Consider the following 280963-nt stretch of genomic DNA (forward strand, 5'->3'; position numbering starts at 1 on the left):
GATTGATCATCCTTAACGTTTGCTGAGCGTCGATTCACTGTTCAGCGCTGCACTGAGCCTTTCCATGCAAGTCTCACAGTACACCGATGGAAAGGTGGTCTTATTCTCCCCATTTTGCAGGTGAGCAAACTACAGACTTTTTGAACAGGGGAACGACACGAGGAAATTCGTTTAAACTGTGTGTGTACTCAGTAACAGTTCAAAGACATCAGGTGACCAAAAAGTGCACACATAGGACAGGTGCAGAACCCCAGCGTGGGTATTACTTGGTATTATTCACGGTAGCCTCTTTGGGCGGCGGGCATAAGCACATCACCCCAAAAAGCCAGAGCTCGCCCCCACAGCCTGCCTAGTGTCTCCCTCTCCGTCCTCATTTCCGCAGGACCCAGGCTGGAGAAGGGGAGGTGCAGGACCCGACAGATGGCCGTCAGTCCCACCAAATAAACTGTCAGTGAGCTTGCTAAACAACGAAACTTCTAGACGCGGACTCCACTGCCTACCCCCCTTCTGGCCAGATTGCTGGCCGTGAAACTTTTCTAGGCGGAAACTACTCGAGATGCTACTGAAAGTAGGCTTCAGGAAGCAGCCTTTTCTCTCAGGCCATTTCAAAGCCCACATCATTGTGGCCCTGTACTGCCCGTGGGCCTCCGCAACTGGGCCTCTCCCATTCTTAAAGTGAGGCACTGCCTTCCTTTGCCCTCGCTCCAACAAACAAGCAAAATCAAATCCCGACTTTAAAAACCCCAGGCGGTCCTGGGGTAGGGGGTGGGAAGAGGCCGCCACCCCTCCCCCACACCGCGGCGCCTCAAGCGCCCGGGAACTACCAATCCCGGCGTGCCCCGGGGCGGCGCGGGCGCAGGGGCGCGTGCGCGGAGGGCAGCCGTTGGCTGGAGCGGCGGCTGCGCGGGTCGCGATGCTGTGAGGTCTGCGGCCGCTGGCAAATCGGGCCCAGGATGTAGAGTTGGCGGTGGCTGACGGCGCGTCTGACGCGCAGTTGGGTGGGGTAGAGAGTAGGGGGCGGTAGTCGGGGGTGGTGGGAGAAGGAGGAGGCGGCGGCGGCGGCGGCGAATCACTTATAAATGGCGCCGAAGCAGGACCCGAAGCCTAAATTCCAGGAGGGTGAGTCTAAGCTCCTGGGGAAAAGGCATCTATCGGCGCAGGAGAGGGAGGCGGGCTCGGGGTGGTTGAGGTTTGGGGGCCGGGGGTGGCAAGGGCTGCGCCCAGAGGAGGCGGCGGACAGGGCTTTGTGCGGGGAAAGCGCATTGCGGCGGGTTATTTCGGTGCGTCATGAGGAGAAAATACCTTGTGAAGCGAAAGCGTTAGGCAGGCGTTAGAGTGGCAGAGGGAGCCATTGCCGCGTGGCAAAGCCTTAGTGCAGTGTTTGTTCTGAGGAAGAGGGCGCGGAGAAAGTAGCCTATTGTAGGGAGGCGACTGGAGCGCCATGGCGGCCGTCAGGGGAAGTGATGTGGCGTGGGGGAGGGGAGTCAGCGGCGGCGGTTTCGGGCGCCGGCGGGGAGCACCCCGGCCGCGTGGGCGGCCAACGCCTGGCGCTCTCGGGGGGCCTCGAGTCCGGAGGTGGTCGCGCTCGGTGGAGCCGCCGGGCTGCGGCTGGGGGGGTGGGCTTCGCGTCTCGGGGCGGGAGAACTGCGTTGTAAAATGGCTGCTGCAAGATGGCCGCGCCATCATGGCCGCCGGCGCCTGGGTCCCCGGCTCTCGGCCGCCGACGCCGCTTTAGGGCAGATACAGCGCCCCCTTCTTCGCCCGCTCCCGCGCGGGAACCGGTTCCCCGATGCTTACCCCAGGGAGGTGGGTGGGAACTGGAGAGAAAAAGCGCGAGCGTCTGGGTCGGCTTTGTGTTGCCGGCAGGCGTCTCTTTGCTTACCGAAAAGCCGAGTGCCAAGATCCTATGGGGATGTGACTGCGCTCTTGCTGTGCGGTTGCTTGTAAAGCAATAAATAAAAGCTACCTGAACGCGGTATTATGTTTCCACCTAGAAGTCCCATTGCCTTGCTGTTATCTTTTAAGTACAGCAGTTGTTTGACCAATTGCAGCAATACTTGGTTAACTGATTTGAAAGTTGAGTTTTTATTGTCTTTGATCGACATGTCTCGGCCGACGGTAGAATCTGATTTCAACCGTCGAAGAAGACAGCTCTTTAATTTCCACAATTAACGTATCCAATCATTTATATTAAAGTGGAGGTTTAGGAGTAAACTAAAATGGAAGTAAAATTCTGTGAGGCAAGCAAGAACACTTTAAAATTCCCTTTCATTATTATGGATGTGTTGGTTACCGTAGATGTCGAGACGTCTGCAAAAAATTGTTGTAGCGATTTTCAAACTTTAATGTGCATTAGTCGTTTACACAAAACCCAAGTATATTGTAACTCTGTGGAATATTTAAGATGTTTCTAAGCGTGTGTCTGCTGTGACTGACTCTTAATACCTGCTTTCTCTCACGCTGAGAAGCTGTGTGACTACCTTCTATGGATTGCCTTTTTTTTTTTTTAACCAGATATTTTGGAGCAGGGATTCTTAATCTAGGGTCAGTGTTTATAATTCAGAAGATCCGTGAACTTGAACGGGAAAAAGTGTTGGTTTCTATTGTCTAACTAAAATTTAGTATTTTTCAGTTGTGAATGTTAGAACCCCTCCCCCACAAAACAAGCAAAGCAAACAAAGAAACAAAAAACCGCAGTAGTATTAACTGGATGTTTTCATGTCCCAGCATTACAGTGGTGGGAGATACATTGAGACGAAATGTATGCTCGTCATTATTTCAGAGTTGTGGTAGTAATTGGATCAGTGGCTAAATGCTTATATCCATTAAGAAGCTCATATAAAACCATAGAACGTGATATTTTAAATGTTTTGGTAACTATTTCAATACAGTCGGTTTCTTTTGTAATACTGTTTTACGTGTTTGTAGAAAAATTCTGGGAATAGGCCCAAAGGCTTAACCAGACTGTGAAGGATCCATGGCACAAAAAATTAATCCCCACTGTAGGATATGAAAGGAAGATCACCCAGGTGTGCGACAGTTAAGGTTGGCTCACTGGAGGAAGTGCTTTAGTTCTAAACTAGAGGGATGGTAAGAGTGATAACAGCGAAGGAGAATCCATGTGCTGCTATAGTGGTGAATTAGAGAAGAGTATGAACTAGTGTATCTGTAAGGTTTTGAAAGCTACCCAAGAGTCTCTGCACTTACCATTACCACCACTTTCCAGACATGTTTTCTACTCCTGTGTCAAAGTTGTAACCATCTTTAAGAAATTATAATTATTTATAAGACATTTTCAGAGAATATCTTGTAAGGAAAAACGAATATTCTGTTGGAACTCACAGAATTATAACACTGCAGAAGAATTGAGCTTCTGTAATGGTGGAAATACGAATGATCAGAAACAGTTTTTTTTCTAAATGGTTCTTTTAAACTTGGAAGTTTTTATTTAATAATGGTGCAACATGTTATAAGCAGTTTTTAAGCACAGTGACTGTTTTGCACTCGACTTGGTCTTCCACTTGAAATGTTAAAGCATAAGGTAAAGAAAGCTATTGGGCAACTAGCCCATTGTCTGGGGGAGGACTTTTAGCTTGTTAGGAGACTGACTGATGCTGGAATTTGAGTAATGTTCCCAGTAAGCAAACGAGTGGGAGGATGGGGAATTGGAATCGCGTCACCCTTGGAATTTTAGAGCATTGGGCAAAATTACCTTTGTAGTTTGATACTAGAAAGGATTAAGAGTGAAGAAAGATTTAAAGAAAATACCTGAGACTGTGGTTTGCTCCTTACCCAATTAACAGTCCCCAGTTAACACTTCCATGAAAAAAATAGGCATTTGTTATCCTGGGTCATGCTCTTCAACTTACTGTATATTTTTTCAACAGGATATTAGGGCCAGGTAGCTAGAATGGAGGTCAAAGGGTCTTAGCCTCAGTGCAATTGTCTTTGGAGGCAGCCACCAAAAGGAGGGAGAGGGGAGTGAGGCCATTTTCAGGGTGCCTTTAGAGAGTACCTGGAGTGTTAAATTTGGGTACACAGGTCTGATCTTTGGCGCTGCTCTTTAGGCCCTATACCTTATCTATATCCCCATGGTCTCATTCTTATCCACCGTATTCAGCAGTGGCTCCAGCCTAGCTTTCTCTTGCCCTCCAGACACATGTACTCAACTGCTTAGCAGATGGCTCCAGTTTGGATGTCCTGTAGGCACTGTAACTTACTCCAAAATTGATCAGAAACCTCTCCCCCCATTTCCTTTTCTCATTAATGCTCCCACCATGCTGGAAGTCAGTTTAAAGTGTTTCTACTTTGGCTTAGCTGTCCTCCTCACTGCTTTTGATTCATACCTATTTTCTGTTCTTATCCCTGACAGTTGGGAGAAGTCTTTGGTCTCCTTGTTTCTAGTCTCCACTTTTTCTGCATAGGCCTAGTAGCCTCAGGCAGTGGTTCCTCAGAGTGGGCCACTGCACAAGAATTTGTCATGTTTCTTCTATGCTTTGGTACCAGTTGCTTTCCTCAGCATGGGCCCTTCCCTGTGACCTACCCAAGTAGCTCATCAGTCACTCTTCTTACTGCTTATGAAGATAGTTAAAATAGGAAATCCAGTAAATTGTGCAAAACTGTTTGGTTACATGTCAGTGTCACCTATACTGCCCTGTAGTCTTTCCAGAAACGAGCTAGTAGGCTATTTTAATTTAATTTTAGAGCTGAAAGAGCTGACTCTGTTGGCATTTTTGTTACCTCTGGGCCTGTTGAAATCAAGTGGACCGAAAATAATGTGAGAAGTCTATTTCTTCTACAATCAAATGATATTTTAAGGTACTGCCAGGAATTGCCTGCCTGATTTGTCTGATGAGCAGGGGTGTCTTCCAGATCTTATTCCAGTCCCTAACATTCTATTTAGTCTTGCAAGTCTTAATGGTAGATGCAACACAGAGTGTAAGTTCCAAAGGTTAGAATTGTCTGGGTTTTTTTCTTTTCTTTTCTTTTTTTTTTTTTTTTACTTTTTCCCATTGAAGCAGCCCAACACCCAGAACATCATTGAACACACTGAAGGCATGAACATAGTGGGACCTCTTTTTTTAAAAAAACAGCTGTATCTGATGCACATAGAAATTTTTATGCACAGATTGTTTTTCTTAGTTTAATCAGTTTAAGACGGTTGGAAGCAGAGAAGGAATAGGTAGAGCATAAGGTCCTAAACTTAAGATGTCTTTAAATACCACATGTATCAGTACATTGAAAAATAAACCAATTCTGCCAGTAGATAGCTACAGTAGATTTAATTTGTTTAGCAGGTGATAGATGATTTGATGATTTTAATAGATTGATATCCTGATTACTTTTTGTTGTTTACATCAGTTGCTAAGGTGTTTTTGTTGTATTGAAGTTTGATCTGAAGCGTTGATGGATGCATTGCCTTACCCACTTGCCTACTCTTTTGAGGAGTACCATGGTACAGGTGTGACGGCTCTCCATCACAACCAGATGTGCATATTCTTACATATGAAGATAAATCACAACTAACCCAGTACTTTTTTTTTTTGTCTTTTTTACTTTTACAGGTGAGAGAGTGCTGTGCTTCCATGGGCCTCTTCTTTATGAAGCAAAGGTATTAAACTTGTTTTCTCTTGAAAAGTTGGCTGAAATTACTGGTTGGATAATATCAGTTTTCAGTGGTTGGTAGCTTTAGTGAGAGCTACCTTTTTCATAGATTCATAGTTCCTCATCTTCTCCTTATGGATGTCTTACTGTTTTCTTAGTGGGTCTTATAAAGCATTGCTGTCTTGCCATTCATCTTACTGAGCTGCTAAAGGTCCAGTAGTTGGAAAGAGCATTTGAGGGGAAAGATAGAATATTGACTATTTATGGGAGCAAAATAGCATTTTGTAGTTAATGACTTGTGAGAAAATACTGCCAAAGTTAACTTTATTTGCAAATATAATGTGCTGAGTAAGCACTGAGTAGTTACATTAAAGGTAAAAACTAACATTTAAGATGAGTACATTTAACTTACTTGTTGGATTGTTTGGCAAAGTCTGAATTGTGGAGGGGTTCCGGGGGGGTTCCGTTTCCCTTTTCTCTGTATCAGTGTTGTGCTCAGGTAATAAAAACTGATTTTCCATTTAGCCAAAGGTAAGTGGGATGATGCATTACGAAGTCAAAGGTGTTCTTAGTATTTTGTTTCTGGTAACTTTTGTAGCACAAATATTTAAGGTGTGTCAACTTCTTTTACAGTGGTAGTTTTTAAAAAATGAACAGTATGCTGAACAGTATAATATTTAAAGGCAATTTCAATGTATGTTCTAGGTGAATATGTCTCAGAAAATAAGACTAAAGTGTCAGTGTGACTAACCATTTTCACTACTTTTTACTTATTTTGAATACATAGTGGATGTATGTTTTTAAAGTTCTTAAATGGCTGAAACTGGATTCATGGAGATGGTCAAGAACTTTTTGTGTGTGCACGTACATCTTAATGGTATAATACCGCTGCAGCTTATAATATATTCTGAGTCCAAGTTTTTTTTTGTTGTATCAACTTCTGACAAACTACTGGACTGGCAGATTTTTCTGCTCTGGCAGCAGAAACACTCCAGTGAACAATTTTAAATGGTGATTGAAATAGCTTAAACTATTGTGGTTCTCTTGATTTGCATCTGATAAAAACTTAAATCCAGACAGCCCTCACTTTTTCATAGTTAATGACTTCTAATGATTGGATCCAATTTGTTTGGCTGCTTTTAAGAAGAACACAAGATGTTTTTCATCTGTCACTTTGCTAGTTGCTGATAATCTGCAGCAGAACAGCTATTGCCTTGTGTAAACTAATGAAATTTTTTAATGATTCAAATTATTCAAAATTATTTTTAATTCTTTAAAAGAATTTAATAATTCTTCAGCTGAATTTATTTTTGAAATAAATGTAGCTTTTGGCTAGTTGGACTTTGAGAAAGCACAAATACTGTTTTCATTAGCTGTTCTTGGATAGCTTATCTAGCCCAGTGATTTAAGGTTTTAGGGGGACCTTTTGTGCTTATGGTTCTTCAGATTTGTTGGACTGACTCCAACAAATTTTAAGACTGTTCGGCAGTTTTATAACTCTGAATACCTAAGTAGTCTGAAAGTTTAAATAATGTTCTTTTAAAGAGTTGCATCTTATTATGTTCATTTTGGCCACCAGAGAGTTTAAGTGTAGAGTTTGTCTTTGAAAGATTGGTCACTTGAAAATTATCCAGGTAGTCTTTTTTATTTCCTTCAGTATTTCTAAGTGAACTTTTTCTTTTTTATTTCAGTGTGTAAAGGTTGCCATAAAGGATAAACAAGTGAAATACTTTATACATTACAGTGGTTGGAATAAAAAGTGAGTATTAGATCTTTAAAAGCAATGTTTTATTTATAATTAACAAGGTAGCTTTGTGTCGTAGACTGATAACAAGCATATGCTTCTTAATTTTTGCAGTTTTAATGTAAATACATGTTGAGGCAAAGGTGAACCATTTGTAGTGTGATGAAAATAGAATAGAAATTAGGGTATACAGCCTTTTTTTTTTTTTTTTTTTTTTTTTTGGCTGCACTGCGCAGCATGTGGGATCTTAGCTTAGTTCCCTGACCAGGGATCAAACCCATGCCGCCTGCACTGGAAGCTTGGAGTCTTAACTACTGGACCGCCAGGGAAGTCCCCTACAGCCATTTTATTTTACATTCTTGGAGTATTTCTTGTGTTCCGGTATAATGTCTAATAATAATTAGCCCAACTATTTTCTGGTTTTGGTACATTTTAAGACAGCTTGAGTTTTTTGCCTTAACACAAACTTAGTGATTACATATGGTATTTCAAGTAGTTATACTCAAAGCTAGTTGGCTTTTTCTACCTAGAAGCGGGGGGAGGAGGAAAAAGATTGCCTGATTTGGAAGTATTAACCAGCTCATGTTTTGAACTTTAGAAGCATAATTAAATGCTAACAAAGTGAATTTGTGTGGTTCACTTTTTGGCATATGACCTAACAGAGGTACAGAAATTTAGTTACAGAACCTAATTTTGCACCCCAAAGAGTTAAAACTTTTTTTTCTTTTTTAGAAGTGATATTGATGTTGCTGGGAGTGGACAGTGGTTATAGATTGAACACATTCTAGAATGTTTAGCCATTGGAGCTCTTTGTCAGTGATGGGTCCTTCTTCTTGGGGCCCATAAATATCACATTTGATAATTTAATTCATTTTTGGTGCTTGTAATTGAGTAGCGTATAATTTTTACTATGAGAGGATTTTAATTTTACTAATGGTGTTTTGTGCTTCAAAAATAGTACTGCCAGAAAGTGTAGTGCTTGAGGAGTTGTTTTCTAGCAGATTTTAAAGCTTTGTGTCACCTTAGCCATACTCTGGTAGCCATACTCTGGTAGCTCTCCAAGTGAGCACTGCCATCTGATTTGATGAATACTCTTGCTTTGGAAGGAGCTTTTCTCCTTGACATTTACTGACTCTGTGACTTTGGTCGTCTTTCATACAGTCCCATAGCCAGGTGACCAACCCAGTTAGTTTTATTTATTAGTTAGAAAATTTTATCACAAAATGGTTTTAGCTAAGAAGAAATACCAGACCCTTACATTTTCTTCCATTAGTATAATTGTAGAAAGGTAGAGATGTAAAAGGTGTAAAAGTGCATTCAACAAATGATTTTTTCCAGTTAATGATAATTAAAATATTTATAATAATAATATGTTGGTAATACAGTAACTCAGAGTGACCCTGTGGGCTTTTAATCCTTTGGTCTTTTTCTTTTTTTTTTTTTTAATTTATTTTATTTATTTATCTTTGGCTGTGCTGGGTCTTTGTTGCTGTGCACGGGCCTTCCCTAGTTGTGGTGAGCGGGGGCCACTCTTCATTGTGGTGCACGGGCCTCCCACTGCAGTGGCCCCTCCTGCCGCAGAGCACGCGCTCCAGGCGTGCAGGCTTCAGTAGTTGCGGCGCACGGATCCAATTGCTCAGCGGCATTCGGGACCTTCCCGGACCAGGGCTCGAACCCGTGTTCCCTGCATTGGCAGGCGGATTGTTAACCACTGCGCCACCAGGGAAGTCCCTCCTTTGGTCTTAATAGAAGTAAATGTATATGATTTTAAATGGGATTTCAGGATTAATGCTAAATTGAGGGTAATATCCAGGAAAGTTTATCTTCTGGATCCCAGTGTAGTTTATGGCTTTTTCTTCCCTGTTAAAAAAATGAAGTGTTTAAAACTGTATTGCAGTCTTTTACTAGACTTAATATGTTATATGTCAATATTCTGTTAACGTCAGGTAAAGTTGAGAGTATATCAAGATATAAAGAGAATCTCAGTTCTCTATAGGAAATAGAATATCTTATTTATGCATATCATGTATGGGAAGTCTATCCAGGAAATGAAAGAAAAGCAAATAGCAAATTCATGGAATAGATCTGACCCCATCCCCGTGTACACTGTAACTGTTTTAGGATTTCATCTTAATAGAGTGAAGACAGCTTTTGTGCTTAATTCTCATGTATAATATTTTCTGTAAAATTACATGTAGGTATGTACAGTGTGAAGACTGGGTTTTAAGTGGCATTTGTAGCTTACAAAAAATTGTGGAAATACATAAAATGCTTGCATTTTCTGATAGTGTTGCTTGAAAATAAACCTTTGTTTCCTTTGTTACGTTATCTAGTAACAAATAAATGATAGGATACACAGTTTTTTTGGTTTTTTGTTTGTCTCATTTTATATATTACTCCTTGTAAAAAGAATTAAGGAAAAAATAGCACTAAATATTGGAGATCTTTATATCTTTGTAGACATTGAGGAATATTAACAAGGATGTGTTTTTTGTAGTTGTTTCGGTGTATAGATGAATATAAGGAATTTTGAAATTTTTGATCTTTAATAAGTATTTAGAGAAGCCTTTAAATCCATACAGAAAGGAGGAGTTGCTCAAATACCCAGCAAGTATGTTATGTTTTTATTTAGTGCTGTGTAAGTAGTGCCATGGATCATTGTAACTTTGGGAATTAATGACAAGCTACCTTTAGAAAATTCTGAGATTCTTTTATGCTTGAGCTATGTGTAAAAATTTCTGGATATTTGGCCTTCAGTTACTACCCTAGTAGTGGTGTTCTTCAGAGCAAAAGATGTTGTCATTTCATTTTCATGTGGTTCAGCAAGGGTTTTCAGCTCCTGACATGTGAAGGAAACTCAAGAATTGGCTTTTAGATCAAGGTCCTTATTTAGATGCATTTTATATCGGGGGAAGGAATTTGCAAGGTTCTAAAATAGAACTTTGTGGTAAATAAAAATTTGCTAGCTCCCTTTAATTTAGAGAGAATTGCAACAGGTATAAGAATCAGATCCTCATTTTGAGTACAGTTCATAGGATACTGTACTTTCAGAAAAGCATACCACAAAAGCTCAATCTCCAAACTGGAATTTTCTTAAACTTCAGTAAATGTATACTTTTCAAAAGCACAATAGATAGTAAGATATTTCTAAATTCTCAAAAACCTTATTGGAATTTGTTGACACAGACATTTAAATATTATATTTGTAAATAAATCTTAAAGCTTAAGCTAAATTCTACACCTAGTTACTGAGATTCCTTTGTACTATGCTGTCTGTATCAGAAGTGCTGTGAGGCCCAGGCGCTCTGAAAAAACTTTGAAGACACGTGAGGATATTGTAGCACTTTTTCCTGTTCCTGAAGGAGCTCCCTCAGTACACCACCCCCTCCTGACCTCTAGGTAAATGCATGTTTTAAAGTTTTCTCTAGGAGATCATGTTGAGGATTGCTTTTTATTTTTTATTCTTCTTTTGGCTGTCTTACATAAGAGGTCAAAGGTGGGAAATTATTAAATAAAAGACTTTGAGGATACATCTTTTTGTGTCACTAAAGGAGCTCCATCAGCAGGAGGAAAAAATTTGCACAAAAAGTTCAGCATTCCCTAAGAAATACCTTATCTTTGTTTTCCCCTTTGGAAAAAAAGCCACATCAGAAATCCTGTTCTGAACAACAAGGTCCTACTATGGCACAGGGAACTATATTCAGTGTCCTCTGATAAACTATAATGGAAAAGAATAAGAAAGGAATGTAAATATACGTATTACTGGATCACTTTGCTGTATAGTAGAAGTGAACACAACATTGTAAATCAACTATACATCAATAAAATAAAATTTAAAAAAAAGATCTTGTTTTGAAGGAGCTTTTCTAAGTGCCAGAAGGCCTTAGCAACTAGATATTTTGAGAGAGTGGTTGGTTCTATCTTTTGATGTTTAGAACACCAAGAATGGTTTTGCCTCGAAAGTTGGTGTATTCGTTTGTGAGTGAGTGATAACCATTGTAACACTTCAATTTACAGTCTTAGCTGAGCTGATCTAGATGGTATTCCGTATTGTAGACCTCCTAATATGTTTCTGACAGACCTTGAGTGTTTATTTTTTATGTCAAACTCTCAAGTGTTTTATATGTATTATTTAATTCTCATAACAATCCTACGAGATAGGTACTATTATCCTCATTTTACGGGTGAAACTAAGGCACAGAGAGTTCTGTAGTTCTGTATCCCAGGCAACCAGCCAGTTAGTTTTAGTTCTTTAAGAAGTCAGCTTATTATGGATTCCTGTGCCTCATGGTTTTTTTGGAATTAAAGTTCTTTTAGGTACCTTTATTCTGTAAGGATAGTTGCTTAGGGGCTCTTATGTTAAATGCCATGCTTTTATGCCATTTAAAAAAACAATTTGAATAATCTCTTTTTGGACTCGCAGTTTAGATTTGGAATGTTGCTTCTGAGAATATGTTTATTGCCTTTAAAAAACTTTTATTTATTTATTCTTTGGCTGCACTGGATCTTAGTTGTGGCACATGGGATCTTTCATTGTGGCATGCGGGCTTCTCTAGTTGTGGTGCGTGGGCTCTGTAGTTGCAGCATGCGGGCTCTCTAGTTGTGGCGCACGTCTCAGTGGTTCTGGTGTGCAGACTTAGTTGCTGCGTGGCATGTGGGATCTTAGTTCCCTGACCAGGGATAGAACCTGCATCCCCTCCATTGGAAGGTGGTTTCTTAACTACTGGACCACGAGGGAAGTCCCTTTACTGCCTTTTTACAGAACAGATTTTCACTTTAGTTGAGAATGAACTTGTAATGCCAGTTCGTCAAATTAGTTCAGAGAAGTCTAAAGTCTTGCCTCTTGTATTTCTTAAAAAACATAGTGGGAGGACAGTCTGAGTAATAATGAAATAGTTTTGAATGATATTTTAACTTTTCTCTTTTTCAGTTGGGATGAATGGGTTCCAGAAAGCAGAGTACTCAAATACGTGGACACCAATTTGCAGAAACAACGAGAACTTCAAAAAGCCAATCAGTAAGTTTGTTTTGCAACATGAATATGAGGAGAAATGCCTGTAAGTTAATTTTTGGAAATGAAATCCACAATGGAAGTCATGTTGGCTGCCTGCCTTTAAAATGATCCTTGGGACCTGTCAGCTGCTGTGTTATGACTTTGACTTCAAGTGATCAGAAAAGCTTCTCCTGGGGAAAGGAAGTAGCATACATATCATTTCTGGAGTCTGTCCTTAGAGGTAGGTAGAAAATAGAGCAGGATGTTGTTGGAAATTTCTGAAGTTGCATACTCATTGTTACGGTCTTATCTCCTGGGCTGTTTGGAAGGTACACTTGGTGGGGGAGGAATAAGAAAGGAAGTGGGGGTTCCCCATTGTTATTCACCTCTGAAAGCACATTGAGAAAAGGAACCCTGAAAGACTGTGTGGTCTATAGAGTAATTGTTTTAATTTCAAAACTGAAATATTAAGAAAATGGAAATGATAAAATGGGATCAGATTAAAAAAAAATTGGGATTGGTGAATTTTAAAACAAATGGAATTTTCAGTTATATGAGAATCTATTGTCACTTTTTACATTTATTTTAATTTTCGTAAGTATAGAAGAGCCGAATCTTAGGCCTTTTTACTGTTCTTCCTTTCTTGAATTGATTTTTGTAAATACATTATCTCTCTGTTGAACTCGTTAAATAAAAACTTTGTACCACAATATGTATAGGCTCGGGACTTCAATTTGAATATAAATTTCAGAATGGAATCAGGTGATCAATTTATTTTTCCACATAAATATTCATTTTAAGATGATTTTATTGAAATTATTTTTGAAGGGAGCAGTATGCAGAGGGGAAGATGAGAGGGGCTGCCCCTGGAAAGAAGACTTCTGGTCTGCAACAGAAAAATGTTGAAGTGTAAGAAGCTCTATCTTTGTTTTAATTTTACATACTGTTTGTGAAACTCAAACTTGACACACATTGTCTTCTGTTAGGATTTATTGAAAATGAAAACTGGAACATTGTTGTGATTGGAAAAATGCCAATGAGAACCCCCTTGGTGTTGGGTTGCTGAAAATACCTGTTAATTACATACTGATTCCTTAATTACATACTGAGTCCTTAGCAGTTTTTCTCCCCCCACCTTTCCTTTATTTAGTAAAGGAATATTTCCTTTATGTAGTAAAATATACATAACGTGAAAATTTACCACTTAACTCTTTTAAGTGTACAATTGGGTGGCATTAAGTACATTCACAACCCTCCTTCTTTTAAAATTTATTTATTTATTTATTTAGTTACTTACGTATTTACTTACTGCACCAGGCGGCATGTAGGATCTTAGTACCCTAACCAGGGATGAAACCCGCGCCCCCTGCAGTGGAAGTGTGAAGTTTTAACAGCTGGACCACCAGGGAAGTCCCTTACAATGCTTCTTTTAAGTTATATTAAATATGTATATATATAATGTGTTTTCTTTTACAAGTATAGTGTTGAATTATCAGGACACAAATTTTGAGATTGGAGGATAGATTGGCTTTTTCAGTAGTGCTAAATATGTGTATTAGTTTTAATTCCCCTTTTGAAACCCATGGTAACTGTGTGAGATGCTAAGGTTTCAAATCATCCCCCCTCCTCTCAACCCCCAAGAAAAAGAAAACCATTCCTTGTTAACGCTTAAGATTTAGAACATCTTGGTAATAAGCCTATGTGTGCAAGTCATATGCATACACACATTGGTGTGATAAGTTTATGTACCTGAAAGCCAGTGTGGGAATGGCAGCTTAATAAAAGAAAATAAAGAATCATAACTTTTATTAAAAGATCATTTTTTCTTGCCACTTGAATATTTTAAGAACAGATAGGTTTAATGAGTGGTCCGTCATGTGCTTCTTTTCAAAGGATCAAAAGTAACGTGCTCTAAAATATGATTTAAGAGAAGTATGTTTTCCTTGAGATTATATTCTGTTGCTTTTAGACCTAACTAGTCTGACTTTACTACCTAAAAATTAGGTGATAGTAATGAAGGTAATGATGCATTTTGAAATATTTGGGGTTTTAACCTTTTTGGGTGAGTCTTTTTCTCAAGGAGTCTTCCTTTTAATGGGAACGTTGACACTTTGATAAGATTGTAATCTGAGTACTTAGGAAGGCATCATGTAATTTTAAGTATTGTTTTGCCCTGGTAGAATAGAAGATCTATTTTAAAATAAAAATACTGAGTAATTAAACCTGGAGATTTATTTTTTTTAATTCTTTCATTTTGATTTGAGATTTTGATACAATTTTTAATATTTAATGTTTAGTTTTATACCTTACACCATCTTTAGTGTTTGGTAATTGTTCTGTAGCTTTCTCTGAATATACATAAACATGTATGCATCTGGTTGGAAAATATGAGAACCAGATTTTCCTTTACTTTGTTGACATCTAGGTCCTTAAGGTTGGGCGCTTATTCTTTATAAACTAATAGTGAATATACGTGAATTTTGTTAGTGCTTTGGCTTCCAAGCATACTTTGGTTGTTCATTATTTAGTGGAATGACTTTTCTCAAGAATGACTTTGGGCTTGTTATTCTTTCAGGTACATTGAGTCTAACAGTTCATAATTTGATTATAACATTTAGCCCTGAGGCTTAGAAATAGGAAGTCAGACAACACCAGCAGTTTATTTATTGTATGAAATCCGTTGGCGTACTTTGAGAAAGTAGCTTGCATGTTTAATTAATACAAGCAAGAAGGTTGAAGCAAGGGTTTTTACACCACTGGTATTCATTGAAGTATAGTTTATAGATCTTTAGAGTTGAGCTCAGTTGTCAGTATTTTTTCTTTAATTCTTTGGTATAGACTGGGTAAGAAAGGAGTGTAAGGGCTCTTGGCTTCTCTTGGTCCGCACATGTTCTTGACATGTAAAAGTTCATGGTTTAATCTGACTCAGAAATACTGTCCAACAAATATTAGTGTTACAGAAGTTAACCTTAGAGAAGGAGGGAAAAACCTGTAATATCAGATGGCCAGATTTTTGTGTTTATAACCAAGATAAGTTAATTTTGAGTCATCAAATGAACCCCAAGCTCTAAATTAAATAACATTAATTAACATTCGTAAGTATTAAAGCTGTAGGTCGTTAACATTCGTAAGTATTAAAGCTGTAGAAAAGTAAAAATATTCAGGTGTTCTTTTATGGTCCCTCCAGGCAGAATCTATAATCGTGGGTTTGTAAACTGTTTTCCTTGTATTACAGAAATAATTATGTATAAAATCAAAGTTAGTAATTTACTCTTTGTTAGTGTGTATATAAATAAACATGAGTTAAGTTGCTGTTAGAGATGATAACCAAGACATTAGCTTTGTTCTACGAATGGGAGAACATTCGTAGAACAAATGTGGTAGTGGAAGGAATATAGTTGAGACGAAATAAAGTGAAAGAATTTGGACCAGTGAGAGTGGAGTAATGGATTGGTCTGAAACATACAAATCTAAAATCAAATTATGCTGTACTAAAGTAATTGGGAGAAAATATTTTAACCTTTGGAGCTTTTTTTTGTTTGTGGAACTAATAATATTATCACGAAGTATATTTTTATCACTTAACATGCTATAAACTTACAAACGAATAACATAACCCTGGAAGGAAGTTTCCTGATGGGGTTTTGGTTTGGTTTTCTAGTATGTGGAGGGAGATATAGATTTAGCCAACTATCAGTAAAAGTCCTTGTGTCTGAGTAGTGAATGAGAATATGCAGGAAATAAGATCGCTGCCTGATCTTAGCAAACAAGGCAGTAGTATTTCTCTATGAACTTAACCTGGTAAAAGGAATTTAAACAGAGGCAATTTTACTAGCAATAATTATTTATCTTTCCTCTTTTTCTTCCCTCCTTTCAGGAAAACAAAAAAGAACAAACAGAAAAGTAAGAATATTAACTTTGTTTAAATTATTTTGCCTTTTATAACATTTGCATTTTGAATTCACTGTTAAATTTTTAAAGTTAAGTTTTAGAGTAAGCTTATGTTGATGGTCTCAAATATGAGTCACAGCAATGTTACAGAGTTAGGTACATAGTAGTAGAGAACTCATACTCTTTCTACCATGGAGAAGCCTGTAAGCGTTTATTATTTTCATGTTACTTAATGACTCATCCTGAGACAATAACATTTTAAAAATAAATGTAAGATGGTAATATTATTAAATGTCGCTTTGTACTAGATGTTTGGTAGAGCTGTTTATAAAAGTTATATTTTTGGTAGGAATATGATTCTTTTTTTTTTTTTTTTTTTTTTTTTTGGAATATGATTCTTTAATGTAGATTTAAGTAAAATCAATGTAATGGAAAAGTCAAAAGAGGGTATGTCATGAAACTAGTTTCCTTAACAGAGTTTCTCATTTATTAAGCTAAAAATACCCCTTCCTGACCCCCAAATTTTTATAGCACCTGGAAATGGAGATGGTGGCAGTACCAGTGAGACACCTCAGCCTCCTCGCAAGAAAAGGGCCCGCGTAGATCCTACTGTTGAAAATGTGAGTTTTTCCTTAAGTTTATGAATATATAGCATGTTAGAATTTTTAATCTTGTCATTTTACAACACAGTAAAAGTCATAGAACTTTGAGTGTCTCAAAAGCATTGCTAACATGGTTAACTACTGAAGTGAAAATACTTCCCTTTTTTGGATGAAGGATATATTTGTATACATCTTTATTTCACTTGTAGCACTAGATATGTTCCTGCTAGATTTTACCCCCAATTCATCATCAGGTGTTCATTGTGAAGCTCTGTGGTCACGTACACCACTAAATATTTCTTTGGTATTAGACTGAATAGACTTAGCTAGGTCACATTAAATGGTTTAGTGTGTCCCAAGATGATTTAGTAAAGCCACAAAAAGTGCCAGGAAAGCCTGTCAGTTCTGCATGTGTGTGTGGGTACAATAGTGTAGGATTCTTACATAAGTGAATACAGTGTCTCGTTTCTAATTTAGTATGTTTATAATTTCCAAAGTTATGATTTTGAAAATAGGGGTTTTAAAACTTTAACCAATGTCGTTTACATTTCTGAAGCTGAGGTTAAAACAGTGGTATGTTCTAAAAATTAGGTATTTTTAGAAAGTTATTGAAGACAGATTAGAAGATAGTACATTTAATATTCTGTATTAAAGATGTAACTTTAAGATAGTCATGTTTGGGCTAGTCTTTGGAGGTATGACTATTCAAAATCAGTACATTTGAAAATACTAAGTTAAAATGCATCAAGTTGGAGTGGTCATTTATAGAGGAAAAGGAAATTTGCTAAAGAATATTTGTTTTCACATGAAAAGACATTGAATGGACTATCAAGATAAGATTCTTTCCTCCCAGGAGTTAGCTGTATGATCTTTCCACTTATCAGTTTTGAAATGACAATTCCAGCAGTCCATTTGAGTAAATGATTATACCCAGAGGCTCTAAAGGTTCAGAAAAGCCTTTAGAAAACACTTGGAGCTGTTACGCAGCAAGAAAGGACAGATGTTTAATACTCTTCCTTTTTTTCTGTTTAGGAGGAAACATTCATGAACAGAGTTGAAGTTAAAGTAAAGATTCCTGAAGAACTAAAACCATGGCTTGTTGATGACTGGGACTTAATTACCCGGCAAAAACAGGTAACTTGAAAGCTACACAGATTGTAATCTATGTGATATGTTCTTGCTAGTGTAAAAAATTTTTTTCTAAAGGAAAAGCTTATAGACTTGAATATTGAAAGTATGATGAGTATTTTTTAATTCAGGGACAGAATAATTTGATCATCAGAAAGGACTTGGGATTAAAACGAAGTACATATATCAAAGTCCATGAGTTTATAATGATTTTTTTTTTTAAAGGTCAAGATAACTCATTGTTGGCAGTTGCTAGGGCAGGAACACATTATTTTGAAAATCCATAAAAGCAAGCATGTTGTTTCCTGTCTTAACTATCATTGAAAATGGGATATTGTCTCATATGTTGCTGCTAATGGAATGTAATAGGAAGCACACAATACTGGCTGCATGGTATTTGTGACCTCTAAAAAGAACCTGAATCTGACAAGATCCTAGGTCTAATTACTTGTGTACAGGAGATAGGGACATTATGAGGTATGTATGTAACATCACAAGGGTAGTCATCAAAGTCCAGAATGAGGCACTCTACAGGACAAAAGAACCAATTTCTAAAATAGCACAAGCAGGGGTAGGGGAGAAGTAGGGACTGTGTGAGGATTACGAAACTTCATAGACATCAGTCATATACTGTACAGTAATGTGGACTTCGTTTGATTCTTGATTTGCCTCTGGAGCTAAACTGCTAAGTTTAGCTGAGTTTTACCACTTACTGAGTTGGGGCAAGTTACCCGGCCTTTTTGTGTTTTAGTGTTTACATTTAGTGGAATAATGGGTCCCAACCTCATAGTATTGATGTGAGGATGAAGAGAATATTCAGGTAAGTGCTTGACAGGATCTGGCACATAATACTATATAATACATGATGACTTGATAATATCACAGAGGTAAATTTATGTGCAAGTGTATTCCATATATAGTAATAGTGTAATGTGTCCAACAGATTGAGTCTTCAGAGCTGTGCTGTCCAGTATGGGAACCACTAGCCACTTTTGGCTATTGAAATTAAATAAAACTAAATTTTTAGTTAATCATATTAGCCATGCTTTAAGTGCTGAACAGTGCCCTTTTCTATTTTGTAATACTATTAGGTCATCTCTTATTGCGTTAAAGCTTTTCCAGTATACTTTTCCTTTGAAAAAGAAGATATTAGTATTCAAGTGTATTTTTGTTTTCATAGCTCTTTTATCTTCCTGCCAAGAAGAATGTGGATTCCATTCTAGAGGATTATGCAAATTACAAGAAATCTCGAGGAAACACAGATAATAAGTAAGAATATACATATCTTTGAAGTATACCCAAAGACATTTCAAACATTATTTCTAAATAAATTATCTGAAACGTGTACTTTAAAACAATACCATCAGGGGCTTCCCTGGTGGCGCAGTGGTTAAGAATACGCCTGCCAATGCAGGGGACACGGGTTTGATCCCTGGTCTGCGAAGATCCCACGTGCCACGGAGCAACTAGGCCCGTGCACCACAAGTACTGAAGCCTGCGTGCCTAGAGCCCTGTGCTCCGCAACGAGAAGCCACAGCAATGAGAAGCCCACGCACCACAACGGAGGGTAGGCCTCGCTCGCCTCAACTAGAGAAAGCCCGCGCGCAGCAACGAAGACACGACGCAGCCAAGAATAAAAAATAGAATAAATAAATTTAAAAAAAAAACATCAGAAACTAGTAAAATAGAATTTCATTGCTTTAGGGAGTTTGGCTGGCAGATGTTTTCTTTTTTTGTTTTCTTTTTTTGAATCTTATTTTTTATACAGCAGGTTCTTATTAGTTATCTATTTTATACATAGTGGTGTATACATGTCAGTTCCAATCTCCCAATTCATCCCACCCCAGCCACTTCCCCCGCCTTGGTATCTATAGGTTTGTTCTCTACATCTGTGTCTCTGTTTCTGCCCTGCAAACCGGTTCATCTGTACCATTTTTCTAGGTTCCACATATATGTGTTAATATATTTGTATTTGACTTAACTTCACTCTGTATGACAGTCTCTAGATCCATCCATGTCTCTACAAGTGACCCAATTTCGTTCCTTTTTATGGCCGAGTAATATTCCATTGTATATATGTACCACATCCTCTTTATCCATTCGTCTGTTGATGGGCATTTAGGTTGCTTCCATGACTTGACTATTGTAAATAGTGCTGCAATGAACATTAGGGTGCATGTGTCTTTTTGAATTATGGTTTTCTCTGGGTATATGCCCAGTAGTGGGATTGCTGGATCATATGGTAGTTCTATTTTTAGTTTTTTAAGGAACCTCCATGCTGTTCTCCATAGTGGCTCTATCAATTTACATTCCCACCAATAGTGAAGAGGGTTCCCTTTTCTCCACACCCTCTCCAGCATTTGTTGTTTGTAGATTTTCTGATGATGCCCATTCTAACTGGTGTGAGGTGATAACCTTACTGTAGTTTGGTAAATGTTTTCTTAAAGGGCCAGATAAGTAAATGTTGCAGGTAAAATCGAAGCTATATCTAAGTACCTGTATAACCATTTAAAATACAACTATTTGAAGATGTGAAAACCATCCCTAGCCTGAGGGCTATAGTTTGCTCACCACTGGTCTATTTTTGGAATTGATTTCTTGCCTTCTTATTAAATCTGTTTTAAAAATCTGTTCAGTAGAGGCTCAGGGTCATTAGTTTAACCTTTTAATTCGTTACCCTTAAGTTGGTTGACTTAATCCATCTCTCAATTCCTTTCAGTGACCTGCTTTGAAGGTAAATATTTTTATTCATTTATCAGGGAGTATGCTGTTAATGAAGTTGTGGCAGGGATCAAGGAATACTTCAATGTAATGTTGGGCACTCAGCTGCTCTACAAATTTGAGAGACCACAGTATGCTGAGATCCTCGCAGATCACCCTGATGCGCCCATGTCCCAGGTGTATGGAGCGCCACATCTACTGAGATTATTTGGTAATACTGCCATTTAGAAAACAATTTTACTTTTTTTCCTTTGAGCCTTTAATATTTTTGTCTTTCCTAATTTATATCAAGTGGTAACATAAAATAACATTTCAAAAATAATGATGTAATTCCAATTTGAACTTTTATTTAATACAGTAAAATCCAAAGTCGGTTTCTAAAATCATACTTTAAAGGAATCAGTGATTGTTGCGTTTGCTCATGTAATTAAAATACATGCTTATAGTGCTACCTTGGATATAACTTTGACTAAATTCTTTTGTTTAAATAGTACGTATTGGAGCAATGTTGGCCTATACACCTCTGGATGAGAAGAGCCTTGCTTTATTACTGAATTATCTTCATGATTTTCTAAAGTAAGTCTAAAAATCAATGCTTGAAATAAAAACGTGAATTAGTCTACTGTACTGAAAATTACTCTGATAGATTGACATTATATAGATACTATTACAAAACTAAACAACAATGTGTGGTATTGGTACAAGAGTAGATACATTGTTAATGGAACAATGTAAGTGCAAATGTAAGCTCTTAAAGATGAAGGGAATGTATGTTACACATACATGTTAAAGGGCTGGTATCTTTAACACAAAGAAGAGTTCTTAATATGAAAAAGATGACCAAACCAGTGAAAAATAGACATTGGAAATTCACAGAAGTCTCAGTAAAAAGGCCATTAAAATGTGTTTAACATAATTAAAATATCTCTTGTCGATTGGCTTATAATTTTGGAGAAATGGAGGAAAGGGCAATCCTGCTTTTTACAGCTTTTTGGAGGGCATTTTGGCAATGCATATAAAAATTTCAAATGTGCTTTTTACCCTTTGACCAGACAGTTAGGGTTCTGGGAACTTATCCTATAGAAATACTTGAATGCACAAAGATTTCCAAGCATGTTTATTGCATTTGAAAAAGAAAATGGTGAAGAATTTTAAACGGTTATTAATAGATGAGGTAGGTCTAAATATATGAATCAAGAAAGATGTCCATGTTGTGTCAGTTTAAAAAAAGTAAATTGCAGTAGAATATGGTATGATTCCTCTGATTTGTAGAGAAACACTTTCAATCTTTGGAATAGATTTGGAAAAATAAGGATCATACTTAACAGTGAGTTGTTTCTTGGGCATAGTTTTGGGCGAGAAGGAGTTTTCCGTTGCTACTTTATATAGTTCTGTGTTTGAATTTTCTTAAAATGACACCGTGTATTTTATAATAATTTTAAAACCAACGTGAACCTGGGAATCTAAACAGCTTTATAGTCTTTGCTTTACCAATGATGAATTAATATCCTTTCTCTACCCCCACTTCTTTATGAAATGAAAGTGCTCTACTACTGGACATTTCAGGTCCCTTTGATTTTTATGGTGTTAATTCCAAGTTTAAACTTGAGAAATACTGGTCAGTTTCTGAATTTATATTTAATATGATTTCAGAGAGCTAAAGAAAACACCTAGATGTTATTCTTTTAGACTAACGACACCTGTTTCTTAAAGGTAGTCCAGGTGCTCAGGTTGGTATTCTGGTGACTCCTGTTCTTTGCTTATTTGAAATAAGGGGAGTAACTCTGGACTTCCATCCTTATTTGTGTTGTTGTCTGGTATATAACCCTATTTACCTGAGTTATAATTACATAGTTTTACTGTGAGGTTGTGATTATTTTAGTATATTTTAAAGTGCTTTGTGTGGCTTCTGTATATAATTAAGAAGAGATTAGTATCAAAATATGATTCTTTTTCATGCTTGTAATGAATATTTCATTTTTAGATACCTGGCAAAGAACTCTGCAACTTTGTTTAGTGCCAGCGATTATGAAGTGGCTCCTCCTGAGTACCATCGGAAAGCTGTGTGAGGCGCTTATACTCACTCTTGTTTGGATCTCTGTAAACACATTTTTGTTTCTTAGTCCTTCTCTTGTACAAATGATGTACTTTGGAAATGTTAGTGTATAACAGAAGTGATGTTTGTTTTCTGTTTGATTTTAAACAGAAAATAAAAGGGGTTACAGCTCCTTTTTTTTTTTCTTTTTTTTTTTTTTTCATTTCATAGTTGCTACCAGTGTATTCAATGATGGACAACAGAGAGACGTACTGTAGAGTGTTTTATTGCTTAGTTGACAAAGCTGCTTTTGAATGCTGGTGGTTCTATTCCTTTGACACTACGCACTTTTATAATATGTGTTAATGCTATATGACAAAATGCTCTGATTCCTAGTGCCAAAGGTTCAATTCAGTGTGTATAACTGAACACACTCATCCATTTGTGCTCCCCCCTTTTTTTTATGGTGCTTACAGTAAAGAGCCCATCCTTTGCAAGTCATCCATGTTGTTCCTTAGGCATTTTATCTTTGCTCAGATTGTCAAAGAATGGTGGCTTGTTTCATGGTTTTTGTATTTGTGTCTAATGCACGTTTTAACATGATAGACGCAATGCATTGTGTAGCTACAGTTTTCTGGAAAAGTCAATCTTTTAGAAATTGTTTTTCAGATCTTCAATAAATTTTTTCTTTAAATTTCAAGGAGCAGTGTGCTTGTGTGGATGCATCACAAAACATTTGTATGTTGTGTATTCCTTCTTGTATTTAGACAGTGATTTTTCAGGTGAGTGATTTTCTTGTTTGGCCTTTTATGGAATGAGAAGCTTGGCTTCATTATCTACCTTTAATCCACAGCAGCTTTGGTAGTTTGCCCTCTTGAGTTCTGGCTAAAAAGTTAGAGGTTCACGTGACTATTTCTCTGCTTTTCATAGACTATTATTATTAATTTTGAGCATTGAGGGAGTTTTTTACCTGTGTGACAGCTAGCTTTCTGCTAATTGTTTACTTTGAGGTGTTTACCAATATTATTCACAATGCCTATAATTTGAGCTCCTTCCCCCAGTTTAAATGTAGGCCTCCTTGAGAGGTTTTGACCTGTGTTATCCCTCACCTTTGTACTGTGGAAGTTCTTGAAGTTAAAAGGCATCTCATCTCTGCTTCTAGGAGTACCCCCTGTGATTTCTTCTTTGTTCTCCCATACAGTCCATATATTCTTGTGAATGGTTATAAACATGAAATCGACTGGCCCAAAGCTGGGCTCAGATTTGGCTCTGTCCTCCCCTGGCCGTGACTGTCACTTCACTGTCTGAGCCTCGGTCTCTTCATCTGAGATAGGAAGGTTTGGTGATAGGTTGACACAACGTCTCAGACAATTGTTATGTGCTTTTTTTTACAGATGAGTTGACATTGTGATCAGACAGAATAGCTCTCTGTTTACACTAGTTGTCGAGAGGAGAGACAGAAATCAGTCAGCTCTGGAATCTTCTTTCCTCCCCTTTTGTGGTTTGGCAAGAAGCTGGCTCAGCAGGTGTGACTTAGCTCAAAGAAAGAATAGGCTGAGACCGGAGGTTGAATTCCAGAGGTTCCCCCACTTGCTAACAAGGCCACCTTGTTGACCTGGAAGCACTGCTGTCACACAGATGCCTCGAGGTTCCTAGCCCCACCCCAAATACGTAGAGCATTATGGGGGCAGGTCCTGTGTCTGGCCCCGATGTGGCCACCCTCAGTGCCATTCCTGGTGGGTCAGGACAGCTTACAGGGTTGGCACCTCTGCTAGTTCTAGGTTTTCTCCCAGTAACTCGAGTGGGTTAGTGATGTGTGTGGGAGTCCAGAACCCATCTGTATGATGTGAGCTTTCTAACTGTTGCTTGCTCTCTAACCTCATATTTTCTTTTAGCCATTTGAGACTGCATTGTCCAGGGCAATGGTGAGATTCTCGGCCCTGCCCCCCAGAGATGTGGGTCAGCAGGCTCAACATGGGGTTCATAACTGCCAATTTTATTTATTTTAAAATTTTCTCAACTTTTTATTTCAAATTCAATCCCACAGAAAAGTTGCAAGAATAGTAGGATGAATACTTAGTTGTATACTCTTCACCTATAAGATTTACCTTTTGGGGCTTCTCTGGTGGTGCAGTGGTTGAGAGTCCGCCTGCTGATGCAGGGGACATGGGTTCATGCCCTGGTCCGGGAGGATCCCACATGCCACGGAGCAGCTGGGCCCGTGAGCCATGGCCGCTGGGCCTGCGCGTCCGGAGCCTGTGCTCCGCAACGGGAGAGGCCACAACAGTGAGAGGCCTGCGTACCGCAAAAAAAAAAAAAAAAAAAAAAAAAAAGATTTACCTTTTGTTAATATTTTTGCCATATTTGTGTACACATGTTCTCTCTCTCTCCACACACTTTCATTTCTCTGAATCATTTGAAAGTAAGAATGTAATTGCATTTTTAACAATCTCAGTGCAAGATCCTATTTGAGAAAAACTAGACTAGAGATTCACTGTATAGTAATTTATTGGGGGCAGGGGAAGAGAAGGAGAGGGGTTAACAATATTTTCTGTCTGGAAATTAGGGCACTGTCACCTTTGAGAAAGATAAACCAGGTCAGGATCAAACTGATTTAGGAGCCAAATATTAAGCTAACTGATTGAACTCAAGAAAGGGTTTTCAATGGCTTGTTTGCAGTTAAGAATATTGAGAGCTTCCCTCCCTCCCTTATTCCTCTGTGGCAAACCCTAAGAATAAGTGAGAGGGGACAGATATATACACAGATAATTATGTAAATTTCTTAAACAGAGCTTTAAAAAAAAAAACAAAACTCCTTGAATATGACTTTAAGGAGAAGCTTCCTTCTCCGGTTTGCTGTCTTTATCCATAGGATAGTAATAGGTGTTGCCAACTGGTTGACCCTCTTAAGGAGTTTGGGGAAGGAAAGTTGTTCCTCCCTCACCCCTCACTCACTTCCACATGACACAAGGTAGCTTCTTTCACATTTGTCTTGATTTGCTTAAAATGGCAAGAAGGTCGTTATTCCAGCTGGCTTTGGCCCTCTCTCAGACCCACCTGTAGAGTTCAGGTGGGTCTGAAGTTCACCATGTTCCCTGCTCCTGACCCCTGCTCCTCTGCATTTGTAGTGCAGGCTGGAATGTCCAGACTAGGGGTGCGGTGGGGCAGGCCAGTGGAGGTGGGGTGGCAAGAAGCGCCCTCCCTTGGCTGTGAGATCCAGCAATAAAGCAGAGGGATGTGATTAACAGCCCCAGATTAACAGCCCCAGAACTCTCATTACAAAAGATGTATGTGCTTTGTTGAAAGAAAGTCAAATAACCCAGAAGGCTGTTGGTGGGTCTTCCTCACATACATTCCAAGTTAAGTACTGTTAGCCTTGTGGTGCAGGTCCTTCCACACCTTTCCCTATGGACAGATGGACACGTCTTGAGTTCCACTGGGGCCAGGACAGAGGAAACAGAAACTCAGCCCCGTGGGGACCCAGAGGAAGGAGGACAGCACCTTCAACCGTCCTGCTGTCTTGATAAGCCAATTGTCAGATTGCCGTGCAGTGGGGTAGCCAGGCTGGGCTGGTCCCAGCAGCCTTTGGGGAGAATCACATTGGGGAAAGCTGCAAAAACGAAACCGAAGTAAAATAGTCTCTATAAGTATTGCTTCTTTATATTGTAACATTTAGATACTGAGAATAATTAGAAAAGCAGGAATTGAAAATGAGGAAGAAATGAGAGATGAAGTGGGTGGTTTCAGAAGAACAGATGGATGTGTTTTGTGATGCAGCCTTGGGAGAGACTGGAGGGCAGCTGAGCCTGCGAGGATGTCTCCTGCCCTTGGGAGGGACTGGGGGATGGGATTCATGGGTGTTGTGCCTGGGAGTGATCAAGGTTAGACAGACCTCTTGAGGGTTTGGTGCTCCTTTATCTGATGTTCTCTGGCATGAAGTTATCCATGGGCAGAGCTGTGGCTCTGATCTGAGTTCATCATCCTGTGAGTCTAGCAGTGGTACCAGCATTGACGCCCTTACCCCACCCTACCCGCCTTGGTGAGCATGCACAGGAAAGACAACATACTCTCCACGATGTTCATGGCATAGGTGATAGCTCTGTGTTTTTATTCAAGGATGACATCATCCTACCTTTCCTGGTCCCAGAGCTGGAGACACAAAGATGCCCCCATGGGCGGGTTGGTCTGGGACCCTGGAGGTTCCTGGTATGACCTGTGTCACCAAGTTGGGGCACACTCCTTCACTTTACTTTTCCAGGTGATGCTCAAAGCTTTATGTCCATAAGCAACAATTCTTATACCTCCCTCTAGATCACCCTTCCCCTGGATGTCAAAGAAATCCAGGGGTCAGTCCTTCCCAAGCTGGACTGGGACACCAGAAAATTAGATGTGCACACTAATTGACCGTGGTGACCACAGGTGTCGCTGGTGTAAGTGAAGGTTTCCTCATGGTCCATGGGCCTGCCCACTCTCTGGGGACACATGCACAGGGTTGTGAGAGCCCACTCTGGTGCCCTAGAACAACTTCTCTTGGCTGTCACATGTTCAGCCTTCCTTCCTCAGAGCAGGACATCTGCCAGGGTCCCTAAGTCCTCAGTGGCTTCCCTCAGCTGTTGCATGAACCTGTTGATTCTGAATTTGGGTCAGCCTCCAGGGCATCTGCCCTTCTCCAGGAGGAGTCACCTTAAGGGCCTTTCCTGCCAGGTGCCTGCTTCAGGGCCACCCCAGACTACCCCGATGGCTGCCCCAACTTCATCCTCTGGGTTCCTGTGCAAACGTCCGCCCTGAACTGTGGAATCCAGGGAGAGGCAATCTGCTGAACCACACACAGCAAACCAGGCGGCTTGTTTATGTTTATCATCTTTCCCCAGAACAACTTGCTGCTTCTAGATTCACATAACCATGGAAGCCTAGTCAAAGGATTTTTCCCATAATAAACATCCATTCTCTGTTTCTAGCTTAAGACTCAAATTCTCTATCACTCTGCATTAGAATACTTAGTTTAAAATGTTTAAAAATATATATACCAAGAACTATAAAAAGAAAGTAAATATTACCCTTCAGATACCCCCTTGTATCAGCCAGGGTGCAAGAGAAAGGACACCTCAGTGGGGTAGTTTGAGGAGAGTTTAAGAAAGGGCTTATCTGCCAAGGAGGAGGGAAACCCCAGGCAGACATGGATAGTGCCCAGCTACCACCCATGGGCCCGCAGGGGCAAGGCCAGGTCTCCTAAGCGCATATTCAAATTACTTTCAAAGGTTTTAAGAATCCCAAGGATTCTAAATCCTCTTTGAAGAGGCGGCAGAGTGGAGGGGCTGAGAGCACAGACTTGCGTGCGAATGCTGACCTGGCCACTTACTGATTTTGTGATGTGCGGCACGTTGCTTAACCCGTCTTGTGCCTCAGTGTCCTCACCTGCATGTGGGGGTTATAGTAGTGTCTACTTCATAGGGGTGCTGTGAGGAGTGAATGCTGTACATGACCCAGGTGCATTGCCTGGCAAATGGAGCTTGTGAAATAAAACCAATAAAAAAATGTCACTGTATATGCAACAAGCTGATGTAACGTGCTGACTCCCAAGATGGGTGGGCCTTTTACCTTGCTCTTTGTTGCAGGCAGCAGACCAGTATTGTCCTTGGACTCTCAAGCCCCACAGGACTGTAGGGAAAGAATTCCTTTCTTACCACCTCTGCTCCCTTGGTGCCAGGCGCAGGTGCCTTGGACTTGGCAGGCCGGGGCGCCCTTGCTGGGCATCCCCTTAGGGGACTTGGCCTGCAGCCCTGACTCATTGGTAACGAGCCAGCAGAATCCCTCCCTCTCTGCCCTCCAGGGTGGCTGTTTCCTAGTCAGTCCCTGCAGACACAGCCTTCAGCTAAACTCATGTGCTTACTTGTTCTGTTGCCAGTTCATTTGCCTTTCTGAATGCTGTTTGAATGCTAAAAACAATTATTAAAAGTTTAAACTTCATTCTGAGTCAGAAAACTTCACTGAAGTAACTGCTGGTGGGAATCAGGTATACTTTCCATTCTGCTTAATTTTTAATACCAGCTTGGCATTTTTTTTTAATTTTTAGATGAAAAAATTAATTGAAGTATAGTTGATTTACAACATTTTGTTAGTTTCAGGTGTATAGCAAAGTGATTTGGCTATGCATATATATATATATATATACATACATGTCTTTATTCTTTTTTTCTGATTCTTTTCCATTATAGCTTATTACAAGCTATTGAATATAGTTCCCTGTGCTGTCTTCAGAGAAGGCAGAAAGAAAACTCAGTTGGAAGCCTGTGAGTTTGTGAATGCAGCTCCTAGACCTGACTTGCCCCCCTGCCATGTGCCTTCCCTGCCTTCTGGGGCAGGACGGGGCAGATGTTGGGGGCTTTTTTTTTTTTTTTTAAGGCGTGCCGAGCAGCATGCGGGAACTTCCCTGATCAGGAACTTCCCTGATCAAACCCGTGCCACCTGCATTGGGAGTGCGTAGTCTTAACCACTGGACCGCCGGGGAAGTCCCACATGTTGTGGGCTTAATACACAATTGGGTCTGGACAAATGAGTAGAAGATAACCCTCTTTTCCTGAGCACTTTCTAAAGGCCAGATGTGGCACTGGCTCATACAAATGCCATGTAAGTTATGTCACTGTCACGAGCAGACACGTTCTTGGGAGGAGATGCCTAGTTCACCTACAGTAATATTGATGGTGGCAAGGATAGGCCCTGATCTTCCACAATTAATGTGCCTTGATATTTTTAGGTCTTGAGTACAGACTTGTTTGTCTAAACATAGCCTACTGCATTCATCAGGATTGTTTTAGTTGCAACTCAAACTGGCTCAAATTAAAAAGGGAATTCATTGGCTCATGTAACTAAAAACTTTGTGGAAAAGCTTCAGGCATTAAGGTGCTTTGTGGTGCTTCAAAGCTTTAGGCATTGGTCCAGATGCTCAAGCAGTGTTCTCTGGAATAGCTCATCTCTTGACCCTACTTTCCTCCATTTTAGCTTCATTTCATTTTTGGCATTTCCACATTTCAGCAGAGTGGCCAAACAGAAGGCTACTGGTTATGTCTTACTAACTTAGCCACCCAGGGAAAAAGAGTCCCTTTTTTTTTTCTTTTCTCTTTTTTTTTTAGCTTAAAACACCATACATTTATTATTGACAGTTTTGGAGGTCAGAAGTCACTCTCACTGAAACTATTGATAAAATCACTTGTCAGCAGGCTGCATTCATTCTGGAGCCCCAGGGGAGAATCTATGTCCACACCCTTTTTTAAAAAAATTGAAGTATAATTGACCTATGTTCTAACACCATGTTCCCAGTGTACAACATATTGATTCGATATTTCTATACATTACAAAATGATCACCAGAAGAGTCTTTTGATGCTTTCCACAAAATCCCTTGTTCATTGCCTCTGAGTGGCCCATCTTGAGCTATGTGCTGTTCCCTGGACCACTCACTGTGGCTGGGAGGATGAGGTGGTGTCACTGACAAGGCCTAGGTCACATGGTCCTGGGGGTGGGGGTGAGGGTATAGAGTCCCTCTAGTAAAACCTTAGGGATTAACGGGGGCAAGGCATGGCTTCCCAAAGAAAAACCCAATGCTTTACCCAAATAAAACATGATGGAGAGTTAGAGCTTACTAAACTGAAATTTTCTCTTTGGAATTTCTACAAATGTTTCTGTTTGATTTAAGCAAAACACACAGGAGCCTGTCACTCTCTGGGTTTCCCAGACTCACTGGTGTGGCATTTGCCTCCTCTTACCTCCCAGCCCCAACTTCCTGTCATACAGAGGCCCCTATACAGAGCTGTCCTGCAGTGCTCTTTGCCATTCCTGAGCTTTTGAACATGCTTTTGCCCTACGTGGATTGCCTTCCTTGTTCCTCATTAAGCCCATTCATCCCGTGAAACTTGGCTCAAAAGTCTCATCTGTGAAGCCCCTGGTTTCCTGGGGGCAGAGCCAGTGCCTAACTGTATGGGTAGCATCCCATACCAATCCCTCACAACACACACACCTAGACTTTTAAAAAGGACATAATTTACATACCATAAAACTTACCCTTTAAAAGTATACAACTGAATGAATTTCAGTATATTCACCAGGTTGTGCAAATATCACCACAATCTAATTCCAGAACATTTTTAAGACCCCCCAAAAGAAAGCCGAGACCCATAAGCAGTCACTCTCCATCCTCCCCTTCCTCAGCCAGTGGCAGTCACCAATCTACCTTCTGTTTCTGTTGATTTGCCAGTCTGGGACATTTTGTGTAGATGGAATTACACAATACGTGATCTTTCATGTACAGCTTCTTTCACTTGCACAATGTAATAGTGTTTCCGAAGTTTATACACGTCGTATCTCACCTTTTTATTGATATGTCTGAACAATATTCCACTGTATGAGTATACCACATTATCTTTTTGTCAGATGATGAACATGTGGTTATTTCCACACTTGGGTAATTATGCATAATGCTGCTATAAACATTAATGTACACGTTTCTGTGTGGACATATATTTTCAATTCTCTTGGGAGTGGAATTGCTGGGACATGATGGTAATACTGTTTTTAACTTTTGAGGAACCGCCAAACTATTCCAAAGTGACTGCAACATTTTACATTCTTGTCACTAGTGTATGAGGGCTCCAGTTTCTCCACATCCTCCAACACTTAATATTGTCCATCTCTTTGATTATAGCCATCCTAGTGGCTGTGAAGTGGTATCTCAGTGTGGTTTTGATTTGCATTTCCCTATTGAGTAATGACGTTGAATGTCTTTTCATGTACTTACTGGTGATTTGTACATCTTCTTTGGAGAAATGTCTATTCAAATCTTTTAACCATTTTAAAAATGGGTTATTTGTGTTCTTATTGTTGAGACGTAGTTTTTTAGTCTTAATACTCAATCCCTACCAGATACTTGATTTGCAAGTATTCTCTCCTATTCTGTGGGCTGTCTTTTCATTTTCTTCATGGTGTCCTTTGAAGCACAAAAGTCTTTAATAAAGTCCAGTTTATCTGTTTTTCCTTCTGTTGCCTGTGCTTTTAGTATCATATTTAAGAAACCATTGCCAGATCCAAGATCATGGAGATTTGCCCCTTGTAAGAGTTTTATAGTTTAGCTCCTACATTTAGGTCTATGAACCATTTTCAGTTCATTTTTATATGTGGTGTTAGGTAAGGGTCCAGCTTCATTCTTTTGCCTGAGGATATCCAGTTGTTCCCGTACCATTTGTTAAAAAGATTATTCTTTTCCCATTGAACTGTCTTGGCACCCTTGTTGAAAACTAACCACAAATGTATAGGTCTCTTTCTGGACTCTCAATTCTGTCCCATTGATCTGTGCCTATCCTTATGTCAGTACGACAATGTCTTTATTTTATTGTAGCTTTGTAGTAAGTTTCAAAATTGGGATAAGTGAGACCTCCAAATTTGCTTCTCCTTTTTGAGATTGTTTTGGCTATTCTGGGTCTCTAGCATTTCCATGGGAATTTTAGCTTGTCAATTTCTGCAAAGAAGCCAGGTGGGATTTTAATAGGGATTGTGTTGAATCTGTAGATCAGTTTTGGGAGTATTGCCATCTGAACAATATTAAGTCTTTAAATCCACGAACATAGGATGTTTTTCAATTTATTTAGATCATTTTTAATTTCTTTCAATAATGTTTTATAGTTTTCATTGTACAAGTCTTACACATCTTTTGTTAAATCCTTTCCTAAGTTTTTTATTCTTGTTGATTCTGTTGTAAATTGGATTGTTCATTGCTAGTGTATAGAAATGCAGTTGGCTTTGTGTGTTCATCTTATATCCTTCAACATTGCTGAAGTTGTTTATTAACTTCAGTAGTTTCTGTGTTGTGTATGTGAATTCCATAGGATTTTTTTTCTTCTTTTTTTAAACAACATAATTTCTCAAAATAATTGATTTAAGCATATGCAGTGGTGAGTTCAACCCTTGACTCCTGGCTCAGTACTGGTGAAAGTAATCAGCTTAACCATCTCAGAAGGACTGTGCCAAGTCAGTGAGCTGCTTGTGGATCCTCATCTGAAAACAGTCCCATATCTTAGAAACTTCACCACAAGGAGTTTTTCTTGTAGTGATGCTTAGAGTCTTGGTAGGCATCTGAACTGGTCCTTTCACTTTGAGATTCTTTGCCTTTGCACCACTGATGAAGACAGCACACACCTTCTCCAAAGATTTTACACTGTGGCTGGTCAGGGTAATGCTAATTCGGTGAATTGCCACCTCTGGTTCCGTGGGTGTCTTTCCGGTATCTTTAAAAGCCGTGGCTGCGTCACGGCTTCCTGAAAGACTGTTCCTCAGGGAGATGGAACAGCACAGCTGTGAATCAGGAGCAGAAGTGGGCAGTCCAGGGCTCCACTGGGGCTGCGGCTGTGTCTGCATCTTCCTCCAAGAGCAGGATTTTCTAGATACAAGATCATGTCATCTGCAAACAGAGATGGTTTTACTTCTTCCTTTCCATTCTGGATGCTTTGATTTCTTTTTTTGCCTAAATGCCCCAGGTAGGACTTCTGATACAACCGTGCATAGGAGTGATGCTGTGGGTTTTTCATAGCTGCCCTTTATCAGGTTGAAGTTGTTCCCTTCTATTCCTAGTTTGTTGACTGTTTTGTCATGAAGGGGTAGTGGTGTTTCTTTTTCCAAATGCTTTTTCTGTGTCTATTGAGATACAGTTTTTGTTCTTTATTAATATACCATATTCTATTAATATGGTATATTACATTGATTTTCTTATGTGGAACCAAATTTTTATTCCTGGGATAAACCCACGGTGTGTAGTCTTCGTTATATGTTGCTGGATTTGGTTTGCCTGCAGCATTGTATTGAGGATTTCTGCATCTATATTGATAAGGAACATTGATCTGTGGTTTTCCTGTGATACATTTCTTTTTCATCTTTGGACCTTATATTTTGTTGTTGTTGTTTTATTTTTTACTTTGTTGTTTTTTCCCCCAGCATGGGAGCTCCTTAGGGCCAAAGATGAGTACCGTAAACCTCAGATCTCTAGACCTCAGCACAGGGCCTATGTGGAGGGGTCAAGAGATGGTGACTGAGACAAATGAGGCAGCTTCTGCCCTGTACCAGACTGTCTTCTGGATCCTTGGAGTTCAAGTGCATTTGGAATGTTTTCATCCCAGTTGGATAGAACCTTGCCTGGATAGAACCTTAAATCCAAACAGCACCAAGGCATGGGTCATTTTTCCTGTTTCACAACAGTCATGCCCACGGGGATGCCAGGAGCATCTTTGTATTCTCCCAGGAGCCTGGTGTAAGAGGGGAGTTGCAAACAGCTGACACTCAGTAGTTGTTTGGTAACTGAAGGAGAGGGTGGGAATTGGCCTTTGCAAGCTCCCTTTGTAGGAGATCCATGATCACCTTGTGGGTTTGAGGGCTGCAGACATCCTGGGAGCTTGTGGAGAGAAAGCCTGCATCCAGGTCCAAGCCCATAATCTGTAATGAGCTAGGGAACCCCCCAGATGAGGTTAATTTTGAAAATGGTAATTTGAATTTCTCTGAAACCTCATCCAGAATCTTTCTCTAAAATGAATGACTTAATAAAAATATGATTATTAATAACACGGTTATATTGGTTCATTAATTTCAACAAATATTACGTACTATTGCAAGATAGTAATAATAGAGAAAACTGGGTGTGGGATATATGGAAACTCTTTGTATTATCTTCACAATAATTCTGTAAATCTAAAACTTAAAAAATTTTTAAACTTTACTTAAATGATATAATGCTGAGTGAAGATTCAGGTTAAGCTGTTTTTCCAAATACTGTCCAATTTCCTAGCTCCTTTTATTGAATAGTAGAAATTGATTTGTGTCTGCTACTTATGTATAGAATTCTCATAATCTGGGTGTTAGTCTACTCTTAACTGATACACTCTTTTAAGTGTTGACATTTTATACATTTTGATATGTGAAAAAATCCATTTTCATTACTCAGTTATAAAATCCATCTTGGGCTTTTTCTCCCCCAGGTAAATAGAAAGTATCAAAAAATTATATTGGGATTTTAGATGGAAATGTACCAAACCTGTATTTTTATTTTGGGCTAGAATCAATTTATTTATGTTAATCGTTCAAATTCAAGAATATGGTATGCTTCTCAATTTATTCAAGTCTTCCTTTACAGTGTTTAGTAATTTAATCATTTTGTTCATGTAGGACGTGTGTGTGTGTGTGGTTATTCCTGGCTACTAGTTTTGTTGCTACAGTGTAAAATACTTTTCTTCTGAGTTTTGTTGAAGGATTTTGATTGTTTTGTGTCTGGTAAGCAGCCACTCTCTGAACTCTTTTCATTAGTTCTGAGTTTTGACGTATATCCTCTTGAATGTTTTCAGCCACATTAGTATACCGTCCGCACATATTAATGTGGTTTATTCCTCACCACAGCAGCCAGACCTTCCAGATTAATGTTAAGCAACTGTACTGATCTTGGGCCTATTTGTTCCCTGTCTGCCTTTAATGGAACTCCTTTTATACCACTGCCCCCGGGTTTGGGGATCTTTATTGTATTGAGGAATTATGCTTTTATTTCATTTAGTGTTTTTTAAAAATCTAGAGTAGATTAACTAGAATAAAATAGATTGAATTTCAGCCGATTACTGTTTATTAAGGTGATTGGCTTTTGTCTTGACTTACTGTTGTGGTGTCTTATGTTACTAGACTTTTGTAACAGATTAAACCACACTTGCATTGTCTAAATAGGGCTTGTCATGAAAATAACAAGTCTCAAGCTGTTAGCTCTCCAGGAGGCCCAAATGACATGAAAGATTTTCTTATTAGGTACATCTGTGAACTGTAGGACCAACAGCACCAACTCGTGCCACAGACCCTACTCCCTGGAGCCCAGAGGCATCGGGAAGCAGCAGAGACTCCACGGCCACCCTCTGGATGGAGACCCCATTTTCTCAAGAGAAGGAATGGTGGAGGTGGCGGGAGCATCAGGGGAGGAAGAGATGGGGGCAGTCCCGGGCGGAGGGGCAGGGCAGTAGGAGCAGGAAGCTGGGACGGGGGAGGCCCCGTGGAGAAGTACAGGCTTCCTGGCCGGTGTCGTGGGTTTGAATCCTGGCTCTGCCAGGGCCTGGCACACTAGCTCCTCTTTCCCCATGTGGGGACGAAGAGTCAAGATCTCAAATGAAACCTGTTCTTCCTCCCGGGTCCCGCCTCTGGGAGACAGTGGCACCAGCACCCACGCCGTCCTCCCAGCCAGAGAGCCGGCCACCCCTTGGTGCCTCCCTCTTAGGAGGCCAGGGCCCGGAGGCAGGCCCAGGCCCCAGCACACAGCCTGACTCGGGGAGGTGCTCACTGAAGGTTTATTCAATAAAGACCACAGAAAAGACTGTCAGTGGAGCTTCCTCCAAATGGGAAAAGCAGCCCTTCTGGGAAGAAAACATTCTTGGTCCATGTGGCGCTGAGTCAGTTAAAAATCATGCTTAAGGCACATGGCTGGTGGTGACCTCTGTGTCAGAAGACGTGCGTGGGCTTGTTGCTCCATGGAATTCTTCCTCGTCGTTTTCTTTGGGTTTCCAGGCTCAGGGCCCTGGTGGGGGGTCTCCCACCGCTCACTTCCTCCAGGGCAGGGTTTTAGGCCCCAGGCTGCCCGGTCCTCCCTCCATCCACCAACCAGTCGCTGCTGCTGCTGCAGCCCCGGCTCACACCAGGGGGATGGGGTAGGAGGCGCAGGCTGCCAGGCCGCACATGTTCTTCCCGCGCTCCAAGAGGAAGTACCTGCACAGAGGGAGGGGCTGAGGCGTGGCTGGCAGCTTCCTCTCCACAGGCCCTTCTGGAACCAAGGTCTGACTCCAGGGATTAGGCCCTCTGAACTTGCTCACAAAACAGCAGTACTGGGTTTATCTGACCACCAGGAAATCTCTGACCTGTGAGTAACTTCTCCTTCCCTCCACCTGGCTGCCCCCTGAACTCTCTTCCTTATTCTGTCCATATCTAACTTGTCCCAGAGTTTGCTGAGGGCCCCGTTCTTAGCTCTGCCTAGGCCCTCATGTAGTTATTTAATCACCACTGGGACCCCTCGGGTAACAGATGAAAACCCCCTTTTCAGGTGAGGACACGGAGTCTTAGAGAAGGGACAGGGACAAAGTCCCATCAAGGTATGTACCCAGGCCACCTGATTCCAGCCCCATTCTAGAAGGAGGGGCTGTCAGCCATCAGGTAAACTTGGTGCTTGGATTTCTCACCCACAGGCCCTCCCAGGTGCTGGCTTAGTCCCAGCAGCGTCCTGTGTTGTGAACTGTTTCCTAGTGGTGGTCATAGAACCTCCTGAGCCAAATGGACTCCTGTTCCGGACACAGAGTCATCAAAGTCTGGGGTCCAGGATGGGAGAGGGGCTGCTGGAGGCTTCTTGGGGGTGTGAGGGTTACATCCTCACGCTCCCCTCTTCCTGGCCTGGGCTAAAGGCTCTGTTTAGCAGCCCCTTCTTGGAAGCCACATTTGAGGTGGAGGAGACCCCCTGCACACTCCGAGGGCCCCCAGACCCGAGCAGTCACGCCCCGTCCCAGCACACGGGACCTGGAAGCTGCTTACCCCTTCATTCCCCACTGGGGACCCCAAGAGTTCTTCACGATCCAATAGGGTATCCCATTTTCTTCTCCATACCCAACAGCCAGGACTGCGTGGTTTACTTTATCTGGAGTTTTATGACAGGAAGTACTGGAAAGTGAAAATGAAAGAGGCTTGAAATATGGAAAATATGTGGGACTTCTGTGGCGGTCCAGGGGTTAGGACTCTGCTTCCACTGCAGGGGATGTGGGTTGGATCCCTGGTAGGGGAACTAAGATCCGGCCTGCCGTGCAGCACAGCCAAAGGAAAAAAAAAAAAAGGTGAGTCGATCACATCCAAGAAGTGAATTAGAGCAAGGTTTCCCAAAGCGGGGACTGGGAGGCAGTTAAGGTGGTGAATTAACTCTCGTTTAGTCACAGGGAAAGAGAAGTATTCTCTTCAGCCCCTTGGGTTCTTCTCACCCAAAGGAGCGAGATTTAGCGTGGTGCTGGCCCAGCTCTGACACCTGACGCTTTCCGATGCCTCTTTCATAACAAGGAGAGAGCAGCCCTCCTGCTGCACCTTCTGAGGGCAACAGTGTCCGGCTGGAGTTTCACATGGCATTGCTTTGTTGCCACTGTATGTAATTTTAAGATTACCTTGTATTTGGGACAATTACACAGGTTTCTCATTTTAGCTAGTGAACTGGTTCTCATGAGGAAATTCTGAAAATTTCAAGAGGACAAACTGCAGTGGTCGTGTGATCACTGAGCCGACGTGTAACTGAGTTGTTGGTACGTGCCAGGCCCAGGGACGAGGTGCGAGACACCAGCAGCGTGCAAAACTCTGCTCCTGGATTTAGGACGCCTCCTTCGACAGGGAGGATGGCAGAGAGGCTACTTCCATACAGTGGACCGAGGGCTGTGACGGCTGGGGGGCTGACAGGAGCCCGAGGAAGGGGATCCAACCAGGTGGGAACGGGGTGGGGCAGGGGCAAGGCTTCCCTGGGGAGGCAGGGGACTCGCATAAAACTATGAGCTCTTCAGTGGGGCAGGGGCACGGGGTGGAACAGGGAGGACGCGGGTGGCTTTGACGGGAGATGAGCTTGGAGAAAGAAGGACCAGATCACGAGGGTTTCCCTGGCCGAGCTAAGACACGAGATGGGGAGATGCTGGAGGATGGAGAAGTTGGAGTGGTGAGAAGGGTGTTCCCGAAGGCTGACTCTGGCTCCGAGTGGAGGACGGACCAGTGGTGAGGGCACAAGGACAGAGCAGGAAGGAGGCAACGGTGGGCACAGACACGGGGAGGGAGCGGAGGGCACGCTTCTGAGCAGTGTTAATGGGGCAGCGTCTGGTGAGGGACGGAAACATGCAGGATCTCAGGTTTCCACGGGCCATCCAGCTTGATGCTGCGGCGAGGCCCTTAGATCTGTGGGTCTAACACCCGGCAGAGACCAGGCTGGCGGATGGAGACTTGGAATTTCTCAGCAAACAGCTGGCCGTGGAGTTCAAGGAGTGTGTGAGAAGAGGGCAGAGCGCTGAGGAGAAAGCCCTGGAGGACACCTGCACTTCGGAATGGCCAGATGACAGGGGGCCATGAAGGAGATGCTACCGGAAGTGGCCGAACTCATATTGCAAAACAGGCAAGAGGCCTGGGTGAGACGACACCAGTGTTAGAGAACTCGGGCTTCCTGAAAAACCCTGCGGTGGAGGCTTCAGCATGGGATTCTGGTGTCTGAGAGCAGCCATTTCCTATTTCACATCTTCAAATTTCTGAACACAGGTTTTCATCACGAGAGGCAGCTCTTCTGCTGAGGAAGGGTGAGCTCTGGGCTCAGATGAGGGCCGGGACCCCAGCCCTGACCAGCCATGTGACCGCCTCTCCTCCTCCCACTTGGGGACCGTGGATCCTGACCTTCAGGGCTGCAGGCTGATGCACTGGCGGAAGGTGCGAAATGCCCACCCAGCCCCTCCCCGGCTCACCTGGAGTAGACACCCTTTTTGTACATCAGAAAGTCATCAATCACCTCGAAGGCAAAGCTCACAGGGTTGTACAGGGCCACCGCCTCCACCATCGCCTCCTCATCGTTCTGTGGACAGAGGGGCCGACAGGTGGACACACGTGGCCTCTGCCACCTCCCCACCCCACTTGTGAAATATGGCCCTTTGCCCCAAAGTAGGGGACAGAGGCTCAAAGCGATGATTCTGAGGAGGGAAGAGAAGTCTGTTTTAGGCCAAAAAGCTGCCGCCAAGGGGGAGCTGCCCTTCCTTACAGCAGAGCCAAGCCCTGGGTATTGGGGGCTGGTATGGGGGCCCCTGCCCTCTTGTGCCTGAATGGCCGGGATCCTTGGGGTTTTTTATTTGGCTTGTGGGCCCCTCCTCCCAAATCCTGGCTCCCCTGTGACCTCCCTCGGCTTTGCTGGGCTGGACCGTGCGCTCCTCTCTCTCCCCCTCCCTGCTCTGCTCCGAGGGAATCCTGCACCCTTCCGGGTCAGGCCCAGGGTACAGCATGGACTCATTCACTCGCTCACTCACAGCCACATGCCAAGGCCCTCCCATGGACCAGGGGGTGCAGAGATGGGTGTGACTCCCCCACTCCCACCCGCAGGAACCCCTGCACCCACAACGCCAGTCTAAGGAGCTTTTTTTGGTAGAACTCAGGGGTTAGAAGTCCATGAGCAGATAAGGCCCAGACGGTGGTAGAAATGTGTGTGTGTGCCCGAGGAGGATGCATCCCCATCCAGTGGGGAAGGTGGCATGAGGAAGTCAGAGGCTTCCTGGAGGCTGCGGCTTTGGAACAGAGCTGCAGAGACTGGGCGAGAGCAGCAGTTGCAATCACCGGGGGAGCTTTACAAAATCCCAGTGCCCAGGCTGCGCCCCAGACGATTACATCAGCATCTCCAGGGTGGGTCCCATGCAGCAGGATTTCTTAAAGCATCCCTGCTGGGACCCACTGGGTTAGCGTGAGCTAAGGAGGCCATTCCCCTGGCTGGAGACTTAGGGAGTTGAAATGAGGGTGAGCTGAGGCCAGGGCTCTGCTGAGGGAGGGTCAGGCTGGAGGGGCTGGGGCACCAGCCCTTCCTCCGTCCTGCCTCCCTGGAGGGGCAGGCAGTGACACGGCTGCAAAGAGCAAACGGCTGCCTGATAAGCAAGCCGCTCCCTTCCCTGTGCTCAGAAAAGGCCTCGTGAGCACAGACAGGTCAGGGCAGATGAGACCAGGAAGGCACGGAGGCCTGCTCGCCTAGAGGGGGAGCATGTCATGGAGTTGCCATTCCTGTGGCCATCCCTCGGCCCTGCCAAGGAGGGCCAGACGCCAGTGCTGGCCTGCTCTTAGGGCCCTGCAGGTGCCATGGGCAAGGCTCTCCTGGGCACCAGGCAAAAGGGATACCTTTGAGCTCCCGGTTCACTGCCTAATGGGATACGAATGGGCCAGAGTCGGTCAGCCCTTGGTGAGTGTATCTAAGAGAAACTGGCTCTTGTTTTTTTTTTTTTGGTGGTACGCGCCCTCTCACTGTTGTGGCCTCTCCCGTTGCGGAGCACAGGCTCCGGACGCGCAGGCTCAGTGGCCATGGCCCACGGGCCCAGCCGCTCCACGGCATGTGGGATCTTCCCGGACCGGTGCACGAACTCGCGTCCCCTGCATCGGCAGGCGGACTCTCAACCACTGCGCCACCAGGGAAGCCCACTGGCTCTTGTTTGAAGATAAATCTACCATAGTCAGAAATATCCCAAATACAGGGTGTAGATTTTGGAATGACATGGTTTCCGTTCAAATCCAGCTTCCACTTCTAGCTTTGTGGCCTTGGGCATGTTACTTAACCACTCTGAACCTTTCTTCACCTATAAAATGAAGGTGATAATGACATTTATCTCCTAGGGCTGTCTTGGTAATACATGCTAAGTGGTTGGTATAGCTCCTGTCAGCACTCCATAAATTTCATTACTGTTGCTGACTGCATGGCACCTGCTTTAATTAAATGGTAGCTACTGTCATTACACAGTCATCATGTTTGTGATTTACGCACACATTTGTGGGCACACACCCTCAGCCTACTGCTCTCATCAGCACACGTCACACCTACACACACCCGTGGAAATATTCTTTCACTCTTTATGCATGTTCGCCCGTGCTTGCAAACATGCAAACAGTGGAGTCACGAGGGCTGTTCACACTTATTCCAGCTCCCTCTCGGACAGAGTACGGTTTGTACTGTACTGAAGTTATGGACTTCCCCGTCTACTTGAGGTTAGGTGTGGCTGTGTAACTTGTTTTGGCTTTAAGAGCCAATGCATAATTTACCACTCTTTCCGTCTGCCTGGGTCCTGGAGTGAAGCCAAGAACACAGAGAACAGCCCTGCTTAAACCAAGGGACACGTCACACGAATGAGACATAAAATCTGATTGTTTTAAGCCATCCAGAGTCTGGAGCTGTTCCTGCAGCATAACCTGGTTTATCCTGACTGACACACATTCATACTCCGTGCATTCACATTCCATCTCTCACACACATACCCGACATCACACACATCCTCACATCCTCTTTGGTAGGATGGGGATTAAGTTTTGCATTTTACAGACAAGAAAACTGAAACACAAGATGGAAGAGTTGTACAGACCCAGGTCAGAACCAGAGCACCCGAATGCTAGTCTCTTGCTCTTTCCCTCCTGTCTTCCATCCTGCCCCCGTCATGGTGATTGAGATTCAAGGATAATCAAAACTCTTGAATCAAAGTGATGTGCTGCTCAGAAAGGCTGCCCTGCAGTGCCCATTGGCCATCTGACGGCAGTGGAGACTGGCCTCCTGATAGAACACATTCCCTATCCGAGAGAAGGATCGGTACTCACCATTGTGATGTTGGCTACATCCTTGACAAAAGCAATGGCCTTACTGGGCTGGAACTTGCACTCACCATCCTGTTCAGGGTGGCAAAGGTCATGGGATACAGGTTAGGGATGCTCGGCCCCGGGCTGAGACTTCAGGCCTCCCCTATGCAATTTGATAACATTTATAAAGCGAAAGCTACGGGTCCCAGGGCCTGGGTGATGAGGTCACTTGTGAGGGAACTAGAGGCCTCCTTGCCCTCAAGGACCTCACAGTCTAGTGGGAGGAAAGGGTCCTGTGCTGGCTTTGGCAGAGGTGGGCTCGCATGGCACCTGCTGGGAGCACAAGGAAGGGGCCAGTCTCAGCCCAAGGAACTTCACCTGCAAGAGGCAGGCGCAGAGGACACACGGAGGGAAGATCAAACCCTTCTGAGGCGGGAGAGACGGTCAGGATGACAAGAAGGCAGGACCTGACGTTTAGGAACCAGCAAGTTGGGGGTGGGTGGGAGCATAAGGCTTATGAAGGGGAGAGTGAAGTAAAAGCCAAGACTGGGAAGACAGATCTGTGCGACGTGGGGGGAGGGCAGGCCTCGAAAGGCAGGCCGAAGAGTCTGGAGTTTCTCTTGCAGGCCCTGAGGAGCCTTTGAAGAGTTCTGAACAAGGCAGGGTGTGGTCAGAGCTGAGTCTCAGAGGCCACTCTGGAGGCCCCTGGGTGGGTGGGTGGGGGGCCAAGGAGAGGGCACCCACAGTGATCTAGGGTGAAGGGAAGCCAAGGTCCGAGTGCAGGCAGGGACACAGAATGGACCAAAGGAGCAGATGCGAGAAGGTCTAAGATGGTCAGAAGGCTGACTGAGGTGAGGTCTGGGTCAGGGAGCCGCCCCAAGAACGGACCACTGGCCGCCAAGACATTTTAGGGAAGGGTGGTCCTCCCATCGCCGAGAGGGGAGATACAGGAGGAATCCCGGGTTTGTGGGACAGTCGAGGTGCCCAGCCGTGCAAAGGCGGGGTTGAGGTGATGGCAGGGGAGGCCCTGGACAAAGTGGGTGTGGGCCCAGGAGTGCTGTCCGCACGAACGGGGAGGGAAGAAGCCAACAGACGGCGTCCCGGTGCACTCACGGCAGGGCGGGGCAGCCTGACGGTGCTGCCACACACAGGGCGGTAAGAGGCCCCCCCGGCTGGCTGACAGCTGGCCTTGGGCAAGTAGAGGAGGGGAAAAAGTGAGCTGCAAGAGACAATTCTGAGAATACGGGTGGAAGTGGGGAGTCCTCCAGAGGGGTGCAGGGGAAGAGATGTGTTCTGAGGCTGGGACAAGAACGGAGATGGGGAGCATTGCAGATCAAGAAGACGGAGCCCAGGCTGCCCAGAGTTACCTGGCCCTTGTAGGGGTAGGTGTCTTCACCCATGATGCCCTTGTTGTACCGGATGTACTCGAAGGCCTGGCTGGGGAGACCCCTGCAAGAAGCATACACAGCTGTGCCTACCTGAGACTGGCCCCGATGGAGGCGGGGCCTGCAGGGGCTGGAGCTTGGAGACGTTTGCCCTGGCAGGGCTGGGAGGCCGTGGTTGGGGCATGTCCCAGGGGCAGAGAAGTCTCCGAGGGGCTAGCAATGCCACCCTGTTTGCCCGGCCTCAGGATACAGCTCAACAGACTCAGAAGAGGCTATCAAGGAGGGTCCAAGGTCCAGCCACACGTGCTTCCGTGGGACAGAGACCTCTGGAAGCCAGGCCCCTCGCTCTGTCAGGAAAAGGACCCGACAGGATCTGCCCAGCTGACTGTCGTTGCCACCACCGTGCCCACTGGGCCCCGCCTGGGCAGGTGCTCTGCAAACGTGACTTTCCAACCCCTCAGAACCCCGGGAGGTAGCTGCTGTTACTTCTTGAAGCTCAGACAGGCTGAACAACTTGCCCAGGGCCCCAGAGCTACAGCCAGGATCTGCTTCCAAAGGTGGATCTTCCACCTCGTGTTGCCTCCTGGAGTAAAGAAGACTCAACAGCTATCCAGCCACGACTCCCCATCAATCGCCTGTCCCTTCTGGGTTTTGTCCAGAGCATCTGTCACCACCCCACCTGCGGCACAGCTAGACCATCAGCTGCTGTATCCCTCGTGCCTACATACAGGGCAGGTGCTGTCGTACTTGCTGCATGAACGAAAAAATGAAGTAAACCAAAGCAAACATCCCTCGGAAAAATGGTGGGGCCCCAGGATGCCCTTTCAGACCTGTGACGGGTGGTGTTTATAAGTTGCAAAGAGGAAAGAGACCAAAAAGCCATGAGGCTAACCATGATATGATGGTGGACCAGCAACTAGGCCGTGGCTTCACCCCCGACTCCCAGACGCAGCCCGAGCGTGGAGGCCCTCGTGCTGGCTCTGTCAGAGCAGGTGGAGCACCGGGCCTTCCCAGGACTCGCCCGAGAGAGGGATGGGCCGCAGGTAGGCGAGCGGAGGCGAGGCTGGGAGCGTGCCCTAGGGGAGCACGAGGGCCTGGCTTTACACACGTATGTTCTGGGAAAGCCGCTCATCCCGAGGAAAGGTCTCAGAGCACGTGAGGAGGAGATGAGGGCTGGAGACACAGAGAAACGTGGGTAAATCCCTAAGAACCCGTGGGTCGGGGGAATTCCCTGGCGGTCCAGTGGTTAAGACTCAGTGCTTTCACTGGACTCGGGTTTGATCCCTGGTCGGGGCACTAAGATCCTGCAAGCCATGTGGTATGGCCAAAAAAATAAATAATAAAAAAAAAAAGGGCCAGGAAAGCAGGCCCAGCAGAGACGCAGCCTTTATGCCTGAACCCTGCACCACATCTACAGGAAAGCTCCTCGACGCGGCCTGCCAAGCTGGGGTGGCTAGAGCTTTAGAGAACCTGTGGAAAGGCCAACCAGACACCTGTGTGTGGATCTTGGTTTTGGAGGATGATGTGCTTCTCATTCTATTAATTCTTTCGGCCACTCGCCAGAGGCCTTGGTGGCCAGCGAGGCCAAGTGTGCTATGGGGTGAAATCCGGGTGACACCAGGGAACGAGGGTGGATCTTGGAACCAGCCAGGCCTGGGCTTGCATTACAGCTCTGCCCGTTCCAGCTGAGGGACCTTGGGCGTGTTAGGTGACCTTCCCCCTCCACAAGCGGGGCCGATTTTGCTCCCACCGAGGGCAGAGGCTGTGGCAGTGCCCGGCCCGTACGAGGCCCGACAGAAGTGACCCCGGGAAATGAGCAGGGGCTTTGCCCCCCCACCCCCCACCCCCACCCCCCACCCCATCCCCCCCACCCCGGTCAGGGCCGTACCCTTGGCAGCCGTGATTGTTGAAGTTCTGGGCGCAGTCCACCAGCTGCTGCTCGGCCTGGAGGGAGGAACGCACGCCCGGTGAGCTGGGCGCCTCCAGCGCCCTGCCTCCCGAGTGGACCCACGCCTGCGGCCCCGCCCGCCCGGGGCCCAAGGGCACCAGATGCTAAGCTCCCGGAGAGCAAGGGCTGTCTCCCCAGCAGCCGGCCCCTGTCGGGGAGAAGCTCAGCGACGGCCTGGCAGCCAAGCGGGCAGGTGAGAGGACACGGGGGGCCCTGGAGGTGTGCACGTACATGTGGCTCCTGGGGTCCCGTGGTGGCAGATGGGAGGGGGAGGGGACAGGCCTTCCCTCAAGCCGGTTCCTGGCGGCCCTCACCAGCCTTGCCGGCCCCTCTTCCCCACACAGGAGGCAGCGGCTGGGCAGTCACCCCTCACTCCAGGGGCTCAGGGGTCCCTGCTCGCTCTTCCCTGCCTGAAGGTGACCAGCTTGAGAGGGGCCACAGCTCCTACAGGGCTGCCTCCCAGGCAGGCTCTGCTCTCGGAAGGCCCCAGGTGGCCACACCGAGGAACACCCCGACCCACCCAGGGATGAGCCCTTGGGCCATCTCCTCAACAAGCCTCATTCCTTCTGAAGTGTCAGCTGAGGTCTGCACGCTGCATGTCCGTGAGGCTGGGACACCTGAAGTCCAACTGAAATGGCACTGTCAGCAAAAGCCACAAAGAAGCCTGACGGCCCAGGTCTGGTCCTCCGAATCAGGCCTTGGAGCGAAGCTGTGACCCCTCTCCCGCATCCCTCCCCCAGCACCATGGCTGATTGCTCACCAAACAGGGCAGCCTCCCAGTTGCTATGGCGACAGCAGACTCCAGGGCCCCGGTGGTGGAGAAGGTCCAGCAACTGCCACAGCTGCCCTAGAGGCCAAGGGGAGGGGGAGGGAGGTCAGGGGCCAGGACCCCGCGGGCTCCCGTGACTTCAGCTGACAAAGCCCTGGCCCACACTGTCCATGCTGACCCTCACGAGGCCCGCGAGGCCGGCATCCTTCTCCCTGTGTTGCAGACGAGGAGGCCGAGGCTCGCACAGGGGAAGCAGCAGCCGCCACCGCTGATGAGTGCCCGTGCACTCCCAGTCCTGGCCCCCCGCTACCAACCCCCACCGGCCTACACGCTAGAGCCCTCCCTCCCGACCCCACTCTGTGCTCTTCTGTTCCTCGGAATCTTTTTTTGGCATGCGGGATCTTAGTTCCTCGACCAGGGATGGAACCCACACCCCGGCAGTGGAAGCGCAGGGTCTTAACCACTCGACCGCCAGGGAAGTCCCTCTACTTCTGAATCTTATGCTGATTCCTCTTCTTCCCACTGTCTTCCAACAGAAGGCCTCGCCAGAGTCCTGTTTCTAGAAGCTTCTCTATCACCTTTCCACCTCCAATCTCACCCACAGTCCCAACTGTTAAACTGACAACTCCCCAAACGCTCAGCCCTCACCTCCACCCAGGCCCAGACACCCTGTCTCCCAGATGATCCCACCCGTATACGCCCCAAACCCCTCAGACTCTGTGTGTCCTGACCCACCCGTCCATCTCCCCGTCCTCTGCCACGGTCACTGCCGCTGCCCAGCCACCTTCCTCCCGGCGCCTCCCGAGGGCTCAGAGTCGGGCGCTGGAACCTGCCAGCCTGGTTCAAATCATAGCTCTGCCCCACACCCACCGTGCGACCTGGGCGAGCTGCTGCCCACTCTGACCCTCGGTCTCATCATTTGTAACATGGGAACAGCCGTGCTTGCCTCACAGGGCTGTTTGTCAGAGGGGTAGATGAGATCCTGCCCGTCGTGCAGTTACCCCACGGGCTCCGTAATATTAGCTGTTGTTTGTGTTTTTCTCTCAGCCGCATCTTGGTCTCTGTTCTGCCCCTTGCTGGTTCAGTCTTCCATATTTTACTTCTGAAACTTCTCCTAAGATTCCCGTCCTCGCTGTCCTTGTTGAGTCCTCACTGCTGTCTCCCTGGAAAGATCCTTCACCCTACCCCGGGCTCCAGTTCTTCCTCTCAAAGCCTTCCCTCGGCAGGGAGGGAGGGCCTGGTCAGAGCGTCTCTGGCTGGTCAGAGGCTGGGCTTGGCCGCCACTGCAGGAGGCAGGGCAGGGCCGAGTGGCCAGCACTGGCCTTGAGCAGAGACCTGGATGGAAGGGCCCTCTGTCATCTGCTTGCCTTGTACCTTCAGCGCTTCCTCCTCTGTAAAGTGAGAAACCCTCAAGGCTGCTGAGCTAATGTCAGATCCGGTCGCCGTATCTGTAACCGCATGGTGTCTACAGTGAGAGACCACACACACCCATGAGGGTAATCGCCTTGTTCTGGCCCCTCCACCCCGGGGCTCCGTCCTGCCCGAGGGTCAGTTAACACAAGGACCCGGAACATTCTTGGCAGACTTCCCCTTCTCACCTGCCCACAGGGTGAGCAGGTTTCGGGCTTCCACATTTAACGCTTGTTGCTTTGAACGGTCGTGGAATTCTCAGATGGTCTAAAAGCTGCCTTTGGGGCTTGGGGCAGAGGGCTGACTTCATTCTACCCCTCCGACTGCTGGGAGGGGAGACTTGTCTCGGCTTCCGGATGCTGGTTTAAACGTCTAGATCACTAGGCAGGTTCTGGGAACCCAGTGAGCCTGGGAGGATTTGGAGCTATGCCATGTGGCTTTAAGGAAAGGGAGAAAATGTTTCTCATGGAGAGTTTCAGTGGAAAGCAAAGTGCTTCCAGGAGGGAAACCTTCACCTGTATTTCCTGGGATCGAGAGGTCGGCATCTTCCTGAAGAAGGCCACTGCACTGTTTCTTCCAGGGGACAGCAAGGGGTGGGTCCAGTCTCTCCAGGACAGAGCAATGTGCTGGGACCCTCCAGCCAGCGGCTGGGTCCTCACCTCTGTGAGTGCGGGGAAGACGCCGCCACTCCCCTTGCCAGGCATGCTGTGCCCTGCGGGGGTGCTCCTGAGAACAGGTCTGAAACGCTGGGTTCCATTCTGTTCACTAACCACCTGCAGCTCCCTTGTGGGAAAGCAGCCAGCCAGGGAGGGGCTGGGCCCTGGTGCCTCGTGCAGCGTATGGAGGATGGGGAAGAAAAGATGTGTGGGCAATAGGAACGGGGTCCCGGTGTGCAGTTACTGAAGGGCACAGAGAACGTGATGTTTTGGGTGACTGTAGAAGAGACCTAGGGCCAACGGGGAACTTTACACAGCGGGGTGGAACAAGGGGGATGCGTAAACTTCAGCCCAGTGAAGAAATACACTTTTATCCCCCAGAGCCATCCATAAAAACAATGACCTCCCAGCCTTTCAGAGGAAGGCAGCTAGAGAGATGATGAGAAAAAAAATAGAGTTGGGGATATACTCTCTGTGTTTTGGGATTCTTTTGAGTTTTTCTTCCTGGCATACTGCCTGAGAATGTGGCCATTTGGTGTGTGTGGGGGGAAAGGTGGGATTGTCATGCATACCTGATTTTTCACTGGTGAGACAAAATTTCCTTTTTTCCGCCAGTCCATGGAGGGTGGGTAGGGACCAGTACCCCGAAGGTAGTTACCTTTGGTGGCTGAGCAATTCTGAAACAACGAATTACATTTTTTTCAGGGGGAAGAAGAGAAGCCGTTTTGATAGAAAAGTATGTAATTAAAGTGGAATCACCAAGAGAGAATAAGAAAGACTGTAGCTGTCAGAACCATCCCACCTCCACCCATTGGTTCCAAATGCTAAATGACAGGTACTTCTGGGAGCCCAGATTGGGGGTAGTTAGGACGGGGTAGGCGGATTTAGCAAATACAAATACAGTTCACTCAGTTAAATTTGAATTTCAGATAAATGATGAATAAGTCTGTAGTGTCTGTCCTGTGCAATATTTAGGATATACTTATGCTAAAATATTATTTGTTGTTTATCTGAAATTCAGTTTTAAGGGGCAACTGTATTTTCTCCAGCAACTCTAAGTTTGGGGTCTGCATGAGGCCATGAGCATGGACTGACGAACTGCTGGGAGCTGACACGTCTGGATCCCCCAAGAACCTGGGGGCCCCCCAGCTGCAGCTGGGGAGGGGCCGAACCGCTCTGGAAGCAGAGCGGGCTATGAGCTGATTCCAAAGGTTTGAGCGAAAAGACTCAGACTTGGTCACAATGAATAACACCCACCTGAGGTTCTGACCAAAGATACTTGCGTTTTAATTCAGCAAAGCTCATGTCTGAAAACTGGTTCAGTCCCACTGAAAAAGAGAAGGAAAAACCATAAACGAACAAAAAAACACAACAACAAAGAGGAGCTCAGTAAGTCGCTAATAAAGAGAAAAAATAATGAAACCCCACGTTCACATGTGTCCGATTTATAGCCCCCTGCAACTTGGCTCCTTTAAATTTTTAAATGTCATGTACAGTTGACCCTTTCAAAAAAAATTTTTTTTTAATTTATTTTTTAGTGAAGTATAGTTGATTTTACAGTTGACCCTTGAACCGCATGGTTTGAACTGGGCAGATGCACTTACACACAGATTTTTTTCAGTAGTAAATACTGCAGTGCAACATGATCCCAGGTTGGTTGGATCCTTGGATGCAGAACCGTGGAGACAGAGGAACTGGGTATACAGAGAAACCGTGTATATGGAGGGCAGACTGTAAATTATACTCAGATTCTCAGCGGTGCAGAGGGTCAGTGCCTCTAACCCCGCATTGTTCAACTGTAATTCAATATATCAAGGTCAACTTCACTTGCTTCAGAATTCCCTGGGGAGCTTGCCTTCTCTTTCTTTTTCTTTCCTTTTTTTTTGTAATATTTGTTTATTTATTTTGGCTGCGCCAGGTTTTAGCTGTGGCATACGGGATCATTGCTGCGGCATGTGGGATCTTTTAGTTGCAGCATGAGGACTCTTAGCTGTGGCATGCATGCGGGATCTAGTTCCCTGACTAGGGATTGAACCCGGGTCCCCTGCATTGGGAGCGCAGAGTCTTACCCACTGGACCACCAGGGAAGTCCCATGGGGGAGTTTTTCCACAGTACAAATGTCTGGGCTGCACCCTGGAGATGCAGATGTAATGGGTCTGGGGTGGGGCCTGGGCACCCATATTTTTAGATACCCCATCAGTGAGTCTGGTGAACGGCAGGGTACAGAACCAGCACACCTGCGCCAACTGCCTGCCCACCTGCCACCTCCTTCAGTCTTCCTAACCCGCGAGGGGAGCGTTATCCTCTCTACTTTACAGTCAAGTAAAACTTCAGAGCGGGGTCACACGTCAATACTGGGCAGAAGTGAGATTCAAGCTCTGGTTTCCTTCCACCTCATGCTTTTGCCCACAACACCAACGTGGCTGACACTGCCGTCATTTCTGAGCCCTCAGTATACACGCAGTGTGTGTGTGTTTCTAGTGAAACTGACCCGGAGGGAAGGCACATGTCCTAAGAGGCTGCTCGAGTCCAGGGCACATCTCTAAAGAGGCTGCCCCGACAGCAATCCAGGGGCTTAGCATCTGGGCTGGACCCACAGATGGCAGGAACAGGGCAGGGCTTCTGTACACCTCCCGTAAACTTCACAACCATCCAGGGGTACCAGCATCGTCCTAAAGCTACAACCCCTTGAATCTCAGAAAATAATGGCGGAGCCAGAATCTGAGGTCAGCCAAGCCCAGCTTCAGAGCCTGGCTTGCTGCTCCGTCCACCCCAAGCCCCTAGTGGGCCCTTTAATCAGTGGCGCCGCTCATTGATTTCCTTCCCCGTCTGAGATGCTCCCTCCTGCCATGGGCGAGAAGCCCGCAGGAAAGGTGCCCCACGGTACTTTTGAATGTGTGGTTCCCGGCGTTGTGGGCATTGATCTTCCTCCAGTTGCTGACAAACGCCTGCAGCCTGTGGTGGTACTCCTCCGAGCTGTATTTCTTTTGGTGCTGAAACAAAACACATGAGCAATAAGTCACAGAAACAGGATGCAGCTCACCAGAGGGAGACAGTTTTGTTTTCTAAGAGGAGGATGGCAGGTTTTCTTTCTGCCACGATTCTCAGGCCAAATCTGTAACACAGGCAGGACACTGCCCTGGGTCTCTGTGGTGAAAGTCAGGAAGTTACAAAGCAACCCCCCCCGCCCCCGCCCCGCTGCCTCTGGGGACCTGTGGCCAGAATGAAGCCCATGCAGCTGCCAGAGAGTCAGCCAAGAGACCAAGAGGCCCTGGTGAAGGACCTGCCAAGTGCAGGTCACCTCTGGATGCCGCAACTGGTACTAGGTCAAGTTAATGGCAGACATCACCATGTTTCAAAAATACGCACACTAGCGTTTTCCAACTGATTTTGCAGCAAACACACAATGTGACGTGAATACAAAATACAGAAATGAATCTCAAGGCTTGAAAGGCTGCTAGCCAACTTCATCACTGGGGACCACTGTTTGGAAGGAATTCACTTAACTGAATCGTTCCCAGCGTTTGACCGATTCCCGGTTGGGAAAGACCCAGGGAGATGGGGTTGGAAAATCCCTCTTCATTATCTCAAATCCAGCACAGTTTCGTTTGATAACAGGAAACTTAGTGAAGTGAAGAACTTCAGAAAGAAGTTGGACACTGACCTGCAACATCCATGACTTAAAGTGAAACTTCTCTGCAAAAAGAAAAAAGAAAAAAAAAAAATTAGGCCTGGGTGTCTCGCAGTAACGTCTATAGCCAAGTAGGGCACATCAGAACTGATTTGCATTTTAGGGAACTGGGCTAAATTTAAGCACCCAAAATGGTGTTATCTAACGCCGAACGTGAAGAGGAAGTCAAACTCTTACCGCTTTTGTACTCCAAATTAATTTTGAAAAACTACATGCCATTAACCTATGGTATTAAAAGTCAGGATAGTGGTGGTCCTTAGTGGGGGTACAGAGGGGGCTTCTGGGGTGCTGGTGATGTTCTATGTCTTCATCTGGGTGCTGGTTTCACGAGTATATTTAGATTATGAAAATTCATTAAAATGCATATTTAATGATTTGTGCCTTTTTCTGCGCTATACTTCAGGAAGAAGTTAATTTCAAAACCTATATATCCCAAGTGTGGGCAAAATTTTGTTAAAGGGACAGATGGTAAATATCTTAGACTTTGCTGTCTCTACAGTCTGTTATAACTACTCAACTCTGCCCTTGTGTGTGAAAATGAAGGGGTGTGACTGTTTCAATAAAACTTTATTTACAAAAAACGGGCTGGCCAGTCATTTGTAGACCCCTGCTATATCCACCCTTGTACATTTTTAAGCTATCTAAAAACTGCATTTCAAATGTTCATAGCTGCAAAGGATGTATTCCAGCTTATTGTAAAGAATGACATATAAAAATAAGAATGTTACATCATTCTTTTAAAGCTAGCCAAAAAGATCCATGATACCATCATGATTTGATATCCACCATCAGTAACATGAACAAGCCCTTCTATAAGAGCTGGATATTTCAGATAGTTTCTTTTTCTCCTTGAACTCCCATCTCCACCCACATCTCACAGAATTTTACCCTAAGGGAGTATCTGTTTATACTTGGTCGCTCTAGCATCCTTTTATGCAACAACAAGAACAGAAAGTATAAATTTAAATTACTGTTACTCCCTGTGACCCATATGCCTCTGACTATTATAAAAATTTATTCTGGATTAAGTCATCATCATCACCATCATTATTAACACTGATTAAAACATGTCAAATATACCTTATGAAAAGTATTTGTTAAACATAAAAAGTAAACTTGTATCGGAAAGGCATCTCTTAATGAGGTAAATTAAACTTTACTAACAACCCCCCTCCCCATGGATTTATATATTCATGGGTGACTATTACCGAGTTTCTTGAATGGGTTAGCATTAATTCTGGTCTTTGCCTCAGCCCTTTAAAAGGCTTGAGAAATTCTGCTCAAATAAACAGGATTGTTCATTGCTTATTGCTTCTGGGAACAGAAGGCAATTTTTAGAGCAATGTCACTCAATTCCTTGCACTCCTTCCTACGCCCCAAATCACATGGTGCTCTATTACGCAACATTATTTCTAGGACCCCAGCAGCTGATACTTTGGTGAGGTCCTCTCTTCTCTTGGAAGTAAAGGGTTTGGAAATAGATTCCCTGTCTGTGCCGGTATCACTTGGAACTTTTTTGTGTTTCCCCACTGATCCACACCCCACAGTTTGAAGATCACTGTTGTATGGAATTTAGGATCTCCCCTTGTGGGTCACAGATCTGTTCCGGAAAGCAAGTGATAGCCATTTTCCCAGGGGAAGAAATGCACATTTCCCCAATATATGCCCTGCGTGGGGTTTCAGAGGATTGCAAATCCTAGTTAAGGCCCTGCTACAGCGGATGGCTTCAGAGGAAGACAGATTTAAGGCAGATGGAGTTTAGGACAACTGACCAGTGTGTGCCTCCAGAGGTTTCAAAAGCAACAAGCAGGTGTGAAAACCCAGTATTTGTTCTCATTCGCTGGAGGTCAGCAGAAGAAAAAGCCAGAGATGACCTTGGGCGAGAAAGATCTCTGGTGACCCTTCACCCCAACCTCAGATAGATCCATTTCAATCCATTGTGACTTTTGGAAGAAAGCACACATCCTTTATGTACTGCCCTGTCTCAGGGGACCACGTGGGAGTGTCTAGAACAGGGATTAGCCTGTTTTTGTATGGCCCACGAGCTAACAGTGTTCACACTTTTGAATGGTTTTTTAAAAATGACATTTTGTAGCACCTTAAAATCATTTGAATTCAAATTTCAGTGTCTATAAGTAAAAGTTTCCGGGAATACAACCTGCTTATTCATTTGCACACTGCCTAGGGCTGCTTTCAACACAGGTAGCTGCTACAGAGCCTGTGTGGTTCACAAAGCCTGAAATATTTACTATCTGGCCCTTTACATAAGGAAAAGTTTGCCAAGCCCTGCTTTGGTGTTAAGACGGCTTCCAGCACCAGCCCTCCTCCTCCACGCAGGACACAGCCAGGGTAAAGCAAAGCCCTGGCTTGGGGGCAGCTGGGTTTTCCTTAGGTTGGGACTGAGCTGGAGCTGGGCGTCCTCCCAGGTCTGCAAGACTGGGGGACTTCCTTGGACAAATGGGTCGGGAGGAATAAGGCAAGATTCTGGTCGAAAAGATTCAGCCCCAGTGATCTCTGTCCCATCCCCAGGCTGCTCTTTGGCTACAATTCTTTGTCCTCAGGGTGAGGGGGCTGGTGGTCTGCTGAGGTCAGAGCCTGTGGGCAGTGGGCAGAGGCTGAGGGTGGGGAGTGGCAGGGCAGGAGGGAGGCTGCAGGGGCGAGCCTTCAGCCGGGGGAGGTGGCTGGACCCCCAGCAATAGAAGGGGTGTAAGAACAGCATGAAGCTGGGCCACTCACAGCCCACCTGGCCATAAGGGGGAGCCCTGGGGCTGGGCCTTACCACCCTGAGCCCTTGGAACAAACACCCTCAGTCTTCAGGGGCTAAAACTGCTATTGCTCTAAGTGCAAGTCACTCCTCCAAACAGCTCGTCCAGCCCATTGTACAGACAGGCTCTCAAGGCACCTCTGGGGATCCCCTATGTGCAAGTCCCTGGAAGCTACTAGGAAAGGCTGGAAAGTCCCTGCTTGCCTCCGGCACGGGCAGATCAACGTCCTCTAAGTCTCCAGATGGGGGGTGGAGGGCAGAAGAGGCCGCAGACTACTGTGGCGTACTAGTCTCTGCAGCGCCCCGAGCAAAGGGGACCCTGGGCACCTAGCCACCCGCTCCTCTGCTCACGCGAGACGCCCGCCCTCCAAACCTCTCCCTCTCCCTCCTCCCGCCCCCCTCCCCGTCACACAGGTCACCCTGGCTGGATCCCTGTTACCGACCCGCAGAGCCCTTGAGCCTCGGGCCTGGGAAATGCGCTGCCCGGCTGCTCCCGAGCCCAGAGTCCCCACCCGCCCAAGGTCCCCAGATTCTCCGACCTGCCGGGCCCCTTTCCGGGGGCGCTCATCCCCGTACCTAGGGAGCTCACTGCCAGGTCGGCGGCGCCGCAGGAGGTGGGACCCAGGAGCCAGGCTCCGCCGCAGAGCAGCGGCAGGATGGCCCACATCGTGGCGGTGGCTGCGACTCGGCCGGCGCACTGGCTCCGGAGGCCGCGGGGCAGGCAGCCAAAAGCCGCCTCGGCGGGGCGGGAGGGCGCGAGGGGCGGGGCCGGGCGGGAGTCGGGGGGCGGGGGGAGGAGGTGGGAGGCGGGGGGAGGAGGTGGGAGGCGGGGGGAGGAGGCGGGAGGCGGGGGGAGGAGGCGGGACCCTGTAGGACTGCCCGGAGCGCCAGGCTCGTGGGAGTGGAGCACCTTCGACCTCCCGTCCTGGCCACATCACTCCCCTTTCTCCTTCTCTGCAATGAAGGGCAGAGGAGAGTTGGACCGCTCCGTGCGGCGGGGTCCTAGATCTTCTGGTCTGTCAGGACTGGCAGGCACTATGGGCGAGGGTGGTGCCTGTCCCCACCCCAGAGCCCCCATCTCCCATCCTCATTAATCACATTCCCCTGGTTGTCCCTTGAGCCTTGGGATGAACTTAAACTAGAGGAAGTAGATAGCAGTTTTTATGAGCTTGTTCCACCCCTAGCCCCGCCCGCCCCCCCAGAAAGTCTAAAGTCTTTCTGCTGAGAAAGTCCTATTAGCAGCTGTAGAGCCATTTTTTCTTTTTTGCAAATCTGAAAAAGGAAGAATATGATTTATAAGAGTCTGGGTGTGAGATAAATAAAACAATGAACATCTTCAATGAAGGAAACATGCACAGGGGTTGCTTCAAGGGAGAGGAGAGGATGATCAGACCTGCCTGCAGCACCCAGTGGGACCAGGTTCTTCACTTAGGTCATCACCCTGCCAAGTGGCAGGTTGTGGACCTGCCATTTTACAAATGGGGAAACTGAGGCTCCGAGAGTTGATGGTAACGTTCCCAGTAAGCGTGCAGAGGGAGTCTGAACCCAGGTTTGACCTACTGCACTTGCTCACCCTGCTCCTTTGCAGCCCGAGGCATTTCGGTGTGGTCAGAGCCTGTTAGGGCTGGCCTGTCAGATCTGAGCTGTCTTATGTCTCCCTCCCTCAGACAGGAGGAAACCTAGTTCTCACCCAGACTCTGCCTGTGAGGCTCCTGGGGAAGCAGATTCCTGGAGTTCTGTCTTGGGATTTGACTAGCAGGTCTGGGTATGGCTCTGGAATCGGCACTTACAGGGCTTCAGGGTGACCGCTCAGGGTGGGCCCTGAATCTGCATGAAGGTTAGCAGTGCCAGCAGACACTGTCTTTTCAGATAAAGCAGATCTTTGTCAGTTTATAAATCAGCCCCTGTCTGGATGCCCCTTGGGTGTGCTTTGAGGCAAATGTCTGAGAAAAGACCCTGCATGGTTGCTATTTGGAAAGTTAAGCCCCTGGCTTTGGGATAAAGGTGTCCAGCTTCTGGGATGGCCTATCCTTCAGGTGTGCAGGAACCACCTCATCTTTCTCCCCATCTGAGCCACCTGGAGAGTGGCAGGACCGAAGGCCCTAGTATTAGACCTCAGACCCCAAACTCGTTCCCTGTGCTGGGTCTCCAGTGACCCTCCTTTGTGGTTCATTCCAGAAGGCCTGAGATATGAAAGGCACTGGCCTGGTCAGTTATAGACTAATGTTTGTTTCTAGTCCTACTACAGATTCACCATGTGACCTAAGCCAGTGGTTCGCCCCCACAGGACCTCAGTTTCCTCATCTGTAAAATGGGAGTAGGTGCCCTGCCTCCCAGAGTGGTTAAATATAGTTTTACAGTTTAGTTATAGGTAAAACACTGGACCCAAGCACGGCACCATAATAGTGACTCACCCCAAATACGGGCTCAGTCTTGGGCTCTCTCTCCATCGTTTGCTCCCTGCAGCCACTTTCTTGGTGAGTTCATCTACTCCTATGGCTCCAGCCGGGCGTCACCTCTGTGAGGGTTTCTTTGCGGTCTTGGTCCTCTGTATTCCCACAGAGGGGAGGTTGAGGACTGGTGCTGGACACAGAGTGCCGAGCCAGGAATGGTGGGCAGAATTCTAGTTTCCATCGCTCAGTTATTTGATCGAACACAATCTACAGGCTGCTGGGCAGGGACTTTGCAGGTGGAATTAGGCTTCAAATCAGCTGATTTGGGGGGATTATCCTGTATTAGCTGAGAGGTCCTGATGTAATCACAGTGGCCATTCAGAGCAGAAGAGGAAAGCGGGAGGCTCAGAGAGATGAGGCAGAGGGAGGTCAGAGCTCTTTGAACCATGAGAAGGACTCTACCCACCATGGCTGGCTTTGACGGGGGCCCTGAGCCAAGGACTGTGAGTGGCCTCTGGAAGCTGAGAATGACCCCAGCCCACGGCCAGTAAGGAAACGGAGACCTCAACCCCACAACCACATGGAGCTGAATTCCGCCAACGACCTCAATCAGCTTGGAAGCAGATTCGTCCTGCGGCATCCGCCGGAAAGGAAGGCAGCCTTGCTGACCCCTTGCTTTCAGCTGTGTGAGACCTGGAGCAGAGGAACCAGCCAAATCCACGTGGACTTTTTTTTTTTTTCTGGGCACACCACGTGGCAAACAGGATCTTAGCTCCCCGACCAGGGGACGAACCTGTGCCCCCTGCAGTGGAAGCATGGGGGTCTTAACTGCTGGACTGCTGGGGAAGTCCCTCCACGTGGACTTCCGACCTCTCTACCTGTGAGGTAATAAATTTGCATCGTTTTAAGCCTCTTAAGTTTGTAGTAATCTGGTCCGCAGCAATGGGAAACCAGTACATCAGGTGAAATGCTCGAGCTGACTGGTGTCTCTGGTGATAGAGGGCTGGGCCTGGTCTCGGGCTCCTGTGCCCCATTTTTGCACTTCTGGAGTCTGGGGAGGGCAAGAGGGGAGAGCAGGTCTTATCCTCCACACCCAGGAGTCATTATCTCCTCTAGGGATGTGTTAGACTCAGTGCCGAGCGCTTTACATGAATGAACTTTCTTAATTCTATTGATGTTTTCCCCCATGACATAGATGAGGTGACTGAGACACTTAAGTAACTCATCTGTGGTCCCACAACTAATCAGTAAGAGAGCTGGGGTTTGAACCCCTGGCTAACTGAGTCCAGAGTTCTCCACAGGAGTGGGCAGCTGCTCCACGGAAGCAGGTGAATGAAACTGAGCCTGGAGGCCTGCCTGCCTTCCTGATTGTCCAGGCCTAGAGTTCCCTGACGCATCAGCAGAGCTCAGGCATCCAACCAACCCCAACCGCAGCTCCTGAAATCCTCAGTCAGCGCCTCCTTCTTACTGTTCTAGGAATTATTGCCCACCCCACCTCCACTGATGCTTTTTCTTTAGGCCAAATCTGCTGGTCATTCCCCTCTTCCCCTCAGAACATTATCCCCTCCCCAGCTATTACCTACGGCTTTAACTGGTTTCCCAGATCACTTGTCAGAGTCAGCATCCCAGCAGGAAAACTGGGCCCCTCACCAGACTTATTATATTTCTGCCCTCTACCTCTAGCATCTTGTAATAATAATAATAATTGCCATAATAATGTAATATTTACAATAACTACCATTTACAGGGATTTTGTTCTTTAATGCTCATAACAGCCCCGTGAAGGTTCTTTGAGAATGCACACAGCCACGTTCTTGATAAAGAAATTAGATTTGGAGAAGTTAAGTAGGTCTGCTGGTAGGTGATGGAGCTCTTTTCACACCCACATGCTGATTTTACATAGTAGGTAAGCAGAGGTCTGGTTAAGTGGTTTGGGTGGATGACGGTCTGTAAGATGCATAAGTGGATGAATGGATGGAAGTAGGGATGGATGGATATATGGGAAAATGGCTTTATGGTTGAAAGACTAAATGGATGCTTGGTTGGAAAGAAGGAAGGATGGATGGATGGATGGATGAATGGGATGGATGGGTGGGGGCTTCCCTGGTGGCGCAGTGGTTGAGAGTCCGCCTGCCGGTGCAGGGGACGCGGGTTCGCGCCCCGGTCCGGGAGGATCCCACATGCCGCGGAGCGGCTGGGCCCGTGAGCCGTGGCTGCTGGGCCTGCGTGTCCGGAGCCTGTGCTCCGCAACAGGAGAGGCCACAACAGTGAGAGGCCCACGTACTGCAAAAAAATAAATAAATAAAAATAATCATAATAATTAAAAAAAAATAAATGGAGGCAGGGTCAGAAGAAGCCTCACTGACGGATGGATGGGTGGATGGATGGATTGGATGGATAGATGGGGATGGGTGGAAGGATGAATCATTGGATATAAAGATGAGTGACCAGAGCGTTTGTAGAGTGGGAAAGGTAACGAATGCATGAGGTGTATAAGTCTGCATCAAAGAGCAACTTCGGTTGGATCGTAATATGAAGTTGGACCTCTTGCTAGCTCCATTGTTGATAAGGAGACATCCTGTTTAGTTATCTTGATTATTTCCCTTGCCCTGAGTCAGAGAAGTCAGCCTGACAATGTCCTCCAACTGCATGAGAAGGCGTTGTTTGTCCCCTAAGAAGTCAGGGAACATGGGAACCACCACTGGTTTTGTTTTAAGCCCTGAAGATGCTGTATTCACATCCAAGAAAGTGTGAAGGCTTGCAGAAAAGTCCAGAAGCTGTGTTTCATTATGGCCAGGATTGGGGTGAAGCCAGTAAGGTTATGTTGAGCAAGTATAGGGTTTTATCCTGTCATTGTTTTGATTCTTCATGTGTGATATTTTGTTCATCATAGGGATTTGCATTAATTTTTGTTATTTTAAAATACTGCATTAAAATATTATGCAATAAAAATATCATGACTGAGTTTTTTGGCCCTCCCTTAAATGTTACACCTGAGAGGGTATGTTTCATTTCTTTCACCCTCGTCCTGGCCCTATGACGGAGCACCAGTTTCTGGACTTTTCTGTAAGCCCCTGTACTCCTGTGCAGGGGAAACTTATCCCTGTTCGGTTTGCTTCACTCTTGCATCTGCAGGCGGCAGGAACTCAGGGGCTGGAGCCCAGAGCATGTCTGCCTCCAGGGCCTCCTTCAGTCACTTGTTGTTCACACATTCTCCCCATCTACACTCCTTTGTTTTCACTTAAGACCTTCTATGATATATCCCTACTCTGTTTGCAGCATCCACTGCCACTGCACTCCTCACCAGTCCACAGGTGAGCTCCCTGTTCTGGGCACAGCCCTACCTCCACCCCCCTCCTCCTGCCTTGTCCTCTTGCCTCCACAGAAACTTCCTCTTCCTGATCTCCTGAATTAATCATCTGCATCACACACTGTTATGCTTCATCCTCTACTATTTTGGAGAGTGTCCTGCAGAGCTCGTTGATTTTCAGCAAGTTTGCACCCTTTTGGCCGTTAGTCTGAGTGGTCAGTACTCATGCCATACTGGTGGTTAAATATTTTGAAAATCAGGTTTCCTGTATCTTGCCCTCCTCTGTGAAATGGAGGTAAAAATACCCAGGAGCTCGAGCTCAGACACAGAGCCTGACACGGTGCAAGTTGGACAGAAACGGTAGCAGTAGCAGTCGCTGTTGTTATTTATTGAGTCAGACGATAAAACGCTGGTGGCTTTAAAGGTGATATGTGAGGGGCTGCGGATCCTGGCTGAGAGAGGTTTGCAGGTGCTGTACTCCCCTCCTGATGAGGTTTCCGGGTGCTGTGAGAGGGCTGGAGAGAAGCAAGAATGGGTGTACGGGTTTGTGGGTGGACACGAGGCTTGGCGGGAACCAAAGAGAAAGCACAGTAGTTGGGGCCGTGGGGAGGCTCCAGACCTGGAAGGCGAGCAGCCGGTTTGCCAGGACCCTGTCCTGTGTGAGCAGGACATACCTGACTTCCCTTGCCGGCAATAAGAAATGGGCCTTGACTGTCTCTGGGCCACGAGTCACTTGATCTGAGTGTGGGTAGTAATTGCACACTGAACATACATTATGGCGTATGCTGTGATCAGTGCTGATAAGGGGCTGTCTGAATGAAAATAGAGTCAGGTTGGGCCAGAGGGAGTCTGCCTGATTTCACCATCAAGCCCTGCTGTGGTACCTCTGGGTGACTCCCCAGCCAGCCACTCAGGGGCCCCGGCAGGCCCCTCCCACCTGCCACCTGCCTGGTCCCCTCTCTCCCTGGATGCCTCACCAGACTTGCTCAGCCATCACTCGGACTGTCTCTCATCTGAGACACTCAGGCCCCCCACTCTTTGCTCAGCTAGAAACCTTGGGTTTCTAGCCCTTCAAGGCCCAGTTTGGGACAGTGCCTCTAAGAAGCTCTCTCTGAACAACCCCCTGCCCCCGTTTCTTTTTTTACTGTTTTTTTTTTTTTTAATTTCAAATGAAGTGAAATCAATATAGTATACAACTAACCATTTTAAAACATATAATTCAGAGTTATCCCATTAACTGATATAATTTCTGATCACATCTGGAGCACTTTTTAATGAGCAGACGGTTACATTCAGTTCTTTCTGTCTTTTTTTTTTCTTTTGAGGTGAAATTCACATAACATGAATTAACTATTTTATTTATTTTTATTTTTTAATTTTTGGCCACACCACGTGGAATGCAGGATCTTAGTTCCCCAACCAGGGATGGAACCCGTGGCCCCTGCAGTGGAAGCGTGGAGTCTTAACCACTGGACCACCAGGGAAGTCCCATGAATTAACCATTTTAAAGTGTAGAATTCAGAGACATTTAATGCCTACAGAACACTGTGCAACATTGTGCAGTACCTCTCTCTAGTTTCAAAACTTTTTTTTTTTTTTTTTTTGCGGTACGCGGGCCTCTCACTGTTGTGGCCTCTCCCGTTGCGGAGCACAGGCTCTGGACGCGCAGGCTCAGCGGCCATGGCTCACGGGCCCAGCCGCTCCGCGGCATGTGGGATCTTCCTGGACCGGGGCACGAACCCGTGTCCCCTGCATCGGCAGGCGGACTCTCAACCACTGCGCCACCAGGGAAGCCCCACGCCAGATCTTTAGTTGCTGGTACGTGGGATCTTTTAGTTGTGGCATGTGGGATCTAGTTCCCTGACCAGGGATAGAACCCAGGCCCCCTGCATTGGGAGCACAGAGTCTTAACCACCAGGGAAGTCCCAAGGCAGGGACCTTGACTGCATTGTTCATGGCTAAGTCCACAGTGCCTAAGATGACCTGAAACAGTCAGGGCTCTACAGATAGCTCATGGTTAGCAAGTGCTTGTCCCGTGCTCATCACCTCAGGGTAGCAGCTTGTAGCAGCACACTGAATCCTCCCAGCAACCTTAACTGCTTTTCTGTGTCTGAAGAAAACAAGCAGTCATGGAGCCTGTTGGCTGCAGCTCCCAGGGAAAAGGGTCTTGCCTCCCAGCGGGCCTCATGCCTGTCACTGAGGGTCGTGTTCTGGGCCCACCCTTCATGGGTGGTTGTGAGGAGGGGTCTGGGGAGGACCAGTGCCTTCCCTGGGGCCACACCCATACTAGCTCTTCCCCAAACAAGTGTATTCTTTCATGCTTCTGGGATTTCGCTGGTCCCCCTGCCCGGCATGTCCTCCCCGCCACCTTCTTCTGGAAAATCATCCCTACTTATCCCACACCATCCTTACACCTCTGTAGAGCTTTTTCCAGTCCCCCACCACTGTCCTTTCCTCCGTGGTGTCCCCAAGGCACTTCCTGCACCATCCTGTGACAGCGTGGCTCAAACGGTCTGTCTCTCTAGTAGCTTAAAGGTGGCTGCACATTCTTTGTGGCTCTTCCCATCAAGAGGAGGTGCTTGATTCTCTTCCCCTTGTGACCAGGCTGGCCTTGGTGACGTGCTTGACCAATAGAACACTGTGGGTGTGGTGTTCTGGGAATTCTGAGCCTAGGTCAGAAGAAGCCTTGCAGCTTCTGCCTGAGTCTCTAGGAAGGCTGCTCTTCGGACCCAGCTGCCATACTGTGAGAAGCCCAAGCCACGTGGAGAGGCCACGTGTGGACGCTCCGGTTGACAGCCCAGCTCAGCCCCCAGCTATGGGAGAGCACCATCTTGGACACCCCATCCAGTCGAGCCTTCAGATGACTCCAGCCTCAGCTGCTCTGTGACCGGCACCTCACAAGGGACTCCAAGCAAGAACCACCAGCTGGACCCAGTCAACTCACAGAACCGTGAAAGATTGTTTTCAGCCATCACATTAAGTTTTGGAGGTATTTGTTCCTGCTGCAATAGAGAACATCAACAGTCTCCCTCATCAGACTCTGAGTACCCCCCAAAAGCAGGGATTCTGCCCTTATCGCTCCAGATCTCTGGTCTGAGCCCAGGGCCTGATAAGGACCAAGTGCTCAGCAAATATCCCTTGCGTGAATCAATGAAACCCGTCAAAATTCCGCTGTTCACCCTGAGATAGAATAGATTTATTAGCAAGAGGTAATCAGGAAACATATATTTTTACAAAAATGGAAATTTCTTTTTTTTTTCCAAACAAGCTGTAAGTTGAAATATTGTAGGACTTGAAAGAGAATTCTCATACCACTAGGTATTGCTTACAGCAAAAGTTGTCTGTTTGTCAGAGTGGAGCATGCCTGCCACTTCAGAGTTAACCTGTGTTTTCTATACTGTACAATGTAAAAAATAGATGGTAATATTCACAGAATAAGCACTACGGTACTATATTCCTGCTAGAAGGCATTTAGACAGGACTACAGTATATGCAATAAAAACACTTGGTTATTGATTTCCTAATTCTACAGTGTGGTACTATTTTTTTCACAAGGCATACAGACTTGGAGCAACTCAACGTAAGCTTGTAGTGACCGTTAGGCAGCTCATAGAGGAAAAGTGACATTCTTGTGTGTTCCCGACTCGCAGTGAATGCTGGGCAGCCGTCGGCAGAAGTCGACATGACTTTGTGTTGTGATTCTGTTTTCCTCAGGAAGTTCCAGGGCCTTGTCCAGGGTTATCGAGACTGCTAGTCACGCTACCTGGGTTTATTCTCAGAGCCAGGAGCGACGTAGTGCCTGAACGAGGTGGTGGCCTCAGTGTCGCAGGGCGTGGTTCTCAGCGGACAGGACTCCTTTCCCTCCAGGTCACTGGGAGACACGGAGTTTTGAGACCTGCGATTTTGGCTGAAAAAGCTGCTTTGGAAATTGGCATCACCGTCAGCGGGAAGATTCGTCGATGACTGGACTTCAGGGTACGGTTCCCCCTCCCGCCTCCCCCCTACCCCCCACCCTGTTATAACAGCTACATGGAACATGCCGGAGGATGCTGTGTGGCCAGCTCAACCCAGGGGCCTGGGCTGGGGACGGACAGAAGCAGGACTGGTGCCAAAGATTCGTGTATGCACGGATTCTGTTTTCCCTTTGGGGGAGAGTGAGGGGCTGGGAAGAACAGACTAAGAGTACAATTGTTTCAGAGAAACAGGCACTGCAGGAAACGAGGGATGGGGTGCGTGGACCAAGTCCTAACCGGTGCAGAGATTCATATTTTGGTTCTACAGGAATCTAAGAACAAGAACGGATTTGTATTCTTGGAGAAGCACATACTAAAGAAGAAAACCCAGAGAAACCAAACGACTATGTACAATATCATATAGCATGTGTCCATGGCGGTGGGCTGGGTACAGCTTCAGGTGGGGAGTTTTGGTTCTATTCGGAGAGAACACTTGTAGAGACTTTCTTCGTCCATTACAAAAGATTGGTCCAGTAAATATTGGGTTACCTGAGAAAAGGAAAAGAGAAAAAGGAATGGCAGGGCGATGGGACCTCCATAATACTACGTGGACGTCGGGTGTCTCCCGGGAATCAGGCACTAGGGTGGAGGCGGGGAGGGGTGCCAGGCTTGCACATGAGGCAAAGGTGCATTAAGCAGTGCTGTTTCTTAGTATTATTTTTTGCCTTTTTTGTCTTCACAGTAATATAAAATCACATATAGTCAAAATTACTCTTGACCACCGTTTCTTTGGTTGAACATTAGGTGAAATATTTGGGGCTCATATTAAAAAAACATCTCTATCTACATATCTAAAACGTTAATTGTAGCATCTAGGTAGTGGATGTACGGGTGTTCACAATTCTTTCAATGTTTCTGTATGTTGGAAAAACGTAGTTAAACACCAGGTTTTGTAACACCGAGAGAGATTCACCCAAGAGAAGACAGTGGAAACTGAGGCCGTCTAAGGAGGCTTTCGTCTCATGGGGCTCACTCCAGGGCAAAATCTCAGAGTGGAAAATCAGGAAGAGTCACCTCGTGGACTCAATCACTCTCCTTCCTCCTCCCTCCCCACGTCACACTGCTCTCAAGTGTTTTGCTGGATTCCTGTGTGTTCAGTGTACGATGAGAGATCAGAGCCCAGATCTCATAAGCAAACCCCACCCGCCCTTCGAAAAGCATCTTCCCAGGCTCATTGACTTGTCAGTTGTTTGGAGCCGGAGGTTCATGTTTTTCCACAGAAACTCAGAGCAGAAAGAAGAAAACACATTATATTTCTTAGCACGTAATTGGGAATCATCTGAGCTGCTTGAGAAAAATCAAGTCTTTGTTGCGAGCGTCTTTGCTAATGGACCCTCTGCTACTGTGAGGGACGGAACCGGCTTCCTGCGACGCTGATCACCAGTCACAGATGAAATGATTATTGTGTCTGATGAGTGGCTCTCACCCAGCACCTCGAGGAAGACAATCTCAGCTACCACGGTCTAGATTAACTCATAGCCACTGATAAAGATGTGGTGATTTTATAGCCATGTGAAATAGACCAGACTTTTATAAATAGCTAGCAGCTTCCTGTGAACAGTCCTTTCTAGAGCACAAAATCTCAACCCTCCCAAACACTCTGGGAATCAGCAGACTGGTTAGTTAGTTTCCTCCGTCATGAGCATTTGTTTCCCTAAAAATTTTGCTTTAGCAGGAGACTGGCAGCAAACACCACCACTGCAAAGCTGTTAAGGAAAAGAGTCTAAAGGGCAGTAACATGTATTTGTATTGCCTATGGAGCTCGAGGGCTAGTTTAAGAAGGGGCCAAGGCCTAATACAGGGCCTGGCACACAGTACATGCTCAGTAAATACTTGAGCGAATGAGCGAACAAGGAAAAAGTGGCACAATTGGTTCACCCACTGATTTTTCTTCTCTTTGTGGCTGTCAGCTATAAGACAGATAGTGAGTTCACGGAACATGGCAGGAAACAGGGCAAGTCTATCACAAAGGAAGGTAGAAGGGAAAAATACTAAGAGCTTGATTTTCTGGTATGTTCAGGAGTGTGTCTGGAGCTGGATATCTTTTGTGAACTTCAAACTAGGAGGTTAAGAAGCTGGATGGAAAGCAAGTACATCTCTGGGCAGCGTAAAAAAGTCATAGGATTCGGAGCCAGAGTCTGGATTAGCAAGTCCCAGTTATTTTAACTGTAAAATGGGGCTAACAGCACAGGGTTTGAGTAGTGAAATGAGACTAACATGCCAACCTCTCTCCATACAGCCCCACCACCTTTTAAAAAATGCGTATTAATCCAGTCCTGTAAGCTCCTTTCAGGGCTTCCCACTCTCCTTAGGACACGGCTCCAGATCCTTCTAGAAGCCCACAGTCCCACCTGGTTCAGGCTTGTCTGAGGCTACTCATAGCTGCCGTCTGCGGTCTCTGTGCTTCTCAGATGGGCCCTGTCCCCCAACCCCAGTACAGGCCCTGGATTCACACTCTCACAGCACCCTCTGATTCCCGAATGTACAAGGTGTTTTCTCCCCCACCTTGCCTATAGCAGCAAAAGACTGAAACAACCTAAATGTCCATCAGTATAGAGGATCGAATAAATACCTGAATTTCTCTGCAGCCGTAAGGAAGAAGGAGAATGCCTCTGCCTCAACGGGAAATATCTCCAAGATATGTTATTAAGGGAAGAAGGAATGATGCTGGAGCAATGTATAGTATGCTACAGTAGACATTATAGTAAAAAAAAAGTTGGGGTGTGTTTGCATACACACACAAAAAATGGATGATACGGTTGGCTTTGGGAGGGGAACTTGGAGGCTGGGGGACTTTTTGCTGTGTGCCCTTTCTAGCTGTGAGTTTTGAAACTGGTGAGCAGTTCGAAAAGATATGATAAACACTGCCTCTCCTGCCTCAGGGGAGGTCAGACATGATTATAAACCATCCCATGGCAGGTAAAAATCAGACAGGAGCTGAAAGATTAGCACAAGCGCAGTCCAAAGGCGGAGGAACTCAGGGCGGGTCAGGGGACAGGGGACAAGAAGGGTTTCCGAAAAGAGAGGGCCCAGGGAACTCCGGGGCAGAAAGTGGTTGGGTGTGGAGCGGAAAAGGCAGGGAGGAAGGCAGTGCAGCCAGAGCCCTTGTGAAAAAGCGGAAGTGACCGAAAAAGCTGCCGGCTTACCTTTGCCTGGTGCTCTATCTTGTACGCAGTTTGTTGAAACTGGCGAATCTCTCGGATGATATGGGATATCTGCGGGAAGGAAGGAGGGGTTTGGAAGACAGTTTTCTCTTAGTACCCCCTCCCCCAAACCCCCTCCCCCCAACCCATGCAACACAACAGAAGGGACATCCACAGACATGTCTGCAGTCAGCCTCTTAATTCACCTCCTGGGAGACCCCACTGAGGCAGCGAGAGTTTCTTTAAACCAGCCACCTGCCTCAAAGGCTGACACTTGGTAAGAATCTATACGTCTACAGGTTATAAGTTATGACATAGAGTATTTGTCCTTCTCTGACTTATTTCACTAAGTATAATACCCTCTAGGTCCATCCACATTGTTGCAAATGGCAGAATTTCATGCAATTGATTTATTTATTGAACTATAGTTGATGTACAATATTCTATGTTACCAGGTGCACAATATAGTGATTCACAATTTTTGAAGGTTATACTCCACTTATAGCTGTTATAAAATATTGGCTATATGCCCCGTGTTGTACAACATAACCTTGTAGCTTATTTTATACATAATATTGGGTTGGCAAAAAAGTTCGTTAGGTTTCAAGTAAAGACACATTTTTCATTTTTACCAAGAACTTTACTGAACAACGTATTCAGTAACCGAACGAACTTTTTGGCCAAAGCAATAGTTTGTACCTCTTAGAATTTCCTTCTTTTTTATGGCTGAATAACATTCCTCTTTCTCCGTGTGTGTGTGTGTGTGTGTGTGTGTGTGTGTGTGTGTATACACCACATCTTCTTTATCCAGTCACATAATCTATAAAAATACTGCATTACTATGTCATATACCTGAAACTATCACAATATTGTAAAGGAACTATACTTCAATAAAAAAGATGCATATTCTGAAAGGTAAAAAGTGTATTTAGTAGGGTCACATGATAGATGATGAAGAAAGAATTGTTTTAAAGACTCAGAGATAATACGGTAAAAGAAAATTACCCATCATTTTCTCTGAGTAATGAAAATAAATGAGTGATTTTTGTTGCTGAAAAAAAAAAAGAATCTATAGGTTAATTATACTATGTGATTAAGAGAAAAACATATCATTTGATCAGTGGTGCTGGCTTATCCAACATCCTAAAACAGCCCCCCTCAATTCCAGCAACAGCTAAAGGCCTCTGCCACTTTCTACGTGCCCACCACGTGCAAGACCACACCAAGGGGCTCCCCCATCCTGTTCCCAGGTCAGTGCTGCCAACTTGCCTTTGACAGAGAAACCTTACCTATTGAACAAAATCTCGGGAGGAACCCCATGACACAGAACCGATACAAATAGAGGCTCTCTAGTTGGAGTGAGAAGACGAGAAGGTTGGCTGGAAAGCAGGCTCCCTGCTGGAAGGATCCTCATCTCCCCTCTCAGGGTCTAGACTCCTCTGGGGAAACTGGAAACCTACTTGCTTAGAGGTGCTGCAGAAATGACTTTGCTGCGGCCACATAACGCAAGTGCTTATCTGAACAGTAATGGATGGGGTGCGAATAAAGGGGCAGGCTTTGGAGTCTGACAGACTTGGGCCCCAGACCCGGCTCTGCCTTTTCCTTAGGGGTGACCTTGGGCTGGTCATTGATGACTCCAAGCCTCAGCCTGCTCACCTGTAAGGTGGAGAATAATAAGAGCACCCACCCCTCAGACTGTGGGCATTAAAGGAGGAGAGGCAGGTAGAGCTGGCTCCGGGCCTGCCAGATGCTAGCTGCTCGTTTGAGGAAGTGACTGTTCTTACTGGAGAAGCTGGGTTCAGGCTCCCCAGTGCGTGTGCCGTGTCCAGTCGGCCAGGACTGTCGGGCACAGCTCGGGTGAGCCCGGGGCTTGGGTCTGGGTTTTGATGTTCCCCCCACCCCTGCCCCGCTCTCCTGTGGGGAACGCACCATTCTCATCTTGGAGAAGTTGACCAGGCCGTCCTCCGTGTAGTTGGGCGTCCCCTCTTCGATGAAGGCCAGGTCAGTGAGGTACATCCCCAGGTAAGGGACACAGGGTGGGTCACAACTTTGAAGCAAATGGCGTTAACAGAAGTTTTTCACTTAAAAACTCGAGCCTCTACCAAGAACAGAACACCCCGCATGCATCTCTCGCTTTGCTGGAGGGAAAGGGATTTCTATTCGCCGAGAGTCATAGCAGCTCTTGGGGCTCGGACTGCCAGCTGGGTGTGAGGGTCAGTCCTCCGGGGTGGTGGGGGTGACATGGTGCCTGCTGGGGCCTGGGGCATCTCAATCAATCACCCCTCCCACCCCAAGCCAGAAGGCCCTCCTCTACCTCTCCGCTCTCCCTCCCAGATGGAGCCCTGGGGCTTGGCCGCCAGCCCCCTCCCAGCTCGCCTTTCCTTTCTGTCTCTCCCCTGAAACTCTCCATCCCGATCCCGCCCTAGAATCACATCCTGGGGGGCTTCACAGCACCGTGCCCTTTCCTGCCAGTCACCACCAGCCACCCCACCGAGCCCCTTGTCTCTTTCTTTCCCCAAGACTTCTCTCCCTTTACTTCTTCCCCACTGGGATCTCTGCCCACCCAAGCACTGGGCTGCCAGCTCAGGGAACCCTTGCCCTCTGAGATCACCATCCTGGATTCGGCTTCTGGGCGGGGGCGCTGGGTGAGACGGCTCCCAGGACCGGTGGCTCCTGGGGGATGGCTTTCGTGGGGATGGTACTCTGCAGTATGGGCCGGACCTCTCTGATCTGTGGCTCTGAAGCAGGGGCTCCTGTTACTGTTCCTGCACAACTTGTTCTGGTGCCTCTGGGTGGGGTGCTAGGTTAAGGGGGTGACTCTGTGATGGGTCCAGTGGTCACTCTCCTCTGGCAGAGCTCCAGATAGTTCACCCAGGGGACTCCTCAAACAGTGTTCCGGAGCCTTCTCTCAGCTCAGCACACAGGTACAGGGACCCGCCTTTCTAGCCCATCTCACCTTTGTCTCCTTGTGACAGTCCTGCCACTCCAGAGGAAGGGGAGGCAGGGAGGATGGTAGAGCAAGAACAGAAACCTGGCCTCTGTCCCTTGCCTGCTTGCTGTGTGACCCTAGGCCAGTTCTTTCCCTCTCTGGTCCTCAGGTTCCCCTCGTACCAGAGAACTAATGTTAGCTAAGACAAGTTTAAGTGATTTGAGAGTTGATTTTAGGTGATGCCCAGACACTGTTTAAATAAATTGATTCATATGATAAGAAACATTAGATTTTCACCCCCCCCCCCCCGCCCCACTGCTCAAGGAGAGAGCTCATTTGGTGACAGCATAGCTTTGACTCTTTCTAACACGTGCCGTTTTCCTCTATTTTTCTTTTTGAACAAATAGTAACAGGTCTCACTCAGGAAACACCAGGATCTGGCCAGAATTTAATAATATTATTTTGATTTCACTGTATTTATTTTTTATGGTAACCTGTGTATTTATGGCAAATACGCTGGTTTCCCATTTGCTGTATAGAGTTTTCCTTCTCATTTAAATGTATTTCTGGGAAATAGTGAGTTAATTTAAAGGAGACCATTAAGTAAATGCAAATATAGCTGACACACGGATACGGCAAAGTCTTGAAGGAAGTGGATGCTTGGAGTTTGGGAAACAGTGAGCAGGAGAAATGTTTTTTGAACTGTCGGTCTTCACCCTTTCATGGGTGTTAAAACCAATTTGGTGAGTGTTGACCAGATTTTTTTTAAATTAAAAAAAGAGAGAATAGATGATATCTGGGTTCATTGCATGGACTAAAACTGCTTTGTGAAATTTTTGTTGCTGTTATGCATATATACATTTGTATATAGGGTCACACTGTCAAATGCAATTTTTTTTTTTTTTTTTTTTACTGTGAGTTGTGAAAAAGAAAAAAAAGCAAGAATCATACTGGTCACTGGCAGACCTCTCTGGGTCCTTCTGGCCATTATAGTCCATGACTTCTACATGCCTGGCTTTTCACTTCCTTTCCGTCAAACTCCAAGTCTGGAGCACAGGCTGGTGGATCTGATGGAGAAAGAGTTCAAAGGTCTGAGCAGCCGCTCTGGAGCTGGACGGCTGAGGCACTGTGCTGACCGGCAGGTTCTGGGGGGCGCCGCACTCCCCCTGCCCTTAATGGGAACCAGGTAGCCCGCAGAGCTCAAAGGACCTCTTATCTCAGATAGAGGCAGAAGGGGAAGCTGGGTGCTGCTCGCTGCCTGTGAATGACTGAAGAACGCAGGGTGTTTCCGAATGCCTCACAGGGGCTCTGACCACCCAGACCAGTGAAAAAAGTCTGGGAGTCCTCTGGTGTCCCAGGGAGGTGGATCTCCCTGAGGTGTTTACTGGGGTTTCTGATCCAGTAGTGGAAAGGTGATGGACGGGCAATTTAGTCACGGCAAGTGGCACTGCCAGCCCCAGCACCAAACTCTGTTCCTGTTTACTACCTTCACAGTGAGGGGTCCAGGGAACACCACTCTTAATTCAACCACGTACACACACACACGCACACACACGCACACCCAACCAACCCAAATCCAGAGCCACGTAGGTAAATACATGGGGCTGCTGGAGTGGCCAGTGTAGGGGGCGGTGGGGACAGGTGTGGGGCACACGGGGCTGGTGGAGGGCCCCCAAAGGGCCCCACTGCATGGAGACAGACCGTGCTGAGCATCTGAGTGAGCAGGGGAGCACGGTAGGGGCTTCGTGTAGACAAAACACCCAACCTATGGCTAGCTCTGAACTTTCCATGTGGGCATCTGGCCCCTGTCAGGAGGGATCCAGCCTTGCCCTGGATCAGGGCGGGGCCAACAAGGCTGAAATTGTGTGTGGGGGGGCGCTTCCTCTTTCGGCAGAGCCCCGCCATGCCTGTGTCTGACGTTTCAGGGAGAGAAAGAAAAGTGCCCCGTCCCCCATCCTAAAAGCTGCTCCTGGCGTTCGGGCAGGCCTAGACGGGGTGACACCTGACAGCTGGATCTCGTCTGTGGTTGTTTGGGGCCCCCGCACTTGATGTTTCTACCAAGAAATTCCTGCTGATGTCAAGGGGGATGAAAGAAATTAACTGGTACCGGCGACAAAGCGAGATGCAGCTGCCCGAGGGGCGCTCCACCTGACCCCAGGAAACGGGCGGTGACGGCACGGGTCAGCCCTCTCCTTCACCCCGTCGCAGCCGTGGGATGGGCTGCTCTCTCTTATAGGTCTCGGTGCTGGCATGGGGTGTAGGGAAATCAGGTACTCAGGTTATGGAAAAAAAAATTTTTTTTTTCTTTTTTTTTTTTGGCAATGTGTGGGCAGTGTGGGTGGGACTCGGGGTCCAGTCTTGCTTTCTGCCTCCTGGATACTCCCTGCTCTGTTGTCTCATTAGCAAGAGACTGGGCTTTGCTCTGGGGCCACAGACAGAAAATAAAGATGGAGCCCCTGAGACTCTGGAACTCCAGGACTCTGGATCCATCATATCCACGTAGATAGACGGATGCTCCCCCCGTTTGGAGGTGGCTGCGTGGTGACCTGCTGGTCCGCTGGCAGACTCGCCCCTCCAGAGCTGTTCCCACCCTCCACTGACGGGAACAGACGGGAAGGGCTTTCATGGCAGCAGCTAGCAGTGAGAGCCCGGCCCCTGCGTTCCTTCCGTGGGCATCCTATTCAAGCTAAAGACAAAAGTGCAGATGAGCCCGTCAGAGACGGACGGGCAAAACTGGGACTGGCCCCCAAAGAGCTGGTGACCGCATTTTACTGCCGAACGTAGTTAGCCCTCAGCCACATGTTGTTGGCTGGAGCTGTGGGAAGGTTCTGGTCCCTGGGTGGCTGAGAGGAGGGGACAGTCTCATGGGTTGGACCAGGGTGTGGTTTGGGGAATGAGAAGGGTAGATAACGTTCATCTGGGGGCGCCCGGGCAGGGGACTGAAGCACCGTAGGTGGGCTAGGGGATATTTAAGAGAGTGGCTGGGGATGGGAGGCAGGATTTGGCGGTAAAGGGAAAAGGTCACGTGCTAGCCCGGCTGCTGGCACAAGGCTGAATGATATAATGACAGAAGAAAAAGGATGCCCAAGACCTCAGAATGGGTCTGAGGACTTACGCGGTGGGGTCCGTCACGGGCTCCTTGTCTGGGGGGGTCACCAGCTGTGCCCACCACCTCACTGCACTCCCTCCGGCCCGTCCCCTGCCTGGTGAGACGACCCCCAGACCCTGACACAACACCGCTCTAAGTATAAACCTCAGTGCCTCCGAAGAAAGAGTGCAGACACGTTTGCCCCAATCTGTCCTTCCCCTGCCTGGCTTGGCCTATATCTCCATAAGGCAGGAACCCGGTTTGCATAAAGGTCTTAGCGCCCAGATGCCCGAAGACCACCTCCGTCCCGTGTGGCAGGGAGCAGAGGCGTCTGGGAGAGGCACTTACATAGGCCCACGGGTAACCTGAAAGAGGGAAGACAGTCAGCATGGGGACTCAGACAGAATGGGGGACCACGGACGCGGTGGAGGCAGCGGCGGCGGTGGACGAGGAAGCCATGTGAAGGAGGCTGATGGAGCAGAGCACCCTGCGGGCGGACGGACAGGTTGGTGAATGCACGGGGGGGGCAGCTCCCCGCAAGCACAGTCCACGGGGGCTCCGCAGAGCCCAGGCGGAGGAGAGACGGCCGGACAGCACAGATGGGTGGAACATCTGTCTGAGGACACAAATAAAGTGGAGATGGTCAAGGCAATGGCACACGGAGCCGGCACAAGGGACAGACCAGGTACGGCAGGAAGAAAACGAGAAAGGCAGACGGGGGCTGGCAGGGCGGGTGTGTGGTGTGTCAGAGCCACCGGCGAGGCTGGACGTGCTGGGTGGTCGCGGACTTCAGTGGCCTTGTACTGGCAGTGAGCACGTGATCCCTCGCGGAAGGGAGGAAAGGCATTCCCGGGCTCTATAAGGAGCCAGGACCCTAGAGGTCTCCCAGGGTCTCTCCAAAGTCCAGCAAGTAGCCAGCCAGGCAGGGAGAGAGAGGGTGAGGGCCAGCCCAACAGGGCACACGTTCAAGTGCCCGAGGGGAACACAGTGGCAGAGACTAGTGGAGAAACCCCAAGTGCGTGTCTAACCAGAGTGAGCAAACCCACATTTCACGTGCGTACGTGGCCACAGCATGTACCAACGGGTCGAGTCACCGCTGCCCTGGGAGAGCTGGCCTGGACCCTCATGGGAGGTAACCTCGGGCAAACCATGGAGCACTGGCCTGGGAGGCCAGCCTGGGCCGAGGCCCGGCTCTGTCACCATGGCCCCAAATCCTTGGGCCAGCCACTAGTTCCTGTGTCCTTGTCTGGAGAAACATCATGGGAGAATCTGTCTCACAACAGTGGTTCTCAACGGGGGCGATTTTGCCTCCCTGAGGATAGCTGGCCATGTCTGGAGACCTTCTCGGTTGTCATAACGGCGGGGGCGGGGTGGACACTGGCATTTCATGGGTAGAGGCCAGGGATGCTGAGAAACATCTTTCTATGCACAGGACAGTCCCCACGACAAAAACTGTCCTGGTCTAGGGACCTCCCTGGTGGTCCAGTGGTTAAGACTCTGCACTTCCACTGCAGCGGGCGCAGGCTTGAACCCTAGCTGGGGAACTAAGATCCCACATTCCGCGTGGTGTGGCAAAAAAAAAAACAACAAAATCCTGGTCTAAAGGACAAGAAGGTCGAGGTTGAGAAGGCCCACCTCCCAGGCAGCGTTAATGGGGCTGCACACACCATGGCCAGGCAGGGCACAAACTTTGCAAACTATAAGGTGTAAATTACTGGTAAAACCATATTTCTTCGATTCCAAGATGCCATTGTGTGTAAAATGCACTCTTGTCTTGATGGCTAATTATCCAGTACAAAAAGGAAACACAATCATACGAAACAAATACACTGACTGTGAGATGCATCCTGATGTCAGAAATGGTAAAATGTAAAATAAAACGTGCATTTTGGAATCAAGGAATCCGGCACCGCTATTATCATCATCACAGCTACTGCACGTCTCAAGGCTATTGCTGTGCCTCTCCCGGGAAATGCCCTGACACCTTGGAATTTCTCTGGTAGAAGATGGAGGACAAAGCTGACCTGCCCTGGGGGTCTGGGATGTGTAGGGGTCGGTCTTGTGGGTAGACAGATGGACAGACAGACAGACCTCCTGCTCCAGCCAGGGGTGGCACGTGAATGCCTCTGCAGTGTGGTTCTCCAATTTAAAAAATAACGGTGACAAAATGACACACACTTACTTTTTCAGAGCTTCTCTCAGATTCTTAAATCTGCCCTCTGACGACACAAGCTTTTGGAGCTTATCAATCAAAGTTTTTGTCTAGAAGGAATCAGAAGTATTTACAGCACACAGCAAGGCCCGCGACTCTGGCCCACACTCCGGGGCTTTGCTTTGCCTCCTCGAGATAGGGCACGGGGATCTGGGGACTTCCTGGGTCTGGGGACTTGACCCTGGACTCCTGAGGAGGCAGACACGGATCTTTGTTTTGCTTGCTCGTGCTCATACATCTTTCAGAAACATGGGAGTAGGGTCAGGAGGGTCCCAGTGTCAGGGTCCTGAGAGCTGGGTGGTTGGGAAGGACTTGGCGGGGGTAACTCCAGGGACCTGGACCCGATACAGGGCATGGCCGATGCGTCATCATCACGATCTTTCTAATGACTGTACCCAAAAGATGTGACCATCTTCTCATACCTTCACTTTGCTATATCAGGAGCACCACCCAGATTTAAGAAGCAAGAAAAAAAGATGGCAGGTGAACTGATCATCAAAGGAGAAAAGACTTTGATGGAGAAGAGGAAACCCTGCAGCAAAGGGTCCCATCTGCCAAATGACCTGCCAGGCCCTGCCGACGTGTCAGGCCGGAGCAACTTGGGTGGCTGGAGTTTGTCTTAAGGGACCAGCTGTGTGCCACAGAGCATGTCCTGGGTGGAGCCTGGCTCTGTGCTTCTCCTGCATGACCTGGGGAAACCCCTTCACCTCTGAGGTCCTCAGCGCCCTCATTCATAAAACGGGGAGATGACTAGTGACCACCTTTCCAGCTCTAATCCTCAGAATCCAGAATGTGGTTGAGAAACCGGGCCGGAGACGAGCCGTGCATCTTATTACCAGAGGGGCTAGTCAGCCTGGAGGGGACACTGGCCACAGAGGCCAAGTACACCCCTGATCGTCGGGTCTAATTTTTATCTGAGAAAACTGCCTGCGGAAGACGACAAGCTAAATCTTCCTTCTGATGGAAGAAGAGGTTGGTGTGCACTCTTCAAGGAGAAAGGATGGCAAAGCACACCCATCTGCTCGGTCCCTCCTATCAATCCGAAGTCTTGCCGCCTGGTTTGGACCGACCCCGCTCAAAGCAAACATTTATTCTGGATCTGGTGAAAGAGCCACAGGCCAGGATGGAACGAGCCCCACCAAGCCAAGGGCAGGTGATTCTGCTTTCACCTGCGATGACCCTTCTCAGACGCCCAGGCCAACCTCCACCCCAGGCTCTCAACGGCCCTCCTGCACTTAATCTCTTTCCAGAGCTGTGCTCTTGCCTCCTCTTCTTTCCCCTCCACCTGCAGAGACATGAGATGCTGCAGCTTGAGGCCAGATGTGGGGTCTGAGTGTCCAGAGCCCTCAGTGGACTCTGTCGCCCACCCTCAGCACGCCCGTGGGCAAGGTAGCGCTCCACTCACTTTGCTAGGTTTTGACCTTCGTATCTGGAAAACGGGAGGGTAGGTCCAGGTGTTCCTTAAGGGCAATACTCGTTCAGACAGTCCAGAATTGTGGGTGACATAAAAGCTACACAGCCACGTAGCATCACCACGCTTAGAGACCATGAAAAGGTACAAAGGATATTCTGGTGGGTGGGGTTTTTGCATACACTTGGGGCCAATTCGTGGCTCTGAGGTGGGCACACTTTGATTTCTTCCGCACCTGCGTGCTTACTTGAGGTGTGTGTCTGCTCCTCTTCCGGTTATTGCTCTCTGTCCAGGAAGGAGATGTGTATCCTGGGAGGCCACTGGATTTTCCCAGCTGCTGCTTAGAAAGTGTGTTCTGACTTGAAGCAGCTCAAGCACCTTCTGGCCATGCCAGGAGCTTCCATCCTTTGAGGCTCACTGGGCTAGCAGGCCCCCTGGGGCCTTGGGCATCTCTGCTGGAGTATGGACACCAGGGAGCCGAAATATGGGAGCACTTGGAACACGTCTCTGAAACCAGAGACCAAGCAAGGAGCCTGCCTTGGAAATAGTGTCAGGACGAAAGATGATTATATATGGCCTCTTAAATACCATCCTTTCCTGTTCACCAAACAAGACTTCTGGATGGCCAAGGCTGCTCCTTCCAAAGAAGCCAAAAAGTATAGTTAGTCAAAGAGAGGCTTATGTCTCTACTGAAATCCAACCATTCCAGGGAGAGGAAGCACATATAACTGCATTAGTCATCTGCATCATCCTATAGAGATGCATCATCTGATCCTTTCCCGAGGGAAAGTTTTATTTTCAAAGAGGATGGGAAGAGAGGTTGGAAGAAGAAAGGGGAGGCACCGGACATCCCAAACTAATTCTGACTCTTGCCGAGGCTAGACTGGACTTGGACACAGGCTTTTCTGCTTTGGGCTGGCACATGGAAGGGAATGATAAAAAAAAAACTAGCTGCAGAAATGTGGCCATCTTGGCCTATGGGATACCTGCAGAGGGACAGTGAACTGTTCCTGGTTGGTGTTGACCAGGCCACGGCCACGGCTATCCAGAAGCTCTTGGAGCCGGGCACTATGCACACGGACAACTATAGCGCAAACTGAAGGGCTGGGGGAAGCCAGTGTGGTCCAGTCTGCCATAGAGGGTGCAGGCCTAGATGTGTTTTCAGAGGCATCTTTGATTTTTTGGACCAGGCTGGCTGGCCCTAGGTCTTGAATGACATCCCGGAAGGCAGGACAGATCACACACCTTGACCTCTAACTGCTCTCCATTTGCACTCTCCTCAGAGAATGGAAGACTTCAGGATGGTCAAGGCAGTTCCCTGCCAACTCTATGACAAGGATGACGCTGGGGAATGAAGCCAAGAAATTCCCACACCCCCAGAAATGGGGTAGGAAAATGGAGCCTGGTCTGTGGGCTTCTAGAAAAGATGACATCATTCTGATGGAATAGGGCAGGAGAAGAAAGATGCTGACCTGAAATGGGTCCCTCAGACTCTGCCCATAGCCACGTCTGAACCTCGACAGGCCGACCAGCCTAGATGACTTAGAGGTTCTGTTGCAGCCTTGCTCAACCCGACTTCAGGAGTTTATGACACTGTGTGCCACGTGTGGCCAGATGTGCCTGCTCACCTGAGCTCCCGCACTTCCAGCCTCTGTTCTTTCTAGAAGCCCGCTCACAAGAGAGACATCTTCTGGTTTTCGTCCTGACCCTGGCATCTCTGTGTGCTAAGCAAGAGGCCCAGCCTCATTGGATGGAAGGGGTACTTTGCAGTCCTGCTGGAATCTGGAGCTGCAGTGATTGGCTGGCAGAGGAAGGGCAGCAGAGATGTCCCAGGGCTGTCCTGAGATTGGCTGCTTATCTAAGTAGGAGGGACTTATGGACCTGCTGCCTGCCTGGGGAGTAGAATCATGCCCTGCCATTGGCACGAGGAGAGTAGTGAGGGGCAGGGGAGAAACAGAATTATGAGGGGGGTAAGTCCAGAACGGTCCAGATGGGACAGGCCCCTTGGAGACCCTGGGCCCCACACAGCCCACCTGGCTGTAGGACCAGAGACACTATAACCAAGTTACTGGTGCCTTTGGAGGTTTACCCTGTCCCTTGGTGGTCACTGTCCAGCTTTCTGCCAACATGCAGGCTGGGGCAGGGACATCCAGTGTACCCAGAAAGGAGGTGGCCTAAGTGTCCCGTTGTGCTCTCCTTTCAGGAGATCTGCCTCCTCGTGACCCCAGGGCAAGGAGCTTTATTCCTGAGGAAGATTCCACCTTATGGTTTTTCAGAATCAGGTTCTGAGTGAATAAAGATCAAGCCCATATTTAAGGTCACACACTATCTATGGGTAACAGGGACAAGTTAACCCTCTGGGGGCCAGAAGGGCTGGTGAAATCAACATCCGAGGAAAGGACTTGCAGGATCATCTGGCCACCATCTCGGTAACCTGCAGATCTGGACTGAGATCCCCAAGAAGTCACCACTCTTTTGTCCCAACTCAAGGAAAAGAGCGTTGGGGCCAATAATCACTGTCCTATATCCCACTTTGGCATATTGATTATTCAAGTGGGAATTAAAGTCCCACAAGGTCCTAGTGCCACATCCGTTGGCCTGACATCTGGTCCCAGGTGAAATAGGAGAAGAGGTTCTCTGTTTTACCTGGGAGTACTGGCCCTCACCCTGTCCTTCATCCACCTATGGATGGTGGCCCTCTGGTCTCTCCGCCCCAGCCCCAGCCCAGATCATCAGGACAAGCTGGCTTCCTGCCCGCACCTGCTTAGAGACTTTGAGCCATGTCTTTTTCAGCCGGAAGATTGCGCTCCGGTTCATGGATGAGGTGATCTCCAGAACAGCATTGTAGTTGTGTAAGCATCGGCATATGTCAGCCACGGCCACCCACTTCTCAATGGCGCTCACCCTCGCATTGATGTCCTCATTGCGGATGATTTCTGAAGCAATCAAGTTACTGATCTTTAAGCCCATGCAATAAGATAAGAAAAAAGTAAAAGGAGTAAGTATTGTAAAGATGATAAATCACCATTATTTGCAGATTAAATGATTGTCTGTTTGAAAATTCCTGGAAGAATGAATTGGAAAACTGCCAGAACAACCAACGGAGCTCATTAGGGTAGCTGGTTAAAGACTCAATAGACAAAAATAATTTTTTTTTATATATTAGCAATACCAATTAGAAAATACAATGAAAAAAGATACCATCTTCAAAATACCAGTGGGAATCTGGAAATTACCTGGGACCTGTAATGAGAACTATGTAGGATGCTACATGAAAAATAAATAAAAATACCTTTTATTACCAAAGGTAATAAAAGAATTGATTAATGAAGGAAAAGATTAGATTCCAAAATGGAAAGGTAAATATGTCTTTTTTCAAAACTAATGTACAAGTTTAATGCAATCCAATAAAACACGCAATGGGAGTTATCTTGAAAACTTGACAAAGTAATTCTGAAGTTTATCCAGAAGAACAGAGAGTTAAGAAGAGCCAAGCTCTGAGGGAAACTCCCACCATACAACTAAAGCTTGGATAGGACACACACTTTGGGGCATCCCTGGTCTCACATATCCAAGGACTACTCTACCCCTGCACAGCAAACAATCACATACACACAAACAAACTAAATGTGGACTGGACCTGGAGCAGCCAGGGGGTAGGAAGCTGGGGCCAAAACATCAGGGAGCTACAACCACAAGGAACTGGGGCAGCAGGAAATACTGGACCTCCCTGTACCTTTCTTTGCAATTTCCTATGAATCAATAATTATTTAAAAATAAAAAGTACAAAAAACATGACTTGTTATTAAAAAAAATAAAGGTGATTAAAGGACAGTTACCAATGAATATAAACTGTAGGGCTTTACCACCCAGAAATATTCTTCTTTAGAAAAATTTCTAAGGGATGCATATAAAGAAGAATGAATTATAAAACTATTTAAGAAGGGAAAACTACTGAAGAGAATCCGGGAGGAATGGTAGTACAAAATAGCACACATATTATAAACCTTAATTAAATTGAAGTAGTATTTTTTTTTCCATAAAGAAAACACTGAATTCAAAACAGTTTTACATATGTTATATAACTTTTTTAAAGGAATAGAGTAGTCAAATCTTCCAGAGAAGAGAGAAAAAAGGAATACCTGTCAACTTATTCTATGAAGCCAGTACAATCTTGATACCAAATCCAGATACAGAAAATACAAGAAGGAAAAATTACACATCCATTTGTTTAATATAACATGAATATTTTAGATTTGTCCATGGAACACAAGGAGGGTTGAATATTAGAGAAAACTCTGTAACTGTCATTCATCACATCAACAGATTTAAAGGAGAAAAATCATACGACCATCTCAATAGATGCAGAAAAATTTTTGATAAAATGCAGTATTCATTTATAGTAAAAACCACTATGAGCAAACAAGGAATAAGAAAAAGAATTTCTTTAACTTGATAAAGAAACAAACATTATCCTAAGCAGGGAAATATTAGAAGCATTCTCTTTAAAACCAAGAACAAGATTCACTATCACCATTTCTGTTGAACACTGTCATAAAGGGCCAGGTCTGGAGGCACCCAGGATGCAAGTGCATGCACTCAAGGGTGAACAGTCCCTTAAATTTTGCCCCCTGAGCACCTCGTTCAACTTACCCTAGTTCTAGCACTGATACTGGAGATCCTACCGGTACCAATCAATAAGATAAAGAATTAAAGACAACAGGACTGGGAAACAGCAAAAACAAAAGCAAACCAAACCCTGTGTCAGGGAGAGATTAAGAAACTGTGAAGAAGCTGTGAATATCACTTTCAAAGAGGTACACATGCTGTGTACCTGAAAACAAAGGAAGGTGGATTTTAACAGAGATGGCCAAATAGCAGGTAGCGATGAGGGTAGCCCTCTGGAGGTGGGTTGTGGGGGTTCAAAGCAGGTTCTCCTGCTGATGACTGGGGGTGAACTTTAACTTCCTTGAGCTTCGGTTTCTTCATCCACAACAGAGAATTAGACAAAAATGAGAATAACAGGATGAAATGAGATGATGCTTACGAAACCCTTGGCGTAGTGCTTGGCACATGGTCAGCATTCAATAAATGCTCACTTCATAGTCTCACCTTTTACTTACGTGATTCCTGGGCACACACTGGGGGAGGGGGTGGGGGGGAGAGGGAGGGACTTTTTATTTTTGGCCGCGCGGTGCGGCATGTGGGATCTTAGCCCCCCGACCGGGGATGGAACCCACGCCCCCTGCATTGGAAGTGTGGAGTCCTAACCACTGGACCACCAGGGAAGTCCCCGGAGAGGGACTTTTTTTGCTGCCTGGTGCTGTGGTTGGACTTTTGGGTCAGGCGTCCTCCGACTCAGGCCTTGTGTGTGTTTCCTGGGGCCTCGCCCACATCCATCGCTTCCTCTCTCCTGCTATACATCCTGCTCTCCATTCTACGGCTGTGTTCCCTGTCGGGCTCCTCCCCTGAGCTGCAATACCTGGGTCCTCCTTGTTTCCTCCAGGCTGCCGAGGACCTTCCCAGGATGAAGGTCCACCCCCGGCTGTGCGTGACATGATGCGGCCTTGACCAGGCGGTCAGGACAAGTGGACTCATATGCCTCCACTTCCGGCCGTCAAAAGCTTTTGTGTTGATGGTTAAATTCATCAACAGAGGAATGAAGATGCTGAGTGCAAATGCCCTCAAGGCTATCACAAGGCTGGGGGTAGACGGGTCCCTGCGGCTGCAGGGGTTGGAGCTTGGGCAAATGCGGGGAAGTTGCCGGGAGAGATTTCTTCCTTCTGGCTGGGGCTGTAGCGCAGAGGAAGGCCACGAGCTACCAGACACTGGTCAGGAGACCTCAGGTGTCTGCCCTGCAGAGGCTCGGTTTCTTTGTATCTAAACTGTGATAACAGCCCCCATCTTTTAGGATGGGCGTGAGCTTTAAATGAAATTATCATGCCCATGAATCACAGAGCTGGAGAGGACCCAGGTGGTCTGGTTCTAGCCAGGTGTACAGCCCGTTCAGAGGGTCTCACCGAAGAGAAACCTGCAGAGAAAGGCACTGCACCCGCTCCCCTACCCCCATACTCACATCATTGAAATGCTTAGTGGTTTTCATGATATAAGGGGTCCTTTCATTCTTTTCCAGTTTCATCCATCCTTGTCCGAAGAACTCCCTGTAGGAAGAAAGGGAGAAACCCAGGGTGGATGAGGTTAGGTTTGCCTTGCTGATTTCTTTGCTTTGAGTTCTCTGCTTTTTGAAGTTGTCATTTCTGGGGAGTAACTTTCTGCAGAGCCCTCGAGAGGAAGGGACCCTGGGGTCAGGTCTAGCTCTGCCTCGTACCAGCTGTGTGGCTTTGGGTAAGCCCTTGATATCTCAGGGCCTCAGTGTCCTCATCTGTGAAACGGGAATAGTGACAATACTTTTCTTACAGGGTTATTGTGAGGCTGAAATGAGATATGGTGCGATGGGCACATCAGATCTTGTTTTGGATCTTGTTTCTGAATGGGAGAGCTCCCGTTTTAAAGTCACCTTGCAGAAGCTGGTCTGTAGAACAGGGAGGACAGAAGCCCACAAAAAAGGGCCAGATGGAAGTACAAAGGAGCTTGCAAGCCAAGCCAGCAGCGTGCTCTGGTAATGGTGACCTCATGGGACCATAGACCATCCAGGCCTCCAGGAGAAGCTCCTTATTTGATAGTGACTGTGAGAGTGACCTGGACAGTTCCATGGGCAGGAGGGAGCAATAACTACTGTCAGAAATAACTGCTGTCTCTACATGCAGGAGATGCGGCAGGTTTCTAAACTGTCGACACTCTCTGTCTAGGTGAGGTAGTGCCCCAGTCGGTGGGGGCCTCTGTGTGTGCCAGGTGGGGCTACCTTTCTGGAAAGCAGAGATCAAAAGTCCTACAATGATTCATAACCTCAGAAGCGGTGACTCCAATTTCAGGAAACTATTCTAGGACAATTGTCAGAAATTCAGAGACATATTTAGTTACAAGGAGGTTTACCCCAGCTTTAAACATAAAAGTGAAAACTGGGAACAAGCCCACGGCTTAGTGCACGGCTGGGGAATACTGTGCACTTATTAAAAACAGTGTCTTTACAGATACCATTTTGGTGTACCGTTAGGCGAATAAAGGGTGGTACAAAATTATGTAGGTGGTATAGTTACAACGAACAGCTGGGGGTGATTGACTACAGGCCAGAGCAGGTAACAACCGGGCCTTGGGGCTGCTTCAAAGTCCAGAGAGTCCCCCCAGAGTCTGCTCCTGCACCTGCATACACACCGACACACACTCATGCGTGTGTGCACATTTGCTCACATGTACATGTGTGCACATACGTGAACACACACTCCTTTTCTAGACCTTCAGGAAAGGAGCACCGAATTAGAGACGCTTCTGGAAAAGTGTGTGTGTGTGTGCGCGTGCGCGCGGGCACGTGCGTGTAGCTGGTAGGTAAGGACGGAACTTGGGGACAGGAAAGGGGATGGGATCCTCTCTCATCCCTGCCGGCACATGCATTTTTGTTGCAAGCTGTGGAGGATCAATCCATGCAGCTCTGGAAATCTACTGCGCATGCTTCAGGGATGGGGATTCAGCCAAAGACGGTGCCCGAGGAGGAAGGGTGGGGTGTCTGAACCTGCACCCACTCACTCATAAGGGATCTTCTTGAAGACCAGGTGGTCCAACAGGGTCAGCTGCTCCGCGATCTCCAGGGCTGAGTGGTTTTCAAAGGGCTCGGCCTTCACGCCTTCAGCCTGAGAGGAGCAAGGTCCCAGTTAGGTCCATGAGGGACACCTTCTGGCTTTTTGGCCACTTCTTGGAGGGCATCTCCACCTCGATTCTGGTGAGTGGGTGGGCGGGGCGTGACTGGGGAGGCCCCCCGCCGGCAGACCTGCCGAGGGGAGATGAGGACGGGATGGAGGGGGCTGGGAGTCACTGTCTGTGGTGCCCCGTGTGTGTGTGTGTATACGTGCACGCGCAGGCCTGTGCTGTGCTTCAGGGTCACTCGTTTGGTCATCACTTGCCCCCAGAGCATGGACGAGACGACAGAGGCACCCAGAGACTAATAACTAGCCCACGGCAATCAGCCAGAAACAGGCCGACTGAGACCCGAACCCAGGCCGTCCGACTCCAGGCTGTGATCCGTCTCTCCCTTCGGGTCTTGTCTGGGTCCACAACTGGCTCCATAAAATTTCTTTTTTTTTTTTTTTCTTCTGGCTGTGCTGCATGGTGTGCAGCTTGTAGGATTTGTGGGATCTTAGTTCCCCAAGTGGGATTGAACCCGGGCCCTCGGCAGTGAGAGCGTGTAGCCCTAACCACTGGACCGCCAGGGAATTCCCCATAAAATTTCCTTTTAACCTTCATTAGCAGAGAAGAACTCACCGGTGTGAGTGCCTCCTGGGACAGTGCCCCCGTCCTGCGCCCAGAAGACAACTGTCTGCCTTAGCCCTGGGTACCAGGCCCCCGCCCCCAGGGCCACCATGGACACCACCTTTAAAGGTGACCACTACCTGAGCCCCCCAATCAGGGGAAATCCTCAGCAAGCACTGGCGAGGGGGCCGGTGTCCCCACGGCAGCGATTAGACAAGAGGAGGCCCAGGGCACAAAGGCCTCTGGAAAGTCTGCTGGATCTGGGAGAGGCTGGAGGGAGCTAGAGAAAATAGGGGGAGGGGACAACTGTGCAGTCTTGGGAAGAGAGTCAGGACCAAGCACGCCCCTGTTCTCCCCCTTGGGGCCAACAGGGCTGCGAGGGAGGAGAGGGGCCAGCTACCCTGCCCAGAGCGCCCGGCCAGCCGGCGGAGCCCCTGGAAGCTGCACTGATCACAAGGAAAGTGGGGCGACCCCGAATCAAGGGAACAAGCCCCCCCTCCTGGACGGAGTCTCTCCCTCCCACTTCTCGGCAAACAGTCATCCAGGACTGCCCTGCCAGGTCCCCGCGAGACACCAGAGACAGAAAGACCAGAAAACACGTCCCTGGCTTCAGGAGCTCCAGTCACAGGACCAGAGCAAGGACAGAGTGTGGGAAAGCCGAGGAAAGGGCTCCTACTCCAGCCTCTGCGTGGTATGTGTGTGTGGTGTGTGTGTGTGTGGTGGTGTGTGGTGTGTGTGTGTGGTGGTGTGCGTGTATGTGTGTGTGTGGTGTGTGTGTGGTGTGTGTATGCGTGTGTGGTGTGTGTGTGTGTGGTGTGTGTGTGGTGTGTGTGTGGTGGTGTGTGTGCGTGTGCGTGGTGTGTGTGTGTGTGTGGTGTGTGTGTGTGTGTGCATGTGTGTGTGTGTGTGTGGTGTGTGTGTGGTGTGTGTGTGTAGTGTGTGTGGTGTGTGTGGTGTGTGTGGTGTGTGTGTGCATGTGTGTGCGCGTGTGTGGTGTGTGTGTGTGGTGTGTGGTGTGTGTGTGCGTGTAGTGTAGTGTGTGTGGTGTGTGTGTGCGTGTAGTGTAGTGTGTGTGGTGTGTGTGGTGTGTGTGTGTAGTGTGTGTGGTGTGTGTGTGGTATGTGTGTGTGGTATGTGTGTGTGGTGTGTGTGCATGTGTGGTGTGTGTGTGTGGTGTGTGTGTGTGGCATGTGTGTGTGTGGCGTGTGTGTGGTGTGTGTGTGTGGTGTGTGTGTGTGGCATGTGTGGGTGTGGTGTGGGTGTGGTGTGGGTGCGTGGTGTGTGTGTGTGTGGTGTGTGTGCATGTGTGTGTGTGTGGTGAGGGTCCATGCATCCTCCGACGCAGTCACCCTGGGCCAGGAATGCTCTGTGCAGAAGCCCAGATGCAGGAGCCCGGGTGTGAGGGACACGATGCCAACAGGGGAGGACAAGTTCTCAGGAAGGTAGCGGGGACGTGGGGACGAGAGCAGCAGGTGCCTCCTGGGACACCGTGTTGGGGGTCAGGAGGCTCATGGGGAGGAGCCCCCAGCCTCTGAAGCAGGGGCGGCAGGCGGGGAGCTCAGCCCGCTCCTGAAGGCCCAGGATGGCTGAACTGTCAGGACCAAGGGCCAGGCTGGGCCTGGGGAGTGGCCTGCGAGCCAGGGTGGGGTGGCCCAGTGGCCGGGGGCACTGAGCGCTGTGGAGAGGCACAGAGGAGGAGTGCTGGGCAAGGAGGAGGGGCGGCTCCCCCTGCTTCCTCCTGGCGTGGCCAGGTGAGGGCTGAGCCTGGCAGCAGAGGCTTGGAAGGCCGTCACAGCAGGAAGCCCTTCTGCTCTCTGGTGAGGCCGTGGGGCCTCCTCCACACTGGACGTGCCCCTTGCAGGCCTCTGGCCTCTGGGAACCAGGTCAGGGCCGGGGGCTGTTCAGCGGGCAGTGCTTTGTTCTGGAAGAGCCTCAGCTCTTCGTGAAGGAACAAGAGGCCCTCAGGCTCTTGAGGGGTAAACATTCCAGTCGGGCCCCTACTGGGAAACAAGAGCAGGGTGTAGCTGCTCCCCTGAGCTTCCCTGCGGGGGGCACATGTGGCTTCCTGGGGTGCCAGTCCTGCAGTGCTGCTCTCAGGGGCCAGGGGCAGGCAGGGTGCCAGTGTTCCATGGATGGCCTCACCCGACCCCGAGCAGGGAGAACGAGCTCCAGGAGTCAGGAGAGGGGACAAGAGGGGAGCAGCGGGTTCAGAACCCAGAGGCCCAAGTCCTCACGCTGGCTACTTGGGACAGAATGGACGTCACTCGTCCAGCTTGAAGAGCGAGCCAGCGGGGGCCGAGGGGCCCGCACGGGCTCCACCTCCGGGGAGGTCGGAGTTGGCTTTGAGCTTCCTTGGCGGCAGTGGTGGATGGCAGGGGCCTGGGGCTCTGGGGTGGCTCGTGGTGGCACGTCATCAACCTGGAAATAAAAGTGGGCCCAGCCAGGCCCTGGAAGCCCACAGACCATCGTCCCCTTCCACCGCATGGAACGCTACCGTGAACTCTGCCCGGGGTCCCCTCATTTCTAGGCAGGTGGCCAACTGCATCCTGTCCCCTCCAGGTGAGGCAGTGTGGCGTGTGCAGTGAGTTCTGAGTGCGGACACCAGCTCCGTCACTTAGCATAACCTGGGCTGGGTCGTTCCCCCTACCGCTGCCTCAGCTGCCTCCTCCGGAAGGTGGGGATAATGATATAAACTTGCAGCACTATTGATAAGCGTGTTTAAAGCACTAGCACAGCTCCAGCGCAGAGGGGCAGCTCATGCACTGAAGGCTTGGCTTCCTACCCTCCTCCTTCCAGGGACAATGCGACCAGAGAGAGTTGAGGGGTCAGGGGAGGGATGGGAGACAGAGGATGAAGAAAATGGAGGTGGTGGTGTTATGGGTTGAATTCCCCACCACCCAAAAAAAGATATGCTGAAGTCCTAAACCCTGGTACCTGTGACTGTGACCTTATTCGGAAATAAGGTCTTTATAGATGTGCTCAGGTAAGATGAGGTCATTAAGAGTGGGCCTAATCCAGTATGACTGGTGTCTTTATAAGACGGGGAAGTTTGGACACAGGGACAGACGTACACAGAGGGAAGAGGATGCAGGGACACCCAGGGAGAAGATGGTCATGTGATGATGGAGACAGAGATGGGAGATTCACTGCCACAAGACAAGCAACGCCCAGGGCTACCAGACGCCGGAAGAGGCCCAGAAGGGTCCTCCCCTAGAACCTTTGGATGGAGCACGGCCCCAGCGACACCCTAACTTCAGACTTTGGGCCTCCAGCACTATGAGAGAATAAAATTCTGTTATTTTAAGTCACCAGTCTGGGGTATTTGTTAGGGCAGCTCTAGGAAACCAATACAGGGGGTGACTGAACTCCATCAAGGGGTCGTTGGGTGGGGATCCCAGGAGCCAGCAGGCCAGGGAAGGACAGACTTGGCCAGCGAGCAAGGGGGCAGGCCTGGCTCACCGTCTGTGTGAGGTCCTCCAGCGTGATCTGGCTGTCCCCCGGGTCATCCTGGGTCAGAGTCCTATGGGACGAGAAAGCACAATGAGCCCCATGTGCTCAGCCCCCCCAGCCTTTGGGGCAGCACCACCCCCACCCTATCGCGCAAGGCCCCACGGTCTCGGCCCCCCCATCTCTCTGTCTGTGCTCTGCCATTTTGTGCGCCAGGAGCCCCCTTTCCCCTTTCTTGTCACTGACTTCTTTTTTTTTTTTTGCGGTACGGGGGCCTCTCACTGTTGTGGCCTCTCACTGTTGTGGCCTCTCCCGTTGCGGAGCACAGGCTCCGGATGCGCAGGCTCAGCGGCCATCGCTCACAGGCCCAGCCGCTCCGCGGCATGCAGTATCCTCCCGGACGGGGGCACAAACCCGCGTCCCCCGCATCGGCAGGCGGACTCCCAACCACTGCGCCACCAGGGAAGCCCGTCACTGACTTCTTGATGGGCTGTCTTCAGGATTCAGCTCCCTGGCTGGGCAAGGTCCCCACCTAGGGCTCCCTCAGCCCCGGGGCTTCCTGTGATCTCAGCCTCAGGCTCCCCATGTTGAAACGGCTGTGTATGTGCCTGTCCCCCCCCCCTCGCCACCACCACCTCTAGACCCGCCAGGAGCCCCTGAGGGCAGAGTGATGTCCGATTTGTCCCTGTAGCTCTGGTACCTGGCACGGGGCTGGGCATGTGGTCCGTGCTCCTGCGTGCCTGTGGGATGATGGGGGGAAGGAGGGGAAGGAGCTTCAGGACTGGAGGATCAGAGAGGCCAGGAGGGGCTGGGAAGCCGTCCAAACGGGAGAGACGGAGGATGGTGGGAGACAGCAGTGTGGGGGCCAAAGGCCCGGAGGTGGGACGCCACTGACGGGCTGCTGAGTACAGTCGAGCGGGTCCCAAGCAGTGGTGGGGAATGAGGGTGGACCCTCGGAGTCAGGCCAAAGTGCTGCGCCCTCGTTCCGACAGCAATCGTGAATCCCAGGGATGGGCCTGAGAGCCAAGCTGGGGCTGGGGGGACGCTCAGGAGGCTGCGGGGCCTGGTTGAGTCACTGGCGCTCTCCCTCCGAGGAAGCAGTGGCTCAGAGGAATCTCACCTGCAGACCCGCAGCTGGGGCTCGGTGGGTCCACCGTCCACACCAGGGCTGCCCAACAGCACAGCCGGCTCGTTCCCCTGCACCCCGGCAGCATCGCACACAAGCTCCCTGACCGAGGGGGACTTTGGCCGATAGGCTCAGGGTCCTGGCACAGCCCTGCAAGCCTCCCGGGAACCAGGAAGAGGTGCCTGGGGGACCTGGTGGCTGACTCTGTGCATGTGTGTGTGCGCGTATGCATACGTGTGTGTGCGTGTGTGTCTAGGGGGCAGGTACTGAAGGCAGGGAGGTGTGGAAGAGATTCTAGGACGCTGAGCCTGCAGGAACGACGGGGCCTGCAGCACGGGCCTTGGGAAAGCAAAGCGGATGGTCTGGCTGGAGGAAGACTGCAGACTGGGTTGTCGGCAGGAAAGTGGCTGCAAGTCTGGGTCAGAGACCGTGACGGCAGGACACAGAGGGGCAGCCAGAGCCAGGCAAGAGGTGAGGAGGTGAGGCCTGACCGCGAGCCCGTGCACCTGGGCAGGGCCAGAGGGCAGCCTGAGTCAGCAGGATGGGAGCGGAGGGTGGACTGGGGCCTGCGCCCGACACCCCTGAAAGACCTGCAGAGGCATCCGTATGATCTCACCACAGCCTCCCCACAGCCCTGGAAGTGGGTGTTGTTCGCCCATTTTATTTTATTTTTCTGCGGTACGCGGGCCTCTCACTGTTGGGGCCTCTCCCGTTGTGGAGCACAGGCTCCGGACGCGCAGGCTCAGTGGCCATGGCTCACGGGCCCAGCCACTCCACGGCATGTGGGATCTTCCCGGACCGGGGCACGAACCCGTGTCCCCTGCATCGGCAGGCGGACTCTCAACTACTGTGCCACCAGGGAAGCCCTGTTCGCCCATTTTACAGAGGAGAAAAACGAGGTTCAGAGAAGGGGCTTGCCCAAGGTCACACAGCGAGTCACTGTCTGAGCCAGCAGGGCTTGGACGTGGGGCCACCTGACCTCCGACCTCCGTCAGGAGAGGCAGTCTGGGGCAGGAGGAAAAAGGACAGGTTTGGGGACAATTTAACTCAATTCAACAGACATTCCCTGAGCACCTAGAAACAGGGGCTTGCCGGTGCTGTTCAACAGAACCCTCCTCAACGATGGGAATGTTCTTTATGCTGCCCAGTACGGAGGTTCCAGCCACCTGTGGCTCGTGTGACCAAGGAGCTGAATTTTATTAATTTATTTTTTTTTAATGATATTCTTTTTTTTTTTTTTTTTTTTGGTCTGGGTGGCATGATGTGGGATCTTCCCTGACAAGGGTTGGAACCCAAGTCCCCTGCAGTGAAAGTTTGGAGTCCTAACCACTGGACCGCCAGAAAGTCCCAGAACTGAATGTTAAATTTTATTTAATTTTAATTAATTGAGATTTCACACCTATATGTCGCTAGTGGCTACCACGCAGGACGGCAATGGGCTAGACAGGTGTTCGCAGTGGGTGTGGATGGAGAAGCAGACACCCTTCTTGCCTCAAGGGGCTCAAGGCCTGACGGGGCAGGCAGAGGGGAGAACTGCACATCGATAGCCCACTCGAGAGCCTGGCTGCCCAGAGATCCTCCCAGCACACCTGCCTGAGGCAGTCCTTCGGCCTGGGACCGTCCCTCCTCGCCTCCCTGCCTCTGGCCAGCCGTCCGGAGGCCGAGCGCTGGGCCCCATCCCAGCAGGCCGACCTCAGCCCTTACCTGATGATGTTGGCTGCAGCCTTCCGCTCCTGGGTCAGGAGCTCCGGGTCGTGCATGACCTCCTCCAGGAAGCTGATCACCTTGCATTTGAGCTCGTCGTTGGTCTCAAAGTCCTGGGGGGAAGAAGGGAGGGCGGCTGTGGCTACTGTTCCAGCTGCCCTGGGGTGGTCCCGGCCCGGCCACAGGAGGAGGCTGAGGGTTCGGCTCCTGCCCACGGCAGGCTGCCGCCTCACCCCCCTCTTCCCTAGCTGCCTGGCCGGGCGTCAGTGGAACCTCCAGACCCAGAGGTAGAAGGCACTGGGCAAGATCAAGGACCATCCCCTGATCTTGACCGCTACACCCCTGGGCCAGGCTCTGGGAGGTATCCCTGCTGTAGACAGAGGTGGAGAGCAGAGGCCCCTCGTCCCCTGGAATGTCCTAGGTCCCCCTGTAGGGGATCTGAGCAGGCCCTCCCGAGAACATCAGGGTGGCTGGCTCCGGGGGTCAGTGGCCTCGGGTTCCCAGCAGCCCGCCCCGGGGTTAGTCCCACCCACCTGAGAGTGCTTGGAGACCCAGTGGCGGAGCACATTCAGGACGCGATTGGTGGCCGCTCTGCGGATCACAAACTCCTTGTCTCCGTTCCTCTGGTCGGGGGGAAAGCCTGGCGGCACATGTGGCAGAGGCAAGAGTGGGGACGCGAGGATAAGAAACAGCACTGGCCTCTAGTCCAGACTCAGACCCCAGATCTGGGGAAGTCGGGCTGCCCCGCATGGCTGCTGGTGGGTGGGCTATGGGCAGGGGATATGAAAATATGTGACAACCATCCCAGGTTCTGACCGGTGAGACTGGATGTCACGACTTCTCTGTGGACACAGTCCGTACACACCCGCCTCTCCCGGACCTTGGCACCTTTCAGGGGCTGCTGGAGGCGTCTGGCAGCCTCCCCAGACAAGGCCACACTGGATCAGAGCCCTCCGGGACCCCTTCTCTGCAGGACCAATGTCGTGGCAGTGGGAGGTGGTGGGGACGTCCGAGCTTCCCGTGGGCAGTGGGCTTGACTCCGAGCAGAGGTTTGGAGTAGCAGAGGGGGTGGGTGGGGAGGAAGGGGCCTCCAGACAGGAGGCTCGGCACACAACAAGCCTGGGGCAGCAGTCGCTCCACATTCGAAGGGGGACAAGCCCCTGGGGCCACGGCTGTCGTCACCAGCCGTGAGCGATCCCCGTACCTGCGCTAGCCAGGGACATCCTCCGGTACTTCTCCTTGTTTGGGGCGCCCTCGTTGGCGCCTGCAGTTGCTATGGCAAAGGCGGAGGCTGCGGACAGGGCGCTGCGGTTACTGTCCAGCTCACGACAGGAGGTCATGACAACTCCATTGTTATAAGAGAAGAGTGGGAACTCTGTGGAGAGCACGGAACCACTCGTCAGTTCTTCCTGGTCCAGCCCTCGGCTCAGGAAACCAGGGGTCCTGAGGCTAGAAGGGGCCTAAGACGGGCTGGCTGTGCTCACTGCACCCACGGCTTGTCAGGCGGTGGCAGCGGGGTCTGTTCCCCTGCTGGGGTCCCCGGGAAGGGACACGCTCATGCCATGCCATGTCACCCCAGGGCTGCCTCAGAGTAGGGAAAGCCCCTGCCCCCCTCTGTTTCTCCTGCTGAGTTGAGAAGGTCCCACCAACCGTCCACCCCTTCCATCCCTCTGCAGCTCCAAACCCTTTACCTCTTAGGCCCAGCTGGGCACAGCCCTGCTTGAGGACAGCATTGTGAGTTTTCTTCCCTTTCAGTCTATTTGGAATGAACACATAACCTGTCCAGTGTCTGACATGGATAACTCAAACTGACGGTCTCCCTGGCACGGTGGGGTGGAAAGAGCACCGCACTCTGAGTCTTCGCCCCCTGTACTAGCTGTGTGGCCTTGGGTAAATTACCTAACCTCTCTGAGTCAAAATAATCTCTGGATAATAGGGATATTAACACCTGCTTCAAAAGATGGATGTAAAGATGAAAGGAGTTAACACAGATGAAAGTACTTAGTATTGTGTGAAAAGCTGTATCTTATGGAAAAACCCAAATGAATCTTTTGGCCGACCCAATATATATGCCATGGAATATCAATGCAATTAATAATAATCATTATTTTTTTAGCAGTAATAGTAGCAGAATCTCACTCCAGAAACCTTAAGCTTCAGCTTGTAAGTCTCTGGAGAGCAATCCATCCTTAGGAGAAAGTAACAGCACTTATGCAGTGAGGCGCAAATGACTGACTTTAAAACTCAAAGCTGATTTCTGGAATTCGGCTGTCTGTGAGATCTGCTTCCGTGTACCTGAGGGGCTGTGGTAGGCCTGCAGTGTGTCTGGGCAGTTTCTCTCTGCAGGTGGGTGACCCTGTGACTTACTGGGTCTCCTCAGAGGGCCTGGGGGGTTGGGGGAGTTCGGGGTTCAGGCTGCACCTTGTATGTGGGACCAGGGGCTTCCATAAGCTTATGCCTCACCTTTGGGTACCTCAGAGCCCCCCTGTATGTGGGGAAGTGCTTAACGGGAACCAGAGACCCAGCGGCTCCCCGAGAACCCTCCAGGGTCATGAGTCTGAGACTTGGGTGGGCATCACCACAACCTCTCGGAGACTTTCCCCTTAGATGAAAAAACAGGAATGTCCCGGCCCCGCTGCAAGGTGTCGGATGTTATTAAAGAGTCTGGCCCAGAGCCTGACATGTAGCAGCAGCTCAGGAAACACCTTCTGAACCTGGATCTTTCCATGAATGAGGCCAAATGCTGGGCCTTCCTGCCCATCTGCGTTGGGTGGGTTAGGTAGTCTTGTCTGAGGTCAGGGGAGTGATTCTGCTGAGTTGAAAAGTAGGGTTTACCAGCCAGTGTTGCAGTCCCCCGGGGTCGTGAAGTGCAGCTGGGTTCCTGCACTTAGGAGTCACTCATAAAACAGCAGGCGTGACCCCCACTGGCCTTTCCTCAGCCTGACCCGCCACCTTCTCCCCGCCTGGATGGTACATGTCCTCTGGAATTGACCTGTGGTTTCGGGTCGGTGGATTGTACCTGAGGAATTTTTGCTTTTGACCGATTTTGGTGTTGTTGGCGATTTGGTTGGTGATGTCTCAGTGTCACCTTCGTCACTCTGGTTTTGATCGTTATCTGACTCTTCCCTCATGGAGACTTCTGAGCCTGGGAGAAAAGAAGGAAACAATTTGATGTTTCTCAAATCGTCCATGACTTTTAAATGCGGGTCTAGAATTTAATGAAGCAAACGGAGTAGGTTTGGCGTATACCTGTTGAGGACAGTTTAACATCTTCATTTGCCACGGGGCCCCATCAGACCTTTTACTTGCTGATGGACCTGTCAATCTCCAAGGTGGCTTTTGCTCTGCCAGGGCTCCTCAAACCTTAATGGGCACACCTGGGGATCTTGTTAGAATACAGATTCTGGTTCAGAGGTCTGGGGTGGGGCCCGGGCGGGGTGATGCCCGCGAGGCTGGTCCACGGACCACACTTTGAGTAGCAAGGTACTACCCCACTCCCCGCTTTTTTGGTGTGCGTGTGAAGCATCTTAGTTAGGGTGACCGTCTAGGATATAAAATCCTGCTTTATACCTCTTGTCCCATGCACCCGGTCACTATCAAAAGTGTCCTGGTTTGGACAGTCCCCCTGAATCTTGGGCGACTCCTGGTTTATACACTTCGGGGAAAGCAGATGAATTATATCAAAAGTCCAGCTCTGGCGTGGTGAGATCTTGGTCGAAAACTCTTCACCTCTCTGGTCCTCAGTTTCCCCAACTAGAAAGTAAGTGGAGTTACACCTGACCTTTGTGAGAAGCCAAAGAAAGCTATAGGTCTCCTCTTTAGAAAAGAATGTCCATATGTGTGCACACACACACACACACACACACACACATGCACTCTGGTGCACAGTTAGACAGGTTCAGGGTCACCTGGATCACTGGTCAAGAAGCCCGGTACGAGGGGCTTCCCTGGTGGCACAGTGGTTAAAAATCCACCTGCCAATTCAAGGGACATGGGTTTGATCCCTGGTCCGGGAAGATCCTACATGCTGTGGAGCAACTAAGCCTGTGCACCACAACTACTGAGTCTGCGCTCTAGAGCCCGCAAGCCACAACTACTAAGCCTGTGCCCTAGAGCCCACGAGCCACAACTACTGAGCCCGCGTGCCACAACTACTGAAGCCCGCACGCCTAGAGCCTGTGCTCCGCAACAAGAGAAGCCATGACAATGAGAAGCCCGTGCACCGCAAGGAAGAGTAGCCCCTGCTCGCCGCAACTGGAGAAAGCCCAAGTGCAGCAACGAAGACTCAGTACAGCCAAAAAATCAATCAATAAAATAAATAAATTTTTTTTAAAAAAAGAAAAAAGTGTGAGATGAGATGAGATGACTTCTCAGGACCGTCTCGCATCACATCTTGTCACGCATCAGGCCTGGACTCACTGCAGGCTGTGGCAGATGGAGTTCTGGCCCCTTGACGTTGCCCTGCCAGGGGCTCCGTCCTCCGCTCCTGCGGGACGGCATCTGGGGCTCTCTGGTCGGCTGTTACACTGGTTACTGACTTTCGGCTGCGCCTGTCCCCTATTTACTGTATGCGCCACAGTAAATGTCACTTGGTACCGGAAGCTCCTGGGGGCTTGACCCCTCCCCGGCTTTGCCGTCTGCTGGTCGTCCTGCTGACTTCCCTCTTCTCAACTCAGAGGACAGAACTTCCGACCATCTTAAAATGTTTTTCAAAGGCCTCCTCCTCGAAGGCTGGGGCTTCCATCCAGCCCAGGGGTGTGTGTTCGTGTGTGTACACGCCTGTGTGTATGTACGTATGCACATGTGTGCTAACCAAGACAAGGCTGGTGTCACCCAGGATGTGGGCTGACCCAGCCTAAGACACAGTCAGACAATCCTCCCAACAAATGCCATTCTAGAATGGTTGGGCTTCTGAGAGCAGGGAGGGCCGAGCCTGCCCGGCACCACCTCCGGCCACTGCCCCACACCCGGTGTTCCAGGTGTGCTGAGTTTCACGGTGTTGCCTGAACACACAACGCTTTTCCTTGCTTCTCAGTCTTGCCCACTCCATTCCCTTTGTCTAGAATGTTCTCCCTTCCTCCTGGTGACAAATCTAGATCTAATAGGTCCTCCAGGAAGCCTTCTCAGGCTCTCCCGACGGCGTCCCCACTCCGTGCTCGGGGTCCCTCAAGCGCCCCTCTAACACCACATGCATCAGGCGCCCATGTTTCCGTGTCTGGTCCCGTTCCTCAGTCACACTGTGAACCCCGGCCTGCAGGAGCCCCATCTGATGCCCTCTTCTCTCCTAGGCCCTGACTGGGGCCTGGCCCAGGACACGTCCGCTGCAGAGACGGACAGATACAAGGATGCAAGAGGAAGCTGTCATCAGGGCAGCGGGAGGGACACTCATCCCACTTCCTGGGCATCTCTGCCTGTCCCTCCCCCACCCAGGCTCTGCACTGCCACCACCATCTGGCCAGGACCCCCCAGCCTCCCGGTGGGGCTGGGCCGGCTCAGTGGGCCCGTGAGCAAGGGGCGGCTTGGCCCTCGCATCCACTCACTCTGTTTGCTGGGAGCTGAGGATTCCTCGGGCTTCTCAGCGCTCATATCGCCCTCATCTGGAATCTTGCTGGCGAAGCTGCTGGACACGTACAGCTTGCTGGTGTCCAGCGTGGCCTTGCTGAAGGGCGACATGGCCGAGTACATGCTGGTGTAGCCGTTGGAGTTGCAGCTGAGGGCGGCCAGGTCCAGGGCCTTGCCACCCGTGATGATGGGGATGTTTAGGGAGAGCTTCCGCCGGCGGCTCGGGGATGACGTCTTGGTGATGGACAGGGGTGGGGGTGAGGAGAACTTGCGGGTGGCGCGTGGCGACTTGGGGGGGTCGCCGTACAGGAGCTTGTTGTTCTGGCCACTGGCGAACAAGAGCTCCAATGACCTGGGGGGAGGGCCAGGGAAGGGATGAAAACAAACGGTCAGTGTAGGCCTGGCTGCCGGCCCAGGCCTGGGGGTCCCCCGTCTCCTGGGGGGCTCAGCGGGGCAGCAACGGCTCCCTCATCCTCATGCTCCCTGACCGCCGGGCTGGTCCTCTGAGTGGGCAGGTTTGAGAGGAGGCCACGCCAAAGGGGCCGGGTAGTTCAATGGTCTGTGGCCAGGTGTCTATAGGCCCAAGTGTCCTGTTCCGGGAGGGGGGCAGGGACTGTGGTGGCACGTAGGCCTGCCTGATGCTCCCTCTTTGTATCCCTCTGGCCAGCAGCAGCAGCTGACCCGTGACGCTGCGGGTCTTCCTGACCTGCAGGCTTCTGAGAAACCTCTCTCTGTCCCCCGCACGGGCTCGGTGTCACCAGCACCTCTGACGTCCTTCTCACCCAGGTCCAGAGAGTTTATGGATGAAGCTGAGACTCAGAGATGGGAAATGACTCATTTGATGCCTCCTGACGCTAAACCCAGTGTCCTTTCCAGCCCACCTGGGCGCTTGGTCAGCCTCAGGTGTAAACTTGGGGGGCGGGAGGCTCCCAGCAGCCCTGACCACGCTCCTACCGCCTGCAGGCAGGGCCCACAGCTCAGGGCCGGGTTGGGAACAGGTGATATATACATGATAACACAAACAGCAGCTCGTGTGCATGGAATGCATTCAGCATGGGACAGACCCCATCTCTTAATCCTCACGGTTGCCCCAGGGGGAAGGTGCTGGTGTTCCCATTTCACAGACAGGAAACAGGCTCAGAGAGGTGAAGGGGTTTGGTCAAGGCGGTACGGCTGAACCTGCCTCTTCCCACTACAGGCTCTGCCTGCTGGGTGGAATCCCAGGGGGTTCCCAGGTTCCGGCGGGGGGGGGGGGGGCGGGGGTGGGGCGGGTGACCTGCTGGATCCCTCAGGAATGACCTCGATTGCTTTTCAGGCGTGACTCCATCCCGGATGGGGCAGTTCTTCCTGCTCTCTCAGAGCCCTGGGAAGACGGCTGCTGAGGTTTAGCAGGTGAACTGCAGCACTGGGGGGGAGGGGGACACGGAGGGGCTGGGGGAGGGGACGGAGGTGTACTCTGGGCAGCTGGCCTGCGCGGGCAGCAGAAGCGTGGGGCAGGGCTGGGCGGGGGGATGGTTGCCCGGCCCCCAGGCGGCCCTGGGAGTTGGTGTTGTAGAGACGAGGCCCCAGCCCCAGTCTCACCCGCGGGGGTGGGTGGGTGGGGGGTGGGGGAGGACTTAGCGGCATCCAGGCAGAAAAGGAAAGCACCAGTTGGCCTTCCTCCTTTCCTGGCAGGCGCCTCCTGGAGCGGTGAGGTTGATCAGGGTCCCTGAACTTGACCAACTGCTGGGTAGCCTCAGACAGGTCCTTCATTCCTCTGTGCCTCACTTTCCCCTCTGCTGGGTGAGAATTGAAAGCTACCTTCCTCACCCATCTCAAACTGGGCTGCGGGTAGGGTCTTGCTGGGTTTGACCTGCCCCCGTGGTGCCTCGCTGGTACTACCCTTGGCTGGGTAATCATCTGGTGAGATGGGGGTAAAGGTCTTTGTTCACTAAGCTGGGTCCCCAGCAGTTGGACTGGTAAATGTTGACGTTCTGAGGCTGGCTCTTTGGGCTGGCCCCGGGTCTCGGCCAGTCTAGCGCCTGACCCTGCCGTGTGGGATGTGCCTGCCCTTAGAATTCTAACCTGGCAGGGACCCTGGGTTCACAGTGACCCCACCTGGCCCCTCAAAGCTTGGCCGGGCTGGGGGTGGGCAGCTGAAGGCTGGTTAAAGCTGGGATGTGAGGAGGACAGGTGGGAAAGGAATGCAAGGGGGGCACCTCCGCCCTGCCTGTCACCCAGACTCAGACAGGGGTGGCCGTGTGGGCTCAACGAGACCAGGGCCCTGGGTTCAAGTCCCCACTTTGCCACAGACTTCCAGGAGCCCTGGGGCAAGCCTCTTGACCTTTCTGGTCCCAGTTGGCCCCCCACAGGGCTGAGCTGTGACAACACAGATGGAAAAGATGGTCTTGAAGCCAAGGCTCAGGTGGCCAGCCCTCCACAGGTGGAAAACCACCCCAAGTGTGCAAAAAGTGACTCTTCTTCAGAGCAGGACGTGGTTGCAGCAGAGAGGGGATAAGATTCTCTGTCTCTTTCTCTCCCTCCCTTCTTCCCTTGACTCCGCCCCTCCTCTTTTTTTCCTTTCTTAAATGGGGAAGGTGGGGAAACCCTGTCCTGTGGAGGAGACGACCCCCCCCCAAACTCTACCCCACCCCAGGAGCCCGGGGTGGGAGATGGAGAAAGCTGGGTTCGAGAAACAGCGTCAGGCAGGTCAGCCCTCCCCGACCTCTTTGCAAAGGGCGGGCTTGGTTCCCAGGGCGTGGGGGGCCTCATCTCCCCAGCTCAGGTTCCAGCCCGCTGCCGAGCTTGGTCTCCCTCCTGGGCCCAGAAGCTGTGCGGGTCGGCCCGGGAGGAGGAGGCCTGCCCACCTGGCGGGGATGGCACTGATGGGTTTCCTGTAGATGGTGATGAGCTTATCCAGGACCACGACGGCGGTGGTGAAGACGCGATAGGAGTGCAGGAAGGTGTTGAGGAAGTCGATGCTCAGGAAGCGCAGGTCTGTCAGCCTCTCCAACAGCCGCTCCACGCTGGCATAGCGGATCTGCAGCACTTTGCAGGAGTTCATGGTTTTGCTGAAGCGAATGTCCACGTCATCACAATATAAGGAGGCGTCGGACCTGAGGAGGGAGGAGGGACCGAGAAGGCACTTGGGTCTGAAGGTGTCTGAGTCCGTGGCTGTCTCCCCGACCGGGCTGCGAGCTCCCCGAGGGCTGGACCACGGCACACCCATCACTGTCTCCCCAGCGCACCAACAGCCAAGGATGGAGGGACGGATGAAGGACGGGGTGGCTTGTGACGGGAACAAGGAAAGCTCTGGAAGACTGACGTTGAGGAAAAATGGGCTGCAACTTCTTTTTCCCAGTAATACCTGAAGACCTGACATTATAAAACTCTTAGAAATGCTGGATGAAATATAACAAACTTAAAAATAATGTGCTGCCACGTTCACAAGCTATGAAGAAAGTCCGTTCACACAGAAGCATGGACACACATACTCAGAGCAGCGTTATTCATAATTGCCCCGAAGTGGAAACAACCCAAATGTCTATGAACTGATGAAAGGATAAACAGAATGTGATCTACCCATACAATGGAATACTATTCAGCCATAAAAAGGGATGAAATACTGATATATGCTACAACATGGATGACTCCTGAGAACATGCTAGGTGAAAGAACCTAGTCACAAAAGTCCACACATTGTAGGATTTCATTTATATGAAATATCCGGAAGAGCCAAATCTATAGACACAGAAAGTAGAGTGGTGGGTGCCAGGGGGTAGAAATAGGGGGGAACTGGAAGTGACTGCTAATACGCATGGGGTTTCTTTTTGGGGTGATGGAAATATTCTGGAATTAGACAGTGGTGATGGTTGCACAACACAGTGAATAGAGTAAAATCCACTGAATTGTACACTTTCAAATGGTGACTTTTATGTTATATGAATTATATCTCAATAGAAAAAAAACAACTAGGGGCAAAAAATATACGGGAAATTTCCAGGGGCCAAAAATGAAGAGAAATTTGGAAACCGGTTGATGCTTTCGCTGCCTTTAGGGCATCTGTTGCTCTTGGAAACCAAGTGCCTTGGTTTCAACAGAGAAGTAGACCAGGCCTGGGCCTGCGGGTGGAGGGAGTTGGAGTGAGACCCCCATGGAAAGCTGGGACCCTTGAAGGGTTATAGGCTCAGTGAAAGGGGGCCTAGAAAAATCTACCCACCAGGAAAGGAAGATTGCAAGTTTTCTGTTTTAGCCCAGGCTGTGAGGGGGGAAGCATGGGGAGAGTGTCAAGCTCCCTTGAGAGTGTATTATTTGCCCTTCCAGTGGTTTTGGAAGACAAATACCTACTATCTTTGTGGTCTGGGAAGCCCAAAGAGTATTAGTGTAGTCACAGGATGTAATGCTCCTGGGGCAACTGGTGGAAAAAATGCAAGACCTTTCTGGAAGGGCATCTGTCAACCAGGCTCTACAAGACATTCAAAGATAAAACCCCCCACTGAAAATGAGCTCACAATCCAAAATTAAAAACTACATGAGCAATATCAGCAGATATGACAAATAGCTTAATTCAATTCGCAAAGGTCTAATATTTTTCTAAGTCTCAAAGTCTTACACATTTTTGTTACTAGTTGCTCCTGCTGCCAGCAATCTGCTGACATCTCTCGTCCCTTAGTTATGAAGAGCTACACCTCCGGCCCCTGTGCCAAGGCAGGGCGGAATCCTTAGCAGTTTATTCAACCTTCTCAGTCTTTGTAGAGGGAGGTCATATCCTCCTTGACCTCACCTAGGCTGCTTCTTAAAGTATTAGGGTCAATTAACATAGCCTGCGTTACATCAGCTGGACTAAAAGGGAAACCCTCAGGGCTGAGCAGTCATCCTGGATTAGATCTATCAAAGTCCTTCATCTCTGGCCAAAGTGATTTTTGCATCGGGTGAGGGTATAACCCAAGCCAGAGCAATCCAAGTCCTTTTCTGGGACCTTCCAAATTGGATCTGGTGGCAGCAAGTCCCATTCCTCTCAGGCTGCCAACACGTGAGGACAGGCGTCTGGTGGTCAACCAGACCATCGTGGGCTGAGGACCTGAGGGCTGAGCTGGGTCTGAACATCCACAGGTCTCTCTTCTTTCAGTTTGAAAAGAGACAATCCTGAAGAAACAGGAATGATTCCTTCTAAGGTAGCTTTGCTGCAAGACACAGAACATTTTAGAAAACACCTGTTTTATTTTTCACCAAGATTCAGGAGAATATATATTGCATTGACCGAACCGCAAGAAGCAACCAGGAAGAGGAAATCATCTGAGATCGGAAAGATTTCTTGGAAACGAAAGACCAGAGTGTTGAATCAGAGGACATGAATGCAAGTAACAGCAGATGAGAGACTCAGAAAATCAAATGAGTGACACAAGAAGCCAACTTGAGAAATTTTCCCAGAATGCAGAGAAGGTGGAGAGGTTCAAGTGAGGAGAGAGAATGTAAGCGGCATGGAATAGACAGACAGGGATCCAGCCAGCTGACTACAAACCTCTAAAGGAAGAAGAAAAGTTGCAGAGAAGCAAAACTGAAAGACAGTGGGCAGGAGAAAGTACTTGCAGATGGGAGGGACGCAGTGGCACCATCCCTGGACAGCTGCCCTCGGCCCTTGGGTGAAAGGACTCCCTTAACTCAAGCCAGTTCCCCACCACGGGACTGCACCTTCTAGAAGGACAGTGCAACTCCTCACACACCATGGATCCCGAAGCGTCCAGCCTAGACCTGACATCCTCAGTGGTGATTATTGGACCCCTCTGGCAAGGGTTTGCTTCTAGCACCTTCTTTTTGGGCTCCTTCTGCCACTGGAGGGGGGTAGAGAAAGTGAGAAAAGCCCTCCCTTTCCTTTTTTTTCCAAGGGTTAATGGAATTTTTTAAAAGATTTATTTTTATTTTATTTATTTATTTATTGTTTTTGTTGCTTTTTTCAGTACCATGCAGCATGCGGGATCTTAGTTTTCCGACCGGGGATCGAACCCGAGCCCCCTTGCATCGGGAGTGGGGAGTCTTAACCACTGGACCACCAGGGAAGTCCCACGCCCTCCCTTTTCTATCAACCTCCCTTGCCCCCTTCTTCTCTGTCGCAAGCCTCACAATCATTGCTGGTGATGGTGCCTCTGGCAACTCCAATGTTACGTAAACCTATTCTGGACTTTAGTTGCCCTATCTGTAAAATGGGACGGCACAATAAAGCAGTGATAAAAACAGCTTTTATCCTGGATACCAGTTCTGCCAGACTGGGAGTAACTGCCTGGGGCTGTGTTGACCATTACAGGCTCAGCCTTAAAGACTGCCGTGACCCATTAGTAATGTCTGCCACGGATTCCGGATTCTGATCCAAATGGCTGGCTCGTGTGTTAGATATTTACCAGCCCTGCTAGAAGGGGTTTTCGGTCCCTCACAACACAAGCATCTCTTGACTGTAAATTCAGGCCTGCCTCTCTCTTTGCTCTCCCAATACTTTTTTTTTTTTTTGAGATTTTTTTTTTTTTTGACGTGGACCATTTTTAAAGTCTTTATTAAAATTTGTTACAATATTGCTTCTGTTTTACGCTTTGGTTTTTTGGCTGCGAGGCATGTGGGATCTTAGCTCCCTGACCAGGGATCGAACCCATATCCGCTGCACTGGAAGGCGAAGTCTTAACCACTGGACCTCCAGGGAAGCCCCCCAATACTTCTTGATGAAACTCCAAGTGGCATTCCTGTCTCCCAGGCATCGAGAGGCCTGGGCTTGATTGGAAAGGGCTTCCCTCTTCTTCCTTCTGCAGGGGGAGTGCCCCGCCTTCGGTCTACCTGTCCTTGAGGTCACATGTTGGGGCAGAGCCTCAGGACCCAGGGCAGATGGAATGAGACTTCTTGGATCTTTGGGCTGCTGGTGGTTGATGACCTTCATTCTCTGGGACCTTCCTCTCAAACGCTGCCACTAGCATCTACCCACCAGAGGGCCAGGATGCAGTGTGTCGGGAGGGTAGCAGGAATACTCAGGGTGCATGGGACTAAATGTTTCTTTGTATTGCAAACCAAAAATCAGGACGCTCTTAATTCAGTCTGACAACAGGGTGGGGTATCTGAAATGGGAACCATGCCAGAAACTCAGAGGCTTACGGGGAACACATCTAGGGAATGTCCCCCCAGCCACGGACCCTCCAGCTATACCACTGATGCCTTTTTCCAGGCAGGCTCTCTGTTGCTACTCTATCCCTGGCCACCAGGGGGCGCCCGTCACCGCCTTGGGTGCAACGCTAACACCTACAGAAGAAAACCCAACTCCTCACCTGTCACGTTACTATTATCTGACTCCTGCCCACCTCTTCAGCCCGCTGTATTGTTTAAGAAAATACCGTTGTGCTATAAAAAATAAGAGAAACAAAAAAGGAGGACAGACGAAGGAGCAAACAGCTTGTGAGCCATGGCAGGCATATATATACACTAAGTAAAGCATTCATGTGCCCGATGTAAATAGGAGGGGTGGAAGGACCAAGCGTGCACCAAATATTCAAGCTACACTTGATATTCATGAGGCATAGTGTACACTCAATATTCATGTCTTAAGTCAGCCACCCACTGGCGACATCCATTCTGACCCTCTACCCTCCGTCCCAGAACTATAGATAAACCTGTAGGTCTTCTTCAGTCTAACTGGTGAGCTGCCACTGTGGCCAGACATACTTGCCCCGACTTCTCAGACAGAGCAAGCGTGTGCCCTTGGATCCACTGATCAAGCTTCAACTCTGGTCCTTGTAGCTGCTCCACCAGCAAGGAAGGTAGATGGGGCAGGGAGAGAGGCTGGACCATGGCCATGGTGTAACTAGCTCATGCAACTACGTGTAACAGGCACTAACTTACTATCCTTTCTCTTTCCCCTGGTTTCTCACTAAGTGTTTAAAATTGATTCACTAGACTGTGTGGTTAAGCATCTTAATTGGGTCTGCGAGCCTTTCTGTTCCAAGACCTCTGGGAGAGTTTATCTGGTAGTGAACTTGGAGGCCACAATTGCATTAAGGTTATTTCCCCCAGGACATACCACTCTCCCAACACTGCAGCCCCATGGAACGTTTTATCATTCCCCAAACACACCATGTGCTTCGCTGCCTCTGCGTCTTTGCACATGCTGTTCCCTCTTCCCAGGATGCCCTTCCCCCTCCACCATTTAGCAAACCCTAACTTATCCTTTGAGGTCAGTTCTGATGTCCTCTTCTTGGGAAAGTCTTCCCCAGCTGTGCCAGGTGAACGAGTCACTCATTCTCTGAACCCTCGTTCGTAGCATCATACAATTCTATTCTGTAGCACCCGCTAGCGTTTTACGAGTTCTATGTGTCTCTTTCTCTCACTAAATGGAGAACTCCCTGAGGACGGATGCCACGTCTGCTCATCTCTGCTCCCTGGCGCCCTCGCAGTGGGACGCTGCCCATGGGCTACTCCTGCCAAGGAGGCCACGCTTAAGTCTGGGAGCCGACAGGTCCTTGGAGTTGTCACTTTGACCTGGATATTCCATTCCCTTTATCACCATCATAGTTTAAAATGCTGTTATTTTTTCTTTCACGGGTGAGTTTATTTTGGTTTCATCTGCTCACTTTTACTGCCTCAATACGCACTCTTTGCAGAAGATAAGTAGGTACCCACTATACATTTAACCATCATTCTACATGTGGTTTTTTAAATTCATCGTTGAAACAAATCCAGGAGGTAGGCAGGTGGGTGTTATCATCTCCCAATAACAGGTGAGAGACCCGAGCTCAGACATGTTAAGTGACTTGTCCATAATCATACACAGAGCAGAAGCTGTGGGCCAGGGCTCGTGCCTTCAAGTCCAGACCTTTCTTCTGGGCTCCAGCACCTTCGGCTGTTAAACAATGTAGCCATGGGGTGGGGTGGGGCTACTCCTCATAAACTCAGCCGGATGCTTGAAAGCTCTGGCGTACACGACCCTGCCTGGGCTAGCTCCTAGCTGCTGGCGTGCTCGCTTCATCAGGCCTGCTGTCGAAACGGGGTGGGTGGGACCTTTCACACCCTCACTACATAACGGCCTGCAGTTCCCCTGAGTGTGCACTTCAAGTAGCAAAGAGGCAGTGGGTCCCCAAGGTTTGCTTTGGGCAGGACAACACGCCTGGGGTCGGTTAGCTGGGTCCTGGCGTATGCCAGGTGGGCAGAGCAGCTGGGAATTCAGCGGTTCAGATGGAGGCCAGGGAACCAGTGGGCCACCTGGGGGGCCCCGTGAGGGGGTCAGGCGAGCAGATGCTGGAGGAGAAGCAGGGCTGGTGCAGGCCAGGAGGCTGCGCTGCCCGGCGGGGCTCAGAGAGCTGAGCTCAGCAGGATGGCAGCCCCCTCGCCCTTCCTCCCTGGCATTGCCCAAACAAAAGAAAAATGGTTATTAAAAAAAACAGAGTGCATGAAATGTCATTCCTGATGTTCCACTTTAAACAGCCTAATACGAAAATCCACATTTTCAAGACAAACAACTACAAAAACTAAACCAAAGCCATCAACCAAATAGAAGTTAACTGAAATCAAACACCTAACACACCCCAGAGATGAACCCCGGCATCTTCCGAGCCCCTCGTGGTCACTGTGTGGCCCTCTGGAGCTCAGCCCGGACAAGAGGGGGCTCAGGGCACTTACTTGATCATCTGCGGCACAGTGACCTTGGAATTTTCCTCAAATGCGTTCATCATGAGGCCATTGCACCGGATGTTATCCACACACTGGAATCAGAGAGAGGACCCCCGGGTCAGAGCCTCCGTCTCCGTTCCGAGACCCAGGCCCAGCGGCGGTTCTGCCGAGCGAGGCTGCGCAGGCCCCGGCCTGATGCAAGGTCAAAGGGCGTCGTCCAGGCAAGGGCAGGGTCAACGCACAGCATCCCTTGGGTTCTGATGCGAAGTCAAGTCCCCAGCTCAGTGACCTTTTGGGGATGTACTCGACTTCCCTGGGCCTTAGTTTCCCTACCTGCAAAATGGGGATAATGGTTCCTACCTCCTCGGGCTGTTTGCAAAAATGGAAGTGTCTGACCCTGGCCACTCTGTGGCTGACCTCTGAGGTCCAGCAGCGAGGACAAGATCAGATCCACAGTGACCTGGGGCCTCTGTCCTGGGAGGCCGGCTCAGCGGGTGCCGTCCTGCCCACCCCCGTCCTCTGCTCACCACAGTGCCCACATCCTGAAGCCACAGACGGTTTTCCATAGTAAAAATCCTGCCTGGGGGTGGCAAGGCTGCCAGCACTAAGGGAGGAGATTGTACATTTTACTCAGCCTCTGAAAAAAATTCAAAATCCAAATCTTTCTTTGAATAAACAGTATACACCCAAACAGAAAAGACTCAGAGATACATCACTTTTTCCTTCTCATTGCCCCCTGCTCCAAGCTCTCACATTTCTGCCAAGAGAGGGTCTCTCCTTGGCCCGGGCTACAGGGTCACATCACAGTATCTTCTGGTTTTGAGGATGTGTACGTGCGGGTAGGGGCCAAGGTCACCGGGAAGTGAGAGCAGAGAGGCGGGCACAGTGGGTCAGGGCCAGGACCCCTAGTTTTTCGCGGGCCCCAGAGGAAGGCTTGTGTCAGTGGCCCTTCCCAGCTCACTTTCTCCAGCTGCACACCTGAGACTCTCTTTAGCTCTGGTTCCATTGGCAACCCTGCAACGCAGGGTGCCTGGCCACCGATCAGAGCTGCCTGGAGGCATCAGTGGGCCTGGGGGGCCCTGACGCCTGGTGGTATCAGCAATGCAGCCCTCAAGAGGACACAGGCCCGGGGGGTACCCTCCAGGCGAGCAGCCCTGAGCCTCTGATGGCTCCCTGAGGACTAGAAAAGGCCATGCTCGAGCCTTCCAGTTTTTCGGTTTTCTCCGGGGCACGCTGGTTGTTTGTTTTTATTTTGTTTTTTGTTTTTTTTTTGTGGTACGCGGGCCTCTCACTGTTGTGGCCTCTCCCATTGCGGAGCACAGGCTTCGGACGCGCAGGCTCAGCGGCCATGGCTCACGGGCCCAGCTGCTCCGCAGCATGTGGGATCCCCCAGGAACCGGGGCACGAACCCGCGTTCCCCGCATCGGCAGGCGGACTCCCAACCACTGCGCCACCAGGGAAGCCCTCAGGCTGGTTGTTTGAAGCTGGGAGGGCAAGACTGAGAAAGAGCAGACGTCTGCTACTAGTCCTCACCCTGCCACACTGCGGGGCGGCGCGCTGGGCAGGCAGGGCAGCCCAGGTGTGAGGCCTAAAAATGAGGGGCAGGGAGTGAGTGGGGGGACTGCCCTGAAATACAGTAAAAGCTCTGCCCCCCAGTTCTCCATAAACACAGCTCCCAGGCCCCCTCCCCCGAAAGGGGGACATCTCCAGCCTCGCTGCCCCCTTCCTCCCACCATCAGCTGCTCTCCTAATACTCTCCTCCACTGTGCAGAGAGCAGGTGGTCCAGAGAGGTTCCTGTGCTCCTGGGACGGGGCTGGGCTGACCCACTGCAGGCCCTGGATGGGCCCAAGGAGAGGCCTGTCCTGGGCCAGCAGCCCGGTGCTGCCGACAGCCTCTTTCCAGACTCAGACCTCTGCCCTGGTCCTGCAAGTGACCGCAGTCCTCTGGGTCTGCTCTCTGGTCCCTGGGAGGTCTGTGCTTCCTGTGACTCTCCCAGTGGGGCCCTAACGCTGGTGCAGGCAAACCTTCCCTCCTGCAGAGCGGACTCCGGGCTTTGCGGGCCCTTTGCTTTCTCTCCTGGCTCTGCTACATCCAGCACCCTTGGGTCACGGTGCTCAGACTTTTCTGTGGTACCAATGGCCTGGGGCGTGTGCCGAAACGTAGGTTCCCAGGCCTCGTGCCAGAGGCTTGGATGTAGTAAATCTGCAGGGGACCAGAGGGGAGCCCAGGAATCTGGAGTTTTAAAAACTGCCCTAGGGATGATCCAGATGCAAGGGGCTCCCAGACCACACTCTACGGGGGGCCCAGGGGACTCTGCGAGCTGGACAGCTAGCTGGGCTCAGCCTTGGTTGGCAGAGATACTCACGTCTTTTCCATTAGAACCCTGTAGCTGCCTCCCGCCCCCCACCAGCTTAGGCATGAAGGGACCACCTGCTTTCAAGGACAAGTGATGTCGCTCACCTGGCTGATGTCACTGGTCCACGCCGCCTTCTCCTGTCTGGATGAGGCCACGAGGATGACTGTGAAGGGCGGGGAATCCTTTGGTTCCACCCCGATCTTAAAATCCAAGTGGTCTATGTCTTGGCCGGATCCTTTGGCTTCCAGGTGCAAAACACGGAGTTAGCCGCGTGAGTGTGGGCCTTTCTGAGTTGGAAAACGACTGCACGATATCTGCCTCGCCCCACTGGTGAAGGCAGCAGTAGGGCACCAGGCCACTTGCTAGTTTCAGAACATCTTTTTTTTTTTCTTAAGGTGAGGAATCCCCACTTCAAAGACGGAGAAACTAAGACCTAGAGCGCAGAGTAGCTTACAACCCCACAGGGACAGCTCCAATGCCGCGTTGGAAGAGCCTTTCGGAATCACCAGTCGGCTCTACCCTCATTAGGCCAACGGGGAGCTGAGGTCTCCGGGGAGGACTTTATAAGACCCCCAGCCGGGCAGCGGCTAAGCAAGGTCTAGAACTGGCCTCACAGCTGGGCCCTCCAGCTACGCCAAGGTGATACAGGGGCCAGGAGGAGAACTTTAGATCCTAAGCTTTTATGGACCCAGCTTGACATTTAGCTCAGTTGAGAGCTCCCCAAAGCCAAAGTAAATTCTAGGTATTTTTATTACTGCTCTTAACCCGAAGGGTTCCTTGAACTCTTTATTTGGAAAGACTAAGATCACAGTTCAGAGATTCCTTGCAACACGGCCACATTCATCAGGGGTCCCCTGAATGGGGTGGAATGTTGTGGAAGGCCTGCTACAGCTCTGGTCTCTGCTTGCTGGCTGTGTGACCTTGGGGTGATACCCTTCCCGCTCTGGGCTTCAGACGTCCTCCTGTACAAGCAGAGTGGGGCGTGACGGCTCTGAGGTCCCTGACCCTTCCAGTGCTGACACGTGAGAATGTGAGGGCACTGGAGAGCCCGCTCCGTGCGGTGACTCGAGGATGGGATGACGCTGGCTCCTCATAAGTGGGGTGTCTGTGTGTTGAGTGGGGGATGCACGGGGCCACGCCTCTCTCCCTTTCGTGGCCCTGGAGGGAAAAGGGCTTTGGGGACTGACAGTTCCACTTGAATCGGGACCAGCTGTGGCCAAGACTGAAGATCATGCTGGTAAGAGCTCCAGGTAAATTGCTGCACATGTATTTTTGCCTTGGTGGGGGAGGTGGGGGGGCGCTTGGCTCCGTCCCCAGTGGAGGGTCACGAAGGGTGCAGAGCCCAGCTCCCGCTGTGGCTGACCAGGGCACGCGCACGTGCACGTGTGTGTGTGTGTGTGTGTGTGTGTGTGTGTGTGTGTGGACTATGCCCCCAGCCCCCAGCAAACCCTGAGCCCGAGCCCAAGCCATGCCGGGACTGGGATCTGGGGTCCTTCAGACACAGCCCTGCTTCGAGGAGCCCCACCCTGGGGAAAGGCAAAGACGGAGAGTCCAGCTGGTGCACCCCCAGGGGAGGGCCTCCAGAGCCTTGCTGAAGGAGGGAGACGAGGACGAACTTTGGTCCAATCAAGAGACAGTAGTGACCCTACCCCTTCACCTAAAATAATAAGCCCATCCCCCAATTTTGATTCCCCAGGGAGAGAGATCCCATGGACACCCCTACACGGCGGCTTTCCGAGCACCTGGGCACCACCTTCCCCCAGCTCCCTGCCCAGCCCCTTCTGGTTTGCTGGGGCCCCACTCACATGCTCCCTTCTCCCCAAGTCTCGCCTCCCATCCTGGTCACTCCAACACCACTGCGGGGGACCGTTCCCCTGCACTCCCTCTGGTGGTGGCATGTGTGTCCCTGCACACCCCACCCGTTTCCACTGGAGGACAGAGATAGGCCCGGTGCCTCCCCGGCCTCTTCCTCGTGGCCCAGTGAGCCACTGTGCATGTAGCAAATTGATGCGTGAAGGAGGGGTGCTCACTGAGAAGTGTGACCCCCAAACCCAACGGCATCGAGTCCAGGGACCCAAGGAGCTTGGAAGGAACCAGGAAGGGGGAGGAGGCTGTCACCTGCAGGGCCAGAGAGCTCCTTCTCTAAAGACCCAGGACCAGCCTCTCCGGGTCCAGCATCCTCCCTCTCTCCCAAGAAAAAAAACCAATGCCCGGGTCCAACCTTTCAGGGGGAGTGTGTGTGCGTCTGTGTGAGCACACGCAGGCTTGCACGTGACTTGCACACTTACCTTCTTCCTCCGTGCTTTCTGGCTCCTCCAATAAAGTGCAGTCAATGAGGGATATGACTCCATTCTGAAAAAGAGCAGGGGCCACCTTGAATCAAAGCAAGAGAGGTGCTAGTTTCGGAGTTCCAGAATATCAGGGTGAGGAGTGAGCACCCACCTAGACGCACATGTGTGTGTGGACATTACGTGCCAAGTGGGTATTTTGGTTTTCAAGTTGAAGAACTTTATCTCCATATAGGAAGCCCAGGGAAGTGGCTCAAATGGGATTGCTCAGAGACGCCTTCCCCAAAGGAGGGCCAAGGTCGGGCTGGGGGTGGAGGGGCTAGAACCTGGCTTGCACGGCCTTTTCTTGCCCTACAGCGGCTCTGAGGCATCACCTGGTAGCCCTAAGTCTGAAGTTTGAACTCCCTCATTCTAGGCTAAACCCTGCATGTTACCAATAGGGAAACAGGACCAATTTACAGACCTGTCTCAGGTATTATTCCGATTTTACAGATGAAGAAATGAAATCGGGGAGTTAAGCGTCTTGCCCAAGGTCACCTGGTAGGTAAGTGGCAGAGTCTGGAAAGAGCCTCATGGGCCTGTTCCCAGCTCAAGGTCAGTGGCTGGCTTGTAATTATTAGGAATGTCTGGAAAAACGCCTCTTAGCCTTGAGTGTCTGAGCATCTTTTAGGTGTGAGATCCCTTGATCCTGTAGTGAGAAATGAAAGTTACCACCACCGTGCTGGTTGCAAAGCACGTCCACGAATTCTCCGATACCCCATCCTTCAAAAGGTGAAGGCTACTCCCCTTCCCCTTGAGTGTTAACTGGACTTAGTGACGTGCTCCTCATTAAGAGAATAAAGCAGGAGTGATGGTGTTCTGCTTTGGGGTCTGCAGCCTCCTGCTTGCTCTCTTGTTGTTTCTTGGACCACTCGTTCTGGGGGAAGCCAGCTGCCGTGTCATGAGGAGAGGGCTACAGATGAGGGATGAGGCCTCCTGCCAACAGCCATGTGTGGGAGCCACGCTGGAAAAGGATCCCGGCCCCAGTCGAGCCTCCGATGACTGCAGCCCCAGCTGCCACCTTGACTGCAACCTCATAAGAAACCCTGGGCCACATATGTCCAGCCAGCTAAGTTGTCCTGACTTCCTAACGTGCAGAAACTGTTTGAGACAACAAATGTTTGTTTTAAGCCACTCCAGGGGACTTCCCTGGTGGTCCAGTGGTTAAGACTCCACACTTCCACTGCAGGGGGCGTGGGTTCAATCCCTGGTCTGGGAACTAAGATCCCACATGCTGTATGTGGTATGGCCAAAAAAAAAAAAAAGGCACTCCATTTGGGGGACAGCAACAGATAAATAACATAATAACTGACAATAACAGAAACCTGGCCAGGTGGCTAATCTATACATGAAAATGTCTGCAGGGCAGGCTGCCACCTGGAAGGCAGAGGGGGACCTGGAGAAAGTATCACGAGTGGGCCCCCGAATCCTGCATTCTGCTTCTTGTTTGGTTCTTTGGTGGCCCTGGGGGAGCCCCCCAGGCCTTGTTGGGCCTTAACCTGACCACTGATGTCACTGGGCTGGGTAATCTCCAAAGCCCATCTAGCTCTAACCTTCTCTTACTTTAAGTCCCAAAAAATTCTTATGGTAGTTTTAGATCTTGGGGAGTTGTAGCAGGTCCCTTTTAGGAGGACTGAAGGCATTCGATTTCCAGTGGCAGTATTTAACAAGAAGTGGTTTGAATTTTAGCTTTGGTTGCAGAACACAGACTCTGGAGCCAGACTGCCTGGGTTCAAATCCCTGCTCTGCCACTTGCTGGCTGTTTCTAGAAGCCTCAGTTCCCTTATTTATACAATAGGGAAAGTAATAGTTATCTGCCTCCGTGGGTTGTTCTGTGAATTAAATATACATGATGTATTTGGGCTAGTGCCTGGCTCATAGTAATCATCATGCAAAGGCTTGCTATTATTATTATTATTACAAGTTCATACTACATAATTAAGAGTGACAACGACTATTACCTGTTGAGCACTTACTATGTAATGTACCAGGCATGGGGCCATGTGTTTTGCACCCACTTCCTCACTTAAGTCTCATAGCACTCCCATGAAGTAGGTATTTTCACTCCCATTTAAAAAAAAAAAATTTATTTATTTATCTTATTTATTTTATTTTTGGCTATGTTGGGTCTTCGTTGCTGCGTGCGGGCTTTCTCTAGTTGCGGCGAGCGGGGGCTACTCTTCGTTGCGGTGTGCAGGCTTCTCATTGCAGTGGCTTCTCGTGTTGTGGAGCACGGGCTCTAGACACGTGGGCTTCAGTAGTTGTGGCATGCAGGCTCAGGACTTGTGGCTCGCGGGCTCTAGAGTGCAGGCTCAGTTGTTGCAGCGCACGGGCTTAGTTGCTCCGTGGCATGTGGGATCTTCCCGGACCAGGGCTCGAACCCGTGTCCCCTGCATTGGCAGGCAGATTCTTAAGCACTGCGCCACCAGGGAAGCCGTTCACTCCCATTTTGCAGGTAAGTAAACTGAGGCTTGGTGAGGTCACCCACTGGTAAGTGGCAGGGCTAGAATTTGAGTAGCTCTCAGATTCCATGCTCTTTACCAATATGCTAAGAGACTTTGAAAACTCCAACAAACAAATAAACAACCCCCCAAACCAAAAGAAGATAAAACTAACAAACATAAAAGCACGTGCTTTCAGACTAAAAAGCCGTCTTGAAGTCTCCAGTTCAACCTGCCCCTACTGACCCCCACCTGCTGGGGGAACCGTCCCCCCAGCCTGGACAGGGATCTTCCCAGGAGAAACTCCAGAGCTAGTAAATAATGAAGGCTTTCCTTGATACATAATTTGGTTGAAACTGGAGTCTTCAGTGTTTGTAAATTAATTGCCCCTTGTGCAGCCGACCAACTAATGCGTTGACATGTTAACATAAGCAGTATATTCCCTGAAGCCACTGCCTGATCAATTAGCTCTGCAGGAGGTTACGGGCCAGGCATCCAGGGTCTGGAAGAATGGTTTCCCTGATGCTCTGGCTTAATTAAGGGCACCTTCTGGCCCTTTCCAGGCCACAGCGCGTTCAGATTTAAAATCTTCAGAAGCGAGCTTCCACGGGATGGACGCAGTGCCGGGGAGACTGTCGCTTACAGAGGCAAGGGCTTCCTGCTTCCCAGAGCAGATTTACGGGCACCTGCCTGCATCTGTGCACGCCTCTGCTGAGGACAGTCATCCCTGTTTTGCAGATGAGGAACTGAGGTGCGAACAGGCGCGGGACGTTTCCAGGGTCACACATATGTAGCAGACAGAGGTGGGACCGGATCGTGAGCTCACAGCAGCGGGATAAGCCGTGTGCTGTGCCGGGGAGCAGGAGATTCTGCCGCGGGTGCAGAGTCTTGTGCTGGCAGAGTGAGTCCCCAAGGGCGTCACGAGGGGGCGCTGTCTGAGCTCTGACTTTTTTTTTTTTTTTTTTTTGCGGTACGCGGGCCTCTCCCGTTGCGGAGCACAGGCTCCGGACGCGCAGGCTCAGTGGCCGTGGCTCACGGGCCCAGTCGCTCTGCGGCATGTGGGATCTTCCCAGACTGGGGCACGAACCCGTGTCCCCTGCATCGGCAGGCGGACTCCCAACCACTGCGCCACGAGGGAAGCCCTCTGACCTCTTTTTGGTTGGAAATGAGACAAAGGCTCTGGCTGCTGCTCTGCCCTCAGCCAGGTGCCACCATCCTCCCCGGCCCCTTAGATACACGTACACGGGCCTTTGAAGGTCTTGTCTGGACCCCCTGGCTCCTCTGCCCCAGCCCCCAACTCTGGGGGCTCCTTGAGGGGTCTTCGTGCTCGCTTTCCCATTTCCCACGATTTCTCCAGTAGAAAATCCGTCAGTGGCCTTCTCATGCCAAGCCGCCAGTCAGACCGGGGCGCGTGCGTGCACACTCACGCGTCTCTGACACCCTGGTCCACCCTGGGCCCCGCGATCAGGGTCAGTCGGGACCCCTAGGGTAAAGGCGGTGTCTGACCTCCAGCCCCAGCAGCTTCGCTCCCGCCATCCCTACCTTGGTCAGGTGAAGCTTCCCACCAGAGCCTCTGGTACAGATGATCAGATGCTTAGAAAACAGGAAGCACTGTCGCTCGCCCTCTTTCTTTAGGGACAGAGACCCCAGGCGCCCCCTGGTGATCTTGCCCTTTTCAGACATGGGCACCTGGATGAGGGAGCCTGCGGAGGGAGGAGAGAGAGCCTGAGTGCATCTACCGGAATGACCCTCCGCCTCTGACCTGGCTTTGAGGCTGCAGGTGGAGGTGCGATGCCAGCAGCCAGGGCAGTGGGACAAGGCAATCCTAGTTCTTGGTAGCAAACACGCACCTTGGACCCTCCCTCCAGCCCCTCCTCAGGGCCGGGTGGTGGGGTTTGGGGGGTGGAGAATGATGAGAGAAGCTCCATGCAGGACCTTTGACCTCCCAGCCAGGGCCAGAGCCTTGGAGAGCAAAGGAACCCCAAAGGACATGGCCCGTGAGGTGAGAATGCAGGGCTGGGCTGAGGTCTGGGGGTGGCAGGAGGTTGAACAAGAGGGGAGCTGGCTCTGGCCCAGAGGGATGAACAAGATCCACTGGGCACCTGCTGTCACATGCAGCCACCGCAGACGTGACCGACTGGTCACAGCACGCTCTGCTGCAGAGCCCAGTGCCGCCTCTTCGGGAAGCCCTCCCTGACTCTCCCCAGCCCTGCTCTGGGCAGCCATCTGCCTCCTGCCCACGTTCATCACTGCACAGAACCCTTTCCTGTATCCTGACTCCCTCTCCCCTGCACAGTCAGTTCTGGAGGGCGGGGCAGGGTCTATTCTCTGGGCGTCCCTGGAGACCTGAGTTGGTCTGGCATGAATAGGGCAGGTGTCCTTGGTGGTGGCAGCACGACTGACTAAATGAGAAAGGGCTCGCTGGGTTCCCCTGTCTGATCTTCCCCACCCTCAGGAGGGGAAGAACTGCTTTGGCTCAGGGTGATGGAGCAGATTTCTGGTCTCTGGGGACACTGCTGACCCCAAGATAGGTCATTCTTCCGGCCACCTCCAGCTTGGGCACAGCACAGCTCAGGGGGAGCTGGGAGTCAGGCTAGGCTGGCTCTGGGCTCAGCAGGTCCCAGGGTGGGCCTGTGGGAAGGACACAGGGGCTCAGAACAACCTCCACATTGAGGATACTCAGGCCAAGGGCAGCGGGGGCCAGAGGCAGCTGCACAGGCCAGCAGGAGGTGCTGGGAAGCTCTTCATCTAGTCAGAGAACCCCAACTCGACGGAAGGAAGGCGGGAGGTCCATCCCGAGGTGGAGTCACCTCTAGGGCACGCGAGCACAAGCTGAGTTTCCCATAGGACATGGAATCTGAACCTTCAAGGCATCGCAGCTCTGACATCCCCGAGTTGGAAGTCAGTCCCCTGGGCCACAGAGAGCCTCTCCTGCCCCTCTCAATAGGGCTGTGACCCTCAAAACTGTCCCCAAGGTCAGCCGAGGCCCAAGGGTGAAGGGAACCCTACCCAGGACCACTGGGACCACGGCCTCCCCCAAGAGGCGAAGGATGCCAAGCAAAGGACAGAGGGACTGACCCACGCCAGCTCCATCTCGGACCCTGAAAATGCTTGTGATTCATGGGGCCAATTGGAATCTGTCCTCATCCTCCGCCCCCTACTCTCTCCCCAAAAGGACATGTCAATGTTTTACTATGATGTACAATAGACAAACCAAGACCATCTGGGAAGAATTATGTTTACATCTGGGGAGAAGGAAACTGTGAAAACCAATAATACCAGCATCGATATCTATAGATACCGACATGCACATGTAGCTGTCGCATTCCCCCCGCAGGCCCGGAATACTCTGCAATCACGCTTGCAGGTTTTGGCACGCAGCAGCCCAACCCACTGGTGGCGTCCTGAGTGCCGCGTGCCTCTCGCTGCTGGGGCCAGCCTGCTGGTGGGTGGGAGAGGCGGGGCGCACGGGCCATACCTTGTCTCACAAAGGTCTGGCTGGTGTCCAGGAGGATTTCACAGCCTTCAATGATCATGCGCTCAATGGCCAGGTTTTTCCGGATGTTCTCTGTCTCACTCACTTCGTCGTGCATTATCCTGTGGGGACAGGAAACGACAATCAGAGACAGGCTACCCTCACCTCCCAGGGTGCAGGGAATGCTGTGTCTCTGGCTAGACCTCGGAAGAGAGCCTGGATTCTCAGGTGGAACCTGTTGTCATGAAAGGGGAGAGAGCGCGCATCTCTTGAGTGCCGCTGTGTGTGTGCACTTCACAGGCGTGATCTCATTTTATGCTCTGACAGCCCAAGGAGGCTGAGAAGCAGGTCTGTCTGATTTTAAAAAGGCCGAACCGGGGACTTCCCTGGTGGCGCAGTGGTTAAGGCTCCACGCTCCCAAGGCAGAGGGTCCCGGGTTCGATCCCTAGTTGGGAAACTAGATCCCACATGCGTGCTGCAGCTAAGACCCAACCAAATAAATAAATAAATAAAATAAAAACTTTTAAAAAATTGGTACGTGATTACCAATAATGATTGTGAAGCTGAAATAAACTTAAAAAAAAAGTCTGGGGCTTCCCTGGTGGCGCAGTGGTTGAGAGTCCGCCTGCCGATGCAGGGGACGCGGGTTCGTGCCCCGGTCCGGGAAGATCCCACATGCCGCGGAGCGGCTGGGCCCGTGAGCCATGGCCGCTGAGCCTGCGCATCCGGAGCCTGTGCTCCACAACGGGAGAGGCCACAACAGTGAGAGGCCCGCGTACCGCAAAAAAAAAAAAGTCTGAACCACATGGAAGAGAGACAGCAGAACTGGAGGAAGATGGGAGTAGAGGGGACAACCTTTGTTCATTACCCTGCCCCTCATCCCACTATTGGCCTTATTTCCATCCAAAGTACAAACCAAGCTCATTCCTGCCTTGGGGCAATTAGTACTTGCTGTTTCTTCCGCCTACACACTCTTTAAAGGGTTGTTTCCTTAATGTTTGGGTTCTGGAATGGCTTATTTTCGGAGCACCTGGCAATTCAGCTGGCTCAGGGGAAGACTGACTTCAGTTTACTTCTATAGGCTCTGGCACGACCAGGAAGTAAGCAGGACACAGCTTGCCCCTTCATCTGAGAATACAGACAACTTTTTGTTCTTGTTCTGACTGCTGCAACACCTCTCCTCTCCAGGAGGTGGCACTGTTTAACTGTTTTTGTTTTTGTTTTTGTTTTAAAGAGCGTTGGTGGGAAAAGGTAGGTGTGAACTGCCAACTTTGCTAAGACCCTGGATGGGTCTCCAGGAGTCTTAGGAAAGTAGTGAATCTTTTTTTTTTTTTTTTGGAGGGTGTCTGGAAAAAGCACCCCACCTACTCTAAGGAAAGCACAAAGCCTCCTGTTTGTCTGCTGATGCATGAAATTCCACAATTAAGACCACTAAGAGAGCTGATTAATGTGTGTGTGGCTTACAGAGTTCTCTCACAGTCATTATCCAGTTTAAACCCTCCAACAATGAGAGATGACACTGGTGGAGCTGGAGCTGTGATTACTGGAATCAACACGATGCTGAACAAATTACTCAACCCTTCTAATCCTTACTTTCCCCATCTGTAGACTGTTGGGGTGAGGATGGAAAATAATGCATTTCATGGGCTGACCTCATGCCTGGCACATGACAGGTGCTGGAATAAAGGGTGGTGATCATTGCCATTATCAGGGCTGCAAAAATGGTATTGTAAAAAAAACATAGGTGGTGTACTGTAACTCGTTATTTCTTCTGGGTATCAGACTGGGGCATCGAGATGCGGTCTCTGCCCTGGGAGCCACGGCTCTCCACCCACATGCCCCTCCTCCCACCCGGGCCCCAGCGATGCTCTTCTCAGAAGCCCAGGCCTTAGCCTTCTTCTGGAAAAGACATGGGACAGGGAGGCACCTTTCAGGGCATCTGCAGTTCCATGGATAGGGATTCATTTTTGCAAGTAGTCCAAGGCAATCAGGACCCTCTCTCTTGACGAGGGTGGGGACTTTGCTGAGGCTAGATTTGCTAAAATAGAAGGGGGTGATTCCAAAGTAGCAAAACTAGTTTTGCTGTTAGACATGGATAAACTTCAGCTGCTCAGGGTCAGTGGCCCCAGGCTGGGATTTGTGCTGGAGGGGCCGCCACTGCACACGCGGCTGGGGGTGCTGGGCGGGGCTCCAGGAAGGCAGCCCGGGGTTCCGGGGCCTGAGGCTCCTGGGGGAACCGGAAGTGAGGACCTGGGTTATCAGTGAGCCCAGGAGTTAGGGGCTCCGGAGACAAAGTGGGACAAAGGCCAGAGGTAGGAGACAGCCAGTCCCGAGGGGAGAGGGGTGCAGGGTTCTGAGCACTGCCAGGGAGGGCTTGGTTGCTGACTTCCTGTCAGGGCTGGAGTTTTCCTCAGGGCCCAGGGGAGGGCGCCAGGAGGAAGAAAGGGCCCTTGTCACGTGATGGGAAAACCCTTTTCTGTGCTGCTCGGGCTGGGTTCAGGGCCAGGTGCAGGTGATCAGGGGGACAAAAGAAAAGCAGGCTGTACACCCAGGACCCGGGGTGGGGGAGGGGAGGGGATTGGGGTGCTGCCTGCACTGGGACAGGGCATCCCGCGGTGTCGAGGAACTCACAGCCTCATGGGGGCCCCAAGTCTTCTGCTTGGGGAAGAGTACGCAGGATCTGGCTCCCTGGGGCATGAGAGAACTGGGGTCTACGCCCTGTGATGGTTTTGTTTGTCTGCAGTCACGCCCTGATTACATCTCCTCCCTAATCCTGCGCTCTGGGGCCTGTGTCCTGCCCTGGTCCTCCCTCTGTCCAGCCGGGAGCCATGGCCTCACCGGCTGCCACTCGTTGGACCTGGGCAGCCTTTTAGGGCTCTGAATGGCCGGCAGGGCCCCGGGCAGGGCTGAGGGCTGAACCCCACACCCTGCAGACCCATCCTCCTTTGCAGCTCCTGGCCTCCTCTCTCTGACCACAAGGCCCCTCCTTACCTCTTGGCCTGCACCGGTGGAGGCCCCAGGCTCAGCCCTTGGTTCATACCTCATTCCCACCTAAACTCACTCCCTTGGTGATCTCACCAGCCTTGTGACTCTAAATACCATCTCCGAGCTGACGATCTGGTATATCTTGGCTCCCTGAACTCCAGACTCAAACACCGACTCCCTTTTTGTCATTTCCACCGCTGTTGTCCATCTCAGGTCCAACACACCCCCAAGTAAAACTCCAACGCGGCGAGGAAGACGCCCGCCTCCAAACCTGCCCCTATGGTTCCTTCTCCATCTTGCACAACGGCAATGCATCCTTCTGGCTGCTCGGCAGAAAACTCTGGAATCACCCTCGACTCTCATTTTCTCTCTCTCTCCTCACCTCTCATCCACCAGAAACTCTTGGAGGTTCCACCTTCAGAAAACTCCAGAGTCCTCACCTCCACGGCCACCCCCTGGTGTGGCCGTGTCCCCTGTTGCCTGGGCTGTGGCAGTGCCTCCCTCCAGTCCTTTAGCTCCTGCCCGTGCAGCGAGGAATTCCTTGGGCTTCGGGGAGTGAGGAGGACAGGGGAGGGCCTTGACTAGGGGGGGCTGCGGCCTCTGACGGTGGCCCAACCATGGCCTGTCCCCCGACGGACACTGCCTGCTGCTGAACGGAGCCTGGGGCACATGAAAGCCCGACACCCAGGACCCCTGGGGCTCCTAAAGCCACCGGTTTTGACACACGGACACTGGAGAACCGAGGAAATGGGCAGAGAGTGCCTGCGAGTCCTGGGCAGATCCCTGACCTGGGAGATGGGCCCACTAAGTGCCCAGGGCCCTTCCTTGGACCCCATCTGTACGAGGGACAGCGTACACCGCATCCTATCTCACTGGGTGCCCACCTGGGCAGGAGCTGTACACCCCTCAGACTGCTCCTGGGGACCCGGCTTCCAGGTGGGACAAGCTGTGGGTGCCCCCACCTCGGAATCCTAACCGGAGCACGAGCTTTTCCCATCTGGGGCTCGGCAAACCCCGGGTGGGGGCACCCTCAGCCTGGGCCTGCCCACCGGCTGGGACCCCCGCGGGGCTCACCTGGACAGCTCCTCCAGTTTGGACTTGGCGTAGTCCAGGCTGTTGCGCTCCACGTGCTCGTGAGGGGTGTGGGCCAGGAGCTCGTGCAGCGTCAGGATGTACCTGGGGATCTGCAGTGGGGAGAGGCGGGGACAGGGCCAGAGGGCCAGAGAGACAGAGGCAGGGAGAGAGAGACAGCGATGAAGCAAGAGAGAGACGGAGAGAGCAGGGTAGACAGATGGGGGGGCAGGGTGGGCAGAGAAGGGGGCTCTCAGCTCCGAGGACCCCCATGAGTGGGGCTGAGGAAGGACACCCACTGCACTTCTGATCCCAGACTCTCTCAACTTGGAGGCTCTTCCAGGGTCTTGTCTGGGACGAGAGCCCAGAGCTTGAGGTTCTGCCCCGCAGAAGGCAGGACCTGGAGATGGACTCAGGACCAGGAGCTGCCCCTCACTTCCTGCACGGCCTCCCCCAGCCAGGGTCGGCGGAGGGTCCTAACCCCGTTCGTTCTCCAGGCCGCCGGGGGTTTGCACGGCCGTGGCCCTCGGCACTCCACGCCCCGGCCCCCAGTCGGCCGCAGCTCTCCCGCGCATGCGCCCTGGCAGACGAGGCGGGCACACCTGGAACATGGGGTAGGTGAGGAAGGTCTCCAGCGTCCTCTCCTCGCAGTCGGGCTTGGCCTCGTAGTGCTTCAGCAGCTTGTCGAAGTCGCGGTTCTGCTTGCAGTGCGCCAGGATCTGCAGGCTGTACTGGTGGTTGCGGACGAACTCCTGGTAGATGTTGAGCATGGGCAGCAGGATGTCGAACAGGTCGGCTGGAAGGAGGCGGGACTCAGCGGGCAGCGGGGGCGCCCTCGGCTCCCCCAGCCCCACCCGGGGAGGTCGGGGCGCGGCTCAAAGCCCCACCGGAGTCTTCGGAGATGACTCTGGCACCACTGCCCTCTCCTAGGCCAGACAGGGTGGCCCCAGGCATTGAGACCACAGCAGATTCACAGGTTTTTGAGATAGAGCCCTGTCTAGTCTGACACCTGTGTACCGGAGGTCAGAGAAAGGAGGTATAGAGGGTGCTGTGGTGTGTCCCCCGGAACCCCTGGTGGACCCAGGCACTTGCTCCCCAGCTGCCACCAGTGCGGGTGGCTCTCAGCTGGGTTCGCCCTTGCTGGGAACTGCTCTCAGCTGAAGGAAGCTGCCTTGCACAAGCTGGAGCCCAATGACAGGTCCAGGTCGGGGTGTGAAGGCCGGCCCCTGCCTCGATGGGGGACGTCCCTGAAGGGCCACCTCAGTTCCCGAGCTTCCCTGGGGGTGGCTGAGGCCCCTGTTGTAAATGCTTTGTAGTCTACTCCCCCCAGTGCCCTGGCTCTGCCAGGCTGTTATGCTGAGGGGTCCCCAGGGGCCCCCCTCCCAGAGTGTCCCACCTGTGACTGTGACCTGTCAGAGGTCACGAGGTGAGTCAGGAGCTGGCCTGGAACCAGGCTTTCCAACTCCCCCATTCCAGCGCTTTCCACCCCATGATATGCTTTCCTGAGTCTCTGTCCCTTCACCTGTTGTCTCCTTTGTCCCTGTGTCCCTGTCCTTCCAGACCTCCCCAGCTCTGCAGCCCCTGGCTCAGTGAGGTGGACCCCCTGCTCAACCCTCCGTCTGTCTCAACCTCCTGGGTATCTAACATCCTGTCCTTCTAGCTCCCCAAAGCCCAAACCTGCCTTTCAACACTTGATGGGATGGGATGGACCCTCTAAAACCTCTGCTTAGTAACCCCATTAAAAAGAAAGACAATGCAACTAGAAATGATCATACAAAGTGAAGTAAGTCAGAAAGAGGAGACAAATACCATATGATACCACTTATATGTGGAATCTAAAACACGACACAAAGGAACTTATCTACGAAACAGAAACAGACTCACAGACATAGAGAACAGAATTCTGGTTGCCAAGGGGGAGGGGAGGTGGGGGAGGGATGAAGGGGAGGTTGGGGTCAGCAGATGTAAGCTTTTGTATATAGAACGGATAAACAACAAGGTCCTACTGTATAGCACAGAGAACTATATTCAGTATCCTATGATAAACCGTAATGGAAAAGAATATTAAAAAAAAGAATGTATATGTATGTATAACTGAATCACTTTGCTATACAGCAGAAATTAACACAACATAGTAAATCAACCATACTTCAATAAAATAAAATTTTAAAAAAAGAAAGACAAGCTTTCCTTGGAACAAACTCTAAGTGGGAGCTCTTATGTAGGGCATCCAACTACCCAGTGGACAACCTCTTTAGCTGTATGACTACAGAAAGTGCAGCCTGTGTCTTTCTAGGGCTGCTTCTTATTTTGACCTTGGAGAAAAACAAAATGGTGCCACTGCCCCTGGAAGTCTCCTGGCCCGTGGGCAGAGGAGCCTTTTCAGCCTCAGCTGTCCTTTCACCTCCCTGAGCCTGTTCCCTCGACCCCAGAGTGGAAGTGACACCAACACTCACCTTTTCCTATTGAATTAAGTGAAAGGAAGATGGTACCCAGTGTGGGAGGGGCGGGATGTGGGACGCACTCCTGTACATCACTCCCAGGAGTGAGGGCTTGGAGAGCAAGGTGACGACGTGTACACGGCGGGGAGTCCATCCCCATTGTTTCAGTAATTCTACTTCTGGGCACCTGTCTCAGGGGAATGCTCTCTAACATGGAGACAACTTCACACGCAGGGATGATTATTTTTAGTAGCAAAAAGGTAGAACAACTTTAAGAGTCGACGAAGGGAGATGGCTACATAGATGGTGGCAGACTCACGGGGCACTGGAACATTATACAGCCATCAAAAAGCATACTTTCAGCTTGAGAAAACACTTATGCAATTATGTTAAGTAAAAAAAAAGAAAAACCCACAGCAAGATTCAAATTCTATATTCAGTATGTTTGCAATTATGTAAAATGGAAAAAAAAAAAACAACCCCAAGATCTATGCATAGGAAAAAAAATTGGAAGGAAACACACCGGAGTGTTTACAGTAGTTATCTTTGGGAAGCAGAAACGTTGATATTTTTAAATGTTTCCTACTTTTCTGGATTCTCAGATTTTCTCAGATGGGTACCTATATATTATTTTTAAAAGGGAAAAGCAGATAAGAAACTAAAAATATATCACTTCCTCCTAGAAATGTAGCTTTTGCCAACTTCTCTTTCCTCTTCTGCTCCCTCTGAGGGATTCTGTGAGTTTTTAAGGGGCCGCTCTGTTACATTCGGGAAGGACAAAAGTACCAGCAGCCAGGAGGTGTGGCCCCTGCACAGGGACTTCTCAGGTGGGGATGGGGGCGGAGGGGCAGGAGACCTCTGCCAGGGCTGCTACTCACCGAGGACCAGAGTGGGCCAGCTGGAGATGCGGGCCTTCAGGCCTTGGTAAAAGATCTGGTGCAAAAACATGATGGTCTCGCTGGAAGAGAAAGCACAGGGTAAGCTCCAGCCAGGAGTTCCTCTCCTACCACGTGTCCCCTCCCCCAAAGTTCAGTAGAGCTGAGGGGCCCCAGGGGAGAGGGCAGGGGCTGTCACTGCCTGTGGGACTATAGCAGCCAACCTTCTCAGGTGAGACCCCACGAGAAACCCCATCAGTGGGATGGACCCTACAGTCTACGGGGCCTAACGCAAAACAAACACGCCGGCCCCTTGTTAACCAATGATGAGGAATTTCAGGATGGTGACAGCAGAGCCTCAAATTAAGCACGGTTTTTCTAAGCATGCAGTCAAATACCCGTGAAGCCGGCCGAGGAGGGGGCACTCCGGCTGCTGGCTTCCCTGGCCCCCTCAAGTCCCCACTGGCTCTGTCATTGGGTGCTGTCCCCTCTCCCAGGAGTTTGTGTCCTGAAGGCAAACCCCCATCCTGGGGTCTCACACTCTCAGGACAAGGGCAGGGAGTGGAAGGCGCTGGGTGGGCGCAGAGACGCCCCTGAGCTGTGAGGCACAGGAAGCCAATGGGGGCCTGGAATCTCACGTTCACAGGGGGCCTGGGAGGCACGGGGCTTCCTGACCCCAGAGGAGTTTGAAATGCCCTGAGCACCCCACTCTGCAGAGAAAACAGGGTGGGTGGGGAGAAAAAGGGTGTGAAAAAGAAAAGAAGGGAGGGCTGCAAGAGAGAAAGGGGTGAGGGAGGTGAGAGGTGGTGGTGCGGAGAGAGAACAGAACACGGCACCTACAGCTGAAGAGCAGAGCTTATAACTCCATCACACCCGCAGGATGCGCAGAAGGGCTGGAACCGGTAGGGCCTTTAACAAGTATCTAAGTAGCAGAAACACTCCCGAGTTCTCATTCCTGAGAGTGGCTCCTCTCATTACCGTGAATTAACTGTCATCTCCCTAAAGTCCCAAAAGAACAGGCCCCCCCAGGTGTGGTGACACCGTGATTTCTGGACTAGGGGCCCCGCCTGATGGCTGAAGTCATTTGCAGTTTTCAGGTAACAAGTCTGTGACAGATTCACCCTTGACAGGGCTGGTTTCTTCCTGTCTGTGGCCCCCGAACTAGTTACTGAATAGATAAACATGTACTGTACCAATGTGAAGAACTTTAGTCGTCCACTTGGGAAGACCCTTAGAAAACTTCAAAAGAGACCCGTCCAGGGGTGCGTGAAAGTGCACAGAAGGGAGAACGTGGGCCCTGATGTGGGGCAGGGTGGAGGTAGGAGGACTTTCAGGGGCTCCTGGGGAGCTGAGAGGCTCTGGATGCCCCCGAGCACCGGCCACAGCAAGACTCAGGGCCCCGTTCCCGGGCAGCTCCCACAGACGGCTGCAGGATGCACTGTGCAGGGTTCACGGCATGGACTTGTAGGGTAGCACGTTAGGAACATCATAAGCTGGGACTATAAAAATATAATAGATGAAGCCTCCGTTTTTTTTTTTTTTTTTTTTTTTTTTTTGCGGTACGCGGGCCTCTCACTGTTGTGGCCTCTCCAGTTGTGGAGCACAGGCTCTGGACGTGCAGGCCCAGCGGCCATGGCTCACGGGCCCAGCCGCTCCGCAGCATATGGGATCTTCCCGGACCGGGGCACGAACCCATGTCCCCTGCATCAGCAGGCGGACTCTCAACCACTACACCACCAGGGAAGCCTGAAGCCTCCGTTTTTAAAGTACTATAAACTGTGAGGATTTCACTTGTCATCCTACTATGCAGAAACGACCACTGTTACCTATCTGATAAGAAAAAAATAATCTCATTTTGATTCGATTTGCTTTACAAAATCATTGTGAGTGGGTTGGTTGAACATTTCTCCTTTGTACTGGCCATTTGAATTGCTTCTTTGGGGAACTGCCAAGTCATGTCCATTTACTAGTTTCACTTTTATTAATTTAAAATAACTCTCCATATTAAGCGTATAATCTTAACACATACATTGCAGATATTTTTTTGCTCAGCTATTTGCCCAACGATTTGTGTTTGGTGTTTTTGGAAGGTTTTCCATTTTGCCCTGTGAACTTTTCTTTCTGTGTTTTTGCTTCAGGCATCATGTCTTTTCCCACTCTTAGACTGCATGCACACTCACCTATATTTTATTTTACTCTTTCATTTTTACACATAAATACTTACCTAGAGTTTACTTTGGTGTAGGATGTGAGTCAGGGATATAAACGTTAATCTTTCTTTCAGTTTGTAGCCAATTGCCCCATTTTATTTATCAGATACTGCAGCTGCTTCCACTGCTTTGCTAAGCTGCCTTTTTTGTTACTAAATTCTCATACATGCCTAAGTCTGTTTCTGGACTTTGTATTTTATTTTGATGGACTACTGGCCTGTTCTGGCAATAGTCTCATGCTGTTTTCGTTACTTTTCATATATTTATGGGCCTATAATACATTTTAATCAATGTAGGAAATGTTTCTTTCATTGTTTTTTTCAGAACATTATTATCTATTTACATGCATTTTACTCCTTCAGTTGAACATTAAAATCACTCTGCTAGGCTGCACTTCGATTGGAATTATATTGAGTGTATAGCATGATTCGGCTGAAATGACGTCTTTACGACATGGAATCTTGCCATATAGAATACTGGCCCACTTTCTGTTTCTGTACAGCCTGTAAGCTTAGAAGGACTTTGTATAATTTTAAACGGTTGAAAAAAAATCCAAAGAATATTTTATGATAAGGAAAAATTAGATGAAATTCACACTTTAGTGTCCATAAGTCAAGGTTTATTGGAACACAGCAACACCCATTCATTTAGGATTGCCTAAGACCACCTAGTTTGGACAGAGACCCTCTGGCCCACAAGGCCTAAAATATTTACTATCTGACCCTTGACAGAAGAAGTTTGCTGATCCCTAGTCTATGTGAACGTTGTCCCTGAGTTGTGCAGTGCACAGCCGGGGCAACTATATTCTATGGCCCCGCACGCTTATAGTCCAGCAGGGAATCTATGCACAGAAGAAATCATTATTTAAGTGCAATGAATGCTACAAAAGGGGCAGCATGGGGGCCCTGGAAGCACACAACAAGGGAACATAAGCCAGCGGTGACAAGGGGCATGGGGGTGGTCAGGGACATCCAAGGAAAGACATGAAAAAAGAGTCGGAGACAGCTGTCATAAGGAAAATAGGAACGACAGTACGGTGGGAAGAATTCTAGGGAGAGGAAGTGACTTGTCTGCTTCGGGAAGTGCTCATTTTGCCTGGTTCCCTTCTTGAGCCCAGAAAGGAGTGTGACTTGCCCAAGGCTGGTCCTAGGTACACAGGGCTTGGCCCGTGGAGGGCAGAACCAGGCCTCTTCACTCCAGCCTCACCCTGTGCCTGTCCCTCCTCACTCCCCAGGCCATGCAGACAAGACGAATCGATGGCAGCACACGCCCCCACTGAGCCTCATCATTCTTCTCCACCCAGGACTCCAGGCAACCTCTGCCAATCAGTCAGAGCGGGCATCAAGATAGGAACCATCTGTCCCCCAGGCGGGATGCCGCTCATCACGGGGCAGTGCCTGTGGTTCCCAGCACACGTTGCTGGGCATGGTTTTTATTAAAGGGAAATAGCCCAAGAGTATATGCTCATTGTTTCAGTTAAACATAACCTGGTGCACACGTTTCCTTCAAAGATTCCCCCCGCAGCATTCAGGAAGCACACAATTAACCCCCTCCCCAGCTCGGCAGCGTCCTCCGTGAATCTGCCAACCTGGAGAGAGGCCTCTCTCTTCTCAAGGACCTTTTAAAGAACTCCAGCAAATGAAGTCACCAAATTGGCATCAGGTGTCTAATGTGGCTGTACATTTCAGCCTAAATGCAAATCCAAGGGAAAGCTATGTGCAGAAATGCCTTCTAGTGGGTGGGCTGGCAGCCTCCGCCCTTGACCTGTGACACATACAGACTCTGTGCTGTGGTCCGAGGCAGGGAGACCTGGACGGTTCATGTCCCAGATCCGGCCTCCACAGCACCTACACGGTAAGAGGGAAGGCTGGGCTCACGTACAATCGAAAGTTCTCGACAGCGCAGGCGTGGGCAGGAGTACGTGCTGAGACCTGGGCCGTGATGGGCAGGCATGGGGGTTAGGAGGATGGGGGTCGGTGAAGATTCCAGCCCGTTATTTAACAGGGCAGCAGGGGGGAAGCACAGGCCTTCACATAAAACAGAACTGGGTTAAAATCACAGCCCACCCGAACCCTGAGCACACCCCGTCACCTCTCTGATCTCTGGTACCAGCCTCATGGGGCATCTCTGAGGATTGGAAATTACGTAGGCCAAGTGCTTACGGAGAGCCTGGCACCAAGCAGGCCCCACAAAACACCATCTTAACGTGGTGAGTGTAGTCCGAAACATTCAGTCACGCAAAGTGCTGTGCAGGGTTGCTATACAGTTAATGAAAAAAAAATTTCAGCTGTTCTTTGCGCTCACAAAAAGCACAGAGGTTAAGACAGTGAAGCTTACGCTCTTATGTACCCAGTGGATCATATAGTGAGGGGTGAATGATTAGAAGGCAGTAATTTTCTAGCTCTTCCTGCCCCACCCTGGGCCCCGGGGGAAGGAAAGAATTCTGACCTGCTCCCGATTGAGAACAGGGGCCAGGGGGTGGAGAGAAGCCAGTCACCTCAGATTGGCATCCATTGATAGGATCATTGGTTCTTCTTACTTAATATTGTAAGAAAATACAGTAAAACATATTTGATTAATTTTCAATGTTGAACCAACCTTGCATTCCTGGGATAAATTCCACTTGGTCATGATGTATTATCCTTTTCATATATTTCTGGATTCGATTTTATAATATTTTGCATCTATGATCACGAGCCATATGGGTCTGTAGTGTTCTTTCCCCATAATGTCTTTTTCTGATTTCGGTATTAGAGTAATGCTGGCCTCACAGAACGAGTTGAGAAGTGCTCCCTCCACATTAGATTTGAATTCAGTTTCTCACAGGGTGCATCAAGCTTTCTTGTTGTACTAATGTCTAGCTCTTATGAGCACTTGGGCTATGCTGGGCTCTGTACTAGATGCTTTACGTGAGCTCTCATCTGATTCTCCAACACCTACAAGAGGCAGGTCCCATTCCCTGGTCAGTGTTTCCGAGGACCGCTAGAGTCCATATTCTGGAGGCCTTAAAGATTGATCAGGCTGGGGCTATTTTGACCAGGATCAATGAGACTGCTAAGATGGGAAACAGTCAACCGTGGGCACATTGTGGAAAAGGAGAAACAGGCCTTGCAGGGGCTTAGAAGGACACCAGCAAAAGAGGGAACTTTCTTCCCTCCTGTTTATTCTGTTAAAGGCATCTGATCTGATCCATGCAGTGACTAACAGACAAAAATATAAAACCACGTTGTGATTTTCTTCAAACAACTTTTGAACACATTCTGTGAGTTGGTCTGAATACTCTTAACCAAAGATTACAGGTGAAAAGAATTCCATTGAATGCAGTGTAACAAAATGATGCAAAGATTAAATAAATACAAAAGGGCACCTTTATCTCTTAGTGGTTATGATACACGGTCACCAAAAGTTTGCAACTGTGGCCTAAAATGCAAGGAAAGCACAGACAACCTAGAACTATTACAATGCTTGCTGAAGTATTTCTCAGGCAGGTCCGTGGCCGAGCCTCCAATACAGGCAGCCCCCTGCGGTTACCTCAAGCCTCTCATTTCCGTGTGCTCTGGGACCTGCAGCAGCAGCTGCCCCTACAGACTTGCTGGAAATGCAATCCCTATGCTCTACTCCAGACCTACAGACTGAGAAGCTCGGGGTGAGGCCCAGCGTTCACGCTCGAGAAGCTGTGACTCCAGCTGAGCTGTCCGGAGTTTATTCAGGAAGAAACAAGTTCTTCACACTTTTCAGCCAAATTCCAGGTCATTGAGTTTAAAAGACCCAACTGTAGTTTCTGGAGAAAATCTTACCTGACTTCACAAAACAATAATACCTATTTTCTTTGTTTTAATAAAGAAATCAAAGCATTTATTTACTCTCTAAAAACTGTGTTTGAAATGTATATTAAAAAGCAACCTTGGGCTTCCCTGCTGGCGCAGTGGTTGAGAGTCCGCCTGCCGATGCAGGGGACACGGGTTCGTGCCCCGGTCCGGGAAGATCCCACATGCCGCGGAGCGGCTGGGCCCGTGGGCCATGGCCGCTGAGCCTGCGCGTCTGGAGCCTGTGCTCCGCAACGGGAGAGGCCACAACAGTGAGAGGCCCGCGTACCGCAAAAAAAAAAAAAAAAAAGCAACCTTGTAAGGCCCAGTGATTCAGTTTCTAGAAGGTCTAATGAGGCTGAAAGCCACTCCCCTCCCCCTGCTCCTCACCCCCACCATGTCCCCATACTCCGACACCTCATCCACATCCATGGTGTCAGCATCCCAATGTCCCTGTCCTTGTCCTTCTCCCAGTGACTTTCAGCATCTCCGGCTCAACCTCTCAGAATCAGACCCACGTCCACTGCCTCTATCCCATCTCCTTCCGGGTGTCCCACAGGTCCCTAAACCCGTCACAGCACACTGGCAGGTAAAGGGGAAGAGCAGGGCACAGGGGAGGTGACCCTGGGTCCCAAACACCTCTGCAGAGGGCGTGGATGAGGGCCAGCTGCAACTAGTGAAATGACTGGAATGATGGATACTTTAAAAGAAATGCCGCTGAATGAACAACCTGGAGCACACAGTGATTTCCTTTAATTCCTGATCGAGAATCATTTGTAGATAGCACTCTGTTGATAGGTTTTCATATTTGTTGCTTTTACCTAGTTTACCCAATTTTCATGCCTACCAAAAAGCTCATTTAAACCACTTCCTAAGACTTTTAAAAACAGGTTGACAGCAGAAGGGCAGCCATCAGCTCAGCCTTGCTTTCGTAAGATATGTGGGTAGTGTGATACACAGCCCCACGCTAAGGGGACTCAGGATTCTAAAAATTTAGACCTGGCTTCTAGATCGTTACGACGATGATATGAAGGTAGAAGAATGGAACCCATGTGGTTTTCTGTAGCTTGATTTATAACTTGTAAACATTTAAACCAGGGTTTCTCAACCTTGGCACGATTATTTTTGGTGGAAGAATTCTCTGCTGTGGGAGACTGCTCTGCGCACGGTAGGATGTTCAGCAGCTTCCCTGACTTCTACCCACCAGATGCCAGTTGCAAACCCTCCCCTGCAGCCCCGCCAAGTTGTGACAATCAAAAATGTCTCCCGTATATACACTAATATGTATAAAATGGATAACTAATAAAAACCTGCTGTATAAAAAAGTAAACAAAATAAAATTCAAAAAAAAATTTGCCTCCCAGGGATTGCCAGCCATGGATCCTCCTTGATCCTTCTGAAGCAAAAAATAAATTAAAAAAAAAACATGTCTCCCAGCATTGCCCCAGTTGAACCACTAGTTTAGACATATACTACGTGGGCCTCTGTCTGTATTCCCGCCTGCAGTAGCTGGGGCACTGGCTTCTCGTCATGGGACCTCAGGCAGCTTCCTTCCTCTCTGGGTCTCAGTTTCCTCCTCTGCATTTGGCGGGGACTAGTCAAGGGCTCGTGTCCAAGTTCAGTGCCGGCTAGGCTCCCTCTTCCCGCCCCAGCCAAGGGCTCCGGGAGGGGGCGCTGAGCTTCAGGGTGCTCACCTGTTCAGGAAGATGCTGCTGACGTCGTCGTGCGTGATGGGAGGCTTCTTGGAGCTGGCGGCCATCCGCAGGGGGCGCAGGAAGTTGTTGACAAGGATGTGCAGCTGCTGCACGTACTCGGCCTCGGCCTCCAGCATGCTGAACACCACCTGGTTCCTCTTCCGCATGCTGTCGGCGTGCGGCGACCGGATGTAGTCCTGGATGATGGTCTTCCACTTGCGCCGGCACAGCCAGCCCCGCAGGAAGCTCTGCACCTGGGCGCCGAGACCAGCGGGAGGGTCTCCCGTTAGCCTCAGCTGCTCTGGTCCTTCCAGGCTGTGAGCGCCCCAAGGGCAGGGGCCAAGGCCCTGCTGTCCCCCACGCCGGGCACGTAGGGAAAAGAGCTGAGGCAAAAGATCAGGCCTGGTGCTTCTGCCTGCGTGGTGCCGGGCAAGCCCTCTGGTTCCTCTAAGCCCGTTTCCCATCTGTGCCACGGGGCTAATGAGATGACGGCTGGACTCAAAGTGAGGTCCCTGCACGGGAGCATCAGCATCTCCCCAGAACTTGTTCGAAATGCAAACCCCCAGGCCCTGCCCCGGCCCTCTGCACTTAAACCACATCCCCCAGGTTGCTTTGGCAACATCCTCCAAAGGAGGAAAAGTGTGGCCCTGAGTCCCCATCACGGGAGGGGGCTTGAGCACAGAGGGTTGCCAGGCTGTGCTGGGCATGGCTCACACCTCTTCTTGCCTAATGACTGGCCTGAAAGCCCCGAAGTTTCAATGAAAGCTCGTCTGGATAGAGGGCGATTATCAAATTCAGTGCGGCAAATTAGTTAATCTCATGCTTGGGCCTCATCGGCGCCCGCCTGGAGCCTCTCCTCTACCTCCGTGGGGAAATGAACACAGACACTTGACTTGCCCAACTTGGAGTCGGGCTGCTTGGCCTGGCCTCGTTCTGGCAAGAACTTGGGAAGGGCCTCAATTCACAGACACAGAGAACTGTTTTAAGATATGCACGCTTCCAACCAAGGCACCATGCAGCTCCCCACCATCCCTGCTGCTGAGCTGTGTGCAAGCTCAGGGGCTGCACAGGGAGGGCCCCAGGGCCCCAGGAGCAAGGGTGCTGGGCGGTGCTGGGGTGGGGGCACCTGGAGATCCAGGGGCCACCTGCCAAGGCACTCATCAAAATATTATCGGCTGCAAAGGGCACTGGCCATGCACAGCAGATGCAACCATCCGGGTGCAGACCTTTGGCCAGGGACGTCTGCCCTGGGGAGGAGAGGCCTGGCCTCAGCACGACAGATCTCCTTGAAGAGAGAAAGCTTTTCTGGATAAAGGAGGGCCTTGCTCTGAGGCCCCAGGAGGGTGAAAACAAAAGGAGGGAGGTGCATTTCAAGTGGTACTTAAAAAAATGTTCCAACCAGAATGGCTTTGCAAAACGGGCCGGGAAGCCCAGTGGGGCCATGGCAGAGAAGGCAGGCCAGTGCATCCCTGCCTGGGCGGGGCTTGGCTCAGACCCCAGGTGACACTGGTGGCAAATCCCAGTGTCCATGGGGGCCCGGCAGGTCCTATAGATCCTGAAGCCGGCTGGGTGGGCACTAATGGGAGAGCACCTGGCCTAGGGCCAGCAGTCACCACGTGCAGGAGGTGGGCCCGGGCTGTGAGACCTTCTGCTTTTCCAAGAGATCGTGTGTCCCAGTGACCAAGGATGTGGGCTCTGGAGCTTGGTGGCCAAGGTTTAAATGTCACTCTGCAAATACTTAGCTGTGTGACCTGGGGAAGTCACTTTGCCTTTCTGTGCCTCAGCAACCCCACATGTGAAACGCAGATAATAATAAAACCTCAGAGGGCTTTTAGTTAGGAACAGATTAATCTGCATAAATCTCCTAGAATAGTGTCTGGCACATGGAAAGTGCGTAATGAATGTTAGCTCTTCCTATTTTTGAGAAACCAGAAATACATATTTTTATGTGAAATGTTTAGCTTTTAAAGCACTGGCAACAAATTAAAAAGGGAAAAAAGAAACACCGTGTGGGCTAAGAACCCCAAACATGCTGGTAGGCTGAACTTGGCCTGTGGGATGCCAGTTAGCAGTTTTCTGGTCTGGATGGCGCTGGTGTCCTTTTACGCTCTCAACAAGGAGGATTTTCTGGTTTCGTGTGTTTTTCTTACGGTGAGTCAGGCTCCCCTGCTTCAAGTCTGGCAAGCTGCACACACAGACCATACTCTTCCTCTCCACATGCCCCTCCATGGGGTGGCCTATGGTGCTGGTCATTCTCTCTGCCACCGGGCAGCTTTCTCATACCTTCTGAGATGTTCCTCCTAGCCTCTAATAGTGTAAAACCAGTGGGGCCAGCTAAGGGGTGTCACAGAGGCCGGCTCCCATGTTGACGTCTGCCGGGGATGAAAGGAGGAGGTGTTTGCAGGACAGTAGCTGGGGGGAAGGCGGGCATGCAGGGCTGTGACAGTGGACGTGTGGCCTGGGGTCTCATTGAGGCTGCCCAGGGTTGTGAGGAAAGCTCTCGGCTGTGAGTCTCACAGCCTGGGTTCCTGCCCTGGCTCTATCTACTCTTTCATCTCTTGAGCCTTAGTGCTCCTATCTGTCAAATGGGCTGAACCACCCTACCTCACAGAGACAACCAGAAAACATGGCCCGACGAGGTGCTGGTCTGGGGTGAGGGGCTGTTGATTCTGCCTTTGGAGCGGAGGTGGGAGTGGCACGCCCGGGAGCAGTGGGACAGTAGGTGGACACTGCAGACCCTGGGCTGTGCCAGGGGGCTCTCTAAAGAGGGCCAGGGCAGATTTGCCAGCCCCGAGAGATGGTACAGACCTTCTTGATTTTCTTGATGTCACTGTCTTCGTCGTTGGGTGTGACAGTCTGGGTGGACTGGATGCGCTCATTGTCCTTGAGCAGGGATGCGATCTGCAATGGAAACACAGGTCAGCTGCAGGGGCCGCGCGGCACCAGCTGGTGGAAGCCCCACCCCTCCGGCTGCCACCAGGCGTGGTGTGGTGAGTGAGCGCCCTGCCACGTGCTCCCCAAGGACCAGTGGTACTGCAGCTCATGTCCTTTGCTCTGTGGGAGGTTTCGAGCCAGAAGTCGGTGAGTGAGCACCGGACCGGGACCCTGTCCACCTGGGTCCAGGGCAGCTGGGCTCTGACTCCGAGTGACCCTGGGCGAGGCACTCTCTGGGCTGCAGGCAACCCATCTGTAATCTGGGAGCTTTGGTCCAAATCTGTGATTCTCTTCCTTATTCCCTAAACCATCAGTCCCTTTACTTTCGAATTTTTTACTGTGGTAAAATATATATAACATAAAATTTACCATTTTAACCAATTTTAAGTGCATAGTTCAGTGGCGTCAAGTACATTCACATTGTTGTGCAACCGTTACCACCATCCGTCTCCAGAACTTTCTCAACTCCCCGAGCTCTGTACTCATTAAACCATAATGAGTTTAATGAGTTTAATAATGAGTTTAATGACTTCTCTGGCGGTCCGGCGGTTAAGGCTCTGCGTTTCCACTGCAGGGGGTGTGGGTCTGATCCCTGGTCAGGGAACTAAGATCCCGCATGCCACACGGTGCAGCCTAAACAAGACAAAACACACTGACTCCCCATCCCTCCTCCCTCAGCCCCTGGCACCCGCCCTTCTACTTTCTGTCTCTATGAATTTGACTCCTCTAGGGACCTCGCCTAAGTGGAATCAGACAGTATTTGTCTTTCTGTGGCTGGCTTATTTCACCAGCATAACATCCTCAAGGTTCACCCATGTCACAGCATGTGTCAGACTTTCCTTCTTTTTTAAGGCTGAGTAACATCCGTCGTATGTACAGACCCCATGTTGCCGTCCATTCATCCATCGGTGGGCACTTGGGTAGTCCCACTATTTTTTTCAAACAAAACCGTCCTGGAGCCCCAGCAGGACTTCAGATGAAAGCACTGCTGGCTTGGCTGTCCCGTCCTGGGACAACCCAGAAGCACTTCTCTGACTTGGAGCCCTCTTTGGAGCACAACCTGGAAACTGCTGGCCTAGAAAAATGGAAGAGCCCTGGAAACGAACGTTTGAGCTGATCTAAGAAACTCCGTTTGCCAGATCTCGGGATCAGAGAGGTCGGCCCAGCTGCCTGGTGACCAGGAGAAGGGGTGCCTTTAGCCATACTGTGGCTGGAGCCTCTGGCACCGCTCAGGTGGACGGGCCTGTGGTGTAGCCCCTGGGTGGGTTCCTTCCTGCCACCCCCGAGTCCACAAGTCTCTGCTGGGGGTCCTCCACAAGGCTCCCACGGCCTGCGGACTTTCCCGGGAAAATGCAGGCAATGCCTATGTATTCCATCGCGGCTGTGAGCTCTGTGGGCGAAGGACCACCCTGTTTCATTCATTCCTGGGCTGCCGGTGCTTACCATTCGGCGGACACTCAACATATATTTGTTGGCTACATAAGTAAGTAAGTTAAAGAAGGATCAGAGCAGGGACCTCCCTGGCTGGGAGTCCAGTGGTTGGGACTCCACGTTTCCATTTCAGGGGGCACGAGTTCCCTCCCTGGTCAGGGAACTAAGATCCCACGTGCCGCATAGCTCGGCAAAAAAATAAATAAATAAAAAATAATAAAAGAGGTTTCATTAAAAACATTTTTTTTCAAAAGGATCAGAAAAGCAGCAGCAACAAAAACCTCAACCACAGGAAAACACTGCAGTCATCAAGCCCCACACGTCTAAAGATAGCAGCTCAGGGGAATCCACAAAACACTGCCACAAAGCCAGAGCCCCTCGATCCTCTTCAGAGCACGTGGCTTTGTCCCCTCAAGGCCACTTGCTGAAGTGCAGAATGAATGGGCTCTCACGATTGAGCGAATTGAGCACTTTGAAAGCAAGATGGAAGAGTTACCCGCTCTCCACTTGCGGGTTGCTAAAATTACCCTGGCCTGTGCTTGGAGAGCGGCTGAAAATATCTGAGAAATATTCAGCACCGACATGGGCTTTTCTTTTTTCTCTCCCCCCCACCTTTTCTCTCTCCATTTTCTGGGAACATCTGCACATTAAAATAAAGGCTGATTCTTTGATCTGTATTCTAAAGGTCTAAGGAACGTGCGAGCACACACACACACACACACACACACAGAGGCAGGCTACTGGAGAGCTCAGAGATGCAAGGATGCCCAGTCAATGCCCACCTTTGGTCTGATGTTGTCACCTCCTTGCCAGTCTGCTTTCTTTGCCAGTTTTGAGATTTGCACACGGAAACCTTCTTTTTCTTTTGGATGGCAGTGTGTGTGTGTGTGTGTGTGTGTGTGTGTGTGTGTGTGTGGTCTGTATTTAAAACTGGCGCTTGTCTCAGAGAGAGGCATTCCAGGACATCTACTCAGCAGGGACCAGGGCAAAAAATAGATGCAATTAGGTCAGGTACTATGCTACGTGCACAGGCAGTGCCAGCCGCCTTGGAGTCTTTGTTTAAGGATCAGGCTTGGTGGGCAAAGCTCTAGAGGGTTGTGAGCCTGGGGACCCTGCAGAAGTCTTGGGCTACAGCCCATCCCTGCCAGGAGCCAGTGTCCGGTGAGCTCACGGAGGCAGCCTTTCTCTTACCCTGGCAGGTCTCTTCTGGAGATGGATTTCCCTTGGACCCTGGTTTGCTTGCTGGATGTTCAGGGTCTGCTCAGCTGACCCCTGTCAATGAAGGCCATACAGAGTGGGGACTTTGGCTCACACCCAACTTGCCAGCTAGAGTCCAGCTCCAGCTGTCTGACCTGGCTCAAAGCCTGGTGTCTCCGCTGGCCCCCGCCCACTGGCCACCCATGGTCTGGCCCCCTTGACCCATCAGAGGAAAACCCTGCTTGCCACACCCCTTTGAGGCATAGCGCATGGGCTTCTGCCCCATCCTGCTCCCCCCTCTGGAGACAGTGTCTTTCATCCAGAATGCATTTCGGCAGTGCAGTCATTGATAGTGGAATTAATCCAGGTTCCTTCCTTTTTATTAGCCTCCAAGGTTTTACTAACGATCTCTGTAGCTCTTGCTTTTCCTGCAGGTCTCTGTAGCTCTTGCCATGCAGCTCAGTTCTTTCTCCCTCCTTCTTGATCTCTTCTGGTCTCCTCCAAGCCCAGTGGGTGCCCATCTCTGTCTGCCTCTGTGCCAACACTGTCAGCGGATCCTGATGCAGTCTTTGGGTTGGGTACTGGTGAGACACAGCTCGCCACTGGTTAAGGTGGATGAGTCAGATCCCTTCCCAGGAGGATCTTCCAGCCTGAGAAGGGGGTCAGACCCCCAGAGAGGCAATTTATAATCGGACAAGGAGAGGCCAGAAGCGAGGTATGTACCTACTGCAATGGGAAGGTCTCACCATGAAAGCGGCAAGGGCTACCTGGAAGGAGTTTTGAAGGACAAAGAGCCCAACAGGTGGGCTACAGGATGGAGGGAATTTGAGAGGGGGTGTGTGAACAAAGGCACAGGTATGACAGGGTGTTGTGTGCCAGGGAGGCGGGGGCGAGGATGACAAGGGGGAGATGGGAAGCGGGACTCAAGGCATGCAGGGTGGGCCCTGGAGAGGGGGCCTGGGGAGGGGCTGCATGGGAGGGGTCACGGCCGTCCTTTCTTACTTCTCCCAGAGTAGTCCCCTCACTGACCTAGTTTATGAAGTGGGGTACCATGTTGAAGTTTGTTTGCAGAACGGATCCCATGGCTAAATTTTTTTTTCAATGTTTTTAGTTCTTTTTAGTTCTTTATTTATTTATTTAATTAATTTCTTTTTGGCTGTGTTGGGTCTTTGTTGCTGCACGTGGGCTTTCTCTAGTTGTGGCTAGCGGGGGCTACTCTTCGTTGCAGTGCGCAGGCTTCTCATCGCGGTGGCTTCTCTCATTGCGGAGCACAGGCTCTAGAGCGCAGGTTCAGTAGTTGTGGCACACAGACTTAGCTGCTCCACGACATGTGGGATTTTCCCAGACCAGGGCTCGAACCCGTGTCCCCTGCATCGGCAGGCGGATTCTTAACCCCTGCGCCACCAGGGAAGCCCTACATTTTTATTTAAACCCTGAACTAAAGATCTTTTCCATTTCTTCCAGTGTCAGCCGCCCAGGATCCTGAGTGCTTCCAAGCCAATAAAATATTACGACTACCTCTAAACTCCTATTTTGCCCTTTAGGGCCTGTCTTCACTCTCCAAATTTACTTCCCATCATAAATGGGAGGAAAACAGCTATTAAAACAATGAAATGGGGGAATTCCCTGGCGGTCCAGCGGTTAGGACTCCGCGTTTCCACTGCAGGGGTCGCTGGTTCCGTCCCTGGCCGGGGAACTAAGACCCTGCAAGCCGCATAAAGCGGCCAAAAAACCCCCAACCAACCAACCAACAAAACAATGAAATGGGCCAAACTGAGCATTCTGGGGGGGGGGGGGCGATTCTTCTCAGAGGTAGACATTCCCTTTGTTTTAGATGGTCCGTAGGGTCTTTGGGTTATGAAAGATGAAGCCTAACAGGGCTGTTTAGATGGGAGAAAAGAGACTAAGACAGAGGTGGATAGTTACGCCTGGTAAAGCTTTCTGCAGGCTTTTGTTTGGATGTGATCTCCTGTCACTTCCAGGGCTAGGGGTGGGGGCTACAGGGTTGGGAGTAGAAACAGGGCTGGATTCCTGGATGTGTGACCCGTGCAGGGCTCCAGGCTTAGAAGGGACCAACGCTTGCTTTAAAGCTCTGCTGCTGCTGCTTTGAGATTCTTAAGGGCCCTGCAGTTTTATTTTGCACCAGGTCCTGCACATTAGGAAAAAAGATGTAGACAATGGGATATCGGTAAACGCTTCATGACCAGCTCTCTGAAAGAAAACCTCTGACTGGTAGCACCTGCCAGTTTCCATGGTGTGGGCATTCCTATCTCAGCCCATTTGAAGCTACCAAAGGTTGAATAACTAGCTTGCAAAATTCTTGAAAACGTAACAACTGGTTCTTGCAAAGGTGATAGACAGCTGTTGCTGTCTTGAAATTCTTAAGAATCTTCTCTTTGAATTTGCGTTTTGTGAGTGAGTCTGATGGGACCATGGGGCACACCCCAGGGGCTTGGAGCCTCAGCTCATGCGTGTTCCTGTCTCCCTGCCTATTCCTTATACCCCGGCATCCTGGGACCCAGGCCTCTGCAACCCTCTGTCTGGGTGACAACGGGTCAAGTCAGCCCAGCAGACACATCTCACTGTCCGCCTCCACCCTCTGCAGGGCCTGGTGTAGGTACAGCGAAGGTGGGTCTTGTGCATACCTGTGGTGTCACAGGGCAGGGCGAGGAGACAACTGTCCTGCCCGGGCTGATACTGCCTGGTGCATTAAGTGGATGACTTGGCAAGGGTCCCTTGCCCACCTGAATCTAGATACTGAGTGCATCACGGCGCAGAGGTTAGGGGAGTTGGCAGTTGAAGTCGTCGGTGGCCTGCCCACGATGGGTGGAGGCCGTGGCGAGTGGGAAGGGGAGACTGACTTCCCCCACGCTGGCCAGGGCCTTGCATTTTCACCTTGCATCGGGCCCTGCAAATTATGCAGCTAACTCCGATTGCAGGGATCTGTGTTTTCATATGCCCCTCCTCGGCTCAGAGTCGCAGACCTTGTGTGAGGGAGCCAGATGGTTCTGAGCGCGCTGGTGAAGTGAGGGGGTGAGAGGCGATCAGATCACTGCGTGGTGGCGTGCACATCTGGGAAGGGGTGTCTAAGGGCTGAAAGCCAGCGCTTCCCAAGCTTTAATGTATTGGGTTGGCCGAAGAGTTTGTTCGGGATTTTCCGCCGATGTTACGGAAACACCTGTACGAACTCTTTGGCCAACCCATAAATGAGAATCTCCCGGGATGTGGTTAAAGTGCAGGTTCTGATTTGGGAGATCTGGGTGGGGCCCTAGGTTCTGCATTTCTCATGGGCTGCTGTTTCATGGACCACACGTTGAGTGGTGAAGTTCTAGAAGGCTTAACCTAGCAACGGCTCAGCCTCCGGACAGTTGTGAGAGGCAGAGGGAAGGGACCGCCTTGGAGCTGAGCCCGAGCCACAGTCTAAGGACCTACCAGCCACCCTCTGGCCCTGCCCTCACCCCCTCCGCCCGTGTGGCTGTCAGCAGAGTAACCAGGAACTCGCCCATAAATGATCTCACTTGATCCTCACAACCTTGTCAGCTAGGGAGAAACAGTCTGTTTTAAGGATGGAGGTGCAGAGAGGCTGGAGGACTTGCTCCAGGTTGCAGTTGGTAAGTGGCAGAGGTGGGCTTTGACCCCAGATCTGACCCCAGGACCTTCCCACTCTGCCAGCATCACTGACTTTAAGTTTGGAAGCTGGCACAGCCGTGGCTGGAGCGGGTCCCTCTTGCCCATCATGTGCTTCCCTGACCCCGCGGGAGCCCGAGTTTGAGGTCTGAGGCTCGGGCCCCCCGCCAGCCTCCTCCGCTCCCCAGGTGGTCGGTCACCTCTGCCTTCAGCCGTTCAATCTCAATCTCCCCATCCTCGATCTGCTGCCGCAGCTGCTTGGCCACCGTCTTCTCGGTCTCCACGATCTGCAGCAGGTGCAAGTACTTCTGCATCAATGCCTCGTGCTCCGTGGCCAGGGTCCGGTAGCTGTGGACAGAGGAACACGGCAGGTAAGCCACGGCCTCCTGGCCCCCTGGAGATCCAACCAGAAGTGGGGCTCCCCACAGACTGCACTTAGGAGAGGGTCCTGACTGCCAGACACAGTGCCCGAGGCCTTAGCCTGGCTGCTGTGCTGCTACCGATGGCTCTGGCCCCTTCCCCAGCTCCCGGCTCACACTCTGACATCTGGTTCCTCCACCTGGTCTTGTTCTCACCTTGCCCGACTGCCCTCACCCTCTGGGCCTTTGCGCAGACAGATCTTCTGTCTGAAACATGCCTCCTCCCTCCTCTCCCTGGGCTAGCTCCATCCTCTTTCCCAGAGTAGGTCCTAGTTGAAATGTCATTTCCCAGAAGTCTTCCCTCCCCCCTCCCGCCATAATGTGTAGGGTGTTCCTGCAGTACTCCCGGGGTGCTATTACCATAGCGCTGGCCAGACTGATTGGGGGTGTCCGGTTACTTTTGTTTCCTCAGGAGACCCTGCCTTCTCTGATGGCAGGGACTATGCCTGTGCTGCTTACTCCTGTCTGCCCAGGGCCTAGCCCAGTGAACATTTATTGCATGGATGCAACTGAGTGAATGGACGACACACAGAGGCGAGTCAGGCACAGACATTGCACTGGCTGGGAGACATCTGAAGAACCTGTGCAGTATACCTGGGTGCCAACTCATGCACCAAAGGCTGTTAGTGCTGTAGGAATCAGAAGAGGGGCCAGGCCAGCAACAAGGACCTGTAATCAGGGAAGACTTCCTGGAGGCGGAGCACTCTCTCCCACCAGAATCGGAATCTAGGTCTTTGGATTCCAAACCCAGTGCTCTGGGCACATGCCCATCCAAGGGCAGCCTCAGGTGGAAGGCCTGTGCTGGGGGTAATTAGCAATGGGGCTGGGTGTTTAGGTGGGGCCAGATCAGAGAGTACCCCAAAGGATCAGAGGGTAGAAGAAGTGGTCCCAGCCTTTGTGTAAATGAACACGTCTCAGATTTGCAGAGCATCATGACGAGGGGTAGGGCAGGCAGGTGGGACTTGGAAGATGAGCTGGGCCGGGGGCTGCCCAAGGTCACAGGCCTGGCTTCTCCCTGATACCCACAACACCTGCATTTGAAGGTGTCAGAGCTGGGGAGAAACCCGATTCTATAAATGGGGTCCAGTCTCAGAGGGCAGAGAGGCTGTGAAAGGGGATCTCCCCATTCCAGGGAGGGGTGCCCACCGGGGCAGGGGCAGGAGACTTGCAAGGCACAGATTCGGAGGGCAGGTTTATTGGTCTCTGGGAGTGTCTGCAACGAAGTCTGGGGGCCGAGGTCTCCAGTCCCCCCTCTCCCTGGCCCCCATCTTTCCTCTCCCTTTTTGCTTCAGCCCAGGACCACCAGATAGGATCTCATAAGATTCCCCTCTGCCCACATCCTGGGCTCCTCCTCGCGCTCACCCTCGTCTTCCTTCCTGTGTCCCCCTCTCGGCAGTGGGCAGCCCCCCGTTTCCCACCTTCCAACCTCAGCGGGGCCTTGAAACATTTCTGGTGTCCCTGCCAGCTCCCCACCCACCCCAGAGCTTCTGCCCCCTTCAACCTCATTCCTCACCACCCCCCACCCCCACCCCCAGTCCTCTGCAGGCGGTCCTGCTCTGACATCACAGCCTGCATGATGTGCAGTGCTGTTTCGTCACTTCCCGCCAGCCCCACGGCACGCCCACCCTCATCCTGTCTCAAGGGCAGCATCCCTGCTCGGACCTAATCTGCCCGGCTCAGCCCCAGCTCCCACACCCACCAGCTGAGGGACCTTGGAGAGGTCACTCAGCCTCTCTGTGCCTCAGTTTGCTTATCCATACAATGGGGATGATGGCAGTCCACACCCTGCAGAGTTGCCGTGAGGATGAAATCTGTGGACACACACGAAGCTCTGTGCGGTGTGCCAGTGCCGTGGTAACTACCATCTCCCTCCCCGCCACATCCCTAGCCCCCGACCCCTCCTCAGGATTTCTGTGCATCAGATTCTGCCTAATAGCTCCACTGGCTTTTTCTCCTCAGCATATGCGACGCCTCAAGTCACTCCCCACTTAGGATGAGGATGCGCCCTCGCCCTCCTCCACCCTCCCCTGAACTCCTGCCCCTCTCTTCCACCTTCAAGGTGAGGCTTGCTGGAAGAGCAACCGCACCCATCATCCCCATGTTCCCTCTTCCCCATTCACCCCTCAGCCCTCTGCGGGCTGGCATTCGGCCCCAGCACCCACAGGAACTGGGTCCCTCTCTGGGGTCACCAACCATCTCCCACTTACATGGAGGGGACACTTTTCAGTCTGGAATCTACTGACATGACCTTCCAGGTACCCTGGATGTGGCTAGTCAGGGGGGTGCCAGTTTAGGGACACTGGCTCTCGTCACAGACTCAGAAGCTGTGTTACACAAGTTCTTTAAGTCCCTGTGACCCTCATGGCAAAATGGGACAAGGATAGCTTCCCTACAAACCCCCAGGTTTGAGGTGAAGAGGTCAGGAGGCAGAGGGTGGGAAACAGCTTTGCTCTATGAAAGGGGCTGTGTAGCAAAGTGGTAGGCAGTGGTCCCCTGATGGTGTCAGAGAAGGAGGCTGCCCAGCTGTGCCCCGAAGGTGGGAGGGTGCGGCAGGGCAGGGAGAGAATTCTTCGGTCTGCAGTACTACTTGGTTAAAATGAGGATTTTTGTGCATCTCTTATTATAATGAATTTAAACCAGAATGATCAGGTTTTAATGTTTTCCCAACTTCCCAAGAGGCTTAATTGTCTTTACTTGCAAAGGAACTTCAACCGAGAGCATGAAGGAATCCATTTTCACACCACCTCATCTCTCCTCGCTCCAGGGGGTATGAAAATGCAGAGCCTTCAGTAGCTTGTTTTCAGCGATGGCACTCGCCCTGGTGCTTCAAAATGGGGAGCCGGAGTCTCATCTGCAGGACAATTAGGTCTGTTTGCACCTCCCTTTCTTCCCTTCACCGGCCCTCTCTGCCTGCCTCCCTCCCTCCCCACTCCGGCTCCCCCTGTTCTTCCTTCTTCTCCTTCCTCTCCCCCCTCTCATCAATACACCTCTTTGTGCAGCACTGTCTCTTTTTTAAATTTTTATTGAGTACAGTTGCTTTACAATGTTGTGTTAGTTTCTTGCTCAACAGCAAAGTGAATCAGCTATACGTATACATAGATCCCCACTTTTTTTAGAGTTCCTTCCCATGTAGGTCACCACAGAGAATTGAGTAGAGTTCCCTGTGCTCTACAGCAGGTCCTCGTTAGTTATCTATTTTATACGTAGTATCAATAGTGTATATGCGTCAATCCCAATCTCCCGGTTCTTCCTACCCCCCTTCTCCCCTTGGTATCCATACATTCGTTCTCTACGTCTGTGTCTCTATTTCTGCCTGCAAATAGGTTCATCTGTACCATTTTTCTAGATTCCACATATATGCGTTCATATAAGATATCTGTTTTTCTCTGTCTGACTTACTTCACTCTGTATGACAGTCTCTAGGTCCATCCACATCTCTGTGCAACACTGTCTTTATAGATGCACAGATTCGCAGGGCTGCAAGGATACTCGGGAATCACGAAAGGCCAACTGCCTCATTTTATAAATGAAGAAACTGAGGCCCAGAGAGGGGAAGTGAGTTGCCCCCAAATAACAGTCAAGGAGCGTCAAAGGTGGAGTCGGAATCAGGCTCCAGTCCCTGAAGAGGACTCCCACGTGGCTGTCTGGTTTGCATCTAGTTCTCCTCGCTGAGATGCAGGCCACAAGCCACACTCGCTGTTACATTTTATACATTGCCGTACATACGCATACCACAGGGGCATCCCAGAATACTAGACTATTATGCATATGGTGGGAGAGTACATTGTGTCTCTATACCTATTCATACACTACAGTGCTTATTTTTGTATATACCATGTATCTACTATGTATATGGAAATAAAAACTAAATTAGGTACATGCAAGCCTACCTACTACTCAATATTGCTGTGGAAGAGAGCCGGTCTCTCCCTTGACACACACACGTGCACGTACTCTCATGGTGCACACGATCTGAGGTTAAATAACGCTCAGAGCCTATCGTCTGTCCTTTGGTCACACAGCCGGCTGCCTAGGGAAGAGCCTGTGGCTTCTGTTGGCCCAGGAGGTGCCTGACAAGCTGCACCTGAGCCAGACTGGCTGGTGACAACTCTTCTAGGGAAGGGGACTCTGTTTCCCTTACTGGTGACCATCACTGTGACCCCCGTCCCAGCCCTATAGGCCCAAAGGAGGACATTCCTCTGAGGCCAGTGGGTTGACTCAGACCCCTGGGCTTGACCAGGGAAGACAAACCATGTCCAACTGGCACGTCCCCCTGGCTTCCTAAAGGATGGTGAGTTCCGAGAGGTTTTTGTTCAAAGGTAGGTGGTGTCGGGCTTCCCTGGTGGCGCAGTGGTTGAGAGTCCGCCTGCCGATGCAGGGGACACGGGTTCGTGCCCCGGTCCGGGAAGATCCCACATGCCGCGGAGCGGCTGGGCCCGTGAGCCACAACTACTGAGCCTGCCCGTCTGGAGCCTGTGCTCCGCAGCGGGAGAGGCCACAACAGTGAGAGGCCCACGTACCGCAAAAAAAAAAAAAAAAAAAACCCAAAAAACCCCATATGATTAGGATTTTATGGGCTACTTGGAACCAATTTCCAGTTTAGTGAGTTGCTTAAAGAATCATTGTCCCCTCTCTGTGGCAGACAGAATTCTAAGATAGCCCCAAGTTTCCTGCCCTGGTTTCGAAGCCCTGCATAATCTCTGGGATGATGACTATGATGCGTTTTATTCCTCTTACTAGGCTATACTATGCAGCATAGCTGACCTTAACACAGGGAGATTCTCTAGGTGGGCCTGACCCAATCACATGAGCCTTTGAAAATGGAGAGTTTTCTCTGGCTGGTTACAGAAGGGGAGGTCAGAGATTTGGGGCTGGAGAAGGGTTTGGTGAGCCGTTGTTGGCTTAAGGATGGCGGGGACCACGGGGCAAGGAAGGCAGGACCTCGTGGAGCTGAGAGCCATCCCTAGCTGACGGCTAGCAGGGAAACAGGGACACCAGTCCTACAAGGAACTGACTTTTGCCAACGACAGGAGTGAGCTTGGAAACAGAGATTTCTCCAGAACCTCGAGGTAAGAGTCCCGCTTGACTGACTCCTTGATTTCAGCCCATGGGTCTCTGTGCAGAGACCACAGCCGAGCCCAGACTTCCGACCTACAAAACTGAGCAATGGGTGTGGTTTTAAGCTGCTAAGTTTGTGGGTTTTTTTTTTCGGCCGCACCACAATGGCGTGTGGGATTTTAGTTCCCTGACCAGGGACTGAACCCACGCCCCCTGCAGTGGGAGCATGGAGTCTTAACCCCTGGACCTCCAGGGGAGTCCCTTAAGCTGCTAAGTTTGTGATAATTTGTTCTGTAGCAGTAGAGAACTAAAACACTCTAATAGATAGAATTTATTTTAAAAATTTGAGGATTAATGCCCATATAATGGAAAGCACAGACCTTAAATAAACAGTTTGATCCATGTAGATAAATGCATACACCCTAATCGAGATAAAGGAAATTCCCATCAACCCAGGGAGTTCCCTCGTGCCCCTTCCCTGTCAATCCCCATCCCACAAGCAACTACTGTTTGGATTTCTATCACCACAGTTGAGTTCTGCCTGTTTTAGACTTTCATATAACAGGAATCAGGCAGCACGTGCTACTTTGTGTCTGGCTCTTTTTACGCAGCCTATCGACTTTGAAATTCATCTGTTTTGTTACATATTTATGTGTATATATATATAATATATATTTAATAGATCTTTATTGGAGTATAATTGCTTCACAATACTGTGTTAGTTTCTGTTGTACAGCAAAGTGAACCAGCCATATGCATACATATGTCCCCATATCCCCTCCCTCTTGAGCCTCCCTCCCATTGGGTTCCTTTTTATTACTGAGCGGCATTCCATCGCATGGATGTATTAAGATTCCTTTCTACATCTGTCTGTTGATAGACACCTTGGTTATTTCTAGTTTTGGGACTATTGTGCAAAAAGCTGCTAAGGACATTTGCATACACGATTTTTTGTAGATGTTTTTCGTTTCTCTTAGATGAATACTAAGAAGTGTAACTGCTGGGTCACAGAGTAGGTGTATGTTTCACTTTTAAAGGAAATGCCTAACAATTTTTCAAAGTGGTTGAACCACTTTATGCTCCCACTAGCATCATGTGATTTATGGTTACTCCACCCCCTCTCCAATTTTGCTACTGTCATTTTTTTTCAATTCAGCCCTTGTAGATTCTACAGGTAGTGGTATCTCATTGTCTCTAGAAAATTTTGGTGTGAATTGATTTTCGAAGTCAAGGTAGTCCTGGTTATCCAGAATATACACCAAATTAGAATTCTATAATACCTCAACACTTGCAAAGCCCCGCCACATAAATCATTTCATTTGCTTCTCAAAACAGCCCTGCTATTGGTTCTAGTTTAGTGCGGGGAGCCTGAGGTCCAACTGCTTTTCCTGAATCTGGGTTCTTCCTGCTTGATTCCATTCTCCACAATGCCAGCAGTTTCCACTCCAAACCATAGCTCTGATCATCCTGGTATAAAACCTTTGATGGTTTCCCACTGTTCACAGAGGAGAGCTCAAACATCTCAGCTGGGTATTCAAGATCGTTCTGATCTGGTTCCAGTCCAATGTCCAACATCACCAGCCTTCTGACATCCAAACTTTGTCTCTTCATTTTTCTTGGAATTGTCTTTCCTAGATCACTGCCTTTATTTAAGGCTTTTTGGGGGCTGGTGGAGGGGCTGACGTGCCCATAGCATGACATGCCCTATTTCCAGATCCCCCAGATTCCCCCATTTCCCTGAAGATGTCTCCTGTGGTGCCTTGTACTTAACACGGCCTTCATGCACCGGAGCTGTTTGTACATCTGTTTAGTGTCTTCCTGACTAGGCTGGGGTAGCCCTGGGGGAATACCTGTGTTGCGTCCATCCCTGTCTGCCCAGTACCACACTCAGAGCCTGACTCTGTTGATTCATAGGTGAGAACCTAGTCTCCATTAGCTAGACTGGACACTCCTTGAGGATAGGGGTGGAGGTGGCTTGACCTCAGGGTCAAGGTCAGTGCTATAGCCATAATAAATGGTTTCTGGTCAGCTGGCTTGATCCAAGGCTCAAGGAAGGGCTCTGGTATCCATCTATCTATATCCATCTTCACCTGATGGATCCATCATCTACCCATCAACATTCATCTACCCATCATTGATTTATCATCCACCCATCCATCCGTCCTTCACATATACTTTCAACACTCATCCATTTATCATTCATTTACCCTCTATTGATCCATCATTCACCTTCCACATATAAACTCAACATCCAACCTCTATCCATTCATTCATCTTTGCATTCTTCCCATCTACACTGCTGAGAACTTGTCTATACCTTTATAAGGCCCTGGGGATGCAAAGAATCCTACTTAGTCCCTGCCCCGAGGAGCTTACACTTTACTGGAGAGTAGACACAGGAACACACCATTATCCAGTCAGCCAGAAAGATCTACTGCTCAAAGGGGTGAGTCTGGGTGTCCATCCCACCTGACAGTACTTAGCTTTGCCAGGGGATTGTTAGCTTGGGGGCCACACCCTAGCCCACAAGCCCATCATTTCCCCAAGACCCAGGAAGACTCAACGCAGCTTGGAGCCCCCATTTTCTCTGCAGCATACACTCTCCTTTTGCTTTTCTCCCCACCTGGCCCAGTGAATCCCTCCAGAAAGGGGTACACATTGTTGGGAATGAAGGGACGAGCAGGTCTAGAATCCCTGAACATCTGAGCTCAGAGAGGTTTACAGAATTTCAGTTTACAGATGAGAAAACCAAGGCCCGGAGAAAAGACAGGACTAGTCCATTCCTGCCGCATCCGGGTTAGAACCCTGGTGGTCTTAGCCTTTGGTGGCTATAAAGCCCTGTAATCCAACCAAATTGTACTCAGTTCTCCTAGTATGAAAAAAAGGAGCTCATCTGGTTGAAGGGGGCAGGAGGCTGTAACGCTGCACCTCAGGGCCCTTGGTTCCCTGTGCACCCCAGGGAGGCACGTCCCAGAGCTCCGGGGCTCTAAGGGCGGGCCTGTCAAGATGCCCTTCTTACAGCTTCCATCCTCCCCCCATCTCCTCCTCCTCCATGCCTTCCCCTCCTGGGGTTTGAGTCTGCTCAGGACGGGGCCTTCGGGTGGGCGAGACATACCTGGCGTGAGCGATGGCTGCCACCCACTCGTCACAATCCCTGGCGTCCTCTGTCCTCAGCTCCAAGGCTTTCTGGTTCTCGTGGCTGAAGTTAACCGTGAAATAGTGCTGCACCAAGAAGAAGACAGCTCCGATTACCAGGGCGATCGGCACGGAACCGGCAGCGTCTCCCGTTAACGATCTGGCCATTCTGCAAAGTGCTCATTGCCACATCTGCTAGGCAAGGATTCATTACTCGTGATCATCGGAACGCCATTCTGTTTAGCGGCTTCAAGCTCTCTATTAAGGCAGGCTTTGTACCATGTAACAGAACCTACGCTTAGGCTATTGTAAGAAGGAAGGAAACCCCACAAAGTCCTATTTACCAACAAACTGCAAAAAAGCCACTTTTAAACCATCAGGTATGCTGGGAGAAAGGCAGAGAAAACACACCAAGAGAACATCCCCTTTGGGGACCTGGTATCAATTCAGGGCAGCATGCATTTAATTCACTCCACACAAATGTTTCAACACACTCTTCTAGGTCCTGGAGTTAGAGCAATGAACAGATAGACCCGAGCAGAGCCCACTGGAAGCCAGCTCGTGTTGGGTGCAGTGACCGACTTAGAGCTGCTCAAACGTGGGGTCTGCTGCCCGAGCTCCCAGGGAAGCAGAGGAGCCAACGAGAGACACACATCTGTAATATCGTTCTATGAATGAATACGTGTAAAGCTCTTAGAACAATGCCTGAAATCTAGTAAGTACAAGTGTTTGCTATAATGAACACAGTGCAACGATCATTACTGTCATGGAGGTAAGAAAAAAGGGCCCAGAGAAAGCCAGCCACTGATTCAGCCCAGGGAAAGCAGAAGGCCTTCCCAGAGGATGAGGCGTTGGTTGGTCCAGGTTTTATTTCAGTTGATGGAATCGAGAGCGTACGGCGTGCTTGCGGGTAGGAGGGGCCGTGCGGTGGGGTTAAGGATGCCAGGGAGGAGGCTGGGCAGGGGGCGGGGCCTGGGTGGTGGAGCTGAGTGGCGGGATGGGGTGGAGGAGAGTAGAAAGCCCAGGTTTCCGGCTGGAGCAACTAGGTGGGTGGGGATGCCATAGACTGGGGGAGGCATGGGCAGGATAAAGGGCAGGTGTCGGGGGTCAGGGGTGGGGGGTGGACATGCAGACCCTGTGTGCCTGTAGGCCACAGTCTCTGCGGGCTGCAGACAGGGGTCGGGGGTGTCAGCCTCGGGGCGGAGAGGAAAGCTGGCTCAGCCAGAGAGAAGGGTGCACAGGCAAAGTGCTGGGGGCCCCACCTGCGGAGGCCTCCTGGGTCTGGTTCTGGTGAAACTAGGAGGAGAGAGGCAGGCAGTGAGGTGCAGAGAGGGCCCCCGAGGCCTGCCCATTCAGAAGATGCACCGCAGGCCGCGGTGCGGTCTTGTGTCAGTGGGCGCTGTCCCTTGTCCCTCCGTCCCTTGGGGCCCAGGCAGCAGGGAACAGCAGGATGGAGCACGTAAACTTGTTTTTAGCTTCCGCTGACATGACTGTCTTTCTGTTAATTGTCGTTCTTGGTGGCAGCCAGAAGTGTGTGTGTGTGTGTGGTGTGTTTTGCAGAGTCAAGGTCTCTCACTTCTTTCCTAGGAAGCAGATAACTGGCTGTCCTCCCCCTGCGAGGGAGCAGGTGAAAGCCCGAGCTGCGGTGGCCACCTCTGCACTTTCCCCATCTCTCGAGAGGTGGTGAACACGCAGATGCTTGTTTCCCATGATCTCTTTTATTCCCATATTCACCAGGTGGAACAGGTCTTATTACCTGTTTACTGCAGAGAAACCTGAGGTGCAGAAAAGTGAAGCCGCTTGCCTGAGCCCACATGGCTGGAAAGAAGAGAAGCCGGAATAACACACCTTCCCTGGGTACCTACTGTCCACTCAGATCTTGGAGCTCCACTGCCAGCAACTGCCTGAGGATCTCACAAGGCTGGTGGTCTAGCAGGTGAATGGGGTGTTTCTGGGGGTTCTGGGGAAATGCTATCAATAGCCATCATTTCTAGGGATGAACAGTGACCCTGGGTACCATCAGAGCTCTTGAGACAGCCCCATCACCTCAGCTGGTGTTGGATCAGAGCTCTGACAGACCCCAGGTCACCCTTGAAAGCTGAACCACCCCTGGGCTTTCCCAGAGTTACAAGGATGTGTCGAGGCCAGAGGTGAACCATTGCAGAGCGGCAGAGTGGACACCAGGCTCAAACTGGGGCCACTAGAGCGGCTGTGATGAGACCAGGACCACACCTTGGGCATTCTGCCCAACCAGAACTCCCTCAAAGCTTCTCGGAGTCTGGCAGACTCACTGAGAACAATACGTGGGCCTCAGCATGACCATGGGACAAGAGCTTAGCCATGTTTGCCAAAACGATGTGACCATATGGGCTCATGTGGGTGCTGGCTGGACCCCTCTGCAGAACAGAAGCATTGTTCTGGAGTCAGCCCTGGGGCACTCTAGAACTCTCCAGTCAAGACAGAGCCACATCTGAGGCCTCCCTGGGACATTGATCAGGACTCACACACTATATGTGATCAAGGATGTGGGATAAATTCAGAAATAAACCCAGGGGCCTCCTCCAGGAACCCACATTTCAAATGTGGAATCCTGACAGGCCCAACTAGAGTTGTTGGAACATATCTGGAAATCCAACAGAAGCAGAAACCACCAATGGACCATCCCTGGCTTCATTAAAGAAGAAGCAAGACTTGGTGAAATTACTCCTGGAGCCTCACCAGGTCTGCAGGGATGGGCCCAGAGCTCCACCTGGGGCCTCCCCAGAGCTTCCCTGGACCTGAAGTGAGAGGTGGATACCTTGACTTGGGGCTCCACCAGGAGTCCCAAGATGGATCCCGAAACCCTCTAAGCATCAACATCAGACCCCTAGAACGATCTCAAACGACTCCAGGAGCCGTACCAGGTTCAGGGCAGAGCCTGGGGCTTCACCTGGGCTGCTAAGCATCTCCACCAGCGGGTCTCAACCCTGACTGTACATTGGGCTCCGCTGTCACTAGTCTGGGTGTGGCCTGTGCGCCCCTTGGTGATCCTAATGTGTGGTCAAGGTGGAGAGCCACTCGCTGGTCTAGACCTTCACCTGAGGCCTCAGCAGGTTAAGAGGGATTGATCCAGAAACTACACCTGGGACTACCAAACTCCTAGGAAGGGACTCAGAAATCACACCTGGGGTTGTGCCGAGACCAGAGTCATGTCCGGGTCCTTATCTTGGCTGGAGGAAACCTTCTAGAAGCACACCTGTGGCCTCATCTGGGTTCGAGGTACTAGACTTAGAACTGGGGCCTCACCAGGCTGCGATCCTGGACTTCAGCTCATGCCTGGTCCCCAGGATGCCCTCTCTCTGCCCTGTATCACCTGACCACTAACTGAATGCTGCTGCCCCATGCCTGTGTGGGCTGATCTACGCCCCCTCCTGCCTCAGGTGGGCCTTTGTTTCCAAAGTCCCAAGTGCCTGTACGGTAATAAACTTCTATCTAGCACAGCTAAAGCAGACCTGAGCCTCTGCGGGCTGGGGAGGTAGGCTTGGAACCCTGCCTGCTTGGCCTTCTCCTTGCCTCCTGCCTGTCCCAGCCGGCTGGCCGGGCTGCGGCACCTCCACAGGATAGAGAACATTGGGAAACCACTGACAGGTACGGTGACCAACCATCCCAGTTTGCCTGGGACTGAGGTGTTTCCGCGGGTACAGGACTTTCAGCGCTAAGACCAAGACACCCGAGCAAACTGGGGTGCTTGGTCACCCTACAAAAGGTGGAGGAGGTGGAAGTCCCAGCAGCCGGGTCTGGGTCTGGCTCTGTTGCTCAGAGCCAGGGATTCTGGGCAACCTCTGCATCTCCCTCTGGCCAATGGGCATGACACTAACACTTGCCTTGGTCTGCTACACACAAGTGGCCTCAATCATGAAAAATCAAGTTCTCTCCACCTTTAACTCTCTACCTGAATGATATCTCATTCGTGAATTCAACCCATATTTTTCAGTCCCCACCGTAACCCAGACACTGTCCACCTCATGGTAATCAATGACACACACGAAAGCCCACGATGCTGAATGCTTTCTGCAAGGCACGGGCACTCCACACCATCGGGTCTTAGTGTATCTCTTTCCTGCTCCTTCTAGACTGTCAAATGTGCTGCCCCCGTCCTTCCCCATCAAAGCCATTATCAGCTTGTAGTGATTTTTTTTTCCCGCTTTTGGGACGTCATGTGGCATGCGGGATCTTCATGCCCCGACCAGGGATGGAACCTGCGCCCCCTGCAATGGAAGCTCAGAGTCTTAACCACTGGACCGTCAAGGAAGTCCTGTAATGCCTTTCTACTGTCTTTCCTACCACAGCAGAGAGTCTCAATCTGGGGTGCACATTAGGGATACCTGGGAACCCCTAAGAGGGAGCAATGTCTGCAGCAGAAGCACCTCTTCCCCTCCCCCCATCCCCCCATGTTCTCCTAGAGATGCACGGTCCTGGAGCCGATACCTGGAGTAGCCATAGACACTACGCAGCCAGGAGTTCCCAGTTATTTGGAAGTGACACAGACAGACCACATGAATGAGCTGTGTGTGCTGAACTCTAAGCACAAATGACAAAGGAGGAAGTGGAAGTGTCTCAGAGAAAAGCGGAGATGGGAGACCTGGTAACTAGAGTGGGAGTTGGGGAAGGTGGAGCGGAGAGACATGGTTCCTGGTCCAGGCCTTGGAAACCCGGACACATGGTTTCTCCTTGGGTTCCGTTAATTATCACTGTAACTATTCCAAGAGTCCTCCTTAAGCAAAAACCTTAAGCTGCTTTGAATGGGCTCCTGTTCCTTTCAAATAAATGATTCCTGACCAGGAATATCCCCAGAGCCTGGCACTGTTCCTCGGCCTGGGCATGGAATAGCCTTCATTTCTTGAATGGGTGACCGAATGCATTTGTCAGCATGGCATGGGAGCCCGGCTTATTCATTAATTGATTAACAGCAAAAGCCGTAAAGCAGGTGGCACTGAATCTGCTTCTCAGGCCTGGGCAGTGAGCTGGCTGGAAGGGTGTGGGCACTGGCTTTTCATGAACGAGGCTTATATCTCTTCAGGGAGAGGAGGCCCACTCACCTCATAAAGGCACTGAACAGTCCTGCAATGTAGGACCTTCTTCCAGAACTTATCCCACCACGGAACACTTTTGTTTTCATTTTTGGGAAGATCTACCAACATTCCAGAAAACCAGTGTTCCGGGGACTTTGGGACCCTGGAGTTGTGGCACATACCAGGCTTTGGAGTCGCCTGGGTTTAAATTTATTATTTATTATTTAGCTTCGGTGTCTCCAGCGTGTCTCTTCACTTCTGTGGACTTGTTTTCTCTTTCACACAAAGGGGAGGCTCTTACCCATCTCACAGGGTTCTGTAAAACAGATGATGTTGTCAAAGCTCCTGGTTCATAAAAGGGCTCATGATGGTTTTTAAAGTAACTGAATCATTTGCAAAGTCCAAGAGATGGGTCTAATCAACCTATCCGTGGGCAATTACTAGGAAAACCACATACATGTGCATTCACATGCCCGTGTACAAACAGCGTTCCCCCGAACATTCATGTTCGTCGGAATCTGTCAAGAAGACCTTATGTGAAAATATGTGGAATCTAAAAAAAATGGTATAAATGAACCTATTTACAAAACAGAAACAGAGTCACAGATGTAGGAAACAAACTTACGGTTACAAGGGGGGACAGGTTGGGGGGGGATAAATTGGGAGACTGGGATTGACATATACACACTACTATGTATAAGACAGATAACCAACAAGGACCTACTGTATAGCACAGGGAACTCTACCCAATACTCTGTAATGACCTATAAGGAAAAAGAATCTAAAAAAGAGTGGATATATGTATATGTGTAACTGACTCACTTTGCTGTACACCTGAAACTAACACAACATTGTAAATGAATTCTACTCGAACACAAATTTAAGAAAAAGACCTTCTTTGAAAATAGGGTCTTTACAGATGTAATCAAGGTAAGATGAAGTCATACCAGATTCATAAGAAGAGGCCTTAATATATAAAAAGAGGGAAATGTGGACACAGGCACACAGGGGAGAAAGCCATGTGAAGAGGGAGGCAGAGACTGGAGAGATGTGTCTACAAGGCAAGGAACACCGAGGACTGCTGGCAGCCATCAGGAGCTACAAGAGGCAAGGAAAGGTTCTTCCCTCCAGACTTCAGAGGGACCATGGCCCTGTAGGCATCTTGGTTTCAGACTTCTAGCCTCTGGAGCTGTGAGAGAATAAATTCCTGTTGTTTTAAACTAACCCCCCTCAAAAAAACAAAACCAAACCAATCCATATGCACGTGCACACACCCAGGAGGCATGGGAGAGGCTTAGGAACTGGAGTCAAAGCTGTGCCAAGATCAAAGGATGACGGCGAATCAGCAATTCGCGGCATTCCTTCCATCACCTTCGGCTCCCATTTCTTTCCCATTTCTGATATTCAGTTGGTCACCAGGGTCTCTGCTCTGGATATCTCTGGAACTCTGCCTTCTGCCAAACTCACTGCTTGCTTCCAGGCTCCCTCATCTCCCACCCGGGCCACTGTCCCCTGTGGTCTCCCTGCCCCTGGTCTTGCCCCCTTCTGATTCATCCTGTTTGACCAGAATCCAGACCCACTGTCCTGTCTGGGCCCCTGCTTGCTGTCTCCTCCAAGAGGGAGGTGGGCTGGGGTCAGCTGCAGGATGGATGCCATCACTCTCAGCCAACCCCACCCCTTCCACTTAGTAGGTCCACTCTGGCGGCCTGGTCAGGCAGGGTCAGCTTCTCCCCCACTGGGTCCTGGCTCCTTCCTCCTGGTCCATCTTTGGGACCACAGTCCCAGCTGGTCCTGGCCTGGCAGTCCTCTCTGCTCGACGCTCCCGAAGTCCCAGTGCAGAGGGGACGGTGCCAGAGGGAACCTGAAGGGGCCTCAGCGGTGTGTGTGTGTGTGTGTGTGTGTGTGTGTGTGTGTGTGTGTGTGTGTGTGTGTGTGTGTGTGTGTGTGTGTGTGCGCGCGCTCTGGCTGCAGTCCATCTCTCCCTCTATAAGGGGCTATCCATCCAGGCTCCCCGTCACCTGAGGTCCCTGTCCACCTCTCACCGCTGAGATCCCAGGGGAAGCCTGTCTGCTCTCTGGCTCTCGCAGGAGAGATCCCGCTCTTACCTGGGCCAGGCCACCCTGGGAGTGTGTTCTGCCCTCTCTCAGGGCTTCTGCAGCACCGTGCACGGTTCTCAGCGTTGCTCCCTCCCCGCTCTGGCTGCACCAGCCTCATGCTGGCCACACAGCGGGGCTTCACTGGGCACAGTATGTCCCAAATGGCCCTGCTCAACAGAAGTGTTGGCTTCGAGCAGCCCCACTGGTGCTCCCACACCAATCCAGAAAAGACCCACCTATCCTGCCCTATGGCTGTGGCTCAGCTGGTATGGCTCCGCACAGGGTCTGGACACCCCACTTCATGACATTCTTGCCCCCTGCTCTGAGTGGCCTCGCTTCACCGACCTCTGCCTCTGGGTTCTCAAGTCTTGGCCTTCCCAGGGCCTGGTTACTGCACCGTGACCTCTGCTCTGACCCGGGGATGAGCGCCTGTCTCAGACCCCCATCTCCTATGGGCTCCTGAGAGTCCCAGGGCTGAGAGCTGCTGCCGGGGACCGACCTCCTAGACACCTTATCACTCGCTTGCTTCTACTCCCTGCCTGCCCCCTGGGGACAGGAACAGAGGTGGGAGGAGAGACAGGAATGTCAGAGCTGAAGAGCCCAGTGAAAGTCCCTCCCTCCCAGAGTCAGCCTTGAACTAGGCAGTGCTTGACCAGTGGCCTGGGGGACTGTGTCATCCTCCAAGCTTCTGCTGCTGAATGGTCTGTGTTTCCATGTACATTACTCCAGACCCCATGAGCCACAGCCACAGATGTCATGCTTGGCTGGTCCTGCACGAACACCTTTCAATCTGTCATCACAAGTCAACAAGCCTGCCCTTCCCCCTCCCACCAACAGCCTCTCTAGATGTTTGCTGAAAGAAGGAATGAATTCCAGTCTGGACATGTCTGCCTTTCACCTTCTGTTAGAAATGACCTATGCACAAAGGTGTTTATTAATTGCAGCTCTGTTTGTAATTAACAAAAGACTATATATTACCCAAATGTCCCTCGAGAGATTAGCTAAATAAACTACAGCACATCCACACAGTGGAATACTATGCAGCTGTAAAAAAGGACGAGGACGATCCATATACTTATAGAGAATGATCTCCACAACATAGTGAGAAAAACAGGTGTAGAATAGTGTTTGTAGTATGCTACCACTTGTATAATTATACAGATGCGCATATATATGGCCATAGAGCGATACATCTTTGCATATATTTGCATATATAATGCATATATTTGCATATATAATGTCTCTGGAAGAATGCATAAGCAACTGGTAACATCAAAATCCTTTGGAGAGGAGAACTGGATTGCCGGGGTCAGCAGCAGAAACGAGCATTGTCAACGTACACTTCTTTGTAACTTCTGAATGTCGAACCATGGTAATATATTACCAATTCTAAAATTTTATCTACCTACTTATTTATTTTTGGCCATGCCACGTGGCATGTGGGGATCTTAGTTCCCTGACCAGGGATCAAACCTGTGCCCCTGGCATTGACAGCATGGAGTTTTAAACACTGGATCTCCAAGGAAGTCCCAATTCTAAAATTTTAAAATAAAAGGCAGTGGCTGTTTGAGAGGCCCAGCCGGCCATCCACTCCCCAGGTTCTCCAACCTGCACCCTGCACTCCTGGTCACCAGGACACTCCTCTTTCGGACCCCAGCGGTCCAGCGTACTGGAGAGTGATCTCCACCAAACATGCTTAGCCTGCCCTGAGAGCCCACGGGAGCCACTGATGGGGTGGGCCCCTGTTCTTGCAGTGATTCTGCCCTGGAGATCGTCATCACTTCCCCACTGGTCCCCCTTATGAAAGCCCCTGGATATACAAGTGCTCATGCTTGAGGAACTGTACCACGTCTTTCCAGGAGGCAATGGGTGTCCCATAACCAGCTTGTTTCCCTTTTCTGTCCAGGCTACCAGGAAGTTCTCAGATGTAATTACTTACTTGCCTCTCCTCACCTGTGCCCACACCGTACGGGCTCTCCTTTTGGAACACCAGCCCTTCCCCCAGGTCCCCAAAGCCTGTGGATCTGACCAGAGGTGAGGGGAGCCCAGGTGACAACCAGTGTGGCCGGAGGGCAGGTAAGGCCCCTTGCGGGAGAAAGAGGGTAGAAGGGCAGCGGCAGGCTCGGGGCAAGGTGAGTGGGCACGCAGAGAATGCTGCATGATTGCCTAGGTGCTTCCAAACGATTTCACTCACTTCTTGAGTGTGGCTAAGAGTCTAAGAGAATTAAATAAAGTTGGTTATATTTTATTCATATAGTCTGACAGAGGAAAAGTCAATCTAGATCAAGCTTGTCTGAATTTCTAGATGGGTTTCTGGAATACTGGCTAAGCTTGCTAAAAATTCATTCATTCACTCTTCTAAAATGAATTTTATTTTAAGGTCTGAGTTAGATTTTCCAAGTTGAAAAAAAAATCAAAATTCAACTAGGAAGTATCTTCTTGAAAATAATTCTCTCTTTTTTTCAGGGCAAAGAAGTTGCATTAGCCTTGCTGGATTAGTAAGATCTGGTCTTTAAGTATAAATTGCTGAATTTAACAGTTGGCCTGGATGTCCACTGACCTTAACAATCTAGAACAAGGAGGACTGACATTTATTAGCAGTGACAGCTCGGGGTCTGGCACAACAGACACTCAGGTATCTGTTGGGAGATGAGCTCCCTCTATCTGAGCTTCATCTGCCAAAGGGGGATTCTCTCTCCCCTGTGTAGAACTGCAGGAACAGCAGCGTTACTTTGGTGGTTACCGGAAATGCTAAGCCTGAAAAGGACTTTGTAAGCCGCAAAGGTGCTCTATCTGAGCGGTGGCTGGAGGAGAAGGTATGGTAGGACAGCACCTGGTGCTTTCACGGGATGAGAACTTGACACTCCCTGCCGTTGCCCACCGAGCCCGGGAGGTGGGAAGCCCCAGAGGCTGTGCGGTGCATCCTGGGATGGTTTTTGTAGCACAGCGCAAGCCCAGGTTTCAGTGACACGGTGACGCAGTGACCGGCTGGGATGGGAGTGGAGGGGGGACCTTCAGTGCTCGGCACTCCCCAGATTCAGCCCTCTTTTACTGCTCGGTTCCACAGCCTCCTCTGACCTGACCTCCCGCCTCCAGATGGGTCGTCCTTCTGTCTCTTCTCACCCTGCCGTGATCTCTCCAGCACAGAGATCACAGCAGTTCATCTCTAGTGGAGAGACCTGTGCTGGCTCCCCACTGCGCTCTGTAGCCTGCACACAGGCTTTAGGGGCCAGCTCTGCCTACCCTGCAACCTACATTTCCTGTCCTACTTGTCCCCTTCTTGGCGGAGTCTCCCTGATGCCCCCAGGCTGGAAGGAGATGCCCCTGTAAGCGTGAGCACAGATTCTGCTTTCTGTCATTAAACCCATCAAGACGGCGCCTTTGCCTTTCTCCTCAGCTACTCGAGTGTGTGTGTGTGTGTGTGTGTGTGTGTGTGTGTGTGTGTGTGTGTGTGTGTGTGTGAGTGAGTGATCAGATCTGCATTTTGGAAAGTGGTCTGGCTGCGGAGAGGCATGGGGATGGCGGGACGCAGCGGATGTAGGGAGACGGTTCTCCCAGCATCTCTAGAGCCCTGCTTTCAGGCACGTGGTGGGTCTGCACGTCCCCACCACTGCTGAACTGAAGCCACATGACCTGCCTTGTGGTCATGTGGTCAGCGTGGGTCACTTCCGGGGGGCGCTTTAAGAGCCAGGGAGAGATCTGCCGCATTCTCTGCCCTTGGCTGTGGTGACTGTGGAGGCAAGTGTCAGGATGAATCTCCATCAGGCTGGGTCCCTGAGCGATCACAATGAGCAGTGCCCTCCTGCCAACCGCATGGGACCTAAAGCATGAGCAAGAAATAAGCCTCTGTCATGTTCATGGAGATCTGGGGCCTGGTTGTTACTGCAGCATGACGCCACTCATGCTGACCAGTATACCTGTTAGGAGGCCCCCACCTAAGTCCAGACAAGAGATGATGGCTGTCTGGACTAGAGCCTTGGAGGAAGAGAGGGACAAGAGTGGATGGTCTGAGAGAGATTTAGGAGGTGAAATCCATGGGGCTGGGTGAAGGTGTGGCTGCCAGGGTTGAAGGAAGCTCCTGCAGCCATTTTTTCTCTTTCAGGGGCATGCTTGCTCAGACATTCTCAGAAACCCATAGGTTATTTGAGATAAGATTTACCATCCTACTTTTAGATCCAGGGTCAGGGCTCCGTGTTGACTCACTTCAAACCTGCCAGAGAGCCAGGTGATCTGGGTAATTGCTTCATGCAGAAGCAGCCTTGTCCTGAAGGTGAAAGCTGAAGCCACAATAGCTACCGTGAATTGATCGGACCCACGGTGCTACGCTAGGGCTTTACCAATAGCATCAAGTACCACACTCAGAACGGGGCTGCCGGGGAGGCTGTGTTACGGTTTCCATCTCACAGATGGGGAAACTGACGCTCAGAGAGCAATAAGACCTTCCCTAGGTAGGAGGTGACAGAGCCAGGATCCCAAGCCAGTCTGTGTGGCTCGAAACCCACAACGTTTACCTAAGGCTGCGTCATTGCCAGAGACAGAGAAACCCCTCAGCGAATGAGCCGGGAGTCGAGGCTGCGCCCTCCTCCCCGAGCAGCGGATGATGGGCAGTGGGGGAGTCCGAGGCTCCCAGCTGCTCCCTGCACGACAGCCGCCTTTACGGAGGTGTTTGGGCGTTGGCAGTGTTCTGGGCCCCCCTCAAGTGCACGCGTCACCAACTCTCCTGCATAAACATCGGGGGCTGAGTCCTGTTCTTGGCTCTGTACACATGGGCGCCGGCTCCAGGCTCCCACGGATTCCAGGGAAACGGGACTGTAGGGTGTGGATGCCTGCCTTGGGGTGTTTATCCTTGACTCCTGGGATTCGAGGTGCAAGGTTCCAACCCAAGCAGAAACAAAAGCTGCTTCACAGATGTCACCAGAGAGGCAGTGGCATCATTCCGCTTGCTGCTAATTCTCTCTCTCCCTCATTTGTCATTTATCTCGGCAGAGGATGGTAAACTCACACAGTCCCTCAGCCCAAGTCTTTATGCTGTGCTTGTGCCTGGAGAGCTCAGGTTTTAGAGTCAGGTAGACCTGGGTTCACAGGCCAGCTTTGCCCCATATGCTCTCCGTAACCTTGAACAAGTTGCTTACCATCTCTGAGCCTCAGTTTGGTCATCTCAAAAATGGGTTACCAGGTATAACCTCACAGGGCTGTTGGGACGATTAGGGGAGGTATTGTACGTAAAACATGCACTCTGACCCTTACTTCTAAGGGGAAGGAAGACCCTTCACAAACCACCAGCCAAATACATCAATTAATCCCAACCTGATGAGCGATGTGGATGAAGGAGAGAGGGTTGTCCCTGCCTGTGATGGGGGACCTGGGGCTCCTCTAGCTCCTGCGGTGAGGGGAGGCCCTCAGGAGGTGACTTTTAGGCTAAGAGCTAAAGGGAGGTCTTAGGAGGAGGAGAAGTTGGTCACTGAAGGCTGGGGGGAGTTGGGGATCATTCCAGGCACAGGGAGCAGCTGCTGCAGAAGCCTTGAGGTGGGAAAGAGGAGGCAGGTGTAGGGTGAGGAAGGAGGGGGATGGGAGGATGGGGCAGAGTTAGCAAGGCAGGCAGAGGCCGGAGCCCGCTGGCTCCTCCAGGTCATGTTGGAGAATCTGCATTTTTTCCTAAAGGCAGTGAGAGCCAGTGACACTTTCAGTGGCTTAGCACATGGTCAGGTGTGCCCTTTAGAAGCTCACTCTGGTGGCTTGCTGTGTGGCAGGGGACTGGCGTGGGGCGAGATGGGACCATGTGAGCGAGTTCAGCACATCAACCCTGACGCTGTGAGCTCCTGAACCAAGGCAGGGGCAGGGAGAGAGTCCGGACTCCTTAGGATGGAGAATTCCTCGCACTTGGTGTTTACTGCGGGAGTGAGTCTAGGGAGAGTGCCCTACTCCACCGTGAGCCCTTTGAAGACAAGGATTAAGTTTGATTTTTCTCTGTATCCACAAGACCCAGCATGGGCTTCACACCGAGAGCCAAAATGTTTACGGCACGCACAAATGGCAGTGAGATTTTAGGGTAGGCTTGTGTGTGTACCGTCTGCTTCTGACCTTCATCCCACTGTCGCCAAGCAGAGGGGCAGGGACCTGGTACTTCCTTGTCCCAATTAAGGTGTCCTTACTGAGCTGCTTCAACCTCATTTCAGTGCTAGAAATATCTGGGGGCTGGGGTGGGGAGATGGGCACCCCACACACTTACCCCTGGGGTCCCACACCTGCCGGGCTGGGCCTGGTCTGGAACCGTGGGGCAGCCCTGTTGGCCCTTCCATAGGTGCAAGGATCGTGGGCTGAGTTGCTGGTACCACGTGTGTGCATGACGTCCCTGTGTCCCTGTGTCTGGGGCGGGGGTTGCTTTTCGAGTACACTTACTCCCCTACATTCACGTTTGTGTTTTTCTGATTGGCCCAGAGGGCTGAACGTGCTACAGCAACAGGCAGGCAGGCTTTGTGGTGAAGACGGCGCAGCTGCACAGAAAGCCAGAGAGCCTTTCAGTGGCTGCCTTGCTGGGTGGCGCTGGTGAGATTGTTTCCTCATCTGTAAACCGGGCACACTCATGGCTTTAGGGCTGTTGTGAACAGGTATCCACCAGGCCAACCAGAAATGTGTCCTGTGAATGAGGACCAGGAGAGGGACTTCCTCTTGTCTCCAGGGAAAGCCACCCACTGGGTGGATAACAGGTGCTAATGGGCACCGCCAGCTTCCGGAACCTCTGCCCACATCAGTGCTGAGGTTCCGGCTGAAGGGACCTGTGTCCCTTCTGTTTTACAGGAATCAGGAAGAGTCTGGGCGGGGTGCGGGGGGCGGTAAGGGGAGTGCTGGGGTTGGTTTGGTCAAGTCCACCACTGAGAAGCTGGGTCTGGAAGCTCCGTTTCGGGGGGCTGGGAGTGAGGGTGGGAAAAGCCAGTGTGGGGTGACTCCATGCCTGAGCAGGGCAAGAACCCCAAGGGTCAATCTCTGAACCCAAATTCGAAGTCCAGGGCCTCTGGGCCTTCAGTGTGTGGGCTGTAGGGTCAGAGGTGAGGAGGTCAGGGCTGAGCAAGCAGGGCTCAGGCCAGCGTGTGGAGGGGTGCTTGCAACTGTCAGTCAGCACAGGAGCGCGGCTGTGCCCCTCCGATCTCAGGAGGCCTCGGGATTCCAGGCCAGAGCCACCACAGACGCCGTCAGAGCAGTGTAGAAGCAGCCAGAGGATAGCACATCACGTTAGGATGGGCCTGGGCTCCCAGAGCACCCTGAGAGCCCTTCCTATTACAGCATCTTCACAGTGTAAGGTGACCATCCTATCCTACTAGAGCCTCTTCACGGTGTAAGGTACCATCTTTATCTGTGTTCATCTTCCCTGGGGGCCGGGGACTGTGACATCCAGCTTCCTGGGCCTATGACCCCACGCTGGGCCTGGACTGGTACACAGTCAGTCCTCAGGACATGAAATGTGGAATTGACAAGCGACACCAGTAAGTTCAGCTCAATTAGTCTCCTGAGCACATACTGTGTGCTTTGTCCCTGACTCATCCCTGTCATTCGGGTGGTTCCCAGCCAAAACCTGGTTTCTATTTCTTGAGAAACCATCTCTGGCCCCTCCAGATGGAAGCTGCCTGCTCAGGCCTGGATAAAAATGACATCCTGCTAAAACCAAGTCTTCACTAGATGTTGGCCAGTCCAAACTGATAGCCTCTTTGAGGCCTCCTAACATGGGTTCTCTGCCACATGCCCAGCAGGTTTTGAATCAAGGTTTCCTGTGGTTTACAAGGCAAACCCAGTCACAGAATGGCTTGGAGCTGGGCCTCTCATGAGGGTGCTCTGTGGGTGCTACGGGGGCTCCCCCTCAAGGAGAAACATGGAGCAGCTTCAGAGGCCGTCAATTTTACTCAAAGGTTTAGAAAAGAAAAAGATAGAAGTTTTTATGGACACGTGCAGACCAAAGGAACGGGATCTACTTTTCCATACGAGCCAAACTCTCCGTTTGGAGTCAAATGGAACATCTCTATAAGTGTACGGAACAAAGCACACATCTTTAACAGAAATTTGCACCTGAGCTGGGCAGCACCAGACCATCCCCTATTATTCCCAACCCTCTGCTGTTCTCTTGTGCCAGGAGGGCTACTCTTGGGACCACATTTGAGGATCTCTGACTGTTGGTGTTCTGGGGAAACGGCTCAGACCACACGTGCACATGGTCAAGTGGTTTTGCACTCCTGTCCCTCCCATAATCCACTGCTAGCAAGATTCAACACCCAAGCCAAGAGGTGAATGATCTGGAATCAACGCTAAGATCTCATTTTCAGGAATTCTTAGACATTGGGTGAATTCTAGGTCTGACTCTGCCACTGAATCAGAAACAGGTAGGTAGTTTCTTCCCAACCTGCTCTTCAGTTTCCCTATCTGTAAAATGGGAGTGGGCTGTACAATCTCTCTGAGGTTCCTTTCAGCTTCAACATTTTATGTCAGACCTCTATTCCTTGTCCAGGTGGGTATAATTCAGATTCAATTAACATTTATCATGTCAAACTAAAATGGACTGTGAGCACACTTCCATACATATTATTTGTGTTCTCAAAACCCCAGAAATATAGGTGTTATTACCTCCATTTCGCTTACAAAACAGCGGCTCAGAGAAGTTTAGTGTGTTAACTGAGGTCACACAGACAGGAAGTTGCAGAGCTGTGATTCAGTCTCAGGCCTGTTTCTGGCTTTGCGTCCAAGGGGCTGAGAGCACACACTGTGTGCCCAACAGCTCAGCTTCCTTCAGCCCTCTCTCCCCGCCTGCCCGGGAGCTCAGCTCTGTGCTCTGGGGTAGGGGGCCGAGGATGGGCGCCAGTTGGGGCTATAGGCCACTGGTAGTACAGGTGGACTTTGGCCAACAGGTGTTGATAATGTTCTGGAAGGCTGGCAAAGGGCAGGTTATCAAGGGCTGAGAGGGCATCTCTGGCCTAGCCTGGGTCTGGGTCTCCCAGGTGTCTTCCAGGCCCCATTTGTGCCTTTAACTTAAGAAGCTGCCTACTCTTTGCTTTGCTTTGCCATCTGGGAGCCCCTACCTGCCACATGGCTTGCCATCCCAGAGACCCACCCTCACATATTCCTGTCCACCTTTCTCAGCCTTCGAAATCATCTCACAGTACCTCTGGGCTGAGGGCAGGGAAGGAAGAGATGTGCTGCGGGGACTGAGCTCAGATCTGTCTCGACCATTAGGAGGGCGACTTCAAGGATGCTTTTATTTCAGCCAATTCAATCACCACCAGTCTGCCTGCAGTAATGGCTTTTGAGTCCTCGGTTATCTTCTCAGAACCTTAAGGTGGCCTCAACTCCTGGCATGACACTGGGCAAGTAAATTCCTCTCTTTTGGCCTCAGTGACCTCATCTAGGCAATAACCAGCTGGTTGGGTCCCCATGGATCGCAGGTCCTCCCAGCGGTGACATGTTAGCATCCACTATCTTTGACTTTACCTTCCCAGAGGAGGGGGACAGACTAGATGCCTTTGGAGAGCGCATCAAGCTTAAAAATTGCACTCCCGCTGTCTGGTGCTCTCGCTCGGCACCCGCAGGTGCTAATCCATCCCTCCACACCAAAGGCACACCCGCGCCCCGCCCAGGCCCCCCGGTAGATCCGAGCCTGGCCTTTTAGCCTCGCAACTCCGGAAACGCTAGAGCAGCGCTAGAGCCGCGACTGCGGCGGTGGCGGAGGCGCAGGGGGCGGAGGAGGAGAGATGCGCCCACTTGTCCCGCGGCCTCCGCAGCGGCCCTGGCGCCAGCCCCGGCGCATCAGAAAGGTCCCTGGAACCCTTCGGTTTGTCGCTTGCGCCCGGGGCCGGCTGGGAGTGCGCCACCGGTCGATGGCACCTAACCGACCCCTGCGGCCTCGCAGCCTCCCAACTTGGCAGAGAGCGCGCAGGCTCCTCTTCGCTCCCAGCCGCGGTGAGGTAGGGGCCGCGGCGCTCGCACGCCTCCGTCTCGCCCTTCCCGTGCCTAAGCGCGGGGAATTACACCTCCCCGGTCCGGGGCTCTCCCGGGTGGGAGTGGAGGTGGGAGCACCATTTCTGGCTGGATGTGGGTCTACATTCACTGCTTACGTCTCCCGCGGGAGCCCATCTCTCTCCGCGCCTCATCCCCCTCCGCGTCTCCGCGTCTCGGCCGCTCTGCGCCCGCCTCCCACCGAGCTCGCCGGGTGAAGGGCAGCCGCAGCCCACACTCGCTCCCTGTCCGCAGTCCCTGCCCCCTCTGGCCACCGCGGGGTCACTGCCCGCTTAGGCCAACCCTCCCTTCTCGCCGAGGGCGCCGAGTAGAAGGACTAAAGTTCGGGCGCCTTCGGCCGGCGGAAGGGCCTGCGCCCCGAGGGCCGCGGCCCGGGCGCTGGGAGGTCAGACGCGGCGCTGGCCTCACCTGTTTCTCCAGAGGCTCCTTGGCCGAGAGCGTAGGCTTGGGGGAGGGCGCGCGGTCGCAGACGCAGCCCTCCAGCAGGTAGAGCCCCGAGGGCCGCGAGCTCGAGTCGCTCTCGAAGTAGAAGAGCAGGTTCTGCAGCAGCGCGAACCACTTGGTTTGCCATTTTGTGTTGTCCGAACTCCGCTTGCTCAGGTAGCCCTTGCGCGTGCCGTCCTTGCGCGCCAGCAGTCCCAGGGACGCGACGTGGCCATCGTTCAGCCGGATCCCCTTCTGCATGGTGCTCGGAGGCCAGCTAGACTCCACGCGCTTACATTTTCTCCGCGCGGCACCCGGCAGCCCCTGTCCGTGCGGCGCGCTGCCTCTCTCAGGCGCTCGCTCGCTCCTTCTCGCTCTCCCCTCCCCCCAAATTTCTACAGTCCGGGATCTGGCGCCGAGCCGCGGCTGCTGGAATCCAGATGTACCATTCCCCTCCAGAACCTCTTCCCCGCTTCGCAGAGCCCCCGGGCCCTGGAGATGCTTCCCGACCCTCCCCTGGCGCCGGGCAAACTGAGGGACTGGCGAGCTGCGCGCTGGCGAGGGGCAGGCGGAGTCATGTGACGCCGATCCCTCGAAGAGCCCGCTTTAGCAGCGCGGACAGGGACACACGCACGCAGCCCGCCGAGGCGCAGAGCCGCGCGCAGGCTGCACCTTGGCGCCTCCTCCCCCTCCCCGGACACACAGACGCACACGCATAAACAAATCCTGTCCTCCCTCCCCTGATATCCTCTTCTCCCCTTCGGGTGTTAAAAAGCAAATCGGATCAATTTTCGTTTAACCCAGTGGAACACCAGAGGCTCGCCATCCCGGGACTTTGCGTCTTTGCGCCCCGCCGCGGCGCACTGTAGACCTGGGGTTAAGTCCCATTTGTCATTTTCTCCTCCAAAGGCTTCCTCCTGGTACTTTATTTTTCTAATCCGTGGTGGATGGAGGAAGGTGGATGGCGAAACAGAGCTGAAAGAGCTTTCAGTTCTAATATTTGCGTAATCGGCCAGGTCACATTCATTTCAGCATCCAGCCCCACTTCTGGTGGCTTCCCCAGCGACCTAAGGACAATACAGACGGAGATGTGGAGGGGGAGGTGAGCGTTTATTTTATTTTATTTTGAGTGTTGCCATAATTACGGGCGCCACCCCCTGCGCCCTGAGGTCTGGCCGGCGAGCCGCTGCTGGGAGTTTTCTGCAAATACCCTCCAAAGCCTGAAGGCGGGCTTCAAACGCAGGCGCCAGGGACCATGGGAGCCTTCAAATAGCTGCGCTGGCGCAATGATACCTTAATGATAGATTTTCCGTTCTTATTTTTAGCTCCCATTCGCCTACACAGTTACACGGCATTTATCCGAGAACGTCACAGCGCCCGCCTGCTGCACCGGGAGGGCGCGCGGGCCGCCGGGCAGCCGGGGCGCTGGAGCGGGGAGCGCGCACCGCCGTCTGCCGCAGAGGGCAGCGGCCTCGCCCGGGCCGGGAGCGGCGCCCAGCCCGGCCTGGCCTGTTTGCAGCGAGGATAGGCGGCTGCGTAGCCCTCAAGAGGAAGGAAGAAAGGACACCATTTTTCAGAACCTGCGGGGCCCCCTCCTCCCCCACGGGCAACATGCACACACCCTGGTCTGGAGCGAGGGAAGGGCCTGGGAATCAGGTAGCCCTGGGAAGGCCCAGGGAAGTCCACGGAGAGACACCCGGCTGTGGCTGAACTGGACCTGCCCCGGTCCTGGGCACGACGGTGCAAGCCTGCCTTTTTTAGGTGGGGACAGTACCGAGGGAGAGATTGACAGTGTTAACCTTACTCTTCCCTCTCGGTTCCCACGCTCCGGGCTTGGGAACTGTCTAAGGACGCGGTGAGGCTGATTTTTCTTCGCGAATAATGAAAGCAAAGAAGGGAGATGGCTAAGCTTCTTTATTTAGTCTCGATTTTCCCAAGAAGGTCCCTATACTGTGACCACCTTTACTTCTCTTTTGCCCTCTTTATGGAAGCAGAGTTTCCAGAAGTGAGGTTCCTAATCCAGGCTCTCTTCGTGTAAACTTTTCTATTAGGAAGCCTGATACAGAGGCCAAGGAAGCGTCAGGGAAGGGACACTGTTCTAAGTGCTTCAGATCCGCTAAGTTGTTTAATCCTCACACAATTCTATGGAGTAGTGTCCACCCCTCCCCCCCGACCCCTCATCAGCTCCATTGTACAGAAACGGGAAACGGAGGTGTGGAGGGGTTGAGTGACTCGTGCAGAGTCACTCAGCTGGAAAGTGGCAGGGGCGGGATTTGAACTTGGTAGCCTGTCCCCACTGGAATTCATTCATTACTTCACTCATTCAGTTACATACACCTCATCCCACCAGTGTTCACTGAGCCCCTAGTCTGTGCCAGGGCTTAGGCTGGGCCACTGGGGACATGGTGATAAACAAAACACAGTCCCTGCTTTCTGGAGCTTAGACCAGCCCAAGGGTTCCTTCTGTATAGGGCCCTTGGCAGGAGGGAAACCATTTTCCCCTGGGTTTGGGGAAGAGGTGTAAATCAGGAAAAGAACTGAATCCACTTCCGTGGGCCTCAACCTTGGTGCACTTAGAGCCCCTGGAAAGGTTTGTTAAATATCTTTGTTCAGGCTGCACCCCAGATGGGTAAGTCAGAACCTCTGAGGGTGGGACATGGGCATCAGTACTTAGAAGGCTCCCCAGGTGATTCGAACGCACAGCCAAGGCTGAGAACCACGGATCTGAAGCTTGGTTGAAGAAAATCCCCTCTCAACCCCTCCTCCCTCCCCACGGCTGGCACTGAGTCGGCCAAATGGCCCCCTCTTGCTGGTTTTGGAGTTCCTGGTGGGAACTCCAGGAATTCCTGGTGGGTCGGACCATGCTGGGTGGTTGGGCTTGGCTCAAAGTATCCAGGTCAGAGAGAGGAGGGGACAGCAGCCCTGGCACTTTGATTATGTCCATCTGAGCTCCATTCATATTGCTTTCTCTCCAATCTCTGTCAGCAGAAGCCTGTGAATGGGCCCTCTGGTCATTGCCCTGGTCTCCAGCCAGAGGGCCCTTGGAAGGCCCTCAGGGGAGTTGGTTAAGGAGACATCATTTACCAGGCTGGCTCCAGCTTGTGTTGGAGTGGGGGTGCCAGGAAGCAGGTAGGCATGTCTTGCCATAGCAGGCAGAGGTGGGCACGTCTAGCTATCATGTGTGTTGTCTACCAGGCCAGAGACCAACTCTTCCCCGAAGGTGGAGAAGAGGTCCATGTGAGCATCACAAAGTGCATCTGGGCTTTGCCTTGTTCACTGCATCCTCCCAATAAGGCTTTTGGACAAGGGTTAATAACCCCATTTCACAGATGGAGAAACTGAGGCTGGAGAGTGGAAGCCATCTGGTCCTGGACAACACATGGAAAGATGCTTAACATCACTAATTATTAAAGAAATGCAAATCAAAACTACAATGAGGTATCACCTCATACCGGTCAGAATGGCCATCATCAAAAAACTCTACAAACAATAAATGCTAGAGAGGGTGTGGAGAAAAGGGAACCCTCCTGCACTGTTGGTGGGAACGTAAATTGATACAGCCAATATGGAGAATAGTATGGAGGTTCCTTAGAAAACTAAAAATAGAACTACCATATGATCCAGCAATCCCATTGCTGGGCATATACCCAGAGAAAACCATAATTCAAAAAGACACATGTGGGGCTTCCCTGGTGGCGCAGTGGTTAAGAATCCGCCAGCCAATGCAGGGGACACGGGTTCAAGCTCTGGTCCGGGAAGATCCCACATGCTGCGGAGCAACTAAGCCCATGTGCCACAGATACTGAGCCCGTGAGCCACAACTACTGAAGCCCGTGTGCCTAGAGCCTGTGCTCCACAACAAGAGAAGCCACCACAATGAGAAGCCCGTGCACAGCAATGAAGAGTAGCCCCCACTCGCTGCAACCAGAAAAAAGCCCGCACGCAGCAATGAAGACCCAATGCAGCCAAAAATAAAAATAAAATAAAATAAAATAAAATTTAAAAAAAAGACACATGCACCCCAATGTTCATTGCAGCACTATTTACAATAGCCAGGACATGGAAGCAACCTAAATGTCCATCAACAGAGGAATGGATAAAGATGTGGTACCTATATACAATGGAATATTACCCAGCCGTAGAAAGGAACGAAATTGGGTCATTTGTAGAGACGTGGATGGACCTAGAGTCTGTCATACAGAGTGAAGTAAGTCAGAAAGAGAAAAACAAATACCGTATATTAACGTATGTGTGTGGAATCTAGAAAAATGGTACAGATGAACCTATTTGCAAAACAGATGTAGAGACACAGACGTAGAGAACAAACCTATGGTTACCAAGGGGGGAGGGGGGAGTGGGAGGAACTGAGAGATTGGGATTGACATATATACACTATTGATACTATGTGTAAAATAGATAACTAATGAGAACCTACTGTATAGTACAGCGAACTCTACTCAGTGCTCTGTGGCGACTTAAATGGGAAGGAAATCTAAAAAAGAGGGGATATATGTACACGTATAGCTGATTCACTTTGCTGTACAGCAGAAACTAACACAACATTGTAAAGAAACTATACACCAACAAAAATTAATTTAAAAATGAAAAAAACTGATCATCATAGGCCAAGTGCTACCTGTTACTGATAGGGTTAGCTTGTTTTTCCCCTGAATCATAGCTTTGTACAAATCTATAAATGTGGATGTAATATCATTTCCTGGATATTTCTCGAGACTTGTCTTATGGCCCAGTATGTAGTAAATATTTGTAAATGCTTAAAAAAAAAGAGTGGAAGCAACGTTCGCAGAGTCTTACAGGGAGGAGCTGTGATGGGGTGTCCTGACTGCTCGACCAGAGGACTTTCCTCTCTGGGTCTCCCAACTTCCAGCTCTCTGGGCTGAGGTCTCTGCAGATAAGGAAACAAGAAGGAGGATTAAGGAGTATTTTGGTGGGTTTGATATCTGCATTTAGAAATGGCCAGCTAATGACAAGGACATCACTTAGTCCAAATTCCTATTAAGTCTTTTTTCTTTTTTTAACTTTTATTGGAGTATAGTTGCTTTACAGTGTTGTGTTAGTTTCTGCCGCACCGCAAATTGAATCAGCTATGGATGAATTGGGAGATTGGGATCGACATATATACACTACTATGTATAAAATAGATAACTAATGAGAACCTACTGTATAACCCAGGGAACTCTACTCAGTGCTCTGTGGTGACTTAAATGGTTAGGAAATCCTAAGAAGTCTTCATGGGGGGATTTCCGCCAGCCTTCAGACTAGAGGTCAGCTTGGGCATTTGTTGACATGGGTGTTGTGTGGGTCTGACCTACCTTTAGGCCCTGGGAAGAGAGGATCTCCGGGCGGTGTGTGCGTGTGTGTCTGTTGTGTGTGTGGAAATATCTGAGTGGTGTGATGTGCACGTGAGAGGTGTATGTATGGTGTGTGTGTAACATTTAGAGGACCTTTGCTTTTTTGACAACATACTCTGAAAGAAAAATGTAGCTTTCGCATCACTTAAAACAATGAAGCATTAAGTTTGTGGAGTCAGAGGACTTTTGGAAATGGAAGCTTTGTCGGTAGGGGCTCACTACTCCAACTTTGGGCTTAATTGGTTAGCTTTGCCCCAGGATCCACATGCAGATGTCAGGGGTTTATACCTTTACCTTCTGGCCAGTGAAAATAGCCATATTATACCGTCGGATTATAAGTGTAATGCAGGCTTTTTGTAAAGTATTAAGGCATTATAGAAAATAAAGAGAGAACTCCTCCATTGATTTTTCTTTTTTGCTATTTAATGTCCTTGACTTTTCTCTTTGCTAATATATTTACCACAATAGGCTTCTATAACACACGCTATTTTATAATCTCAATCTCTCTCTTACTCTCTATTTACTTAACAGTATGTGAGGACATCTTCTCATATTACTACAAATTGTAATCAACAGAGTCTTTATGATTGGGCATTTAGGTTGTTTTCAAGTCATAGTTTTTGGAATAATGCTGCAATTAATATCTTTGTATATACATTTCCCTCCCTTAGGCTAAATTCCTGAAAGTGACATTTCTAGGTTAAAAGGACATATGTTTGAAACATTAGTACCTATTAGTAGATTTCCAAAGAGAGCTTTTATTCTTTACATGGCTGTCCCTAGGGATGAGACTGTCCATTTCTCCATTTCTTTGTCAATCTTGGATATTGATATTATCCATCTCCTAAATATTTGCCTGTTTTGAAAGAACAGAAATGATATTCCTTTCTTGTATTGATTTTCATTTTTTAAATTGCTGTGAGGTTAGACTTTTTTAATGTTTATAATTATTTACATTCCTTTTGGGAATTTCTTCTTAATAGATATTTTTTTCAGTTGCGTTTATATTTTTCATGTACATTTATCACAGTGCTTTATGTATGAGGGATATTAACCAGCAGTTTTTATGTGTTGCAAATAATTTTCACAGTCTGTTGCTTGTCTTTAACGCTCTATATCTATATATTGTATATGTCTTTATATGGATTGTAAGAAAATTTAAAACTTGGGTGTAAACATCTTTTTCTTTATGGTTTCTGATTTTAGATTCCCTGCCCTCTTGTGCCAGTTCCTTCAAGATTGAAACATATTTGCCCATATTTTCTTCTTCAGTTTTATAATTTTGTTTTTTTCCATTTATACTTTGAACTCATTTGGTGTTTGAGTGAGGTTGGGATCGGCTTATTATTAATTTTTCCCAAATATCTGGCAAGTTGATCTAATACCCTTGATTGGATAATCCAAACTCTACCACTGATAGGAAGTAGCATCTTTATCATATACCAAATTCTTGTCAATACTTGGGACCATTTCAAGATGCTGCTTTTTGTCCCATTGTTGTGTCTGTCTGTTCTTAATACCAGTGATTTTTATTTGTTACTGCTTTACCAACCATTTTGAAATCTGGCCATAGAGAAACACCCTCCTCATGTTTCTTTTTTACAGTGTTCCTAAATATTCTTTTGTATTTATTCTTCAAGATTAATTTACTACTCATTTTGTCAAGTTCCAGAAAAGTCTCTTTGAGATTTTGACTGGAATGACATTGAAAATATCTATTCATTTAGGAAGAATAAATACTTTTACAATGTTTTGTCTTCTTATTCAAGAAAAAAGTACATCACTCCAATTTTTTGTCCTTCAAAATCTTCGGATAGAATTTTATGTGTTTCTTTTTTATGTATATATCTTGCACATTTCTTGTTTAATTTATTTGTGGGTATTTTATATTTTTTGGTTGCTAATGAAAATATGAACTTTTTTTCCTATTTTTAAAAAAGACATTGTTGGTATATAAGAAAGCTATTGCTATTTATTTATTTTGTAGGCTGCTGTCCTGAATTCTTCTAGTTTTCAAAAATTTAATTTTTAAACTAGAAGACAATTGGAATAGATTTCCCAATATTTAGGCATTCTTGTATTTCTTAGATAAAACCCACTTGGCCATGGTGGATTTTTACATTATCACTGGTTTACTTGGCTTGTTTATCTCTCCTGAGTTAATCTTGGTAATTTAAGCTTCCAAGACCATTTATTTATATTTTCCAATTTATTACATAGATCTGAACCAAACATTTGCTTACAAGTTTGCTAATTTTCTCCATCTATGTTACTTCTCTATTATAGGTGCTGATTTTGTGTTTGTATATTATCTGATTTTTCTTGCAAATGTTTTAACTATATTATTATTAAGACTTTACATTTATTTGTTAATTCTATCCTTTTCTGGCTCATTAATATACACTTATATCTTTATTAAATTTATCCTCCCACTTTCTTTAGATTTGTTGTTTTCTCCTAACTTCTTGAATGCTTAATTTATTTATTTTTATTATTTCTTGCTTAGTAGCTATTTAAGATTACGCCTTTTCTTTATATATATATATATTTAAATTTATTTTATTTTATTTTATTTATTTTTGGCTGCGTTGGATCTTCGTTGCTGTGTGCGGGCTTTTCTCTAGTTGCGGCGAGCAGGAGCTACTCTTCGTTGTGGTGCGCGGGCTTCTCTTGTTGTGGAGCACAGGCTTTAGGCACGTGGGCTTCAGTAGTTGCAGCACGTGAGCTCAATAGTTGTGGCTCGCGGGCTCTAGAGCACAGGCTCGGTAGTTGTGGCGCACGGGCTTTGTTGCTCCGTGGCATGTGGGATCTTCCTGGACCAGGGCTTGAACCTGTGTCCCCTGCATTGGCAGGCGGATTCTTAACCACTGCACCACCAGGGAAGTCCACACCTTTTCTTTCAAGTGCAGACTTTTTCTGGATCCTCTAGGATTGCTATATAAATTCCTGATTATCACTCCATTAAAATATTCTGAAGTTAGTTTATTTTTTAGGCAGATAACTTTTCAAAGTTTAATTGAAGACTCTCTGAACTTCCAAGTAGAATTTTGCTTGCTTTGGCATATTTCTGGTTCTATTATATCGTACTTAGAGAACGTGGTCAGTATTATTTCTACATTTTGAAGTTTCTCACTGTTTTTATTGTGCCCTGTATATGGTCAATTTAGTGATTGTTCTATGGCCCCTGGGAAAGAAGATACATATTCTGTTCACAGAGTATGGAGTTTGACAAATATCTAGCAGCTTAATTTAATAAGTTATATTTCAGGACAAATCTCTAATTCTGGTCTCTGTTCAGGGCAGCTGGCAGCTGTGCACAGAAGTTACAGCTGTTTGCACGGTTGTGAGCACCAGGGCTGAAAAAGCCAATATTCCCTTCTAACTCAGTCCAGTGTCCCTGTGGCTCAGGGACTTGCTAACATCCAGAGCTCAGTAGCAGACCAGGAAGCAAACATAAAGGGCCTCTGAGTAGCCAAAGGGAAAACCACAGCTCCAAGACTCTGATTTAACCAGAGACAAGCCCCCTGGGCCATCGTCCATCACCTCTGCATATACGCTGTATACTGCCTTCTGGTGAACTTGGCTGTTAGGCTTCTTAGCCCGTCGAGAATCAGGAGCAAAAATTTGGCCTGTGTGTGAGCTGAGCATATGGTTGTCCATCCATTAAGTAAAGCAGATCTCAGCCCTCCACGAGCACAGAGTACAGTGCGGCAGTCCGACCACCAGTGTAAGAAGCTCGTGCCGGGCATCTCCCATTTGCCACTTCACACCTGCTCTCCACTCTTCCTCGGCCTGCTCTGTGCCCCGGGAGGCTGGCATCAGTCTTTGGTCTCAATCCTGTCAAGGGCTTCTGGTTTGGTTGCAGTGGGGAGTGAGGTTGGTGTAGCAGTCCTGCTGTAAGTGGTGCTCTCCACTCAGCCCTGCCTCTGGGTTCCAGTGACAGCTCCCTCCCCTCCCAGCTGCTCAGGACCTGGGGTGGTACTTACTCCAGGGTGGAGCTTTCTCTCTGGTTTCCCTCCTCCCAGCCCAAACCTTTGGACGGAGTCCCTTTTATAAAAGAGTCCCTTTTATATCCTCTCTCAAATTACCCAGTTTGAATGTTCTCTCTGTTTCCTGCTGGACCCTAACTGATTCAGAGCTGATAGGAAACCTAAGAAGAATTCAATCCAACCTCCTCATCTTTTTTTTTTTTTTTTTTGCGGTACGCGGGCCTCTCACCGTTGTGGCCTCTCCCGTTGCGGAGCACAGGCTCCGGATGCGCAGGCTCAGCGGCCATGGCCTATGGGCCCAGCCGCTCCACGGCATGTGGGATCTTCCTGGACCGGGGCACGAACCCACGTCCCATGCATCGGCAGGTGGACTCTCAACCACCGCACCACCAGGGAAGCCCTGCCTCATCTTTTGATTGGGAGAGTGACATGCTCAAGATCACACAGATAGTCCATGGCTGGCTAGAACCAGAATCCAGGTCTCTGGGATCTTAGTTTACCATTCTCGCCTCTCCAGTATTCTTTCTTTGGATCAAATTTTGTGACATACAGAGGGCTAGGGCTGACTTATAACCATGGAGGAGTATGAACAATAAGTCAAGGATTTACCACCCCCTGCACTGGAATCAGGCCCAGCTAATCTGATCTTTTGATTGAATCATTTTGGAGGAGTGGGAGGGGAGGAGGCATATGTGCTCTGCTTCTCATTTTGATCCAATTTTCTTTCAATAGTCTTTTTTAAAAAATCTTAATTTTCTACTTTTTGTAATAAAAAAGTTTCTATAGTAAAGAAATAAGAAAGGGACAGGAAAAGAGGTTTGAGAAATGCCTTCGGTTAAAAACTGGTGCTTAAAAGAGTAGGCACATCTTCTGCTATTTAGAGAGTGTATCTTTTCATGTGCTACAGTTCTAGAATGTTCTAGATTGTTCTGGAAGAGAGATTTTACTGAGTTATTAGATGAGAAATTGTTCCAAGCTTCCATTATTGATTCTTTGGGGTAGCTTTGTGCAGAGTCCAAAGTAGGAAAGGATTTTAAGAAATGGAATTCAGAGTGGTTTAAAAATCAATCCAGTGTCATTAGGCTCTTTTCGTATTTTAATTAAAGAAAGAAAAACGAAGGAGGGAATTCCTTGTTATAACTGAGGCAACCAAATTGGATAATCATTTGATAACTTTTCAGGATGTCCCCACCCTTTCGAATAGGTTGGCAAGTGAAAAAGGCAAATATACATTCAAATAAGTGCTTTTTTGCTATCAGTTGATATTAAAATGGGATTTTTCTCCTTAGCATGTTAATATGGTAGATTATTGATAGGCTAGATTATTAATATGGTTGGTTGACTTTCAAGTATTGAACCTACCTTGCGTCATTGGAAGAAACCCTTTTTAGTCCTGGCATGTAATTATTGTTATATACTGCTGAATTTTCGTTGTTAATATTTTAAGAATTTTTGTATCTCTATTCATGAAGGAGATCTGTAGTTTTCATTCTCTGAATTGTATTTGTCTGACTTTGGTATAAGGGTAATTTTGGTCTTAGAAAATGAATTGGGAAGTGTTCTGTTTTTTAGAAGAGATTGTATAGAACTGGTGTTAATTCTTATTTGAACAATTCAACATAGTACTGGAAGTCCTAGATCGCCCAAAGGCAAGAAAAGGAAATAAAAGGCATACAGATCAGAAAGGAAAAACTAAAACTATACCTATTTGCAGATGACATGATGGTCTACATGGACTGTCCCAAGGAATCTACAAAGAAAAAAAATCTCAGAACTAATAAGTGAGGACATCAAGGTCACAGGATACAAGAGCAACTTAAAAAAATCAACTGTATTTCTGTAAAATAGCAATAAATACATGAAAAACAAAATTAAAAATACAGTGTCATTTACAATTGCTCCAAAAAAGAGAGATGCTTAGTGTATTAGTCTGGAGAACCAGGAAAGCTGGTGGTATAATTCAGTCCGAATTCAAAGGCCTGAGAACCAGGGGAGCCAATGTCCAAGGGCAGGAGAAGACGGATGTCCAAGCTCAGGCAGAGATCAAATTTGCCTTTCCTCTACCTTTTTGTTCTATTCAGGCCCTCAACAGATTGGATGACACCCGCCAGCACTGGTGAGGGCAGTCTATCTTCTTCACTCAGTCTACTGGTTCAAAATGCTAAGCTCTTCCAGAAACGCTCTCACAGACACAGCCAGAAACAATGTTTCCCCGGCTATCTGGGCATCCCTTAGCCCAGTCAAGTTGACACATCACACTTAGGTATAAGTCTAACAAAATATGTACAGGACTTGTATACTTAAAACAGCAGAAGCTGATGAAAGAAATCAAAGAATATCTAAATATCAATAAATGAAGACATGCTATATTCCTGGGTTGGAAGTTTTAGCATTATTAAGCTGTCACTTCTCCCCAGATTGATATACAGGTTTAACACAATTCCTATCAAAGCTCCAGCAAGACTTTTTGTAGTAGAGACAAGATCATTCTAAAATTTATACAGAAAGACAAAGGATCTAGAATAGCTAAAACAATTCAAAAGAAGAAGGAGGGGGAGGGGGAGGGGGAGAAGAGGAGGATGAAGGGGAAGAGAGTGAGAGGAATCAGTCCACCCAATTTCAAGACATTATATAATTGAGTGATATTGGTGCTGAGATAGTCACATAGACTAGTGGAACAGAAGAATCCAGAAACAGACCCAAACAAGTACAATCAACTGATTTTTGAGGAAGATGTCAAAGCAATTCAATGGAAGAAGAATCGTCTTTTCAACAAAGGTGCTGGGGCAATTGTATATCCATAGGCAAAAATATACACCTCAATTGAAACCTCACACTGTGTACAAAAGTTTAACTCAACATGGATCATAGATAATTGTAAAATATAAACCTATGAAACTTTTAAAAGAAAACATAGGATAAAATAAGGTATAGGGCTTGGTAGAGAGTTCTTACCTATGACAAGAAAAGAATGATCTATTAAAGAAAAAAAAGTCAATAAATTGGACTGCATCAAAATTGAAAATGGCTCTGTCAAGAAAATAAAAGATAAATGCCAGACGGGGAGAAAATATTTGCAAACCACATATCTGACAGATGATTCATATCTAGAATATGTATTTCAAAAAACCTCTCAAAACTCAGTAGTAAAACAACAAACAATACAATTAGAAAATAGACAAAAACCATGAAGAGATAGTTCACTGAAGACGGAGGAGGGCATACGGATGACAAATAAGCACATGAAAAGATGTTTAAAGTCACTAGCCATTAGGGAAGTGCAAATTAAAACCTTGATGAGCTATCACAACACATCCATTAGAAGAGGTAAAAGAAAAAAGAGGAACGATACCAAATGCCCGCAAGGATGTGGAGAAACTGGATCTTTCATACATTGCTGGTGGGAACGTACAATGTTACAGCTACTCCGGAAAAGAATTTGCCGGTTTCTTACAAAACTATACATGTGCTCACCCGACAACCCAGAAACCACGCTCCTGGACACTTAACCCCAGAAATGAAAACGTATGTCCACATAAACTGTACAGAGATGCTTATGGTAGCTTTATTGCAATAGCCAAAAACAGGAAACACGTGGAACGTTCTTCAATAGGTGAATAACTAGCTGTGATAAATTCGTACCATGGAGTACTACTCAGAAAGAAAAGCAATAAACTATGGATGTAGCCAACAACCCAAATGAACTTCAAGGACACTATGCTGAATGGAAAAAGCCAATCTCAAAAGTCGCATGCTATATGATTTCATTATATAATGCTCTCAAAGTAACAAAACTATAGAGATAGGAATCAGATTAGGGTTTGCCTTGTTTTATGAATAAGAGGTAGCAGGAGAGAAGTCTTTGTGGTGGTGAAATAGTTCTATGTCTTGATTATAGTGGTGGTGACACAAATCTACACACGTGCTAAAATGGCACAGAACTATACACACACTATACCAATGTCAATTTCCTGGTTTTGATATCGTAAGATAGTAATGCAAGATATAACCATTGGGGGAAACTGGGTGAAGGCTATACCAACCTCTTCATACTATTAATATTTTTCAACTTCCTGTGAGTCTATAATTATTTTGAAATAAAAAATGTAAAATATTTACGTACAAGAGAAAAACAGTCTCTGACCCACCATAAATGTTTCTAAGTCTGTTGTTTATGCCTTTAGGGCCTTGGCTTTAAAAAATTGATTCAAATTTTATTTTATAAATTCAAATTTATAACATTTTCTTATTACGGATTACAGATACAGAGGTTATATTGCTTCTCTCTAGTGTGTTAAAATTTGTTGTGTAACATATTACAAGTTGCATGATACTTTTTTACTATAGGTTTTTCAAAGCTGTTATTTCTGTTTAATGATATAATGAATGTACACAGTTTAAAAAGTTAGTAGTATCCCACCTCTCTCCATGTCTTTAGTTCCATTCCCCCGAGGCAACTACCCTCAAATCCTCTGACTTCTTTCCCCTACATTTACCATGTCTCTAAATAATACGTTTACATGGATATTATCTCATTTATCAGTTATAGACATTGGTTCATGTTTTGTTGTGGTAGATGTGTACTGAGCTCTCCTACAACCCTCCCATTGTTTGTCCTGGAGTTAACAATTGCCTTGTTTTTCATTTGCCTGCTTTTCTCCCTACCAATGTCTACAGGTTTCTCATACGCTCTCTCTCCTGGTTGCTCTTTAGGACAACTGGATACAGTTTCCTGGGACTTCTCCTTATTGCTCTTCTGGATTGAATCCCTTGCTTTCTGGATCCTGTGTGTTCCTCTTTCTTGTTTTACATTTGCTACCTAAACAAAAGGTGTGTGGGAGGTATAACATGTGAGGTATTGGGTGTCTCAAAGTGTCTTTAATCTGCTATCCCTCGACTGATCGTTTGGCTGGGAATAGACTTTTAGATTGAAAATGATTTTCTTGCAAAATCTTGAAGGTCCTGAGAAGGATGAAAGGAGATCTTGTGTGTAAAGCTCTTTGCCAATGCAGTCATATAGAAATGTGTGACAGTCTTCTTTACTATATTGGTATCCTTCCTGTGGTCCACACCACATTCTATTGGGCGTATTTGAATACTTGTTTCATTTTCTCTCGTAAGCTGAGAAACGTGAAGGTATAAGCCCTTGAGAGTCAGAAGGACTCAGCCATCTCTTTGTTGCTGTATGAATTTGTATCCCCACGGTCATATGCAAGAACCATCCCGCTATTTTATTTTTGTAAATCAAATTAAATATGGCTGTGAGCTCCCAGTCACCATGGTTGAGTCATTGCCTGGAGCACCCCCTCCTTAGGGTGAGCAAGGACGGTTTACACAAACCAGAAACTTCAGCAAAGCTTGTGTTCTTCAGTCCCATATGGTCACTGTTGGAGTCTCAAGTTCAAGTCCAAATGTTTCATTCCAAGGAAGGGTGGCTCCTCTTCCTTCAGGCTGAGCCAGGCTCTGAGATCTTTTGCAATAGTTCACGAGGTCTTCAGAGCTTGGGTTTCAGTCCCTGGCACCCATGGGCCACCCTGTAAAGGGTCTCGCCCCCTCCTGGGGATCTGCGTGGAGGTGGGCGCATGTTGCCGTGTCATTGGTGTGCTGTGGAAGGCTTGTACTGGCTTGTGAGAGCCGACTGTTTGCTCCCCTCTTCCCAACTTCCTATGCAGTGACATGAAGCTGGTGGCCTGACGTCAGTCATGGTGGAAATATTTACACCACAGAAATCGGTCAACAGTGCAAATCAAGACCCATCCCCACTGCCTTAAGGCCGGTCGTTAGCTTCACCAGCATAGCACTACCCCTCCCAACACCACTTGGCTCCCTATCTCAGGGAGACCTGGGTCTCTCAGAGGGTTGAGCCTCTTCCTGTCCATCCCAGACCCCCTGCCCATGCCAGACAAGCCAGCTCTTTGTGCCCAGAGCCTAGTCTTGACAAATTAAAAGCCTCTCTTCGTTCCCCTGAGGCAGACCTCATGGAGAGCTCTGCGGGCTCTCTTGAGAGAAGAAAGGGGAGATTCCTCTCATTTTGTTTTCTGCAGCTTCCTCTTTCAGATGAGTCTGCAATCTCATAAAACACCACCAATTTGCTCATTTTAAAAATCCTGCCACATTCGAAGTCCTTCCCACAGTGCCTGGCACTGTGCTCTGATCCGAGCAGAGTGAATGGATAGTGGATGGAGGGAAGTTCAACCTTCAGTGCTCATGGTCAGCTGGGCAATGCTCTTGACACCTCCCCACCCCCGCAGTGCACACTCCCCCTGGGTCCTAGGCACCCCCCTTGCTGCAGCTCTGCCCTGACCTCTTGGCTTCTGTAGCTCTTTATGTAAGCAAGTACTAAATGTTCCATCTGGGAGGCTGGCTCCAAGGAATTTCTCATTTTCAGATATTTATGCTTTAAACCGAAGACCAAATATTGCTGGTTCCTGTCTCCTGTCTCTTCACGGCATCATTAGTAGTTTTCAAGAGCTGCATTCTGTAAGTGAATCTGCCAGCTTGTCACTGGTGAGTTCTAAGTTACCAGTGACACTTGAAGAAATGCCCAGAATAACTTCAGCCAGCCAGCAATGCATAACCAGGGAGACAGAAGCTCAGACACATGAATTTATGGAGAACAGTGGGGATCTCATCTATAAAACCCCAGTAATAGCTGGTATCCTTCTCCAAGGAGATAAGAAAACTATTGTTGCTTCCAACTACCTTCTCAGCACTCCTGTGATGGAGGAGTGCTTTCATGTTGCATGGGTACCCTGAGATGGAGGACATTATTAAAACTTAAAGAAAATTAAGTAATATATAAATGAGAGTCGCTTAAGTGAATATTTACAAAGGGAAGTAGTGAATCATTTATTCATCCGTTCATTTATTCAGCAGGCTTCCATGAGCACCTATGTGCCAGGCTTTTTACCAAGATGGAGACTGATACAACAGTTAATGAAACAGGACTCCACTATCAAAGAGCCCTTATTCTGGTAGAAGAAGCAGTTAAGCAAATTATTTCAGTGTTATATGTGCAAGGCCGCCATGTACGGTTGTTCAGGTGCTTCACTGCACAAACGTGCTCAGCTGAAGGGGCAAGTAGGACCTGAAATCTAGTCCTCGGTCTGCTTGCTGGGCCTTTGTCCTCGTGAGGAGCTGGGTCTGACTGAAGAAGGGGTACATTTTTCTAGTGGTGAAAAACATATATAGGTAAGCCCTGGTCTGGCCACAGGACCCTAGCCCCACATTTTTATAGCATTATCTTCTGTAAACCATTCCAGATGCTAATCGTAACTAGATGTCCTGATAATCAACAGCAACCACCTGATCTGGGTTCTAGATTTTACTCTGTCTATATTTCACCCTGTCCCTGTGCTTCTTCCCCTCCCTGGACCTCAGTCTCCTCTCTGCAGTGTAGGGGTGGACAGGATGGGTGTAAAGACCCTTCTTGCATCAGCAGTCTAGTTGAGTACCGTTCCTTGCAGAGCACCTGCCAGGCGATGGTTCCTGCCTTTACACCTGGGGGCTGGATATAGGCAGAGAGAAATGTCAGTAAAGGCAGGGCATTCTAAAGGGGGACCTCTGCTAACACGAGTCTGGGACTTGAAACAAGACAGAAGGGCTGCCTGAGCTCCAGGGTCCAAAGGGTGGACTAGCTCATGCCCCGATGCTGGAGGCCATCCTGGTGGCAGGGCGACTGGAAGTGTAGGCCAGTTAGAGGGCTTGAGGGGTGGTGACTGGCAGAAGGAGATCAGCAGGTGGTCTGGGGCAGACTCCAGCTTGGGGGTTCCAGAGGCTTCCTGATTTTTTCAGCAGGGCAAAGGTCAGACTAAGAAGTCGGCATCAAAGTAGGGACTGGGTCAGCACGGACACAGGGGCCCTGGGGACATTCAGCCCAGCGTTCCCTGAGTCTGTCTAACAACGATGCGTCTCACAGGGGTCGGGTACCAGCTGCGCCTGCCAGGACCCAAAGAGGCCAAGGACAGAAGGGAGGGATGGGAAATGCCCATGACTGAGGCAGAGAGAGAGTGGTGTTGCGAGCAGAACTTGGGGCAGGGACAGCCAGACACCTGAGCTCAAACCCCAGCCCTAGCACTCTGCAGTTGGGTGACTTTTTGGACAAATTAGTATTTTAAAAAAATATTTATTTATTTTGGCTGCGCTGGTCTTAGTTGTGGCACGCGGGATCTTTAGTTGCAGCATGTGGACTCTTAGTTGCAGCATGTGGGGGTCTAGTTCCCTGACCGGGGGTCAAATCTGGGCCCCCTGTGTTGGGAGCGCAGAGTCTTACCCACTGGACCACCAGAGAAGTCCCTGGACAAATTATTAACCCTCTCTGAAGCTTCGGTTTCCTCATCCATAGAATGAACACGACAGTCTTGGCTTTGCAGGGTGGCTGTGAACACGAGCGGTGTTGGACACGGAGACCTAGCACAGGGCCTGGCTCGGAGTAGATTTGTCTTAAATGACGGCTTCTATTCATCTGAGCAAAATTATGCCGGAGCGCAGTACAGGCATGACTAGCGAACAGCTTTCTGCCCGGCAAAAGGGAACATTCCACCTGTCCCCCAGTCTATTAACACGCCTCCCTCTGCCGCACACCTGGATGAAGGGACACAACGTCTAGCTTCTGTGACTCCTTCCTTTACTAGAAAGAATTCTAAGCGAGCCCATCACCAAGTTTGTCTTCTAAAGACTGTGACGAGCTGTATCCAGGGTAGCTGGAGATGGGATTTCTATTTTGGTTGTCAACAGTATCAAATAGATACTTGGAGCAGGCTGTCAAATCAGAATTGGACAGAGAGGACAGGAGATTCGTACTGAGGCAGGAATCTCGTAACTTTGTGAGGGGCACATTCAGAACACTGCTGTGCACCAGCACGTCCGGGGGTCGACAAAACCGACACTCTGGGACTTTCCGAAAGAGAGTGCCTTTAATGACAAGAGAGAACACGTGGCTGTCACAGTGATCAGAACCTTGGGAGGAGTGAAGCCCAGTCCCGCACCCTGTACCGTGTAGAAAGCCTCTCTCATTTGATTCTCCTGCCAACCCCGTGGGGGAGATGTTGCCCCCATTCTGTAGACAGAGAAACTGAGGCTCAGAGAGGATGATAACAGACAAGTCAGGGCAGTACAGTGAGGAAGGGGATGACACCAGGACCCGAACCCAGGAACCTGCTGCTAATGGTGGGATCGTTTCTACAGAGGCACATTGTGAAGCCCTGGGGTCTGCATCTTGCAAAGTTTCAGCTGTGGGGGAACAAAGCTAACGAGGCAGGTCTGGGTTTGTCCCCTCTGTTTTTGTTTCTATTTGTTATATTTTCTATTTTTTGACCCAGTATGGGAACATTAAACCCCCATGTGCTGGTACCTACTGAAGACTCTGCACAGCCTTCCCTGCACCCCCCAGAGGGGCTGAGACGCCTCACTAACTCTCAGAGGCCCCTGTGGTGTCCTTGCGCAGCCCGCACCACGGGTGGAGTGACTTCATGCTTCGTGGAGTGATGAGTGTAACGCCTTCCTCACTGGACTTTAAGCTCCCTGAAGGCAGACCATGTCTCTCTGATTTACCCCAGTGCTTGGAGTGATGGCTGGCACATAGAGGTCGCTGAGCCAAAGACGACAGCTTCCATTTGGAAGAGGAATGGAATTTGGTCCAGAGGAGATGGGTGGCAGCCACTCCAGATGGAGAGGCGAGCCTGGGTGGGAGAAAGGTCCGGGCTGAGTGTTCACCCTATCCACACCCTCTCAGTATGGAAAGCACAGGACCTTACACAGAGTAGGTAGCATATAATGATTGATGGAAGGAAGGAGGGAAGAAAGGAAGGAAGGAAAGTCACAGCAAACTCTGTTCAGGGTTCTCTGTTCCAATTAGTTTCTTTGCATGGCTGGTGTGGGTGTTATTGGCTCAAGCCTACATGGTTTGAGGGGCAAGAATGCAGAGAACGTACAAGGGGCCCCCAGGCATTATGTATTATTTATTTATTTTTAATTCATTTATTTATTTTTGGCCGCGTTGGGTCTTGGTTGCTGTGCGTGGGCTTTCTCTAGTTGCAGGGAGCGGGGGCTACTCTTTGTTGTGGTGCGCGGGCTTCTCATTGCAGTGGCTTCTCTTGTTGTGGAGCACGGGGTCTAGGTGCACGGGCTTCAGTAGTTATGGCACGTGCGCTCAGTAGTTGTGACTTGCGGGCTCTAGAGCGCAGGGTCCGTAGTTGTGGCTCACAGGCTTAGTTGCTCTGCGGCATGTGGGATCTTCCCAGACCAGGGCTCGAATCTGCGTCCCCTGCATTGGCAGGCAGATTCTTAACCACTGCGCCACCAGGGAAACCCCCATGTATTATTTATAAATATTCCGTTATCCTAATTAGGAGAACTCCTGGGCTCTGGGCCTGGGTCACTTGGGATCCCAGGGGTCAAAGATTGGACGCTGGCTTAGGGGTGGGGTGGGAGGAACTGGGAGACTGGGATTGACATATACATGATTGATACTATATAGAATAGACAACTGATGGGAACGTACTGTACCACACAGGGAACTCTACCTAATGCACTGTGGTAACCTAAAAGTGAGGGAAGTCCAAAAGGGAGGGGATATCTGTACCTGTATGGCTGATTCATTTTGTTGTGCAGTGGAGGCTAACACAACACTGTAAAGCAACCATACTCCAATAAAAATAATTTAGAAAAAAGATTGGACACTGGCTTAGACTGATGGGAATGGTGATTGCATATGTAACCCCACCCCGTGGGGATCCGAGCTATTTGAGACTCCCTTGCCTCCAATCTGAATTGGGCCAGTGCCTGGGGCATGGCTTGGCTGAATCTGCAGAAGGGGATATGGGGTGATTACACTGACCTGAGGCTTCTTGAATATATCCTGTTAGGGCAGGATGCCTTAAACTGTGAGCAGCCAGGGAATCAGACTCTTACTGATGGTAAGGAGAATGATGAAGTGGGTCAGTGCTATCAAATGTGTGACCTAGAGTAAATGGTAGGTTTTTCTCCAATTCCTTTCCTGTCACAGGACCTTTGCACATGCTCTTCCCATCTCTGGCCCCACCTTTCCTTTTTTCTGATGATTGGCTCCTTTTTTGTCCAATTGGCCTCAGCTTATTTGTCTTTCCTTAGAGGGGCTTTCTGTGACCACTCTATTATAAACAGAAGTCCCCATATCCCTTATTCTCTTTCTCAGACCCTTATTTGTTGCTTTCATTATATGTATTAGAATTTGTAATCATTCTACTTATATGTCTGTTTACTTGTATTTTCAAAAATTTATTTTCCCCAGTAGATTGTAAGCTCCATGAGGACAAGACTCATGCTTGTCTTGTCACCATTGCCTTTCCTCCTCCACCCACCCCAGTGCCTGGCAAAAAGTAGATAGCCATCAGTATTGGTACGATGTTTGGTTGATTGAATGAAAGATTATGTAACTGATCAAGATTGCCCTTGAACTTTGGCTTCCAGGAAATTCAGAGCTAAATTTGTAATGCAGCTTTAGTAACTGTCTGGGTCCTTAAGATGAGCATTTCTGTGTGCTTATTTTTTTTGTATCTGACTTCACCTCCCTCAGTGGATCTTTTTTGTATTGACCCATGTAACTGATGCTTATCATTTATGGTAAGAATCACACTTTCCCTCATGATTGAAAGCAAACACGATGTACATTGCAGGCTAGGCAACATTATCTTTGTATAATTTCCAGAAAACAGAACAGTGTAAACAAGAGCAATAGCGCTATGGCAAATGGTGTTTTCTCTTCATCGGAACTGTCCTTCACCAAGACTCTCAGGTTAGGCCCTGATACCCTAGAGGCTCGGGGCTGGCAGGGGAGCCCTGTGACAAGTGAGGGTTCTGCCACAGGTGGACAAGGGCTATGGCTATTCTGCATAGGACTTTTGTGGATATTAAGAAAAGGTGCCCCTTTGGGTGGATGCAACACTGTGCAAAGGCAAAAAGGTTGGCAAATGGAGAGTTGGCTGTATTTCATCCCCCCACCCCCACCCCAACCCCTTGGTTCAATGTCTTTGTGCAGTAAACAACCTGAACCACTGTACATGGTGGCCCTGAATGGAAAGGTCTTGAAGGCTGTTCCTCTTGCCTTGGTAGTTGGACCGCTTCCTTTAGGGCCTGCCCAACAGACAGGACTTCCTATAGTCTGTCATTGCTTCTCTCAATCATATTAGAGCCTGCTCAGCCCTTTGGAAAACATGGCTGGGAGGGGACAAAGGGCATAGGCAGAAAGCAACTGTTTTTCAGATGTCTAGTATGCGCCAGCCACTGGGCCAGGTGCTGGGTATATAAAGGTGAGTACAAACTGGTTCCTTCCTCACAGTCTGATGAAAGGAACAGACAAGCACATAAAACAGGAACAAATTCTCACAATGAAATGAGTGCAAAGATGTGGGAGCAGAGGGGAGCACATGACACTCCCAGAGGAGTCATGAACAGCTTCTCACAGAACATACTCTATGACTTGGGCCTTGGAGGAGTTTCCAGGCCAGCGAAGCAAGGGAGAGGCATTCCAGGTAGGGGAAGAGCCAGTGCAAAGGCACAGTGCCCTAAGTCTGCATGACGGGGCTGAGGAACAGAGGCTGCTAAGGATGCAGTAAATGTCCTTCTCCCACCCACCCAACTCACCCATCTCAATGTCACCTTTTCTGTGATACCTTCCTTTGCTTCCCTGAGACTCTTCCCTTACGTTTCTGACGTGCACACGCTCGTGTCTTGTAGCACCTGGCATCTCGTACTGCAGTCATGTACACCCCTGCTCTCTCACTAGAGCCTGAGCTCCCTGGGCGCTGGGGCAACTCCTGCTTCTCCTATGTGTCCTCTCTTCTCACACAATACCAGGCACAGGTCAAGGGTTGGAGAAAGGTTTTGTTAAGTGAATGAATGAACCGTGTGCCTGAAGCAGAGACAGTGCGGTGAAGCGGGTTTGAAAATGAGGCTGAAGAGAAATGCCAGGGCTTGTAGTGCCACGCAAGGGGGTCTGGAAGACAGGCATCAGCAGCCCTCACCCATTTTGGCTGGAGGACGACCTCAGGGTCAGAGTCACACCTGTTCTGCAGTGGGTATTCAATCTGGCAGGCAGATTTTGGCAGCAGGACACACAGGGGGCCTCTGACCCTCTGGATCTACATAGGTGCCTGAGTGCACAGGGGAGGGTCCCAGGGAAGCGCCCCCTGGAGGTGGGAGAAGCCCAGGGCTGCCTCACTAGGGTGTCTTTGAGTCTAGATAACAAACAAACAATACTGCCTTGTATTATCTCGGTTGATAAAACGTCCATAAGTAAGAGAGCTTTCAGGTTAATACGACTCAAAAATATAATCATATTATTGAGGTTCCTCCCATCTCTCTGCCTCAGCCTCCTCCAATCATTGTTGACCCTTATGATTCCAAGACGGCGGCAGCAGCTCCAGGAATCACCCAGGCCCATCAGTGCCCATTGGTAGAGAAGAGCCACGCCTTCTGGGAGTCTCCTTCCCAGGAGCAAAGACTCCTTTCCCAGAACTCCCTGAGCAGACCTTCCCTCACATCTCATTGGCCAGAATTGGCTCACATGCTCACTCCTACACCAATCACGAGCAAGAGACTGGGAGCTCTGTGATTGGCTTAGACTCACCACTCCAGTTTACCGGCCCTGCAGCGGGTGGTGCGGTGGAGCAGTGGATACCCAGTCACGGAGGACAGGGACCCAACTTCCAGACCTTAAGGTGGGGTGTGTGTGTGTGTGTGCGCGTGCGCGCAAGGTTAAGCAGCGACGCCTCCAGGGGGTTCAGGGAAGGGCATCTTCCAGGAGAACCTTAACTGCATTAGAGGAGCGGGTAGCATCCTAGGATGGTTCCAGAGGGAAGAAAGGCTTCCCCTGCTGGGCTCCAGTGCTACATTAGCCGCTGGCACAGTGAGGTCCTGGCCGTGCTGGAGGCTTGATGACTTAGCAGTCTGGGCATCGAGGGGGCAGGTGTGGCTGAGGCCTGGTCTGTAGGAGGGAGGCTGTGAGGGCGCGGGAAACTGCACGGCCTGTTTCACTCAGCCCACACACCACACACGCGCGTACGCATACACGCACACGGCCTTGCCGTTTACAATCGTAAACTCCTCCTCTTTGCCCGAGCAACGAAGGAAAGGCCTGGTTCTTATTCAGAGGAATACAGAGGAGTTAACTGTATCTTACTACCCTTTTTACATCTTCACTGGACGTCTCAAAATCCCCCAGTGCCCAGCCGCTGGAATAGCTGGGGACTGACTGGGCCCCTGTTTCTCCATGCTGGTCTTTCCAGCAGTGTGGCAGGGCTTTTTACATGACGGCTAGCTTCCAAGAGGACAAAAGAGTAGAAGGTACAAGCTCTTTAAAGTCTGGGTGCAGAAGTTCTGGAATATCCCTCCCCCGCCCCGCTCCCGGTCAAAGCAAGGCATAAGGCCAGCCCAGAATCAAAGGAGAGGAGAAATAGACTTCATCTCTTGATGGGAGGAATGGCGTGTGCACACAAGGATGAGATAGATTGTTGGTGACCATCCTGGAAAACAAAAGCTCTTTATACAGAATTGGTGAGCCGGAGAGCAGGGGCTCAAGCCTATGCCTGTATAATGCCAGGTCCACCTCTCCACATCCCTGATCAGCTCATGGACTTTTCCAGCTGGGAATGACTCTTGAGATCATGCAGTGGCCCACAGCCCTCAATGTCTTAACCTGGGGTTCCTCAGAAGCATACCCTGAGGCCCAATTTGAGTATCAGTGGCTTATTTGGGAAGAAGCCCTGATAGGTAAGTGGAGGAGTAAGACGGGGAAAGGATGGGAACCATTAAATAAACAGATGACATTGTGGCATCTAGAGCTCAATCTTTCCGGTGGACTTCTGCGAGGTGGTGTGGAGCGCCCCTAAGGGGCAGGAAGCTGGGGTATTCATCCTCCCATTGCCTACTCTGGTGCCTAGATCTCACCCCAGACTCATGGAACTGGTGCTTTGGGGCTGGTTCAGGACACCTTCATTCACTCCCAGTTCTAGAGGCTTCTTATTGGCTAGAGAGGCCATACTGGTGCTTACCCTGGAGCCACATGCCACAAGCTGGCTGAGCTCTTTAGCAGATGATAAAACTCCAGACTTTTCCAGGATAACAAGTAGTTCCTTCTGCTTGTATCCCTGGGCTGTCCTTGCCTGGCTGTAAGATCTATAATTAGAACTTGTGGTAGACTGGTACTTTGGTGGCTGCCAAAGAACTATGCCTCCCAGTACAGAAAGTCCCCTACATACGAATGAGTTCCATTCCGAAAGCACATTTGTAAGTCCAATTTGTTTGTAAGTCCAACAAAGTTAGCCTAGGTCCCCAAGTAACACAATCGGCTCTATAGTAACGTACCGTAATAGGTTTAAAATATTTTTCACACAAATACTACATAAAACACAAAGAAACACACACAAAAAATAAACATTTTGACCCTTACAGTGCAGTACCTTGAAAAGTACAGTAGTACAGTACAAGAGCTGGCATCCAGGGGCTGGCATCGAGTGAACAGGCAAGAAGAGTTACTGACTGGAGGAGGGAGAGGAGGTGGGAGATGGTAGAGCTGAAGGATCGTCAGCAACAGGAGACGGAGGGCGAGCTGCAACGTCACTTACGCCTGACGTGGATGGCACAGGTTCTGGTTCCTCGCTGGATTCAGTTCTATCTACCCTCTTGAAAACAAACGATCCAGTGATGTCTGGATAGCAGCTCTTTTTTTCTCATCATAGATGACGCGGTAGCACTGGATTGCATTCTGAATGGCTGCTGCAACCTTTGTATACCATTCTGCGTTCAGGTCCTGTGCCTCAAAAATTAATTATGCCTCCTCAAATACAGAAAATCCCCTTGCCATTTCCTGTGTTGTGAATCTCTTCGGTTCTTCAGTTACTTCTTCCTCTTGTCTCTCTTTGTCCTTTCTCTGGGCACATTCGTGTCTTTGAAAGTTTGCAACTTGAAGGTTCATACGTAGGAGACTTACTGTACTCATATCCTGGTGTGGTCCCTTCCCACATCGATTCTGAGCTTGGTTGTGTCACTTGCTTTAGCCAGTGGGACATCAGCAACCGTGGTGCACACAGAGGCTTGATAAGTAAGTGCTTTTCTTCTTGCAGCCCAGCTGCAATGCTGTAAGGAAGTCCAAGCCATCCTGCTGGAGAGAGAGATCATATGAAGAAACCAACACATGGAGAGAGAAAAAAGCCACCCGGAGTAGCACCGGGCCATTGGACAGGTGAGTGAGGCCTTTTTGTACTTTCCTAGTCAGCCTAGTCACCAATGCAAGGATAGTACATGAGCAGAAGAACCACCCATCTATGCTGTATCTGAATCCCTGACCCTCAGAATCTCAAGCAAACAAGGATGTTTTTGTTTTACGCCACCAAGTTTTGGCATAAAACGTAGTGGCGAACTGTACCGCATACCATAAGCATCTTTATGGCTTCTGAAATTTACTGACTCTGTCCCCCCTTCCTCTGTAAGTCGAGGGGATACTTACCCAAAGACACTCAACACTCAGCTTGAGGAATTGGGGAATGAGGGCAACCAACACCGCCTGTTTCGGGGCTTGGTAGGGGTGGCAGAGAGGTAAGTGCCTCTCCCCTGGGAGGGCATTCCCCTGCTGAAAGGCCCCGGCAAGCCTTGTAGCAGCATGTCTGATGGTGCTGCCCTGCAGTGCCGCCCACAAATGCCACCGAGTGTCTCAGCAAGCAGTGAGGTGAGTTCCCTGCCTCGCTCTGGAGTGCTGACTTCTCACCCAAGAACGAGAATGGGATGCCCAACTCTGTGAGCCTGGCCCAGGCCAGGGCACAGGGAGCCCTGAGTCATAGGCCAGCTCAAGATCCCTCCCCCAACCTGTCTGAGCTGGAAACCCCACCTCTTCAGGAGGCTCGGCTGGACCCAGGTGCTGCTAACAATCTTGTCTCAGAGCCAGCTCAGAAAAGACACAGACACCGCTGAAATCCCACGGCTGCACCACAACAGAAGCAGAATGCAGTATTAGAGACTAATCATCCTGTGGGATTTCTCAGTGAGTTCCTTTGTTATTGGTGTGCAAAAGTCATCACCAAATGGAAATGTCATGTCTGAGTGACGGGTTTTGCATCCAGTGGTGAAGGCATACCCAAAGTACAAGGGAAAGAAACTTAATTCCCATAAAAATGAGCAAAGTCACTAATGAAAATCTCTCCCTATCCAAATTAAAATCATCAACGAAATAAATCCCCCCAACTGATGAATGTACCCAGTTCAAATTTTATTAATAAAACCTAATTTGTTTTCCCAATTTTATGGATTAAATTCCCCAGTTATGTTATTTATTCCCACCACCTTTTCTTCTTGAATCACAAAATAAATGTCAATTTCAAAAGTTAGATGGTGAATATTCATCTCTCTCCCTAGAATCTTGTGGGTGGGAAGCTTTCTTCCTGATTTAGAAGGGGAAAAAAAACCACAATTTAAATATGAAGTATACATAAAGGAAAAAGAAATGGGAAAATTATTATAAAATAGTCTTTTTTTCTTTTATTCCCTTTTTATCCCCATTCCCCACTCTCATTACCTTCTTCCCCACAGGAGACCATTCTAGTATATTTAATGTGCATTGCTTTTTATGTATGTATCTTGTAAATGTCGTTGGGTACATATGTTTTTTTTGTTTTTTGTTGTTTGTTTTTTGCGGTACGCGGGCCTCTCACTGTTGTGGCCTCTCCCGCCGCGGAGCACAGGCTCCGGACGCGCAGGCCCAGCGGCCATGGCTCACGGGCCCAGCCGCTCCGCGGCATGTGGGATCCTCCCGGACCGGGGCACGAACCCGCGTCCCCTGCATCGGCAGGCGGACTCCCAATCACTGCGCCACCAGGGAAGCCCTACATGTGTATTTTTAATTGTTGTTACTGGTGTTTGTTTCTTTCTTATTTTCATTCGCTCTGTGTTTCTAAGATCTATCTATGTAGTTATATGAACAACTGACCTTTCGATTTTAACTGCTGTAGAACATTCCATGATGTGCATCCGCCACATTCCACCTTTTCATTCTGCCAGGGATGGACACCTTGTTGGCCTCCAACCCCTGGCCACTTTAAACAACACTATACTAAGCATCCTTGTTCCTGTCCCTTTACAGACTTTATAAAACAAATGTTCACGCATCTTATTCACAAATCGCCGTGTGTGTCCACATGCCTTTAAATGAGGTGCAAAAAGAATCCAGTAAACATCCAGATTTATAAAGCTGAATTTAGATTTCCTCAATTCTTTCTTTATTTTCATAATGAAAATGTTCAAAAAGCTGTTAACATTATGACTTTGAAAACATAAAGAATCACTTGTTCTTAAATTTATTTTTTATTTTTTTGGCCACATCGACGGCTTACAGTTCCCCGACCAGGGACTGAACCCGGGCCTCCTGCAGTGGAAGCGTGGAGTCCTAACCATTGGACCGCCTGGGAAGTCCCACAAAGAATCTCTTTAGAAACAAATTATTTCCTAATCAGTAATAGCCTGTGAAGAAAAACAAAGCACGTTAAAAAAATCAGATCTGTTGTATTCATTTAAAGCAAACACACGCTCACAGTAAAATCTCCCAAGATTTGTACAGTGAGTCCACTTTTTTCCAGTTGAGCCGTATTACAGCTTTTCGGAAGTGCTGCTAACTCACAAGCAAATGGATGAGACAGGTGCATGTGGTCTCTGTTTCCGCACAGCCTGCTTCTGTGACAACAGCATTCTTGTCCTCTTTTCAATTTTAACTCCTACTTGAAAGGGAAAAAGTCAGACACATCTCTAGATGCAGCAGGGGTCTCAACCTGCCCTCTGTCCCTCTGCGAAGTTACAACTCTTACACTGTGAATATCTCTTACATGTCAAAATGTCCAACCGATTCAAAAGATGGATTTTTCAACATACTCTTCCATCTTGTCCAGGCCTGACATTTTTGGTCCATATTCCCCTTCGGATCTGGTAGCTCCCTACTTAGTGGCAGTTCGCAGCCCAAGCTGGAGACCTGCCTGCTTGTGAGTTGGTGGCCATTTCCTGGTCATCTCCATGGGTGGACAGTTTTTTCCCTCAAGTTTAGCGGGTCTCTGTTTGTTCTGGGACCCAGCTCCAGCTCTCTTAAAGGAGTCCAGTGGGGCAAGGGACTTGCATATCTTGAATCCTTCTCTGTGAATGAATCCTTCTCCAGCTCCCCTTTGGACATGGAGCCTTTGTGACTCCCGCAGTTACAGACTTCGGCAAAAATAGCTTTTCGGAGGTTCCTGAGCCCTCCATAACTGCTGGGAGAGTGAATAATCTAAGCTGTGGTTTGGTCACCCATCTTGCCTCTCAGTGCACGTGAAGACCCTCGAATCCTCTTTTAAACAGATGTGCGAGGATAGTCAGGAAACTTTAGGGATGGTTAATAAAGAAGGAAGCTTTCCCACCCAGATACTAAAGTGCATCAGGTTGTGACAGCTGAAACAGTTTAGACCTGGCACACAGAATGGTACATGAGTAGAATGGAAGAGAAAGTCTCGACATAGAGCAAGAACCTGGAGGAACTTAGCATATGAAGATGACAGCATCTCAGACCAGTGATGAAAGATTGGGTGATCCAAGACACAGTGTTAGGAGTCCTGGTTAATCATTTTTTGGGGAAAAAAAGTTAGATCCCTACCTCACACCAGAAGATGAAACATCTAAATGTTAAAAAAATAGAAAGAGGGGGCTTCCCTGATGGCACAGTGGATAAGAATCCACCTGCCAACACAGGGGACACGGGTTTGAGTCCTGGTCCGGGAAGATCCCACATGCCACAGAGCAGCAAATCCCGTGCGCCACAACTACTGAAGCCCGCGTGCCTAGAGCCCATGCTCTGCAACAAGAGAAGCCACTGCAATGAGAAGCCCGTGCACCGCAACAAAGAGTAGCCCCCGCTCACCACAACTAGAGAAAGCCCGCGCGCAGCAACGAAGACCCAATGCGGCCAAAAATAAATAATAAAATAAATAAATAAATTTATTTTTTTTAAAAAAAGAAAGAGGGTAGGAAAAAGAAGTCATCAGTAGATTAGAGAATACTGGCGACTATTTATACAACCCCAGAATAAGGAAAGTTCTATAAGCACAGCAACAAAGGCAAACACCGTACAGGAAATATTGATAGATTTCACCAAAAGCATAAAGGAGACACTTTTCTGTCTATAAACCCATCAAAAACAAAACTTAAAGGCAGGGGCTTCCCTGGTGGCACAGTGGTTGAGAGTCCGCCTGCCGATGCAGGGGACACGGGTTCGTGCCCTGGTCCAGGAAGATCCTACATGCCGCGCAGTGGCTGGGCCCGTGAGCCATGGCCGCTGAGCCTGTGCGTCCGGAGCCTGTGCTCCGCAACGGGAGAGGCCACAACAGTGAGAGGCCCGCGTACCGGAAAAAAAAAAAAAAAGAAAACTTAAAGGCAAAATAGAACTGGGGGAAATATTTATAGCATATACGCCAAGTTGTTAATATCAGTATAGTAAGAATTGTCACAGACCAATAGGAATAAAGATGAGACGGATGATGAACCCCAGAGAAGACACCGTTGCTTGAGGAAAGTTGCCAGCGGCCTGGTAATATGTTGATCACATCAGACCCCTTCTTCGCCTAAAGGGACAGCAATTTGTGCTTTTTAGATTTTTACCTACGGCGGATAAGGGTTTGCCTGCCCTGTCTACAGTATGTCTGCCAGCACTCCTGTCTGTGGACTGGCAGAACTGGCATGATATTCTGAATGACATGGGCTCGGCATGAGTGACGCATTTTTCGGAAGAAAGGAGGGCTGACAGTGGCACACACAACGGTTTCCACTGGTCTTCCTCCACACCCCATCAGCTGGAAGTAGCCAGCCTAATGTAACAATGGAGCGCTCTGTCCAAGTCTTAGCCAAAGTGCTGGCTCTGGGACAACACCCTGCAGTGCTGGCAGGACGAGCTCCAGGATGCAACATGAACCGATGAGCTGTTTGCAGAGCTGTGTCGCCAGTAGCTAGAATACACAGGTCTGGCAGGAAAGGAGAGGCTGCTGTTTTCTTTCTTTGTGGCTTCCATGGCTGTGGACACTGTCATTGCCATTATCTTTATAAGGACTGTCATTCCTTGTTTTCACAAGTGCCAGAGCCAGCACCGCAGCCTGTGCGTCCCCTTCCTCCTGTGTAGCGCTGGGATGCTGCAGCTCGCCAGGGCGTCTCACCACCACGCTTAGCACCAGAATTCAGACCCTTGTTGCCCCCCGCCCAGTGAGAGATCCAACTCCAGGATCCCAGCCCGAGGGTCTGCTTCCTAGGGCTACTTCTGGTGCCGAACATCCTAGTTTGGGTTCCCCACCAAGCAGACTCTTGAGACTAGACTGTGAGAGTGAGAAGTGAATCTGGGAGTGATTCCAGGAAACACCAGCAGGGGAGCGAGAAGGTAAGACAGGGAAGGGAAGGGAGTCCATACGGTGTGTGTTAATGACCACAGGTCACCACTGCGGGCAGTGGGAGATGATGTGGAACATGCCTTGGAATTGCTCCAGTCTCACTGGAGGGGGCCTCATGGCTGGGGTAGTTATCTACCCGCTCCTATTCATCACTAGTCAAGACTGTCCCTGAGGTGCCCACTCCTCAGCGCCTCTGACCTTCTTGGAGAGTGAGCTGAACGTGTTTCCCCAGCCTTTGGGCGGGGAGTCTCTGGGGCTGGAGGTTAGAAGCCGCCCAAGTACACGGGACAGTGATTGTTAAAGTGATATGACATGTCTGACTTGGGGTGTGTGTAATTGACCCTAATGACCACGAGGTACTGGGGCTGCTGCTCTACTGTGGGGACAGTGGGGAGCAGGTCTGGAGCCCAGAGAATTCACTGGAGTTTCGTAGTGTTTCCAAGCCTGGTGATAACGGTGAGTGGGGAGTTTCAGCGACCAGCATCCCACCAGGGCAAGGCAGTTAAGGGCTCAGGCCCTTCAGTGAAGAGCTGGGTCTCCCCAACAGGTAGGCAGCATAGACCAGCGTGCTGGCTGAGGGCGAGGGAAATCTAGATTGACCGGTAGAGGAGGAAGATTATGGCTTCAGGACCAGCTGCATTATATCTCGGGAGAGACCATGGTTGGCCACCACCTTGAAGGGGTCTCTGTGAGGAAGGGACCTTGCGGGAGGATTTGTGCGGATCTGAGTAGTACGGGGGCAGCCTGGATGCTATGCCCATCGTGTATCACTTCAGATCTTCTCAGCCCCAGCCTCGTCTCCTACTCCATCCCCGCTGTGGCAGGCAGTTCCACACTGGCTTGACCAGTTTCATGAAGGTAATGCTTCTTGCTTCTTGCTTCCTGCCTCAGGCCCAGGAAACCCAAGGATCCTGCTCGGGACTCATACATGTGTAACCTGGGTGATCAAGGCAAGTTGTCTCTCACGATCAGTGGGGGACAGAGCCAATGGCTACAGGCTTCTCTGATCTCCGAGGAAGATCGTTCTGGATGCATTTCATCGACTCCTCAGAAGGCCCCATGGGACTGAGCGCTGTTGCCCACATAGGTGGCCAGCTTGATAACACATCCTTGGATCAGCTCTCCCCTCTCCCCCATTTTACTTCCACCGTCCTTCACTTCTGTTTCTTGGGATTAATTCCCAAATAGACTATCTTCATGGAAGCTTTGGGGGGAATCCAGGCTAAGATACTTAAGGCCCCGTGCACTTACGGAATTAAGCTTCCATTACAAGTCATTTCTGTGTTCCTTCCTTTTATCCATATGAATCTGATTGATGAATGGTTACAACATCAAAACTCAATATCTTCCCAAACTCCTCCCCAGACCTCAGGCAAGCTGTCCACTTTGCGGCTCCATCATTGTTTACCCTGACATTCCTCTGCACATGGGTGTTCTCAATAACATTACCTAGAGCGGTGATCCTCCAGCGAGGGAAAATAGTGCTAGTTTATTGTTCACAGTTAATTCTCTGTGGGACTTTGACATTTCTGCCTGTCTTACCAGCCAGAGGCTTCTCTGTTTGCTCCAGGCTGTTGTTTTTCAATGATATCTACACAGTGAATGGCCTTGGAAGATAAAGACTGTTGTGTTTGCCTCTGGAGCAAAGGGCAGGCATATTTACTGCCAATTAAAAAAGATTCGGGTTCCCTAAGTTCAGGATTCCTGTCCTCAAATGCAGGTGTCACGTGGCATTCTTTCTGTCACCTAGACCTCTTTATGTCATCCTGTGGAAGCAAAAAATCCAACCAAGCAAAAACCCCCACTGTCTCTCTGGCTGTTGCTGTCACTATGAGTCCCAAAGTCCTTTGCTCTGACCCAGGAGACCTGTGTCTTGTGCCAGCACCCATGGAACCATGACAGGCTAACTTGGTAGATTGCAAGTAGGATAAAATCTTAGACAGTTCTTCACGGCTCTTGATATGTGCTGTTTTAGTCTTTACCGAGACCCTAAATCCACCTAGTTAAACTCCCACTGTGTTCTTCCCTCAGCCTTCTGTTGCTGCAAGAATTCCTGTTAGCGGTCACTCAGCCACTGTTTACTGAGGCCCTTCTGTGCGCCCAGCGCTCTTCTAAGGCCAGGACTAACTGAAACAGACAAAATCCTCACCCCCTTGTGACTTACATTCCAGTGAAGCCCTCATCTGTGCTATTGGCTTTCTCTCTTTGTTTTGTCCGACTCTCTCTAGATAACGTGAACCTAAATTCACCAATGACACTCCAGTGAAACGGGTTTCTTCTCCGAATTTACTCTCACATCAGTATGCCAGCTCCTCCCATTCTGAGAGCGAGATCCTAGATTCTGTTCCTTACTCAGCCACCAGCTCTGTGACCTCGGACATGTCCCTTTCGGTTTCACAAGTCCTGAGGTCCTAATGGGTGCAATGAGGTGTATCCTGCTGAGCGGCTGGAGGGGCTGGAGGAGGCCGTGTGTGTACAATCACCACATTTCTGTGCAACACACGGGGACCCTTCAGTCGTTCTCCTCATCCCAACCCTAGTCCAGTCCTCAGTAAGGACTGGTTAGAGAGACGGAACCCAAGCGCTTCTAATTTTCAGGGTTTCTCTCATTTCTGACTCACGGTTGCTCAGACCTCACGTTGTGTCTGCCCTCCTTTTCCACCCTGATTGCCACAGTCTCCTCAGCTTATTCCTCCCATAATATGGTGCAAAATCGAACAACTCCACACACAGAACATGGCTTCCCGCACTGAGCAGCAGCTCCAGACACTTCATCACCAAGTAGATTAGAATAACACTAACTTTTGCTACCATAGCAACTGCTGTTGGTTGCGCAATAGCCGACTTTTCAAAGCTACTTAAAAATGCTCAAACTGTTTTGCATAAAGTGGATTTACATCACCAAGAGTAGTGGCTTTCCTTTCCCCTTGAGAGTCTTCTTTAAGAAATTGAAAATTTTCCCCCTCAGAAGAATTTCATAATTTAGTTTTAAAAGAACCATTTTAAACCAAAGTTTTGCCAATAGTTTCTTCATGCCCTTGTAAAGACAAATACAAATTAAAAATAAGAGGCTTACGCCTCCCTGTTGAAGCAAGAGGAGAATTCTCCCCTTCCCTTTTCTTAGAGCATTTACTTTGGAAACTTGTAATTGTTCCTCTGTCTCTTTGAAATGTATGCAAATCTTTTTAAAAAGCTGAATAAGCCTCTTGCCAGGTTTATGAGCAGGAATGGCTTTCTCAAGGACCTGGGAACCATCTCTTTGAAATGCCAGGCTTGAGGAAGATGGTGCCCTTATCTCCCTGTTTCTCTGGGAGGACAGAAGCCTCCGAGCTGCAAAACTACCTCCTGTCATAAAGGTAGGAGAAGTTAATTTTTCCTTTGGATAAATCCAGTTAACACAGGGGGTTACCCCAACTACCAAGTGAATTCATCTTAAGATGAATTATGTGTGACCAATGATGCTGTCAAGTCTTTTTTACTTGAGGGCTAGTTATTGTTTATCTTCAGACCGTGTATGTAATTGGTTGTATCTGCTCGGCCGTATAAAAGGACGAGATTCCTTTCTGTCTTTGCTATCTCCTAGCGGATTGCCTGAGAGGCGCATCGCATTCTGGTTTAATGCTTATTCAATAATAAAATTGTTTTCTTTCTTTTCTACCTCGATGGAGAGGTTTCCTGGGTTGGGAGGAGAATTTGTTTTTAATTCTATTTCCCCAACGCCCACCAGAACCAAACATTTAAAACAGCACTCATGGAGTATATCATTATGAGGTTTTGTTAAAAGCTCTGGAGGAAGTTGCCAGGGAATTATAGGAGGAGAAGGAAACTGTATCCAGCTTTCCCTTCATTTACTCTGCCCCAAGGAAGGTGAGGCTTCCGTTCAGAATCAGCCCTGGAAGCGGTCCTCCGATAACAGCCTTGGGAGATTCTGGAGTTCCGGACCAGATAATAGTGGAGGGTCTTTTCCTTTGCTTTTTTAGGAAAACAAAGAATCAACACCGAGACCTGAGATGCTAAGTCTGCAAACCATCTCACAAGTTAGGGAACACCTAGGTACCAGTCACAACTCCAGGGGGTGCCATTCCCACTGTCGCCTGCGTGGATGACACCCCTGGGGTCTTGCGGTGCCAGCCTGCACCTCTCTATATTGTGGCCATGTCCCTTAAAGAGTTTATTTCAGAAACCCTGGGTTCAGTTCATCTATAACCGCCTACTGCCACTGCCTGAGAAGGATCCAGGGAGAAGTCCAGACAGAAAACTCCAACATCCCAAGAATTGATTCTGCTTCTTTTATCTCCAGCTGACATTTTTCTTCTCTTCTTTCCTTCCTTTCATTTCCTAACCTCTCTCTGGTAGAATACAAGATCTTAAAGAGCAGCAGCTTCCTCTTCCTGTTTACTCCTGAGCCCCCAGCATGCAGCAGTGCTTGGCATGCAACAGACCCTCAACAGGCGAGACCAGCACGCTTGTTTTCTTGTTTCCTTCGTTGCCATTTAGCACTATCTTCTCAAAGTTTTGAAAGAGACTTTTGTATTTCTGAGCTCAGCTTCCTGCCTGGCCTCCAAGCCCCTCAGATATTTCAGGTGGAGTCTTTTCACATTGAGCTGTTGGTCCATTCTGACTTTTATAAACACTGAATAGAATTACATTAAATCTTTGAAAAAAAAATCTAATCTAAGGTAATCTCATGTTTCAGATTTCCCACGTTTCCCACTTTTCAGATGTCTCCTGGTGGAAGCATCTTTTCTCAAGCTTTGGGAAACTTGAGGACCTGTGACATTATGGAACCAGGAACTTAAGCCAGTGAGGCTTTTCCCAAGGGACGTCTTGAGAACTGAGCTGCCCTGAGCTGTTGACATTTAGACAAAAAGCAGAGAAGGGGCGGCAAGGAGAGTCCAGAAGCAGGGATATGCACCTGGGCTGATGTCAGAGCCTGGCCCAGACCCCAAGTTACAGGCCTGCCCAAAGACTGGAGAGAGCGGGGTTGAGAGGTTTTGAACATACAGGATTGCATTCCAAATACATCCTCAGGCAAGAGAAGTAAGATGCCAGAAACTCATATTAGGAAGCAAAAGAACTTCGAAAAGCTATAACGCTGTGGGGGAATTTTAAACATTCACATTTCCTAAACTAGTCTTTCTTCTGAGAAATGACTTGTCTTTCAAAACCATATGGCAGGAGCACACTCAACGTATAATAAAATCCTTGGTTTTGGTAATTATGATGAAGCTGTCGCAGTGTTAAATGATGCCACCTGATGGATTGTGAACACGCAAGTGCCACCATCAGCAATAGCTGGGAGTTTATTATTTTTAACAATCTCTGAAGGCCTGAGAAGGAATGAAGCAAGTGCCAACGGTTGCTCTTGGCCAGCTTACGGCTCAGAGAAGAAAGAGGGAATGAGGAGGAGGACGAGGAGGAGGAGAAACAGGATAAAGAGAAGAAAATAATTTGGAGAGGGGGCAGAAGAGAATCTATTTTTTTCTTTTGATAAAAGTCATTACACTGTCAACAGAAGGTACTTTAAGTGGAGACTTGATTTTTCATGGAGCAGACACAGTTTGCGTGAAGAGACGGTCATCTGTTGAGTGCCACCTCCTGGTACAATCCCCTTTTGGAGCTAAGGGGTCAACACCAAGCTCATGGGGGGGCAGAAGAGTGGCAGGGGCAGGGAGGGCCATGACAGAGGGGGGTAAGCTTCAGTGGGTGAACATATTTCTTTATAAGAAGGGATCCCCCTTTTCCTATCACCCCAGACTGTATACACACATTCAGGAGTCTGTCCTTCAGGGGAAAAAGGAATACAGTGGAGGGGCAGACCCCTCTTGGTCTCCCTTGCTGCCCCCTTGCAGTGGACTCAATAACCCTCGCTTTCTACCCTCACTTCTGGCTTGGTAAGTTCTTTTATCACACGCGTTGCTGACGCCGTTGCCGAACTCTGTGGCATTTGCTGGTCCATACGGGGAGGCCTCTCTCTCCTCTCTCTGCCCTTTCTCATCCGTCTTCTAACACGTAGCGATCGGCCCGCTGACTCAGGACAATTGAAGGTCCCCGAGTCAATTGAAGGTACTCCTTGGTGGGACCCAAAGGCCTCCGGGATAGGACTCCGACTCCCTAAGGGGTACATTCTGGAAATGGTCTTTTCTCCTCTTCAACACTGCCCACGGCCTGAGGTCCCTGGAGACTAGGGATTGCGCGTCCTGGACTAGGCGACTCTTTGGCAGACCTGAAACCTGGTCCCATACCGACCAACCGTCCCTGCCTAATGGGGTGGCAGTGTCCTTTGGCCCTGGCCTTGGGACTCCTAACTTCCACACCTGGCGCAGTAGGCAGCGGCAGCCTGTCCAGGGCGAATCCAGTCACACTGTGAGATCCCCTTTCTCTTTCCACCCTCCCTTGAGGACCATCCATCCTGATCCGCCAACATCTCCAGATATTAATACTTCAAATGAGTTGCCACAAAACTGACTTCATTCCATCAAGCTACAAATGGTGACAAGATAAGGATTCCAACCCCTAGCATCAACACAGCTGCCTACTCTTGAACAGTGCTCCCAAAATTTCTATTCACACACACTCACGTAGCTCCACGGCTAATCAGCAAAGCTAACCGGGATCCCATGTCGCTGCTTCTCAGCAGGAAGTAGCCCAAGATGATGTCATCACCTAGATGTCAATGATTTGACTTTGCTGATCTGTCAGGGGAGAAATGTGGAGCTTAACAATAGAACAGCCATCTTAGGCTGGGGAGGTCCTTTCGAGATAAGACAATCCCACCCTCCCCTAATGGAAAATTACCAGCAGTTACAAACAGTCAGCACGCCAGGAAGATTGAGCAACGACACACCCAGACCTAACTACCATATGGGTGGAACATTAATGCAAGGGTGACCAGAAGGGACCATAAAAGAAGCCCAGTGTCTCTCCCCCAGGCACAAACCCTCTTTTGATCTCGCCTGCTGCTCTCTTGCGGTGTACTCAATAAATCTCACTTTCTACCATCAAAAAAAAAAAAGAAAAAAGAAAAAGAAAAATACACTGGAGGGCTCTCTCTAAAGAAATTGAGTGGCCCTGAGCCAAGAACATCCCATCTGGTGTGTGTAGGAGTCACCCTTGTAGATCACCAACTGGTTTCCTGCTTGTTACCCTAAGCTAACAAGGCCACCGGAATGCACAGAACTCTCTCTCAGCTTTCTTATTGTTTCATCTTTGCATATGAAAAATAAGGACCATCATGCATTTGAAGAAATCCTCCAGAATGAAAGAGAGAGACCAAAGAAACAGAAAAAAATGACCCTAGAAAAAAATAGATTAATTTGGGGGAACAAAAGGGAACTTAAAAAAAAAAACATGCCTTGAATTAGTATCCATAGAGACTCTAGAAGATATATTCATTAACCAAGAACAGAATCCCATGAAAAAGTAATGGTTAGGGAAAAAGAAAGCACTTAGAAATTAAGAATGATATCACCAAAAGAAAGTTCAAAAGAAGAGATGGAAGATAAACATGAAGAAATACTTTAGGAGGTTGAATAAAAAGACAAATAGAAGGAAAAGATGAGAGAATCAATTGAGGAGGGTCAATATCTGAATAATTGGAATTCCAGAAACCTAGAACAGAGAAAACAGAGAGACAGAAATAATAAAAAATAATGCAAGATTATTTCCCTGAGCTGAGGGCACACCAAGTGACAAGAACAAGGAAAGAAGACCACTACCTAGCCGTACTGTTGTGACATGTCAGGCCACTAAGAAGAGCTTAAAAAACTCCAGAAATAATGCATGTTATCTCAAGAAGAACAAGAGTTAGATTAGCAGTGGCTTTCTCATCTACAGCACTGGATTCTGGACAAATAGAACAATGCCTTCCAAGTTTTGAGGGAAAATTACTATTATTAAACATTTTAAAATGTATTAATCCATTTAAAAATAATAAACCCATTATATGTTAACGTAAATGACATTTTAATTAAAAATAACATTTTTGAAATCTTTTTAATGTCTGGTTTAGTAGAAGACAGCTGGAGTCTCATATCTGCTTCTGCCGTCAGTCTGTGTGATTTCTTGTTTTGGTTGAGGGAAACGATTTTAACCTAGAGTTCTATACCCAGCCAAACTGAAATTAGAAGGTAATATTAAGATATTTTCAGACAATCAGGGACCCTGAAATGTTACTTCCTACATCCATTTTTTGGGGGGCAAGCTATTTGAGAATGTGCTTCAGCAAAGCCAAAGAGTAAACCAAAGAATGCAAAGACCTGGGGTTCAGGAAACTTAGGAAATCAACCCAGAAAAGCAGTGAAGAGAAAGTCAGAGGGAGGTTGCGCAGACTGCTCTGTGAGACAGATCCTTGGGGAAAAGGGTGACTTGATAGGATAGATGATATTATGGAGCATGTGGAAAAAAATGGAAATATTGATAATAGAAAATGGAGAATAATATAAACTGATAAACTTCAGGAGAGACAAATAGGTGTGAAAGAGTGAGCAGTAATCGTCACTCAGCAGTGAATGATTGTCCTAGAACCACAAGAATGCAAACACTGCTTTTTTTTTTTTAACCTCTTTATTGGAGTATAATTGCTTTACAATGGTGTGTTAGTTTCTGCTTTATAACAAAGTGAATCAGCTATACATATACATACATCCCCATATCTCCTCCCTCTTGCGTCTCCCTCCCACCGTCCCTATCCCACCCCTCTAGGTGGTCACAAAGCACCGAGCTGATCTCCCTGTGCTACGCAGCTGCTTCCCACTAGCTATTTTAATTTGGTAGGCAAACACTGCTTATTGAATTTCAGCACTTAGTTACATCCTGTAGACAAAGTAAAGACGACTTAATTTTTGTTTCAGAACAGGATGCTCCTGCTACTGGTGTTAAAACGCAAAGGTAAAAGTACAGCTGGCAAAAATAGAAACGCAGAGGGAGGGGAAAATATCGGTAGCTGAAGGGAAGCAAGGGTTACTGAGCTTCTCATCTTAGAAAGGGGAAGGAACTGATGGAAAAGGAAATACAGCATCCTTTTGTCGCTCACATTTACAAAAGTAACCAAAAGAGGATCCCTAACTAGTGCTGTGGCTATCGAGACGTTGGGGAAGGGTGAAGGGAAGGGAGAGGTTTTAGACAGCCACATCCTCATCTAATATAGCAAAAACTCAACCGTGCAATCCACTGATAAATCAAGAAATAGTGGTGGAAACCGATTATATCGCGAAATGGAGTTAAATGCCAGATCAGCTAAAAATAGAGAGATGGGAAGAGGAAAGGCAGGAGATCGCTGCCTCTATTAACTGTGTTTTAAAATCAATTGAAGGACAAAAGAAAAAGAAATAAATAGGTTTGTGTGGTCCAGGCCACCAATATACATGATCAAATCGACCTCATTCATTCTTGTCTTGTGTTTGTGATATTGAGTTAGGGGAGGTAGAAATTAGAATCTGGTCTGGTCTCTTTCAACCTACATATCGAATTTGGACCACAATGCGCCAGAAGAGCCTTCACTGATCATGGTATGCAAGTGAAAACCTACCCTTTTCCACATAACATTGTTCTTCCATATTGAATCCTATCTCCGTAGGAGGACCGACAAATCTTCTCTATTATCAACCATAACTTAATCTGCTTTCAGTGGAGGGCTGTGGAGGTACCAGTAGTCAGAGGTGAAATGGGGTAGAAGACAGCGTTCCCTCTTACAGTGGCTTCCGTGGTGACCATGACTCCCAAGGAGAGACTCTGAGAAAAGTCTTGATCTGTCACCTGCCACCATCTTAGTGAATGCATTGGAAGATCGATCCAGATGCTAAAGAAAAGCCAGTCCATCAGATCGAGCACTGGAATCAAAACTGAGATTTAGCCGCAGCTTCTGATACTCAGAAGGGGGAAGAAAGGCACCAAGGAAGCAGGCTTTAAGGGACCCCTTCTAACCAAAAGAGGGCGATTCTAAGTCAGGTGACCGACCACATTAAGAATAATCAACCTGGTGTACCAGATGTAAATGGAGGCCTGAATGCCAAAAAAGTCTCAAATTCTCTCACTGGAAGAAATGTCCCGTTATCATTTTGTAAAGAGCAGGGACTCTCTAAACCAAACGTGTTCATCGTGGAGTTCATTCAATAGTGGTTTATTTAGAGCCAACTTAAGATTTGGGGGAAGGGGCTTCCCTGGTGGCGCAGTGGTTGAGAGTCCGCCTGCCGATGCAGGGGACACGGGTTCGTGCCCCGGTCTGGGAAGATCCCACATGCCGCGGAGCGGCTGGGCCCGGGAGCCATGGCCGCTGAGCCTGTGCGTCCGGAGCCTGTGCTCCGCAACGGGAGAGGCCACAATAGCGAGAGGCCTGCGTACCACGAAAAAAAAAAAAAATAGAGATTTGGGGGAAGAAGGAAGAGAGATTTCTTGGTCTCGATTGCATTTATCCATGAAATAGTCTCTAGGCTTCTGGGAGTTGATCTCTATAACTCCTAAAGATATAGGATTTTGGCAGTTGTCCGATTAAATTTCCAGATGTGGATTTCTTGGCTAAAAATGCAGTTTGATGATGGTAGTGGGCATTGACCACATTTTATGGATTCTTGTAACCTTTGAGCCACGTTGCTACATTCAGAGAATTTCCATCCTTACAAGTCCCATCTTCTTCCCTAAATGAGAACCTTGAAAACGTATTTCCCCGGCTTGCTTGGTGTCTGACACACACACACATGACCTCATATATATGAATCAGACTCGTCTACTTGAGGCTCTATTTGGAAAGAGAGGAAGGTGAGGAAGAGGCTCTGGGTATCCATTTTGCCGATGCAGGTGCTGGCGAGACACCTGACTTTCGGAGGTGGGGTGACTGCAGGGTGGAGTGTCCACAGTGGGACAGTGGAGGTGGCAGCAGTGAGGGAGGCTTCATCCACAAGACAGCTTTGTGGTGTGGTTTTGTTCATTGATCTGGAAATCTTAGGCTCCAGGCTCAGCTTTCCCAACAGGTCAGAGAGCAATGCACCATCCTTTGATGAACTCCTTTGCTATTCAATCAGCTACACACAGTCTCTGTTGCTTGCAGCCAGGAACCCTGATCACTACGGTTGTCCGTGCTGATCAAAAGAACCAGGTAACTGCCAGACTGCTCTGTCAAATGAGAGCATATCCATCCAACAGAAGTATGGTTAATTTACGTACTTATGAACGTATTTGTTCTGTACAGACACCCATGTATGATTAAGGGTGGGTGGGGAAATTGGTCTCTTACGGACATGAATGAAGTTTGAACTCCAGTTTTAGAGACAGTGCCCCAAAGTTTAATACGCTGACATTTTATTTGGTTTTCAAACAGAGTGCTAACTAACTTTGACTCTGACTTATTATGGCAGGAATGGCTGACAATATAATTATTGATTGTGCCTCTCAGTCATCTTATATTGTGCAAAAAGTAGATCTTTATTCCTCATTGAACTTCTGGAGTGTGGGTGGGTTTTCCTGCTTCCATGTGATTATGAAGGAACTGAGGTTTGGATATCTTAGAAAATGTTTTCATTGTATTATTTTCAAGTGCACTTAAATCAAGTTGTTCTTTAAAAATTTCAGAAGAAATTCAGATTCAACATGAGAATGCACCAGAAGTCTATTTACTAAAGGTCAGTTCAGTCCAAGTTTTCTGGAAGGATTATTTTTAAGTGACAGAAATGACAAGAGAGGGCTTCAGATTCAAAGACCATAACTTGGCAGGATTTCTATTGTGGGAATGCCAGCTCAAAGGAGACACTAGAAAACAATTTTTCTGGCACAAGATCAGAATTTTAAACGAGTTTGTGTGATTTAATACCCACAAACTGGCAAAGTGGGTCTGTGATGGCTTAAACCCAAAGGAAACTCCCAGGACCCCTTAGTCATCCAACAGGAAATAGGCTTCTAGGGCAGTATATTCTTCAGAAGGGAAATATCTCCCCAATCTCTGATGTCATGGAGAATAATGGACAAGAGATTTTCTCAGTGTGCAAAACTGGGGGCACCCATAGTGATAGACCAAGAAATTCACCCCATGACTAGACATTGGAGCCCTTGTAATCCTTGTATAGAGGGTGTGGCCTACACTAGTGTTTGGGGACTGTGCTTCTTGGTTTCCCCTTTTTCCTTTTCTCAACAGGTGTATGTGTGTGTGTGTGTGTGTGTACCACTATTTCTCCACCATTGTATACTGTGTTTAGGGATGGTTAAATGTATCATTTAATCATAGGTTGTGTGACCATTAGAAGCCACATCCAGATCTGCCTGCGAGAAATGCACAAGCGTTTATATATATTTGATGTAGGTAGGATAGTTGCATCGTGTTAGGTGGGCATTTAAAGACAATATGCAGAGGAAGAAATGCGTGTATATGTGCACGTATGTGTGTGTACACCTGTTGGGTGTTCAAGGGGTGTAGGTAGGAGACCGCTTGAGTTTCTGACTACTCAGCACAATTTTCCACATCCTTTCTCTGATAAAAGTAGTTCACTTTTTCTTTGGAAAACTCTCTCTGCCTCAAACTCTGTTGTTTTTACGGGATTGTTTTTTCGGCTGTGCCACACGGCTTGCGGGATGTTAGTTCCCCGACCAGGGATTGAACCCAGGCCATGGCAGTGAAAGCATGGGATCCTAACCACTGAACCGCCAGGGAAATCCCTGATGGGATTGTTAATCAAGGTGACTAATATTATTTTGGCTGCAGAGTTGGGGCACATGAGCCAGGCCTCTACCATGAAGAGTAACCATGTTCTGGACCACGGTGACTGTTTTAAAGATGAGCATTTGCCCCAAATTGGGCTACCAGAGCCCCAGCTGAGATTTTTCAGCTAATGGAGAAGACTGTCTCTTTTCTACGAGGCTTGGATGATGTGAGCCTGCAGATGCCAGTGGCCAAACAGCCTGCCACACGCAGAGAACATGACTCACTCGTACAACAGCTAGTATTCGGTGAGTACTTACTATGTACCAGGTGCTGCTCGAAGTGCTAGATATACTTTCTCTCATTTAATCTACGCGACAACTCTATGAAATAGGTTTTATTATGTCCTCATTTTGAGAACGTTGAGACAAAGAGGGGTTAAGTAACGTATCACTTACATTCATGGTGGAACAAGGGTTCGTATTCAGGAAGTCTGACTTTGTAGCTCGAGGCTTTAGCCGCTATGCTACATTGTTATGCTGTACTGCATGGCTCAGATAAGCAGAGAGAAGCCAAGCAGAGAGAAAGAACCGGGAGAGGGAGAGGGCAAAAGAACCCTGATGATATGATTTGAGGAAGCCAGGACAAAGAGAGCCAGAAGATGGAGAGAAATGAAGCAGTAAATCCAACTGTGTTGAAGCCAGCTGTACTTCAGGGCTTCGCAGGTACTGAGCGCATGTTTCTCGTTAGGGCTTTCAGTGAGTTTGAGTTGGGTTTATGTCACTTGTAACTGGAGGCGTTTGAACCTGTACAACTATATATTGTATTCTGTAGTCTCGGTGTCCCATAGAAGGAACCGTTCTGCATCTGGGATGTCTGATACAGGAGCCGCTAGCCACGTGAGGCTATTGAATCATTAAAATGTGCCTAATGCCCTGGGGAACTGAAGTTTTCGTTTTATTTCAGTTTAATAAATTAAAAGTTAAATAGCTAGTAGGTAGTGTATTGGACAGCATAGATCTTGAGGACACAGCTAAAGCTCTTCTCGGAGTCCTACATTCCTAAACACGAAGGGGTGAGAATTGGTTATGACAACCCAAGAAGTTGGAAAAATAATGAAAAAACAAATGTAAGGAAAAGAAATGAAAGATTTATAAAAATGAAAACCAATTACTGGCTCAGAAAATAGGACACCAGAACGTAAATCCAAGAGCTAGATAAATTGAAATAAAAATATACACATAATGAAATTGGTAAATCACTAGCTAACCTACACAAGACAAGAAGGAGGAGAGAGCACAAATATATAAATTTGGAAATAAGAATGGAAAAATAATCATAGATACGGAGGAAATTAAATAAGTTTTAAGAAAATGCTTTACTTATCTTTATGTAAACAAATATGAAAAAACTGGATTATTCTCTTGGACAGCGTAACTTTCCAAAATTGGTTGTATTATAGATAGAACTGAAGCCAACCAATGGATTGTCAAGGAGTGAAGTGAGAAATTTGCCAAAGAGCTGCCCCCTCCCCGGTCTGCCCAGCTGAGACAGTTAAACAGCCTCATAGCATTCTGGTCAAAGAAACTTAATCACCCCCCCATTGCTGGGCATTTATGGCTTTGCAAGTGTTTTTCATACAGAGTTTGAGGACTTCAAAAGAAGCGTTACAGCTTTTGCTTTAAGCCAGCATGATATGGATTTCAAATCCAAAGAAGCATAAAAAAGAACAATAGAGATGAACTTCACATATGAAGAGCAATACAAAATCCTAATCAAATAATAGCAAATGGAAACAATGAAAAGAAAGGGGACTTCCCTGGCGGTCCAATGGTTAAGACTTCGCTTTCCAATGCAGGGGGTGTGGGTTCGATCCCCGGTCGGGGAGTTAAGATCCCTCATGCCTGGCAGTCAAAAAACCAAAACATAAAACAGAAGCAGTATTGTAACAAATTCAATAAAGACTTTAAAAGAAAAAAGGTCCACATCAAAAAAATCTTTAAAAAAAGAAAAAGAACCATAACCAAGAGGGGCTCACTCCAAAAGTTAAAGATAATTCAATATTAGGCAGTGTTTTCTTGTACTTCATTTATTATCATTTTTGATTTTTAAAACAGATTTATGAAATGGGAACTGGGAAAACTCTTAACAATACAGGTATTTCCTCAGTAAAACAAATATATATCTCACGCCAAAGTCAGTATTATTCTTAATGAAGGAAACCCATTTTTTTTTGTTGTTTTGTTTTATTAATTTGGCCACACTGAACAGCATGCGGGATCTTAGTTCCCCAAGCAGGGATCGAACCCAGGTCCTGGCAGTGAGAGTACCGAATCCTAACCACTGGACCACCAGGGAAGTCCCTGATGGAAACCCATTAACATGATTAAAGTCAGGAACAAGATAAGGATGTCCACGGTCACCACTGTTATCTGATAGTTTTTCCAGAGTATGAACCATTAAGAAAAGAAATGAGTATAAAAATTGTAGGGGAGGGGGAAGGATAAACTGGGACGAAGTGAGAGAGTGGCATGGACTTATATACACTACCAAATGTAAAATAGATAGCTAGTGGGAAGCAGCTGCGTGGCACAGGGAGATCAGCTTGGTGCTTTGTGTCCACCTAGAGGGGTGGGCTAGGGAGGGTGGGAGGGAGACGTAAGAGGGAGGAGATATGGGGATATATGTATACGTATAACTGATTCACTTTGTTATACAGCAGAAGCTAACACACCATTGTAAAACAATTATACTCTAATAAAGATGATTTTAAAAATTGTAAAGGAAGAGACAACATTGATATTATTTCCAAATGCTATGGTTATGTAACTGGAAAACCCAAGGAATCAACTGAAAAAAACTACTAGAAACAGTATGAGAATTCAGTAAGGCTGCTGGTTCCCAACTCAATATACAAAAATTGGTAACTTTCTTAAATAAAATAACACTTTACTAGTTAATATAATGGCATAGAAACATGAATATATGCACAATCACATTCATATTTAATGAAATCGAATGAAAACAAGGACTTTTTTCATTTATCAGGTTGATAAGGTTCAAACATGGATAGTATTTAAAAGTGCAGGGAATTAGACATTCTAATACAATATTGGTGACAGTGTAAAATTGGTGCAACTTCTTTTGTAGGCAATTAAACGTTATCTAGCATCATAAAAATATACACACCCTTTGACCCAACTATTCCACATCTAGGAATTTATCCAACATATAACTTTCATATACACATATGCACAAATACATATATACAAGGGTGTTTATTTTAGCATGGTGTGAGATGCCAAAAGATTTGTAAGGTCAGGAGTTTCCAGCAAAGGGGCAGTGAGTAAATATATTTGGAATAGAATACTATATGGCTGTTGAAAAGAATAAAGTAGACCTGTGGGTACAGATCTTGAACAATCTCCAATATATATTTTAAGAGAAAAAAACCCATGAGAGATTGAGCAACGCCCGTAGTGTGCTCCCATGTGTGCCAAGAAAAGAAACGATATATTAACAGTAAATTCTGGAAGGATAAAATAAAATAAGTAAAACCCTATTAACAGGTGACCAGAAGCTCCGCCATGGAGGAAGATTTGCTCTTTCATAACGTTTGATGTTTTGCCATGGGTATGTGTTAACTTTTCAATTAAGATGGGCAGTATCAACCTGTGAATGAATCCAATATTCATCTATTCATCCACCTGTCCATTCATATAGCATGTATTGAGCTTCTGATCCTTCTCCTCCGTGCTTCTGTACCAGGTACCATGCTAGACCCGGAGGTAATAAGACATGCATGTTCTGGTTTCTTCCTTTATAAAGATTTAACCCTCTCAACTAGGGTTTTGCCACTCAAAGTGTGGGCCGTGGACCAAAAGCATTAGCATCATCTGGGAGCCTGTTAGAAATGCAGCATCTTGGACCTCATCCCAGACCTGCCTTTGTGTCAGGATTTTAACAAAGTCCCCAGGGCATTCTTAATATGGTTTGAAAGCGCTGTTCTAGGGATCATCCCCAAATACTGCATTGTCGCTCGTTCAGATATGGTTTCTGGACTAGAAGAGAGAGGGCGTAGCTACAGCTGCTGGGGACATGCTGACTGTACTCATAGGAGTAGGGGGAAAGAGGTTAAACACCCACAGTCCCAATTGTACTATAACTTCACATTAATTTTTGTCCTGCCTTTTCTCTCAGGAGTTAACAACAAAATAGCTTTGCTGTGCTGTCGCTATGGCAACAGGGTCTAATAGCGCGTTTACTCTTTTCCCATTGCAGTAGCCTCCGGACTGGTCTCTGTGCCTCCAGCCAAGCCTGTTTTCTGTTAATCAAAGTTGAAATCAAACACGTGGCAACAGGGGCGATCACGGTCCCTGTGTGACACAGCAGGTGCAGTAACTGCCTAACTTTGCATTAATTTAGGGCCCTTCAGGGTTATGCTCGGTTGAGCCCCGAATTCAGAGCATAGTCGCCCCTTCCCACCGAGAGAAATCTAGCTTCCTTGACAATCATGTATTTTCCACTTTGAAGTTTCTATAGTACTTTTTTGCTGTATATCGTAAAAAATTAGAAAATGCAAATCAGTAAAGAAACACACAATCTCTCCAAGTTCACACATGTGTCTCATTTTTAGTGACTGTGCACTATTCCATTATTGGGTAAAATGACACGGTGCATGTGAAGCCCTTGGTGCTCGGCCCAGCACATGGGGAGGCTACGAATCATGGGCATTTTCATCCTTTCTTCTCCCAGGGGACGAGGCAGGTCCTGGGCACACACCTTCCCTTGCAGTTCTAATGGCTTCTATTCATCTCTAGCATTTCAGCCTTCCGAAGGGCTTTCCTAGGTATTTCTGGTGTAGGCAGACTCACAACTGACCTTGTCCAAAGGACAGTGCCTGGAAAGGCAAGCGCCGGGCACATCGTGTCTGTTGGGCCTCATCCTAACCCAGGCTCTAGCTTGCAGGCTGTGGGGAGTCAGCGGTAGAAACAGCTGGGCAGAGTTCCAGCTCCAGCAGCTGGGGTTCAGGGGAAGTCCCTGTGCACAGATATACGTGGTGTGGAGTGCGGCCCTTCAGAGCGGGGGTCTGGTATTGTGCTGACCCGCCTGTATAATGTCGGGCAAGTTAATTAACCTCTGCAGTCTGCAAAATGGGTTCAACATAGTACCTACCTCACAGGGTTTTTGTGAGGATGAAGGGAGATGATCAAGGACTCGGGGAGGCTGTTTACAGTCTGCTAGTCGAGAGCTGTGCACACCTGCAGCACTCACCCTTGGAGGAGAAGCTTTTGGGCTGGATGGTGGGGAAGGAGTCAACCTTGCCCAGCCTCTGGACCTCCCCGCAGCCGGAGCATTGAGATGGAACAGGGTGGAGGCCCCACCCTACCTAGGGCTCAGCTCAGGCCCTGGGTCGGGGGCGTTAGGGGGACTGCAGGGTCAGGGCAGTGATGGGGCTATGGGGGCGGGGAGTGGCACCTGGCAGGCCTTGGAAACTGAGCTCCGTGAAGGATTTTATCCCCCCGCCCCATATCCCTGCCCCAAAAGAACAGCAGCCTTTCAGAGGAGGGTCTTTAAGGCACTGTTCTGCCCACCTGGCAGCCCTGGGCGAGTCAGCAGTGGAGTTCTGGGCATCCGGACAGTCCAGGCCGAGGGAGGGGGAGACATGGAGTAGCACCCTCACAGCCCACTGTGCCACGGGCAGTGGGGGCAACTCACTTTTTACTATAAACTCTTCTAAAAAGTCTCCTCTTGCTTCCCTGTTCCCAATCACTCTGTTTCCTTCCCCAGGGACAACCTGTGATACCAGTTTCTTGTTTATCCTTCAAGGGAAGTTGTACATATCTATGTGCAAATCCACTCCATATGTATTCTTATTTTGCATGGCTGGATTCTACCGTATACACTGTTTTGCACCTTGTTCTTCAGTTAGTGTGTCTGGGAGATTATTCTGTATCAGCACAGTCAAAGCTCTTTCTTTTTTAGATGGATGTATCATCATTTAATAACGTCTTTACAAAACAGAAATAGAGTCACAGATGTAGAAAACAAACTTATGGTTACTGGGGGGGAAGGAGGGGGAGGGATAAATTGGGAGATTGGGATTGACATATACATACTACTATATATAAAATACATAAGTAATAAGGATCTACTGTATAGCACAGGAAAGTCTACTCAATACCCTGTAATGGCCTGTTTGGGAAAAGAATCTTAAAAAGAGTATATATATGTATATGTATAACTGATTCACTTTGCTGTACACCTGAAACTAACACAACATTGTAAATCAATTCTACTCCAATTAAGAAAAAAAAAAAAGAAAAAACAGTCTCCAATTGATGGACTTCTAGGAAGTGTTCCATCTTTTGTTCTTACAAACAACAACATGACTTTGTACTTTTGTAATTTGGCACGTGTGTAAGTATTTCTGCGGGAGAACGTCCTAGAAGTGGAATTTTAGGCTGAAAGTGTGTATATCTTTATCCTATTGATAGATATCGCCTCTCTTCCAGAATTCATTAAGATTCATTCTTCTGTCAACAATTTATGAGAACTCCTGTTTCTCTTACCCTCACCGAGACAGTATCAATCACTTTGCTTCTTGGCAAAAAAATGGTTTGTCATGTGCATTTAATTTGAGGTTAAGTATATTTTCATAGGTTCAAGAAACATTTGTGTTTTCTGAAATCTGTTTATATCCTTTGTCCACTTTCTTATTTGTTTGCTGGTCTTTTTAATCCCAGACTGATTTGTAGAGCTCTTTATCCATTAGGATAATTAGCCCTTGGTCTGTAATACGTGTTGCAAATACTGTATTTTTCCTAGATTGCATTTTGATTTTGTTTATGGTGGTGTTTGCAATGTTACTTTTACTACCAATTTATTAGACTTTCCCTCCCTTGTTTTCCCCTTTCTCCCTCCCCGCCTCCTTCCCAGCTTCTGAGTTTGTTATACTTAGAAAGTCCTTTCCCATTCTGAGATAATAACAAAAATTCCCCATTACTATGCTTCAGAAATGTCAGGTTAATACGGCACAAGGAAGTCAGTTTCTTTGAAATTGACCAACAAAAGGACCTCTGGTATGAATGACAGAGAAAAGAGAAATTTCAACTTTTAAAGCCAGAACATGGAGGCGGGTGCCGTCTGGGCAAAGACGGTACGCAGCAATCCAGAGATCCCAGCCAAGATTAGCCTGACTCCCCCGGTACAGGTGCCCAGATTTTGCCCCAGTTCCAGGCTCCCTCACACTGAGGACCTGAGGCCCATGTTGCCAACAAGTGTCAGCATCTTTACCTGTAAAATGGGAACGTCATTACCTGTCCCACCTTGCCTGCCTTGCTGGGTGGCTGTGCAGAGCAAGTGAGACGGATGAGCATGAAAAGACCCTCAAAGCTGTCAAGTCCGTTATACAGGCACATTGCCCTCCTTAGTTATCCAGGAAAAATATGTCCAGCCGGAGCAACACCAACGGCTCCACCATCCTCAAAAGTATCCTGGCTGGAAAACTCCAAGTCATCTTTCACTCCCTTTTCCCCACCTCGTCGACATCCAAGGAGTTGCCAAGACTCTTTGATTCTAATTTCTAAAATTTCTAAATTCTAAATTCTAAAATTTCTCTTGCATGTGTCTTCTCTTTTCTACTTTAACCATCACTGCCATCGTTCTGCATTCACCATTTCTTGGCTCAAAATAGTTGTTCTCAGCGTCTGCTTGTCACTGGTCCTTTTCTTCCCCCAGTCTTCTGCTCCCAGACCTGGGCCCTGGCTTGTCCGTGGAAGGACACTGGCCACACCTGCTTGGAGCCAGTTAATATGAATATGGAGGGAGACCATGCGATTGCATTCCCAGCAGCCGCCCCCTTTTCCCCTGCTTACTGACCTCAGTTTAGTGCAGTAGCAGGTGGACAGGGCCAGGTTATACCCCAGGGGCGTGACTCTTTACTATTTTAAGCCAATCATGGTGATGGTAATTCCATACCCCTTGTCATTGGTGATTGGCTTAGGAATGGGCGTGGGACACAATTCTGGCTAATGAGATGTGACAAGAAGACTACCAGGGGAATTCTGGGAAAGATTTTCTTGCTCTGAAAGGTGAGCGATAAGGAGTGCTGTTCTGCTGCTGGTCTGCATGTGATGCCTGGAGCTGTGACAGACATTTTGAGACCAGGATGGGAGACAGAAAAGCCACCTCAAGCTGTTGATGGCAGAAAGGAAAAAGGGAAAGAATCTGGGTGCATGATAATGTTGAACTGCTGAACGAATCAAGTTCAATTTCTCTGCCTCTGGGCTTCTTCCATGAGAGAGTAAACGTGTGGAATGTTCTGCATTGGATTTCTGTGACTTGTAGCCATAAGTGGTCTCACTGCTAAAAAAAATACCACGATGACATCTATTGATATAACAGGTGGCCTGGCTGGGGCAGAGCTGCCACGTGGCTACCCCTGGCACTGGGGACACCTTGTTCTCCAAAGATCTGTTTGCTGGGGGCCTTGTTGGAGAGAGTGTGGGACCAGGAGCTGGAAGTCATGTTCATGAAGGATGTTGGGAAACCCTGAGGGCAAGCTGCTTCAGGGCCCAGCAGGCAGGGAAAAGTGGTAGCAGGGGGGATGGGTTAGGAGGCTCTGCAGGAGTCCAGGTGGGGAGCAGAAAGAGGCCTGGCCCAGGACAGTGGCTGGGGGGCAAGGAGGGGGCTGGCTGGCTCTTCCTGTGGGAAGGGAGGAGGAGAGAAGAGCTCACCAAGGGCCTCAGCGGTGAGTGACCACAGAGCCTGGATCCCGCACTCGGCAAGCTGGGAGTGACACATCCCGACATGCCCTTTGGCTCCTTGGCGACGTCACGTTGCTGGGGCCAGAGTGGGTCGTGGGAGGTGTCACATGGGCCAGCAGACCCGGCAGCAGGACAGAGCCCTGACTCCCGCCCTTGGTTTGGAGGTGGACGTGGGAACAAGTAACAGATCCGGGAGATGGGCCTTGGGTCTGCGGCAAGTGGTGAGTTTCTGCTGGAAGCAGGGGTGGTGGTGGCAGTGGTGGGCGGGGTCTGCAGGAAGTGTCTCGCCTGCATTTTGCACCCACCAGTGCTTGCCAGTAGGGGAGTCATGGTACCTCTAGCATGCACAGCAGTGCCTGCCGCCAGGAGAGGGCAGCATTGCGGTTTTGTGCACACACCCAGGGATCTGGGCATCCAACAGGGAAAGTCCACAGGTCTGCAGCCTGGACTTGCTTCCTAACCGCCATCTGGAATTTCCTGAGACCACACAAAGCCTTTCCATGTTTGTTTCCGCCTTCCCCACTCTGACAGGCGTGTTCAGATGCAGTGGAAATCTAGCCCTAGTGTTGGTGACAGGGGGGCACCTGTAGCTGGATTCTGTTGCCATAGCAACTAAGTAGGGAAAACTGCCCCAGAGCTCAGGGGCTGATTAGACCACAGAGCCAGCCTACTTCCCTCTATCCTCATGTCTTCCGGGGCACTGTCGTGTGAAAGTGTCCAGGATGACCCAGGAATTTTCTGAGAGGAAAGTTACGTGGATGGGATATTTGACCAAAAACTATTTTCCCCATTCCCTTCCTCATATATACCTGCCACGACCAGCCACAAATGCAGTTTCGCGTCTCCTCGTCAACTCGCAGCAGCCACCAGAAAGGCAACCCCACTTCCTGTTGACACACAGAGTTATGGAGAATAAAGTATGTTTGTTTCAGAACATTATTCAGAGCGGTCTGAAAAATTTACCGAGGCTCCACCCTGTGACCTAACATTGGACTTGGGAATGGCTTAATCATCTCAGGCTGCCATAACAAAATACCACAGACTGGGTGGCTTTAAAAAAATAAATAAATAAACATTGATTTCTCTGGAGACGGGGAAGTCCAAGATCAAGGTGCTGGCTGATTCAGTTTCTCGTGGCTTGCAGATGACCACCTCCTCGCAGTGTGCACGCACGGCCTTTCCTCGGTGTGTGTGAAGGGAGAAGGAGCGAGCTCTCTGGTGTATCTCCTTCTTAGGACACTAGTCCCACCACGAGGGTTCTACCCTCATGACCTCATCTAACCCCGCGACCACAGCTCCAAATACTATTACATTTGGCTTTGGAGCTACCGCAGGTGAATTTGGGGAAGATACAAACATTCAGTCCGTAACGTGGGGTTACACAAATCGAAAGTGACCCTTCAATACCTAAAAGGAAACATTTATTTTTTTCATTCATTCATTCAATAATTTTTTTTGAGTGCCGGACACTATTCAATGTCCTAGGGATAGAGTAGTGAAAGAAACAGACAAAAATTCCCGTGCCATGAAGCTTACCTTATTAGTGGCAAGAGATGGGAAAGTTAATAAGTAAGCAAGTGATTATGCGATGGGTGGGTGGGTGACAAGTGTAATCAGAAAAGCATAAGGTGGGGGAGAAGGACAGGGATGGTAGAGGGAGATTTGCTCTTTTTATGGAATGATCAAGGAAGGCCTGTTGGAAAGGGGCATTGGAACAGGTTTAACGGCTATAGAATGACTCTTGCAGGCTTTCTACTACAGAGAGCATCCCTGCCTGAGGGCCACAGTTAACTAAGCTTTGAAATCCACTGCTGCATTTGTGTGAAGGTTACGTCTCCCACAGCTGCTTCCTGAAATGACTGCCCTCTCCTGGGAGACAGGGACCCACTGTCAGCAAACCTAGGCTCAGGGATTTTTTTTTTTTTTTTTTTAAATAATTTTTTTTTTTTTTTTTTTTTTTTTTTTGCGGTACACGGGCCTCTCACTGTTGCGGCCTCTCCCGTTGCGGAGCACAGGCTCCGGACGCGCAGGCTTAGGCTCAGGGATTTTGCTGAAACTTCCTGAGAGTATGCCAAACTCTAGGACCCTTCCATTCTGCCTTCTTTCTTCTTTCCTGTCCTTCCCTTGGGGTCAGACTTGTGTCACCATCAGGCCACAACCCCAGTCTTTCCCTGCTCCATCCTTATTTCCCATCATAAAGGCATTTCCCTCAATAAAAACCTCGCATGATTAACCCCATCTCAGCATTCACTTCTTAGAAGACCAGGAGTCACACAAGTTTGGAGGAAGTTAGAGAGTAAAAGCCAAGTGACGGCTGAGGGAAAAGTGTTCCAGCCTGAAGGAATGGAGGCTGTCAGTGGCCCTGAGGCAGGATTTGATTTGACCCTATGCACATGCTAATAAGTTAACCTGTTATCATTTCAGGGAATGCCTGCAGAAGACACGAGACTCCTGGGTCAGAGACAAAGGACTTTAGTACTCACGAACCAGCAACACATTCCATTGGTCAAAACCAGTCAATAGGACAGTCCAGATTCAAGGGGAGGGAAGAGGGACTCCTCCTCCTAGTGGGAGGAGCTGCAAAATCAGTTGCAAAGAGGCCTGGGTAGCAGGAGGGGAATCACTGCAGCTGGTTTTCCAGACAACTGCCACAATAATGACAGGAAGCAGGTGATACAGGAGCTTGAGGACACAGAGAAAATTCCTCCAGTGATCAACCCAGGCCTCCCGGGAGGCTTAAGTCTTTTAACCTTTCCTACCTCTTACTCAGACCTGACCACCCACCCTGCCAAGGGCCAGCTGCTGCCACCCTGTGGGTCCTGGAGAGAACACAGCCACCACCTTTCCGGCTGGCCTGGGAAGCAGGGCTGAAAGAGATCATGTGAGCCTTCCGGTTTTTCACATGCTGTTTGGGTGATGGAGGGAGCTGGGAGGGGTGGGGACAGCGGGGAATAACTCGCTAGGCCCGCTCTCACCCCCACCATAATTACTCTCCCGCTCACTCCCAACACTTGCCCTGCCACCGGGGTCCGGCTCGCCACTGAAATAGGAAAGCAATCTGTGCAGAATGTGCCACTGTTGGAAGTTTCTCTCTCATCATTAACTAATTTGCTGTGCTTTGCCTTGGCCCTTGTTATCTATAACCATGGTAACAACTCAAAGAGCTGTACACACATTTATTTTGGACTGTTGAAGCCCAAGCAGAGTCTATTTCTGGCTCTTGGCTTCGGAGAGGCTGGGTGGATCTGGGGGCCTGGGGTTGGGGGTCCCACCCTCGGTCCTGTGCCTGTCCTTGTGTGACCTCTAGATGGAACTCCTCCTCTGGGGCCTCAGTTTCGTGGTCAGCGGTCTCTGCGTGTCCTGTGTGTACTTAGGATCTAGAGGGAGAGTTGCCTGGCCCAGCCGGGAGCTGGCTACGAATGTGGGGACGTAGGCAGTGGTGCGTGGTTGCCGCAGCTGGTGGTCCCCTGTCTCTGCTAATTTGGTGTCCTCACTATATAATTATCCTGTGAGATTCCCTGACTGAAGACAACTTTTTAAAATATCCTTCCCAGCTCCCACCACTCATTGCCCAGATTCGTGAATGGGGAAAGTGGGTGTTTGTAGCTTTTGGCGGAGAACGAGGGATGTTATGCAACCTGCCCGTCTCTGAACTTCCCCGGCACCATCCCCACTCTGGGGTTCAGGAAGGAGGAATAGGGCTTTTCGGGATGGGAGGGTGTGGGTTTTGACCTCTCTGGGCCTCAGTTTTCTCATCTGTCAAGTGGGGGAGAAAAGTATCTTCCTTATGGGGTGATATGAAAAGACAGCACACTGTGCCTTCCGACCACAGAGTGTGATGGGAATGTGGGCTGTCTCCCTATTCATGTGACCTTGGGCTGGTGCCTTCACTCCTCTGAGCCTCAATTTTCCTAGCTGTAAATGGGCTCAATCATAGGTGTCTAACAGGGAGCTTGTGGGGTTAAAAGAAATCCTGCCCAAAAATGCCTGGCCTGGTATCAGTCCTCAGCGATTGGTATTTATCGTGATTGTCAGCATAGGTACAGTATCCTGTTTCACCCCGCAGGATCCTTGCAGATCTGGGTGTGTCTTCCTGCTGGCTGTGGGCTGGGTTGCCAGCCCCATAAGATGCGGCCAGAGCCAGTAACTAATGGACCTGTCAGCTCAGTTCAGAGCACTTCTTGGAGCTCCCCAGAGGCAGGTGCAGATGCCACATAGATGAGCCACGTTCCCCTGATGCACTCCTGACATTTCCGGAGAGCCTTCCCCCGCCCACCTGGGTCAGTGGTCAGACTGAGTCACAGCCCCTCCCGGTAGGTCCCGGCTGCCCACTGCCCCGGGGCGCAGAGGAGGAGGAAGCTGGACAGAGTCAACCCACTGATAGGCAACTCTTTCTCTACATTTATATTCTAAAACTTTAGACGTTTTAAAAAAAATTATTTATTTATTTAGGCTTCGTTGCTGTGCGCAGGCTTTCTTTAGTTGCAGTGAGTGGGGGCTACTCTTGGCTGCGGTGCGCAGGCTTCTCATTGCAGTGGCTTCTCTTGTTGCGGAGCACGGGCTCTAGGTGCGTGGGCTTAGTAGTCGCGGCTCGCGGGCTCAGTAGTTGTGGCTCGTGGGCTCTAGAGCGCAGGCTCAGTAGTTGTGGTGCATGGGCTTAGTTGCTCCGCGGCACTTGGGATCTTCCCGGACCAGGGCTCGAACCCGTGTCCCCTGCATTGGCAGGCAGATTCTTAACCACTGCACCACCAAGGAATCCCTAGAATTTGTTTTTTATTTAACATGCGTATTGGTTGTTATTCTAAGAGACAGCAGGTACTTAGAATGCTCTGACCATCACTGATCTACTGCACATGTCATCACATGTTGATTTAAACACAGAAGAAGGTCTGGAAAGAACCCCCAGAGTGTAAGAGTTGTTACCTCTGGGGCAGCGTGTGGGGGTGGACGGAGCACCTCCTGCTTCATAGACAGAAGGAAGGGGCGGGGTTAGCAACGATGTTTACTAACGTCGTTTGAGTGAGTGTTCTTCTGTATGCTTTACGTTTAAAAATTAAAAAAAAGAAAAAGGGGGCTTCCCTGGTGGCGCAGTGGTTGAGAGTCCGCCTGCCGATGCAGGGGACACGGGTTCGTGCCCCGGTCCGGGAGGATCCCACATGCCGCGGAGCGGCTGGGCCCGTGAGCCATGGCCGCTGAGCCTGCGCGTCCGGAGCCTGTGCTCCGCAGCGGGAGGGGCCACGGCAGTGAGAGGCGATGGGTTGTTTTGGAATTGGAAATAAATTTTCAAAATTTAAGAAGAGATATTGAAAACCCTTTTCAGGAGGAGGCACACCTCTATTATCTTTGACGGTTTCGACTGGGCTCATCTGCAACCTCGCCCTGAGGCCGTTTCCCATGCCTCTTCTCATTTCACACAGGAGACAGTGCAGCCTCTGTCCCGGGGCCTTTGCGTGCAGCATCTGACTCACACCTGTTTCAGTTCTCTGGGGCAGGTCTTTCTCTTGCCCTCGGACATGCAAGCAAGGCAGGTTCAGAGCGTGACTCTCGGCCACCCTGCCTCCTCACGAAGGCCAGACTGAACGCAGGCTTCCTGAAGCCTTACATGCCTGCCATACACACAGCCTTTCTGAGGAAAGACCCTCTGCTGTGCAGACCCCTGGGCTGGCCACCCCGTCCCCACTCCAGAGAAAATTTGAGGAGTGGACCGGTGGGAGGTGACGCTTCCTCTTTCGGGGGATTATCTCCCCTTGGACCCGAGGGAGGTCTAGCCAGTGTTCTGTTTTGGGGGGACCTCCAGAGCAGAGGGGCCACGCCTGTCCCCGATCCCCAGGATTTTCAGCATTCACGCAGGTCGGCGTCAGAGTGTTTGCCTTTTCACACCGAGGTTAGCAATTTTTAAAAGCAGAGACTGAAAGTCTGCGTTCTGGTTGTGTGCACTGCCAGGACGGGACCAGAGCAGGGCAGTCACAGGTCTCTCCTCGGTGGCAGAAGGTATGTAGATATGCTGACTTGCTTTGGCGGAGTCTCAGCGGAGGGTTTGAAGCTTGCCTCTGCTACTTGTTGGCTCTGGGACCTTGAGTAAGTTACCGTAAATATCTGAGCCTCAGTTTCCATATCTACCAAAGAGGGATACAAAATACCTCACAGAATTGAGAGAGGCCTCCATTACCTGAGATCGAGGCTAGAGGCTGCTCCAGGTAATGAATATTGATAATAAAGGTCAGAAGACAGATCACGAGCAGTGTGATAGGGAGAGGTTCTGTGCAAGGCAGTGAGGCTAAAACGTAAGGGTTTATCAGCGCTGCTGCCTGTGTGTGAGAAAAAGAGTAGCCCCCCCATCCCAGATTATTACAGGGAAGGGGGCCAAGTGTTGTGGGATCTGACTTTAACTCTGCCACTTACCTGCTGGGTGACCTTGGGTGGGTTCCTTGCCCTCTCTGGGCCCCAGAGCCGAGCCTCTCCATGGAAGGTGCCCACGTCCACTGTGTTCCGAGGTGTTTCTTTCCAGGCCATCGCTACTGACCCTTCTCTCCTTGTGTAGGAGGGCTATTGTGTCTGGGGGGAAGGAGGGGGCAGCCCACCCTTCTCTCTCCCCAGCTCCTCTTCACTCCGACCTGCTGCATTTCTGAGCCAACCCAGCACCAGACACCCCTTAGCCCACCGCCCTGGCTGTGGGTGCCCCAGACTTGAGTCGTTCCTGGGATCACACTGACCTCAGAGCCCCGGACCCCACATGGACCAGCTCACAGGCCTGAGGTTCGACTTTTGGATCCCCCGTTTCAGTTTGGGTCCCTCACTCTGCCTCTGGGTTCCTCTGGGATTACACCCTGCTCTGGACCCCTAGCACCACACCCTCTTCTGCCAGCCGGCTGCCCTGTGGGCTCCTGAGGACAGGAACCACCTCTTCTGGAATTAGGAAGACGTGGTTTTGCTTCCCCTGGCACCGTACTGGGCTGGCAGGTGACCCCTCTCTCCTGGGACCACCTTGGAGGGGTTCACTGCTCCCTTGCCAAAGGTCGATCTCCACTGCCCCCCATTTTCCCTCCTTGGTCTCCGGCTGTGGGCTGCCATGGGCCTGGCATGCCTTTCCCCCGAGCCCCTCCCCGGCCCTGAGCCCACAGGGCTCCACAGGGCGGACTTGGGGACAGGGGAAGCCGCCAGCCCCCGTCCCAGCGGCTGGCTTTGGCCTTGGCTTTTCCCTTCACTCCAGGCAGCCTCTGCTCCTTCACGCTCCTCCCTTTAGCTGTTCAGGATTGGGTGCCACCAGCCAGGCCCAGCTCTGGTCCCAGGAATGCACTTCCACCAGCACCTGTGGTACCAGCTCATCCCGCCACACCAGGGCGTTGGCAGGAAGGTGGGGGTGACATGGAGGCCACACGTCCTCCCGGGTTCTGCAGCGCCGAGTGAAGCCGCTGAGCCCAGACGGCAACCCCCAGCCCGGAGGCCGTGCAAGGCTGGGGTCAAGGTGAGCCTCACTGCCCACTCCTTCCCCCAAAGTTGTGTGTAAGCAGATGTCAGATCCCCGGGCCGGGCAGCAGAGGGTGGGGGCAGAAGCTGACGTGGCAGGGAGTTTGCGCTGAGAACACAATCTCAGCTCATCAGCAGTGGAGACGCCCAAGGTCTTCTGACTCCCTGCCCAGGGCTCTCCCACACTGCACCACAAGCACTGTTTGGAAGTGACCGATAGCTGGCTGCATCCGGCAAATCTTCATCAAGTCCACCCCAGGCGTGGCTACTGGGAGATTTCAATTCTCTGAGCTGTCCTAGTGCCCGGCCTTGGGCTGTTTCCTCTGGCACTGTGTGGGGCAGGCAGGTGACTGTGCTGGGACTCACCTCTGCAATGGGTCAGCTGCCCTTTTTCTAAACTATAGCCCGGCCACAGAGCCAGCAACAGACATAAAAGAAGAAATCCAATAAGCCGGGTAATGGTGGAAATTAATAGTGGTAATTAATTGCTAAGAGCACGCAGAGACCATGGCAACCACGGTTGGATGACAAAGGCACAAACCTTATTTCCTTTTGTGGGCTGCGCTCCAAAAGGCTCCATTTCTTTGTAAACAACCTTCACTAGCTTTGTGAAGATGCAAAGCGCCCTGGGTCTGAGGCCCCACCTTGAGTAGAAAAACACTGACTTTGGAGTCAGCCTTGATTCTGAGCCCCATCTCCCTTGCTCTCCCTTGCTGTGCCATCTTGGGGAATTCGCTGTACTTCTCTGAGCCTGTTTCTCCACCTATAAAATGGGGAGAACAAATCCCAGTTGACAGAGCTTCTGAAGAGTCAACAGGTGATAAGTGTGAGAGAGGGATGGGCTTGGGGGCCAGCCTGCCTGAGTTCAGTTCTGGTACCATCATCTACTAGCTGTGTGACCTTGGGGCAAGTCATCAACCACTCTGAGCCTCAGTGGTCTCATTTGTAAAATGGGGATAATAATAACAGTACCCATATCAAAGGGGAGAGGGATACAGGAGTGCAATGAACCTTGGGGTCCAAAACAGCTTCCTGGAGCTGGAGAACAGTTTTATGGCAGATTGAATTTTAGTATAGCTTCTGATTCTAATACTAAATTATAATACTATTTATGATAACTAACATTTGTTGGGTACTTGTTATTCACTGCAGCTTTATACATATCTCATTCACTCTTTACTACAACTTTGTGATTACCCCCATTTTGTAATGTTATTTATCTATTTGTTTGTTTCTTTATTTATGTATTGCTGCGTTGGGTCTTCGTTTCTGAAATCTGAAGGAGGGCTAAGGGTGATACCAAGGCTCGAGATCCAGGGTGTGTTCTTTGGACCAGAACAGTGTCAGCATCACCTGTTAGATGATGCTGTTAAGGGCTGGAGAGAAATGCAGAATCTCAGGCTGCCCCAGACCTACCGAATCGGAATCTGCTTCACAAAATTCCAAGGGATGTGTGTGCACGTTACCATCTGAGAAGCCTCAACCTGGGGTGAATTCCACATTCTCTTGCTTCAGATGGGTTAAAAATCATGGCAACTGGAACTTCACACAGGGCCCCTGATCACACGGGCTCCTTCAAGGCCATCATGGACTCTACCTGTCCTGTGATCTGACCCAATCAATTCCCCACCCCAGACCCCCAACCTGGAGACACCCCTCCTGACTGACCACCACATGGTGACTCCCCCTCCCACCCCCACCCAGGGAAATTAAGCGTCAATTATCAGGAAATTAGTTGTCAGTAATGCTCTTCCTATACTTTCTCATGGGGCGGGGATAGAAGCTTCTGGGATGAGGTCCCCAGAGAGCTGAGCACGTCTGATTTCATGGCTCACAAAGCTGAAGATGCGTGCTTCCCAAAGGACACACTAGCCCTCTCCCCTTCCCCTACGCAGCCCAGCACGTGGAAAGGGGTGTCTCTTAAGCTGGGAGATGTCAAAGGGGACCCCGCTAGAGATGAATTATGCTGCTGTGCCCCTGAGCCTCAGATAATTTTAAATACATGGGACGAATGGTCTCAAGGTATACATGATTGAAGTCTTTTTCACCATCCATTTTCTTTTCTCTTTTTTTTTTTTTTGCGATACGCGGGCCTCTCACTGTTGTGGCCTCTCCCGTTGCGGAGCACAGGCTCCGGACGTGCAGGCTCAGCGGCCATGGCTCACGGGCCCAGCCGCTCCGCGGCATGTGGGATCTTCCCGGATCGGGGCACGAACCCGTGTCCCCTGCATCGGCAGGCGGACTCTCAACCACTGCGCCACCAGGGAAGTCCTCACCATCCATTTTCTTTAATGCTGATAACTTACTCATTGTGTGACCCCAGTGGTTTCTAGTAGGTGACGTCCTCTTGGGTTTAGCAGAGAACCAGAAGTCAAGATATTTTTGTCGACTGAGATTGCACAATGTTCTGAAAGGGCCCTGTGGCCTGAAGGTGGAGAGCACTGGGGGGGTTGGGGGGGGGAAGGACAGCGGCCCCACAGTTGAGGGGGGCCCCCTGAGGGTGGGTGGTACCGATCCTCTGAAACTGTCTCAACGCAGGGGTCCCATGACAACTGATAGGATCGTCTAGACGGCACTGGGCCCAGCTCTTATGGCCCTGGAGAGTGACTCGTGGCATCTGGGCCTTGTTAACCAGTTTACATGAGTCATCTGACTGCCTCCCAGGGATGTGAGGGCTGAATCCAAGAGCCAAAGGTGGCGAAGGGTCTGCTGGACCATAAAGCACCCTCCCCACATAACATGGTGTCGCTTCGTGCCGCCAGCAGGTTCTCTGCTTCCTGTTGGCCGAGCCATTGCCCGTGAGAGCAGCACTGCCCAAGTGGGGGTCGCTTCCCATGCCTGAAGAGGGGGAGAGCAGAAATAACTCGAGATGGTGTTGGATTCAGAACACTTCTCAAATTCTGCTGTCAAAGAGCGGTTATTTTCCAGTCCTCATGGCATCGGAGGAGCCACCTGACACATTCCCATTGTGATGCATCCCCTGGCCCTGTACTCTGGGGTCAGGAAGCCGAGAGCGCTGGCACAGCTGCCAGGGGGATGTTCCTGGAAGGCCCCCGACACTGAGACAGCTTGCAGTGACTTAATTCTATGTCAGATTGATAGTGAACCTTACTAGCACAAACTAAATGTACCCCCAACTCAAGTTCTCCTTGGTCTGAACCCCCAAAGGTACACTTCAGTCCTTGCAAGGTGGGCTCGGGATGTTTTGAGGAATCTAAACATATTTTTTAAGATTTGGAAGAGGAACTCAAACACTGATACAAGATACAAAAGTTTTATTTAACAATTTAATAAAACTCAAATACACCATTTTAACTGTAGTTGGAAAAGACATTTTGGAATGTTTCCATAAAACAACTGAGAAATCACAGACTCCTGATTTGTACATATAGGAAGGTATCCTTCTTTTGACATCATTCAATTAGTTAATTAAAGAACGGAGAGAATATTCAAATAAAAATAAATGGAATATGGAACAAAAGCTTTAAAGATGAACAACAAAATGAACAGAAATCATTCTGGCATTGGGGAGTGAATTAAACCATATAATTCATTAAGATGAAGAGATGAATTTTCAGCATCAGGCCATGAATTAGTTCTTGGACGTTTTGATCATCCAATTAATGAAGAGGAGCAGTCCTATGAAAATATTTGGAAAAGATTTAAATTTCTTTCTGATTTGGAATAAACAGTGACATTGACAAAGATAATGTAAACCTTACAATATGCTGTTACCAAAATCTATCGGTAACAAAGTTGTTAATGGGAGCCATCAATTTAAAGAGAATTTAAGGCCCATACGTATCATATGCTGTTTATAAGAGACCCACTTCAGACGTAGGGACACATACAGACTGAAAGTGAGGGGATGGAAAAAGATATTCCATGCAAATGGAAATCAAAAGAAAGCTGGAGTAGCAATACTCATATCAGACAAAATAGACTTTAAAGACTATTGGGCTTCCCTGGTGGCGCAGTGGTTAAGAATCCACCAGCCAATGCAGGGGACAAGGGTTCGAGCCCTGGTCCGGGAAGATCCCACATGCCGTGGAGCAACTAGGCCCGTGAGCCACAAATACAGAGCCTGCGCTCTAGAGCCCGCAAGCCACAACTACTGAAGCCCACGTGCCTAGAGCCCGTGCTCTGCAACAAGAGAAGCCACTGCAATGAGAAGTCCGTGCTCTGCAATGAAAGAGTGGCCCCCACTCGCCACAACTAGAGAAAGCCCACATGCAGCAACGAAGACCGAACACGGCCATAAATAAATAAATAAATAAGTAAATAAATTTAAAAAACAAAAAAAACCCTGAAACCATATCCTCTAAGATCAGGAACAAGACAAGGTTGCCCACTCTCACCACTATTATTCAACATAGTTTTGGAAGTTTTAGCCACAGCAATCTGAGAAGAAAAAGAAATAAAAGGAATCTAAATCAGAAAAGAAGAAGTAAAATTGTCACTGTTTGCAGATGACATGATACTATACATAGAGAATCCTAAAGATGCTACCAGAAAATTACTAGAGCTAATCAATGAATTTGGTAGAGTAGCAGGATACAAAATTAGTGCACAGAAATCTCTTGCATTCCTATACACTAATGATGAAAAATGTGAAAGAGAAATTAAGGCAACACTCCCATTTATCATTGCAACAAAAAGAATAAAGTACCTAGGAATAAACCTACCTAAGGAGACAAAAGACCTGTGGAAAACTCTAAGACACTGATGAAAGAAATTATAGATGATATAAACAGATGGAGAGATATACCATGTTCTTGGTTTGGAAGAATCAACATTGTGAAAATGACCCTACTACCCAATACAATCTACAGATTCAATGCAATCCCTATCAAACTACCACTGGCATTTTCCCACAGAACTAGAACAAAAAATTTCACAATTTGTATGGAAACACAAAAGACCCCGAATAGCCAAAGCAATCTTGAGAACGAAAAACGGAGCTGGAGGAATCAGGCTCCCAGAGTGCAGACTACACTACAGTACTGTACTGGCACAAAAACAGAAATATAGATCAATGGAACAGCATAGAAAGCCCAGAGATAAACCCACACACATATGGTCACCTCATATTTGATAAAGGAGGCAAGAGTATAGAATGGAGAAAAGACAACCTCTTCAATAAGTGGTGCTGGGAAAACTGGACAGCTACATGTAAAAGAATGAAATTAGAACACTTCCTAACACCATATACAAAAATAAGCTCAAAATGGATTAAAGATCTAAATGTAAGGCCAGACACTATCAAACTCTCAGAGGAAAACATAGGCAGAACACTCTATGACATAAATCACAGCAAGATCCTTTTTGACCCACCTCCTAGAGAAACGGAAATAAAAACAAAAATAAACAAATGGGACCTAATGAAACTGAAAAGCTTTTGCACAGCAAAGGAAACCATGAAAGAGACAAAAAGACAACCCTCAGAATCGGAGAAAATATTTGCAAACAAAGTAACTGACAAAGGATTAATCTCCAAAATATACAAGCAGCTCATGCAGCTCAGTATCAAAAAAAACAAACAACCCAATCCAAAAATGGGCAGAAGACCTAAACAGACATTTCTCCAAAGAAGATATACAGATTGCCAACAAACACATGAAAAGGTGCTCAACATCACTAATCATTAGAGAAGTGCAAATCAAAACTACAATGAGATATCACCTCACACCGGTCAGAATGGCCATCATCAAAAAAATCTACAAACAATAAATGCTGGAGAGGGTGTGGAGAAAAGGGAACCCTCTGGCACTGTTGGTGGGAATGTAAATTGATACAGCCACTATAGAGAACAATATGGAGGTTCCTTAAAAAACTACAAATAGAACTACCATATGACCCAGCAATCCCACTACTGGGCACATACACTGAGAAAACCGTAATTCAAAAAGAGACATGTACCACAATGTTCATTGCAGCTCTATTTACAATAGCCAGGACACAGATCTGTCGACAGATGAATGGATAAAGATTATGTGGCACATATATACAATGGAATATTACTCAGCCATAAAAAGAAATGAAACTGAATTATTTGTAATGAGGTGGATGGACCTAGAATCTGTCATACAGAGTGAAGTAAGTCAGAAAGAGAAAAACAAATACCATATGCTAACACATATATATGGAATCTAAAAAGAAAAAAGGTTCTGATGAACCTAGGAGCAGGACAAGGAATAAAGATGCAGACGTAGAGAATGGACTTGAGGACACGGGGAGGGGGAAGGGTAAGCTGGGACGAAGTGAGAGAGTGGCATGGACATATATACACTACCAAATGTAAAATAGATAGCTAGTGGGAAGCAGCTGCATAGCACAGGGAGATAAGCTCGGTGCTTTGTGACCACCTAGAGGGGTGGGAGACACAAGAGGGAGGGGATATGGGGATATACGTATGCATATAGCTGATTCACTTTGTTATACAGCAGAAACTAACACAACACTGTAAAGCAATTATACTCCAATAAAGATGTTAAAAAAATAAAATAAAATAATAAAGAGAATTTAAGGGACTTCCCTGCTATCCTTGATAGTTTTCCCAAATAGGTAACAATCCTAAAATTTTATTTGACTTTGCAAATAGTAAGTTGTGACATTATCAAATGACAAAATACTTTTTTTCTTATCCACCATGCTGGAGGAAAGACTGATTTATCTCTATATTCTCCCTACCAAAAAAATTGATCTTATCAACTTATTGTCCTATGCAGAGGCTGTCAAAGATTATGCAGGCAGAAGTATTTTAAAGATGTCAGACATTCTGTTAATAAAAATACTATGTTCTGATTTTTGTGAAGTTGGTAATATATTCCAGCTTCAAAAAATCATAATTTGTTGTGATTACTTTTCTCGTTCTAAATCAATGTTAGATTTTTTACTCAAATTTGGTTTTGTATTCTTCTACTTAAGAGGCTTCCCACTTCCCCCTGCCAGAAACACACACACACACACACACCTGTATGATCTTCAGGTCCCATGAAAACTGGAAGTGCCTAAACTTATCCTTCCTGATTCCACGCCAGTCTCTAGGCCTTCCCTGAGTCCCCAGGAGAGGAAATGCCCTCTGCTCTGGGTTTCCACAGGACCACGGAGGATCCTCTATTATTGCCCCTCACCTAGTTTAGTATTTATGTGCTTCTCCCTTCCCCAAGGGCAAGAGCTGCATCTTATAGGTGTTTCTAGCTGCACCCAGCACAGGGCCTGGCCCTGAACAGACACTTAAAAATGTAAGCGTTGGGGGGGGGGGGGTGAGGGCGCCCCTCTGAGTCAATGGGGATAGTTCTTGGTGCTCAGAGCATCTGCACCCTGCACACTTCCTCCTTCAGGAGGGACCCCCTCTGGTTTTCCAGGAACTTTCATATAGTTTTTCTCTTCTCTCCTTGCTCTCTGGAAAAGATTGGATACTCGTTCACTCTGGGATTCAAATATCTGACTGATGTCTGACTTTAGATTAAAACGTGTGCCTTTCCAGAGACTTTAGCCCCAAGTACTGACACTCTTAGTGGTGGACTTGCAGGCATGGTGAGTTGGGGAGGCGTGTGGGGCTTGGGTAGCTTTCTGCCCGATTCAGGCCTCAAGCTTCCGGGAGTCCATGTCTGTTAGTGGTTGACTGATGTCAAGAAGAGCACGGCTGGGACTTCCCTGGCGGTCCAGTGGTTAGGACTCTGTGCTTCCATTGCAGGGGACACGGGTTCAATCCCTGGTCCGGGAACTAAAATCCTGCATGCTGTGCAGCATGGCCCAAAAAACAAAAAACAAACAAACAAACAAAAGAGTATGGCTGGGGATGGCCAGGTGGGAGGGAGGGAAGGAAGAACTGAGCACGTGCGGAGGGGTGGAGAGACATCCTCACGGGGCAGGGCAGTTACTGGACCACAGGTATAAGCCTTCCATTTCTCGAGTTCCTCTGGAGAAACTGGGAGTCCAAAACAATTCCATCCCTGAGTATATGTGACTTATTTTTTCTCTCTTAAACAGATCATTTGAGCCTCAGTTTCCTCATCTGTAACACGGGGAGGTAATTCTTACAGTGCTGAACCTTGGGAGAAGCGGATTAAAGAAGAGACAGGACGACGCTGAGTAAGCACAGTGACAAGCCCTGGGGCGTAGCAGGTGCTCATGTAACCTGCATTGCAGATGCTGTTGACCCAGCACTGGCCTCAGGTCAGGACACCTGCCTGCTCTGAGTCCCAGCTCTGCCCCGGCTGGCTGGGTGCCTCCCCAGAATTTTTCCAGATTATCAGAGGGCCGCATGCCTTTGCCAGTTTGGAAACTATTAAAGGTCTGAAGCCACATAGATTCTTGGAGTGAAGTTGTGGAATTCCTGGGCCGTAGCCGTCCTCAGCGTCCACCGAAACCAGGGCTTTGCAAACTGTTTTAGCCACAGAACCCTTTGTTCACATGAAATTTTATGTAGTAGCTCAGTATATGAAACAGGTACAATGGGGCTGGTCTGGTGGCAGCACAAGGCGAGGGGCTCAGAGGCCTGTGCCCTGCTCGCTTAGTCTGGAGGTCTGGGGACAGCCTTGTTCCCCCAATCCTGTTCCGCATGAAACCCAAGGTTCCATCGTGGAAACTGATTCTAGTCGAAATGCCTTTTGGGACTGGAAGGGAAAGACTGTATATCATAAAGGAGGAAGATAATGTCTCAGAATAACTCGAGGAGTCCTTTGCTTTCTCTTGGCCTCAGTTTACCCATCTGTAATCAGGAGGGGTAGGTAGGTGGAGCACCTCTGATTTTCCAGGGTGTTTGTCTGTAACTCCAGTCTAACACATGGCACAGGCGCCACCTAGTGGTGAGGAAGGGCTCTGGCAGCTGGCGAGATGCCCAGCTATTTTCCCAGGTGTAGGAGGCATAGGTGAGGTTGTATGCAGATGACCCCACCTTTTGGCCAGGATGGCACCTCTCTGGATACAAGTATTAAGAGGCACGGCGAGAAATCTGCTCCCTGGTTCTGCCACTATACCCTGTGTGACCTTGGCTGCCCAATCTGCAACCCGAAGGGCTCGAATGAAGTTCTTAATGTGGGATCTATGGATCTGTGGTGGGGGATTTTGTGAAAATGTAAAGAAAATTTCGTATGAATAGGCAGTTATGTGTGAGTGAGGGTCTAGTTCTTTAACTGCTTTCTGAAGGAGTCTCTTAGGTCTAGATGAACTCCAAGGGCACCCAGGGTTCAGGAATTCCGGGATCTCCCCCTTTGGAAGGTACACACGTTCAAACAACTTAGATGGCTGACATTCGGCAGACGCATCCCGTTTACCAGTTTATGTGGAGAAATACTAAGGAAGCCAAAGATAAATGGAAAGCAAAAGCCCCCTAGGTAAGTCCCAGCAACCAAGGATAGGCAGCTCTGGCCCCAGTGGCCTGAGGTTGGGAGCTGAGCTTTGGAGCTCTGCAAACCTCTGCTAGCTAGGGGCACTGTCTGGGCTTTCCCACCCCTGATGGGACCTCCGTGGTCCCTGGGCAACTTCAAAGGTAGGGATTGACAACTGGTACAACTGGAGGACTGTAGTCCTAACGGTCCAGCTCTTTCTAGGCCATGGTGATGGGCTTCTTGTCTCAGGTTTCACTCAACTCCCTTCACCCCCAAAGCCCCCTTTTATGACTGGGCAAAGAACTTTATTCACCTTTGTTTCAAACTTTATTCCCAGGCTTCTTCAGCTTAATTAGCTGTGAAGAATGAATTGTGTACAAGCAATAACTCTCTGCTACGTGTCCCACTCTGGCTCCTTCTGCAAAATATGAAGTAGGAGGTGGAAGGCATTTGCTGTTGAGTGTGCTCTGTGGCCGGCACTGTGCTAAGCATTTTACTATAATGAGTTCATCTGATCCTCACAGTGGCCCTGGGAAGTAGGATATTCCCGTTACACAGTCGCACACTTTGAGCTTGGCCAAAGAGATCGTTCAGGTTTTTCCGTAAGATGTTACGGAAAAAACCGAACAAACTTTTTGGCCAGCCCAGTATTAAGTGACTTGTCCCAAATCATACAACTAGTAGATGGGCTGGGGTCTTAATCACGTCTTGTGGTCGGCACACGCTGGGCTTTTAGGACTGAAGGGGAGTGGCATTCCCGAAGGTGACTCATGCCTCACTTAGAGCTAGGGTGCTGGTGGGGCTGCCCGGCAGTGAGATTAAGCACTGGCCCAGCTCCCAGGACCAACTGCCAACCCGTCAGCCTAGAATTGCCCACTGACTCTGCTGGGATGTCTCATTTCCTGGGATTGTGATGGTGACGGAGGATCTGACCCAGACATTCCCCAGACCACACCCTGCTCTGCTCCACTGCTGGGTTTGGGAGTCCACCCATGCAGAAGCCCACACCTCCTCTTCGCTCCCTCTGGGGCTTTCAGACTGCCCCTCCCTGCAACAGGCCACACCTGCCTGACACCGGCTCTCTCTGTGCTCCCAGCCCCACGAGCGGTGACAGCTGCCACCCCTCACCTGGCTCACTCCCCAAGCCAGGCTTCTGCACATGGGGGCTTCCTGGCCAACATGGAAAACCATCAGACTTTCAGACGTCACGCTTCTCTTTATAGACAAAGCCTGAGGGACTCAGAGTCACGTGGGTGCCTTGCTTTCCTGTCTAGAACAGGGCCTCCGTGTCGGCTTTCCACCACTTCAACAGAGACTACCCGTCCCTGCGCCCCCCACTTCCCCTCCCACCCATTGATTTAATGAGGGAGATACTCACTTAGTGATGGTTGGCGCCCAAGCGATTTGCCAAAGATAGCTAGCTGGTAAGTGACGGAGCTGGGATTTGAGCCCAGGGAGACTCAGTTCGGGGAATCTGTGCTCCATCACGAGGCTGTGCTGTTGTCCAGGTCAGAGGCTCACGGATCCCGACTTCGTCGTCCAGCTTGTTGAGTTCTGTACTCAACTTCATGGCGTTTGCAAATTAGGTCAGCTTACCTTCCACCCCTTCTCCCAAGTTGCGGCTGCAGTCTGGTGAGTGTCTCTGACCGCCTTCCAGGTGACAACTGCCTGTCATCAATAGTCTTTGGTTATTAGAGTGTCAGTTGGTTTCCAGTTCACCTGGAAGGATGTGCATCACCCCAACGTCTTCATAAGTTTGTCACATTATGTGCCTCCCTGAAATCTGGATGAAAAGCATCTCCAGCCAATTCCCAACTAATCTATTAAATCAAGGGAAGGAATTGAGTCTGTGATCATCTCTTTTCAGTAAGATCCTTTTCTTTCTTGGAATTTTCTCCTGACTTCCAATTCACTTCCTCCACTCCTGTCCCTCTGTTAATGACCCCTTGGCTGTCACAGGTTGAGAATCTTGGTCTGCACTTGCTCAAACCATGTGAATTTGGGTGGGGTATGGTGAGGCCTGATGCAGAGCAAAAGAAACCAGAAAGGGGTGTACAGCTTTATAATTTTATACCCAGTTCCCTGGGGAGAACACTGCATGCCACATAGGGCCGCCCAAAGGAAGCACGGGGCTGGTTATGAGGCAGAGGGAGAGACCGGAGCTGTGGGCAAGTGCCTTTATGGTGGTTTCCTTGGGAAGGAGTGAGAGGCCAGGCAGGGTGAGCAAGCTTGCGATTGGCTCTGTTTGAAAGTGGCGACCCCGTGAAGTTCATGTTCGCTGTGACTATCAGAGCACGGGGTGTGGGACTATCTAAAGTCTGCAGGTGTTTTGGGGTGAGCCAGGATTTACTTGGGGACAGCTCGTGGCCATTTTGCGGATGTTAAAGATCAATTTGCAGAAACGAAGAGTCTGCAACACCCCTCCACCCCAGGACCCTGCCGAGACACAGCCCAAATCTGCCGGTCTTGCTTTCGAGTCGTCTGGGGTCTGACCCCACGTGGCGATCAGGAGAAGGAATGGTCATCAGTTGGGATGAGGAACTCAAATCTGTGCAGGTTCTCCAGGCTCGCCAGGCCGTGGGGCTGGGGGTGGAGGCCTCTTCCTTCAAGGTGGGACCTCCCCTTCCCACGGCGAGGCTTTGAGCTACTTGTCTGATAAGAAGAGGACCAGCCTTGGTCTCCTAACAGTTCTTGCAACTTGTTTGTGAAGCGGGACGGGGTTCCTGATTCCTAACCCAGTCTCCTGATCACACAGGTGAGGGCTAATAGTTACCAGCTGCATCAGAGTTCCCCCTTGCAGGCAGTGAGAGGGGGTGCCTGTGTGGGTGACAGACAAGGCAGGCGATCTGCATTGCAGATCACTGTTGAAAAACACGGGGAGGGTGTAGCTTCATGTGAGTAATGTGTTCTGAAGGGTGAGGCAGCTTTGAAGCTGCTGCTGGGGACGGGCAGTGATTATGAAAAGCAGCGGTGGGCTGAGCCAATGCTTTTGATGTTACTTAGCTTTTCATTAGGACAGGGGCCCAACCTAGAGGGGCTGGGAGCTGAGAGGACTGAGCGTCCCTGGTAACCACATCCTAATGGGAAGGTGGGAGTCAGGGGGCAGATGGAGAAGGCAAAGCTGCTGGATCTTTCTCCACCTTTCCCACCCTGAGCCCAGGGAGGGAAAGATGAGGTGTGATGTCACAGCGCCCATCTGGAAGGGCTCTTAGCAACCCCCTGTGCTGGTATCCTCCTGCGGAGGGCTAGCGTCCCCAGCACGGACTCCCTATAGCCTTGAAGACCGGACACCAGAGAAACACAGCCCAAGGAGGCTCTAGGAAGAGAGTTAAAGTAAGTTTTCCAACCAAGGTTGAGTTAACTAGGTATAGTAACCCTTGAGGTTAGTCCTGTTTGACTCTCACAATCACTAGATATCTCTAGTCCCTTATTTTTAAATTTCAGATGACTCTATTTACACTTCTTTTTTGTGAATAGAAACATATACTCTATAAGTTTATTGACAACTTTATTATTCTGGGAGAAAAAAATTTGAACATGCCTTGCCTCTACCTACTCGGGGTCGCCATACTTTTTCTGCAAAGAGCTGGATGGTAACTATCTTAGGCTTTGTGGGCCATAGAATCTCCACTGCAACTGTGAACTCTGCCTTTGCAACACGAAAGCGGCCCTAGACGATGTTTACACAGGTGAGCCTGCTGCCTCTAGCTGGCATCACCACGTTCCTGAAATCAAAGCACGTGTCGGGTGGCCGTTCCCAACAGTGACCAGCAGGCGGATGCTGCCTGGGTTCCTGTGATCAGAAGGTCAAGGCCTCGGGCAGGCTTGGTGGCAAAGGATGCTGGGATTGTGTCGTGGTATCTGCCGCTTGTCCAGGAAGGGAGGGTAGCAGGTGCAGGCTAGGTATTTGCAGATCCGCGGGGCAGCCCCATGTTAGGGAGAGTGAGGGGGATTACAAAGAACACAGGCTTCGAGGCTGTGGAATGTGGGGAACAGGAGAGGAGACATGTTTATTAGGACCAGGACCCCTAATTTCCCAAGTGGTGCAGAAACCAGTCTGTGCCTCTGATGAGACTTTACTAAACATTTGGGAGGGTCGTGATTTGATAGAACAGTCTCCCTGCCCATCTCTCAGCCTGCCTCATGCAGTGGGGCCCACTTACACCTCTCTGAGAGGGTTGTGAGCCTGCCTGCGCTACCAGAAACCTGGTCCCAGGCTGATGACAGCAGAAATGTTCACTCCCTGCATCAGAAACTCCACCCAGTCTCAGCTTCCCTCATGACCCCAACAGGCAGATGACATCAGAACACAGCAGTGCAGGATCTGCACGCTTCCAAATGCCGTGAGGGTCTTAGTTCTGAATAGCTTTCTGTGCAGAACACGTGACTGGACACTCCAGGTTGAATTTTCCCATATCAGGCCCTACTTTCCTATTTATAGAGGTGCCTCTAACATGGGGCAAAGGTGGTGTTTTCCCCCTGGATCTCAGCCTCAGAATGCCTGATACCAAATCTTCACAGAAGCACACATGCGCTTCTCAAGAATCAGTAATGGGGGACTTCCCTGGTGGCTCAGTGGTTAGGAATCCGCCTGCCAATGCAGGGGACATGGGTTCGAGCCCTGGTCTGGGAAGATCCCACATGCTGCGGAACAACTAGGACGATGCGCCACAACTACCGAGCCCTGCACACCACAGCTACTGAAGCCTGCGCGCCTAGAGCCCGTGCTCTGCAACAAGAGAAGCCACCGCAATGAGAAGCCCGCGCACCACAACAAAGAGTAGCCCCTGTTCGCCGCAACTAGAGAAAGCCCGCACGCAGCAACGAAGACCCAACGCAGCCAAAAAAAAAAAAAAAAAAAAAAAAATTCAGCAACGGTATGCAAGCTCAGGGCGGCAGAAATCCATAGTGAAAAACAGGCTCGTGGGAAGAACCGAGTCTGTAGAGCAGATGCTGACCTGACCGTGAACTACATGTGATCTTATCTTACAGAATTCTTAGCATCTTAACTGAAAGCAGTGGTTTTTCACTGGGGCTGCACAGTACACTTGTCTGGGAAACTCTGAAAACTACTGCTGCCTGAGCCACACTCTGGAGCGATAAAGTCAGAAGCTCTCAGAGGGGTCTGGGAGCTGGCATTGTCCCCAGAGTTCCCAGATGATTCTAATGTGTAGCCTGAGTTAAGAACCACTGCTTTGAAATGCTGACATGGAGGTGACTGGTCTTATTCGTCAGGAGAGGCTGGGGTATCCCACAGTAACTAATGAATCCCAGTATTTTAGTGGCTTCTCATGACAAAGTTTGGTTTTTCAATCACACTGCATGTCCAGTAAGGGTTAGTGGGAGACTCTGCTCCCTGCAGGCAGCGTTCTGACGGAGGCATCCTTATTTGTGAGGACACCATCTTAAACAGTTGGTTTCCTTGGTTGCTATGGCAGGAGAAGACAGCTGGAAGGTCAGGCCAGCCTCTTCTCTGTCTGGGGCTGGAAATAGCACATGTCGTTTTCTCTAGAAGCCCATTGGCCAGAGCTGGTCACATGATCCCACCCAGCAGCGAGCAACTTGGGGGAGGGGCCACAGGGCTGGGGGGTATTCGATGAGCAGTTTGTTGGTGTTTTTTTCTCACAGTCAATCTCCCAACACTGACTTGGTTCTTGCTTTACTGAAGGATCATTCAGGAAGTTTTACCAGAAGGAAACAAACAGGCAGCCCTAAAATAGTGGTCAGGTTCAAGTCTCCATCCTTTGGAGGCAGAGAGCTGCATGCCATTTGAGGAATTTTCTAGCTTTCACAAGTCCCACCAAAGTTGAACAGAAAATCCTATTTTCACCCTGGTCACTTAATGTACAGTCAGCCCTTTCGGGACTTTCCATGGATTTGTCGTTTCTTGCAGGTGTAGTGCACTGTATTAAGTATTGCAGCTTTGCAGGGGATATTGACATTTGGTAGGAACCATTCCCTCTCCCTGCTTTTCTTTTTCAGAGTTATCTCATTTTTTCCCCCATGCATTTATTGTTTCAGAAAATTTTTAAATAAAAAACTTATAAATTTGGTTATAATTTTTGGGGGGAATGGATGTCTTGATACTGTTATCTCTGTCTCAGGAAAATGCTCTATCGTTAGTCTTCTAAATGTTTCCCAATGAATGTCAGCATTTTTTCTCCTACATCTTAACGTATTCCTTGTTAAGTGTATTTTCAAATATCCATACATGTACATGCATGTATGTGTGCATGTTACGTATTTATATTAAAAGTGTGTAGAGGATACTTTTCCCATCATATTTTCTAACTGCAGTATTTCTCTGATAAGGTTAATATCGACTGGTATTTGGGGATAGATATTTTATTATATGAAAGTATTCTAATCTCAGTTCACAGAGTATTTTTTTTTGTTAGTAGTAGATAGTGGACTTTATAAAATACCTTTTTTTAACCATCTATTAATATGATGATATGCTTTTTTATCTCTTTGTGTGTCCTGTTGATGTGATAATAATAATATTTTTCGAGCATTATACTTAATCCCTGAGGAGCAACAGCAGAACTCCTTGACTTTGCATCTGCGACCTTTCAAAGACTGACTCTCAATGGACTTCTCCGGTCTTATCGGCACATTCCATCATCACTCCCACCTCACTTCAGGTCACCTGATGATGAGCATTTCCCCAATCCCACACACTGTTTGTAACCTTCATGTTGTTCACTTTGTTGCACAGTACCCTTATCTTCCAAATGGCGACACCCCCAAACAATCTTCAGGGCTAAGGTGAGCAGGGGTCCCAGTTGGCCTGGGACAGTTCTGGTTGGACACATGTCCAAATGTGTCTTGGGTTGGACAATGAATTCTACGGTCACCTTCTCCTTCGATAAATTGTCCCTGATCCCACCCCTCTCCCCCCAAAGACTTGAATTTCTCCCTTCTGCGCTCCCATACTTCCTGTGCAGAGTTTCACTATGGTATTTATTACACTGTATGCTCCCCCAGCAGCTCTGGGCGGGCACCCCTAGGTGCTCGATACATTAGCCACGTTGGCTGAATGAATGAATGAGTGAATGTCATGACCTCATTTTTTTTTTTTTTAAATAAGAGGAGGTATTTTTCAAGAGCATCGCCCTTCTCAGAGCGTACGCCCTCTGAGGCTTCTCTGATGGGCACTGGCCATGCTGCTTGGTCACCAGTAGCCACATGCCCTCAGAGGGGTGGGGACCGGACCCTGGCAGGGACGTCTGCAGACAGCCGGCTGCCTTAGGGTCACTGGTAAATGCAAACCGTGGGCTTGGTTCCTGCCAAAGGGGAGATGGAGGGTGTGGAAGGCAGGCGGAAGGGACGGAGGAGAACAGAAAGGGCGAAAGGGAGGAATGGAGGAAGGAGAGAAAAGGAGGAAGGTGGCAGAGTGGGGAGGAAGGGAGGGATGGAGAGAGGAGTAGAGGGGGAGGTAAAGCAGCAGTGGCCGGCCCAGGACAAGGCTGCGCCCTCTCGCTCTCACACAGCTATGTCGGGGGTGCTAATTTCTTGGCTATTTGGGGAAACTTTGCGGCATATTCACCTGTCTCGAATGTCTCGGGCCTCACCAGCCTGTGACTGCAGAACAAGGTCACGTGTCTCTTAACGACTCAAATTAAAATAGGATCAAGACTCACTGCCTTTGGTGTCAGGACAAAAACCCCTGAAGGAGTCCCAGGGCTCTGTCTCTGAGGGTTCTCAGGGTGCGATCTCCTGGTTGTGCAGAGGGTGGTATTGGTCAAGGCCTGGCACGCTGGTCCCCTCTTTCCTCTGCCCTTTGCTGCCTCTGATGCCCAAGACCGTGATGGGCTCCATCTTTCAGGGCTCAGCCATTCCAGTGATTCTCCTGCTCCCATCACCCTGCTCTCAGGGGAGAGGGACTCTGTTTCCCCTTTACTCCTCAGGCCCTTCCCTCAATTTTCTACTACCCAGTGGACCTTGAGCTCTAATCTTTGTTTGTTTGTTTGTTTGTTTGTTTTGCGGTACGCGGGCCTCTCACTGTTGTGGCCTCTCCCGTTGCGGAGCAACAGGCTCCAGACGCACAGGCTCAGCGGCCATGGCTCACGGGCCCAGCCCCTCAGCGGCATGTGGGATCTTCCCGGACCGGGGCACGAACCCATGTCCCCTGCATCGGCAGGCGGACCCTCAACCACTGCGCCACCAGGGAAGCCCGAGCTCTAATCTTTAATGAAGGTTTATTGAGAGTCGAGAGAGAGTGAATGAGAAGCCCGGACAGGTGGGAGCTTGCAAAGATGCCTCTCTTTAGGATCCCCCCTTCTTGAGGGACCTCGCAGCCTGGCTCCGATCCTGCAGGCTTTCTGCGGGGTCCCCTCACCACCCTACCCCATTCCCTATGGCCATGTGGCCCCTGAGATGAGGCAATTGTACCTCCTCCCTCACCTGCCTTTGGAGTCTGTATCAGTCTCCTGTGGCTGCTGTAACAAAGGACCACAAACTGGGTGGCAGAAAACATAGTCATTTATTCTCTCACGGGTCTGGGGTTCAAATTCAAGGGGTCAGCAGGGTTAGTTCCTTCTGCAGGCTCTGAGAGAAAATCTGTCCCTTGCTTCTCTCTTAGCTTCTGGTGGCTGCTGGAAATCCTTGACATGCCTCAGGTTTGCAGATGCATCACTCTAAGCTCTGCCTCTGTCTTCATGTAGGCTCCCCTGCCCCCCCACCCCGTGCATCTCTGCATCTCAAATCTCCCTCTCCTTCCTCTCATTCCTCCATTCCTTGGACTTAGGGCCCCCTTCCCTTAACCTAGAATGATCTCATCTCAAGATCCTTAACTTAATCACATCTGCGGGGCATCCCTGGTGGCGCAGCGGTTAAGAATCTGCCTGCCAACGTAGGGGACACGGGTTTGAGCCCTGGTCTGGGAAGATCCCACATGCCGCGGAGCAACGGAGCCCGTGCACCACAACTACTGAGCCTGCACTCTAGAGCCCACAAGCCACAACTACTGAAGTCCACGCACCTAGAGCCCGTGCTCCGCAACAAGAGAAGCCACCGCAATGAGAAACCCGTGCCCCGCAATGAAGAGTAGCCCCCACTCACTGCAACTAGAGAAAGCCCGTGCACAGCAACGAAGACCCAACGCAGCCAAAAATAAATAAATTAATTAATTTTGAAAAATTCACATCTGCAAAGACCTTGTTTCCAAATAAGGTCGCACTCACAGGTACCAAGAGTGAGGAGTTAGATAGATCTTTCTTTAAGGCCAGAGTTCCTAACCCACTATGGACTCTTTAGTTCCCATTTCGGGATGGGCACTTTCCAGGATGAAAGGCCATTAATTCTAGACCTTCTGCAAGTGTGGTCTTACTCTTCGATCCCCACAGATAGACCACATGGAGCACACAAGTCGAATATCCATCCTTGTCGTATAGTTACTTTCAAAGGGCAACTTGTTGGGATTGCCATATACACACTACTATGTATAAAATAGATAACCAACAAGGACCTACTGTGCGGCACAGGGAACTCTACTCAGAATTCTGTAATAACCTATATGGGAAAAGAAACCAAAAAAGAATGGATATACATACATGTATAACTGAGTCTCTTTGCTGTACACCTGAAACTAACACAACATTGTAAATCAACTCTACTCTAATAGGAAATAAAGAATTAAATTTTAAAAATAAAGTAAAAGAAAGGGCAACTCAGAGCTACTTGCAGAATGAACTGAGTGGAGAGTGGTACTCTGACTGTTAGGAAGGTAGCACAGGTCGTAAACTGAAGCTCATGGAAGAGACACAGAGGCCCTGACAGAGGTTGTTCATCTCAACGTTGTAAACGCAGATGGTGGACCTGGAGGAGAAAGGCCAGATGGTCTGTAAATGTCTTGAGGCACCTACAGAAGGAAGTAAGCTCACCAAGGCTGGAGTCTGTTAATAACCGGGTGCTGATAAGTAGAATTAGAAGACCTTACTCGCAAAGCAGAAATAGAGACACAGACGTAGAGAACAAACTTATGGATATCAAGGGGGAAGGGGGGTGGGATGAACTGGGAGATTGGGACTGACATACGTACACTACTATGTATAAATAGATAACTAATGAGAACCTGCTGTATAGCACAGGGAACTCTACTCAGTGCTCTGTGGTGACCTAAATGGGAAAGAAATCCAAAAAAGAGCAGATATATGTATACATAGAGCTGATTCACTTTGCTGTACAGCAGAAACTAACACAGCATTGTAAAGCAACTACATTCCAATAAAAATTAATAATAACAATAAAAAAGAAGACTCTGCAGCTTTTCCTGTTTTGTGCCTCCGTAGGAACACTGCAGTCGGCAGTACGTAGGAGGTGGGTTGAGAGTTAGTTCTGTGGTTGAACCAGTAGAGGATGCCCTGGGTTAGGTAGAGACAGACACGTCTCCATACTGAAGAACATCTTGGCTCTTAAGTCAAGGGTTGCCAACTCGAACGTCTGCACGGCCAGGCAGGTAAGGGAAATGAGTGTCTTGGACCAGGCGGGGGACTGCCGGACTCCGGGAAATGTAAGCTCTGTCTATAGAGCTTAGACTGGCTTATAGAGCCAGTTGTGGGAGAGCGGGCATTTCTGACCTAATGTACGGAGGGGTAGAGGCTTCTGAGGTCAGGAGACAAGAGCAAAATCCACAAATACCAGGGAGACCTGGGCAGGAAACATCGCCCAAGGAACCCACGTGGTGGACTGAGCCCCGAGGCAAAGAGAGGCACGAGGGGCATCCCATCCCAGCACTGTTTTCCTGGCAGCCTGCAACCTTCAGCGGTGCTTCTGTACTTTGCATAATTGCTGGCCCTAAATACTGATGCACTGGGAAAAGTCACGTAGGAACCAAGGAGGGTTCTGTCATAGATCGACATCTTCCTTCTGTTTACCAAGCAACATGAACTCTTTCGTGCTGTAGCAGAAAAGACTGTAGGCTTGTCAATGTCCCCACACTGAAGACCCAGCGTTCAGATTCCAGCTCTGGCTTCCCTCCTTATTAGTTATGTGATGACCTTGCGTAAGATCCAACACTTCTTGGAACCTCTGTTTCCGTTATTCATTGTGATGTAACAACCCATCCCCCAAACAGTGTCTTCAACCAATAACCATGTTGATTTTTCTCAGCCGGTCTTCCCATGTGCGGTCAATCAGGCAGTTGGGGGGAGGGTTCCCTTGAACGAAGTCGTCTTTGCTCTCACATCTGGCACCTGGGCTGGGAAGACTCACACAGCTGGGTTTCTGGGGCATCCTGTTCTCCCCACGGCCGCCTCAGGGCAGCTGACTCCGTCCATAGTGGTTCAAGGGTCCTAGAGCAAGTGTCCCAAGTGAGACAGGCAGAAGCTGTGTGGCCTTTTCTTTTTCTTTTTTTTTAAATAAGACTTTAATTAATTTATTTATTTTGTTTTTGTTTTTTGGGGGTTTTTGCCCACGCTGTGCCACATGCAATATCTTAGTTCCCTGACCAGGGATTGAACGCACGCCCCCTGCAGTGGAAGCGTGGAATCTTAACCACTGGACCGCCAGGGAAGTCCCTGTGTGGCCTTTGCTAACCCAGCCCGGGAGCCATGCAGCACCCCTTCCTCCTCATGTTCCTCCTCGAGGCAGCCACGATCACCATCCCCCGACTGGAGGGGCAGGCTGTGGACTCCACCTCTTGATGGAGTGCGTGTCAAAGAACTTGAGGACATGTTTTAGGACCATGACACTATCCGTACCACTTCACATAGAACGGACGCACCTCAGTTTCTTTCACTGAACTTTTCCTAGTGGCCACTTGGGTTATCCTGGGGTTTTTTTTGGCTGTGATCTGCAACGCCGAATAAAGCATCTCTGGGCGTAGAGTCCTCTATCTTCTGTTGCTTGCCTGGGAGGGGGGTGCCCAGAAGGGAGCTTGAAGGATCAAAGAGTAGGGACATTTTAATCCACTTTTCAGGTTTCACTTTAAAATGTCTTGTTTGTAGAAATAATGTAATAAAAATGACAATAGATTGTCTTCAATGTATTTGGAGACATCCTGAGAAGCAAGGAAAACCAAAGTATGTTGTTTTTAATAGAATATGTTGTTTTTAAAGCTATTTGAAGACATGAGAAGATTCCCACTTTCCACACCTGGGTTGTTGTGTACGTGGGCCAGGGGGTATTTTGGGCCCACTTACACTCCACCTTCATGATACATAATCAAGATACTTTTGCTGAGATGCATATAGGTTCACAGCTCTAAAAGCAGCTCTCATGTGCTGCAGGAGAAAGCTGCCCCTTTGTGAAAGTCTAATGTGTCCTCACCAGTGGGGCCAGGACAAAGCAGACAGGACACGAGGGGACCCAGCTGAGCAGAGGATCGCCGGAATCACAGACCCACACTCAATCTAAGTAGCATTTCGCTGCCTTTTAGAAACATAAGCCCATGTCCCCATGCCAGTCTTTCTTATGCGATCTCTGGCTCTGCTGTCCCAGCAGCTGCCCTATTTTGTGCCGTGTATTATGGAAAATATGTAAGCATTTGAATACAATTTTTTTTGAGCTCCATCTTTCCCTTCTTACGGATTGGACCGTTCAACTAGAAAGTGAGAAGCTCTGTTCTCTGCTAGTAAGCCCTGGGTCTCCTTGAACAAGACCAAGAAGAGTGTGGAGAGGTGGCTATTACTTGAATGACTGCCATGACAGCAAACCCTCCCTGGGCCTAAACTGTGTAGATCATTGCCCCTAGAATTGACTTCTCTTTGCCATCTAGACACATGGGCTTGGAAAGGGCTAGGTTCGTTCTCTTTTAAGTGTTTGCAAGGTTCATAGGGGAGAGTTGGAATGTTAGAGCTTGTTTTTCTTTGGCTGTGAACTTAACCAGTGACCTTGGGAGGGACTTGCCACTTGGTTAAACCCTTTCACAGCAACATGGCATAGAGGATCCAGCCCTGAAGTTGAGAGTGGAGAGACTCAAGTCTTAGTTCCAGCTCTGTCATTAACCTGGTGGGTGACTTTGGGCAATTTGCTTCTCCATGGATGTCTTCAGATGCCCCACTTGAGAAGTACAGAGCTGAACTTGGCCAATCCCTGTAGATATCATAGTTCTAAAATTTGATGATGTGTGACTGCTACCCCTGAGGGTCTTACTTTGTTTTAGAATTTCTTCCATCTTTCTCCTCCTGCTTCCAGATAGAAATGAGGGCTTGGGCATGGAGGAGAAGCACATATTATATTCTTGGCAAAAGGGGTTTAAAACGGCAGGGAGATTGTCTTAGGCTGGAATCTTCCAAAGCACACTCTTAGACAAAGACTTGAGTATAATTGGTTTAGTTAGGAGGCTGACTGGGGAAGTGAGACAGGGAAGAGAAGGAGACCAATACAGAGGGTATGAGCAAGTTACTACCATGGGCAACTGGGGCTCAGTCTTGCTGGAGACCTCTGGGAGAACGTATCTCAGAGTTGCCCACCAGAGGGTGAGGTCTCTGGGGTACTTTCCCCCCAGAGGTGTTAATTCCCCAGCGTGTCCAGCTGGTCCCTGGCGCAAGCCAAGAAAAATCCCTCGGATAGAGCATTGCAGATGTTTGCAGCCCATAAATTCCAAGCCAGGGGGCATGTACAGGAATGGTGACGCCAAGAGGATATGGGTGGGGCGTTGACAACATCTGCTCTTACGGAGGCGGCATGGAATTTTTTCTGATCTACTTGGCCGCTCGTTGTATTCGAGTGCATAAGAAATATATCTTGAGAGAGATTCCACATGTACTTACGCAAGTTTGGGAGTCTTTTGATGTTCCACTGTGTTTGGTAGACAGAGATTGTATTGAATCAGGAGATGTCTCTTTCGGCAAGAGGCTGGAGACCTGGGCTTGACACATGCGGGTGTGACTATGTTGAGATCACATGATGTTGGAGGAACTTATGGAATGTAGGAGGAGTTTGTGGACAGAACAATAACTGAGACCCCATGAGGGAGAAGTTCAAGGGTGGAAATAAGGACACGTGTGGAACTTAGATGCCCAAGAGTATCGTGTAAATGAGGACGGCCTGATGGTTTTCTCATGGACATGCTCCCAGCCAATGCCAATTAGCTGAAGGTTCATAAATTCACCTTTTCTTCCTCATTCTGTCTGTACCATCATTGTAGGGAAGGAAATCTTAGAAGGTGCAACACCACCCACTTTGATAAGTTTTTGCAAGCATCCACCATGGCAGACAGAACACTCGACATTCAGGGCAACTCAAGAGAAGACGTAGTGAACAATAACTCCACGGGGAGTGAGACATAGGGAAATAAGGACCAGAAGAGAGAAGGAGTGAATGCAGGGCTGGGCCAGAACAGAGCAGAGGGCTTTCCTTCCGACCGTCAGGATCACACAGGCATCTCAGAGGCATCTGAGCTCGGCTTTGAATTTGGATAGAACAGGCAATGCGCATGAAGAAAACCATGCTGGACAGAGGTATGGAAAAGGGCACGTTGAGAACATGTTTGTGTTTCACTGGCTGTTCTGATGTGGCTGAGACGTAGGCTTTATGCAAGAACATCTTGGACAAATATCAGGGTGGGGACCCGTGTGTACAGAGCTCTGAACGCGGGCAGAGGAGGCAGGAGTGGGTTGTGAGGGCAATGGCAGCCCTGAGGCTCCCAGAACAAGGTGGGGTGTGTCTGTGAGGTCTTTATAGAACACGTTTATGAGTGTTCCCCATGACTCAGAAGCAACCCGTTGAGAAAGAAGTGTGCAGAAGCTTGCCGAAGGGTGGCTGGTAGGCTGGCAGTGACATGGCGTCTTGAGCATGGAGGTTTCTGAAAAGCAGCTTGTACATTTGGCTTTCTTTCTTTCTCCTGGAGAGCAAGGGACAGATCTGGGACTTGAACCCTGGTCTTCTAACCCCCCAGCAATTGCCTCCCTCCAACACATCTGAGTCTTTTTTTTTTTTAGAAGGGTGTTGGCACCAGAACCAGTATTAACAAAAGCTTAAATTCCTCAATAGCCCCTCTCTCAAGAAATCCTTTCCCTGCTCATTCATTCATTCACCCAATATTTATTGAGTATCTACTATCTGCCAGTCTCTGTTCTAGGCACGTTGGAAGCAGCAAAGGAACAAAACAGAAAACATTCCTGTCTTCCCGGTGTTTACGTTCAAGTGGGGGAGACAGAGACTAAGCAAAGGACAAACAGGTGTGTGAGATGCTATTTCACATCCTTTCACAGCTCCTCACACCTTCCAGGACAGAGGGCACTCTCCTCTGCTTGGCCTTCTAGACACTTCCCGGTCTGTGCCGGGCCACTTCTCCAGCCACTTCCGCCCACCCTCCCTCTGAGATCCAGCTCAAAGTCTCCGTCCAGTTGCCTGCGCTTGGACAGTTTCCTTGTCTGGCTCTGAGTTTTGTTCCCCTTTCAAGCTGACGACCCAGGTTTTCTGGAACCATTCCAAAATCAATTTTTTTCTTGTCTTTTCTTATATACTGAGGCCCCGAGTTAGGATGCAATTGTAACCAGATCCCAAGTTTGATGTGGGAATTTGGCCCGCTTTCCACACCCCTATTTCTCTCTTCTATCACATCGAGCGTGCTGCTTTGCCTGCCCACGTTCCCTGCTCCCCAGCCCAGGAGCTCTGGGCTGCGTCCCAGGACCCCAGCTCAGAGCCAGCACACAGCACTTCCTAGACCAGCGTTCAGATGGCCACGTGGGCTTCAGAGGGAGCAGATGCTGCCCGTGTCCCTCAGAACCGAGCAGTATTCAGGGAAGGAAGTAGCTGGTTCTTGACCTGCCACCTCCAGCTCTGAGGCAGGAGGAACCGAGCTGGAACCAACTTCAAAGCCATGTGGCTTCCTTGGCTCCCAGGACGGGGTCCGTGCCATCTCTGCAGGCCAGGCCTGGTAGATGTTTATCATGCTTCACAATATATTAAATGCAGGCGCTGAGCCCTGTTCTGGGCGTAGGTCACCTGTTGCCCCTGGATGTTCTCTGAGGACTGAGTCGAGCAAGCCTGCAGGTGGATGAGCAGAGCCCGGGGCACGTTTCAGCTCAAAGGGGCCAAAGCAAACACTGGGTGTCTCAACAGAGCACATTCCTGAGCGCATTAAACTGGGTGAAGTGAGCACAACCGGATGGAGACCGGGGAGGAGACAGGTCGTGGCCCCTGAATGCAGCCGGGCAGGGCAGCCTGCTCTGGAAGGGGCCCAGCACTCAGCATTCTCCTTCCCTCCACCTGTCCTGATGCTGCCCGCTCCTTCCACGGCCTGTTATACCCCCAACCGTGGGGCAAGTACATCCCTCCAGCTTTGGGGGGAAGGAGTTGGCCGGTTGCAGGTCGCCATCAGCACCACCCATAAGGAACTTCCTAACCCTGGCGGGCAGACAGGCTGTGGTGGAGCCAGTCAGACGGCAGGAAAGGATTATGTGAGATGCAAAGTGACTGTGACAGACCGCCCAGCCGGAGACCTGGGAGGTGGGGATTTCATAACCCACGAGAGGCAACCAAGGCCAAAGGAGCTACAGAAAGCACCAGGTGGGATCCGCAGGGGAACTTCTTGGACGGGGTGCCCATGAAAGACGAGCACGGTGTGGTTCAGCAGCTCAGCAATTATTTCGCTTCATCCTCAAGCCTGCCTCCTTGACCATGACCGTCCTTTGGTTTCTGGGCTAATGAACAGTAAACTGTTTTAAAAGGCATGTGTCAAGGGGGGAAAGTGGTGGTGGTGGTAGTGGGGGGGGTGTGATGGTGGTGGGATGAATTGGGAGATTGGGATTGACATAGACACACTAATATGTATAAAATGGATAACTAATAAGAACCTGCTGTATAAAAAATAAATAAAATTCTAAAATTCAAAAAAAAAAGGCATGCGTGACTTGGAATGTTTGTGAGAAGTGTTGAAGGTGATGTCTATTCACTTGTTTGTGCACTTAGAAAGGGAGGGTGATGTGGGAGAAACCTCTGGAGACAGAAATACCTTGGCTTCAATTCTGACAAGCTGTGAAGCCTTAGGCAAGTCGCTTAAACTCTCTGAAGCTGTTTTTTATTCTATAAAAAGAAAATGGTGATGCTTGGAGTAGAACTAGTCCCTAAGAAAATTTATTGTATTGGAAGTGCGAAAACTCAGGTCAAATACGTCCATAAAAGTATATTTTAGAGGGTATATATTTACAGCGCCCATGATATGTCCATAAGTGGTTTTAGAATGTCTTTTGGTAAAAAGTCACAAAAACACAACAAAAGGAGGAGAGGGAGGCTGGAGAGTGTTTCAGTTCTGGGGTCACAGAGTGAGTGAGCCCGGGGGCAACCTGTGTTGTACAGGCACCCCCTCCAGACTCTCTGGCTAGGGGTCCCTTCCTCGTGTTGATGCATTTTAGTAATAAAAACCATGTGCTGATAAAGTCCTAACTGAGACAGGGCAGTACACGGTCTTATGACTTAGCCAGGGAAGATCGACTCGAGTGAGTTGGGGAGCTGAGGGGATAAGATCAATGGAGCAAAGCTTGGGTGGACAATCAAAGGTCTGTCCTGAGCCTGCAGCCCATGGGTGTCCTGTCCTGCACATGGCGTATGCCTGGGGTCTCTCCTTCTGGCATAGCCGTGACCTGTGTAAATAATACAAGGGTTGCCCTGTGACTGTCACCCCTTTTCCACTTGGTGGCTTTGCCAGCTGGAAGGGTCCTTGGAATGGAGTTCGTTCTCCTGGGAGAGTTTTCTGAGTTTGACATTCTGTTGCCTTGATAGCTTCCCATGACCCTTGCTGCCCCCAGGAAGGGCGGAGCCCACCCCAGATACACACTGCTCAGGGTTGTTGAGAGGATGAAATGAAATACTATATGAAGATGAGCTGAATCCAGCAGCACCTACCTACTGTAGGCGTTATCCAAATTTAAGTACCATTACTTTCACGATATAGTTATTTAAAGAACGTGCTAAGTTTAAAATTAAAGGACACCATTGCGACTGCCACTGTGTTAATTCCAACTCTTCCCACCCTCTGCAGCCCTTCTCTTTCCAAACCTTTGGCCCTTATTTCCTTGAATCAGATGTGACTTTCCTCAGAACTCCAGAGCTTCCTGTTGCCTGCCAGGTAGGACTCAAACTAATTAACCGGATGTTCAGGGTGTTGTGATTGACCCCAATCTTATACCTCCAGCCTCATTTTACACCATCACCTCACAGTGGGCTTTTTGCTGGTCCCCAACCAAGTCCTTGCTTCACACCTTCCTACCTTCACAAGCTGCTCCCTTCACCTTTCAATCCATTCCCGCTTCTCTGCTCCTAGGCAGAGGTCAAAAGTCACTTTTCTCAGTCTCCCCCAGACAGAGCGAATGGCCCTCTTCAGCATGTGGGTCAGTATCAGCCCTGGGTTCTCATTTCCTTGAGCTCAGAGACTGAATCTCCTCCTCCATCCAATGGCTCGAGCCATCCCTGGCAATAAAGGGTCTCATCAATGCCTGTGGGATGAATCGAATGGTAATGAAAAAGCCCCATGCAAGTGAATCCCATGGAAAGGTATAGCTGCCGCCTGGTGGGCATCTCCTGCGTCAAGGTCACTGTCGGTGATTGTGTTATCTCGTGAATGATATCAGCTGCACTTCTGTTGAATTCTCTGTGCTTAGGGTTTTTTTTAACCTTTACTACAGCCCTGAGGTAGGACTGTCAGGAGAGTCACAGCCATTCTGCAGATGTGCAAAGTGAGGCTCTGAGAGGCTGGGTGACTTACACAGAGCCAGTAACTGACAAAGTCAGGATTGAAATCCAGGCCAATGAACTACAAGGGCCATGCTCTTACCCTTGTACCATATATCTATTTTAATCCTCAGAACAACCCTTTGAGGTAGCTATTAGAATCCCCACTTTGCAAAAGAAGAAGCTAAAATTTAGAGAGTTTAAGAGACCTGCTGAAGGCTCTGTCACCAGGAAGCGCCTGACATGGAATTTGAACCTAAATTTAAGCATACACACTTTCCATCCCTCTTCTCATTGAACTCTCACAGCAATCCTGGGAGTTAGGTGGTACTAGCTGTTTCAGAGATCAGGTACCAAGGCTCAGAGATTCAGTCATTTGCTGAAGGTCACACAACCAGGAAGTGGGTGGCAGGCAGTTGGGATCCAAGTTGACGATCTTTCTACAATGCAATACTTCCCACAATGCACTGCTCTGTAGAAACCCATTTCTGAAAGCTGGCTCTTATTCTTGGTTTCATCCTGACATAGAGAAACATGTTAACCTCTCCACAATCGAAGCCATGTCAGTAGTGTTTGGTTTCCAAAGAGTCTGTGTACGGATCAGTGGGGATGGTCAACCGTCAAGAGGGAAGAATCTGACACGATGGGCCAGTGAGCGTGGGTGCAGCAGAGCTCACCGTTAGACCCGAACCCCACCCTAGCCTCATCCCATCAAGGCCACACAGCACAGTGGACACATCCAGCTCGAGCAGATTTGCAGCTGATGGGTCCTGGCCTGGGGCCAGCACCTCTGGAGGACCAATCCTGGCAGGAGGAGGAGACTCAGAGTAGGGACTTTATGAATGGCATGTGGGTGTGAGCTTAGACCCAGAGACCAGGAGGAGGAGAACATGCCGGGTGCCCTGCCTCAGACCTGCAAGAGCTGTTGGGTAAAGACTTTGCTAACTTTGGTTTATTTATTCATTTTAAAATTTAACTTTTAAACATTTAATTTTTTTTTTTGAAAAATGCAAAGAATCCATGTCTTTCTATAGAGATCCAGGGCTGCATGTCTCCATTTGAGTGTGCAGAAACAGAAAAGCCTTGCCAAATGTCAAAAGGAGAGACTTGGGGAGAGGCCGGAGCCAAGCAGCAGGGCACGGAGATCAAGTCAGTTTTCTTCCCGTCCCTCAAAACTTCATCAGAATGTCGTTGCCAGCCAGTCACATCCCCTTATCACTTTTCCAGCCAGCTTTGTAACTCTAAATGTTGGACGGAGAACTGATAAGAGTAGGTGATTGACACTCACAGCTTCCAGAAGCCCCGAGGGTCACCTGCGTGTTGGGGAGACCTGCTGCTCCTGCTTGGATGCCCAAGGGCAGCAGGGGATCCTAGGAGGAGGAAGGAGGACCATGCGGCATCGGGGGCCCTGGGCTGTGCTCCCTGCCGGAGGATGCTGGAGCAGCCTTGGGGTTTTGTTCTCGGGGAGGTCTTCACTTGCCTTATTCAAAACGTGCTCTCTGTGACTGCATTTAGGGTCTCCCCCGTGAGAAGAGTGGTGGAGTGTTTGGGGTGCTTACTCCTGAGGCTTCCTCATCATAGTTGGGAGGTAATAAAGAGGCTAAAAGGCTTTGGAATTTTAGGCAATCTTACTTTAGAAAAAAAAAAAAAAAAGAGCAGGAATTTCCATCTGATTCGTGAGAAAGTCCCATCCCAGACATTTCCCTCAACAAATGACAAACACTCACTAAACTCAACTTATAAGGACCATATGTTAACACAGGACATTTCATGGTACTAACTAAATTTATCTTCTTTCTGTTATATTAAAGATGGTTATTTATTATGTTGTTGATTCAGAATTATCCTTTAAACTTTGCTTATACTAAAACAAACAATAAATCTCTGTTGAGTTGGCGAATGATTTAATCGAGTGACACGCAAGCGAGTCTAACTGCACCTACTTGGAAAGACAAAATCGGGATTAATATTCCCTTAACTACAAGTGCTTCTATTTCCTGGGAGGTGAATACAGATTAACAGGCAGTGGATTGCATCTCGACTGAACAGGTACGGTTTTTTGTTTGCTTGTTTGTTTGTTTTTTTGGCTACAATGAAGTATTATGATCTTCCTTAAAGAGTATAGTAGAGTCTTAAAGTTACATTAAGATGCTACATTAAAACAGTGGTTCCCAAATGTAGCTGCACGTTGGGATCATCTGGGAGTCTTTAATGATCCTGATGCGTTGTCAATTACATCAGAATCTCCGGCATATGGTTTGGGCGTGAGTAGAATGTGAACCAAGGCCTTTAGTGTTCACATGGGGGTCTCTTTGCTCTAACGCAGTGCTGTACAGCCTTGGGTGCTAGACATCGATGCCTGGGTCCCACTTGCAGAGATTCTGATTTAACCAGTCCAGGCACGGCACTGTAGCTGTGCCCAGGTGACCCAATCTATAGCTATAATCTGGTCGTCCGATGGCCCGTCTTCTAGCCCTGGCTGAGACCTTGACTCCTGTTATGACTCGAGAGAAATCTTTAACCTTTATCATGTCTCAGTTTCCTTTTAAGCTCAGTAGAAACTGGGGGCCAATGTCGGAGTGAATGTCCCCTCCAGGCCCTTCCTGCTCTAAGGGGTGGCTGAGGCCCCCTCTTCTTTTACCAGAGGGGACTCAGCACCTGGAGGTCTCCACTCTGGGTCCAGGAGTATGGAGAACGGCTCCAGAGGCCGTGGGGTGGACGGGCAGAGGCTGCTGGAAGGAGCAGACAGCACAGCCCAGAGACTCAGTACCTCATTTGGACAGAAAGAGGCCAGCTAGGGGATGGCCAGACAGTGAAGGGGCTGTGTAGAAAGGGGGCTGAGAACTTCCCATCCTCCTGCATGGCATGGGATGCTGGAAGCACCTCGTGGGCACCTGGCAAGACACTGTTGAGTGCAGAACAATACAAACAGAGCATCTAGCTTTGCAGTCAATTCTCCAAAGGTGTTGGGTTGTTTCCACAGTTCCTCATAACTCTGTGCAGCGTGTTTCCAATTTTTTTTTTTTTTTTTGCACCGGTCCAAAGACATACATATGGGAACATAGAAAAATACCTTGGAATAGACTTTGGATTATAAGAATATTAATGATGAAAAGTATAGCTCACATTTCTTTAGGGCTGATGGGGAACATCTCTGTGCAAAGCCCCTTACTTTTAAATTTTAATAATTTTTAAATTTACTTTTGAATTACGTCCTTTAATTATCATACCCACAGTCTGAGCTAGGTACTACTGTTATCATCTCCAGTTTACAGTTGGGAATACAAGGGTCCGAAGAGGCTAAGTACCATGGAGCAGGTCACACAGTAGGTGGCAGAGTCAGAATGTGAACCCAGGACCGTCAGATCGTGAGGGCAGGGTGTGTAACCACTGCACGTACTACCCGGAGTGACCCTGGACGTACGGCAGAAGTCAGACCTCAGTTCACAGATGGGGCGACAGGCGAGAGAGCGGATGGACATTTTCACTTACAGAACGTCAGTTGATCCCTCTAGAGAGTCCTGAGAGGCAGGTTTCTGGGTCACACACATTTTGCAGATGAGGACACTGCCATCCAAATAGATCACCTGCCTGAGGACACAGTGCCAGAAAGCGGAAGGGTGGGGACCGAGTTCACCTCTTCCAGATCCGCGGCCCATGCTCCTTCCACCCCTCGTGCTACAGAGATTGGAGGGCTTTGTCGACCCTATTCCCCCCTGAATCCCGGCATCTGGCATGCATGATATGCGGCACACGGTGGGCTCACAATAAAGATTTGCTGACGAAAAGCCTCCCAGACCTGCTGGGCACAGAGGCAACGTGAATCCCCGCACCCCCGCCCCCGTCCTCCACCAAACGCAACCTTTAGAGATTCAAGCGTGGGTGTCACCTCCCCAAGAAGAGGAACAGAGGGCCTTTGGTGGACGTGTCCCACCTTTGGACCCACTCTTCTGAGTGTATTCACCTCCTGCACCCAGATACTGAGTCAGGGACAGCACGATACATAGCTCCCGGCAAGTGCCGAAGGCGACCTCAGCCATAAGAGAGTGGGGACTCTAGGTGGTGATTCAGGAAATCTGTCCGGTTTAAACCCAGGTATTGACCCAAGCATATCCGGGGTCACGCCCAGCCTCAGCTTCCCCTTTGCAGATGTAGATAACTTTTCTGTCACTGCACGTCTTCTCCCCAGGCTTGGGAGCCTCCCCAGGGCTCATCGCCTGGGGTCAGGGAGAGGGGAGGGCCCCGTGCCCAGCACTGTCTACAGAGACCCAACGGGGCATGCAGGCCCCCCTCCCCCTCTCTGCTCCAGGCTGCTGCCTGATTGCCCATGAAAAGGAGGCTTATTTCTGGCTGGAAAAAGCCCTGAGGCAGCGGATTTCGGTGTGAGTAAGCGATTCCAGGAGCATTAAGGGGAATGCGGTCTTGTCTGGAGCGCACAAAGCTGCCGGGGTTAGATTTAAAAGGAGGAGGAAGCCTGGGCTTTCTCAGGGGCCAGGCATGCAGTCCCGAAATTAAATCCCTGCAAAAGAATGTCCTCATCTTTATGGATGCAGGAAGAGGCCAGTGTTTCATAAAAGGAACGAGGGACAGCAAAGCCAGCTTCAGGAAATTCCCTTCATCCCGGTTGGAGATCTAAACAGCTCGGATCCCAGGCCCCTCCGGCCTCCAGCCCTCACCCCATGGCAACCTCTAGGTGAACTTGCTCGGTCTGAATCTGGGGGAAGGAGCCCCTCCCATTTCTGTCTTCACTGATATTCATGGCTGGGAGAGCAGAGAGCAGGAAGCAACATCTATTACTTACCACTCATGCATTGCGTGCACAGTATCTTGCTTAATTCACTCTTTACCTCCTTTACAGATGACGAAACTAAAGCTCACAGAGGTCTCTGTCCCTGGCTCAGATCACACAGCTAGTGAGAGGCACAGCCAGGCCTCCAGTTAAATATGCCCCTGCTAGGAAGCCTTTCCTGCCGCCGGGCCCATGCCCACCCCCCAGCCCACTATATCTCCTGCAACACTCCCCTCCGTCCAGTATAAGTCCGGTGTTTGTCTGCCATAAAAAGGAGAAAGTGAGCTTCTGGAGGGCAGGGCCTCCAGCCCACCTCCATATATTTAGCTTTTAGCGCAATGCCAGCCACAGGGCAGGCTAACAGTTCGTGTTACTGAATGGATCCTGTGCCCCTTATGTGGCCTCGCGAGGTCAGGGATTCTGACAACCAGAAATAGAATCGCCATGACAGCAGCCAACATTTGCATTTTGCTTATCAGCATTTTGGTGCCAGAGGCAAGTCTGATTCTTGCAACAGCCCAAAGGCCCCAATCATTAGGTCCATTAAGGCCTTCCCTGGTGGCGCAGTGGTTGAGAGTCCACCTGCCGATGCAACGGACGCGGGTTCGTGCCCAGGTATGGGAGATCCCACATGCCGCGGAGCGGCTGGGCCCGTGAGCCATGGCCTCTGAGCCTGCGCGTCCGGAGCCTGTGCTCCGCAACGGGAGAGGCCACAGCAGTAAGAGGCCCGCGTACCGCAAATAAATAAATAAATAGATTATGTCCATTAAGTGGCCAGAAGACCCAAGCACAGGATCAGGGAACCCACAGGGCCCGCTTAGGCTCCTCGGTGAAAAAGCTGGAGCAGACCTGCCCCTCAACTCTGCCAATTCCAAACCCTACATGACCGCAGACAATTCTTTATTTTATCTCATCAATAAATACTAAATACTAATAAATACAAATACTCATATACCTCTTGCTATGTGCCAGGCAGTGTTCTAGCCTGAGTGGCAAACATTAACCTATTTATTTATATAATTTAAAAAATGATTTATTTTTATTAATTTTTATTGGAGTATAGTTGCTTTACAATGTTGTTAGTTTCTGTTGTACAGCAAAGTGAATCAGTAATATATATATATATATATATATATATATATATATATATATATATCCCCTCTTTTTTAGAGTTCCTTCCCATTTAGGTCACCACAGAGCACTGAGTAGAATTCCATGTGCCACACAGCGGGTCCTCATTAGTTGTCTATTTTATATATAGTATCAATAGTGTATATGTGTCAGTCCCAATCTCCCAATTCGTCCCACCCCCGCTTCCTCCTTGGTGTCCATACATTTGTTCTCTACGTCTAAAATTACCTTGTTTAATCCTTAAAAATAACACAAAGAGGAATGTACTATTAAAATCATCTCCATTTTACTTCTGAGGAAACTGAGGCAGAGAGATGTTTAGGAACGTGACTTAATGCCATGCAGCTGGTGAGGGGCCGAGTTCTCACCACTTGGCTACATGGCCTCTCCTTCAAAGTGACTCTTCATAAGCCTCTGCTCTGTGCCAGGCACTGGGTCTCACGTCATTTAATCTTTGTGGCAGCTCCTGGAGCAGATCTAGGCATCCCTAGCAGAGTCTCAGAGTTACGTAGACGGTAAGTGATACAGATGCATTTGGACCGGGTCTACCTGATTCCAGAGCCCGGAGTCTGTGCTTCCTGTGGGCTGGAGCTGGCTTCTCAATCATTTTGCTGTGGTCCAAGGGGCTGTGTCCACAACCACGGGTCACACCCTTGGCTTTGACTCGGATGTGCTGTCGTGAAGATGGGGTCGGGGACTGGGGTTCACTGTGAGGCCGAAGTTTATAAATTAGTAGGATTAAAGCAGAGCCCCTAATTGGGGGGTACAGTCTGGGGCTTTGGGAGTGGCTGGAGTGGGGCGTCACCAACCTCTGCAGTCAGGGCTCTGGTGCCAGGCGGATGAGAGCGCCTCATTTGAGTGGGGAGGGAGCTTAGGTGGGGGGCCCAGTTCCCTGGGCCTGTAAGCCCTAGGAGCAGGGCTGGCTCCACAGTGCCAAGCTGAAAAAGGCCTCAGGCTTGGTTAGACCCTCCGCTGTCACCAACTTGAAATTCTTAATTTTTTTTTTTTTTTTTTTTGCGGTACGCGGGCCTCTCACTGTTGTGGCCTCTCCCGTTGCGGAGCACAGGCTCCGGACGCGCAGGCCCAGTGGCCATGGCTCACGGGCCCAGCCTCTCCGCGGAATGTGGGATCTTCCCGGACCGGGGCACGAACCCGTGTCCCCTGCATCGGCAGGCAGACTCTCAACCACTGCGCCACCAGGGAAGCCCGAAATTCTTAATTTTTAACAAGGAACACTGCACTTTCATTTTCCACTGGGCCCTGCAAATTACATAGCCAGTTCTTCCTCCGAGGGGAGCCTCCTACTGGCGCTTTCATTTGAATCTGATGCACGGTTTCCTGGTACCAAGCATGTTTTTGCAGCCAGGCACCCAGAGGGTGGTCGCTGAGAGTGCCCTGTGTATCAGCCGGGGAGGAGGTCTCGGAGCCCGTGAGACTGGAACGTGGTGAGGGAACTGGGGCTTCAGGTCTAAGTCATCTCTGTCTCCCTGCAGCCGAGCCTGGGAACCGGCGGTGGAAGAGCCACGTGGCAGATGTGCAGGAAATGGAGATGGAACGGTGACATCCTCCAGCCTGCAAGACGGCTGCACTCAAAATGCATCTCACCGCCACATCCTTGTCCCTTTATCTTTCCTCTTGTCACCTGAAGCTGCTTACTTGCCATTCCTAGGACTCAGTTTCCCCATCTTTAATTGGCCATATAGACCTAGATGAAAAGGCAGCTGGGTGTTCACTATCCAACAGTGGGACAGAGCTGTCTAGGGACGAGAGCAAAGCCCAATTCATAAACAAAAATGAGGGACTTCTCTGGTGGTCCAGTGGTCAAGACTCCTTGTTTACAATGCAGGGGGCACAGGTTCGATTCCTGGTCGGGGAGCTAAGATCCCACGTGCTGCGCACTGGGGCCATAAATAAATAAAAACAATCACAGTCTGATGACACAGACATTCTACAACTGAGCATTAAAAACAAACTCTTGCATTGATACTTACTTCACAAATCATACTGCTACATATCTGGAAGAAAATAAAGCCAGACGTACAACCTCACCCTATGTGAAAATAAATTCTTTGTGTGTTAAAGATCTAAATGAGAAAAAGTATAAAAATATGAGAAGTAAAAAATGGAAATTAAAAAAAAATAACCTTGGGAAAGGGTTGGTTCTCATAAGCAAGAAATATATACCTAATAGCCATGAAGAAAACGTTGTCAGATTTAACTCTATAAATATTTCAAATTAGGGATGGCCAAGACAAAGACATCTAGAAAAGATGAAAGAGAAATGGCAGTCCGAGCCACCGCTGTCTGGTCGAATGTTCTCTGGTGGCGGAAGTGTTCTATCCTGCCCTGTCCAATACCGTACTCACTAGCCATACACAGCAAGCGGGCCCTTGCGATGAAGCTAGTGTGACTCAGGAAATGAATTTTAAATGAAATTAAATTTAAATTGGTTTAAGGGACTTCCCTGACGGTCCAGTGGTTGAGACTCCATGCTTCCACTGCAGGGGATGCAGGAACTGAGATCCGACATGCCGTGTGCAGCGGCCAAAGGAAAAAAAAAAAAAGGTTTAAATATATATAGCCACAGGTGGTTGGTGACTGCCATGATGACCAGTGAAGGCCTGAGAAAAAAATGCCTAAAACTTTTTATGACAGACAACTCCCTAAAAAACAAACTCCTACCAAATAATAAGAAAAAGATAAATAATTCAGAAGGGGAAAAAATTAAGGACATAGAGAAGACATTCCTAAAAGAGGAAATGTAAACGGAACATAGGCGTTTGCTCAAGTTCGCTAATCATCAGAGAAATGTAAATTGAAATACAATGAGGTATCAGTGTTTGCACATCACATTGACAAAGCTTAAGAAATTAGTAACACCCAGGGCTGCCAAGGGTGTGGAGAAATGGGAAGTCATACATTACTGGTGTGTGTAAATTGCTACAAGTTTTGTGGAAAATTATCCACAATGATTATTCAATTATTGCAGTTGAAACTGTGCATACCTTTGATATGGACAACCTACTTCTAGGAATGATCTTATGAGATCAAAAGCAATAATACCTAAGAATTGATGACTAAAGAAATATATTACATCACTCTTTGTATAGCCCTAAACTGGAAACAATCTTAGTATTCACCAACAAGGGAACTGGGGGGAGGGACTACTCATTTTTTTTTTCTTTAAAATCTCCAGGTGATTCTGACTGATCAGGTTTGGACCAACAGAATTACATGTACCATAACTGAGGTACCCAATTCTCTAAGGAACATTTAGGTTGTTTCCAGCTTTTCACTGTTTTTTTTTTTTTTTTAATAAACTTTTAATTTTAGAACAGTTTTAGACTAACAGAAAAATTTCAAGGATTTTACAGAGTTCCCATACCCCCCAAACAAAATTTCTCCTATTATTAATGTCTTACATTATACGACACATTGTTATAAGTAATGAACCAATATCAATATATTACCTTTAATTGAAGTCCATTGTTATTGAGGTTTTCTTAGATTTTATCTATGTCCTTTTACTGTTTTAGGATTCTATTCAGGAAGAATATTTTTAGAGCTAAATCTTAGAACACATTTTAAATTTGTTCCTTCGGATGAAATTCCCTAAATTGGAATGGTTGGATTTAAGGGTACATGTATTTTTGAAAGCTTTTTATAAGTATTGCTAATTTATCCTCTTCTGACCTATTTGAGCTGATTATTTTGTTTCTCCATTGTGCCAGCTATCTATTTCTGTATAACTGATTGTAAAATTTGGTGGCTTAAATGACAGCAATCATTTATTTTGTGCACAGCTGCCATTGAGGCAGGGCTGGGTGGATATAACTTATCTCTACTCCATGCAGTGTCAGCTGGGGTGACTCCACCCGGGACCAAAGGATCCCCTTTCAAGATGTCTCACTCACGTGGTTGGCAAGTTGGTGCTGGTGATCAGCTGTGAACTGACCTGGAGCACTTACACGTGACCTCCTCATGGGGGCTGCTTGGGCTTCTTCACAGCATGGTGGCTGAGTTCCAAGAACCAGTGTATTGAAATTGCCAGGAAGAATGTGTATCACTTTCTATAACTAGCTTTGGAAGTCATACAACATGGCTTCTACTGTAGTCACAAATCCAGATTTAAGAGGAGGAAACACAGACCCCATTTCATTATAGGAGGAACGTCAAAGTCATAGAGTAAGATCACGTGGGAGGGAAGATGCTGTTGCAGTCATCCTTGGAAAATATAATCTGCCACATGTTAATCCTGGCAGCCAAGTTTTACAACTTTTCTAGAGCCTGACCTCGGATACGAATTTTCCAGTGAAAAGAGCTTTGAGTTGTTAAAACCCAAGCCTATGCCAGAATTTCATACTTTTAACAGGGATTTGAAGAATGTTAGCACTTTGAGGTGGAACAGGCAGCTGACCTCTGATATGATTTTTCCAGTGAAAAGAGCTTTGAGTTGTTAAAACCCAAGCCTATGCCAGAATTTCATAATTTTAACAGGGATTTGAAGAATGTTAGTACTTCTGAGGTGGAATAGGCAGCCTTTTATCCCAGTGGTTTCCAACATTCTTTCATGGCATGGCACACGTAGTAACATTTGCCTCGCACATGGGGGTTAACTGAGGGGATTTGAGGACATCTGCAGGGCTATGTGAAAAAGCGTTGTATTTTCCTTAGAGTACATAGTTAAGATAAAATATTAGAGAAAATACTAAATATTGGATTTGTATAAATAAAATATTTTCAAGTTTCTTTATTTTCCTTTCTTCTTTTTCTTTTTTGCCCACATCGCGTGGCATGTGGGATCTTAATTCCCCAACCAGGGATAGAACCCGTGCTCCCCGCAGTGGAAGGGCAGAGTCCTAACCACTGGACCACCAGGGAATTCCCTCAAGTTTCTTAATGAGAAACTTGCGCTTGGATCTCTTTTTTAATATTCAGGTTCTGAAACGGCAATATGAAACTTCTGATCAAGATGTTTAAACTCAAAACACTGATTAGCAATTTTCCCACCCAGGTAAATAATAAACAATTAAGAACAACAACAACAACGACGAAATTAAGAGCGATTGTCACAATTTGAAATTATGTTTAAATAACCTAACAGTCCTTTCTTTTATTTCTTTGACACCTGTGCTGCTGAAATTTTGGGGGGGTTAACATGAAGGGATTTTGAGTCAAACTTTTCTATATCAAATTTTTGAAAAATCAATGAAGCTCTATTTTGCAAAAGTGTACACATAGAGTCGTCACCTACAAATACCGGAGATGTCACAGATGAGCAGAGACTCAGGATGGTTGCCTTGAGCTTCCTGCTCCCCGCTCCCACCATACAGCTACCATACCAGGTCTGTGAAAGGCAGGCCAGGCTCAGCACCACAGTAGATGCCCAGGTAGGAGGGCACCTGTCTGCAGTACTCAGGGCTTGCAGCCTGGGGAGACTGCTCTGGGACTCCAGCCCCCAGCCCTGCCTTTCCAATACATTTCAGGCCGCAAAGGCCCCACCCAATGCATAAATTATACCCCCAGCAGCTACTCAATACACACTTGCTGGAAGTGAATTTGAGTTCTGGCAAGAAGCTCCCTGATGGGGACATAGGATGCGCAAAGTCCAGATCTTTCCCTCCAGGAGCAAAAACGTGGAATGCCTCCAAATGGATCCCCTCATGTCCCTAATTGACAAAGCCCTCCCCAATCTGTTCTTGAACACAGTAAAAGAAACTAAGCAGCAGAGCAGTCTAGCAATCGGCCACTAGAGGGTGAACACTTGAAGCTCTTTTTGTGATGATTGTAGAGGGCACAGTTTGCTTTAGTCAGCCCTGTTATTAGGTTTGTCATACTGAAGGTCACAGACATTTCATAACAGAGACATCTCCTGTTATCTGAGGCCTCAGTCTGGGGCCTGGGTGCCCCAGATAGGGGAAAACAATGGGTTTTCCAATAGTGGGAACATGATAGGGGAAAACATTGGGTTTTCCAATGGGTTCATTCATGCATTCATCTGTCCATCCATCCATCCATCCTTCTGTCCGTCCATCCATCCATCCAGTCAGTCATTCTATTACTCATCCAGCCATTCACTCAAGAAGCACTGACTGAGTTCCTACTATGGGCTGGGTCTTTGCTGGGTGCTGGGGAGAGAGAAATGAATCAGAGCCCTGCCTGCCCAAGACTTTCTCAGTCCGGGGAGACAGAGAGTGTCACAAGCAGCCAATGACCCTACAGCCTTGGGACTGTGTGACCTCAGAGGAGGGCACAGGCCATGACTGTGGTTGGACCAAAGGCACGATGATGTGTGATGTCCCCCTACTTCCAGGCCTTTCCCCATGGCTTCTACACAGAAAGGACTGGTCACCGGGGCGCATAAGAGTGGTCAATAGCCTTCCTGGAATATGACTTCCACCAGGAGAACGTCACGCCAATCTGTGCGCACTGGCCCCTATGCCTCCCTCCTCAGTGGGAACCGACTCCAATCCAGCCCCAGCCTGGCGTTCCTGTCCCTTGTCAGTGTGACTCCAGCTGGCCTTGGTAGCAAGACCTCTCCTGGCTTGGCTGCCCGGTCACATTTGTGGTCCCTGGTGCCTCACTCTCCCGCCTCCAGGTGTTAGAGAGCTTCTGAGCCAACCGGTTTGTATTAGCATAACTGGTTTATTGAGCAGTTGCGACTCCTCAGGGTATGAACGTGACATGCATTGCTCTATTTTTTTCTGGGAGCTGCCCTGGCTGTGTCATGGTGAAGGTCTTTCCCTCTGGGTAGCGGCTCCACCAGGGAAGGCTCAGCCTTCTTCCAGAAAGTTCAGTCACTTGCAATTAGGAAGAACTCAGCTCTGTTCCCTTGAAAATGTGGATCTCACATCTATTTAAAGCTCTTTCTCTTTTCCCCCAGAGCTGGTGAGACTGAGAGCGCTAAGGGTTTAGGATCAGGGCTGGAGGCTGGCTTGGGGGAGGGGCGGGCTGAGATCTGCTCCCTCGGGCCCCTGCCCCCACCATCCTGGCACATCCCCTCAGACTGGATGGGGAAGGACAGAGGTTTGCTTCACATACCCACAGCAGCTGTCCCTTTGCCTGGCTAGCACCGCCAGGCCACCAGCAACAACTAGGCAGGATCCATTCTCCATCCTCTTGGCGGTCAGAAGGGATGACCCTGGCCTGTCTTCCTGCCTGTGGCCCCGTTACACCCTGTCCCTCCGGAGAGTCCCTCCCGGCCCTGGTCACACGGGGAGGAGGAAGTCTGGGGACCAAGCAGGTATCTAACCAGGGACCCAAATCTAGTCTTTTCACTCTGAAAACAGCTCCCCAATTTACATGTTTTCTTGGGACTGCCCTCCTTTTCCTTGGGGGAGGAAACACACCCCGTTTCCCACTCTCACAGGAAAGAGGGAGACAGAATGCTTTCTCCTCACAAATGCAGCATGTCCTCAACAGCTGCTTTCCTTGTTTCCTGTCCTCCTGTCTGTCCCAGGGACTGGGGGTGGTAATAGTCTGGGTCGCCAAACTGGTACCTCCAAGTTGGCTCTGCTGCCAGGTGACCGACCCAGCGCTGAGAGTTCCTGGACTTCACATGTGCGGTAGTTGCCACCTCTTGTTCTCGGCTGTGGGCTTTAGTGGTCCTTTCAGAGCAATAAGAAAATCCTGGTTAGGCACTGTATACCATTGGGACACTGGCCTGGGTCCTCAGGGGCCATTTATAAAGGAGTGGGGAAGCCATCCCGGCCTTCTGAGTCCAGACGTGCTGCTGTGTCTCCACCCCCCCATCTCTCTGGGCCTCAGCTCCGCAGCTCACCCACCGCAGTGGCGCAAGGGCAGCTGGAACAGGGTGGGTGAACAGGGTGGACTGTGCATGCGGGTGTCACCGCATGCTAGTAATTTGGCCCCTTTAAAACACGGGTCTCGGGCTTCCCTGGTGGCACAGTGGTTGGGAGTCCGTCTGCCGATGCAGGGCACACGGGTTCGTGCCCCGGTCCGGGAAAATCCCACATTCCGCGGAGCGGCTGGGCCCGTGAGCCATGGCCGCTGAGCCTGCGCGTCCGGAGCCTGTGCTCCGTGATGGGAGAGGCCACAACAGTGAGAGGCCCGCGTACCACAGAAAAACCCCAAAAAACAAAAACAAAACACGGGTCTTAAGACAACTGGTGCAAAAGTAATTTGGGGAGAGGCTGCGTTCAAATGGGGGAGGGGCAGAGAAGGAGGATGGGCAGGGGGTGCAGCCTCATCTCTCTTTTTTCCCCTGGCTTCAAACCTGTATATGCCCCACGAGCAAAATACAGCCTTGCAGCTAAGGACCCCTGTCCTCGGAGCGCGCCATCTATTGCTACAGGACACTACCAGGGCTTTGAAGGGGCTGGGGTACAATTCTACTGCTCCCTACAAGATGGCAAGGTACCCCATCCCAACCAGCACAAGGACTGCATGTACCTTCTGAAGGCTCCTGTCCATCTGAAATCTTGGCCTTTTAAGCTGTTTGAGTGCTGGGAGGGGATCTCAGTGTGGGCTCAGGGCCCCTTTCCCATCTAGAGAGCACTTTGTGGAGGTGGGGGATTCCTAAACACTTGCAGTGAAGCTCCCAAGCCCTGGCCTTCTGTCTTGGTCTGTTGGCTGGGCCACGGACCCTGCCTCAGACCTTGGTGCCCTCCCCGGGAGCCCACCCCTGGGGTCTGCTCACGCTTGCCATTCACTTACAGAACCAGCTGTGTCTGTGGCCAGGCTTCCCTCGTGCCTATACCCTAGTATACCTTAGCCCCGCTAGGGCTGCTCAGATGTCCTCTGGGACCAAGCTTACAGGACCCATCCCTTCATCTCTCCATATGCTCTGTGTCCAAGCCTGACTCATTGTGACAGCAAGAGCTGGTGTCCTCTGGAGAATCCTGTCCTTCCAACCTCCAGGCCACCATCCACGGTCCCAGCCTCCAGCCCTGTAGCAGGTCTATGTTGCTTCAGAAGCTCGTCTTAGGGGCAGGGGCGTGCACAGAGTTGGACTGAGCTCTCTTGGGTTTTCCACTCAACGCTATTTGGAACCTGTCTACCAGCTCGGCCTGTATCCCTCTGCCCTTCTATGTCACGGGATTGTACTCTCACCATTCTGTCTGAGCTCACATTCTCCATGACCTCCTGTGCAGCGCCCCTTATCACAGAATGTTCTGTAGACCCTTTTCAGGATTAGCCACAGTTACACTTGGAATTCTGCAGCCTATGCATTTGGTGCTATGTAGGGGAGACAGAATGTTGGGGTTCACCTTACCTATTGGTATGTCTGCTGATGAGCATCTATACCCTAGCAGAGGCCCTTGTGTCAAGTTCAGGAGCTGTTAGTTCTGATTACCCAGGACTAGGAGTCTCAGCAACTCTCCTGATCATCTAGGAGATCCCAGAAGACAAAGATTTCTGAACTGGGGCAGATCACTTTGCTTATCCTTCTCGATCAGGTGTTCCACTGATTATTATGGGATGTGAGCTGTTATGGTGATGGGAAAGGCCCTCAGTTGGGAAGGGGTGGTGAGTGAGGCTGAAAGAAAGACCTCGGCAAAGCTCCGCCTCTGAGCTAAGTTCAAAATCTCACTCTGTCTCTACTCATGTTGCTGGGGACTATTGGAGGTAGAGAAGGTCTTATGGATCTGGGAGCCAGACGGCCTCTGAATTCCCTGCATTTACGTGGCAGAGATGGCTGTCCTCCCTCACCCCTTCCTCGTCTCTATCACTCCTCTTCTCCACACCGCTCCCCAGCCCCCCGCCCTCAGTCCCCTCTGGGATGATACACTTACCCGAGAGGGCGCACCTCCTGGTTTCCCGTTGCCTGTTCTGCGGTTGCAGTTCTAGATGCTCTGCTGTGTCCAGATGTAGGGGTCAGCTACAGGAGCCCTTGAGTCAGCCCCTCATAAGGAGTATTTTCTTGACTCCTGCAACATTCTCGATCCTGGAGAGTTCATTGATTCCAGTGAGTGTCCTGCATGTCAGTCACTTCCAGTCTGTTTCCTGGTAGAAGGACAGGCATTTGGGCGGCCTCTGCCTTTCTGACTGGTCTTCTGTCTGCCCCCCTTTACCATCCTCCATGGCCTGTGGTTCCTGCCAGTCCCAGGACCTGCAGGAGCCCCGCCAGCCCTAAGTGCTTCTCTTTAATGACCCGCAGGATTGCCATGGCAATGAGAGATGATTTTAATCTGTAAAGTGGTGTCTTCGTTAAGCTCCTCTTGGAAACCACTTGAGCTGGAGTCTGCCAGCTGCACCTTCAGGCGAGCCCTATAATATCACAGAGCCTCTCTGGGTGAGATTCCAAATCGAAAAGTATCTTCAGAGCCTCTGAGGATAGCTGTCTAGACAGAGGGCCTGGATGTTTTTCCTTTGAGGGAGGGAAATCTGGAACACTTCAGTTCTCCTAGCAGCTACTCTTGGCTCCATTTCATGACTCTGCATACAGCAGGTGCTCTATTGATGCTGGTTGACTTGAGTGGGCTGGCCTTGAACACCAGATGCTCATCGATCTGAGTCATTGCCCATTTTTTAATTGTGTATTTATTTATTTATTTTGCTGTTGAGTTGTAGGAGTTTCTTACGTTTATGCTTGTACTTTACTGCTGCTTCCCTGAAGCATCCGTTCAGCCTCTGAAGGAAGTGAGAGAAGGAGGTGATGGCTGTGTCACATGACCAGCAGCAAGGGGTGGGGCCCTAGCTCCTTCTTGTCAAAGTCCAGGACAGCGTGAGCAACCCATCTGTGTAGTGGGCAAGCTGAGAAACACAGAGGGTGGTCACAAGGTGAAGCAGGTGGGGTGACGCTGTTCTGGTCCTGGGTTCCCGTTGAAATTGCTGTGCCTGTGCTCAGGCAGTGGGTTTTGTATTTCTAGGGGCAGGTGCATTCACCCCGTGCTGAGACGCTGGAAGCTTTGCGGGAAGAGGGCAGCAGCTGTGGAGGAGGGATGACAGAGAAACGGATGACACCTTCGATTCCTTGAAAATAAATGCCTGCATAAGAGGGACTTGTGAAATTCTCAGAGGAGCATATGACTGGAGGTTGGGTAGCAGGGTTGGGGGCATGAGGCTGGAACTGGTATCCATGGCCGTTGGTGCAGGGTGTTTTCAGGGATGCTGTGATGGTTCCATTCTCCATACTAGAAAAGGCAGCTCTCCATCCAGGCTGGTGGTACTGTGCACCTGAAATGCTACCATCTAGGAAGTCTTTTGGCATAAGGCTAACATCTCAGAATGGGTAAAACCTGAATACCAATAAGGACCTCTTTTGTGTCATGGACTTAATCAGAATGTTTTCTGAGGATGGGTTTTAGGAAAAGGAGCAAGGAAGAGACAGCATCTAAAGAGGGCTGATGGGGGGCTTCCCTGGTGGTGCAGTGGTTAAGAATCCGACTGCCAATGCAGGGGACACGGGTTCAGTCCCTGGTCTGGGAAGATCCCACATGCCTCAGAGCAACTGAGCCCGTGCGCCACAACTACTGAGCCTGTGCTCTAGAGCCCGCGAGCCACAACTACTGAGCCCGCGCACTACAGCCTGTGCTCCGCAACAAGGGAAGCCACCGCAATGAGAAGCCCATGCACCGCAATGAAGAATAGCCCTCACTCGCCACAACTAGAGAAAGCCCGCGCACAGCAACAGCAACGAAGACCCAACGCAGCCAAAAGTAAATAAATTAAATAAATAAATTTATTTAAAAAAATAAAAAATAAAGAGGGCTGATGGGGAGTGGAATACCTTGTCCGGGGAAGATAATTATTATGCAGATATTATTTTCCCTATGATACATATTATCTGATTATCAAAGTAAATACAGATTCATTGTAGAAATATTGGAAGAGACAGGACAGTGTAAAGAAGAAAATAAAAATAACCTATTTGTTCTATCCCAGGCATAACTGTTGTGGACATTTTGGTGTAGCCTTCTAGATTTCGGTTAGGTGCACGGGCTCTGGAATCAGATTAACTTGTATCGGGGAATCGCATCAATAACTACTGCTCTCCTACCTCACAGAACTTTCCCTTAGGGTCCCTGGAAATCTCATTTCCATAGTGTCGTTGTCACTAGTGCTGGTCTTCAGATGTTTCTGGGACCCCCATTTGTGAGACTGCACTTCCGGGTTCCCTTGCGAATCAGTGGGACCATGTGATCTGTTTTGGCCAACGAATCATGAATGAGGGCCATGTGCCATTTTCGGGCAGGAGCTGGAAGTTGCCGGTGCAAGACTCTCTGGAGTTCTCTTTGCCACCTCTCTTGACAAAGTTTCTTTCTATGGAAAATGGGATGATAATAATACCTACTTGATCGTATTCTGGGAAGGATTAAATAAGATAATGCAAGTAAATCCTTTCGAAGTGTGCCTGGCCCATAGGAGGGGCCTCCACAATGTTACCTGTCATTGTTATTATTGTTAATATTGTTGATCCCTGATAGCAGTTCAGCGATCTCACTTGCAAAGGTTTTTTTTCAATTCCGTTCAAAAGTGACTGAGCTCGTTCTGAGCTTGTTTTCTTCTTCAATTCCATTCCAAAGTGACTGAGTTTTGTCTCTTTGTGACTGTGATAGGCACAAAAGAGGGCAGGAAAAACTTCCTGTTCTATGAGATCACAGTCTAGAGCAGGGCAAGCAGATAGGTAAACATCTTGACTTCCAGGTAGATGATGGTAAATGTTCTGGAACAGAGAAATAAGCAGAGATCAAGGTCTAGGGGAAGAATCCCTGGCCCCACTCTGGGTGGGGCTGAGAGAAACAGTCTACCTGCCTGGCTGTCTTATTTCTGTGTCTCTGCTGATCGAGCTGACATATAGCCAAGCTACGGTTCACCAGTTTGGCTGGGTTATTTTTGGAATGATTCTGTAATCGTTTTGCTTCTATGAGTGCAGGGCAAGCTTAACAAATGTCTCTCCTAACCTACAGTATGCCTCCTGATGTACCCAGAGACACTAATTGGATACTAAGTGCTTGCTTTCCTGCTGAGGGAAATGTCAGGTTCTAATAATATTCCATTATTAGGCCCACATAATTTCCTGCCTGGACTATTCTAACAGCCTCATCGCTGGTCTTCCTGCTTTAAATACTTTCCTTTATGGTCTATCCTCAGCACTGCTGATTTGGAATTGCTATTTCTCTACTCAAAACACTTCAATGATTCCTTAAGATATAGGTCTAGGAACTCAGAGATGAAGGAAGGGTGGGCCTGCTCCCAGGACCCACTTTCAGAATGTCTGCATCCTGTTCCCACAACTTTGGACTCAGTGGGTTTGGAGGTCTTGACCCTCGAGGCGGGGTGGGGAATGATTCCATCAAAGGAGATAACATGAGTTCCACTAAATTTCAAATTATGGCTACTGCCTGCTCCCTTTGGGCTCTTTGTGCTGACAGGGACAAAAAGGGAGTCACCATCTTGGCAGTGGTAACTGATTCATCACCAGGTGAAAATAGGGCTCGTATCATGCAAAGGGGGCAAAGAAGAATACATCTGGCACCAAAGTGATCCACAAGGGCGTCTCTTAGGTCTCCCCCGTCCAAATTTGATGGTAAATGGTCAAGTGTTGTAGCCACAGCCTGAGAAGGGCGTAATGACCAGGAGCTCAGACCACAGGGTAACCCACAAAAGGAAACCACCTAGATCAGAAGAGGTGCTTCCTCAGAGTGGGGGGATCTCACAGGGGTAGTAGAGGAAGGAGCTGATGAGTACCAGTTATGACCCTGAGACAAGCTGCACCGGCAAAGCCTTCTCTTTGTAAGTTTCCCCCAGGAAAAGAGGCCCACCGGAATCCTGAAAGTGCTCCTCTCAAAACGTATACAAAGCAAGTGGATCTGAGTAGCTCAAGGGATGGACTGTAGTGGATTCTGTTATTTCCCACCCAGATTTCTCCCATGTTCAGTACTGCAGCACTTGTTCTCCCAGCTACAAAGAATGGTAAGTGCTGACAGTTTTCAGCTGAGTCCCTTTCTCCAGTGATTGTCCTTAGCTATGAGAGCCACCCCTCCCCAAGTGATGCCCCTTCCTAGTGCAGCCTGCATCTGGTGACTGGGTGAAGTAGGGATAAAATGATCTGGTCCCCTTGCCCCATTTGGGAAAACTCTTGAGGACCATCTGCAGAATTTCCTGTAGGATTGGCTGAGGTCTTATAGCCCAACTTCTCCTTCTGCCCAGTCCAACTTCTGTTACTCACCCCCAGGGGTTGTACACCTTAGGTGTACATCCCAATGAAATTCTTGTATGCAAGCAACCGTCTCCGAGTGTGCCGCCCGCGGAATTTGACCTGCAACAGCTCCTTCATCACCCCTTCCTTCATCATGCTGCTTGGAACTCTGTTACGATGGATGGGGCTCCATCTTGTGCCACGAGGTTGAAGGCCACACTCTAAGTGTGTTGGAGTAGAAATCTAGTAACGTTTGGGTCCTAGATGTCTGTGGAGCCACCATGCTGGCCACAAATGGCCTATAGCTGAGCTTTTATCCTTTTAAATGCACCGACATTTTGGGTCTTTGCTACATGCAACTGAACATTAATTGAGACCCAAGTAGAGATGGGGTGTAGGCGATTGAATATATGCATCTGGATCTGGGAGGTAAGGATTGAAGCTAGTGATGTAAATTTGGGATTCATCAGCAGAGAGATGGTACTGAAAGCTACGGGAGTGTGTATGTATGGAGAAGAGAAACAGGCCAAAAACTGAGCCTTGGGGCATGCTCGTACTTAGAGGGTGGAAAAGGGGGAGGATCACGACAAGGAGACCACTCAGAGAAGCTACTGAGGAGGAAAATCAGGAGTGTCCAGTGCAGAAGCCAAGGGCAGAAAGTGATTCAGCAAAGACGGGTTGGTCAGCGGGTCCCCATCACTAACCTGATGAAATACCAAGACTTGGAAGAGAGGACCCAAGGTGCTTCATGGCCACTGCCTGCCCTGGACTTGATGCGCCCATAATATGAACCTGCTTTGCCTCCAGCACACGCTATGCTGTTTCTGATCTCAGTGCCTTTGCTCATGTGGACTGCTCTACCAGGAATGCCTTTGCCACCTTCACTAGGCTAACTTCTGCTCATCCAGTCACACTCAGCTCTGTCTTAATTCCTCCCGGAAGCCTTCCCTGACTTCTCTCCCTTCTCTCCCTCCCAAACAGTATTAAGCACCCTTCCTTTGGACAGACATCAGGTCTCTATCATGGGGCTGATGACGCTGCTTTGTAATTGGTACTTCACTTCTGTCTCCACAGTAGACTGTCAACCTTTTGATGGCAGGGTGTGGAAGAATCATCTCCACACCATAGCTGGTATGTGAACCCCAACAGGCACTCTACAAACATCTATGGGATGAAGTAATAGTTCTATGCAACTAATATAGCTTATTCAAATCTCTCCATCTATTTAGGAATCCCATAATAAATCCCTTTATTAGGCTGTCATGTGTATTTATCCATTTTATTTGAAATGCTAAATATACAAAAGCTCTTTGTAAGCCGTAAGCTACCCACTGAATTTAAGGGATGCTGGAAGGGTCAGGATTAGGGAATAGCCCCTGCTGGTCTTCTCTGGGCTGAGGGCTGGGCCTTCTCAAAGGGACGCCCCTGGCTGTCAGGAGATCTGCAGGCTCGTTCCTCATTCTTTTTGCAAGAACGTTTACATTCAGTTTCTCTCACTCACCCCACCTACACCTTTAAAACCTCTTCTTTGGAACAGCAGACTTCGCCTCCCACTCCAGACAGGTTTCTGTGCTAATCTTAATTTGGGAATAATCAGTACAAATTGGATTGTTATTCAGCACCTCCTACACCTCTCTATTAATTCCAGTACATTAACAAATACCAAAATATTCATGTAAAAATATTTCTCCCTTCAGAGAACATTGTTCCTTGTTCCGTGTTCCTCTGTTTAATGCCATCAGATCAGAGTTGACTATAGATTTAATTATTGTTTTACTGAAACCTGACATCTCTCTGTCGGACATGCAGGGAAAAGAGCTCAGATTGGGGACTAGAGGGGAGATGGCTGTGGATTGATGGTGGAGTACAGACGAACATGTAACCTCCTTCTCCGTACACTTAATAAGAAACAGACAGACGAGGCACACTGGCAGAGGATCAAGGGGTCATGTTCAAGTAAGGCAAGGACTGAAACCTCTGACCACAAATGTGAAAGGCGTCATCAGAGATGGAAGTTTCTAGAACTCTGAGCAGTGGCTTTCTCCACAGCTGAGAAGCAGCAGGTCTGCCATACATCTCACTCTGAAACCTGTATTTGGAGGGAACAGGTGCAGATAGGTGGGTGAGAAGCCTGACAGAAAGGTGTGGAACGGCCCTTCTAGGTGTGGAAGGGCCCTTCCTAAACAGGGGAGATTTTTGTCCTCCAACAAACGCTTGGCAACGTTTGGAGACATTCTTGGTTGTCACAACCAGGGGTGGGGATGGGGGAGTGCTACTGGTACCTAGTGGGTAGAAGCCAGGGATGCTGTGAAGTATCCTACAGTCCACAGGACAGCCCCACCGCAAGGAATATTCCAGCCCCAAAAGTCAATAGTGCCGAGGTTGAGATCCTGCTATAGATGTAAGAGCTCTTATCTTCCGTCTAGGGATAAATTGTATTCACTGGGAGTGGAGGAAATATTTTGTTTTTCTCTGACCATATTCTCTGTGTTTACTGGTTACTTGGACGGTATGTATCAGCTCAGTGAAAACCCAGCTGTATGCTGTCTACAAAAAAACTCATCTAAAAGAGCAATTCGGATCAGTAAAATGCAAACAAAAGGAAAATGCATACAAATGCGTATCAGGAAAAGGCAAACAAAAGCAGAAGTATATTAACATCAATAAAAATGTAAGATAAAAGGAGAAACACAAATGGGGGAATTTCATACAGATAAAATTGACGGTTTCCAATGAAATCCTTAAATACTAAGTAAAATAACATCAATGTAAACTTTTTAGAAGTTACAAAAAAAAGAGGGAAATGAATAGATACAAAATAATAAGAGGGCTTCCCTGGTGGCAGAGTGGATAAGAATCTGCCTGCCAATGCAGGCGACATGGGTTCAATCCCTGGTCTGGGAAGATCCCACATGCTGCGGAGCAACTAAGCCCGTATGTCACAACTACTGAGCCTGCGCTCTAGAGCCCGCGAGCCACAACTACTGAAGCCCATGCACCTAGAGCCCGTGCTCCGCAACAGGAGAAGCCACTGCAATGAGAAGCCCTCTCGCCACAACTAGAGAAAGCCCATGTGCAGAAACGAAGACCCAACACAGCCAAATAATAATAATAATAATAATAATAGGAGATGTTACATTAGTTTATGGTGGTTTTATGGTAGATAGATGTATATCACTTGGTTCATGGTAGACCTCCCCCCCACATAATAGACATAAACAATGAAACGAACACTACACCCAAAAAACAGACAATTCATCTCTTTTGCAAGGACCCAGGGAACATTTATTTAAAAATATGATTAATATTAATATGACATACATCAGCCAGTTTCAAAAAATGGAAAATATCATATTTTCCCATCAACAATCAAATAGATCATATTCCCTGATCCCAGTGTAATCAAACTATAAAGACAAAACATAAACAAAAAGCCTAACTCTGCTTACGTCTTAATCTCTTCCTTAAACACCTCTGTCGTAGAGGAGACCAAAGCTGAAATTCTGAAGCAGTGCAGCTCCATATGGTAGCTACTAGCCCCACGTAGCTATTGAAACGTGGCGCCTGACACGTGGCTAGTCTGAATCGCTGTGGGCGTGAACACACTGGATTTCCAAGACTTAACATGAAAAAAGAATATAAAATATCTCATTAATGTATTGATATTTTTATTGATTACATGTTTAGATGATAACATTTGGGGTATACTGGGTTAAATAATAAATATTATTAAAATAATTTCACCTGTTTCTTCTTTCTACTTTTTAAATGTGGATACTGTACACTGTAAAATGACAGATGATGTCACATTATATTTCTATTGGTAGTTCTGCTCTAGAATATCCACAAAAATAAAATGTGATGACACAATAAACACTACATATTAAACACTATAGAATGTGGCTAGAGCAGTGTTTGGAAAAAATTACTAGCTTACGTATCTATGCTACTAAGTAAGAAAGAATGAAATGAAATAAAATTAAGCAATTAATATAAGAATTTAGAAAACATAATTAAACTAACCTAAGGAAAGTAGAGGGAAGACACTAATGAAGAGAAAAGTAGCAAGCAATTTAGAAGACAGAACAAAAATGATACAGAGATTCAAGAACATAAATTGAAGATTTGCTGAAAAAATTATAAAATATAATAACCACTGCCTTACCTATTTTTTTAAGTGGAGAAAACTCAAACAAATTTTGAATTAAGAAAAAACAGAAATTAAATTAAAAAAAATGATTATAGAGTGATTTGCACAACCTCTGTGGTTAAACATTAGAAAATCTAGATAAAATGCATAATTTTCTAAAAAAAATTATGTCATCAAAATTTAATAAAGAGGAGTCAGACCATGGAAGAAATTGGGAAAGGGACCTAAGACCTACCCCTTTCAACCATCCCACCTCCACAAGGATGAGGCTGGTTTCGTAGGTGAATTCCATCTGTACGGAAAATATAAGGAGTTATGATGACTGTTTAAAGGTTCGAAGGTGGGGATGTATGTATATGTATAGCTGATTCACTTTGTTATACAGCAGAAACTAACACACCATTGTAAAGCAATTATACTCCAATAAAGACGTTAAAAAATAATAAAGGTTCTAAGGTACAGAACTCAATTGATAAAATCATAATAAAGCTACTCTCTTTAAAAGTACTAAGTCCCTAGATTTCACAGGTAACTTCTTCCAAACCTTTGAGAAACAGATAACCACAGTGCTACTTAAATGTTCCCAGAGACGGGAGAATCTCACCAAAACTTTACCAAAGCCTGAAAGAAAAAGGCGAAAGAGAAAAGAAAGACATCTACAGATCAAACTCAGTTATGACAACCAACGCAAAAATCCTTAATATAATATCAGCAAAGAGAAGCAGAAGACACTAAAAGAAAGATACATGAAGAGAGATCAATCTGAAGAATGTAAGGATGGTTTAATATTAGAAAATTTTATGCTAAAGAATGCATTTGCTATCGTGCAACCTTCATTTCAGTTTGTATTTTATTTATTTATTTACTTATTTAAAATCTTAACCTTTTTTGATTTTTATGCAGAAGTTATTAGGACCACTTTAAAAAACTTTGTTTATTTGACTGTGCCAGGTCTTAGTCGCAGCATGTGGGATCTTTCGTTGCGACATGTGAACTCTTAGTTGTGGCATGGGGGATCTAGCTCCCCAACCAGGGTTCGAACCTGGGTCCCCTGCATTGGGAGCATGGAGTCTTAGACACTGGACCACCATGGAAGTCCCTCAGTTTTTTTTTAATTAACAAAATAAATACTAATGGAT

At 48.9% G+C, this 280963-nt stretch overlaps 3 protein-coding genes across 7 annotated transcripts; 1 reads left to right on the forward strand and 2 right to left on the reverse strand.

Annotated features, from left to right (window-relative positions):
• Positions 1 to 1010: 1010 nt before the first annotated feature.
• Positions 1011 to 35912, forward strand: MORF4L1 (mortality factor 4 like 1). 4 transcript variants are annotated; one of them, XM_060005309.1, is made up of 14 exons: positions 1011 to 1119; positions 5565 to 5611; positions 7296 to 7363; positions 10631 to 10747; positions 12279 to 12365; positions 13170 to 13250; positions 16219 to 16244; positions 16764 to 16852; positions 17867 to 17968; positions 19143 to 19231; positions 20722 to 20894; positions 21175 to 21259; positions 22668 to 22748; positions 35537 to 35912. In XM_060005309.1, the coding sequence occupies exons 1-14, from the start codon at positions 1080 to 1082 to the stop codon at positions 35553 to 35555; spliced, it is 1104 nt and encodes a 367-aa protein (XP_059861292.1). In that variant the 5' UTR covers positions 1011 to 1079; the 3' UTR covers positions 35556 to 35912. The 4 variants fall into 4 exon arrangements, with proteins under 4 accessions (XP_059861292.1, XP_059861294.1, XP_059861293.1 ...); XM_060005311.1 differs by lacking the exon at positions 10631 to 10747 and having other exon boundaries at positions 1014 to 1119; XM_060005310.1 differs by lacking the exon at positions 35537 to 35912 and having other exon boundaries at positions 1014 to 1119; positions 22668 to 23418.
• A 138-nt stretch (positions 35913 to 36050) lies between these two features.
• CTSH (cathepsin H) lies at positions 36051 to 55407 on the reverse strand. 2 transcript variants are annotated; one of them, XM_060005313.1, is made up of 12 exons: positions 55274 to 55407; positions 51907 to 51938; positions 51130 to 51235; positions 49499 to 49569; positions 48814 to 48918; positions 46167 to 46253; positions 45347 to 45402; positions 43441 to 43522; positions 42095 to 42163; positions 39232 to 39338; positions 37295 to 37420; positions 36051 to 36481 (listed from the first exon to the last, which is right to left on the reverse strand). In XM_060005313.1, exons 1-12 carry the CDS (start codon positions 55362 to 55364, stop codon positions 36406 to 36408), a joined length of 1008 nt encoding a protein of 335 aa, XP_059861296.1. In that variant the 5' UTR covers positions 55365 to 55407; the 3' UTR covers positions 36051 to 36405. The 2 variants fall into 2 exon arrangements, with proteins under 2 accessions (XP_059861296.1, XP_059861297.1); XM_060005314.1 differs by having other exon boundaries at positions 55237 to 55348.
• An 8985-nt stretch (positions 55408 to 64392) lies between these two features.
• RASGRF1 (Ras protein specific guanine nucleotide releasing factor 1) lies at positions 64393 to 168470 on the reverse strand. Its single transcript, XM_060003597.1, has 27 exons — positions 168046 to 168470; positions 150475 to 150581; positions 142083 to 142230; positions 135502 to 135594; positions 132694 to 132947; positions 124987 to 125066; positions 122270 to 122463; positions 121671 to 121780; positions 117615 to 117733; positions 115679 to 115839; positions 111657 to 111720; positions 109473 to 109609; positions 107021 to 107103; positions 100243 to 100491; positions 97375 to 97748; positions 94854 to 94979; positions 93039 to 93209; positions 92368 to 92474; positions 91835 to 91947; positions 89017 to 89077; positions 84838 to 84941; positions 83273 to 83357; positions 79957 to 80154; positions 75756 to 75835; positions 69486 to 69603; positions 67560 to 67628; positions 64393 to 64902 (listed from the first exon to the last, which is right to left on the reverse strand). The coding sequence occupies exons 1-27, from the start codon at positions 168319 to 168321 to the stop codon at positions 64810 to 64812; spliced, it is 3774 nt and encodes a 1257-aa protein (XP_059859580.1). The 5' UTR covers positions 168322 to 168470; the 3' UTR covers positions 64393 to 64809.
• Between the last annotated feature and the right edge of the window lie 112493 nt (positions 168471 to 280963).

Source organism: Delphinus delphis, chromosome 2 (genome assembly GCF_949987515.2).
Source record: "Delphinus delphis chromosome 2, mDelDel1.2, whole genome shotgun sequence".
In the NCBI taxonomy this organism is placed as follows: Eukaryota; Metazoa; Chordata; class Mammalia; order Artiodactyla; family Delphinidae; genus Delphinus; species Delphinus delphis.

What these genes read in the sequence shown, in the direction of transcription:
- MORF4L1 (XM_060005309.1), top strand. Translation starts at nt 1,080, where the DNA reads ATGGCGCCGAAGCAGGACCCGAAGCCTAAATTCCAGGAGG. An exon ending in CTCTTCTTTATGAAGCAAAG is followed by an intron (nt 5,612 to 7,295) that starts GTATTAAACTTG and finishes TTTTTATTTCAG; the next exon opens with TGTGTAAAGGTTGCCATAAA. An exon ending in AAAAAAGAACAAACAGAAAA is followed by an intron (nt 16,245 to 16,763) that starts GTAAGAATATTA and finishes AAATTTTTATAG; the next exon opens with CACCTGGAAATGGAGATGGT.
- CTSH (XM_060005313.1), bottom strand. Translation starts at nt 55,364, where the DNA reads ATGTGGGCCATCCTGCCGCTGCTCTGCGGCGGAGCCTGGCTCCTGGGT. An exon ending in CTGGGAGGCTGCCCTGTTTG is followed by an intron (nt 45,403 to 46,166) that starts GTGAGCAATCAG and finishes TCCTCCCTCCAG; the next exon opens with GCCGAGCAGCAGCTGGTGGA. An exon ending in CCCCAGTGGGGAATGAAGGG is followed by an intron (nt 36,482 to 37,294) that starts GTAAGCAGCTTC and finishes CCCTCTGTGCAG; the next exon opens with GTACTTCCTCTTGGAGCGCG.
- RASGRF1 (XM_060003597.1), bottom strand. Translation starts at nt 168,321, where the DNA reads ATGCAGAAGGGGATCCGGCTGAACGATGGCCACGTCGCGTCCCTGGGA. An exon ending in CCAGACCTTTGTGAGACAAG is followed by an intron (nt 115,840 to 117,614) that starts GTATGGCCCGTG and finishes CTCCCTCCGCAG; the next exon opens with GCTCCCTCATCCAGGTGCCC. An exon ending in GGACCAGTGACATCAGCCAG is followed by an intron (nt 107,104 to 109,472) that starts GTGAGCGACATC and finishes CTCTGATTCCAG; the next exon opens with TGTGTGGATAACATCCGGTG.